This window comes from Schistocerca nitens, chromosome 4 (assembly GCF_023898315.1).
Source record: "Schistocerca nitens isolate TAMUIC-IGC-003100 chromosome 4, iqSchNite1.1, whole genome shotgun sequence".
NCBI classification, from domain to species: Eukaryota; Metazoa; Arthropoda; class Insecta; order Orthoptera; family Acrididae; genus Schistocerca; species Schistocerca nitens.
This window is the reverse complement of record NC_064617.1, coordinates 107,274,286-107,560,851: the sequence shown is the minus strand read 5'-3', so window position 1 is coordinate 107,560,851 and position 286,566 is coordinate 107,274,286. Positions and strand designations below refer to the sequence as shown.

The 286,566-nt window shown below is 40.1% G+C and overlaps 3 protein-coding genes and 2 pseudogenes across 3 annotated transcripts; 3 read left to right on the top strand and 2 right to left on the bottom strand.

Moving 5' to 3' along the window:
* Nucleotides 1–27,154: 27,154 nt before the first annotated feature.
* On the bottom strand, nucleotides 27,155–27,271 carry LOC126254117 (5S ribosomal RNA; annotated as a pseudogene).
* Nucleotides 27,272–64,103: 36,832 nt separating this feature from the next.
* On the top strand, nucleotides 64,104–64,221 carry LOC126254836 (5S ribosomal RNA; annotated as a pseudogene).
* Nucleotides 64,222–88,212: 23,991 nt separating this feature from the next.
* LOC126252144 (uncharacterized) lies at nucleotides 88,213–137,043 on the top strand. The gene is made up of 6 exons (XM_049953011.1): nucleotides 88,213–88,414; nucleotides 88,527–88,723; nucleotides 94,598–94,801; nucleotides 102,693–103,086; nucleotides 133,204–136,412; nucleotides 137,027–137,043. Exons 1-6 carry the CDS (start codon nucleotides 88,395–88,397, stop codon nucleotides 137,041–137,043), a joined length of 4,041 nt encoding a protein of 1,346 aa, XP_049808968.1. The 5' UTR covers nucleotides 88,213–88,394.
* On the top strand, nucleotides 137,012–223,663 carry LOC126251537 (nuclear pore complex protein DDB_G0274915-like). Its single transcript, XM_049952045.1, has 5 exons — nucleotides 137,012–139,541; nucleotides 154,141–154,745; nucleotides 164,280–164,504; nucleotides 193,196–193,271; nucleotides 223,404–223,663. The coding sequence occupies exons 1-3, from the start codon at nucleotides 137,105–137,107 to the stop codon at nucleotides 164,433–164,435; spliced, it is 3,198 nt and encodes a 1,065-aa protein (XP_049808002.1). The 5' UTR covers nucleotides 137,012–137,104; the 3' UTR covers nucleotides 164,436–164,504; nucleotides 193,196–193,271; nucleotides 223,404–223,663.
* Nucleotides 205,714–227,155, bottom strand: LOC126252143 (uncharacterized). The gene is made up of 3 exons (XM_049953010.1): nucleotides 226,565–227,155; nucleotides 224,399–226,160; nucleotides 205,714–205,917 (listed from the first exon to the last, which is right to left on the bottom strand). The coding sequence occupies exons 1-3, from the start codon at nucleotides 226,684–226,686 to the stop codon at nucleotides 205,714–205,716; spliced, it is 2,088 nt and encodes a 695-aa protein (XP_049808967.1). The 5' UTR covers nucleotides 226,687–227,155.
* Nucleotides 227,156–286,566: the final 59,411 nt, after the last annotated feature.

Sequence of the window (286,566 nt, the reverse complement as noted above, 5' to 3'; positions counted from 1 at the left end):
CGATGATGCGTTATTTAAGTGTGATATTATTCTTCACTTAACCTTTGAGATTTTTAAGAACCAGCTACTCTTAATCAGGCCCAAAACTCGACTTGTAACGAGAGCACTTGCGATCAGTCTGTCACAATATTAGTAATACACCGCTACAAGAAAATACCACTGTTCTTGAAATAACAAAATATGCGAATAAACTTCTTTATATTTTACCTTTTTATTTATCAAATGCCTTCAAATGTTTATTTCGCGCCCAAAAATCATCCACACCTCGATGTAGAGTGTAACTGTTTCTGCCAATAGCCACGTATGAGCTTTAGTGTTGCTAGGCTACTTCGATCAACAGGATTTATATTGGATTTTGAAAATGATCTTTCTATCCAAATTTACGTCTTCCACAATGGCTCATCAAATAATCTACCCCTTCGCGATAATTAAGAATTCGCGTAAATTGTATTTTCAAGAGTTTAAAGCAGACCATCGGCGGCGCGAAAGCAGTCTTGATACCGCGACACACTCGCGACGCTTACTAGCCTGTCACGAAATTGACCTGCATACATCTACAAACAATTTCAAGGTCATAATTCGCCCTACACGATTGTGTGCAATTGAACTTTGTCTAATCAATTATTTCTGGAATCGTAATCACTGATCCCGACACTGACCGTCCATAAACGCACAATTAACACACTTCTTATTCCTTAGAGTAAACGAATAACGTCATGTCATCTACATAGTTATTAAAATATTTTTCCAAATGATCTCAAACATTTATCGTCATTATATTTTAATGGTAATCAGAAAAAATATGATTTATTATCAGAAAGTAACACATAACAGATCGCAAATCGCACGTAACTAAATGACAGCTTTCCACAGCATTGGGACTTAATCACGCAAAACTATATAAAGAAATCCCCCAAATCTCAATTTCTCCATGCCAACTGACAGATACAAATAAGTTAGCTGAATCTCTTCCCAACTGACAGCTTTTGAAGCATTATGGGCATGTCCCTCCGACAATTTCGGAATTCTGTCGATCTAACGTGCCAGCTGGACAGAATTTGGCATGGTATATGTCAGCAGAACATTCAACAACTCTGTCAATCAATGCCAAGCCAAATGACCGCGTGTGTCAAGACTAGAAGTGGACTAACATGTTACTTACTTGTTCAACGTGTAAGCCCTTTCTCTTTAATAACTCATCCATTTTTTCTGAAATCATAATAATTTGTTTGTCTGTATATGTACATCACATCTAATGATTTCCATCCTGTTCAGATAATTCTTTCACGGCACATCTTTTCTTTCGTAGAGTGCATTTTTGTCTTGCAAGTGAAGGTTGTAGAAATAATGCATAAGTTTGACCTACGTGCATATCCAAATGAAAGTTATGAAGTCTTTCACTGTATGCCTCTGAACTTCATGCCATTTTTTATGCAACTGAAATGAAGCTGCATCTACATTTTGATTGGCTGGCTCATTTTAATACTCGGCTGTGATATGCTGGGGTGATGAGGAAATAGAAAACACAAGTTAGCTAGTTCAACCACGTTGGATTTTATAAATCTCCTATTAGCACATCTGGGTTAGTTTTGCCAGCTTGGATTTTGATTGATTGGTGAAAGGGGAAGGGGAAAGGGGGCATGGCTTGTCATATGATGACTGCATTGATAAGTACAATGATGTCATTAATAGGCGTTATAATGTCACTGATGTGGAGCAGTGAGGGCTTGTGACATCATAATTCCTTGCATTCCAAAGTGGATCTGAATGCTTATAAATCTAATACCTATAAGGTCCATAATTAGAGGTTACTTTGCCAGCAATACTAAAAGAAATAAACTGCCTATAGTCGAGGCATTTAGCAACCAAGCTTTTGGCAATGTCATCCCTTGAAGATTGGAAGAAAGTGTCTACCACAGTTAGTTACTTAGTTAGTTACATGTTCTATTGATCAGTAGCACAGAAAAACCGTTATGATGTGGAACGTGTTAAATGCACAAGAAATTCGCACAGGAAACAAGTTTTTTTTACATTACAGTGTTATACCTAAATACACTCCTGGAAACTGAAATAAGAACACCGTGAATTCATTGTCCCAGGAAGGGGAAACTTTATTGACACATTCCTGGGGTCAGATACATCACATGATCACACTGACAGAACCACAGGCACATAGACACAGGCAACAGAGCATGCACAATGTCGGCACTAGTACAGTGTATATCCACCTTTCGCAGCAATGCAGGCTGCTATTCTCCCATGGAGACGATCGTAGAGATGCTGGATGTAGTCCTGTGGAACGGCTTGCCATGCCATTTCCACCTGGCGCCTCAGTTGGACCAGCGTTCGTGCTGGACGTGCAGACCGCGTGAGACGACGCTTCATCCAGTCCCAAACATGCTCAATGGGGGACAGATCCGGAGATCTTGCTGGCCAGGGTAGTTGACCTACACCTTCTAGAGCACGTTGGGTGGCACGGGATACATGCGGACGTGCATTGTCCTGTTGGAACAGCAAGTTCCCTTGCCGGTCTAGGAATGGTAGAACGATGGGTTCGGTGACGGTTTGGATGTACCGTGCACTATTCAGTGTCCCCTCGACGATCACCAGTGGTGTACGGCCAGTGTAGGAGATCGCTCCCCACACCATGATGCCGGGTGTTGGCCCTGTGTGCCTCGGTCGTATGCAGTCCAGATTGTGGCGCTCACCTGCACGGCGCCAAACACGCATACGACCATCATTGGCACCAAGGCAGAAGCGACTCTCATCGCTGAAGACGACACGTCTCCATTCGTCCCTCCATTCACGCCTGTCGCGACACCACTGGAGGCGGGCTGCACGATGTTGGGGCGTGAGCGGAAGACGGCCTAACGGTGTGCGGGACCGTAGCCCAGCTTCATGGAGACGGTTGCGAATGGTCCTCGCCAATACCCCAGGAGCAACAGTGTCCCTAATTTGCTGGGAAGTGGCGGTGCGGTCCCCTACGGCACTGCGTAGGATGCTACGGTCTTGGCGTGCATCCGTGCGTCGCTGCGGTCCGGTCCCAGGTCGACGGGCACGTGCACCTTCCGCCGACCACTGGCGACAACATCGATGTACTGTGGAGACCTCACGTCCCACGTGTTGAGCAATTCGGCGGTACGTCCACCCGGCCTCCCGCATGCCCACTATACGCCCTCGCTCAAAGTCCGTCAACTGCACATACGGTTCACGTCCACGCTGTCGCGGCATGCTACCAGTGTTAAAGACTGCGATGGAGCTCCGTATGCCACGGCAAACTGGCTGACACTGACGGCGGCGGTGCACAAATGCTGCGCATCTAGCGCCATTCGACGGCCAACACCGCGGTTCCTGGTGTGTCCGCTGTGCCGTGCGTGTGATCATTGCTTGTACAGCCCTCTCGCAGTGTCCGGAGCAAGTATGGTGGGTCTGAGACACCGGTGTCAATGTGTTCTTTTTTCCATTTCCAGGAGTGTATTTCTATTATCTACCCGATTCCCTTAAATGGCACAAAATGCATATATTATATATCCTGAATTATTTACTTATACTCAAGAATTGATCTATGGAATTGTCAGTGAGGTAGCATGGAAAACGTGTGGTAGAATGAAGCCATTTTTTTAAAATGTTATAGTTTCATAAGCTATGACTATTAATAAGAAGACTGTTATCAGCAACTTAGTCTGAATGAAGTTCATCTGAAGAGCTCAGTCTTAAACCCTCTGATTATTTGCAGTACTAAGGTAGAGCGTATTTTACATTATTTTTGTTATTCTTTATTCCAAACCAATAACTTTCCTCATGTAAAATAAAAAACATATTTTTTTATGTTACAGATAAGAAAAAAATTTGATCAAAAAACCTCGTAACTAATTATGAACCAAATGTGCAATCATTGAAGTTTCCATGGAGAACTACAGAATGGTGCATCACATGTCATTTGCAAGAGATCTCCAACGGGTTCTGATTTGGTGCAAATAAAAATATGATGTATTCTTAAAATTTCGTTTCCATGATGTGTTTGTCTCAGTTCAGTAACAAAAACTATTCGCGCATTTGCTAACGTCGTCAGGAAATGCATTTTCATAACTTCCGTATTCTGTCTTACAAATTTATTTCTATAGATAAATCTGAAATAATAACATAGTGCACTTTTCCCACGACACACTGACAACAGTTCGATCTATCTACATTGAATAACTGACGAGTTTGAGCAAGTTTCATGAAGTGTAAAATTATGTGTGTGTTCTGTGCACCTCATGGAAAAGCTTACCTGCAGAAGTGTCAATCGTAAAGTAAGTTTGAACAAACTATGGGTAATTTATATACACTGCGTAAAGCAATGATTCTATCACACTCCTTTGGGGCATGAGTTAACATCTGATGATTTATCTCCATTAAGTGTGTGCTCTCTTTCATAATAACTCTTCAATCCAGGGGCGCCGACTTATAAAAAATATTGGGGGGGGGGGATACTCGGGGAATTGCCCCAGGTGATTTTCTAAATTTTAGATGGAAAATAGAGAGTTTAAAGTCATTTAAGAGTTTTAGAGTCATATGATCAACATTAGAACTTTTGCTAACTCGACACTCTGGGAAAGTCGACAAGCCTGACACATTGTATTGGCTTTGAAAAAACAAACAAAACAGAAACATCCACGTTATTTTCCTAAAAAGCTAATTTAATTTACAGTAATAATCATACTTATAAAGTATTACAGAACAGTGAATTATATTTCAATAAATCCTAAACTATCATTAAAAGAATAAAACATAAAATATTACTGTTGCACAGTAATTGCACTTCGATTAATAAGTGAATTTGCTAATTTAAGCTTACTTTGAATAAGGCTCAGGGTACATTAAATAAACACAATATCTCAAAGTTAATGCTTTAATACAGTTAACAAAGTTAATACAGTTAACAAAGTTAATACAGTATGCCTAATACTTTTACTCAAAAAGTGTAAATAGAGGGTTTTAATTGGGTCTTAAACCGTAAAAATATTTGGTTATTTGAAAGTAACTAACGCAGTACTATACTAATGCAGTAATACAGTACTAAACTAGTATTAATATATCGAAACTGAAAATTTAACATTTCTCTATTTTATGAAGATATTTAATATTGCTCTAAATGCCATTATTAGGGCTAGAGTGTCTTTAGAACGCTGCAAATGTAGACCATCTGACTGGATTACTGAATATGAAGTCATTGATGACTGGTTGGATCTCCAATTCATCCAAAACATCCCAGTGTGCATGAAGAACAGCCAAGTTGTTACATCACTTCTGTCCATTGTTGATTGGAGATGTGACTTCAGACATCTAAGGGCGCTAAACGACTGTTCTACTGTTGCTGTCATGATTGTAACTACTTGGAGAAGTTTAATGCACTTCACTACTTTTTCATAACATTTCTCCTACTGCACGCTCTTATCTAATGTACTTTCTTACATCACGCATGTTTTTCAAGACCAGTTGTTTTTTATTAGCGATATCGGCTAACATATTCAAGTGTAAGTGCAGTCTCTCAATGTCTAAGTCATTTTTCAGTGACCTGTGTGACTCCAGTTGAAGCAAACCGCTCAGTAATGCAATACTGCACCGTTTCACAAACTTCAATGGAAATAGCTTTGCAGTATTCCTTTGGGGATTTGAAAGTGTGTGGTGGGCTGGCTACATAGTTTTCATACTTCTTTGGTATACTTCGATTCCGAGGAAGCAAAGGATCATCAACTTGTGAAGGTTCTTCGTTTAAACGCAATTCCCAAAAATGTTCAAAACTACCATGCCTTCCATTCAATATACAAATCAAACTCTGATATATTTTTTCCAGATTAGCAACACTTAGATGAGGGCACTGAATTTTTTCTTTGACATCCTCTACTGGGTTCATTGCGTGGAATAAAAAGAAATAAGTCTTGAATTGTAGCGTTGACTCAAGGTAGCCTGCACATTTGCAACCTGCCTCTGTTTTATCCTCTGCAGAAAATGTTCCAAATGACTCTAGAAGTTCTTCAAAGTTTTTCAATATTCTCAAGATACTAGAAGCTCGCATAATCCATTGAGTTGGGCAAAGGGGTCATAGACCAGCTTGGTTGTTGGCACTCTCACGGTGTATGCTTCTGAGAAGTCCCATCCTTTTTTTGGATTCGCTTATAGTGTTTATTAAATCCTTGGCTAAAGTCATAATATCCCTCATAGATGTAAGATGGCGGAGACTGTCTACAACTGCCGAGTCTAAACTGTGAGCAGTGCCATGCACATGATGTGCTTTTGGTTGTACATCCAAAACTAACTTTTTTAGCTCTTTGAACTTACCTCTCATATTTGAGGCACCATCATAGCACTCGCCTCATAAGTTATCCATTGACAAATCGAGACGAGCAAAAACGTCTTTTAAAATACTACACAGAGTTTGTTATTCAGTGTTGGGGGTCTCGTATAAGCCAATAAAGTCTTTGCTGAGATTAAGGAATCATCAACAGTACGACTACACAGTTGTCATGAAATTACATGTACAATATACAGAAGCCATTAAGAGTAAATGAGCTGAATCCCATTGACAAATAAGTGTTCACATCATATCAATGAATTAATACATAGTATTCTGTCACATTCATTCAAATTTAACATTGATGTTCATCTGAACATGGGCTGCCATTACAAAAACTAGTTATCAATACTTGCTAACAAGTGGAAGGGTTGTACTAACATTAGAAATTTGAATTAAACGTAGATGCACAAATTTTTAACAAAAACAGCATGAGAAAAATGGGAGCAAAGCCCATGTAAGTAACATAAAATGTAACAATTAAGTGTATAAACAAAAGTGCATAATTAAATAATGTGATTTAAGCAAGGGTTGGAGGGAATGGGATGGAGGGAGGACAGGGATACCATTGAGATGGGTCCAAACAAAACATACCTAATAGAGTTAAAAGCCATAGATGTACAGTATTGTAAAATCAAAAATCACAGAAGAAAACTCCACTTAAGACTGACTAGGAAATACATATGCACCAGAAATGGTGAAGGAGGGGGGATGGGACAGGTATTGGGAGAAGTATCTCTATTGACTGTTAGTGCTAATGCACAAGCAAAAATATAGTACAATGAATTATCATAAATTCCTTTAGAGAGTACACATATATAGAACTACAATTAAAAGGTTGATAATGCTGTAAAATTATAACTACGGTACAGACTTGAGAGGCACTTTGAATCTGTTAGGAAGTGTACCATACATGTAAAGGATAAATGCACTATTTCTTTAATGTCATAATAGGAAGAGGTGTGGGAGAACATGCACCAGAAATAGGAATGCTGTTTTTGTTAATCAACTGTCGGCCAACTTTAACTCAATTCTGATACAACTATGTCACATAGTGGCAAATATTAATAGCAAGTTTTTATGGTAGTCAATAATCAGCTGAGAGCCTTGTGACATAATAACAGATATAAATTCCTTTAGATGGTATGTAAACTGATTTTTTGTTTACTCTTGCTGTAATCTATTCTATAATGAATTGAATACAGGTGGAACTTGGCCCTATGCTAGAAGCCAAAAAGTAGTAAAATGAATGTGGAAATTGATATACAAATGGCATGCAAATGGAATAAATCGATGATAAAAAAGGAAGGAAAATTTTACATTCATTGCAATTATGCTCAAATCATCAATACAAGAAGTATCATAGGACCGATTTGACTGGGCATAGACATGACTTGAGCCTGTGGTAGTGATTAACCACTTTATCTCACCACACAGTGTAATCAGAGAGACATATGGGAGTCGGCAACTAGCATGAGGCTGGTGCCATGTGTCAATCTCCTGGGAGGTCTGTGATGGTGTCATGTGACCAGTGATTGACAACTGACAGCTTTTATCTTCGAATCTGTAGCTTTGAGAGGAATACTCTGAGCAGTTTCGCCTGTTTCTTGAACCTCACTTTCCAGGTAAAACCACTACTCAGTGCCTAATTGGGCTCTGAATACTGGGGGTGAGCCAGTTCTTGAAAAAGATAAGCATTTTTCTCTTGAGTAAACAAACTGGTCAGTTGACCTAGCTGATGTTTTGTTTATTTGTGATGTAATGAATTGACAATAACTCGTAATAATTCACTTGACCGATAACACCATGAAGTGTCAGATATTATCCACTGCCTACGAGGAGGATAGAAAGAAGAAAATTGTTCCATTTGAATGTAAGTATTTAGTAGTCCATATCTTTCTCATTATCGTTATTATTATTATTATTATTATTATTATTATTATTTGTCATTTAGTAATCTTTTCTTTCTCCTATAGTGCTATAGACAATCAACCAGCCTGATTTATGCAAGCCATTCGATTTTCCACCACATTTATTTGAGTTGATGGACTTCAGGTCCCACCGCATCTTGTCCAACTTTGAGCCTCTAACGCAGCAGCAATAACAGGAGTGGTCCACCGGTGACATATTACCATATTATATAAAAGAACTGACATCTAAAATCGTGAGTTATCACTATCACCTACATCTGCAACACAATCTGTGTGGTTACAGTGGAGTAATGCACACATTAAGGTGTCTCTATTCAGTTATGTACACTCTAAATGTGAGTGGTAGCAAATGTATACTTCTGTGCATGTCCTCCACAAATGAGCTCAATACTCTAACAGTGTTTTAAATGTTACACTTTCATCTTATGAGTGGTAGCCATTCATATGAGTGGCAGAGAATTTTTCAAAAGTACCTTCACTATTCAATGATGAAACTACACCCCCTGTGTTACTGTGTTGCCACTCAGTATGTGTGTCTGTGGTTATCCAAAAACTGTTAAAATTATCAGTGATAAAACTGGGTTAGAGCGCAACCATTTACAAGAATTGACATTCAGAAACTTGATGTGCACCAGTTCAGTAGTTCAGTGGGCAGTGAATGACCATGTTGCCTGGTGTTTTTATGTTTATGGAGTTTTTGGTAATGTTTGATATGTTCTTTCAAAGATGACTAATGAGATCGCTTCTGACGATGTATTCACATAAAAAGGTTTCATATGTGTTGTGAAGCTGTGCAAAACATGTATGGTGCATCACTGGTACCTGATGCAGACAAATAAATGCAGGCATACTTTCATATGTTTATATGCCTCACAATGATATTCAAAATTAAAAGAGAAAATAAATTACCAGTAAAAAATTCTTTGTAGTTTATTTCAAGAAAAGTGCAGTGCTGTTATAACTTCTTCAGAAGTATGTACTTGTACTAAGAGAAAAAAAGTTGTGTGCCTCCGTTACCACCTGACTCTAAGCTATAGAATCGCAATGCATTTTTACATGCATTAATCAGGGTGAATACAAGTACAAGGAAAAAAAATTCCTGGATTTTTTCCGGATTTCCCGGTTGAAAGTACACTTTCTCCCGGGTGGAAATATACTTTTTCCCGGGTGAAAATACACTTTTACAGTGCCGAAGAAAACCATACCGTCACTTCACACGGAAAAACTATCAATTCTTTGAATGTTATTGGTTTTATACACTGACGTAGAATTTCCTGGCTCTTTAGAAAACGAAACTAAGGGGGGAAAACACATTTTGGAAAGATCTTTGATGTGCAGCACATGTACGCTGCATATTTTCGTGTTACGAAGGTATAAATTCGAATTCCACCAAACACCGCATGTTTCTTTCCAAAGCATAGAAATCGAGATTGCAACGCGGTTTTGTAAGCCAGTCATAGCTCATGTCACGTGATCTGGCCAGCTGATGACAGCATAGGACACGTCATGTAGTCAGCCAACAGCAATATCACTCTTAAGTAGAGCAAACACACAAATAAGAAAAGTTAATGTCTTAAATTAATATACATAGTGTTGCTACAATAAAAACAGAGCTTTCACATATGATATTTGTCCTGAAGATTAATAAGTTGCAGAAGAAGCTAAGTTTCCACATATAATGATCTTTTTTGCGCGTTTTACACTTTAAGATACATCACACAAATGTGCCAGTAAAATTTTTAATAACGACGTAAATGTCTGATCCTCTGGGTTCGAAATTCTCCTAGATGGTCGTCCTCAAAGTGTTGATTTTTAAATGAGAGTCTAATGCTCTGTGATTTAAGAAATTCATCGTACATTCTCGCACATAGTTCATCTCGCATAAAAGGAAATTTACTTTGAATGTAACGCTTTTCAAACTATCATTCGCAATATTTTCACATGGCCTGTTAGAAACTGGTTCACTTCAGCAGTTGCCAGAGATCGCCCGATAACAGGCGTCACTGCGCTTGCGCAGCTACAATGATGCAGGAAAAGATCTTGCATTATGTCATAAAAGAAACAGGGCATCAGAGGATACTTCAAGAGCATCGGAATTTCGTGAACCGTACTAAAATGCATAATTCGGCTTAAAGTGCACATTCGTATGTCGATTTGGATGTAATTGTTCTTGGACTACCAGTACTGTATATCTCATGTTTGGTTGTTTATTATGGCATAATGCCATACGAGCTAGAAGATGGAAAACGTGCACTTGAAATACAGCGAACAGTTCAAACTAGCCTACCATGTTAAATTAAACACCTCGTTTCAAATAATTGACTGCCTCAGCGCAAAAGATTAATAAAAGCCAAATCTCCTTAGCAAGCTGACAAAAATAACTTCATTGGGCTGCAAGGCGAATAATGCTTGACTGTCCGAAAGGTGCTAAATAAAACCTGGAACTAATAATTATGCAAACGTATTTTAATTCATTTGATACCTCCCGGCCACAGAAATCCGCCTTTTGCTTTCATTTAATATGAGAGCAATAAATGAAGAGGGAACAGCAAAATCACTAAACGTAAACATGGGTCACTTGGAGAGTCCCCACTACAACTCAGACTGCTCTGTGGATCAGACCCGGATCTCCGGTATTTCCGAACTGGGGCAATATTAGATAGTGGCGGCCAGAAGCGGGAGAAAGTACTACTCTTATGCGACTCAACTGCTCAAACGAATCTAATGTAAACAGCTGTCACGTCACGCTCATCGGAGGCAATTTCTTGTAAGGAAGCATTGCATAGTCTTCCCAAAGCCTTTCACATACTTCGTTGTTGGCAAACGCTTGTATGGGCACTGTGTTTTATTGTTGTATATGGCGTATTTCCTTTGCGACTTAAGTTTTATTTTCTTTTTTTCCCCCTCTTGTTCACGTTTTATTGCTGCGGTATTATTCTGTGGAAGCGGAATACAGTCATACCATTTGTTAGAGTATTGGTTCTTATCAATCAAAATCACAAAAATTTAACTGAAAACTAAAACAATGAAAAATTCCCGAAATTCTAAAAAATTCCCGGGTTTTTCCCGGATGAAAAAATTCCCGGGTTTTTCCCGGATCTCCCGGTTGTCTCGGGTCGTATACACCCTGATTAATACTACCCAGACACGTGTGATAGGTTTTTCGTAGGTGAAAAGATCAAGAAACTGTTATATATTCAGCATTTTTTCTGATTTATTCACTAGGGTGTATAGAATAATTCTGTTGTGCAGGGATATACATAGCACTAACTAGAAATTACAGCGACGAAGTTTTTCTTAATGATTAGAAATTACAGAATACATAGCACTGACTAGATATTACAGAGGTAAATTTCTTTCTGTGGTGGATGCTTAAATGATTAAAAGCGTTTCATATGACTAGAAAGTACTACTAAGTCTCCCATGGCAGTCACTCCTTTAATGCAATATTAGATATTGTTTTTAATAATTCAGGTGTTGTCTTTCATAATATTTGTGAGAGAATCTTTCTTGAAACAATATCAGTGACTCTTTTTAATGCAGTTACTGATTTTGGCGATAGAGATAAAAAATAATGAGAGATGAGTATTTTAAGTTGCGAGATATTTGTAGTATGTACCTCAGGGTTTTGTGATCGAATGCTTACTTGGCGTATCATTTGTGCAGAAAAGACGAATCATCACCATGTAGAGGGTATACAAAGTAATCATGAATCACAAGAGCCATTTGTGTTTGTTGTGTTTCATATGAATCCAATTACCTCTTTATTCTCATGAAGTAATTGAGTGCTATTGACAGGGGATGTCAAACTGATTCCATATTTTTAGATTTACAAAAGACTTTTGCCACCATCCCTCACAAGTGACTTCTAATCATATTGCATCGTCTCAGTTGGGTGACTTGGTTCGTGATTTCATGTCAGAAAAATCATAGTTCGTAGTAACTGATGGAAAGTCTTTGATGAAAACACAATTCACATCTAGCATTCCCCAGGAAGTGTTATAGGCCCTCTGCTATTCTTGATCTACGTAACAGATTTAGGAGAGAGTATGAGCAGCCATCTTAGATTACGTGGAGATGAGCTGCCATTTACTATATTTTAAAAGTCATCAGATGCCCGAAATCAATTGCCAAATGATTTTGGTAAGATATATGTATGGTGCAAAAAGTGGTAATTGACTCTAAATAATGAAAAGTGTGAAGTCATGCACTTGAATTCTAAAAGGAATCCCCTGGATTTCGGTTACTTGATAAATCACAAATTTAATACTGTAAATTCAAGTAAGCATGTACTTAGGGATTACAATTACGAATAACTGAAACAAATGTGATCATCAAGATAATGTTGTAAGGAAAACAAACCACAGACTGCGATTTATTGGCAGGAAACTTAGCAAATGCAACAGGTCTACAAAAAGATATTGTTTACACTATGCATGTTCACCCTCTTCTAAAGTATTGCAGTGTGGCATGGGATCCGCATCAGATGGGATTGATGTAGGACATCAAAAAAGTCCAAGGAATAGGGGGGAGAGTGCCAAACATAACAAAGTCTCCGTGAATCCTGTGTTCGAAAATGAATAGCATGTCGACATTAGTCAGTAATTCAATGTCAACACATGTCCTTTTCAACGCTGCATATCAAGAAAGCTCTGGAACTGTGTAATAGAATGCAGGATCCAGAGTGTGTGTTGTAATGCATACGTTACAGAATTTCTCAAAAACATCTGCCAGTTGTGCATACTCACCTAAGTCAGAGTTGTCGAATACCTGCCTTATACGTATTCAATGTACGCCCACACTCCACATCTGTTATGACATTGCCTCTAAGGTTACTTCTGAATGCAGTTATTGGGAAGGGGGGGGCAATGTGGGTTCATTGTGTCTCTCCATCTAATACAGGCATATGTAAGGAAACACCCCTTTTCTTCGTCATCATGAGCTGAATCTTTGTATAGTTGGGAAATGGAGCTCTAGTGAGGTGCATGTCCTCCTGACAACTCAGCAAGTTTCTGAAGAGGCACTTGCATAAATCAGAGTGAGTCCAGGAACTGTAAGGTAATGTTCAGTGTCATCACTAGCACAATGAAATGTACCTCTCAATGCTCTCAGGCTGGAAACTAACCTGATCGTAAGACAAACAGAAATCACTGAAGGGCTCAATAATGGAATGGGCAGCATACCTGCTCAAATCATGGAGGAAGATGGGAGCGCATTATGGCACTTGGTAGTTTAAGTTGAATGCAGTGTATGCTGCACCTCAAAACTTCCCCGTTAGATGACAGTGGTCTCTGAATGGAGTTGCCACAACCTACAAATTTGACATTTGTCCCCTTTCTTGTAAACATCATCAGTCTGCAATAAGTTGGTCATAGGAATGTTGCCTCTATAAATGCAATCAACACACCACACAAGTTTTTAGAGCTAAGTGAGCAACCATCTCACAAGATAATCACTAATATATGATCTGAAACTATTTTTACTTGAGTCATACGAGCATAAAACTTGTTACACCATAACATGTATAGGCCGCTCTGCGAGGGTTGTATGCAAGGCAGTGGGATCTTCCTCACAGTGTGCTACAGTATCAAGTAGGCATTCAGTATCAGCATATGCTCTGAAGGGTCAACGCTTGTGAATTTTTAAACTTCAGAAATTGACTTCCTGAGTTGGTATTTCCACATGTATCACTTCCTAGGTAGAGCTATCAATCAGATGCTTCTCTACACCTTTACTCATAGTAAAAGAGTTGAGGGATATACTCATACAACAAAAATGGCGTTTATGTTCTTTTTTACTCTTTCGTGTGGGAAATCAGATCTGTGTGAGATATACGCAAGGTGACGTTCTTTTATGGGCAACTGAAGTGGCTGAACGTTGCAGCACTTTATCGAATTTGAACGAGCTTTCCTCAACAAATACTGGTCTGAGGCAGTGCAAAAAATATTCAGACACGAGGTTTTCAATCCGGCACAATTCAATGGCAACTATGGTAGTCTACATGGATACTTTGAAAAATACCTGAACAATACACGCTACTGGACGAACTCAATATCATAGGTAGATGTGTTAAAAATTTTGAAAAGTCGTTTACCATCGGACATTAGAGAAAAATCAGCCACAATGCTAGAGGACGACACTGAATATTTTCTGTCAGTGCTTGATTCTATAGACTTAATCTACGAGGAAAGACCTGTAGCCAATAGAGCAACAGAAAATCAGGCACAACAACAACATAGTTAAGTAAATTAGTCAATAAAACGTGATCCAAACACACAGCAAGGATGGTACACGCAACAACAAAGTATCATACCCAGAGGTAACGATTGCGGTAACGGGAATGGAAAAACAAACGATTTAAAAGAAATTTTCAAAACAACTGGAATAAATTTCATTGCACGAGCGAATCACAATCCACCATTACAGGGCCCTCTGCCGAACATGATCAGAAATAGTCTGCTGCAGCAGTGGCCAACATGTGGCAACAATGCCATGTCTAACGCTGTGCCGCAGCCGACCTTTGGGCAGCAAAATAGCGGCAAAGCAGCTAACAACACAAATTGGCGAAGTACCCATACAGTGCAACTAACTGAAATTACTCCAGGTAATGAATTAAGTCACACTACTCCATCGGAAAACACCAACCGGTTGTAGTTAAGCCCTAGGTTATTGATCTCGCCTCAGGGGCTGGGGCCATGCTTGTTCCAGATGCGAGAAGAAGGAGGTAAAGTAGTACCCAAGGTCATCAGTTTTGCTAGTCGTACATTATCAGAAGCAGAAAGATCTTACTCTGTGTCAGAGCTGGAAAGTTTATCTCCAATATGGGCATTTAAAAAGTTCGAATATTTTTTGTGGGGCAAAATTACAAAGTTTACTGTGACCATCAGCCGCTGTCATTTCTTGTAACATGTAAACTATTGCATCATAGAGTAGCTAGGTGGTGTCTGTATTTACAAGAATTCAGGTTCTTGATCATTTATATTAAAGGAAGTCAGAATGTTACTGCAGATGCCTTGTCTAGGTTAACACAAGGTTTAGAGGAATTTGGTGAATTAACAGAGCAAGATGTAGAACCCAGAACGTTATTAATGCAAGGTACAACACAACCGTCTGATTAACATAAGTTTTGTAAGCAAATGAAAATTATACAACAGCAAGATCGCAGATGGAGTAAAGTCATGCAAAGTCTTAAGCAGGATGAAGGTGGAAAGGTAAGTAAATGGTATCAAGAGTACAAGAGCGTTTTGTTTCATGATCAGTGATGTGTGTGTATTCCTGATGATTATATCGATGAATTTATAAGGCACACACGTGAAGTATTAGGACATTATGGAGTAGGCAAATATTCAGAAAAAATTGCAACACTTTGTTCTTTTCCGAATTTTTAATGGCGAGTCCTACAGATATTAAGAAAATGTGCAACATGTCAAAAATCAAAATAATCCAATGTGTCAAAATATACTGAGCTACACCCAATAGTCACAAAAAACCCTCAAGATATAGTATCCCTGGACATAGCTGGTCCATATCCAAGAAGTGAAAGAGGAGTAAGATATGTAGTAGCACTATATAATATTTTCTCGAAACATACAAAAATGTATGCCATTAAAAATGCAACAGCCACGAATGTCAGAAAAAGAATTGAGGGAGACTCTTTGAGAAGAGTAGGTAAACCAAAGGTGCTACTAACTGATAATGCTTCATATTTCGTTGGGCTAGTTGAAACAATTTATGACCTTGCAGGGCATAAAGCATGTATTAGTAAGCCTTTTTCACCCAGAAGCAAGCACTGTATAAAAAGTCTTTCAAGAATTCAACAGGTTTATTAGGACATACACCCATCACAAACACACCCAATGGGTAGAATACATAACTCCTTTCATGCAAGTTGTCAGTAACCTTCCACATTCTTCAATAGGCTTCACTCCTAACGAATTGATTTTCCGGATAAAACAAACGAATGAATGGGAGTCGCCCATACCAAAGGTACCCTCCACAGAAATGACACAAGTCAAAATCAAACAAGTCATGGTTACACTAGCAAACAGGCCCGAGTACAGAAAGAAGATTTATGAAATGAAACTGAAACGTGTTTCACAATTTTTTGAAGGTCAACAAGTCGTCTTAAGGACGCACCCTAAATCGACTAAATTTGGTAAACTGAATAAGAAGTGTGCGGTGACTCTATTCAGGACCATATATAATTTCCAAAATACCATAAGTTGGGATGTACAGATTAGTCGATGAGAAAATAGGGAGAGACAAGGTCCTCCACCCTCTCAAAGATATAAAAGCTTTTATAGAATGATGAACCTAGGTAGCATTTTTTCTTTCTATCACAAGTTAATTGTACATAGTGTACATAATTCTAAGTGTAATTTTTCTACTGGAGTGTATTTTAAGATCAAGTAATGTGAATAGGCATAAGTATTTCTTTTGATCTGTACACGAAAGCATAAAATTAACAGCAATGAGAACTGATACACCGCTTAATGCGAAGCAAAGGTATAAACAAAATTAGTCTATGGCTCAACTGTCCGCACTCAACAATACACGCGTCGTCAGTAGCAGCAGAGGAAGCATTGACCTATATGCATGTGTGATAGACTGGCAGAAGGCGCAACCAAATAGGAATGCAATATGTACAAGTACCTAACTTAAATACAAAATAAACGGAAAGACTACGCAAATACATCTACTGCCTAAGAACTAAGGAACCTATTCATACATGTACACAGAGATTTAATTAAATACTAAGCTATGTACAACATATTTACAAGCCAAATGAACCATTAAAAAATTATACGAGACGTGTAAGCTAAGGAGAAACGGCGAGATACCGTAAGAAATGTCAAATAATTTTCTTTGCAGAGTAAATGATCATAATGGGTGACAGAATAAACGAATGCCTATGAATTTAAACAAAGTGTGGAAATATCTGCGGATTTATGCAATGACAAAATGTATCAGTGGCCACCAAGCTATGTAATACAATTTTAAGTTTATTTTCTTTCAGCGACCAGTGCATCGTCACAGCACAGAAGAAGAGAATTACGTCGAGAGTAGCAGGTACCAAATGAAGAAACGGGCTGCACCTCGAGTAAACAATTTAGTTATAAGGATGTTCATACAAAGGTCATAAGGCAAATGAAAAATGAAATACGCATCGTCGCAGTGTATCTCCGTTACAATTATCAGTTCCTATTTGCTACGGGGTACACATAAACATTTAGCATAAGATTTTGCAAAAACCAATTGTCAAATCTAGACATGATTGTCTTAATGGGATTTCCGCGATCGTTCTTTAAATAAAAATATGGCATTTCAGTCTTTGATCACTGTTTTTTATTTTCAATGACCGGTTTCAGGCTAGCGGCCCATCTTCAGATCATATATTGCAGTTACAGAGTAACTTGTCAGTACAGAACTATCGGTTCACTGTTATGACAGTTTGTTTTCAATGACCGGTTTCAGGTTAGCTGCCCATCTTCAGATCATATATTGCAGTTACAGAGTAACTTGTCAGTACAGAACCGGTCATTGAAAATAAGAAATAGCGATCAAAGACTGAAACGCCATATTTTTATTTAAAATCAATTAATTTTTATTGTGTCACATGAATGTTCTAGTAACGACATTTCCAGGTATTTGAGAAAGATAAGTCTACAATGGTTAAAAAGTCATATTTCACATGAAGCTACACGTGAATTGAAGTAAATAGCACTAGTACATGAAGAAACAATATGATACTACATGAATGATTAGTCAGTACACATTATTTCCATGAAACAAAAGTTCCTTGGCAACTAGTCCATGACAGTAGAAGTAACATTTCCTCATAAATCCTTCAATCAGTAGATGAGTATTTCCTTTCTTCCCTATCAAACAAAGGAGGTGGCGCCAAGTGTAGTTAGGCCAGCAATGTGTAATGTTTTAGTCCTCTTTTCAATGTTTTTCTCCTTCCTCTAACTAATGAAGAAATGACTAACTATAAAATGAAGTAAAATGTATCATGTGCTTGTATTGTATCATGATAATGTATATGTAATTAATTAGTATACGTGATGTGAACAAAGATAAGTTGAATCTGTAGTGACCTATTTCTGATAATCGATCCCTACAAGTGTACAGTGCTTCATAAACATTCCGTGAAGTGTGATTCTTGAGTTTCTCCCGGCGTATTTGATAATCAAAATATCCAAAATAGGAATTGGAACATCTGAGAACTGTATTTCGAAAAAATGGGTACTCAGAGTGGCAGATTCAACGTGCTCTCCGCCCAACCACTACAGCACAACCTGTGGATATGGATGAAATCACGAGGGAGGAGGTAGGCACTGCGTTTATCCCATATACAGGCGCACTCTCGGGAAAGATCGCCCGCATTTTGAAGAAACACCGGGTCGGAACGGTGTTTTGTCCTCCGAATAAAACTCGTGCACTGGTGGGGAGCGCCAAAGATGACCTCGGTTTGAGGAAGGCCGGCGTGTACCAGATTCCGTGTCAATGTGGCAAGTCGTATATTGGTCAGACGATGCGTACCGTCGAGGATCGATGCCGTGAACACCAGAGGCACACTCGACTGATGTATCCGAGCAAGTCGGCGGTCGCTGAGCATTGTTTGTCGGAAAATCACGCTATGGAGTATGAACGCACGAGGATTCTGGTACAGACGTCGAGATACTGGGACAGCGTTGTTAGAGAGGCCATCGAAATTCGCACCAATGACGACCTCATAAATCGTGACTGTGGCTACAATCTTAGCAAGGCTTGGGAACCAGCGATTGGGTTAATCAAGAGTAAATCAAGCAAATGTATAGTTGTGACGACCACGGCGGACGGAGCCATCACACCGACGTCATCTCAGACGCCGTCGCAATCTGTTCCACCGCGCGACCGTGGCGCGGGGCGCGGACGGCGGAGTGAGCGCGCCGCGGGCGGAGGGTATTTAAATCCGCCGCCGCCGCGACCGAACCCAGAATGGAAGACGTTGTGGACGTGGAGCACGTCCGCCTAGTTCAAACGCAACTGCCCACTTTCCTGGCAGCCAGGGAAGAGGGAGACGAAATCGAACTGATATCGGTGGAAGAAGTGGCCGAGCAGCTGCGGACACTAAGCCCCAAAAAGGCGGGAGGGGATGACGGCATTGTCGGCATCCTCTTGCGCGATCTTCCAGCAGGGGCCCACCAGAGCGTGACCGACATATTCAACATGATCCTGCGTACGGGGATCTACCCTTCCGCGTGGAAGCATGCGGAAGTGGTAGCAATCCCCAAGGCAAACAAGGACCCCAGACAAGCGGCATCCTACCGTCCCGTGAGCCTTCTGCCCACGCTGTCTAAGGTTTTCGAGCGCATATATGCAAAGCGGCTCCTCAGGCACGTGGAAGCCGAACACCTGCTTCCAGATGAGCAATTCGGTTTTCGCAAAGGCCACTCCACCGCACACCAACTCTTGCGACTAGTGGAGGAGGCCATGCGAGCCCTGGAGACCCGGGAATACCTAGGGGCGGTATTCCTGGACGTCTCCAGGGCATTCGACTCGGTGTGGCACGACGGCCTCGTGTACAAACTTCTTGTGCACGGGGTCCCGACGCCACACGCGGTGTTACTCAAATCGTATCTGGAGAACCGCACTTTCCACGTGCGCTTGGAGGAGGGAGCGTCCACCCAACGCCCAATTCGGGCTGGAGTGCCACAGGGGTCCGTACTCGGACCCCTGCTGTACTCCCTCTACACTGCTGACGCTCCACGGGTGGCGCAAGTGTCGCTGGCGCTATATGCCGACGATACGGCGCTACTCGTCCGCAGCATGAACGTTCTTGAAATGAGGCGCCGACTCCAGCTTGGTTGCGAAGAGCTTGGAAGGTGGTCCACAAAATGGAGGCTCAAATTCAATGCCGCAAAAAGCCAAGCAGTCGTGTTCACCAAACGACTGCTTCCACCTGATCTTGAGCCGGTCACGATCGCGGGAGGCCCCGTCCCGTGGTGCAAGACAGCTCGATACCTCGGGGTTACCCTCGATCAGAGGCTAACGTTTCGCCCACACATCCAGGACATAAAGGGTAGGGCTATGGGACGTCTACGGACCCTATACCCTCTACTTAACCCGACCTCGACGCTTCCCCCCCGCCACGGAATCACCCTGTACCTAGTACTGGTCCGTCCAGTACTGGAGTACGCAGCCGTGGTGTGGGGCAATGCAGCCGAGACTCACATTGCCGAGCTCCAGAGGGTTCAGAACCGGGCACTTCGGCTCGCCCTCCGGTTGCCATGGCGCTACCCGACAGCCCAATTACATGAGCAGACCGGGATCCCACTGCTCAAGGACAGATTTCGTCAGACGGCAAGACAGTTTTACCAGGAGACCAATAGGTCACAGAACAGGCTCGTACAGGCACTGGGCCACAACATCCACCGCAGGCCGACGACACGTTGGCCTGACCTGTTGCGAGACTAAAACCTCGAAACAGTCAAAGGATGCCATGCATCCGAAAGGCCGGCTCAAAAGTAAGTCAGTTCTCTAAATCTCAGCAAGACATGTTCTGCAGGAATAGCGATAAACGCTCACCCTGCCAAACCACGAGCATAGGACCGCTCGTTAGGAAAGTGCAGTGTGCAGTGTGACCGAACCCAGTTCCACCTGAGCAGCCATAGTGTACGGATCTCCGTGCCGGCACGTTCACAGGAGCTCAGTCCGTCAGTTCACCTGATGATGGCGACATGTATGATCGCCGAAATATTGTGCCCGTTGGACACTGTAGACCGGCAGTACACCCGTGGATATTTTGATTCCGTGAAGTGTTAATTTACGTGCAGTGATATAGTTATTCTTTGACTTAGCTTTAGTTAGTTATTCAGTGCTGTTCATGTCTACACAATTCATTCATGTGTGTAGTGTTCAGTTATTGCTAAATGTATGTGGGAATAAAGGAATTGTTTTCTCCAACACCCACATTTGGTGACACCCGACGAACTACGTAACATCCGCGTCGGCTTCAGCGTTTAACGAAGTTCTGCAACGTTCACGTTTGTAACTTGCGCGCCAGCCGCGTCGCGCTCGTTTCAGCACGATAATGACCGATTCGCCAGTCTCAATTCAACCTGAAGCCAGCAGTGCAATTAACAGGGTGACGATAAAACATCCACCATTCTGGTTACATAATCCTCTGTTGTGGTTTGCCCAGTTAGAAAGCCAGTTCGTCCTCGCACAAATATCGGCGGACGAAACTAAGTACAGCTATGTGGTTGCAGCACTTACAGAAGATCTAGCAGCAGAAGTACAAGATATCCTAGCCGCACCGCCGGATACCGATCGTTATGCATCCATTAAAAACGCATTAATAAAGCGTTTGCCACAATCAGAGGCAAAACGGCTAGAGAAGCTACTGCGCACTGAAGAACTCGGAGATCGCACACCATCACAACTCTTACGACGTTTGCGCACATTGGGAAGTAACACTGTAACTGATGATGTGCTACGAAGTAATAACTGGTTGTCTCGGTTGCACTCAAAAAATTCTCACGGTATGTGCAGGTGATTTAAACGCACTGGCACAAACGGCCGACAGGTTAATGGAAATGTATCCCACATCAAGTGTCTCAACATTAACGCCACAACAAGAAAATTCGCCCACAGTGACGCTAGTCTCCCTACAATCACAACTGGCACAGTAGACCCCACAGGTAGCTGCATTACAAACAACGCACAACCGCCAACGGCCACGCCGCCGACGGTCACGAAGTCGCAATCGATCACCATCACTACAGAACTTATGCTGGTACCACAAGACATTTGGTAAAGATGCACGAAAGTGTACACCACCTTGCACGTGGAAACATGAAGCAGACACCGTAGCAGCGATAACTTCCAGTGCAAACACTCGCCGACTTTTTGTGACAGACCGCGAAACAAAACTACAGTTTCTCGTCGATACAGGCGCAGAAGTGTCCGTATATCCAGCAAACCGCCTATCACACCGGAGCTGCGACGACTGTTATCTATTCGCCGCCAATGACTCCAAAATTAGAACATACGGTCGAGTAACATTATTTCTTAACTTGGGGCTACGCCGTGTGTTTGAATGGCAATTTACAGTGGCAGATATATCACAGCCTATTATCGGAGCAGATTTTTTGTCCTTCTACGACTTACTGCCAGATCTGCGACGCCAGCGACTGTTAGATTTGACTACTAGTCTGCGTACAACTAGAGGTACGCACAGTCACAGGCGACACACCATATATACGATTACTGAAAGGATACCCCGCGATCACACAGCAATCGCCTACTCTCCCACCAGTCAAGCATACAACCGTCCACCATATTTTGACCACGCGAGGGCCGCCAACTCACGCTCGACCTAGACGTTTAACGGCCGAAAAGATAAAACTGGTAAAGCAGGAATTTCGCAGCATGCTGTCACAAGGTATCTGCAGAGTTTCTAGTAGCAGTTGGGCATCCCCAATTCACATCGTGCCTAAAAAGAAGAATGGATGGCGCCCCTGCGGTGACTATCGCCAACTCAATGGAAGGACCATTCCAGACCTGTATCCAGTTCCACATATAGAAGACTTTTCTGCAAATGTTCACGGTAAGACTATATTTTCTACCATTGATCTAGTTCGAGCTTACTATCAGATCCCTATAGCTGCAGAAGACATTCCTAAAACAGCGGTGACAACAACATTCGGTCTATTTGAATTCACCCGAATGCCATTCGGACTATGTAATGCCGCCCAGACCTTCCAACGTTTTATGGATGAGGTTACAAGAGATTTAGATTTTTTCTATGTGTATATAGATGATTTATTGGTGATGTCTGCATCTGAAGAGGAGCACTTACAGCATTTGGCACAAGTGTTTGAGCGCCTACGCACACATGGACTAGTAATTAATCCTGCCAAGTGTGTTTTTGGTGAAAAAGAGGTCCACTTTCTAGGATATTTGGTGAATGCACAGGGTATTCGACCGCCACACAGTAAAGTAGAGGCCATAAACAAATACCCCTGCCCTGTCACAGTCGGAGAATTACGACGATTCACAGGAGTAGTGAATTTCTACCAACGCTTCATCGCAATCATGCACTGATAACTGCACCATTGTGTGAACTACTTAAAGGCGCACCTAAACCTAACCACAGAGTGCGTTGGACTATCGAGGTGGACACCGCGTTTCACGCTATGAAACAAGCTATAGCAGAGGCCGCACAATTAGCACACCCGGTCGCGCATGCTCCACTCGCTCTCATGGTACAAAACACTCGTTCGACCTATACTTGAGTATTGCTCATCAGTGTGGGATCCGTACCAGATCGGGTTGACGGAGGAGATAGAGAAGATCCAAAGAAGAGCGGCGCGTTTCGTCACAGGGTTATTTGGTAACCGTGATAGCGTTACGGAGATGTTTAATAAACTCAAGTGGCAGACTCTGCAAGAGAGGCGCTCTGCATCGCGGTGTAGCTTGCTCGCCAGGTTTCGAGAGGGTGCGTTTCTGGATGAGGTATCGAGTATATTGCTTCCCCCTACTTATACCTCCCGAGGAGATCACGAATGTAAAATTAGAGAGATTAGAGCGCGCACGGAGGCTTTCAGACAGTCGTTCTTCCCGCGAACCATACGCGACTGGAACAGGAAAGGGAGGTAATGACAGTGGCACGTAAGGTGCCCTCCGCCACGCACCGTTGGGTGGCTTGCGGAGTATGAATGTAGACGTAGATGTAGATGCTTCGTCCACTGCCATTGGTGCCGTACTTCAGCAACAAATTGATCAGTTATGGTAGCCCATTGCATTTTATAGTCATAAGTTGTCACCATCTCAGCAACGTTGGGCAACATATGACCGTGAGCTGTACGCCGCTTATGCGGCAGTAAAAAAATTCAGACACGCATTAGAAGGGCGACAGTTCACGATTTACACAGATCATAAACCGTTTACCTATGCCTTTAAGGTAAAGCCAGATAAACTATCGCCGAGGCAGCTGCGACACTTACATTATATCAGGCAGTTCACGACCAGCATTGTGTATGTGGAAGGGGAGCTAAATGTTCCAGCTGATGCACTTTCTCGCATAGAAGCAGTGTCCACAGTAGCAGATGACATCGCACAGGTGGAAGCAGTGACAAAGGCCATTGATTACGACGCCCTTGCGCATGCGCAACAATGTGATAGTGAGTTGCGTGATCTATTGCAACAAGGGAAAGGATTGAAGCTACAGCTCGTGACATTTCCTGAAGCAAGCATTGAGTTGTACTGTGACGTAGCAAGAGGAAAGATACGCCCATTTGTGCCACAGCAATTCAGAACACAGGCAATTGCATCAATGCACAATCTGTCACACCCAGGAGTAAGAGCCACACTCAGATTGGTCAAACAAAAATTTGTATGGCCATGTATGCACACAGACTGTAAAACATTTGTGAAGCAATGCTTGGCGTGCCAGAGGAATAAAATCACACAGCACGTCAGGGCACCATTAGGCACATTTCTTCCACCAAATCAGCGTTTTGACCATGTGCATGTTGACATCATCGACCCACTCTCGACATCGGAAGGCTACAGTTATTGCCTCACGGTGATTGACAGATTTACTAGGTGGCCTGAGGCATTTCCAATGAAGGACATCACTGCAAAAACTATAGCTCAAACATTTTTTCGTGGTTGGATTGCCCGGTTTGGAGTTCCACTGAGAATTATAACTGATCAAGGACGACAATTTGAAGCCTACGTTTTCAAAGCATTGGCTACGTTATTAGGTACGAAACGCATACGCACCACGGCATACCACCCCGCATCAAATGGCATGGTTGAGCGTCTTCATCGAAAGTTAAAGGCAGCACTGAGATGTCACGCAACACCGAATTCGACAAAGACACTACCTATCGTATTTTTGGGTCTACGAACGTCATTCAAAAGCAACAGTAGCAGAACTGGTGTGTGGACAAACGTTACGCCTACCTGGAGAATTTCTGCACAGCATGGCAGATGATACAATCACAGCCTCAGAATTCGCCACAAGATTAAGAGAGCATATACGCCAATTGAGACCATCAATGCCTAGATTCCAGCTTGGAAGACACTAGTTCGTTTTTGCGGAGCTAGACAAGTGCACGCATGTATTCTTACGCAATGATACTGTGCGTAAACCACTGCAGCCACCATATGACGGACCATATCTGGTAGTCAGTAGGGATACCAATACTTTCCGCATAATGATTAACTGTACACCCACCACAGTTGCAGTGGACCGTATCAAGCCTGCATTTCTGGACGCAACAGACACCACAGCTACCCATGAACACAAACCAGAGAAGACAGGAGAAGCTACAAGATGTGTTCCTATACCCCATGAACACCACAACGCTCAGCGAACACCAGCCATTGCAACACCAAGACCGACGTCGAGGATTACTACACCACTCCCTGACACAACCACTGACACACGTGACGCACCGCCCGGTTTCAAGAAAGAAGTAGTTACAAGAGCTGGACGGCGTGTGAAATTTAATCTGCGGTATCGTTAGCATTAAAGGGGGGAGTCATGTAGTGACCTATTTCTGACAATCGATCCCTACAAGTGTACAGTGCTTCATAAACATTCCGTGAAGTGTTAATTTACGTGCAGTGATATAGTTATTCTTTGACTTAGCTTTAGTTAGTTATTCCGTGCTGTTCATGTCTACACAATTCATTCATGTGTGTAGTGTTCAGTTATTGCTAAATGTATGTGGGGATAAAGGAATTGTTTTCTCCAACACCCACAAACCTAACAAGAAAACCGTAGTAACAGAACCCAGTTAATGAAAACTTTTTGACGTATTAAAACTTAAGAAGTTTATGTTCATACTATAAGCGATGGATGGAATGTCAGCCATAGGTATAAGCTATCATGTTATGTATATTGTTGTAACTCAATACTTGTCTGAATTTCCATTGGAAACAAAACTCCATATGGAGAAATGAACTTTAAAGATAAGCAATTTATACTATGTTTTGGACAGCTATAAGTATCATTCAACAAGTGGATGGTCAAGTGAGGTGACATGAACATGAGTGTGCAACGAAATAATTTCTGAGTATCGTGGCTCACAACGCTTGACACATTAACAAGTGAACTATAGTTGTTCGAGCCGGTACTTACCTCATCAACGGATGCTGTTGGTCGGGGCTCTCTCCGTTGAACATGCGAGTAAGACGGGTGACAATGACTCCTAGGCAGTAAAAATGGAGATCTTCTTCCACAGCGTCGGATTTTGAACAATAAGCATACACCCGTTGCACACAGAATGAAGACAAACGCCACTCAGCCAAACGACACTCAGTGTGAAATCAACACTAAGTAAACGAGTGCACGCACGTGCGACGGTAGCATCTGACATGTTGACCGTTGGCGACTAATTCATTGCCGCCAAATCTGTATGCGCAAGCGCGAAACTCGGCAGCGAGAATGAAGCAGACTGAACATTATTGTTAGCGCGCTAAATTCAAATATGTAATGGACTATCATATTATGTATATACTCTTTTAATTTCTAGTATAACTAACATACATAGGATAAGCTGACATGTCCATTCCATTAAATAAAAGAGAAGCCAACAAATAAAGGGCATCGACCCCTATTGGCAAATATAAACTCGTACAAGCAAAATACACTGTACGTCTTCATACCATGTCAACGTATAGTGTGCACTCCGTCTTCAGGCCACAAGTGGCCCACCGGGACCATCCGACCGCCGTGTCATCCTCGGGCGAAAATGCGGATAGGAGGGGCGTGTGGTCAGCACACCGCTCTCGCGGTCGTTATGATGGTTTTCTTTGACCGGAGTCGCTACTATTCGGTCGAGTAGCTCCTCAATTGGCATCACGAGGCTGAGTGCACCCCGAAAAATGGCAACAGCACATGGCGGCTGGATGGTCACCCATCCAAGTGCCGGCCACGCCCAACAGCGCTTAACTTCGGTGATCTCACGGGAACCGGTGTATCCACTGCGGCAAGGCCGTTGCCTATAACGTATAGTGTGGGGGAAAAAAAAGAAAAAAAAATTGAAATGAGCATATGGCATCGTTGGCCAGGAGGCCCCAATCGGGCAAGTTCGGCCGCTAAGTGCAGGCCTTATTCCATTCGACGCCACACTGGGCGACTTGCGCGCCTGTGATAAGGATGAAATGATGATAAGGACAACACAACACCCAGTCCACGAGCGGATAAATTCTCCAACCCGGCCGGGAATCGAAGCCTGGCCCCCTTGCATGGGAGGCGAGCACGTCACCACCCAGCTAAGCAGGCAGACTAGTGTGGTGGCAATTGTGTAGGCACATGACGGAAGATCCCCACGATATCGTAAAGTTAAAATTTATTAGAAACAAAAAATGAAACACCGATCCAACCTAAGTGTTGGAAAATATGTTAATTAGGAATGAGCGGGAAGGCACAGAAAAATGAAAAAACCATCATTCATTTTTTTGTACATGATTTTGTTATTCACACTCTCTTGTATGTGTAAATTCTGTTACGAAGTGCCGTTCGAAATATGATGGGCTACGAGTGTGTCGTATCATACATGAACCATGGACCTTGCCGTTGGTGTGGAGGCTTGCGTGCCTCAGCGATACAGATGACCGTACCGTAGGTGCAACCACAACGGAGGGGTATCTGTTGAGAGGCCAGACAAACGTGTGGTTCCTGAAGAGGGGCAGCAGCCTTTTCAGTAGTTGTGGGGGCAACAGTCTGGATGCTTGACTGATCTGGCCTTGTAACATTAACCAAAACGGCCTTACTGTGCTGGTACTGTGAACGGCTGAAAGCAGGGGGAAACTACAGCCGTAATTTTTCCCGAGGACATGCAGCTTTACAGTATGATTCAATGATGATGGCGTCCTCTTGGGTAAAATATTCCGGAGGTAAAATAGTCCCCCATTCGGATCTCCGGGCGGGGACTACTCAAGAGGACGTCGTTATCAGGAGAAAAAAAACTGGTGTTCTACGGATCGGAGCGTGGAATGTCAGATCCCTTAATCGGGCAGGTAGGTTAGAAAATTTAAAAAGGGAAATGGATAGGTTAAAGTTAGATATAGTGGGAATTAGTGAAGTTCGGTGGCAGGAGGAGCAAGACTTTTGGTCAGGGGATTACAGGGTTATAAATACAAAATCAAATAGGGGTAATGCAGGAGTAGGTTTAATAATGAATAAAAAAATAGGAGTGCGGGTTATCTACTACAAACAGCATAATGAACGCATTATTGTGGCCAAGATAGACACAAAGCCCATGCCTACTACAGTAGTACAAGTTTATATGCCAACTAGCTCTGCAGATGATGAAGAAATAGATGAAATGTATGACGAGATAAAAGAAATTATTCAGGTAGTGAAGGGAGACGAAAATTTAATAGTCATGGGTGACTGGAATTTAAGCGTAGGAAAAGGGAGAGAAGGAAACATAGTAGGTGAATAAGGATTGGGGGGGGGGGGGGGGGGGGAAGAAATGAAAGAGGAAGCCGCCTTGTAGAATTTTGCACAGAGCATAACTTAATCATAGCTAACACTTGGTTCAATAATCATAAAAGAAGGTTGTATACCTGGAAGAATCCTGGAGATACTAATAGGTATCAGATAGATTATATAATGGTAAGACAGAGATTTAGGAACCAGGTTTTAAATTGTAAGACATTTCCAGGGGCAGATGTGGATTCTGACCACAATCTATTGGTTATGAACTGCAGATTGAAACTGAAGAAACTGCAAAAAGGTGGGAATTTAAGGAGATGGGACCTGGATAAACTGAAAGAACCAGAGGTTGTAGAGAGTTTCAGGAAGAGCATAAGGGAACAATTGACAGGAATGGGGGAAAGAAATACAGTAGAAGAAGAATGGGTAGGTCTGAGGGATGAAATAGTGAAGGCAGCAGACGATCAACTAGGTAAAAAGACGAGGGCTAATAGAAATCCTTGGGTAACAGAAGAAATATTGAATTTAATTGATGAAAGGAGAAAATATAAAAATGCAGTCAATGAAGCAGGCAAAAAGGAATACAAACGTCTCAAAAATGAGATCGACAGGAAGTGCAAAATGGCTAAGCAGGGTTGGCTAGAGGACAAATGTAAGGATGTAGAGGCGTGTCTCACGAGGGGTAAGATAGATACTGCCTACAGGAAAATTAAAGAGACCTTTGGATAGAAGAGAACCACTTGTATGAATATCAAGAACTCAGATGACAACCCAGTTCTAAGCAAAGAAGGGAAGGCAGAAAGGTGGAAGGAGTATATAGAGGGTTTATACAAGGGCGATGTACTTGAGGACAATATTATGGAAATGGAAGAGGATGTAGATGAAGACGAAATGGGAGATAAGATACTGCGTGAAGAGTTTGACAGAGCACTGAAAGACCTGAGTCGAAACAAGGCCCCGGGAGTAGACAACATTCCATTAGAACTACTGATGGCCTTGGGAGAGCCATGACAAAACTCTACCATCTGGTGAGCAAGATGTATGAGACAGTCGAAATACCCTCAGACTTCAAGAAGAATATAATAATTCCAACCCCAAAGAAAGCAGGTGTTGACAAATGTGAAAATTACCGAACAATCAGTTTAATAAGTCACAGCTGCAAAATACTAACGCGAATTCTTTACAGACGAATGGAAAAACTGGTAGAAGCGGACCGCGGGGAAGATCAGTTTGGATTCCGTAGAAATGTTGGAACACGTGAGGCAATACTAACCATACGACTTATCTTAGAAGAAAGATTAAGAAAAGGCAACCTACGTTTCTAGCATTTGTAGACTTAGAGAAAGCTTTTGACAATGTTAACTGGAATACTCTCTTTCAAATTCTGAAGGTGGCAGGGGTAAAATACAGGGAGCGAAAGGCTATTTACAATTTGTACAGAAACCAGATGGCAGTTATAAGAGTCGAGGGGCATGAAAGGGAAGCAGTGGTTGGGAAAGGAGTGAGACAGGGTTGTAGCCTCTCCCCGATGTTATTCAATCTGTATATTGAGCAAGCAGTAAAGGAAACAAAAGAAAAATATGGAGTAGGTACTAAAATTCATGGAGAAGAAGTAAAAACTTTGAGGTTCGCCGATGACATTGTAATTCTGTCAGAGACAGCAAAGAACTTGGAAGAGCAGTTGAACGGAATGGACAGTGTCTTGAAAGGAGGATATAAGATGAACATCAACAAAAGCAAAACGAGGATAATGGAATGTAGTCAAATTGAATCGGGTGATGCTGAGGGAATTAGATTAGGAAATGAGATGCTTAAAGTAGTAAAGGAGTTTTGCTATTTAGGGAGTAAAATAACTTAAGATGGTAGAAGTAGAGAGGATATAAAATGTAGACTGGCAATGGCAAGGAAATCGTTTCTGAAGAAGAGGAATTTGTTAACATCGAGTATAGATTTAAGTGTCAGGAAGTCGTTTCTGAAAGTATTTGTATGGAGTGTAGCCATGTATGGAAGTGAAACATGGACGATAAATAGTTTGGACAAGAAGAGAATAGAAGCTTTCGAAATGTGGTGCTACAGAAGAATGCTGAAGATAAGGTGGGTAGATCATATAACTAATGAGGAGGTATTGAATAGGATTGGGGAGAAGAGAAGTTTGTGGCACAACTTGACTAGAAGAAGGGATCGGTTGGTAGGACATGTTTTGAGGCATCAAGGGATCACAAATTTAGCATTGGAGGGCAGCGTGGAGGGTAAAAATCGTAGAGGGAGACAAAGAGATGAATACACTAAGCAGATTCAGAAGGATGTAGGTTGCAGTAGGTACTGGGAGATGAAGAAGCTTGCACAGGATAGAGTAGCATGGAGAGCTGCATCAAACCAGTCTCAGGACTGAAGACGACAACAACAAACATGTTTCAAAGTAAGAAAAAATTTGATACTAGTATTTCCTATTCAAGTGAAGTGATACTGTTTTCTTTCTTTTTTTTCTTTTTTTTTTTTTTTTTTACAACACACGCCGTATTTTTCCCTAATCAATCAGAACAGACAACGCCCTTGTCACAGTTCTCAACCAACCAGGACAGAGTGAAGCTGAAGGCACTGGCAAGCTCTAACTGGAATAGAGGACATGTAATATGTAAGCCAGAAATACAAACAGCTTGTGTGACTGGACCTGCTAGACCATAGAATTTGGGATGATGCAATATGTAAAGCAGACACTGTAGGCCTACTGCTTCGTACAGCATCCAGAAGATGGTTCTGAATGATGTAATAAATTTCTGTAGCAGACAAATATCGCCTGGAAGAGGTGACCCACCTGGCTCTGCTACCGTGAGTATTGTGTGTATTTCGTAACAGACGCTGCTCCACAATAAAGCCCTGTGCACTACATAATAAACTGTTGTAGCGGCTGGTACAGCAGAGCACTGTACGCTACATGATAGAACATCTCTACTACGCAACGTATGCCGGAGCGGACACTTCCGTACATAATAAATTTTGTAACATGCACTAGAGCACAGATAGAGCCCTCCAGTAAATCAGGGGTCTTCAAACTACGGCCCGTGGGCCGAAACCCGCCCGCGAGGGCCGGCAAACCGGCTCGCTTTAGCTGGCCGGACATCCCCGGCATCCGGCCCGCCACATATTTGAGGTGGTACCTATACTGCCAACAACTGAGTTTCGAGGCCTATCGCGACCAATACACCGCGACATTGTCGGAGCTCTATCTTTACAAAGCGGAAGGTCATGGTTAAACTTGTGGCTATCGACAATAAACAGACAGACCGTTCACCGTGCAATAGTGAAGAAAAAGATCGGTTAACAGACTAGTTTGGCGAAAACATAATGAGTAAAAAAATTCTTTGCATTTTATTCTACTCACGAGTCTGGTGCAAGTCTTTCAAATTGACGCCACTTCGGCGACTAGCCTTAGTAATCAATCATTATGGAAGATGCTTCTTAAGCGAGGTTTCACTTTCTTTTGATTACGTTGTAAAATACACATAGCAAGTAAATCGTATAAAATATTTCTATTTAAAGGCAATTTAAAGAATATACAATACCTGGTGTACATAATGATATTGGATATTGTAGTTGTAACTGATGTATGAAAACAACTGTAATTACTTTATATTTTGAAAATTCACAGTGTTAGAGAATTCACGTAAAGAAATTTAATATCTTCGTGGTAATTAGTGTCTTTTATGTAGCTGACACTTTCCTTTCATAATTACCTCCAGTTATGGACCAAGTTTACTGGTAGACATAATCATCAGCGACTTCAAATGCTCATCACTTAATTTTGATCTGTAAATACGTTTTGCATGTTTCATTTTGGAGAAAGTTTTTTCACACAAATAAGTAACGTAGTGCCAAAAGCGGAAAAAAAAGCCACGGGAAAATTTATGTAAATCTGGAAATCGTGTGGATGGAAGACACGTATAAAATTCCAGTAATGTCGACTTTGCATGTTTTTCTTTAAAAAAGTCGCTACATTGCAAATCAATAGTTTCAAACTGAAGTTCTTCTGGGAAACGCTTCTATATCGACGTCAAAGGGATTTTGAAAGATCTTGATACCGTTTGAATTTGCATCGATATCTGAAAAACGTGATTCAAAATTAATTTTTAAAACGCTCTAAGCTTCAATCGCGAAAGTCACAGGAAACGGAATCTCAGTTTGAAGACTGAATGTTTGGCATGTTTAAAATGCGTGAAGCATACTTTGTTCAACTGAGACTGAAACAAAACAATCTTTTGTCGAAAGGATTTAACATGCGTGAATAAATCAGGCAGAAGCTGGTTTTCACCTTGCAATTTTAAATTAAGGTCATTCATACACTACTGGCCATTAAAATTGCTACACCAAGAAGAAATGCAGATGATAAACGGGTATTCATTGGACAAATATATTATACTAGGACTGACATGTAATTACATTTTCACGCAATTTGGGTGCATAGATCCTGAGAAATCAGTACCCAGAACAACCACCTCTGGCCGTAATAACGGCCTTGATGCAGAGCTTGGATGGCGTGTACAGGTACAGCTGCCCATGCAGCTTCAACACGATACCACAGTTCATCAAGAGTAGTGACTGGAATATTATGACGAGCCAGTTGCTTGGCCACCATTGACCAGACGTTTCAGTTGGTGAGAGATCTGGAGAATGTGCTGCGCAGGAAACCAGTCTTCTGTATCCAGAAAGGCCCGTACAGGACATGCAACATGCGGTCGTGCATTATCCTGCTGAAATGTAGGGTTTCGCAGGGATCGAATGAAGGGTAGAGCCACGGGTCGTAACACATCTGAAATGTAACGTCCACTGTTCGAAGAGCAGTCAATGCGAACAAGAGGTGACCGAGATGTGTAACCAATGGCACTCCATAGCATCATGCCGGGTGATACGCCAGTATGGCGATGACGAATACACGCTTCCAATGTGCATTCACCGTGATGTCACCAAACACGGATGCGACCATCATGACGCTGTAAACATAACCTGGATTCATCCGAAAAAATGACGTTTTGCCATTCGTGCATCCAGGTTGGTCGTTGAGTACACCGTCGCAGGCGCTCCTGTCTGTGATGCAGCGTCAAGAGTAACCGCAGCCACGGTCTTTGAGCTGGTAGTCCATGATGCTGCAAACATCGTCGAACTGTTCGTGCAGATGGTTGTTGTCTTGCAAATGTCCCCATCTGTTGACTCAGGGATCGAGACGTGGCTGCACGATCCGTTACAGCCATGTGGATAAGATGCCAGTCATCTCGACTGCTAGTGATACGAGGCCGATGGGATCCAGCACTGCGTTCGTATTACCCTCCTGAACCCACCGATTCCATATTCTACTAACAGTCATTGGATCTCAACCAAAGCGAGCAGCAATGTCGCGATACGGTAAACCGCAATCGCGATAGGCTACAACCTGACCTTTATCAAAGTCGGAAACGTGATGGTACGCATTTCTCCTCCTTACACGAGGCATCACAACACGTTTCACCAGGCAACGCCGGTCAACTGCTGTTTGTGTATGAGAAATCGGTTGGAAACTGTCCTCATGACAGCACGTTATAGGTGTCACCACCAGCGCCAACCTTGTGTGAATGCTCTGAAAAGCTAATAATTTGCATATCAGGGCATCTTCTTCCTGCTTGTTAAATTTCAGTTACTGTTCGGGGTTCAGAAAACGGGTCAGAACTTTACCACAGCTAAGCCAGCGCACTACAGTACAATATTGCAAGTCGCTTTCCCCAGTATCTTCAAGAAACTCGTGGAACTGGCGATGACTGAGTTCATGGGATCTGATATAATTAACAACTGAAATAACTGGTTTTAAAACTTCTGACATATCTAAATGTTTTCCACACAAAGACTGTTGGTGAATAATACAATGCACTACTAATGGTTCTGAGCCACCGTCATTTTCTACGGCCTTAGGAAGGAGAGCAACAACACCTTTATTTTTCCCACACATGTTTTTGCCACTGTCAGTTGTAATACATTTTAATTTCTGCCACTGAAGATTGTTTTTCTGAACTGCCCTTTCAACTCCTTGAAAAATATCTTCGCCAGTGATCATCCCGTGAATACTGTGAACATCAAGGAGCTCTTCATACACTTCATAATTTTCGTCAGTCCCTCGAATAAAAAGTAGTACCTGAGCAGCATCTGATACATCTGTTGACTCATCCACGGCCAAAGTCTAAGTCTTGATTTTTGTCACGCAGTTGTGCTGATATATTTTATGCAATGTCATCTATTCTTGCGACAAACTTATGTTTTTAAATAAACTTTTTCTGGACACATTTCTTCTGCTGTTGCAATAATGCAGTTCTTAATTAATTCACCGTCAGTAAATGGCTTACACTGTTTCGCTACTAAATGAGCCACACGAAAACTAGCACGAGTTGCTGAATGTTATTCAGCATTTAGTTTCTTAAACAGCGATTGCTGGGTTTTTAGCTGGCGTTTCAGAGACTCATACATTTCTAATCATTCGCATCCTGTAAACTTGGAGTAATTCTGAGAGTTCTTAGTCTCATAATGACGTTTTATATTGTATTCTTTGAAGGCTGATATTGCTTCGCTGCAAATAATAAATAATGCAGTTCTTAATTGTTGCTTGACTCCACCACGAAATATTGACATCCCCACTGCTCTTTAAAAATTCTGCATTCACTGTCAACCGTTCGTTTCTTTTCCATATTTGTAAATAACTTCACAAAAGATTGTAACCTGAAAATAAAATTGTGCTATTTAATACTAATAAAACTAGGGAGTAGACTGCCTAAACAAAATGCAATGAATTTATTTTCAAGGTATTTTAATTACTAAATTAAATACTCATAATTACACTGTAGTTCCACTAAAAATACAGTGAAAAATACGCAAGTTGTGCTACACGTATCTCGATTTTCAGATTTTCCTTGTCTCTTCGAATTCAAACTTTGAATTGTCCCACACTTCGTCGTCTCAGCTACTAGTACAGCGCATAAAACACTAGAAAAACTCGTGAGACACTCGCAACATAGACACAATCATGCAACAGAACTATCAAATATATGCTCTGGCTCTGCTACTCGCTACAGGACTACATAACTAAACTTATTGTTGTGCAGCTTGAAATAACAATGCGTTGACATACTCTACCTCTGTTACGTCTTGCTGTAATAGTGTTGCTAACAATGATTTTGAGATTTCGTTAACTTTGCAGGACGCTTTCGTGAAGAATGTGCAGCGACATACTTTCTTGTCGGTGAAATTCGCCAGAATAAAATACGCCAGAATTTCGGTCAGATACGTCCACCAATCAAAATTATATAATTAAATAAAAATCGTAGTTCGTTTCAGTGCTAGCTATTCCCACAACCTTAGAATTTTGCTATTTCATGTTTCCATTAGCCTTACATTACAGTGATCATGGAGTGCTAGGGTGCTTTAATCCAACTAGGTAGATCTTGGCCCTTATGACTTCGTGGAGGAGCCAGTGTGGCCCTCAGACTAGAGTGGCAACACGACTCTTTTTCCCGATTCGATTCCTACGATTCAATCTCAAATTGCGAATCGATTCCTACGATTCGTTCACGATTCATTCTAGTCTGCGATGGCACGATTCTTACGGAATACTAAAAGTTCTACATCTTACTCACAGATGGCAGGACATGTCTGAAATTGTCAATGGGGTTAGAATCGAACAGTGTCATGATAAGATATGCCAGAAACAGTTTATTTATCAGTAAACATGCATATGACGTGATTCTCGATTTATACGTGAAATGCCTTGATGAAAGGTCACGTTTGATTTGATTGCATCTATTGTTTTATTTCAGTATGCCAGGAAAGATGAGTCGATTTGTGCGAAAGGTGGTGCAAAATTACGTGGTATGCCAGTTTGGTCTGACGTCTGTTTTATAGTAACAAAATCTAGCAGTGAGGCAGACGTGGTTTGGCTCATATCATCCTATGTTTTTCTGTGCTAAGATGTCTTTAAGTCCACATCACCCTTGTAATTCATAACGCAGCTGACAGCGCTCCCACAAGGCAAATTTAACTTAACTTTCATTTCTTCTAAATACAAAGCATAGGTATTTTGCTTTTAATTTGTCTGAGAACTTTCCGCTGTCACTACTACGTGCATTTGCGTGAGAAGACGACACCGGCAAGTGTCAGCTTGGTTTTCATGAGTAATATTACGGCCTAGGGCCTACGAACTTCGTTCGTTCGTTCCGAGCTTCCTTTGTTCACACGCATCCTCCGCTTGACTGACATCTGGCGGTCGTAATCATTCGGCACGACTCGGCATGATTCGGAAGTTGCCTTCGAAGCATAGCGTACTAAGAATCGACGAATCATTGGAATCGTCACGACTCGGAAACACAAAATCGTTCTTACGATTCTTTTGAACAGCGATTCGTCCGTATCACGATTCGATTCTTACGATTCTTTATTTAGAGTCGTTCAAATGAACGACTCATTCACGAATCGCCACAACTCTACCGCAGACTAAAAAGTTTGGAGACCCCTGCAGTAAATGTTTATACCATCTGCTGAAACAGGTGCTAATACAGCGAGGCGAGCAGCAGAGCAGACAATGCTCTGTATTTCTCGTGCTGATAGACACTTCGAGCAGGCAGAGACTGTAAAATGTTAACACAAATGTACATCTTCTATCCTCATTATGTCGCTGTGCATGTGATACTCAGCTCTGCTGTGAGTAAAAAGTCAGTGCTGCTGTTATTCAGAACAGTCTCTTTCAAGATACACAAATACCTTCCACAGTACTGAGAGTAGCAGTGACTGTACCACAATTACTCCTGCAGTCCCAGTTTAAACACTCATCCATCCCAGGCACACAAGATGCACCATAAACAGACAGTGGAGCGCCAGCTTTCCAGCCGACCACACGGTCCTGCTGCAATGGACACGGAGAAGAATAAGTGTGTTCATTTCGATGAATGTCGTAATGCACTTCACCCAATGCTTGTATGACCATATTCATACCGGGAAGCTCATGTTGGGGAGTGGGAGACAATACAGTCGAACGATACCGCTTTCAAGAACGTATTTGGGAATTGTCTGAGATTCTGTCTCCAATTCCGGAACGTAATCATATTTGGCAGAATTTCCATACTCACCACTGAAAAATCTTTTTGTAAGAGAATAAAACAAGTACATAATTTAGCTCAATAATCATTTATTGATCACCCAACTTAACAGTAATTTCATACAATTTGAAGCAGAAATAAAAGCATTATTTCTTCCTTCTCCTCCTCCCCCTCCTCCTTCTTCTGTGTACATCATTTTGAGCTGGTCGATAGCTGGGACACCTGGTGCCTCAAGATATGTTACGGAAGTGCTTTTGAATTTTTCTTCAGCCAACATACTTTGTTAATACTTTGCACACAAGTGACACTATCGATGTGATAAAATTCCGAAATGTTGTCATCACATGTTACAGAGACAAGGCATGCTCGTCCAAGTCCTTTGAATGGTGATTTCGCATCAGCCATAATATTTTCCTCTGAAATTTTGCACACTAAATACTCTTGAATGGTCTCAGAGTCTAAACACTGGCGGAGAGTGTCACTACTACACGAGTTGAATTCGCGAAAGCTAAAAATTACAGTATCTTTCTACACAAGATCACAGCCCATACATCAGTGGTAAAATTTGGTTTAAAAATTGCCAAAAACCTTATGTGCCTATGATAGAAATATCTTTAAAACGAAACTCAAATTATTCCTGGCAAAGAAATGTTTGTACTCTCTGTCTGAATTCTAAGTTGAAAACGCGTGATCTTATAGTTTGTATTAGAAACAAGAAATATTTTAGTTGTATCCCTACTTCTGTGACACTACATTCCCTTTGCGTGCTTGTATTATAGTCTTGCTCATTTATATCAACTATTTGTTTTGTTTGTGTTTTAAGAACTTCTTCATAATCATGTAAACAACACTAGCGTTTGCAATACTCATCATTTTTGTTGACTATTTGCAAAAAATTCAAATAAATAAATAAGAACTGTTCGAAATCACCCAGGAAAACTTGGGTGTCGGCGGTAATGTTCACCCTCCGACGCTCCATCGTGAAATAGTGCAGATGTGATGTAACGCTCGTTAATTTATACCACTTGTTGCACTATAGAGGTGATCAGACAATAATTCACCATCTTATCATATAACAAGAAAGTGAATGAGGCAATTTATTTAAGGGAAGTTGTCTGATGACACAAAGTCTATATGAGTGTGAACAGGTCCGTCCTTAACGAGCTCGTTCTGCTTCAGTGTTTCTGTAACAAACTGTGGACACAAATTCTTTAAACTTCTGAGTGGTCAGTATGCATCTGACTCATAATGGGAAGGACAAAACTTTGTATATGTTGTATAGGAGGCTGTACCCTTTATTACTCCACTTCAGCTGTAAGTTATCGTCTGAGTATATGTTGTATAGGAGGCTGTACATTTTATTACACCCCTTCAGCTTAAGTTATTGTCTGGGTGGAATTCTCCATTTAAAAAACCTTAGCATTTGTACATTTATAATTGTCAAGTACTCTACAGTTTTTCTTCAGGATCCCCTTTCCTCTTGGTATGCAATACCAATACAATGAATCAAGGTGTTTCTACCTGAACAGCTATTTTTAACTGTCCCACATTAACATCCAGTGATTCAAAGAGATGGCTATTCATACAATTCCAATGAATGGAAAGATAATGACAGCACACCAGAGGAATTCACTACGTTCGGGAATCGTAGGCGCTCTTTGTCCCTTCGGAAACATGCTCCATTTTTCAGACGACCTTCTCCAGCGCTGTATTATTCTCTTCAGGATCAGCTTCTCCCTGAACATAACAGATGCATACACTAATGTGGTCGACTTCGCGTATCGATCCGTCTATGAACCATCCCGCATTCTGCAGCCAATTCAGGCCAGATATAGATGCAGAAACATGTGTTTCAAGGACTGATATGATGCCCAAATTGTGAGTGCAGTCGATTTCATTTCCTTCAGTTCATGTCGTATTTCTTGGAACAGAAAGGTAAACCTGATACAAGTGATTTGGAAATTTGATGTAGGCTCTGCATCCCATCTTTAAGAATTATCCTTCTAGATAAGGGAAACTCTTGTTTGGAAGTGTTAACGTATCCTGGTGTTGAATCAAAATTCGTAATTCATCGTTACAATTAAACGTTGTTGAAGCAAAATATATTCTTCACAGGTGGTTTGTTCCTTGTATTGAACTGTATCTGTTATATCGATCGACGTCATTGCGCGCCTTCAAACTACTGCTTTGAGAAACTAAATTTTCTAATGATACTGAACTGTACTTCATTGCAAAGTGATGTACCGACTGTGAAAGTTAGAATTATACTTGACACCCATATTGCTTCAGGTGGAGACATGTAACTATCTCCTCACTACGAAAGTCAACTAAATTTCCGTCCTGATCTAGAATATTTATCTCGAAATTGTCTAATGTCTGGATAGTCACTGGAAGATCTGTAGGGTTATGCGAAACCTGTACAATCTTCAATCCTGGGCCTACTGAAGCGTAGAAGCCGTAGATACTGTGTATTGGTCGGCTGTTCAACTATAAATTTATAGCAACATTACACTCAACATGGATTGTGCTTATTAGTAATGTATATTTTTATTTCTGTTTTAAATCTGCTAAGGTTTGCACAGGACTCTAACCCCTTTACAAATCGTTTTATATATGCATTAAGATCGCAATGTCTTATGAATAGATGGGTATTTCCAGAACTTCTCCATGAAGCTTATTGTTCTCTACGGCGATGTTAGGGATGCTGATGTATATTTCAAGACTGATCAACACAATACTATATTTTCCTTTGATTACATCAATTGGTAGAAAGTAATTCACATTTATTACCAAGGTGTATGACATGACACCTGGATATCGACTAATGCACTCATGCACTGTTGTTTCCTTTTGTGCTATCGTCAGGAGAAACATTAGACAGAAATTTTAACATTTTAAAATGTTCGGATAATACGTTGCCGTCTCTTTAATCTCAGAATAGATTATCAATGCAGCTAGCCGCTATCTCTGTGTAATGTCTTGTCTGTATAGACGTGTATCTGTTGTCTTTAAGATCCCTTCACCTTCACACCTAAGTCTATACAGTAAAGTAAGGCCCTCCCAGTTCTTGGCTGATCCGTGATAAGACAGGCAAAAAATCAGACTAATGGAGGATTATTAGTATTATCTCTATTTTCATTCGCTCTCTCTCTTTCTCTCCTTTATCTATGTACAGTTTTTAATATAATATTTCATTACGTGAAATCACCCAAATAGAATCGTTGGTGGCGTCCTTCGTCTTGGTAATCAGCGGCTGGCTTGCTGTAAGAGATCTTTACATTTATTATTACTGTTAAACACTGCAGTCAGTCGGGAGAATCAATCGTTTGGACAATTTGATCCTTTTACGAAAGATTGTGAATTCCAGATGTGTACGAAGCCTTTTTGGACGATTTAACACAGACTCAGTGATTGCAGGCTCTCTTCGACACAACTGAGACTTCCCCACTAATTACAGGGCCAACGTGATCAACAAATGATTCAGAAAAAACTCATTCGTTCATTCACTCCAGAACAAAAAGTCACAAACCTTATTTATGGAGGAAATCTTGTATTAAATCCATCTCCATTACATGTCCAGATCTCCGGTGATTCCACGCCTTAATTATTTTCCTTTTACAATCTCTTTCTCTTCAAAACACACCGCTAGCGGCACAAATGTTAACTGGCTCGCTTTAGCGAGAAGAAAAGCAGACTATGTATCTCTCAGAAACACGTCAATCGTTCAACAGATACTCCAGAAGCTGTCCTAGTTACCACTCTAACAACCATGGAGAATGCATATATGCATCTCTGTTATTTCAAAGAATAAATGCAGTAGAAAATACTTTGGCGTCGACGAGCTGTCGCCGCATATATTACGAGAAAATCAGATCAGATAACTTTTCCAAAGTGAATGAATGTGGATGGTTTGATTGAAAATGATTAATTGGTGCGTGGCAGAGGGTATTTGCCGTGAGGACATTACAAAATGTCCACACAGATATCAAACGAAGTCTTTGGAGCGCCGAAAATTGTAAAGCACATGGCTGTTGTCGCTAAAGTAACTGCGCAGTTCTTCTAGCGGACATAAATCACCATACGAATTGAAGTAGTACACATTAATTCTTAACGTATGTGACCCAGCGAATCCAAGATCCCCCTGCAACATCTCAGTCCACACAATCCCACATTCCCCACTTTTTCACATCCTTTTAGGGAGTGCATTCCTCATAAACACGCCCATAGAACCGCTGGATGGGAGATTTCTTGATAAATTTAAGCGGGTCTTTATTTGTAAGTGGTCTGTCAGGTAGCAGAGTTACGAGTTTCTTTCTCCCCATAAATAGCCCAAGCCCTTTCCTTTACTGCTTGAAATAGAGTCATTTCCCCATAGCAACAGAGCCCATAAACTTGTTACAGCTTTGCACTTACCGAAGTTCCTGTTGCATGCTCTGTGCTTACTTTACTGTCTGTGCTATGGCTGCAGTACCTCTGGCCAAAGACCCTCTGGATGATAACACGACGATGGCTGCAATTAAAAATGGGGCTATTCCACTCCACACCTTAGGTATTGGTAAAACTCATATTCTTCTTCTTACATTTTTCTACTTCAGAACACTCTTAGTCGTTGACAACAATGACTGGAAGCAAATTTTTAAAGGTCCCATAGATTTCATGCCATTAAGTGGCCAACAAGTGGCGTTCAAAACTTGTTTGAAATTTATGCCAGCATCCAATATAAGTTTTTCATGCACAGCTTTATGAACTGTGGATACCACGGTATGTTCAACAATACCTGTATCCTTTCTTCTACTTATTTGTTTGACTTTATCATCGAAAATTTCATCTGCGATACGACTTTCTGCTAAATATTTATTTACAGATTATGCTAAATCAAGTGTCTTACATTTCTCATGTAGCGTAATGAACCAGATGCTTTTACACTTTTGTTCCAGGTCCACAGTAATTATACCCCAGTATGTGTAATTCGATCAGCAGACTACTGAAACCGCTACCTTTACCATGCAGAATGTGCAGCCTACAACATGAATCATAACAATGTATGCTTGGAGGGTCTGCATGCATTATTATATATCACATCTTGGCATTAGACCATGTATAGTGGCATATGAGTGGGGGGACAAAATAGTAGAAACGGCTTAATAATTGCTACTTGAATAATTAAAAAATGATTGAAAGGAATAATTGAAAGAAATCTGAAAGTCATTTATAATTCTGTACACATATCCTGAGTGAACTTTAACTGGTACTAATGTAAACAGACCTTCAATGTCAATGCATTTAAGATCGATATTCAGATTTTGAGTTATGTACTGCTTCACATTAGTTTCATTGTGCATAGTGCTGAGTAAGACAATGCAGACACGGAATCGTCCATCCACTGCTCGCACATATTCCACTTGTCTGCTTCGAACCTTCTGATGTAGGATTCTCGGAGCGGGCGAAATGATGAACACACAGGTATCATCGATGTAAATATATGAATAAACTTGGCCTTCCTATGACACTTCTTAACATATGGTTGGAGTACACATTTTTAAACAATACTGGTATGACGGAGCTAGTCATACATCCACCCTCTTTCACTTATAGAAAGAATCAGGTGTAGATACTGGAATTAATCAATTGAAGAGCGTATCTCTTCTCTTTTTTTATCAAAACATTATCTTTGCTGCAGAATAACTTGTTACTTCAGCATCGATGTGTGTGTGTGTGTGTGTGTGTGTGTGTATAGGTTACATGTATAAAAAGAAAAGAATGAAGAAGGAAAAAATAATAATATGATTCATCATAATCCCTCCCCCCCCCCCTGTGCATTGATGTCATACAGAGGTGCACAGTGTCTGAGCTTATTTCTCTTTTTAAGGGTTTCTAACCCTGGCCAGTATGGGCTATTGGCGTTATCCTGTATGTTTATCAATTTGTATGGGCATGTCAGCTTCTTTTAACACATACATACATAAGTTTTCTTTCCTAACAAAGTGCTTGCTGTAACCGCATAGTCCCATTGTTGTCATTCAGCGCTTGCACAGCTTGTGCTCACATGTTCAGTACAAAGCCAGTGTCCGTTTCGTGCGTTTATGGTAGCTTTCACTGCACAAATTCGTGAAGCTCGTATTCAGTGGCGTGATCCTTTGTGAAATCTTCGATGCACTGACAACTGATTTCCATATCAGCGGCCCGAAGAATTTGTTTCACCTCGTCGCTCTCACTAATTCAGTGGGGACACCAGCGGTACATCCGACATCTATCGACAAGGTAAGTTTCTTGCCACTTTTACTACGTTCTCCATCACAGAAAATTATGGTTACACAAAGTATTGCCACCTTTAGTTTATCACAGGCATACCCACATATATCACATGCACACTTAACACTTTGCAGCCAGGTTTAGTATGACCTTGCGCTTTGTATTTGAGCGTCTTTCATACAGTTGCATTACATAAAGTTTCTGTAGTGTCCTTTCCACATACTATACACATATAAAAAAAAGAGAAATACAATTACAAAATACATTTACTCTATTCTTTTGCTGACATGTAATTATCGTTGATTATATACATTGTGATCTGCTTGTCGTTTTGTTTTAGAACATTTCGTTAAATTACAATTTCGTTACATTCCAATTATATGAGTACACTTTTTACTCTCGTTGGGTTACACATTCTTCCTATAACATTCATACAATAATAGATTCTGTTTTCCTGTGTGGCAAACATTGACATACATTTCATTTCAATTTACAGTGACCCTTGTCAGAGCATATTTATCAATTCCAAATAATTCAAGAAGTAAACAAGAGTCGCTACAATAGATGCTATGCTCCACTCCAATAACCACGCATGGCCGGCCTCACCTCTCTAGCATTCTCCAGGAAAGATCTACACAGTACATAATTGAGAAAATTCCAGGGAAAGTCATTTATGTGCTCAGTTACGTTTCGTTACTAAAATCAACTATGATCCCAAGAACAAAATAGTTTGTTGTTGATGCCTCAACGATACAGATAGCCGTACCGTAGGTGCAACCACAACGGAGGGGTATCTGTTGAGAGGCCAGACAAACGTGTGGTTCCTGAAGAGGGGCAGCAGCCTTTTCAGTAGTTGCAGGGGCAACAGTCTGAATGATTGACTGATCTGGCCTTGTAACACTAACCAAAACGGCCTTCCTGTGCTGGTACTGCGAACGGCTGAAAGCAAGGGGAAACTACAGTTGCAATTTTTCCCGAGGGCATGCAGTTTTACTGTATGATTCAATGATGATGGCGTCCTCTTGGGTAAAATATTCCGGAGGTAAAATACCCCCCATTTGGATCTCCGGGCGGGGACTACTCAAGAGGACGTCGTTATCAGGAGAAAAAAAACTGGCGTTCTATGAATCGGAGCGTGGAATGTCAGATCCCTTAATCGGGCAGGTAGGTTAGAAAATTTAAAAAGGGAAATGGATAGGTTAAAGTTAGATATAGTGGGAATTAGTGAAGTTCGGTGACAGGAGGAACAAGACTTTTGGTCAGGTGTATACAGGATTATAAATAGAAAATCAAATAGGGGTAATGTAGGAGTAGGTTTAATAATGAATAAAAAAATAGGAATGCGGGTAAGCTACTACAAACAGCATAGTGAACGCATTATTGTGGCCAAGATAAACACGAAGCCCACACCTACTACAGTAGTGCAACTTTATATGACAACTAGCTCCGCAGATGACGAAGAGATTGATGAAATACATGATGAGATAAAAAAATTATTCAGATAGTGAAGGAAGACGAAAATTTAATGGTCATGGGTGACTGGAATTCAATAGTAGGAGCAGGGAGAGAAGGAAACATAGTAGGTGAATATGGATTGGGGGGAAGAAATTAAAGAGCAAGCCGCCTGGTAGAATTTTGCACAGAGCATAACTTAATCATAGCTAAAACTTGGTTCAAGAATCATAAAAGAAGGTTGTATACATGGAAGAAGCCTGGAGATACGGACAGGTTTCAGACAGATTATATAATGATAAGACAGAGATTCAGGAACCAGGTTTTAAATTGTAAGACATTTCCAGGGGCAGATGTGGACTCTGACCACAATCTATTGGTCATGAACTGTAGATTGAAACTGAAGAAACTGCAAAAAGGGGGGAAATTAAGGAGATGGGACCTTGATAAACTGACTAAACCAGAGGTTGTACAGAGTTTCAGGGAGAGCGTAAGGGAACAAATGGCGGGAATGGGGGAAAGAAATACAGTAGAAGAACAATGGGTAGCTTTGAGGGATGACGTAGTGAAGGCAGCAGAGGATCAACTAGGTAAAATGACGAGGGCTAGTAGAAATCCTTGGGTAACACAAGGAATATAGAATTTAATTGATGAAAGGAGAAAATATAAAAATGCAGTAAATGAAGCAGCCAAAATGAATACAAACGTCTCAAAAATGAGATCGACAGGAAGTGCAAAATGGCTACGCAGGGATGGCTAGAAGATAAATGTAAGGATGTAAAGGCTTATCTCACTAGGGGTAAGATAGATACGGCCTACAGGAAAATTAAAGAGACCTTTGGAGAAAAGAGAACCACTTGTATGAATATTAAGAGCTCAGATGGAAACCCAGTTCTAAGCAAAGAAGGGAAAGCAGAAAGGTGGAAGGAGTATATAGAGGGTCTATACAAGGGTGATGTACTTGAGGACAATATTATGGAAATGGAAGAGGATGTTGATGAAGATGAAATGGGAGATATGACACTGCGTGAGGAGTTTGACAGAGCACTGAAAGACCTAATTCGAAACAAGGCCCCGGGAGTAGACAACATTCCATTAGAACTACTTACGGCCTTGGGAGAGCCAGTCCTGACAAAACTCTACCATCTGGTGAGCAATATGTATGAGACAAGCGAAATACACTCATACGTCAAGAAGAATATAATAATTCCAACCCCAAAGAAAGCAGGCGTTGACAGATGTGAAAATTACTGAACTATCAGTTTAATAAGTCACAGCTGCAAAATACTAACGCGAATTCTTTACAGACGAATGGAAAAACTGGTAGAAGCCGACCTCGGGAAAGATCAGTTTGGATCCGTAGAAATGTTGGAACACGTGAGGCAATGCTGACCCTAAGACTTATCCTAGAAGAAAGAATAAGGAAAGGCAAACCTACGTTTCTAGCATTTGTAGACTTAGAGAAAGCGTTTGACAATGTTGACTGGAATACTCTCATTCAAATTCTGAAAGTGGCAGGAGTAAATGCAGGAAGCGAAAGGCTATTTACAATTTTTACAGAAACCAGATGGCAGTTATGAGTCTTGGGACATGACAGGGAAGCAGTGGTTGGGAAGGGAGTGAGACAGAGTTGTAGCCTATCCCCGATGTTATTCAATTTGTATATTTAGCAAGCAGTATAGAAAACAAAAGAAAAGTTCGGAGTAGGTATTAAAATCCATGGAGAAGAAATAAAAACTTTGAGGTTTGCCGATGACATTGTAATTCTGTCAGAGACAGCAAAGGACTTGGAAGAGCAGTTGAACGGAATGGACCGTGTTTTGAAAGGACGGTATAAGATGAACATCAACAAAAGTAAAACGAGGATAATGGAATGTAGTCGAATTGAGTCGGGTGATGCTGAGGCAATTAGATTAGGAAATGAGACACTTAAAGTAGTAAATGAGTTTTGCTATTTAGGGAGCAAAATAACTGATGATGGTCGAAGCAGAGAGGATATAAAATGTAGACTGGCAATGGCAAGGAAAGCGTTTCTGAAGAAGAAAAATTTGGTAACATCGAGTATAGATTTAAATGTCAGGAAGTCGTTTCTGAAAGTATTTGTATGGAGTGTTGCCATGTATGGAAGTGAAACATGGACGAGAAATAGTTTGGACAAGAAGAGAATAGAAGCTTTCGAAATGTGGTGCTACAGAAAAATGCTGAAGATTAGATGGGTAGATCACATAACTAATGAGGAGGTATTGAATAGAATTGGGGAGAAGAGAAGTTTGTGGCACGCTTGACAAGAAGAAGTGACCGGTTGGTAGGATGTGTTATGAGGCATCAAGGGATCACCAATTTAGTATTGGAGTGCAGCGTGGAGGGTAAAAATTGTAGAGGGAGGGAAAGAGATGAATACACTAAGCAGATTCAGAAGGATGTAGGCTGCAGTAGGTACTGGGAGATGAAGAAGCTTGCACAGGATAGAGTAGCATGGAGAACTGCATCAAACCAGTCTCAGGACTGAAGACAACAACAACAACAAACACAACTCAAATCTGACAATATCAACCGTATCAAATACTTCTTCAGTGTTAAAAAGGGCAGCTCAGTATTTGCTTGTTATGTTCATTGTATAAAGAATAACCATTTTATATGCTGAGGGGTACAGAGTTGTATCATCAGTACGACATATTACGTACAATGAGCGTCAAACAGTGTTTATGTAAGTAAGAAAAGTGCATAAAAATTTCAATGTAAATCAGATGTTTGACTCTTTCATGGGTAGTCAACAATCACAGTAATTAGGTTACGCCCCCAGGGTTATTTGGTAATGCTCAACTTAAGTTCAGCATCGTGATATGTGATGTACTGCAACTGTTTTCTTCTACAGATTTTTTCACTCTATCACATGGATATGTATCATAAACTTATAAATACATTACTGGCCATTAAAATTGCTACACCAAGAAGAAATGCAGATGATAAACAGGTATTAATTGGACAAATATATTATACTAAAACTGACATGTGATTACATTTTCACGCAATTTGGGTGCATAGATCCTAAGAAATCAGTACCCAGAACAACCACCTCTGGCCGTAATAACGGCCCTGATACGCCTGGGCATTGAGTCAAACAGAGCTTGGATGGCTTGTACAGGTACAGCTGCCCATGCAGCTTCAACACGTTACCACAGTTCATCAAGAGTAGTGACTGGCGCATTGTGACGAGCCAGTTGCTCGGCCACCATTGATCTGACGTTTTCCATTGGTGAGAGATCTGGAGAAAGTGCTGGTCAGGGCAGCAGTCGAACATTTTCTGTATCCAGAAATGTCCGTATAGGACCTGCAACATGCGGTCATGCATTATCCTGCTGAAATGTAGGGATTCGCAGTGATCGAATGAAGGATAGAGCCACAGAACGTAATACATCTGAAATGTAACGTCCACTGTTCAAAGTGCCGTCAATGAGAACAAGAGGTGACCGAGACGTGTAACCAATGGCACCCCATACCACCACGCCGGGTCATACGCCAATATGGCGATGACGCATACACGCTTCCAATGTGCGTTCACCGCGATGTTGTCAAACACGGATGCGACCATCATGATGCTGTAAACAGAACCTGCATTAATCCGAAAAAAATAACGTTTTGCCATTCGTGCATCCAGGTTCGTCGTTGAGTACACTATCGCAGGCGGTCCTGTCTGTTATGCAGCGTCAAGAGTAACCGCAGCCATGGTCTCCAAACTGGTAGTCCATGCTGCTGCAAACGTCGTCGATCTTTTCGTGCAGATGGTTGTTGTAAACGTCCCCATTTGTTGACTCAGGGATAGAGACGTGGCTGCATGATCCGTTACAGCCATGCAGATAAGATGCCTGTCATCTGGACTGCTAGTGATACGAGGCCGTTGGGATCCAGCACGGCGTTCCTTATTACCCTCATGAACCCACCGATTCCATATTCTGCTAACAGTCATTGGATCTCGACCAACGCGAGGAGCAATATCGCTATACAATAATCCGCAATCACGATAGGCTGCAATCCGACGTTTATCAAAGTCGGAAACGTGATGGTACACATTTCTACTCCTTACACGAGGCATCACAACAACGTTTCACCAGGCAACGTCGGTCTATTGCTGTTTGTGTATGAGAAATCGATTGGAAACTGTCCTCATGTCGGCACGTTGTAGGTGTCGTTACCGGCACCAACCTTGTGTGAATGCTCTGTAAAGCTAATTATTTGCATATCATAGCATCTTCTTCCTGTCGGTTAAATTTCGCGTCTGTAGCACGTTATCTTCGTGATGTAGAAATTTTAGTAGCCAGTAGCGTATATTTATCTTGCAGTGCGGTGCTTTCTTATTTTTATATGGTACCTAACAATCTACAAACAATCATCTTTCTTCACTTTAGGACACATCGATGCATCGTTCCCTGGAAGAAAAACATAATACTAACTTAAAACTAAATCTTCATAGATAAGTGGATAGTGGCTCGATGGCTACTAATACCTTTCTCATATATTAAACTGTCTATTCATTAACTGCGGTGTGTAGTCATGCTATCACAAAACTTATTTAATGTCATATGTGCCTCCCTACTTACCATATAAACCTGAAAGATAAAGTGTGTTATATGTGTGTACCACTTGTACTGTACTCTTGTTTACCTGCAGCAAGACTTTTCTGGCCCATCAAATGTAAATTGGGAGGGTACTTTCGATACTTATATTTGTAGATATTGCACATACAAATATATAATGTATACAGTGGCATAACTGATGTAAGTATCTCGTGGTGTAGGGTCCCTTTTTGTGTACATAATCCCTTAGCTTATCTTTGTATGTGTGTATTGTGTAAATAGTCATAGTTGTAGTATAGACTCTCCCTTAATTTTCTATGTTTATACAATAGGCTTTACAAATGCTATTGCAGGCTGTAGCTCATAGGGTTTGTTCGTTTTGGGTGCTCCAACACTCCCAGCTGTGTCTGATTGGCGCACACGCACTTGTTGTTTGTTGACTAGATTGCTCCCCAATGCACACGCACTGCATCGCTCTGAAACCACTTACGTTGTGGCGAGTTGTGCTTTGCCTTGCGCGCTTCCATGCGGTTCCCAAGTTTGTTTGATTGTTTACAACTGGGCCATTCTGAAGACGAAGCATTGTATTTAGAGTATCGTCGTTTCTAGACACATAAAATTAAAACTCTTCCTTGTTACATCCACTCACCTTATCGTTTACACCATTGTCATATAAGAAAAAACACAAACAAAAATTTTCCTAATCAGCTAACAACATAATTTCTGGAATGTGATTTTGCAGCATCCTAAATCTAATATTATTACATGCATATATAACTTACAGGATATACAGCCCTTCTTCAATATATAAACGTTCTCAAGTCTTTGTGTGGGTAAAGACCCTTGTCACGTTCAAGTGTTCAATTCTGTATGCTCCTTGGTAGAGGATTTTAGTAATTATGTATGGTCCAGTGTGTAGTAGTTGCCACTTATGGTTCAATTTTCCAATTTTTGTGGATTTGGGATGTGTTCTAAGTAACATCTTTTCTCTTATATAAAATTGTGTTGTACATTTCAGCTTTCTGTCATAAATTCCTTTCCTATATTTAGCCCATGTTTCAAGGTTGATTACTGCTTGTTATATTTTATCATCCAGTGACAATTCTCGTATCAGTGTCTTGGGCAGTTTTTTCCCACTCATCTACTTGTTTGCAATTGAACATCAGCTCATTTGGTGTAAATCCAGTTGATGTATAGGGAAGGTTGTTAACAACTTGTAAGAAGGGAGGGACACATTCAATCAACTTGGTATTTTTATGAGGTATATAGGTCCTCACAAACCTGCAGAATTCCTTAAACACCTTTTCTATAGGGGATGCTTTGGGATGAAATTTGGATACTAAAATGTGTTTGATTTTGTTGTGAATCTACAAAATCTTTCCATTTACATCAAACAAAGTATGAGGCATTATCTGTTAACATGACTTCTGGTTTTCCTACAATTGCAAAATAATACTATATGATTCATCTTGAAATTGAAGTGGCTGTTATGTTTTATACAGCATGCAGTTTTACGTACTTGGTGAAAATATCATACAGACCTACTATATATTTTACTACCCCATAATTCTCGGATAGGGCCAGCCACATCAAACGATACCTTTTCTAGAAGTTTTTTTAGCCACAAGTGGTTGTAGTTCCATCTGTTTGGAGATGTTGGAAAGTTTTGCTTTCTGGCAAACAATACACTTTCATACCACCTGTAGTACTCTTCGTCTAAGGTTGGGAAATAACAATATTTACTTATTTTGTCAGTGCATTTTGCAGTTCCATAATGGCCCCAAGTATTGTGTGTGTATAAGATAAAGTCATCCACATATTCCTCTGGCAAACACACATGCCATTGTTCTTGTTTGGGATGTTTCCTATGGAACAGTACATCTTTATGAATAGTGAAAAACTTTTTTAACTTTTCATCACCGTTTGGCCTAAGTTTTGCTCTTACCTTACTCCAGAATTTGTCTTCCTGCAGTAATTGCTCCATGTGGCACAGTATGGTCGGAGTATTTTGTCCTCCATCAACATAGCTCTTATTTCACTTTCCTGCTCTAAAAGATCGTTGAATTCCTCTAAGCCTTGTGGTAATCGAGAAATGTACACATTTTAAAATCGAATCCTTGAAGATACATACACCACCTGGCTATCCATCGGTGTCGTAATTTACAAGTTAACAAAAGCGATAGGGACTAATGGTCACGGTATACTTTTGTGTATTTATCCAAAAGGAAATATTCAAACTTTTTAAAGGACCAAAATACAGCCAAACCCTCCAACTCCGTAACTGAATATGAACGTTCAGCTTCGGATAAACTGTGGCTGGCGAGGCTAATTACTTTAGGCACGAGATACCCCTGTTCTTCTACTATTTGGAAAAAGGCATGCACCCAGAGCTTGAGAATACGCGTCGGTGCATAAACAAAAATCCTTCTTCATGTTTGGTTGACATAAAATATTAGCATTTAATAAAGCTTGCTTGATTATCACGAAATCGGTCTCACATTGCTTGTCCCATAACCAAGGTTTGTTTTTCCAGGGAAGACTGAGTGAAACATCACTATTCATAAGATGGTTAGGGACGGAATTCCTGAAAAATGAGGCGAGGCCTAGAATGCTTTTAATTGTCTCTTTTGAGGAAAAGGGCAGTTCCTAATGGCATCGACTTTTTATGATCTGGCAGTACGCCTTCTGAAGAGATTATGTGTGCTAAACATTTTATCTTTTCTTGTTCGAAATTAGATTTCTTGAGATTTGCTGCTAGTCAATATTTGGAAAAGCGTCTCAACACTTTTTCAATTAATCTTATGTGTTCTACCCAAGTGGGTGTACACTATGTGATCAAAAGCATCTGGACACCCACAAAACATAGGTTTTTCATATTGGATGCATTGTGCTGCCACTTACTGCCAAGTACTCCATATCAGCCATCTCAGTAGTCATTAGACATCGTGAGAGAGCAGAATGGGGCACTCTGTGGGACTCACGGACTTCGAACATGGTCAAGTGATTGGGTGTCACTTGTGTCATGCATCTGTACATGTCATTTCCACATTTTTAAACACCCCTTGGTCTACTATGTCCACGATGTGATAGTGAAGTGGAAACGTGAAGGGACACATACAGCACAAAAGCATACAGGCCAACCTCATCTGCTAACTGACAGACCGCCGACAGTTGAAGAAGGTTGTAATGTGTAATAGGCAAACATCTATCCAGACCATCACACAGGAATTCCAAACTGCATCAGGATCCACTGCAAGTACTATTACAGGTAGGCGGGAAGTGAAAAAGCTTGGATTTCATGGTTGAGCAGCTGCTCATAAGCCACACATCACGCCGGTAAATGCCAAACGAGGCCTTGCTTGGTGTAAGGAGCGTAAAAATGGACGATTGAAAAGTGGACAAACGTTGTGTGGAATGACGAATCACAGTACACAATGTGGCGATCCGATGGCAGGGTGTGGGTATGGTGAATACCTGGTGAACGTCATCTGCCAGTGTATGTAGTGCCAACAGTAAAATTCGGAGGCGGTGGTGTTCTGGTGTGGTCGTGTTCTCTTGGAGGGGGATTGTAACCCTTGTTGTTTTGGGTGGCACCATCAGAGCACAGACCTACATTGATGTTTTAAGCACTGTAACGTCCCCTTAGAACAATTATACACGACTGTCCTTTAACTGACACACAATATTTTGTTAGCGCAACGCAATCTGACTTTCAATAATCCCTACAAAAGAATGGGCCCTGACTAACATTAATCTATACCTTTCACAAATCACTTACCTCACAAAAATCTTCGCTACTCAAGCTACTGCAATACAGCGAGCGCCACTACTGCCAGCTAAATAAAAGATTCAAAGTACTGAAGGCACTAACTACTGATAGGCATAGTTAGCAAATGAAAGATTTTGATAGAGAACAACCAATGTATTTACCTCAATAGTCATAATATATATAGCAGTTCATGACAAATTTCAAAACTCCGCCATCTCTCTCCCCACATCCACCACTGCTGGCGGCTCACCTCCAACATTGCAACGCTACGCGCTGTTCACAGCCAGCTGCCTAACACTACAATGGCGAGTATTACAACAATGCAAAGCAGCCACAGACTGCACACAGCACAGCCAGTGATTTTCATACACAGGTGGCGTTACCAATAAAAAAACCTAAACAGCCTACTTACATAGCCCCCATGCTCCCCACAAAAAATTTTACAAATTGTTTTGGACAGTGGCCAATAATGATTTGATAAAATTTTTTTATAATTACAATAACAAAGATATCAATTGTACACACTTATTGATACAATGTTGGTCAAAAGCTAAACTTTCTCGCAGTCCATAAAGACTGTCCTAATCGTTCATCACAGTAAAATAGCAGTGTTTTTCTCAAAGTCTGAGCAGTAAAAACAAATGCACACGGAAGTAATGGATTTCCATGCAGTCTTGAAGAAGTAGCGTTGTCCTTCCAACGGAAAGATAGTGCTGACTCTCGACATGCAGACAGGTCATGGGCCGCAACAGAGTAAACCCACAGCGGAGTCAGTCGAAGTTTTGAAGAGTATTGGTGGGTAGGTCATCGCAGAGCAGACCCACTGTAGTCCTGGTAGAGATTACGGTATTGGTGGGCCACCAGAGGTGCAGACCCATTGCAGTCCTTGTAGAAATAATGGTATTGATGGATCATCAAAGATGTAGACCCACTGTAGTCCTTGTAGAGATACTGGTACTGGTGGGTCATCAAAGATGCAGACCCCCTGTAGTCCTTGTAGAGATGGCCAGCAGCCATCTGTTGTGACTGTGCAGGTACACAATCACCATTGAAGAGTCTTGCGGATAATATAGCAAGTCCATAACCACCACTTGTGCACTCACAAAGTTTTTGGAATTGTCCTTAGAACCAGCAATGCTGTTATCCAGTCCCTTGCTGAATTATTAACACACGTGCAAACACTAACAGTCCCTATTTCTCACATATTGTCCATATACTATGACCAACAGAAACATGTGCAGTGAAATGTAACTTACAAGTTAATAATATGATTAACTGGTGTCAATCACAATTTTATAACATAAGAATACAATTACAAAGGTACAAAATACATCATTAAAGAACATAACAATACAGATAACATTTGTAGTACAGGCTTTACAACAGAATAGAAATAAACATATACATCAATGTTACAGGAATTATGAGATAAGTAGATACATAAAAGATCAGAATAAATTTTGAAACATCAACTTCACACATTAGCATTAAAACAAAACAGAATAAATAATGTCTAAGCATATTTACAAGGTAAATAACATATTATTAATGCCAATTATATTTGAGGATAACAGTATTCCTCATCATAGTGAATGTAGCTTAGTATTAGAAAAATTCTACAACATAAGTCTTATCAGATAAACATATAAATACAGGAAAAACATAAATACCCAAGGGTACACAAACATATAGCGGAATAATACAAGGAAAGGACAGGGTTTGTTTTACTGCAGTATTTTGCAAACAAAACTTTCTTTACTTCTCGGAGATCTCCCTTCGTTCTTCATTATTTCCAAAAGTCCTATCTATACCTGCTTTCTGTACTTTTCTCGTATAGCCTCTCAGTGCATTTCTTCAAATTCATCGCAAGTCATTTTCTTATAGGCTACCCCCTCTTAAGCTAACTTAAATCTACTGACCTCAGATGCTAAACTAAGGGACGAGGCAATGCATCAGCACAAAACAATTAACACAAATGTCAATGACAAAAAATTGAAATAGGCAAAGCAATTGCAATATTACAACTAATATAAGGCACTGTGCAGCAAACAAGAAAAATAAATCAGTAGTAAAACTAGCTTAACAGAGTAATACAAAGTGAAATTTAGTAGCACTATGCATGGCAAACAGCAGCAGCAAATGCTATAACTAATACCTAAGCATGGCAAAGATCAAGCAGAAAAAATAATACACTAAAGACAACAATGCAGACAAGGGAAATGTCTATTCACATCTTAATGTCTATGTAATTAAAGTGGTGCACCACAACTATTTCTACAAAAGAAATTACCAAGTACTTGAAAAGAAAATTATATATGCCGTTACTGTTATTAGTCCCTTCTTATTGTTCTTTCCATTCCAAGAGCTCCTTTTTCGAAGAATGTGGGTCATAAAATAATTATTTAATAGATCTGTTGACAGAAAGTGTTCACATTAGCAAATGCATTTAATTTTATTTTATGAAACCAATGCTGCAAGACAGCTGGAAACCAGATATCAAATGAAATAAGCAACTATGTACAAAGTAAAGCATAAAATAATCATTCAGTAGTCATGAGGCATTTCATAAGTTAGTAGAAATTCTCTCAATTCTCGTAGATAGACACTTGTCCTAATCAGGTGTGCAGATGTACGAATGTTTCCAAGTTATGAGCGTGTCGTATTTGCGATGCTTTCTACAAAGGAATGTCAATAGCGAGGATAATGGCCTCCCCTTTTTTTTCTACCTGTGCATCTGAAAGGCACACGCTAATGGCTTTTTTTTTTCAGGCGACTGTCGCCCAGCTGGGTGCCCACGACGCATTACATGCAGGTGGTCACTTAACTTTCTTACCGAAATATTTACGACACCAGTTTCCGCTACAGTGCCAGTCTCATATAAAAATATTTCACAGGTCAAGAATTTGCGTTACAAATCTGTAGAAACAAAATCCTATAAATATAACAGAGTCCAAAAAAATTTCAGTGGCATTGTGATACATTCACGCATTTACACACATTTCATAACTCTTAAAGTACGATTCTTGGTTTCCAACATCCTTTTCCACAAATCAAAGTCCCTAACCACTACTCATTATTCATATACGTATTCGTCGACACTTCTTCAATATTTCATCATAATAAATACGTAGCATAATCAAATTCCTCATATACGGTAGCATCATCTTATTGATCATAAACATACCTCAACAGCATAATACACATTGTCGTCATAAAAATAGCATCATAACACCTCAGTCAAATCTCAAAAACGTCGTAGCTTTCTGCAATAATGTCAAAACCTAAAAAAAATTCTCTGCTCATTTCAATAGTGTCATCTACCTCAAACGTACTTTAAAAATCATGATCCCTTACCAAATACATCATTCAAAGCTCTCATAGTATCACAATGATACCGAAAAAAAATATGAACAGTTCACACAGTGCAAACAAAATACAATTTCATAAGTGTGAAATTATCCACCTGTGTAATTGCGTAAACATCTGTCACTGATGTATAAAAAAAAATGTTTGTTTCTCTGTTAAATAATCAGGTAGCTGTGTATTTTGTGTTGGAGAAATATGGTACCGATGTGTAAAGTTGTATAAGCAAATACCATATCAGCTAGGGCTCCTTGTGCTTGCCACACACATGGTACACAAAGTAAGCGTGTACCCCCCTGAGGATTAATGTAATTATACCCTCAGGTGTGACAGATTACAGCAATGGAATGAAATGTATCACGGAAAACCCTTGTATCATTGCACTTCAAATATCTTAGAAAAATAAATGGCTTAAGTACAAAATTAATCTCTCAAATGCGTGTCCTGTAGCGCTAAATGTGCGTCTTGCTGTAAGATAATTCTGTGGAAGTGTCGTAGTTATCGTCCTCTGTAAGCAAAGTTCTGCTGAAGTCAATGTACTTACCCCATCATAAACGAAAGTCAAATGCTTTTCGTATAGATAGCTTAGTTATTACGCTTATTGTTGTGATGAAGAAAGTACTGTACTGTAACGTATTGTTGTGCTACGGAAAAGGCTGTCTCATTGTAGCTATACCACAAAACTTGCTACTAAAACATGTTTTACTTTCCAGAATAATGCAGAAAAACTGTGCAGATATAAAACAGAAACATTGCAAAAGCAACATTGTAAATTGTCACTCATTAGTAGCATCGTGATAAAATCGTGTAGCTGTCACATAAACTAACCACTGTGTCATCTGGTATTTCACAGAAAGTACTTTAAATCCAGAATGTATTTTCAAGTAAACCAAAATGTTGCATTAAAATCTCATTAGCAGTACTGGTAAATGTTCTAGGTATGTGAGCCTTATAGTCGTTACGTAATAGTGCAACTAACAAGCAAGAATGTACACACACAATAACACTGTGTCGTCAGTTCACTATAACAATGCATTCGTAATTTCTGTTTAAAAATGTTCCCTAGGTTCTAGACTGGATAGTTAACTTCAAACATTGTTGCATATTAACAGTTTCTTAAGTCTGACAAAGCATACTAGAAATGCGAAGTGAAAAATTTTATGGCAAAGACTAAGTTAAAAAGCAGATTATCTTTCAATAAACGGTTTTACATGAGAAATGTGGTGGAAACCTTTACTCTTCCTAGTACGCAAAGTTTCAACTTCAACGCAATTATCGTGCGGTATACGTCGGTAAAAAATGCTGGAATTTTTCTCAAGGTTAGCGTCTTATGTTATTTTTCTCGGAGCCAGCGGGCGCACGCGGCTGCCTGCTGTGCGAGTCATTGTCTGTCTCTTTGTTGGCGCGCGCCGTTATTGGGATTAGGAGACCTAACTTCTCCAAATTCACCTTGCCGAGAAGGCCCTGCCCTGTTTAAATCCCGCCAGTTCTGATGCAATTCAGGTCTGTCGTTACGAATATATCGTCTGTCGTCATGTCGGTAGATTCCGTAGTTTCTTCCTTGTCCGTCACGTTGTGGAGAATTTCTCCCTGAATCGTAACTGTGCGCCGAACTGTTGCGTCTGAAGTTATTCTGTCTCCATTGATAATAATTATTTTGGTTCCCATAATGTCTGTTTCTCTGGTAGTCTCTGTGATAGTCATTACTATGGAAATGCGATCTTTCTCTGTAATTATTTTTACTCTGCCAACGGTTGTCATACGGGTGGTGTCTGTTTTGGTCACGATTTACGTTGTAAGAATAGCCTTGTCGTGTCCAGTTATTATTTCTGTCATTGCGAAATTGTGACGGATGTGACCTGTAATTGTTGTGCTCCTGTTTTCGCGTCCCGCGATTGTCAGTGTCGATTTCCAATTCTTGTAACAGTCCCTGAAAAGCTTCAATGTCGTCTTTGCAACGTCCTGCCAAAATAATATTTCTTAAATGTTCAGGCAATTTCATTAAGCAAATGCGGATGAGTTCTGAGGGGCTGTATGGGTTTGACAGGTACTGATTCTTGTGCAACATGTCTTCAAAATATTTCACAAGACTGGATAATTCAGATTGTTCGAAATGTTTCATCATTATGATGCTATATTTTACTCGGTCTTGTGTAGCTTGAGACCAATATGCTGAGAGGAAGGCACTGTGACAATCGTGAATGACCGATCGTGTTCTTACAGCTGGTTCATTCTCCAAGTAGCCACACATAAATTCTAACCTGTGCTCCAATGACCAGTTGGGAGGAAAACAATGAGAGAATTGATGGAGCCATGCTTGTGGATGAATGTCGTTGCCAGAATTCTTAAATGTTTTGAATTTACGTGTAGTAATGAACAGCTTATAGTCAAAATCATCGTGTCGGCGAGTCGCATGTCGGTCATTGTTACGTCGTGTCGGCGGTTCCATCTCAAAATTCGGTGCACATTGCCAATTTCTTTCATAATTTCCGAAATGCGCTGTGTTATTATTTTGTGGCTGTTCCGTATTTTTATGTCCCTCTTCCCGTATTGGGGCGCGAGTGTCCTCTGAAATACGTAATTCTTGTACTACTTGTGCCAACTGATCTTGCACTTCTCGGATTTCTCTTTTGTATTGTGTATTGATTTGATTTTGATTTTGTTTGAATTTTCTAATTTCTTCATACTCTTCGGTGTCAGTGAAGGCTACAGGTGTTGTGTCATTCAGATCATCATCTACCTTTGTAGATAAGTTAGTGAACTGATCTGAAAGTTCAGCTACTTTATCCGATAGTGAAATTATTTCCTCTGTATGTTTTTCTGAACCAAGTTTCAGATTGTCCATTTGTGTTGAAATCGTATCTACTGTGTCCTTTAAGTTTTCCTGAGTTTTTGCAAGTTGCGTAACCGTATTGGTAGATGCAACTGTGTCAATTTTAGCTTGCAAGGTCTCATGATTTTCATGAACAATAATTTGCAGTTCTTTTATGGCTGCTTCGTGATTCTGTAATGCATTATCATGCCGCGAAAAAATAGGTTGAAAATGCTCACAAATTTGTGTTTTTACGTCATTACTGACTTTTTGACATTTCGATTCAATGTTATGTAACTCAGTAGTTAAATCTTGACGTGTTTGTTCAAGCATGGTGTCTAACTTTTGAAGATTTTGTTCCATTGTGTCTAACTGTTGCTGTGTTTGTCTCTGGTGTTGTTCCATTGTGTCTAACTTTTGAAGATTTTGTTCCATTGTGTCTAACTTTTTAAGATTTTGTTCCACTGTGTCTAACTTTTTAAGATTTTGTCCCATTTGTTGCATTAACTGTAATAACAGTGCACTGGTGTCTGAAACATGTTCCTCAGTGCTTTTCGGCAGCGAATTTGCACCGGCAACATTCACATTTTGACAAGCGGAAAATGTGTCTTGACTCATTTGAGAAAACGGTGAGAACCCAAAACCTGAGTCTACAGTATTTGCAATATTGTGTTCTGTCATTCCCGATTCCTGAGGCGAGCTGTTGCCGACCGATCGATCGATAATGCTTCCCTGTTCACTACCTGTTTCACTGTCTACACCATTATTTGACGCCCGCTCCATTTCCCTATGCACAGTTACCAAATTACTACTTTGAATGTCCGTTAATCCATTACACAGTGGTGCTGATAAGCTACGCTCGTCGTCACTATTATTTCTCAGTTTACTTTGTAGCCTAGTGTTACGTTTTTCACACGCCATTATTGTCACAATATTTCACACGATAACACAGAAAAGCACAATTTGAAGAGCAAAAACAAGAGAACACATTAACATAGCACTGAAAATAATATCTAGTTAATTGCAGCTGCGAAATACTTGGTGCAAATCTACATGCATGCCACAACTGTTTTACTGTACAACAATGAAAAACTACAACTACAAAGGAAATTCTCTCTATGATTACGCGCTAGCAATAAACAATAGCTACACTAACTACACAAACTACACAAACTACAAGAAAAAAAATCAGAAGATTCCAGTAAGGTATCCTAGGCTAAGGGTCGACATATGTAACGTCCCCTTAGAACAATTATACACGACTGTCCTTTAACTGACACACAATATTTTGTTAGCGCAACGCAATCTGACTTTCAATAATCCCTACAAAATAATGGGCCCTGACTAACATTAAACTATACCTTTCACAAATCACTTACCTCACAAAAATCTTCGCTACTCAAGCTACTGCAATACAGCGAGCGCCACTACTGCCAGCTAAATAAAAGATTCAAAGTACTGAAGGCACTAACTACTGATAGGCATAGTTAGCAAATGAAAGATTTTGATAGAAAACAACCAATGTATTTACCTCAATAGTCATAATATATATAGCAGTTCATGACAAATTTCAAAACTCCGCCATCTCTCTCCCCACATCCACCACTGCTGGCTGCTCACCTCCAACTGCGCAACGCTACGCGCTGTTCACAGCCAGCTGCCTAACACTACAATGGCGAGTTTTACAACAATGCAAAGCAGCCACAGACTGCACACAGCACAGCCAGTGATTTTCATACACAGGTGGCGTTACCAATAAAAAAACCTAAACAGCTTGCTTCCCACTGTTGAAGAGCAATTCGGGGATGGCTGTTGAGCACCTCTTCATAATGCACGGACTGTGGCGGAGTGCTTACACGACAATAACATCCCTGTAATGGACAGGGCCCCACAGATTCGTGACCTGGATCCTATAGAACACCTTTGGGATGTTTTGGAACGCCTACTTCATGCCAGGCCTCACCGACCGACATCGATACCTCTCCTCAGTGCAGCATTCCGTAACGAATGGACTGCCATTCCACAACAAACTTTCCAGCACCTGATTGAGCGTATGCCTGCGAGAATGGAAGCTGTCATCAAGGCTAAGGGTGGGCCAACACCATATTGAATTCCAGCATTACCGATGTAGGGCGCCACGAACTTACCTTACTCAAAAGGTTCAATCGTAAATGGTAATACTTGAAATTCGAAGCTCCTGTCCCCTCATTCGACGGTGGTATACTTCTGACTTTCCTCATGTAGTTTTATTTGCCAATATGAAGACTGGAGGTCGATTATATTAAGAAATTTATCATCATGGAATTTGATAAGCTGTTCCTCTAAATTGTGTGGACGTGTTCGGAATGGTCAAAGAATCTTATTAATGGTACGTGCTTCGAGGACCAAGAGCACCTTGACATCTGGCTTACTCACAGCCAAAATAGGACTACAATAAGGGGAAAATGGTGCTTATATTATGTCCTATTCAAGCATCCTGTTAATCTCTTTTCTTACACCTGCCCTCTTTGTCCATGGTATAGAATATGAGGTAGAACAAAAAGTTTCGTGAAGATATTCTTTCATTTTGTAGACAAAATCTTTTTTCAAATAAATGTATATAAGCAAGTATCAGATGCCTAAGTTTCGCTTGCTATCCTTGAGACAAGCACTTTGATTCAGTTACCTTTGTGCTTATTTTATTGTCGTTCACTTCTTCTGCTGCCGACTGTTCATTATTGTATATATTGACAAACATAACTATGGGATTTATTAACTGAACTTCGAAGCTTGAGTAACTTCAGTTTTACTTCTATCAGTACTTTCCCTGATTAGATCTATTACAAATAATTGGTTATTTACAGTGAAATGACATTGGCCCTTTCCTATATCAATTTGTACTTGGTATGTCCTAAATGTATCCATACCAATTCAACAATCAACTATTAATTTCTCTACTTTAAAAAAATTCCATCATACAGAAAACTGGCCTAATTGTACAGGAATTAAGGCTTGTATTTTGACTCCTTTCGATTTCTGACCAGTGGCAGTTTGAACCTTGCAATTTTGGACTGGCAGTGTGGGAATACATCCACATTTCTTCAGTTCTTGAAAGAATCCCTGTGACATAAACTTAGTCATAACACCTGTGTCAAGCACCATGTGTACGCCAAGATCAAATATTTTGGCTTTAATAGTAACTTGTTCCTTGCTCTCTGTCAGGTTTTTCTGCGTACCCTCATTATTTTGATGCAAATCAACATTCACATCACTACCATGATCGTATCTGATAAAGCAAGTGTCGATCAAGCTCGTACTCTCACTCTCTCCCAAGATCACAGAACGAGGGCCTTTCGTGACCAGTTCAAGTTTTCTGGTGTCGCGGTGGCATTGGTCTCTGGGTTAGGCGTAACTTTTACTAAAGGTTTTGTATAAAAAGTAAATAGACTGATTTTTTGCTGACGCGATTGTACTTTGCAGTGCGCGCTCGCGTGGGGGATTGGTGGTCGGGAGCGTCTGGCCAAAAACGTGCGGCGTGCCAGTCGCCTGTGGGCTCTTGTCTCGGACACCTCGTGCATTGAGTGGACACGTCGCAAGGACCGCGGACGTGTTGCAACATGCAGCAAATGATAGAGTAACATTACGCCAAGTTTTGTGTAAAACTAGGAAAATCGGGTACGGAAACTTTGAATATATGTTGGCAAGCCTATAGTGATGATTGTCTGTCAAAAACCCAGGTTTTCAGCTGGGTGAAGAGATTTACAGACGGCTGGGACAGCGTTGAGGACGATGACCGCTCCGGACTCCCGTCAACCTGCAACACTAACGAAAACATCGACCGTGTGCGCGTTTTATTGAACACCGACCGCCGAATGAGTGTCAGGATGATAGCAGATGACCTTGGACTTGATAAAATGACAGCGCACAACATAACCACCAAAGAATTGTCGATGAGGAAGATCTGCACCAAGATGGTTTAGAAGATTTTGTCAGACGTTCAAAAGCAAGCACGAGTGGACTCCCGCCAAGACAATCTCCAGAGCCTTGAAGCTGATCCAGAATGTTTCGATAACGTTCACACTGGAGGGGCAACGGCCTTGCCGCAGTGGATACACCGGATCCCGTGAGATCACCGAAGTTAAGCGCTGTGGGGCGTGGTCGGCGCTTGGATGGGTGACCATCTGGGCCGCCATGCGCTGTTGCCATTTTTCGGGGTGCACTCAGCCTCGTGATGCCAATTGAGGAGCTACTCGACCGAATAGTAGCTGCTTCGGTCAAGAATATCATCATAACGACCGGAAGAGCTGTGTGCTGACCCCACGCCCCTCCTATCCGCATCCTCCACTGAGGATGACACGGCGATCGGATGGTCCTCGTAGGCTACTCGTGGCCTGAAGACAGAGTGCTTTTTATCACTGGAGACGAAGTGTGGGTGTTTTCGTATTACCCAGAGACAAAGTGCATGGATGCCTAATGGCACAGCACAGTGTCCCCACATCCAAAAAAGGCTCGCATGAGCAAATCGAAGTTGAAAGCCATGCTGATTGTGTTTTTCGACGTCAGGGGCCTGGTTCATCATGTGTTTGTGCCCCAAGGCCAAACTGTCAATGGTGCTTTTTATTGTAAAGTGCTCGTGTGAGACCAGCCGTCACTGATGATTGGAAGCTGCGTCATGAGAACGCGCCAAGTCACACCTGCTTCGTGCTGCTGCTACCTGGCCACGAAAGGGATTCCAACGATTCCCCAGCCCCCCTACAGTCCCGATGTGACCCCACCAGACTTTTTTTGTTCCCCAAACTAAAAACTACCCTGGGACCCTGGAGGATGTCCAAGCCACCACGACGAGGGCTTTGAAGGCCATCAGGACTCAGCGTACGCGGCAGCGTTTGAATCTCGCAAATCTCGCATGCAGCAGGTTGTTGACTTTCAAGGGTCACACATTGAAGAGTACTAAATGGTTGTAGCGCTATCTACAATAAATTTTGATTCGCAAGTTCAGTCTCATTACTTTTTGCACAAACCCCTGTTGGTGTCTGATTATACCAATGAGTCTCCCATGAGGCTCTCGACTGAAATTCTCTTTGTCTGCGCAATTTTCGGCATATGTTCATTACTTTGCTGGCCGAATTCCGCTGTCTGTGGCTTATTCGGGTGTCTGGTATTGTTTTGTGGTTGCCAAGCCATCGGCTGATTATTGCCAGTAGCCTGTCTGTACATATTTTACAGGATGGCCATACGCTACTTGCCCGTTGTAGTATTTTTTGCTAACTTTTTGCTCATTTCTTTTATATCTGCCCTTGAATTTACGTTTTTGTCCATTGTTGTTGTGATTACCGTTACCGTTACCATAGGTCTGTGTGGGGTAAGGTTGCCATCCGTGTTGTACTACAAATCCATTGCTCACTTGTTGGTCCATAAATCTCTGTGGCACTATCTGCGTATTAAGAGGCTTGGGTTGTACTGGCCTCTCTTTATTAAGTCAAATCTATTGAGTCCAGTACAGACAGAAAGTATTCAGTGTCATGTTCCTGAATGGTAATGAATTTTTCCCTAATACGGGAAGGAATTAGGCTCTTTAAAATTTTCAGTACGTCTAATTGAGATACTGGGTACGTCTAGTATCTGGTTTTATTCAAATATTTTTCAAAATAGTCCCTTAAGCTTCCAGGTTTGCTACTGAATGGGGCTGGGAGAATAGCTCACGTCTGAGCCCTCCTGTACGATCTCAGACAAATATTTATCCAGAAAGGCTCTCTCAAACTGTTCATAGTAGTGGCAACGTTCCGCCATGTCCGTAGCCATAACAGTACGTCACCCTGTGTGTATCCAACAACAAATCTAATTTTGTGGTCTTTGGTCCAGGTATGAGGTAAAACATTTCGAAATGCTCTGATAAAGATCAAGGGGTTTGTTCTTTTCCCTTCAGAGGTAAATATCGGATATTGACGATGCCTAAGTCATCCCCCATCTGCAAGTAATGTTGACAGATATGCCATGCTGTCAGAGACAGGCGTGTTTGTGTTCGCTTGTGGCGTAGTGCATGGCAATTGCTCTTGCTCGACAGGTACAGCTGCTGGCAAGTGTTGTTGCACTCTACAACCTTCGCTATATTCCTTCGACGGGCTAGTCCCGTGTTGTGGGTAACCAGTGATAGTATCTAACTTCTCTAAAAGCATGAGTTTGTTTTCTGTCAAGTGTTATTTTGGAATGTCAGTAGTTTTAGCAATACTGTGCCTCGTAACATTTCCTCTGCTTCCTTTAAACCTGAATGTCTTTTAGCCAGAAGTTGACTTTCTTTCTCCTTTAGAGCTTCTTCTACCGTGTCTATATAAAGTTTGCACTCGGACGCTACCTTCTCAGCAATGGTGCTGCCGGCTTCAGCTTTTTCAGTTCTTTCCTTTACATCTGCACATATCTTATCTCTCTGTTTTTTGGCAAATTTTGACTCTAAAGTTAACTGGTCTACTCTTGTACTTAAATTTTGCACTTCTGTAGGTAAGTTTTTGCATAAGCCTTGCAGCCCGCTGACAGGGTCCGTCACAATTTTTACCAATGCATCCACTTGGGATTGCGTCTGCTGGATTTGAGAATACGCTTCACCAAGGTTTTGTAATGCACCTGCAAGTTCTTCCTGTTTATCGTCTACAGATAATACTTTTTCTGTTAACGTATTTATATTGCGGGACACGTCGGTAATTATTTTTTGTTTTAGTTGTTTACCTAGCTCGGTAAAATTCCCGGGTAGTTTGTCAGATAATTCAGTGTGTATAGTTTTTCTCACCTCACTGAACTGTTGACTAAAAGAGTCCTTGAAATCATTAAATGGCTGATTTTGCTGTGTAAGCTGTTCTCCTATATTTTTCTGATGTTTTGTAAACTGCTGTGTCATACCTTTAAGTTGCTTTGTCAAGTTCCCTGGAAGTCCTGTTGTTTTGTAAACTGTGGTGTTATTATTTGCATGAGTTGTTTCAAATTGTGTGTCTCACTAGTATTTGCATTCCTTTTACGAACTGTTTCCTGTTCTGCGTTCGCGACATCGTAAGCAAATAATCAAACGAAGTTTCGCCGTCGTGCGCTTCCGTCATAAAAGTGACATCATGATTAGTTATATTACCTGTGTCATCATTTTTTGATAGTGGGCCGCCAACCTCGTTGTTTTGGTAGCCATTGGCTGGTTCCCAAGTTGCCGTGTTACCTTAAACTGTTGTCAAGCTCTAATTTCCGACATCATGGCATATTGCATTTTGTAATGAATTTTCAACAACGGCCATTTCCTTTGACTCCATTGTGAATAGTGTCTAACAAAATTTTGTCTGTATTGGTACTTTTCAACTAAAGCAGACTTACCTGCGTATTCACCATCGAACCTGATTACTATTTTACACATTCTTATAGAATTTGATGACTTATCTCGCACTTTAATGATGACTATATACAAATTTTCGTCTTTTCTGTCGAAATGCATTTTCCGTAAAGAACTTTAATTCGAAGGAAAACGATTATCTACTGCCAGAGAGACGGCACCAAGCCCTGCCATGTAGGCATGCAGCGTAGGAGCTTCCTACCTTTGCCGCTGAAATCAGCAAACGTTTCATTAGTTTGTTGTGGCAATAAAACGAATCATTTATCTCAATTTCTTGTCTCAACAATTGAATGATCTGTTCATATTCCGCTTGGCGCTGTCCTTTGAATGGTCGCCATTCTTTAATGGCATATGAGTGTGGGGACAAAATAATAGAAACTGCTTAATAATTGCTGCTTGAATAATTAAAAGAATGATTGAAAGGAATAACTGAAGGAAATTGAAAGGTAATTTATAAATCTGTAACACATCCTGGGTGAACCTTAACTGGTACTAATATCAACAAACCTTCAATCTCAATATATTTAAGATCGATATTCAGATTCTGAGTTACGTACTGCTTCACTTTAGTTTCATTGTGCATAGTGCTGATTATGACAATGCCTGCTTCGAACCTTCTGATGCAAGATCCTTGGTGCAGGCGAAATGATGAACAGACGGGTTTCATCAATGTAAATATATGAATAAACTTGGCGTTCCTAATAACTTTTATAGCACTTTTTAATTACAGTTGGAACACACATTTTAAAACAATGCTCGTATGCCGGTGCTACAGTGCATAGGGCGAGAGAAGAGCTCTGACAGTTGAATCGGCCTTGACGCAAGTGCTTTGCGCATCCACGATGGCCAATCACAATGTGAGCTTTTGTTTACGTTACCGTGGCAATGCCCCAGTGTTGCCGTAGTGCTGGGCCACCGTTGCTGGCTCGCTGCCCGGCCGTGTCGAATACTGGCAACTGCGCTGCCAACTGTCAGAGCTCTTCTCTCGACATATGAAGTATAATCAGAAACAAACAGGTGAAGATATTGGAATTGTATCAAAACGTTATCTTTGCCACAAAATAACTTGTTACTTTACAGTTGACTTTATATATATAGCTTACATGCATAAAAAGAAAAGAAGAAGGAGAAAAGATAATAATAATATGATCATCATAACCAACAGTTGTGCTTTGAAAGGAAGCTGAGTCATTTCACTAAAGCCCTGCCCACTCGACTTCTTATGATGCGCTATATGAGAAACACATCAGTTTTAGAGCTTCTCTGTAATTCCTCTGTGTAGATATTACCTGCAATATCTTCATCTTCACAATCCTTTTAGATGTAAGTTTTTGGATTTGTTCATTATAGTTTGGAAACTGTAAATATCTCTGTGGACCTGTTGTAAAAAAAAGCTCAGTCCTAACAGGCCTCAGAAGGCCCAATGGTACCAACCGAGCGTCATGTCATCCTCAGCCAATATGCATCGCTGGATGCGGATATGGAGGGACATGAGGTCAGAAGACTGCTCTCCCACTAGGTATTAGTTATCATGGCCAGAGCTGCTACTTCTCAATCAAGTAGCACCTCAATTTGTTTCTCATGGGTTGAATGCAACCCACTTGCCAACAACACTTGACAACCCAGACAGTCACCCATCCAAGTGGTAACCAAGCTCGACAGTGCTTAACTTCGTTAATATGATGGGAAGAGGTGTTACCACTGTGACAAGCCTGTTGGATGTGGACCAGTTCGGTAGGTATGATTTTGCAAACACCATCTTGTATTTTGAAATACGCATCAAATCAGCTACATTAAATTTCTGCCTGTGATTGTATACTGTATTTAGAAGCTCGTGGAGATGAGTAGAACAAATGTTTATTTTATTATATTGGGAACAGTTATAATGTCTCATAATTTGTGTGAGAATACTGAGTCGTTGATATGCTCCTTGAAGATTAAACTGTACCCCCATACAGCTTTTGTTGTTCTGTTCAAACATTCCACAACACTCTCTTTCATGTGAGTGAATGTCGAGTAGCGATGTATTCTGTACTGATCCATTACTACCTTGAAATACCGATTGTAGAATTCACCTTCACAATCAGTTTGAAGGTTGTATTGGCAGTGATTTGTCCATATCTGAAGCGGTTGTTCAAAGGTATCGGCTATTTCCTTACCAGTCTTCATCTTCGCAGGTGCCCATGAAAATTTCGAATATTTTTCTATAACCACTAAAAGGTATTTGAAACTTTATTTCCCCTTGAATATTGCCTCATATCGATGAAATCTGCCTGCTATGAACAACCCAAACCATGTCTTATAGAACATGCACATGTTAATGTCTTTTGCGCTAGTTTATGAACTTCTCATGTGATCCCTGCCACAATTATTCAATAATATATCTTTCTCGAAGCTCTAAAATGACTGAAATGATTTCATTCATGTGCACTGTATTCCCCACAGCAGACGATGCTGTGAGCCGTCGTAACTGTTCGATTATTTCACTAGGGTTGTCTTAGACTATCTATTCCACAGATCGACTGTTTATCCTCTTATGCTGGATGTGTTGTACAGCTTCTCGTGCACGTTCAGTAACATTCATGTATTTCTTTCATTTGGGCTTTTTATTCACCTGTCTATGGTGTTTAGCCTTTCTTGCCTTTAAGGACGATTTTTCTGTTTTCAGGGTGACACATCGTTGATGGCAAATGATGAAGTTAGACAGAAGTTGCCAATATTTATTGAGAAGTTGAAAATACAAGATCAACTAATTATTAAAGAATTGTGAACTGATGATGGCAAGGAGTTTCACAAGCATCATGCAAAAAGAAATGAGTCAATTGGGTTGAAACACTCTCTGACTGTGCCATACACACCACAGCAGAATGGAGTTTGTGAATAGGAATATTTGTGAGATGGTAGATTCACAGCTTCACTCAACAAGGCATTTTCCAAAAGGATTGTGGGTTGAAGCTTTACTTTCTGCTACCCATACCCTTACGCATACTGGGCCAAAATGGATTAAAGAAAAAACACCAACTGAATTACTTTTTAGAAAGAAGAATCGGTTTGATCATGTGAAAGTATCTGGGACAGAATTTTTCGTCTTGATTGCAGCACAGAAATAGAAGACGTTTGATCCCAATGTTTGAAACGCTATATTGTTGTTTATGATGACTACGGTTGTCACGTATACCTTCCACACAGGCATTCAGTTATTGTCAGCTGAGATGTAATATTTAAAAATGAAACATTACTACAATCATTGAAAAGTGATGCAACCAAGTTAGTTGACATCTCGACTATGAATGATTTTACACATGTGACACAAGGGTGTGGCTACTATCATATTAGCTATATCCATGATACAGGGGTCCTGAAATGTGTTAGCAAAGATTCGTGAAATGTTTTCAACAATCTCAGAAAAGGTGAACACTTGTCTTAGGCCGTGCCCTAAACGCTTAATTAACCGTTCGTCCAAATGTTGGAAACACTGAACGTCTCATATTTCCCGCAGCGCACACCAGCAGACAACAATTATTATGGTATTTCTCCTTGTCAGTTGAATGAGAACACTCTATATGCACTTATTTCAATCTTTGCACACGGTTGATGACGTTCAAACGTTTAAATCTAGTGATTATTTGTTCGTTAATAAGATTAATCGTGAAAGAAATGTGTGAAAGAAAGAGAGATTACCCCAGTGAAGCTATGAAAAGAAGAAATAAACAGAAGAAGGAGGAAGTTATAAAGAAATTGAACAAAATTTCTTCATTTTTTTCAGCAGTCAGATTCTGCGAGTAATTTACTTTGAAGTGGTAAGTACTAAAAACGTATCTATCTTCACGGAAAAAATTACTTCTTATTTATAATTTAGGTCACATTATGTAGCGTTCTACGCTGTTTAACGAAAGATCATCACACGTCGTCGCGGAAATGTACAACATACATAATTTTATTTGAATTGTGGAAACAAACCATAGGGTTAGATTAATGGTGCACAAGCGATGCATGTCGCTCGAGATTAGCGGCGTGTGAAAAGTTGCATCTAAGTCTATTGTCTAGTCGAACATATTGCACTTAGTAAATACATGAGAACAATGCGTTCACTAGATTTGTACACACGCAGTACGCACCTTTATAAAAAAAATACGTTCCATTATTTTAATACACGTTTTCCTAGAATAGGTGTATGCACATGGATGTTTAATTTTACACGCTTTGAGTGGAGTTATTAATTAAATAAATTTTTTTATCATACACAATTAACAACATAGCGATAAATTAACAATCAGCTCACATCAGGAAGAGATTCCAGCCAACACATGTGGTGTGGAAAGGGCGATGAAAAATATAATCAGTCAATGTACTTTTATTAAGCACACATTTAATAAAATAAATTTTTAATCAATTTAGTAAGGCATTACTGTTTAGCAACGTCAGTGCGAAATCGCTCAAGACGCACTCATGATTAACACGAAAAGAATTAGGTCCAGGCAGGAATACATTAGTTATAATAGTAAATTTTATTGGTTAACACGAATTTCGGTTAAGGCGAATTACGAACTCTTTTTCAGTCCCAATCGTAATTAAATTTCATTTTAAGACAAACTTCCAGTGTTACAGTATTTTTTTCCGAAATGAATGCAAGAAATGCAACTACAGAGCTAACTAATCATTGTTGATCTGGAGCAGCGATTACCGGCGTTTACGTTACATTTAACTAAATATTATGAAAGTATGTTGTTCAGATATGTGCACTTTGTCACGAGTAATGAAAACAAAATATGTGCTGATACTTCCAATAGCAAAAAAATATTTCCTTGGGAGAACGTTCCTGATGGAATCTCTAAATAAGAAAGGACGATAATCGAATTTTTCGGCTAAGATCGATGAATTTATGTATTATAGGTTAGACGAAAACGTCTGAATCCACGATATTTCCACGATGGTATGTTCGATGTATTGACTATGCTGGTTACATATTCCCCAAGACCATTAATTTCGTCTTAGAGCTGCTACAAATATTTGTTTGAAGTCTTGATGCGCCTTCGAAACCATCTTAGGTCAATATGCTCACATAGTTTTTATTATAACATTAATCTGCCATCAAAGAACGGTATGAAAAAATAGCTCACATTTTATACGGAAAAATAACAGGAACAGTACAGTATATGTACATAAGTAACACTTTGCAAAAGTGTAGCATGAATGAATAGACATACCTCTAAATATACACCAAACTCACAGAGTATTACAAATGGAAACAGCACAAATACAAAGAGGTCAGTCAATATACATTGCGGTTTTACAGCTGTTGTAAATTGGTATTCGTGTGGAATGTTTTTACAAACAAATCGCTAACACTCTTTTGTAACACAGAGGCCAAAAACTATTACGTTCACCGGTGTCTGCTCGCGGCGAATTCCATTTTACATTACGTTTTAAAATAAGTGTACTACTTTCAATCTCTGGTGCGGACGTGGTACAATCTGTTCAAAAAAAAAATCTTCCCTCGGAGGTGCAGTAACGCCGTTCTGGCGTGCTCCGGCCCAAATTAAGCCCTGTGCTCCACTATTTTATTCACATTTTGACAGCCCCCTATGTTCTGAAGGAATATCGCCCGTGATGCTTAGAACTTTTCGTGCTGCTTTGAAATATCAGTCTATTTATGATCATTTGTGTTGCACTGCAGTATCAGTTCAGCTGTGTATGTTTTATTGTTGTTATTATCGCTTTATTGAGCGCTAAGTTGAATTTATAATAGTACTAGATGGGTGAGGAAACTTTTTCTGGCACATTATCTACACTCCTGGAAATGGAAAAAAGAACACATTGACACCGGTGTGTCAGACCCACCATATTTGCTCCGGACACTGCGAGAGGGCTGTACAAGCAATGATCACACGCACAGCACAGCGGACACACCAGGAACCGCGGTGTTGGCCGTCGAATGGCGCTAGCTGCGCAGCATTTGTGCACCGCCGCCGTCAGTGTCAGCCAGTTTGCCGTGGCATACGGAGCTCCATCGCAGTCTTTAACACTGGTAGCATGCCGCGACAGCGTGGACGTGAACCGTATGTGCAGTTGACGGACTTTGAGCGAGGGCGTATAGTGGGCATGCGGGAGGCCGGGTGGACGTACCGCCGAATTGCTCAACACGTGGGGCGTGAGGTCTCCACAGTACATCGATGTTGTCGCCAGTGGTCGGCGGAAGGTGCACGTGCCCGTCGACCTGGGACCGGACCGCAGCGACGCACGGATGCACGCCAAGACCGTAGGATCCTACGCAGTGCCGTAGGGGACCGCACCGCCACTTCCCAGCAAATTAGGGACACTGTTGCTCCTGGGGTATCGGTGAGGACCATTCGCAACCGTCTCCATGAAGCTGGGCTACGGTCCCGCACACTGTTAGGCCGTCTTCCGCTCACACCCCAACATCGTGCAGCCCACCTCCAGTGGTGTCGCGACAGGCGTGAATGGAGGGACGAATGGAGACGTGTCGTCTTCAGCGATGAGAGTCGCTTCTGCCTTGGTGCCAATGATGGTCGTATGCGTGTTTGGCGCCGTGCAGGTGAGCGCCACAATCAGTACTGCATACGACCGAGGCACACAGGGCCAACACCCGGCATCATGGTGTGGGGAGCAATCTCCTACACTGGCCGTACACCACTGGTGATCGTCGAGGGGACACTGAATAGTGCACGGTACATCCAAACCGTCATCGAACCCATCGTTCTACCATTCCTAGACCGGCAAGGGAACTTGCTGTTCCAACAGGACAATGCACGTCCGCATGTATCCCGTGCCACCCAACGTGCTCTAGAAGGTGTAAGTCAACTACCCTGGCCAGCAAGATCTCCGGATCTGTCCCCCATTGAGCATGTTTGGCACTGGATGAAGCGTCGTCTCACGCGGTCTGCACGTCCAGCACGAATGCTGGTCCAACTGAGGCGCCAGGTGGAAATGGCATGGCAAGCCGTTCCACAGGACTACATCCAGCATCTCTACGATCGTCTCCATGGGAGAATAGCAGCCCGCATTGCTGCAAAAGGTGGATACACACTGTACTAGTGCTGACATTGTGCATGCTCTGTTGCCTGTGTCTATGTGCCTGTGGTTCTGTCAGTGTGATCATGTGATGTATCTGACCCCAGGAATGTGTCAATAAAGTTTCCCCTTCCTGGGACAATGAATTCACGGTGTTCTTATTTCAATTTCCAGGAGTGTATTATTAAGTATCGTATTTTAAATGTCAATCTTCTCTTACTCATGAAATATTTGTATCTGAACTGGTGTATTTAATGTCATATTTTTTGGTAGTAAATGCACCACATACTAATATCAATGAATCTGCAAAGATCACTAGCATTTGTCAAATCTCCATCATAGCAGTCTTCCAACACAACAGGAAAACGGTGTGTATGTGTGTTGTGTGTGTGTGTGTGTGTGTGTGTGTATGTTGTACTTGCAATGAATATGATGGCCTATTTATTTCACTCTTCCCCCACACCATTATTCATTTGCCTTCTGCACCTCCCCTCCTCACCCCCCACCCACACACACACTGCAGCGATCTTAGGATTGAACAACATATAAAATGTAGCCTGCTTTGATGTCGCACCTTATAAAGGAGGTCCAGAAACAATATCGGTTTCCCAGGCCTGGTTGAAACATTAATTAAAAAATTAAAGATTTGTTTGACTGACATTTGTAACACTTTAGTTTTAAATAATTACCATAAATTCTCAATATTAATTTTATTTTGTTTTATTTTTAGACTCATCTGAAACTCATTTTCTGCCAGAGATTTGGGAAAGAGAAAAAACCCATACCAGAAATCTTAATATGCCTAAGGAATTTCATAATATGTCTCCACAATAGATGAAATTTTGGTGACAGCCTTACTGAATGTGAACGAAAAAAATTTTTTTAATTGTGGCCATTTAAACCACAAGGACTGTTTCAAAAGGATCCAGAAATAAAGCGATGATTTTCAGCCTATCATTATTCATATTTCAATAAGGCTGATATAAAAATTTGAAGGTCATAGCTATATTATTATAATATTTTAAACAAACCATATTGTCACTTCTGTTGGTTTTTTGCAGATGGTCAATGCAAATCATACTGCTCTGCATGGGTTAACGGTGTTTCAGTCAGAAGCAATTTTACACACTGTATATCTAACCATGAAACTCACAGTACATTGTGAATATGGCTCTATCTTTTAATAACTGGATACAAGGTAATACTATCGATGCAATACTGCAAAGTGAAATCAATACTAAAATTACTTTCTGACAAGATGTATTGCACCATGTTATAAATTTCATAATTAATTTAGCTTCATGCAGTTTACCTTTAAAGGGCTATAATACTGAATCTGGAAATTCCATGGCAATTTTAAATTTGCTATAAAATTATGATCCTATTTTAAAACAAGTTTTTTTTTAAGCAAAAAGGCGAATTAAATTGCTTACGCCCCATGATTCAAAATGAGATTGTTAATTTACTTGCTACCACAGTTAGACAAAATTTTGTTTTAGAAATTAAAAAGGCCTCATTTCTGGCGATTATTTTGGATGCAACTCGAGACCTGTCAAAAAATGACCAACTTTCTGTGGTTTTTCGAAATGTCTTGATAGCATAAAATGATGATCATTTGCCAAAGAAATAAAAATCTGTGAGTCCTTTTCAGGATTTATATGAACTGCTGATAGTAATGCAGAAGGGCTTAAAATTGAAATCATTAATACTATAAAAGATAATGGAATTGATTTGTCTAAATGCAGAAGGCTGGGTTACAATGGAGCAAATGTTACATTGGGGGTGTCTGGAGGATTACAACCCTTTATGAAAGAACATGCACCAAATGACGATTATATTCATTGTGTGGTCCTTGTATTAAAATTTAATTTTAAATGATACTGTGAAACAAATTCCTGAACTGTCTACTTTTTACAATAATTTGGAAAAAAAATATATACCTTTTTTGGCATTAGTATAAAAAGCTGGTTAATACTGATAAATATTTAAAATATAAAATTACCTTTAAGAAGGTATGCCCTATTAGAGGGTCTTCAAGATACAACACTTTATTGACTATAAAGAAAAATAATTCATTAATGATGAAAACTTTCTACCAGAGAAATTTAATTTCCACTAAAAAGCACGAGCATGACGAATATAAAGTATAATTAATATTTTAGAGAACTTTGATATTATAGTGTTAGTCACCTTTTTTAATTCAATATTTGAAGTAATTAATCCAGGTTCTACGGCTCGACAGCGTGAAAAAATGACTTACAGAGCCAAGAATGGCTTCCAGACTTGTCATTACTGTCTATTGAGCAGAACATCTGGAAAAACTAAAATCTTCAGCTATGGATGGTTTAATAAGTAAGGTTGCCGAAAAAAAGGCGAGTAAAGTGTATATTTGAATTGTTTAGCTAACTTGGCTCCTAGGAACATTAACTGAAAATAATTACTTATCTATGTACCCTATACTCAATCATTATACACTTAATTTATTCAAAATGAGAGTTTTTGTTTCTTTTGTGAAAAATCTTTACCCTCCAATTGTACTTCATCACAGTTGTGTAAAAGGACCCCGTGAAAAATTTTGATACAGGGCCAACTAGTGCAAGCTACGCTGCTGATGTGACACCATTTAATCTGAATGATAAGGAAACCATACAAGAAAAAGTTACAGGATCAGATGATCATGATCATGTTGAAGTGAATGAAGATGCAAATGACATCTCTCTACTTGGAGCTGGAAGTACAGATCAACATCGAGTTTTGAATAATAGGCAAATGATTAGAATGCGAATATGTTGTCAGGATGAACATGACCAACTAAAGGTGATGATCTTGATGGAACCTGCAAAAGACTGTGATGAAGCAGTGAAGTCTTCAGATGCAGAAAATTGGAAAGCTGCTATGGATGAAGAAATGTAGTCACATCAAGAATGTAGCTGGAAATTAGTTGATTTACTAGTCAGAAGGAAAGCTGGTGGTAATCGATGGGTGTTTGCAACAAAATTGAATAGAAACAATGATATCAACCACTAGAAGACAAGATTAGTTGCAAGAAGGTTTAGTCAGAGGCTAGGAGCGCATTTATCTGAAGCATTTATCCCTGTGGTTAGGTCTGAAACAATTAGAGCTCTTTTTTGTGTTGCTGTTCAACGAAACTGGAACATTAAACATTGTGATGTTAAAATGGCATTCCTGAATGACACGTTAAAGGAAGAACTTAACATGCAACAGCCACAAGATTATGATGATGGTACAGGTCATATGTGCAGATTGCATTGAAGGTAGTATGTACTGAAGAAAACAGCAAAATGTTCATATGAATCTTTGAAATAATAACTTAAGAAACCCAATTCACAGAAGAGCGAAGCTGATCCCTTTACACATTTTAATGAAAATAGTTCATGGATTGATAATGGAACCCGATGAAGTGTTTGGTATCTGCACAAAAAATTACCCAAAGAGACTGACATTGTGATAAGTGAAGTGGATTGCTATCTTGGCCTTTAAATCCACAGATTTGGAAATTGTGCAAAGATTAATAAAACCTAATATGCAAAGAGGGTAGTGGCAAGGTATCGTGTGACTGATGCAAATCCAGTATCATTACTGACTGAACCTGCATGGACACCTGGCGATTGACCACCAGCTACTGACACTGACACATACCAAGACATTATCGGTAGTCTCACATATTCAACAATTGGAATACATCCATATCTAACTTATGCTGTCAGTGTTGCTTAAAGAGCACAAAATTCATTTACTGAAGCCAATCCTAGATTGGTTAAACGAATTATTCGCTATCTGAAAGGTATAGTTCATGATGTAATTCAGTATTAGTTTAGTAAAAAGACGAGTTCTGCTATACAAGCTTATAGCGACGTTGATCATGCAAGTGAAAAATTGCTCAGATGTTCAATAAGTGAAGTTTGAATGTAGTATTGTGGTCAGCCAGGATGTCAGAAATTAAACTTCAAAAATATGTTGCACAGTCATCAATGGAAGCCAAATTTTTTAATGCAATTGAAGCAAATAAATCATAAGTGTGGCTGGGTCATTTACTGAAGAAATTAAAATTATTGAAGAAAGTTCAATTCCAAGATTATGTACCAATAATCAAAGCACTATTAAATGTATGAAAGGTACTGGGTTCTATGAACACTCTAAACATATTGGAACATATTATCAGTATGCATAACAGTTAGTAAGTAAGAAGAAAATCAATGCAGAATATGTTTCAGTACAAGATTAGCCAGCAGACGTTTTTACTAAGGATTTATCAGTGACAATGTTATCAAGAATGGAAACTTTGGTTGGAATAACTTTGCATTAAATCTTTGATGCGATAATAAAATATGAACATTGTGTGAGAATGCTGATGATCATATCAATTTTAATTTTATACATCTAACAGTATTTGTGTTGCTGTGTAATGTCTTCTTCTCTGAATTGCTCAGTTGTGTATGTGTGTGTCACTAAGAGTAATGTGTCATTGATTTTAGAACACTGAATGAATCTTTGTTTAAGAAGCACATTTGTTATGTTTTTTATATTCCTGACAGATACAAATTAACTAATAAGGGATGTGAATGAATAAACAATTGAACGTCCAGGATATATCAGACTACTAATTCAGAGAAGGAGTATTTCCAGAAAAATTTAAAATAAACAAAGTAATAGCAGTATAGAAGAAAAGGTGATGAAGATGATCAAATAATTACAAGTCAGTATCTTTAAACTCTGGTTTCTTAAAATTGCTAGATACGCTCATGTATAGTAGGATGACTAAAGGATCACAGGATTCTGATTCCAGCACAACATGGTTTCCAAGAAGTGAATATACGGAAACCTCTGTCTCAAGCCTAACAGAATTTGTTATAGATGCATTATACCAAAAGAAACTCTGTATCTGCTATTTTTCTGGATTTGTCTAAAGCTTTTGACATAGTCATCCATACAGAGCTAATTGAGAAACTTCAAAGCTATGGTGTATGTGGACATGCCGTGTAATAAATAAAATCATATGTTAGTGACAGATAGCAGTATGTGACAGCAGAATCTGTATGCAGCTGTGAAAACAAGGATATTGAATATGGTGTACGTCAACAATCTGTACTTTATATTCAACCTATTTCTAAGCAGTATAGAAATCAATGAGAAGGACCAACTAGTACTGTATGCTGATGACATGACATTAGTGAATCTAGAAGCAAAACGAAACATTTGGAAGAAGTTCATTTATGGCAACAAATAACACTGTATAGTGCCTTATACACAATAACTTAATTATAAATCTAACAAAGACAATGTTCATGGCGTTCTCAAATAGAGGAAAGAAAGATCACACAGATATATTCATAGATAAAACAAGATGGGGATAAGTTATATTTATAACATTTTTCAGAATTACAGTCGACAATACGCTCCAATGGAAACAACATGTAGACAATGTCTGTTGTAAATTAAGTACCATAATATTTTTTGTGAAACAGCCAAGACATTATGCTAACAAAAAACTTCTATTTATAGTGTACCATGGTGTATGGAATTACTGCTTGGAGAAACCCCAGCAGCACTAACACAAAAAATTTGTGTATTGCAAAAAACGCCGTTAAAAGAATTTTGAATAAAGAACGAAGTCTTACAGAACTGCCTTCTGTAATGTAAGAATATTGACTTTTGCAGATATGTACCAAAGGCAACACATTACTAGAAAAAATGCAAATCTTGGTTCATGACAGAAGTATTCACAAGAAATAAAGGCCAACTGAGAAGTATACTACACAGTCTAAGAGCTGCTGAAAAAGGCTCTTTATATTCAAGTGTATGCTTTGCACAGCAACACAGGAACTTCTTAAGTGTCTACAGGACATTATGACAGAAATGATATTCCAGAAACTTCTAAAGCGTTACTTACTGGAAAAATAATTTTGTAGTATTGAAAGGTATATGTCCAAAGAATGGGGAATGCTGTTATTACTTGTGTGTATGTATTTGAATCAATAAAAAATAATATAACTTGTAGTGGCAGTATAACGTTTATATTTTAAGGTATTGTCTAAAATACAAACCAGTCAGTCAATCGGTCACGCCAATCGCTTGACTGCACTGGCATTGCGAAGTTGCAAAAAAAAAAAAAAAATAAAAAAAAAAAAAAACCTCAGTGTTATGATTCATTGTCTTGGACTCTAAAGGTGAGAAGCTATAGAGATGACCTAAGGCCACAAATGCGAAGCCAATGACTTATGCACTCCACCATATTGTGGAGATCAAATAATTGTGAGTAGCCTGGTCTGTTGCTGTATTATTCGTCAAAATAATAGTGTAAAGTTGTGAAAAATTAGTTACTTGTGCTGACTATGGATGAACAAACAGAAGTTGAAAGTTAGCTGTTATCTTCTGCAGGCAAATATTTTAGCTGTACTTTAATTTAAATCTAACCAATAACAAAAAATGTTAGTAAACACCAGAAGACCTGACCTTTTTCAGAAAGGCGTCATATATCTATCCAACAGGTCATTACAGTTTCAACCAAATCAGAGAATCTGGAATGTAGGAAACCTGCATATTATAAATAAATAATCACAACTGTAGCTGAAGGGAAAACTACACAGACGAGATAATAAATCGTCAGAAGCAATAAAAATGTTTCCCCACACAGAAGAACCAATTGCGCAATTGTTGCTAAATCTGGGCCACAAACGGCAGGAACCTTCAACACATTTGCCCTGGAAGCAAAAGTAATAACTTTTACAAAAATATTCGTATATTAGAAAGTGGAGTCAAGTGCGTGAAAAATGAGTCATTGGATTCCAGAAAAAAAATTTTACATGACATGAAAAGTACCTTCGATAATAACAGCAGACAGCAACAGAATATGTGTTTCTCATGGATGAAATGTTATTATATTTTCTTGCTTTCAACGGAATAAGCTGCGAATATAGATATATTTGAAAGTATTTCTTCATGAATTAGCTGTAACTTATGTCATAGAATCAGTGTGTTTCAACTGTTTTTACATGTTTTTCAAGATAATACATGCCTCTTGGTAATTGCTAACGTATGGAACACAAAAATATCACAACTATTCCGTCAGTTAAGTAGAAAATATTTGAAAACAAACATTATCTTTAATAGTTATATGACTGGCTGCTTTCTCAACGCTTATAGCGTTAGTGTCACTCGAGCAATCGAACATTAACAACTTTCGCACCAAAGAGTACCGAGTCTATTATATTTTTTAGACTGTGAGTAAAGCAGCTGAGTAAATGGGTTTGCAATAGTTAATTGCCCAATTCATTTAGCGAAAAAGGAGGAAAAAATTATTAAGACACATACATGTCGAGTGTGTTAAATAAATACGTTACAACCAAAACAATAAATATGGTCAAGGGCTCATTCGGCGAGGGTGAAGGTCCCCCCCCCCCCCTATTGCCGCCCCCTGACGTGGAGTTCTACGACCGAGAATTACAGGGAGCGGAAACACTCTTGAAAATGAGTATGGACATCGTGCAAAGGACGAATTCTGTAACAAAAGGCTCACTGGAGTGGAAGGAAGAATTAAAAGAGAAGAGATGAGCAGTCAGCATTCAGTAATACCAGCAACAAATAACAACATAGGTACAGAATCCGACAGCACTCAACACAGGTATGTCTGACAATTTAGTTTAAATGAAGGATCAAGTTCCCTTCCCCACAGGGCGATTTTGAGGAAAGCACTGGGTGGTAGGCCATTTAGCACTCAACTTACACAAGAATAGAGTAATGAACCAAGAGAAAATCTATCGCAGTCAAATGTACAGCTAATATATGATCAAAACAAAGGTTACAGGTATTGCAGTGATGCAGTAGTTCCATTTTATGTATTTGTTGCGTGACTTGACGGTAATGTATGTAAGTACCACCCAATGCCCTTGGGGAAGATACTATTTACCTCGGATTCTGAGTACAAGCAGAAAATTACAAATCTGAGGGCTGTGGGAAAAACGGAATTGAAACTTATATATCAAAAAGAGAGGCTGCAAATAAGTTTGTGGAGGACAACCTGATACATCAGAAACAGGTGGTAGTATACATATCAAACCACAGAAAACAAGGAGTTATTAGAACCATAGATCCCGAATTAACAGAGTTAAGAGTTGAAAGATGCTATTCAGTCTACAATTACAGCCTGCCACATGTGCAAAATGGTCAAGAGAATAATTAATTTATAAACAACGAACTAAATGCCCCGGGAAACATTTGCATAGCAGTTCCTACCAGAATATGTGACGATATATGGCGTGAAGTGTAGTGTTACACTGTATATACCCCTACTGAGGCAGTGTTTGAAATGCCTTCAGTACTAACATCTTAGTAATCAATGTCAGTCACAGACTTGACACAGTCAATATGAGGGGAACCATGAAACAGCTCAGTGCAGAAGTGAAGTCATGTGATGTGTCCACTGTAAAGGGAACCACACATCGAGAGTTAAGTCTTGCCCAGTGTGTCTCTGACAACAAGAGATATAGAAACCGTCAGCTGCATGTAGTATATCCTTTAAGGGAGCTGAAGATTATGTAAACCAAAGACCTTATGCTGATGTGGCAGGGAAACTTGGTAGGAGTAAATTGGATTGGGAGAGTTCCGTCCCCCCTCCCCACACAGAACGTAATAGGTATTCAGCACAGATTTATGACAACAGTTCATCACAGTGGGCGAAAACAAATAAAGACTATGCCAGCTACAAGTCCTCTTTTTTCAATACAGTGAATAAGAATACAGTGATAATTGAACAGTTGGTGGCTGGAATAACAAATCTAATAATACAGTTTACCTCATGAAACAAAGATAGTCTGTGTCAGGTTAACATATACAATATGGTTGCTTTTATAGTATAAAAAAATATGGATCAGAACAGAAATAAGTTATACTTACACTCTACTCAGATAAACAGAATAACAGATATTAAAGTTCTCCAGTGGAATACCAGATCATTATATGCTAATAGAGAGTCGTTCATACAATGAACTTTATACTGATGACTACTCTGTTGCTGTTATAAGTGAAACCTGGATTAAACCAAATGTGTCTATTGATGTCGAGGATATCAAGTAACAAGATCGAATCGAGAAGATGGAAAAGGGGGAGTAACGATATTGGTTAGTGCAAAACTCAACTACAAACCAGTTACCATGCCACTACCCAATCTTGACTTTCAAGTAATAGCAGTAGAAGTAAGTACTAACAAATGGCGGTTCTCCATTGCATGCCTGACAATGCTGTAGAATTACATCTTAAAATCTATAATGGAATTTGAATGCATCAAGAATTGGTCCCAGAATGAAAGACACAGATCAGTGTCCCAATATATAAAAAGGGAAGATCCATTATTAGCCACTTCCTACAGACCGACTGCAATGTTGTCATGTATTGCTAAAATATTGGAAAAACTAATAAAAAGGGGATTGGAATGCTGGGTAGAATCTGTCCTAACTAGCTGGATCGCAATTCGTGTTCCATAAAGGTAGAAGCTGCATGGACAACAGTTCAATATTAGTCTTCTGTTAGCTGGCTCTGGTAAGAGCAAATATACAGCAACACTATTTTCGGATATTGAAAAAGTATAGATAATATTCAGACAAGTATACTGTTGGATAAGGTACTACTTTTAGGAGCTCCACCCCACTTTGTATAAAGTATGTTGTCATTAATCAGAGAATGAGCTATATATGTTAGAAAGGATACTAGATTCAATGGCCCACACTTGGTAGACAATGGCATAAGGATCAGTACTCAGCCCACTACTACATGCGATATACACCTGTGATATGGAAGGGGCAATAACTCAGTCTGTTAGAATTGTACAGTTTGCAGATGACATATGTGTATTTACTTCCCATGTCGTATTACTGGAGGTGATGAACAATCTTACAACAAGAGGAAGATGGATACTTCTCAAGATAAATGTTCCGGAGAAATAGCCTCCCATTCAGATCTCCGGGGGAGGCATTTTGCGAAGGATCCAAAGGTGTTCAAGATCAGAGTGGGAACTCTAAACGTGGGAACGATGACGGGAAAGGGAAGAGAGATAGTAGGCATGATGCAGAGGAGGAAGATAAAGTCTTTGTGTGTGCAAGAGACAAGGTGTAAGGGCAATAAGGCAAAGATCTTAGCTGAAGGCTATAAGCTACTTTATAGTAGTGAAAGCCCGGAATCAAGAAATGGAGTTGGAGTGATTTTGCACAGAGAGCTTCAACAAGAGCTATGTGAAGTCAACAGAGTAACTGATACGATCATGTATGTTAAGATGATGTTTGGCAGAGAAATGGTAACAGTGCTGACAGCCTATGCATCCGAAACGGGATGTTCGGAGGACGGGAAGGAAAAATTTTGAAGAGATTTGGATGGAGTAATGGTCGGAATACCAGAGAATGAAAGAGTGATAGTCAGCGTGGATCTAAATGGTCATGTAGGCGGAAGGAATGGTGGGGAAGAGAGGTGGCATGGAGGATGGGGGTATGGCGAGAGAAATGAGGAAGGAAAAAAGATAGTGGAGTTTGCAGTGGCTTTTGATCTAGTGAATACCTACATCCAAAGAAAAAGAGAAAAACTAATAACATACAGGAGTGGCGAAAATATAAGCCAAATTGATTACGTATCATGTAGAAGGAAAAATAGTGGGGAGGTGCGAAATACTAACGTCATATACGGTGAAGGAATAGCAACACAACATAAGTTGATTGTAGCGGATTGTGAGATGAAAGTATGTAAAAGACAGAGGCACATGAATCAATTTGAAAGGAAAATTAAGTGGTGGAGATTAAAGGATAAAAATTTGAGAGAGGAGTTTAGTGAAAATGTACAGAGAAAGGTAAAATTGGCAGAGAGTGTGTAGGAGTGGTGGAAAATTAATAGTGCTGTTATAAGGAAGACTGGGGAGGAAGTGTTTGGGTTAACATCTGGGAGAGGGGTGCCAAAAGATAAGGAAGCATGGTGGTGGAATGAAGAGGTGCAGAAGGTTGTGAAGGAAAAGAAAGACGCTAAGAGGAAGTGGGATATGTCCAGAAGTGCTGAGGATGGGCAAGCATACAAAAGAGCAAAGAAGGAGGCAAAATGAGCCGTGGCTAAAGCTAAAGCTGAATCAGTAAGGGGGCATACGAACAACTACAAAAAAATCAGGATATGAGACAACTGATATGGATAGGCAAATCAAGAGATAAAGCTTGTAAGGATCTAACAGCAATAAAAAAATGAAAGATGAAATAGGAATAATTCTGCAAGGTCATGAAAAAATAATCCAAAGGTGGTTAAATTATTTTGAGAAATTGCTGAATGAAGAAAATGTAAGAGTGAAAACTGAGGAAGGAGGGGCAAACAAAGGATTAACGATAGATATCAGTAGAGATGAAGTCGAAGGGGCAGTTGAAAAGATGAAAAATGGGAAGGCAGTTGGCCCAGACCAGATCTGCGTTGAGGTATGGAAGTGTTTTGGTAAAAAAGGAATTGAGCTCCTTTGGGATTTAATGAAGAAGATTTGGCGACAGGAGGAGATGCCAGGCGAGTGGAGAACTAGTGTACTGATCCCAATATTTAAAGGGAAAGGTGATGTGCAGTAGCTATAGAGGTATTAAACTAATGGCACACACAATGAAAATTTGGGAAAGAGTTATGAAGCAAGATTACGCAAGGAGACTGTGGTGTGTGAAGAACAGTTTGGGTTCATGCCTGTAAGAGGAACGACTGATGCAATACATGCTTTAAGGCGGATAGTGGAGAGACATATGGCTTTCATTGATTTGGAGAAAGCATATGACAGAGTACCAAGCGACGAAATATGGAGCAGCATGAGAGAGCAGTGCGTGCCAGAGAAGTATGTGAGGTTTGAGAAGGAAATGTACAGAGGAGCAATGACACAGGTGAGAAGTAGTGTGGGCATGACAAACGAGTTTCCAGTAAAAGTAGGGTTACATCAAGGGTCTGCGCTTAGTCCCTACCTCTTTGATCTGATTATGGATGTGCTGGTGAAAGATGTGAAGAAGGAAGCGCCGTGGAATATGATGTTAGCGGATGATGTGGTTCTTTGTGAGCAGAGCATTGACAGACTTGAGGAAAAGCTGGAGGACTGGAGGAAGGCACTAGAAGAAAGAGGGATGAAAATTAGCAGGACAAAGTCAGAATATTTAGCACTGAAGGCTGTGCATATGAGGTTTGCAACATCCAGGATGATGAGCTGAAATCAGTCTGCAAATTTAAATACATGGGGTCGTACATACAGAGGGACGGAGGACTGGAAAGCGAGATACAACACCGAATAAATTGCGGTTGGAACAACTAGAGGAAAATGAGTGAAGTGTTGTGTGACAAGAAGGTGAGCATTGGTTTGAAAGGGGAAGTGTACAAGTTGGTGGTAAGGCCTGCTATGATATACGGGGCAGAGACATGGCCAATCACAGTAGCCCAGGAAAGGAAGATGGAACTGGCGGAAATGAGGATGCTGAGGTGGATGTGTGGGGTAAAAAGGAAAGACAGGATTAGAAATGAATTAGATGGAGGAGCTGTGAAAGTGGGGCCCATGGGGAAAAAGAAACAAGAGAGCAAACTAAGGTGGTACGGACACTTACAGAGAAACGGGAAAGAGTATATCGGAAACAGAGTTGAAGATATAAAGATTGAAGGAGCGAGAAGGAGAGGAAGACTGAAGATGAGGTGGAAGGATAAGTTATCTGGGGAGCTAAGGGAGAAAGGATAGAAGAAGGAAGAGGCAAGGGATGGAGTACTATGGAGGAGAAGGATCCAGAAGAGCAACGCCGACCCTACGTGACATGGGACAAGGCGACGATAAAGAAGAAAGGAAGAATGACTGAATGGTGTGTAATCGAAGTCAAACAACCAGACAAGAAACTAACATAGACTGTGAGTATTGAGCTCACTGGATATAACCTGCCGCGTTGTGTATGCAACTTCGCGCGTAAAGACAACTGAATTCCCGTGGGACAAAAAAAAAAAAAAAAAAAAAAAAAGAGTTGAGCAGTGCAATAGGTGTTTAGTTGACGTGAGTGAACAGGCTTGACGTGAAGTACACCGTGAATACACTTTGACGTGACGGTGTGTATTGACCTTTCAATCAAGGCAGTGATTTTCTGTGTTGAGACCTGTTTTAACTTCGAATTTTTATAGTTCGAATTTCACTCATTCCAGGGGTACTCCTTTACCTCCTCGAGGATGATAACATTAGATGTCTATTTTTTGGGAAGACAACAAATATTTTAACTTATCACAACGTGTGAATCAACACAAATTTTTGCTCCTCTGTCCGAAGTGCATCGAAACGGAAACGGACAAGACCGCCGTAGACCATACATTTATTGGCATTTGGCAATAGTGGGCCGGATCGACACAGCCACGGATAGATTTTTTCTTTTTCTCTTCTGTTTTTTCAGCATGTAACAAACATGGACCACCAAGCAGTGTACGTAAACTGTTGCGAACATTGTTGCAAAACATTTTTCAAACTTAATATAAACGAGGCGTCATTGGCTTTAGAGAAATGCTGACTATTAGCAACTAATTGAGATTGTAGCCGTTTGACCGTTTCAGAGCACTACAATGTCACAGTGGGCACATTAATGCTTATAATACGTCTGCATGGAACAATACACAGCGCCAGACGTATCTATCTTACGCGCCAGATAGAATGTTGGTAGTAATGCTTTGAGATGATTGGTGGGTTATAACAAAACAGTGAGTAACCATGTTGAATTGCGGCGAGAGGCCGCAAGTTATTTAGTGTTTACGTTTTCCCGTAAATGACAAGCAAAATGTAAACAGTCATTTTGATGACATCACTGTTTTTTTACTTTTTGATAGCAAACAACAAATATTTTCGCGGTGTCAGGCATCAGTGTCGTAAACACCGTCGTAGTAAACCGATTACTGTAACAGTTATCATGTTCGTAACTACGAGACCAGGACATCGAGGAAAAAACCTTTTGGATCCATGAAATTATGCCAAAAAAGGCATCAAGGTAGAACGTCGAATCTACTATTCTCAGTTTTTTACCTGCAGGAGCTTTGTTTCTTACCTTCTTGAAACTGCATTTTTTACATGTTATTAATTAACCCTTGTGTACATTGCAGCAGAAACAGGGAATGGGAACGTGAACGTCGCGAGAGACTAAATAATTGCTTTAAGTCGCTCGAAAGTCTTTTACCCAGTCATAACCCAACAGCATCACTCAGTAAGGTAGACATCGTTAAGAAAGCAGCCGAATACATACGTGAGCTCGAGAAAAAGAATGCAAACCTGCTAGAGGGAAACACAGATAAAGAATGCTGTAAGTTTTCAGAGATTCATATTGTCATGTTATTAACTTCATGCAAAAACTTTTACTTTGTTGGTAGATGATGTAATAGCTTTTCATCACAGTGTATCTGTTTTTATTTACTCTATGTAGGGTACAGTGCCAGAAGAGCTCATATAGTGTTCCATTGAAGAAAAGTCTAACCAACATCATTTGTACAGAAAAAATCGATAGTTTGATGATATACTCTACATAGTCAAGTGATAGTTGTTGACATGTAAGAGTTGTGTAGTATGTATTCATGTGACACCTTTCATTAGATTATTTTGGAATGTTGCATTGCATTGTTTCACCTGTACTGGTGTCTATAAACCATGTTTGATTCTCAGTGTCCACCCTTGTGACATGAAAGTAGTCGACATCACAACCACGAGCAGAAAATCTATATAACCACGCCATTTGTTCCTCCCCAGCTTTCTCAAGCTGCTTCTTGACTCTGCCTTAGTCTGCTTCTAAGCTGTTCTGTTTAGTTGGTTTTGTAAGTCTTCAGACTCTTGGAAACACTACTTTCACAGTCTCCCTCTTGCTTGTTGTTCTGTTTTGAACTGCCCTCCCCTCATCTCACCACCATGTAGGCTTACACTGCTACTCTACATGCCTGTGAACACTAGTTTACTTTCCTTATCTTCTTCCTGTCAGTTGCTCCTCTCTCTCTATCTACCCCTCCCTCCCTCCCCCCATCTCTCCCTCCATCTCCCTCCCCCCTCCTCACCTTTCCTACCCTTCACCTCTTCCCATCCCGTTCAGGCTACAGTCCTGGGACATTGTAGTTATTTGTATTTGTGTCTGGTTGTGCACTTTGTAGGGAAACACAAGTTCATGTAGAGAGAAACAAGTCTTTGTAGAGAAACACAAGGTCATAAGTTGAGATCCTGTGTTTAAGTTCTTGTTTATAAGCATATTCTCTTCACAGTTTTTTTATATTAATATAACTGTTTGTATTCTACCTGATATTTTAATCATTGGGCAAGTCTATCATATGTCATATGAACAGAAACAACATTGCCAAACTCATTGGAATCTCATTAAGTGTTAGATTGGTTATTGGTGAAATCTCTGTCCAAAACTAGCCTACATTATCAGTTCCTCCTACAATCTGCCCAAAAGTAAGGAAATATTGTACTTCCTTTGTCATCATTATCTATAGCCCTCCACATATACAGCCATGGCTTCAGAAATTCATGTGGATTCAACAGAAGGGAAATGTGGAGGAATATGAGTTATTTCATCAATATATTTGAAATAGGTGGTGCCCACAGCTCACAAATTGGTCATTTGAAGAATGACATGATTTACTCCCAAGAGCTGCTGATAAAATTTCTGTATTTAATGACCAATTGCAGTCCACAGACTATCATCAGGTTCATAAAATACTTTCATCGTAATGTGATATAGAATCATAGGCATCAAATAATAAAATCCGTGAATTCATCAATTTAGTCAAATAGTAATATAAATTACACTGTCAGCCGTGAAAGTGTGTCAAGCAGTGCATTATTTGATGTCAGTGATTTTATATTGCCTAATATGGTGAAGTAAATATTTTATGAACATGATAACGGTCTGTGGATCAAAACTGACTGTTCAGTAAAGAAATTTTATCAGCAGTGCTTGGTAGTAAATCATGACTTTCTTCAGGCAGTTCATCATATTTGACTGGTGATGTTATCAATCAGTATGTTGACTTGGTGGCATACAATCGTGTATTTTAAGTGTCATGCAACCAATATAAAGAACATTGTCAGGGTTGACAGAAGCGTCCGATCCCACGCGTCGGCTTTGACCCGTGACGTAAGGGTGTTGTGTGTGACGTCATGACGGCGTGGAGTTTGGTTTGAGTGTGGCAGTCTCCAGTTCTGTTTTATCTTATTTTATTTACTTTTCTGATCTGTTCATTCTATCTCGTGAGATTTTTTTTTTTTTAATTTAAAAACACTTATTACTTATTTTTATTATCTGTTTCCTCCAATTTCTGTTTTAGTTTATTATATTTATCTTTCTGATCTGTTCGTTCTATCCCGTGAGATTTTTTTTTTTTAAAGACAAAAAACACTAATCAGCTACTGAAGCATCTTTATCTTCTATGGGTTGCAGGGGTTACGACACCTGGGGAGGTGGGTGGGTATTCATGCATGGCTGTCTTCACTTACACGTTGTAGCTACGTAAGGCGTCTAAACTTGTTTATATTTAGTTTTCCCCCCACCCAAAACACCCCATTTCCTGTGCTTGTCCCGTTAGTGTCATTAGGCTTCTTGTGGAAAGTGTGTGTGTTTGTTTTTGTTTCCGCCATATTTGTGACGTCATGGGTCAAAGCAGACGGGCGGGATCGGACGCTTCCGTATTTCCCATTGTCATAGTATGTTCATTGGTTTTGTAATATTGAAGCATTTGATACTGACCATTGGCTTTGACTGATTACATTATCAAAATGGCTGACATAAGCAATTAATCTAAATCCAATATGCTAACCATCACTTCACTCATACAGTCATGGTAAGTACACAGCAGCAAGAGTTTCATCGTAAATAACCTATTTAAGTAATCTAAAAACCAGTATGTAAATAACAAGACACCTGTGGGAATTTGGCAGTATTGGGAGCAGACAAAAGCACCTCCCCGTTTTCCTCAAATACCAAACAAATCAGAAATAAAACAAAAATTCTATTAACCTTACATTCTGACATTACTTAAATTCTCGAAAACAACTCAAATAAATGTTACCTGTAAGGATGATTAGGACAAAAATTGATAAATTCACATTACTTATTCTGCAGTAATAAATTCTTTGATGCCGAATTAATGATGAAAAATGATTTCTATAGGGGAGAAACAAATGTTGGTATCAGTGATATCCTTTAGTCTGTTGTACTGAAATGAACTCCACAATACCGACCATCCGCAAAAGAATGATATCCAAAACATAATAAGTCAGTTATGACCTAACCAGGACAACGGGCACTGATTGACAAGAAATACTGATGATACCTGTAGATGATTTTTTACATGTTACTCATGATTGCTGATTGTGGTTATTTGCAAATATACTGGTTGTTTTATTTTTCAGTACTTACAGTGGAGGTGATAGTTTGATAATGGATGCCATGTCCAAAACTAATCACGACAAATAAAGGGTACTTCTCATTGCAACTGTGACAGAATTACAAATAACAGTTTTAAGAAAACAGTAATTAGTTGAAAACTGATATCACAAATAAATTCCTTAGATTTCTCGAAGCCGGTTCCATGCTGAATCAGTTGTCACAAATTGTCCTCGCAATGGCAGCTCCACATAAAATTGCTATTGCTATGGGAAGGACCCACTACCCTTTTTCATAGCATTTCGATATTTTTTTACATTTAACATATTCCACTAGTGCACAATCTTCAGAAGGGAATTTATGGTGCTTTGCATATTATATTTTTTCTCTGACAGCATACAGTTTTTTTAACTTCATTGTCACATCAGCCATGCAAGCAACACATGCAGTGACCTTTTACAAGTAATAATAAACCCAACAACATTCCTATCATTGAAATTTACCACAAGAGAGCACCACCTCAAACGAAACATCTACTCTTCTCCGACACCAACTTTCAAACATGTTGCTCATATATGATGCAACACGTGGTGACTTTACATCATGGGTTAAAAAAAAAAATTAAAAAGAACCTGGTGTTCATTATCAAACACTGTTGTTGACGCATTGGTTTCACTAATTCATAACCAAACTGTTAAACTGCCACCTTCGTACATAATCTGTTTTTAGGTCTACATAACAGATCAGTCTGTATTTGTTGTCACTCGTCACTCACTAAAAGAAAAGGTGTTATGTCACTAGTCACAGCAGAATGATAGTGTTATGTCTTCAGTATTCCACAATGGAAGAGCTATTTACAGTTATGGAAAGTAGTTGTGCTGAACCCACAATGTTCCAAAAATCTACTGCAATGTTATATTGATAGTTTGTTGGAAGTTTGCTATAGGCACCCATAAATTTCGTTTTGATCACATCATTTACTTCACAACTCATACAGCAATGGGAATTACACTGTTCTGACACATTAATGTGACCAACTGTCAAAGGCCTGAACAACTACCTTTTGCAGCATGAGACTTGCAGGAAGAGGGTCAATGAGGTTCTGGAAAGTATTGTACCGACGGGGATGTGGAGCCATGACGCCTCCAGTGCCATGGCCAGCTACATTAGGTTTCTTGGTTGAGGGTCCATGGCACGAACAGCCCGATACAGTGAGTTTGGTGGCAAAAGGCATATGGTAAACTCATCCTGATGCTCTTTGAACTACATGTGTAAACTGTGAGCTTTGTAACACGTCACATTGTCTTGCTGGTAGGAGCCATCGTGTGAAGGAAAAATAAACTTCATGTAGGGATTCTTATGGTCCGTAAGGATAAAGGCACACTTGTGTTGATCCATTGTGCCTTGCTGTTCCAGAATTGATGAGATCACCCAGGGGTTGTCAGTTGCTCGGCAATAGCATTTCTGTTCATCCGTACACATCTCCCCAGCCATCGTTCACTTGTGTCTTCTATGGCCTTTGGTGCGCCACAGTTGCCTTGGCATTGGTTTTGGGTAGCATCATTTTTCCATGCATGGTAAATTTTAACTGCAGTGGCTCGTGAACAGTTTGCAGACTTAACTGTTTCGGAAATGCTTCAACTGTTGGCCTGAAAGCCAATGATCATTCCCTTTTGGATGTAAGATAAATTGCTCTGTTTCTGTATTATGACAATAGAATACTGTTTACCACGTCCACCTGACATGCTGCATACACCCTCCACTTCCACCTGCTTTCTGTGAGTGGCTATTGCACATTAGTGTGGACATATGCAGTGACACATTAATGTGATTGGACCGTGTATGTTTATTTGCTCCAAAGCATGTTCCTCAATCAAACTATTTGAATGTTATTTGCCTATTTTGTAATTGCTGTCACTGAAATGATACTCTCACATTACTACAAGGGGCGTTCAGTAAGGGGTAATGTAACACATTTATTTATCGGCCAATTTCGATTGAGAGTGATGTTTTGATTGGAAGGGTGCTGTGTGTAGCCTTCAGAATGGCATCTTTAACAGAGGGCATTCCAAGCAGAAAGCTGTCACTGAGATTGTTTTGGTGAAAAACCAGAACCCAGCAGACATTCATAGATTCTTGCAGAATGTCTTCAGAAACCTGACAGTAAACAAAAGCCTAGTGAATCATTGGGCAAAGTGTTTGTCTCGCAAAGTCATGCAAACCTGTCTGATCTCCTGCATGACAGCTGGTTGCATGCGGCATTGACTTGCATTGTTGGAACACGCAGAGACACTCATTCGAGGTGATCGACGGATCACAGAAAAACGTATCACTGCACAACTGTATGTCTTTGTTGGTAGTGTTGACACGCTCATCCACCAGTTGGGCTACTCAGTGATGTGTGCCCGCTGGGTTCTGTACCGCCTGACAGAAGACCGTGCAGAATTGCTTGTGCGTTATGAGTCAGATCATGACTGTTTTTTGTTGAACACCTTCACAGGTGATGAAACACGGGCTCATCACTTTGAACGGCTCTGACAATGACCAGTACAGTGGTACCTTGCCGGCATACAGACCTTTTCAGTCCCTTTCAGTAAAGTGGCATAAGGCCGTCGCATTGAAAGGAGATTATGTTGAAAAATAGGGCTTTGCAGCCAAAAGAGTGGTGAATAATATGGTGTATTGGAATCCTGGGTAAAACCAACCTGCTTTCAGAAAAAAAGTGTTGCATTACTTATTGGACACGCCTTATATTATAATCAACTTGTGGATGTTGCAGTTCTATTATTATTATATTTTGTTTTACAGTGGAGCAAGTGAAATTGTTGGAACGTCGTGTAAAAGAGCTAGTGGATTACTCACAGCTTCTGGCAAGCTTGTTGAAAGCTGCTGGCATATCTGTGCCACCAGGACCTGGGCCGGATTTGGAAGTGCTATTAAAGAGACCATTAAAATGGTCTGGCAAGCTGTCTCTTGACCAGACCTTGCAGCAGCTTGCTGAGGCACGCCAGAGTGAGTAGCAAAATTTTAGTGTAAAATCTGCAATTCAAGTGACTGACAAAAATGATTTCCTGCTCATGATGTTGTTGTCTTTAGTCCAAAAACTGTTTAACGCAGCTCTCCACGCTAATCCATCCTGTGCAAGCTTCTTCATCATGGCATAACTGTTGCGAGCTACAGCCATTTCAATCTGTTTACCGTATTCACACCTCGGTCTTCCTCTACAATTTTTACCTGCCATGCTTCCATTCTTTACCAAATCGTCAATTCCATGATGTCTCAGGATATGTTAATCTTCAGTGTTCTTATATAGTGTTACATTTCAAAAGCTTCTACTGTCTCCTTGTCTGAATTGTTTATTGTCCACATTTCACTTTTATACAAGGCTACATTCCAAACAAATGCTTCCAGAAAAGACTTTGAAATGTTTAAATTTATATTAGATGTTAACAAATTTCTCTGTTTCAAAAGTGTTTCTCTTGCTGTTGCCTTTCTGCCTTTGCTATTTTCTTTACTCCTGGCGACATCAGTTATTTTGCTGCTCAAATAGTTACAGTATTCATCAACTACTTTTAGTGTCCCATTTCCTGGTGTAATTCCCTTTGCGTTGTGATTTAATTCATTCTGTTTAGCTGCTCTTCAAAGCCCCTTGAGTCTCTGGCAGAATTACCATGTAATTGGTGAATTTTAATGTTTGTGTTTCTTCTTCCTGAACTTGTAACTTTATTCCCAAATTTCTTCTTTACTGCATGCTCATTGTACTCATGTTGTTTACTGGGGGAGATAGCCACAACTCTGACTCCTTTCTTAACTACTGCTTCCCTTATGTATCCTTCGAGTCTTATAACTGCTGTCTGGTTTCAGTTCATGTGTAAGATAACCCTTTGCTCTCTTTATTCTGTCCCTGTTACTTTCAGTATTTCGAGGAATGTATTCCAGTTATTGTCTAATTCTTTCTCTAGATCTGCAATTCTATAAACGTAGGTTTGCCTTTCTTTAATATATCTTCAAAGACAAGTTGAGACTAGTTACTCATACAGTTATCCAGAAACTAATGATACAAGCGAGAAAGTTGGTGCAATGGTCAAGGTACTGGATTTGTATATACAAGGAGTGTAGTTCAAGACCTCTCCACTTGGGCTACCCTTTTTTTTATTTTCCATGTTTTCTCAGATCATTTGAGGCAAACTTTAATGTTTGATGATTTTAGTTATATGAGCATTAGGCCATGGTCGAAGGTATATTTCAATACCTGCCACTTTGTCTCCTAATGCTGGAGACATCCTCAGATTTTATCAAGACTACATTTGTTGGTTTTTGAATTCAAACAGTTACACTTGCTGAGTTTGTTTGACTTCAAAAAAATCACCTAATGAAGTTTTTATAGCCTCTGATAATGTCTCTAGCATTAGGTGGCAAAACACTAGGCACAGAAATATGCCTTAGACTAAGGCTAGAGATCTCTCAGGAGTGTACAGTGTCTCTGTAATGGATCCTACTGATTGAGCTGGCTTCATCTGGAGAAACTGACAATGACATGTACAATTTGGGAAGAATATTTGATAAAAATAAATGCACAGTACCCTTAACTATAGTGTGGGTTTTTATTTGTGCAAAGAACTAAAATAGAATAACAATTGTGAGTTTACATGAAAGAGGAAGGGGGAGAGTATAACAAAAAATTAGAGAGGAAACTCTTTTTGTATTGACTTTCACCTCTCTAGTATTTCCTTAGTATGATGAAGCTGAGGTCATCTAGCTTAAGATGAGACCTTTTGTTGGCAGAAAAATAACCATATCTTGCTGGGCTGTTTACATTATACTTATTTCCTCAAGCCTTAATGAACTATTTAGAAAAGCACTCTGTACAAAACAGAGCTTCATTGTGTAATTTTTTTGTTTTTGAGGAAGTAGAACAGAATGCTGCAGATAGTTAGTTGATTTTGAAGTTAAGAAACTGTATATATCACTGCACTTTTAACATCTGAAGATCTTTCAGCCTTAGACACAAAACAAGAAAAAAAGAAAAAAAAACTTCTAAATGGTCAACAAATGTGAAAAATAGTCTGCAGATTCTTGCACCCACATGTACACGCCACAGATGGAGGAAGATGCAGACCTACAACACAGACCCTAAACATTCAGAAAAAATTACTAGAATGATGATCCCAACACAGATGATATAGATATTCAAATCTAACAACAATATGACAAGGATAGATTGCTACTCACGATGTAGAGGAGGTGTTGACTTGCAGCCAGACACAATGAAAAGGCTGCTAAACTTGTAGCTTCTGGCCAAAAAAAATCCATCTTCAGAAGCAGAAGAAAACACACACATGCATTGCTACCATCTACAACAGCTCACGCTGGACTACAGGCTGTCTCTGCGCTTCATATGATGAGAGCAGCCATTGAAAGCTCAAGATTTTCTATTTAAAGTAACATGGCTTGCAAACCGAGAAGATTTTATTCAGGCATACCACCACAAAATAACTAATAGGACACAAGTGTTTTTTCTTTTTGTCTGTGAAGTTTGTATTGCATAAAGGGCATCTCTTTGAGTTTGCATGTTTCCTAAGTCATTCGGCCTCATTGTACCAATAACAAGAAAGTTGAGCTCAGTCATAGAACACAACAGAGGCAAAGAACTGAAGTAATTGTCAAGAAAATGTAGCTTCTTGGTGGAACAAAATTTATGCAAAGCTTTTCGGTGACTCAAGTCATATGTATCACCTTTTCTGTATAGGGTGAGTACTTGTCTAGGTACCTATTGGACTTTACAAGCTACCAAACTTTAAAAGTAAATCTGATTGGTTTCCATAAATTTTAACTGCTTCATCAAATTCTGCCCATAGTATGGTTCCCTGGCCTCGTCCAAGGAGAAAGTGGAACCCATATGCTCAGAAAATTGTTTGAACATCATATTTTAACTGTCAGTCTTTATGCACTTCAGCAGATAAGTCAATTTCTGAGTTATCATTGAGATGTAGAAATCCATATATAGCATTAAATTTATTTCTTGTTACAACAGTAGTGACAACACAGTTATAAGTATCCTCTTTAGTTTCCCAATAAAGTTTTTGAAATTGTGATCTTAACATACCCAGACAATAGGAGGATGCCAAAGTAAGTACATAATTTGACTGATGACAATACAAAATTTGTATAGCCATTCATCGCAGGATACTTGTCACTTTCCTTGCAAATGTGAGTCTTTCCATCATTGTCAAAAACTATCTTGAATAAATCAGTATGTGTGATACTGTTTTCCTGTAATTTTTGCACAACTTTGGATGGTGGTCCTATATAATTCAAAGATTATCACTGAATTAGCTTTCTGCACATGCTTCTCCTATCAAGTGATTTCATCCACAAATGTTTTACTTTTAACTCTCAAATTTCCATCAATAAATAATGTCTGCTTTGAAGGACTTGGTATTGGACCATGAATAGTATTTGTTTTTCGTTCACGTGATCTACACTGCCATCTCAAATGTTCAGGATTTTTGTTAGTCATTATGTCGAGCAGCAGAATGTTTAATTGCCCAGACTGTGGCTTTCTAAGATAGCATTTGCTTACTTAGCTTTATGAAATCTATTGCTTTGTTTTCGTCACTGTTAGCTCATCCCTGTCACTACCTTGCCTGTCCACTGGAGGTAACACAAACAAAGTAATCCATCATATCACCCCAGCCTACAAAGGCTGGGGATGGAGGTGTCATTCTGCTGGTGCTAGGGCATGTGACTATTAAGGGAAATGAAATGGCGGGTGTAGCAGCCAAGGATGTGTGTTAAAGTCCTCAGATAGTTCAGTGTCCCATCACTCTACATGTTGTTACTTCACTGTCAATGTACGGAGTAATGTGTCTATAGAAGAAGATTGACTGGAAGTGAAAGACAGTAAGTTGTGTCCGGAGAAGTCAACAACGCAACCATGTTGTACCCCTTCCAACCGCACCTACATTGTGAGGTCCTTCTCATTCTATTTCGCATAGGACACAGCCCTATAACACATGGGTTCTTCCTCAGAGGAGAGGACCCTCCAGTGAGTGGCATTTGTGGCGAACAGATCACAGTGTACCATGTTTTAGTAGACTGTGTTTTATATTCAGACAAGAGGGCAGCAGCTCATTTCCAGACAGATTTGCCCTTTATCTTAACTGACAATCGAACAAATGTGGTACTACTTTACAGTTTTTTGGACTGTCTGATTTGTTCCCTGAAATTTTAGGGAGAAATTTGTAATGTGTTATAAGGGTGGCTGGCTCATCCACAGTTTTTGTCAGTGATCAGCCAGTCACATATTCCCTCCACAACACGCTGTCAGGTGGCTTGTGGAGTATGGCTGTAGATGTAGATATTAGTTTTTATCCATTTTAGTTTCTCTCTTGTCATACATGTGTTTTAATTGGCTGTTTTAGAACACCTAACAATTTTTAATAGGTTGTGAGCTAGACTGATAACGTGGTTGGCCATGGGAGAGAGTGAGTGCTGTTTTATATCAGATTGTTTTGTGCTTCCTTTATCACATTTTCAACATTTTAACCACATTTGTTTCTGCTAGTTTTTGTAAGGATGCTGATAACCTCATCATTAAGTCCCTCTGAAGTCCTTCCGCCCACCCCACCCCCCCCCACCCCCTCCCACACACGAGTCCCTCTGATGTCTTCCTCCCCCCCTCCCCACACCCCAACTGCCACCCTCCCACACACACATACACATACACATGCTGGAGGGACCAGAACCTTTCAACTTCATCACTGGCATCAATTTCTTAACATATATCAGCAGTTACTTCCTCCTTCATTTCTGCTAGCCACTTCCAAGATTTTTTCCCACCGTATGGTATATCATACATTAATATTTTACTCAGTTTTAAAACAAATTAAATGGAATCTGAATGTAAATTCTTAAAGGAACATATTTGTTAGTCAGTTGACTTTAAATCTACGTAAATGAAAATTTAAAGGTTCGTTTGCTCATAATCATTTATCTCCAATGTTTGTGACACATTGCTTTGAAATTTTGACAGAACATTGAATTGTAATATGGACATGATTTTAGTTATGTAATTCTTTAATATATGATTTATAACTTATGTGTATGTAACTGTTTGAGATCTTTTTGTAAGTGTTCCCCTCTTATTAAATTTATATACATTTATGTGTTACATGATTTAAAAAATAGGTAAATAAAAGCACATGTGTATACCAGTGGAATGTTGCGTCAAAATTTCGATGCAGTCGGTCAAAAACATTCAGAGATTTGGGAGTAGGAACATTTACATTTCCCATGTAAGTACAAATGTAGATGTTCCTTTCTCCTAAATCTCCAATCTCTGAAAGTTCTTCGTGGATTGCTTAGAAATTTTACCACAACGTAGCATTCGAACACTTGTGTTTAAATACTTTCTGGAACGCCATCTGGTGTATATGTAATAAAAGGGGAAATGATATTAAAATGTAAATGCTGCTTTGTTCAAAATTATTAATCACCAAAAGATCTTGACCGATTACTTTGAAATTTTGACACAACGTTGCATCTAATATGGGCATGATTTTAGATACCTAATTCTTTATATATATTACTGTAACAAATATTTAGACATATATAGACCATATATTTTTTAATATGTAAAATATACAATTGTGAAACATTGTTAACAAACAGGAAAGTTGCATTTATGGCTTATTTGTTTAAGATTAGAATGCTACTACAGAATATGAATTTGCAGTAACAGTAAACAAGGGTCAATGTCAGAGGGGGAGGGGGCAGAGAGGAGTTGGACAGATGGGTAGGAAGAAATGGAAATTGAAATCGGGAAGTAGGGGCTGGACAGAGAGATGGGGCAGGAGTAGATAGAGGAGGGGGGGGGGGGGGGAGAAGATGGACAGAGAAAGAGGCCTGGAGGTGGTGGACTCAAAGGGGGGAGAGGATTAGGAGGAGATGGAAAGGGGGTGAGAGAAGGTGGACAAAGAGAGGGGGAAGGAGGTGATGGACAGAGAGAGTGGGCAGGAGGAGCAGGTGGATGAAGAAAGGGTAGAGAAGGAGATTGGGACATATATTCAATTCACGTACATATTATAAATGTGTGCCTTCTCTTTTGTTTCTTTTCCATTTAAGCATAATGGACCACAGCAAAGCTAATTACAAATAAACCTGCAACTTAATTGTCTAAAACTTAAGAGTAATTAATTATTTTCATTACTTACAACCATTCCATGACAGCAATATGCAAGTCTCATTACAGTTATCTGTTTCTCACTTAGAAAAGTAACACCATACAAACTTCTGTTGCCAACTCATAATAGGTTCAAGAACACTCAGAATCAATTTTCATGATACACAGTTTTAAACTTAGATTTATTCACTTTATTATAAGTCATACATAATGAAGTAGATTATTTTAAAAGTGAACATTCAAGGGTTGTGGCTGTATGCTGTGTCAGATTTACTTCATTTTCTTGTGAATTAAAAGATGTATAAATTAGAAGACATGAAGTCCTGACCACCTTTTGTATGTTTTTTTTGCTATCCAATTTGTCAATTTCTGCTCTTTGTCTAGCTTTCTTACCAGAGATCTCAGAAAAGAAAAATGCACACACATTCAACAGACACACCTCCCCTTGCATCCCACACACACTTATACCAGAGTGGCCGGTGATAGCTGTCACAGCATGATCGAAGATGCAACTTGGTATTTTTCACATACACATAATTTCGACAGAGATAAAAAGTTATACTGAGTGCTGTAAAATACCAAGGCACATCTGGCTCTGCGGAGCAGGGAACACTCCATTGGCTTGCTCTTGCATTTAAAAAAGGAGTATATGAGCCAGCCATGATTAGATTTCAAACAATTGGCTTGTTGGTCTCACGCTTAATGACACGAGACAACGAGCCGTAGTCGGCATAGACAACAATATGTCGCCAAGAATACATGGATAAAATTGTAAAATATTTAACAGTGCTTAGCAAAACAATGTTCAAGTGTAGCCAGCTAGGGACATTGAAATAGTGGGATTTCAAAGTTGGTCAACTAATTCTCCTTCAGAAGATAAGTAAATGGCACTGTGGTTAGGAGTCTGTGCCGTTATTTAGAGTATGTAGTATTATTACTCCACCTTTAATGCTTTCAGTGTTGATGTAATGTTAAACTCTAACTTTACTATTTTTAATTGTGGGGGGGGGGGGGGGGGGATTGGAAGTGGAAGAGGAGAGAGTGAGTAATGGGGAGGGAAAAATTGCCTGTGGTATGGGTGTAAGACAGATTTTTTTTAAAAATTCAAAGGAATCCAAGATATGCATAGCACACATAAAAAACAAGACTTGCTTTTCTGAGTCACATTTATTAAGAGCAGACAAAAATACTCATATATGCTCTAAAGTCAAAGAAACTATAAACAATAAAAGTCACTGTGTTACTGATGTCATACATAACGCTCTTACAGTTTTGAAGTTGCAGTACAAATAATGGAGTGATTTTATAGTTAATCATGTGGCACATGAAGTTGATTAGGAAAATGCCATCCTATTGTCAAAAGACCTCGGGTAAGTAAATTTATTGCTCAAGAGGCAGTGTAGGGGTTGTTGTTGGAGTTGGAAATGTGTGCCTGTTTTCTGGGCATGGCATAGGTCAATCATATGGCTCATTTTGCAGTCAGTATGAGGTTATTGCCACATAAATGAACTATGTATGATTTGTTCTTGTGTGGACATGTGTCATAGACTGCTGGTGCCCATTCCCTTTAGTCACACACACACACACACACACACACACACACACACATAAATAGAGAGAGAGAGAGAGAGAGAGAGAGAGAGAGAGCAGTTGAGGTCATATTTCTTCATGTTTTGGATTAAACTTGTTTCAGGTTTCTTAACTAATGATCTTTTCCAGAAAAATTTGGTAACAATGTGAAGAAGAAGAAGAACAACAGTAGGACGAGTGCACAGAAGACCAAGGAAAATGTAATAAATGTAGAGCCCATTCCACAGCCATCAACTAATACTGAAGGAAATGTAAGGAGTGACATTGTACAGGCCTCTACAAAGAGCAGAATTAAATCCAGTGTCAAGATCAAGAAAAAATTAAAGAAAGTACCAAATACTGTGGTAACAGTGAGTGCACCTGTAGCACATTCAGTTATTGCCCCTGCTAACAGTTCTACTGTGGGACCTGGCACACTTATTTTTACCAATGGCACAGTCATGCCAGTGTTGTCAACTAGGGTTGTGCCTCTTCCATTACTGGTCTCCCGTGCTGCAAAGTTGCCAATAGCAGCTCTTACAAGGTGAGCATAAGGAATATATGGTATATTCTGTGCATGTAATTAGCTGTAGATTATACAAATGTCTGTGTTGTTAGGTGTAACTGCCTGCACCATGATTAGTAGAATGTATGAGGGGATGTTCTGATTTTTCTGAGTTCGTTCTCTTTTTGGTGGTAGTTGATTGGATTATTGTCTAGTTTGATTATAAATAACTTGTGTATTTAAGAAATTATAAATAACTTGTGGTAATAGCGGAACTCTTTCTCCTCACTTATCTGTCACTTTTATTGTTATCTGTTCTAGTTGCATGGAGCCTTTGAGCTCCTGTTAAATTATTTTTATCTTTTTGTCTTTACTATCAACAAAATGACATTTTTAATACATTAGAGTGATTAGTTCCCAGTTTCATTGTGTGTCCTTTACTTTTGTGACCTGTTGCTCATATCCTTGAAGTTATATATCAGGAGAATGTGAAACAATTTGTGATAGATATATGAGCGGTAAAGTAAAGTTGTATCAGGTAGTGAATACTGTTTTCAAGATGCTGCTGTCGCTTGTGTGGCAGCATTCTTCACTGCGTCACATATCAACAATGTAATAAGTGCATCGACTCAGATGTACATATATTTTTATTCCCCAAATCTCTTGGTGGTTTTGACATCCTTCAGGTTCCTAATTCGTAATTCTTCTGTCTGTGCTTAAGTATATCTTTGTGTGTATGTAGATGTGTGCTTGTGTATCCTTATTCTTCGGCTTACTTGTATGAAATAAGTTAAAGGTTATTGGAAACCATGGAAAATAAGGAGGACTTCAGCAGTAGAAGTATATGCATATGGAAAGAGGGAAAGATAGACCAGTACTCAAATGAGAATTAAGAAAGAAAAAAGTAGAACTGGTTGCTAAGATTGAAGAAGAGAAAGAAAATAGCCCCAAAGACAGGAAAACCCTTCCCACCGCCTTTCCCCAGGATCCCTACCTTGCCGGTACTTGAGTGAGAAGCCGGAGGAGGTATGATGTTAAATGTCTCCTTCAGAACGGACATTCTCACGTTCACCTTTGAAGCCCCGGAAGAAAAATCTTAGCGACACCTATGGAACTGCAAATGGTGAAGAATCAGTTACACTTGTGTGTGAGGGTTGTCTGATAGGTGAGGTGTGTGATTAGTGTTAGTCATGCTTGTACTTGCACTACCCATCCCTTCCAAAAGTGTTACAAACCGTCACATTTACATTGTATCTCACAAAGTGTAAAAACTATGTATCATGTTATCAAAATTATGTAATGATTCATATAAAATTCCATTTTCTATTAATCTAATATTCCTTGATTCCTCTCCAAGAAGAGCTCAGGCCAAATTAAGACCTAACTATACGCTCATGCTTGGATTCGAGACCACCGCTGACTGGAGCGGAGAGCGCAGGTGACTTACATACTTATTTGGTACTAACAACCAAGTACTGAGAACACAGACTGTTCTGGATGTAATCTGACTGCTTCTAAGTAGCATATTATGGAAACATTAATAGATGCTTCTGTCCTGACTTGATATAACAACAAAATTTATCACATTGATTACATAGCCTGGACCAGCTCATGTAACTCATTTGAGACCACGAATAGTGATACAATCACTTATTGCTATTACTACAAGAAGCAGTGTGGCCTTGGTATCAATGACTTTCAGCAGCTATTACTTGTCAGCCAAGTAAAGACAAGGATGCAGAAGCAATAGGATAACAGGATAGTATAAGAATTGAAGAATAGATTACAGAATAGTTTAAGATTTGAAGGGAATTCGGCGCAGGAAAAAATAGTACAGAAGAAACACTGAAAGCAACTAGGGATCCGACAGTCGTCACTCCGTCCGTTAACACAGAATGTTAACATCCCTGGGAGACAGATGTGACTCCGCCCGGATCCCATGGATCTGATATTAACCTCACTTGATTACTCATGGACCAATACTTCTTGTTAAATTTTGTGTGAAAGTCTCCCCACAACAAAACAATCACCACTTTACTAGGTAAAACAACATTAGGTAAAATTCTTTTATGTTCTAATCTGTCCTGGACAAGTTTGTATTCTTTCCACGAGTCGTCTATAAGCTTGTTAGCATCATTAGGTTTGGAAAAAGCAACAGTCGTAAAGTTTCTGGAGATTATACTCTCGGCCATTTCTCGATCTATAATCAGCGCAAATGGTTTTGCCAGACTACTACATTTATAATGTCAAAGTTGACTATTTTTTCTCTGAAATTTTGTTCTACATTATTTACTCGCGAACTGACAGCTCATGTAGTAACAGCTCGTATACTAATACCTGGAATTTTCGACTGAATAATCGATATTAATTTCTTAGGCTGGTCTGTGTTCTCTTCCAAAGTATTCATTTCCTGTCTTACAGAATTAAATTTAATGTTGCATACATTTTTACAAAATTTCAATTTTTTACGAAATTCAGATCCTACATTATTATTATTATTATTATATTTGATGTCGCATTCAGTCTCCAAAGTAACTATGCCTTCACGTCGATTACTACATTCTTTGCTTTGAGCATCTATTTTGATGGGCAACAAACCTATATTTGTTGTTTGAATATTTAAAGTTTCATTCTGTCTCTGATTAAAGTCAGTGAACAGTTGATTTACAACAGTATTCAAAGAACTAGTGAGTTACTCTTTATATCTAACTTCAGATTTTCTATCTTATCATTTAAAGAGTCAAATTCAGTCTTTAATTGAACTATAATTGCTGCTTGACTGTTCAAGGTTTCACTCCGAGCATTTAAACTAGAATGTACTAAACCTATTTCTCTCCTTAGAGCTTTGTTCTGAGCATTCAATTTTTCACTTAAAGTTACACTTTGTGCTTCTAGTTTTTCACTTAGAGTGGCTGAATCAGCCTTCTGGTCATCCGATCTAGCATTTAGTTCTTGTCTTAAAGTGTTGGAATTTGCACTCTGTGCATTTAATTTTTCATTTAAAGTTGCAATTTGACTCTGTTCTTTGGTTATCTAATTTAAGACTTAGTGCTTTAATGAAATTTCCTACCTCAGTCCAGTCTGGCATTTCCTTTGTTACAGCCATTGCCATGGCTGGCTTTGAAGTTTGTTGCTGTTCTTGATCCATAATTTTATTGATCTTAGACCTAGCAATCATCTAAAGAAAATTCACCACTGAGTACGTAACTATAATACCAGTTTATCATTCATGTGTCCCCTCAACTTTTATCAAATAATTAGTGGTTTATGCTCACCTGGTTTAGAGTTCTAGCTGCATTGGTGAGCAGATGTGTAATCAGTGCTGGTGGACAGCAATGGTGTCGGCAGTGTCGGACGTTGGTTTCAGCGTTGTCGTCTGCGAGTGGCTGCGGATTCAGCACCGGTGAGCATCAGCTGGTGCAGTCTGTGTCGGTGGCTGGTTACTGCATCGGCATGATGTACGTGTGTGAAGCCTGCTTACTCTTGACACCCGATCTTCTTAGTCGAAAAGTTGAGGTCTTCTCTCCAGTTTTCTCTGCTATTACTTTCTCACGTCTTTTACAGCATTGCACTCGCAACTTTCTTCCATTTGTTTATTGGACTCAGTACGATTACTGGAAACAGTTATCATATGTTGTTATGCTTCATTGCTATGGCTACGCCTAATATCTTCTTTCCGTTTCTGTCTTTCAGTTCCCGTTTTCTTCGGGTCCTGTCACTTAGGTCGCCACATTCTAACATTTTTTTGGATGATAAGAGACAGTGTGGTATTGGGTTGCAAGGCACACACATCTCTCAATTCAGTTAACTTGCACGTTGTGTGTAACCAATCCTCTTGTCTGGGTAATCAGCTACGTCGATCTCCCACAAGCTTCTTCTCCGAAATCTATAGCTGGTTAAGGGAATTTATTAAAATACTTCTCTACCTTTGAAATAATTGTGGTACTCGTATAATAGTTTTAAGTTCAATAACTTTATATTTTCAACTTTCACAGATAATAACTTCTGCAAGCTAACTTATTCCTTACACATTAGACTCATTTACACATATTTAAGTAGCATACATGTGTCTTGCTTCGTTCAGAGCCAAGACATGAAGTAATTCAAAAGCCTCTAGTCTCAAGCGAGTCCAATACCTGAATGTGCATAGCAATCTATATTCAACTGTTCAATGGTCTTTTTTACAATTACCACAGACACTAACACATCAAAGAATACGACATAATTATTTGTTGAGTTCTCCTCATGTCTTCTGTGGCGCTGGTGGCAACGCTTGTCTTTGTCAGTGACTTGCCCCTCTTACAGTTAATAAATAACAAACTTCTGACCTGCACGTAGAAATAGGTGGATCGGTAGAAACGTTCTCACTCTCTCGCACTCGTACCTAAAATAGTGGGTGTCTGAGACGGTGGAAGGCCGAGTGTTTCTAGAATTTACCCAGAAATTCTTGAGGCACTACAATACAGTGAAGGTGAATAAATAGACAGTCTTTGTGAACCCTAGTAAATAGATGCGGCCCTGATTTTTTACATGCAGCTCATGTTCAAGTTCATCTCAGGGATGTTCAGTGCAGTAAGTATTGGTGCTTTTGAGGAAACCAGTTCATCTAATCCAATGAACTACGATATAATGGGTCTTGCTTTGTTTAGAACATCATAATCATGTTGATGCAAAAGTGGTCCAGTACCAAATTGATGTTACAGTGTGGAAAGCACGATATTATCTAAACTGTTTTCATTTATGTTTGCCTTCCTTTTACTATCAAACAATACTAATGGTCAGGACCATAACTATGAGGAACAGGAAGGATAACACTTGCAGCATCCATGACATTTGATAAGCTGTACAAGCATGCCGAGTTGTGCTATTTAACCGGCACCTTGGGGACCTGAGTCAGTTTTGGCTATATGTAGTTTTGGCAGAACAGGTTTCATGAAGTGGCAGCATTTGTAATTTGTAACTGTAAATTATATGTACACTGATTAAAATTACTTTTTGACTGTCAGATGACAGCGGTGGGATGTGGAGTTGCCCACCTTGTATGCAACTTCCCAAAGTGATCGTTCAATCGATGCGCCAAAAACAAAAAACAAGTCGTGTAGTCACCTACTGTTGCCAGCGTCTTTGTATGTAGAGGGAATGACAGTGGTGGAGGCTGCTGATGCTGTAGATAAGGCAATGCATAGTTACATTCACGGACAAATAATGCCAACAAGATGAGTGTTCACTTACACATGTTGCAAACTAACCAATGATCTAAATAAGCACTGAAAATTGTAAGGAGAGAACACAACTGAATCGTTGGTAACACACTATACCACTAATGGATGCATGCCAGTAATATCTGAATCACATTAACTGTTGTTTGTATGGTCGCTAGAACTGCTTTCAGAATTTAGAGGAATAGTAAATTGTTCAATATTATTTTCCACTACACATTAATTCTCCCTTTCTTTCATTATTACTTCCTTTGTGTGTCATACAACATTATACCAATATGATGACAAAGTTTCTATTTATAGCATCCTTTGTCAGTCGTTTCATTTCTCCCAGGACACATTTTTTGTTGTTCCTTGCCCCATAACCCTTAAATTGATCATATATGAATTTAATGGAATTGAAATGGCAGTGATTTGATCGCAGTCTGAGAACCTTGATGCAATACGTTTTTGCTTGTTTGTCTACAACAGGGCTTCCCAAACTTTCCCTCAGACGGAATACTTTGAGAATCCTGGTACTTTGATAGACCACTTTGTATAGTATGAAGATTAATAAAATTTTAGAAAATGAAGAAAAATACTTTTACTCAGCGAGTACTTCAATTTAAAATCATATCTAGTAACACAGATATCATAATAAAGTTTTAAAAAATAATAATATCATCAGAATGATGAAAAAGAAAAAAAAAGTTATATTTTTAATAGTTTTTCATGGAGCACATACTCACTTCCTGCGGTATACCTTGTTCCTCCAAACACAGTTTGGGAAACCCTGATCTATGATATATAGATGTAAAAGTGATTTGTTCTGATCCATGAGATCCAGTACACATTCACCCTTTCTACAGTTTTCTGGCATGGGAGTGTTTTTTTTTTTTGTACAAGTCTATAATGTCTGTAGGCACCTTGTCGAGTATATTCGAAAGATACAACGAATTGTTCTTGACTACTACTGAAGATTTGTTCAAGTTTGAGACGGCTCTTTGATGTCAACAAGAGCTAGAGAATGATTCATACATTCCAATTCTTTATGCATTTAGCTAAAACAGATCTCCATAACATTTTAGTACTTTGTTCAACAACGTGGACCAAGGTATAATGATTTATATAAATTCTCAGAATTTTGTGTTCATGCAATTAGTTTATTCCACAGATGCAATGATTACAGTAACTAAAATGAGAGCTGTTAATTTTATGACTACATTACTGCCAGAATGTAATTTTCTTAGAGAAAAATAAAAATAGTCAAAAAAGTTTGATTATTGTTTTAACTCGAAACCTATCCACTACGAGTCCAGTGCTTTACTTTTGCACTACTGTGTCACACAGCAGACACTTTCATTTAATCTTGTTACAGTACACTGCAAGTGTAATGCCTGCATAGATTGTGGTTGTGATTAACCTGATAAATTGGATATGAAACAGAAACAGAAACACGGAACACACAAATGAATTAGGCTGAGCCTATGGAGACAACTTAGACTGTGGTGTACTGCTGTGTGCCACGACTAAAAAATTGTATTTACTCCACATTGTAATGAGACAGGGCTCTCCTTCCACCCTTAAAAATAATTTCAGTATGATGGGTGCATTTTGCGTACAGTAACATATGACTGAAAGTCCACTGAAGGCAAAGTATCAAGCGATCACATTTTTCACTGCAAGCTTTCTGAATTAACTGCTGCATGTTTCTTGAGTTCAAAACATCATAACAACTGTGACCACTAAGGGGAAGTTATGATTTGAGATTATAAGAGTGACAAGGCCTGCTTCACAATCGAGCTTACGGATGACTCCACCTAGCATCAAGAGCTGACCATTTGTGCAAAACCTTGCAGTCTTTTAAAAAGTAAGGATGAAATATCGTCATATTATTAAGGAGAGCAGAAAGAGATCATGTGAACAGTTTCCAAACACCATAAACATTCCATCAAGTTGGGTGGAAAATCCACAGGAGTTTTTCTGGGAGAGAAGGATGGTGCCTAATTTCTGCTGTTGTAATGTGAAATGGGTATCTCCAGACCAACTAGCTCAAACAGTACAGAACATTTTGTCAGAGTTATCACTGCCACACAGCAGCCATCTTCTTAGTGCCACATAAAGGGACAGTTGGGAATTTAACTGTACTGTTGATGGAGCATACAGTGACCCCACTCTTTGTTGGAGCTGATGTCTTTAGCATGTGAAACCTCACCAGGTCATGATAGGATCCATTATAGTATAGTGCAGCATCTTGACAGAAGAAGTAAAGAAATTCTCCGTGCACTTTTTTCAAAGTCTATCTCTGTGCCAGGACAATTTCCTGACTAATGAAAGGAAGCTAGTTCAGTTCCTGTCATTAACCTTGGGGACAACATGATAAGCATTAGTAGCTATCATAGTGTTGCCCTCATCGGTTGCGTGGGTATGACACTGGAACAGATGATCAACTGCTACCCTGTCTGGATCTCAGAATTCAGACAGCATCTCAGTCGCTTTCATTTTGGGTTTGGGAGATATCAATCCACCATAATGATCTGACTGCTCAAATTGCCTATACCAAAAGCTTTCTTGCACATGCAGTGTTACCTGATATGTTGTTTTGTGACTGAAGAGGCTTACAGTGGTATATGGAGGAATAATAGCTGTGGACCACTCTATGAACAGGCCTTTCCTTTTGCCATTTTATTTTTAATATCAAGTTGGCAATGGCAGTGTGACAACTCAACTTTAGAGGAGAGACTTGTAGTGTTTTAACTGTGACTGTGTGCAAAAGGCGAAAAACTTCATATCAGTATTCAAAGTTGTCTTGTAATGTATCTTCTTAGGTTCGTATCTTCTGTACTCCAACCACTGAATTTGTAGCTAAGTTACTGGACACTTTAATTCATTAGTTTTGCAAGTAACTACTGCCTTCTCCAAAGCTACCTATGATACAAATTCTTGCTTCATCTGCACTACTGTAAATGGAGTTTTTCTTTGTGAGTGAGCAATGATTTTATACCAGTCTGATGGTGTGTAGATAGTTTTCCCATTGTCTGGGCTCCCACAGAGTCTAAATCAGCATTGTTTGGCAGTTAAGAGTGTCCACTTGTCATCAAAATATGGTCAAGAACAACCATTTGAAGTAGTGTATCTGTCACAGGTTTCAATCAGGAACGTGCCATAGTAAAATTTCTAGTTTGTCCTGTGCTAGCATGACTGTACATTTATTATGTGTTTTCTTGTACTAGCCACTTCTTTTAAGTGTTTCATTAAGCAAGATGATATTTCCTGTGATCCTCGCAAAGCTATAATTTTGCTCCATCCAAGTGTGAAAGCAGAGTTAATTCTGAGGTTGTGGCAGCCTAGATGGTAACAACATAAATCGTGTTTGTAATATGCTACTGAACATGTTACTTTGAAATTGCCAAGGCTTTTTCCAGATCACATGTAAAAGCATAAACATTTTCGGAGTTAGGTTTTGATAATTCCTTATGCATTTTCATTGAATGTTGTGCAGATTTGGCGCTCTGTAAATGTAGTTTGTGTTGCATTTCTAACTGCGTTTTTTTTTTGTTTCCTCCTACAGCAACTGATATCTACACCTGAAAAATAAGCACATTTATTTCTTTTTAATGGATGAAAACTTAGACTGAAATTGTGATTAAAAATCTTTCCATAAAAAGCCTCTGACAAAGGTTTAATGTTGTCTTCAACACATTTTTCTTTGTATGAATTTTACATAACTCTGATGCTCAATTTATGACTCAAATGAACTGAGAATAATGTGACTGATGACATGGGAAACTGTTATGTGGGAATAAATAAGACTAAACTGTACTATATCGAGTGATGTGTCGCAGTGGTTAGCACACTGGACTCACATTCAGGAGGACGACGGTTCAATCCTGCGTCCTCCCATCCCGATTAAGATTTTCCGTGATTTCCCTAAATCGCTTCAGGCAAGTGTCAGGATGGTGCCTTTGAAAGGGCACAGCCGACTTCGTTCCCCATCCTTCCCTAATCTGATGGGACCAATGACCTTGCTGTTTGGTCCCCTTCCCCAAACAAGTGAACTAACCAACCAACTGTACTTTTTGGAGCTTTATTGGGAAGTTTATAATGACCTCTTAAAACACTATCAGAGCCCTCTCCTTTCTTTACTTTTTGTGTACATCAATCATCCAGCCGTCAAAAATTTGAAAAGTTGTCAAAAAATACTTTTTACAGACTTCTAACTGAATAATTCCGTACATATAAATAGTACAGGATGTCTCACGAAAGATGCCTGGAAGGGCTGTGTATGTCATGCAGCGTGTTTGCTTGCTATGTCGGGCGGTTGTCACTGTGTGTAGTTATCAGACACCAATACTTGGCGCTTTTCCCCTACACTGTGTGACTGAGTGAACTGGTGTTTTCTTGTGAGTTTCATGTCAAATTTAATCACTTCTGATATTGTTGTTAGACGTCATTATTGCAACTGTGCCAAGTCTGGGGCTTTCCCTGCCCTTATGTCGCTGGGCCTGGTCCTCAGACTGAAACACCGTGCACTTGTCTTCTATGCTGTGCGACTGAGTGTTTGGGTGTTTTGTTTTGAGTTTCCTGTCGAGTTTCCATTTGGTATGGTATACACAAAGATTCAATGAGTGTTTCTGGTGTTGAAATATGCAAAAACAGAATTGTGTATGGAGTGTCAGCATGAATTCATATGAAAACTTCTCCGTGTGCACATTCCCAGTGATTCAACGATATGCAGATTAGTGAAGAAATTTCAAGAGACTGGATCTGTGTTACACAAACAAAGGCCTAGAGAACATAGTGTTTTAACCGAAAATAAATTAGACAAGATAGGGGAGGACCTGGAAAGAAATCCAAGAAAATCTCTGTGCCCTTTGCCTATTCAGACTTGTGTGTCAAGAGCATCCACTCACAAAGCTGTGCACAAACTCAAATTGAAACCGAACAAAATACGAGGCTTGTCCGGAAAATACGTATAAAAGTTCAATAATGCCTTTATGTTACAAGTTGTAGTCACCGCCAGGTGGGACTACTGCTGTAATCAATCCCATCAATGCTCAGTTCGAGTCAGAGCACTCTGCATGAAGGTGGGAGTGTGCGGCAGCTTGTTGACAGTTACCCTTTTTCACCTGCCGTCGGCATGGAGCTCTCTCTGATTGAGGAACAGCGTGTCAACATCAAGTTTCTTGCAAAGCTAGGCAAGAATGGTCGTGAGATTTTTGAGTGTTTGAAACAGGTTTACGGGGACAATTCTCTGAAGGAACCAACCGTGAACAAGTGGTTAAAAAGGTTCCGGGATGGGCGAGAAGAAGTGAACGATGACCCTCGCCCAGGATGCCCATCGACATAGAGTTCCGATGCAAATGTTGAACGAATTTGGGCTTGTGTTCTTAAAGACCGTAGATTGACAGTCAGAATGATTGCTGACGAGCTGTCAATCCCCAAAACAATCGTTCACGAAATCCTGACACAAAAACCTGAAATGAAGAAATTGTGTGCGAAAATCGTACCGAAGCTCTTGATGCCAGAACAGAAAGCAAAGAGGGTTGAGTGCTGTAAGGATTGGTTGGAAGCAGAGGAACGAGGGGACTTTCTCAACCGAGTCATCACTGGAGACGATTCCTGGTTTTACGAATTCGATGTGGAGCTCAAATCTCAAAGCAAGGAATGGAAACTAGCAGGAGGACCGAGAACAAAAAAGTCGCGGAAATCAAGGTCCAATGAGAAAAACAATGTTCATTGTTTTCTTTTATTCAAGGGGCATGTTGACAAGGAATTCGTCCCTCCTGGCCATGGAGTGAACGGAAATTTTTACGTTGAAGTTCTGACACGTCTCAGAGCTCATGTGGCCCGAGTTTGACCGGAGTTGGCAAAAGGGGGTAGGTGGATCGTTCATCACGACAATGCGTGCGCTCACACGTCGCTCATTGTGTGTGAGTTTTTGGCCCGAAGCTCAATCACCGTGACAGACCACCTGCCGTATTCACCCGATTTAGCCCCGTGTGACTTCTTCATGTTCTCGAAATGCAAAATGGTGCTTTGGGGGCGGCACTTGAGAGATGTGGAAGCCATCAAGGCGGAAACGACACGGCAACTGAACAACATCACAACTGAAGACTTTCAGCAATGTTATCAACAGTGGAAACGGTGTTGGCAGAAGTGTATCGCGTCTCAGGGCGAGTACTTTGAAGGAGACCGTATTGTAATACCTGAATAATTGTAAAATAAAGTTAATATTCAACTTTTATACATATTTTCTGGACAAACCTCGTAACAGTAGTGCGCCAACTGAAGGACTGAGATACCGTTGCTCGATGTCATTATTGCAACTGGCTGTTACAGTCTGTGCATGATGGGGAAGTTTATGCTGAGATGCTTTTCTTTCTGATGAAGCATGGCTGTATTTGTCAGGGTATGTAAATTCTCAGAACAACTGACGTCAAAGCCCCGAAAATCCTCATGAATTACATCAACAACCTCTGCATGATGTAAAACAGGAGAGCGGTGTGTGATTAGTGCATGAAAAATTATTGGATCAAACTTTTTCCACAAAACAATATGATCTGACAGCTATGTGAACAATATACTGCACTTTTTTTAGAGCTAAGACCTAACATAAAGATGTATGGTTATTTCATACGGGACAATGCAAGACCACAAGACCACACATCACCAGTGCTTCTATGACAGCAATACGAAGTGTTTTTGATGATTGGGTAGTTGACTGGTATTCTTGTTCTCCAGATCTAAATCCATGTGACTTTTATTTTTTGTAAATGGTAAAGGACAAGGTCTGCACAACAAATCCCCGTATGTTCAGTGAGTTGGAAGGCAGAGTTTGGCTAGTCATTTCCCAGATTTCGACTACCGAAATTCATCACGTGTTTGCTAACATGTACAGATGTCGTACTGCTCATACCACAGAGGGACATCATTTTTGGCACCTGCTGTAAATAAATGTAAACTTAAATTAATCAGTTGGCAGTGTTGTTTATGCTTTAACTCTGGGGAAGCACATGCACAACTGACTACCAGCAGATTAGTGTCCAAGAGTCAGGCATGGTGGTGAGTGGTGCACGCCATGGTGGCGGCGGCGGCCTATGGCTATGCTGCGCAACCCGTGGACACCTTCTGGGCGTCTTTTGTGAGACACCGTGTATTTATTAATATAGCCTTTTGACGTCAAGTTACTATTTGTGGTCTTCTTGCTGCAGGAGATTCTGATTTGATCAGTGCCTATCTAGACATGTTGAGAGATAAAAGATACATTTTCCTCCAACAATCAAAAATTAATTTAATTTCTTCTTCAATTATTTTTGAAGCACATTGTAGTCTACAGTGGCAATCATCATTACAAAAGACCTTAGCAGAAAGTGATTTACGTTTTCTATGTATAGTATGCTTCACCTCAATTCCTTTTCACTTTCATCTACATCTACCTCTACATCCATACTCCGCAAGCCACCTGCTGGTGTGTAGCGGAGGGTACTTGGAGTACCTCTGTCGGTTCTCCCTTCTATTTCAGTCTCGTATTGTTCGTGGAAAGAAAGATTGTCGGTATGCTTCTGTGTGGGCTCTAATCTCTCAGATTTTATCCTCATGGTCTCTTCGCGAGATATACGTAGGAGGGAGCAATATACTGCTTGACTCCTCGGTGAAGGTATGTTCTCGAAACTTCAACAAAAGCCAGTACTGAGCTACTGAGCGTCTCTTGTGCAGAGTCTTCCACTGGAGTTTAACTATCATCTCCGTAACACTTTTGCGATTACTAAATGATCCTGTAACAAAGTGTCCTGCTCTCCGTTGGATCTTCTCTATCTCTTCTATCAACCGTATCTGGTACGGATCCCACACTGGTGAGTAATATTCAAGCAGTGGGCGAACAAGTGTGCTGTAACCTACTTCCTTTGTTTTCGGATTGCATTTCCTTAGGATTCTCCCAATGAATCTCAGTCTGGCATCTGCTTTACTGACGATCAACTTTATATGATCATTCCATTTTAAATCACTCCTAATGCCTACTCCCAGATAATTTATGGAATTAACTGTTTCTAGTTGCTGACCTGCTATATTGTAGTTGAATGATAAAGGATCCTTATTTCTATGTATTCACAGCACATTACACTTGTCTACATTGAGACTCAATTGCCATTCCCTACTGTCTTCTATCTTCTCTCTGTGATTTTCTTCCATGTGATTGCTGTTGCTCATATTCTTCATTAGACTCACTTTTGGATGGATGATATTCTGAACCAGAATCTGAAATTTCTCGCTCTTCATTCTTGGTTTCTCTAAGCTTTTCTGAATTACTCATTTGACCAAAAACATAAGCTCATGCAACACCAGTAACAATCTAATGGTTTAGACAACAGTGTAGCAATATAGAACTTAAAAATTAAAAGGAGGGTCAGCGTTGGCCGTAATATTGATGTTTTATTGATGGCAGAATCTATTTTCGAACACATAGTTATCATCTTCAGTGCTGATATGTACAAATTAAACTCAGACACTGGTATCAAGTTATCAATAACCAAAACTGAGAAGTGATCACAATGTTGTGATCGCTTCTTGTACATATCAGCACTGAAGATGATAACTATGTGATCGAAAATCGATTCTGCCATCAATAAAACATCAATATTACGGCCAACGCTGACCTTCCTTTTAATTTAACATATATGGTCGTTGTGCTCACAGAACTCCATGGAGCTGCCAATCGATATAAAACTTGGCTGAAAACAGTCTAGACCAGTGGTTCTCAAACTTTCTGATAACACAGACCCCCTTTTTATGTGGAAAGTGATCTGTGGACAAGCTAGCTAAAATTTCACATGGTATTTAAAAAAATGTACCAATTAGAGTTACCAATGACAAGAAAAAGATCGAGAAAAATGATTCAATAAGTAATTTATCCTTAAGATACTCTATCGTTGCCTGGTGAACAAAATTTCAATTCAAAATATTATTAATTACAGTACGATAACAGTACAGTAATATAGTAATACAGTACAGCAGAGTACAATAAGTATGGTAATCAAAAATTTGTGCATGTGTGTTTTTTCCATAATTCCAGTGAAATCTGGAATAGGTTTTGTCACCATCAGTTCTAGGTCTGATTCCACATTAAGAAAATTCACTTTAAGGTATTAATACTGCAGAGAACAGAAAAGGTCTGGTCACATAAATAACTGATAGGGAAAGGCATCAAGTGTTGCAAAGCTTTTTAGACAATTTTTCACACTCACAGTGCACACACAGCCAAAAACTACTAAGTTCATTTTCTTTGAAAATGCGCTTCCATGAAGTATCGCATGGTAGTTCTAATGGCTGTTCTTGTTCTGTGTCAGAGAGATTCATTCCTTGTATGTCATGGACTTCTACATTAGAAGAAGGATTTTCAATCCAACAATTACCAGGTTGTGGAACAGGGAAATATTCCTGAAACCTACAGGTGTTTTGTACACTTCAGCAGAAAGTTGTTCACCTGAAGAATCAGTGAAATCCTTGAGTACTGCAAATAGTGTATAATTATTGTTTTGTACTTGTACTGCTCACAGCTACAGTTTCTTAATTGTAGCTTCAACTTTACTCTTGAACCTGGCAGTTATTAATATTTCTTCCTTGTAGGTCTATATGAAGTTCGTTGAGAAAGGAGAAAATATCCATTAAATAGGCCACTTTACACAACCAATCAAAATCCCACAATTTGTTGCTTGAAAAAGAATGTTGTTTGTCTAAGAGAAACAAGCACACTTCATCACGCAGCTGAAAAGAATGACATGAAGCTTTCCCTCTTGACAACCAGTGGATTGCAGTATGTTCATTGCCAAATTCTTCACATAAAATTGTGATTTAATGAAATTAAAAAGTTTTGTAACTTCATCCAAAACACATTTCAAATCCTCAGGCATTTTTCTTGCTACTAAAGCTTCTCTGTGTATGAAACAGTGAGTACATTTTACTTCTGGTGCTAAAGGTTTCACCCAAGCCATTAGGCATGTCTTCAAACCAGTAAAAGTATGTGGGCCATCCAGAGTGGTAGCTACACATTTATTCCATGTAATATCGTGAACTCATTAAGTGCACAAAACATATCTCCTATCGTTGTTCGAAGAATCTCCGTACAGAGCAAAAGTGCCTCACAGACTGTCTCATTACACTCAAAGTGGGTGAAACCAACAGATTTGCTTCTCTATCTATGTCTGTACATTCACCAAGTTGTAAGGAATAAAATAAAATTCATTAGACTCACTTTTGAATGAATGGTATTCTGAACCAGAATCTGAAATTTCTCACTCTTCATTCTTGGTTTCTCTAAGCTTTTCTGCCTGGGGATTTGAAATTAATTGTTCTTTTAAATTGAAAGACATATTGTCAGTTCTTCTTTTAACTGTATTGTTGGAATGGGAAATTTAGTTTTATTTCCTTAGCAGCTGCATCACTTGCCTAATTTTTACACATAACTTTCGCAGCTGTTGGCTGTCATCACTGCGTATGTATGTAAATCCGTAACAAAGATAGTCATCACATTACCTGCATAGTTTTCTCTTCTTTTCTTCACATTCACTTGTAGTAGCTAGCAAACATGGAAGACTGCTTGCAGAAGCATTGTCTGACTTAAACATCACCAATAGTCTTTCATGTCACTGCAGATTATTCCAACCATCAATCCATTACAAACCTAACAATTAATGCCACACTAGAAAATGTTGGCCACTTCAGGAAATGAGTGGCTGATGACTGATCAGTGTGTATACATCTACTGTTTATCCCTCTCCACTCATGTGGGATGTGTTATACCATGAACACGAGACGTTTATGACTGTCTCTAATACTGTTTTTTTCCAGTAAAACTTTTTTCCTTGTCTGTTGTTCAATGGGATGTTGAAGGGGAAAAACATGATGTATGCCATTTGTTGAGGTCAGAGGTGTGTGCAGTGACATCATACTTAAAGTCCACTCGAGTTAAGTTGACAAAGAAAATGTGGGCGATCAAGCGTATTATTTTATCTAGCTTCGAAAACATCAGGGGTTTGTAAAGTGGCAATACAAACTTGAAAAAGTGAGGGGCAGTTAAAACATGTTTTTCCTGTCTTATCACATGATCTTGCTACTGAAGAAAAAAGAACACTGTTGAATGTATTTTCTCTTTGCTGCTTAGCAATACAGGAAGTCCTAAGTTTTATTTTTTAATTGATCACTCATGGAAAATAAAGAAGCCTAAAATTTTTGCTCCAACAATAATAAGACCACAGTGCAGTATTATAGTTTCAGAGTTGTTCTTATCCTTGCTGGAACAGAAGCGGTGAAAAAGCAATGTCGTTTATGTATGTTGTTTTGATATTTGTAATCTTTACACAAATTGATTGAATCAAAGCAATTTTCATATTTCTATGTTGGGATCTATCTTTGAAGACAATTTTACATTAACCACATGGAATTTAAGTCAAGAGTTACTCGTAACGTCAGATCTATGAAATAATTTAGGAGGTGGTAGTGGGAGCATCCTGCCACTTGAAATCTGAGGCATTTTGCAGTTAAATGTACAACTGCTTTTGAAAAAGTGCTCTAATAAAGAAAGAATTTCTCTCAGTTGAAATAGTTCTATGCAGTGGTCAACTGGCTTCAGGGCAGAAAGTAGGAAAACATTTAAATTTACAAATGTTGGTATAATTTCTAATTTCTTTCTTTTTAGTAACTGAAAAAATACTTCTTGCATAACAGCTGTGAGTATTATGTTATTACAATGCATTTCAATTTTTAGATGTCATGTACGCCCTGGCTAGGTCCCACAGACCCCCAGAGGTCCGTGGGCCCTGCTTTGAGAGACACTGGTCTAGACAATATTATCGTACAAAATTTATATGAAAACAATTTAGACGATATTATGAGACAAAATTTCTCTGAAAACAAGTTAGACATTGTTATAATACAAAAATTACCCGAAACCAGTTTTGTCAATGTTAAAATAAAACAAACTTCTCTACAAAATAATAATAATAATAAAACAAGGAAATCTTCTCAATGGTGGAACAGAAAATCTGATTTTGTTTAATGGCACTGGGGTGCAAATTAGACTTACTTCACTTCTTTACTTTGCCATAACATGTATCACTCAAAACATTTCACAGTAGAACTTGTGGTGCCATCTGTGATGCTGTTGTGCATACAAGCACATAAATCACTATGCCAGCTAAAAGAGAGCAGTTTCTATACATAACATAGTACTAATCAAACAATGGAAACACCAGATAAGAATATCAACAACATAGGAAAAGATAGACTGCTACCTACCGTAGACAAGACACATCAAGCTGCAGGCAGGCATGATAAAAAGGTTTTTGGCCACAACCATTGTCAGTAAACACACACACACACACACACACACACACACAAAAGCAAACAGACCTCATGCACACTTGACTACCAACTCCCAACATCTCGAGCTGGAATGTAACATAACGTGGGGATGAAAGCAGCAATCTGGAGGGGGTGGGGAAGGTAAAGGGGAAGGGTTAAGAATAGGGATAGCAGTGTACGGGTGGTGAGAGAGATGAATGCTGTCTGGTGGAGTGTGCAGGGACTAGACTCCAACAGGTGCAGTCAGGAGATTGTGGGGCATGGAGGTGAGGTGGGGAAAGAAGGAACAAAGAATGAGAGGAGCAGGGAAAGATGGGTGGATGCATTGGAAGAGGGCTGCAAATAAACGGGGTGGGAGAAGAAAATGGGGAGGAGATGATAGGACATAAGGGGTGGAAACTGTTGGGCGGAGGGTGTGGGGACAGTATGTTACCATGGTTTGAGGCTGGGATAATTACGAGAGTGGAGATTATGCTGTAAGAGAAACTCCCATCTGCACGGTTCAGAAAGCTGGTGATGGAGGGAAGGATCCAGATGGCTTGGGTAGTGAAGCAGCTACTGAAATCAAGTGTGTTATGTTCAGCTGCATATTGTGTTACAGGGTGGTCTACTTTGCTCTTGGCCACAGTTTGGCAGTGGCCAGTCATCCTGGTGAACAGCTGGTCGATAGTCATACCAATATAAAAAGCTGTGCAATGGTTACAGCAGAGCTGGTAAATGACATGGCTGCTTCTACAGGTGGCTTGGCCCTTGATGGGGTAGGATAAACCTGTGACTGGACTGGAATACGAGGGCTTGGTGGGTGGATTGGGCAGGTTTTGCACCTGGGCCTTCCACAAGGATATGATCCTTGTGGGAAGGGGTTGGGATTGGGAGCGGCGTAGTGATAGACTAGGCTGTTGTGGAGGTTGGGTGGGCAACAGAATACCACATTAGGAGGGGTGGGAAGTGTCTCGGATAGGATGTACCTTATTTCGGGGCACGATGGTAGGGAATCAAAGCCCTGACGAACGATGTGGTTCAGTTGTTCCAGTCAAGGGTGGTATCGGGTGATGAAGGGGACACTCCTTTGTTGCTGGTTTTTAAGGGTGGTGGAAGATTGTGGTTGTGAGGGGAAATTGCACTGGAGATCTGTTTGCTGACTGTGTCTGGGAGATAATGCCTGTATCTGGAGGTCTTGCTGAGGAACTCAGAATACTGAGTAAGGAAGTTTTTGTCACTGCAGATACGCCATCCCCTCGTAGCCAGGCTACATGGGAGGGATTTTTTGGTGTGAAAGGGACGGCAGCTGTCAAAATGCAGGTACTGTTGGTGGTTGGTGGGTTTAATGTGGACAGAGGTGCAGATGGAGCCATCAGAGAGGAGGACATTAATATCTATGAAGGTGCCATGCTGGTTTGAGGAGGACCACTTGAAGCAGATGGGAGAGAACATGTTGATGTTGTGAAGGAACGAAGATAGGTCGTCTTGGCTGTGGGTCCAGATCAAGAAGATATCATCAATTAACCTGAGACAGACTAGGAGTTTGGTGTTTTGGGAGGCTAGGAAGGTCGGCTCTAGATGGCCTGTAAAAAGGTTGGCATAGTAGGGTGCCAAGTGGGTACCCAAGGCTGTGCCGTGGATTTGTTTACATACTTTCCCTTCAAACGAGAAGTAGTTGTGGGTTAGGATAGAGCTAGTAAGGTGTATGAGGAATGAGGTAGTGGGTTTGGAATCTGAAGGATGTTGGAAAAGGTAGTGTTCAATAGCGGTAAGACCATGGGCATGAGGGATGTTGGTGTGTAGGGAGGTGGTGTCAACAGTGATGAGCAGGGATCCAGGAAGTAATGGGGTGGGGATGATGGAGAGTCGGTGAAAGAAGTGGTTGGTGTCTTCGATGTGGGAGGCTAGATTACGGGCAATTGCTTGGAGATGTTGGCCAATGAGTGCTGAAATTCTTTCAGGGGGCACACAATAATCAGCCACAATGGGATGCCCAGGATTGTTGGGTTTGTGGATTTTTGGGAGCATGTAGAAGGTAGATGTGCCTGGTGTCATAGGGGTGAGGAGGGAAATGAATTCAGGGGAGATGTTCTAGGAAGAGCTTAAGGCCTTAAGCAGGGATTGAATATTTTTTTTTTTTTAATGGTTAGGCCAGGATTTGTTTTGAGGTTGTGTGTGGCTGTTCTTTCTTCTACTGAAAGGTTGGTGTTCTGAGTAAGGGATCTGGGGAAGGATGGTGAGGCTAAGTTGGAGGTAAGGAATTCCTGGAAGGTGACCATCAGTTAGTTAGGTGGGAGGGGAGAGAGGATCGCGGTTGGATTGTGGTACAAAGTGGAGGAGCCAGGGCTCAATGTTGGGATTAGGGTGGTTTTGGTTGGAGGGATTGGTGGCAAAAAAGTGCTGCCATTGCAGATGTCTGGAGGAGGAGAGTAGGGCTTTGACAAGTCCAGAAAGGTTAAATTTGGGTGTAGGGCTAAAAGTGAGGCCTTTGGATAGGACTGAAACTTCTGTGGAGCTCAGGGTTCTGGTAGAAAGATTAACAACTGTGTTATGGGAATGTTTAGGCTCTGGATTTGGTGGAGGGTTGGTAGGGAGTTTTGGGGAATGTGGCAAAGGTAAGCTAGGCAGGGTTTAGCTGCTATGAGGGGTGGACGAGGAGGAACACTGTGGGTATGATAGGGGTTGGTTAGTAGTGCCCCAAGGTGGCAGTAGGATGTCAGCAGGTATGATAATTTAAGGAAGTGCTGTGTGGAATGCTTCTCCAGGTGCTGGAGAGCAAGGAATTCAATTTTGGAGATGTGATGTATGGAGTAGGGATTACGGAATAGTAGTGTCTTGTAGAGGGAGAAGAGATGGTTCTGGGATGCTTGTGCCGTGGAGATGAGTTTTTGCAGTACCAGGTTTGTGAGGACCAAGGATTGGCAGAATCTGAAAAGGTGTAGGGCATTGTGAAAGGAGGGGTTAGATACAGAGAAAGGAATCTTTACAGTTAGGCCGTTTGGAGGGATTACATGGTTTAGGCAGAATTTGCGAAACAGGATGTGGGACTAGGCTGGAGGAGCATTCCAGACACCATCCCCATAAATTGTCCAACCTGCTTAAGGCTTTAGGCCCAATCTCAAAGTAAATAAAGGCATCTAGACTAATCTGAAATAAGTTGTAACGTACTTACAATAATGAAATAAATTATGCACAACTAGCTATATGCTTTCTGTCCAACATCTCACAAAGTACTGACTCCATTTTCCAACGTGGCTGTAACTATTTATACTTTCTTAACAATCCCGAACAATCCTCGGCATTGTTTAGAATCATTTTTTGATTAATTAACAATTAAAATTGACGTAGAAAAATTGAAAATACATATATAAATGTGTGTTTATTTTAGAACACCTAGTACACTACGATATTAGTACGTCTGTTGTTTTATTCGAGAATAACTTCTCGAATAAGAAATTACAATAATTCATTTACAGTTTTTTATTAATTACTAGAGATTCCCTTCATGGGAATTGTTCCCTTCATTTACAGAGCTTCTACACTTTGAAGTGAATGAGATTAAACAGTTATTTTTTCAGTTATAATTTTTTCTAGCCGAGTTACATATTTTGTTTACATGTGTGATCCTGAATTAGACTGGAAAATGTTTGTTTTAAGTGGGTCTTAATAGGTTGTTACGTTTCACACCCTGCACATCCACCTTCTACATGCTCCCCAAAGTCCACAAACCCAACAATTCCGTGCATCCCATTGTGGCTGGTTATTGTGTGCCCACTGAAAGAATTTCGGCACTCATTGGCCAACATCTCCAAGCAATTGTCCGTAATCTAGTCTCTCACATCAAAGACACCAACCACTTCTTTCACTGACTCTCCATCATCCCCACCCCTTTACTCGTCACTGTTGATGCCATCTCCCTACGCATCAACATCCCTCATGCCCATGGTCTTACCACTATTGATCACTACCTTTTCTGCTCTTACCACTATTGAACACTACATTTTCCAACGTCCTTCAGACTCCAAACCCACTACCTCATTCCTCATATACCTTACTAGCGATATCCTAACCCACAACTACCTCTCATTTGAAGGGAAGGTATGTAAATCAATCTGCGGCACAGTCTTAGGCACCCACATGACACCCTTCTATGACAACCTTTTTACGGGTCATCTAGAGGCGACCTTCCTAACCTCCCAAAACACCGAACTCCTAGTGAGGTTCAGGTTAATTGATTGTATCTTCTTGATCTGGGCCCACAGCCAAGACAACCTAGCTTTGTTTCTTCACAACATTATCACATTCTCTCCCGTCTGCTTCACGTGGTCCTCCTCAGACTGGCTTGGCATCTTCCTAGATGTTAACCCCCTACTCTATGATGGCTCCATCCTCACTGCTGTCCACATTAAACCCACCAACAGTACCTGTATTTTGACAGCTGTCATCCCTTTCACACCAAAAAATCCCTCCCATGTAGCCTGCCTACGAGGGGACGGTGTATCTGCAGTGACAAAAACTCCCTTGCGCAATATGCTGAGGCTCTGAGCAAGACCTCCAGAGACAGATACTGTCTCCTAGTCCTAGTCGGCAAACAGATCTCCAGTGCAATTTCCCCTCACAACCCGAATCCTCCACCACACTTGAAAGGAGTGTCTTCATAACTCATTACTACCCCCGATTGGAACAACTGAACCACATCATTCGCCAGGGCTTTGATTACCTGAGGCACATCCTATCTGAGGTACTTCCCACCCCTCCTAAAGTGGTCTTCCATTGCCCACCCAACTTCCACAACAGCCTAGTCCATCACTATGCCACTCCCAATCCCAACTCCAGCCCACAAGGATTGTATCCCTGTGGAAGACCCGGGTGTAAAATGTGGCCAATTCTTCAACCAAGCACTCCCTATTTTTAGGGATTTAAAATGACAACTGACCAGTTGTCCACCACGATGAATGGCCACCGCCAAACTGTGGCCAAGAGCAAAGTAGACCACCCTTGGGAACAACATGCAGCTGAACATAACACACTTGACTTCAGTAGCTGCTTCACTATCCGAGCCATCTGAATACTTCCCTCCACCACCAGCTTTTCTGAACTACATAGATGGGAATTATCCTTACATCAATCCTTACGTCACATTCTCCATTCTCGTAATTATTCTGGCCTCAGCCTATGGTAACATACTGTCTCCACACCCTCCACCCAACAGTTTTCACCCCTAAGTCCTATCATCTCCTCCCCATTCTCGTCTCCCACCTTATTTATTTGCAGCCCTCTGCCAATGAATCCACCTATCTTTCCCCACTCCTCTCATTTTTGTTCCTTTTTTTCCCCACCTCGCTGCCCACATTCCCCTGAGACTTCATCTGTTGGAGTCTTAGTCCCTGCACACTCCACCAGACAGCATTCGTCTCTCTACCCACCCGTACACTACTATCCCTCTCCATTTCCCCACCCCCTCCAGATTGTTGCTTGCATCCCACATGATGTTGCATTCCAGCACGAGATGGTGGAGATAGCAGTCGTATGTGCGTGAGGTGTTCCTGCTTTGTGTGTGTGTGTGTGTGTGTGTGTGTGTGTGTCTACTGATGAACGCTGTGGCTGAAGGTGTCTTTTAATCGTGCCTGTCTACAGGTTGAAGTGTCTTCTTTGCAGTAGTATCATTCCCTCTCTTCCTATATTGTTAACATAGTACTAAACTCGTTTTTGTCAAAATCTGATGTACAGCGTTATACCGTGAACCCTTCCGTGTACTGTACAGTTCTTGAACAGAAAGCCTTGCTCAGTATTTGGTAAAGCATGGGTCATACTTGTCTTCTGAAAGGGTAGCACATGTGGCCCATAAAACTACTGTCCAATATCCTTGAAATCTGTTTGTTGTAGAATCCTTAAACTTGTTAATTCAAATGTAGTGAGGTACCTCCAACGGAATGACAGCCTCGATGCCAACCAGCATCAATTCTGAGAACATTGATCACAGACAGCCCAACTTGCACGTTTCTCGCAAGACATTCTGAAAGCCATGAATGTAAGCAGGGAAGTGGATGCAGTATTTATTGACGTCGGTGCCACTTCTATACTTACTACTGAAAGTGCAGTTGTGTGGGACATTGAGTGAAGTTTGCAACTGGATTGAAGATTTCTTGATAGGGAGGACACGACAAGTTATTTTGGATAGAAAGTCCTGAGCAGACATGGAATTAATTTCAGTGTGATGAGTTCCTTGTTGTGTATGTTGTAGATTAATGACTTTGCAGACAATATTTATTGTAATCTTAGACTTTTTACAATTGGGACTGTTATCTATAATGAATTATTGTCGGGAAAAAGTTGCCCAAATTTTTAGTCATTTCTTGATAAGATTTCAAAGTTGTAGAAATTTAGCAAATTTTTGTAAATGCTCAGAAAAGTAAAACTATGTGCATCACTAAATGAAAATAAATGATTAATTAGACATTTCTTACAAATTCCTAGGTGTAACAATTTTCAGGGATTTAAAATGGAATGATTACGTAGATTCCATCGTAGGAAAAGCAGATGGCACACTTCAGTCCATTGATAGGTTGCTAGGAAAATGCAATCAGTCTACAGAACAAATTGCTTAAAAAACCCTTGTGCAACCCATCGTAGAATATTTCTGAAGTGTGTGGGACCCGCATGAAATAGGGCTAACAGTGGGATACTGTATGAAAATAGGACAGCACATATAGTCACAGGTTTCTTTGATCGGAGCAAGAGCCTTACAGAAACGCTGGAGAAACTGGACTGACAGATGCTTGAAGATAGACGCAAGCTCTTCCATCAATGTTTACTTCCAAAATTTCAAGATCCACCTTTAAGTGAGTGTCAAGGGATCGTGAGGACAAGACTGACTAATTACAGCATGTACAGAGTTGTTTTAGGCAATCGTTCTTCCCACACTCCATACTTGTATGGAACAAGAAGCAGCCCTAATAACTGGTACAATGAGAGGTACCATCTTCCGTGCACTTCACAGTGGCTTGCTGAGTAAGAACGTGGCAAGAGGAAAGGTTCTACAGTTTTCGTCTTGTAACGAGTTCAATAGATGGTGTCATTAGTGACCAAATCCCAAATGATCTGTGGGTCTATTTGATCCGGTCGGTATCACATTGGACAGACACTAAGCAACTAGGTAAAGCAAAAACAGGACATCAGTGAGAATGACTTAAGTGAATGCAGCACTTTGCAGAAAGCCTAGTTAACTAATTAGTTTCATGTTCATTTTGCATAATAAATTGTAATGATGTGGAACAAGTCATTTTACATTATCTTTCAAATTAATTTGTAAATATGACTACATGATGAACATATATAAGTTTTTTTTAATTTTATTTATTTATTAATAAACAGATGTGAGTGAGTAATTCCTTCCCACAACCTTTTACACATTACAGTAATAGAAATTCTTCTACAGAACAGAACGAATTTTCAAGGATAAACATTTTCAGTTTGCTTTCAAATTTTCCTTTGCTCTCTATTCAATATTTTATATCAATAGGTAAGTGATCAAAAATTTTTGTTGCAGCATTGTTCAGCCCTTTTTGCACTAAAAGCCACTTAAATGTGGATAATGAATGGCATTTTTCCTCCTTGTATTGTGACTATTTGCACTGTTGTTCCTTTTGAACTGTAGTGGATTATTTGCAACAAAGTTCACGAGGGAATAAATATACTCTGAAGCAGTAGTCATAATGCCCTACTCATTTAACTCTACAAAATGATTGTGGGTGAGCACTACTTATTATTCTTACAGCATGTTTTTTAGGAATGAAGACTTTCTTTCTTAACCCATTAGCGCCGGAATTAATTTTTTCGTGATTTTTTGAAAAAAATTGCGTTATTAATTCTGTAAAAGGCATAAATTGCACAACAGAGTTGTTTTGATGTAAGTCGTTACCACCATTAGTGAGATGTTTGATGTTGCCATATGGCAACGCTAGGGGCTTTCACTACTTAAATTTATATGGATTACAACTTCAACTAAAATAAGTAGGTTATCGAAATTTCTTATTACATATATAAGTTTTGTTCAAATTTATTATTCAGTCTTCATCATACTATTGATACTTTATAACACAGTACAATTAATAATCAAAAATCAAACCTTGAACTCAGCATTATTTTACATGAAATGTAATAAAACAGTCAATACACAATCCCACATTACACTTTGAACACATTGTTCTCACAATAGATTTACAGTCCTTGTGTGCACACCTTTTCTTCTTCTTTCCTTCTTTGTGCTGGACGAGGTGGTCAGTCTTATCAAACCTAATTGAATCTTTGAATCTGATATATGGCTGTCGGAACTTGTCCTTGATGCAGATGGTCTTCCGGCTCCTTTTGGTAAAGCTTGGTGTCTTTGCAAGTACACTGTTGCTACTTCTATCATGAAATCAAGCCGAGAAATAGTTTAGTTTCTTGCTTTATTATACAAAATCCAACTGTTTTGTATGGCAACATCTAACAACCATGTAAAGAGACACCAGTACCATTTCTTGCTTCTTATTGCAATGCGATAGCATGCTAGATTCTGATCCATCTGATCAGTACCTCCCATATATTTATTATATTTGGCTACAAGTTTTGGTCTGGGAATCATTATATTTCGCTTTCTTAGTTGCGAGAATCTCTTGACTTGGCCAACTTCTTGTGTACCACATGAAGAAGAGATCATTGTGACAACTGAGTTGTCCAGCGACCGCACAAACAGTAATCCATCATTCTTCTCTATTGCTGTCTCAAAATATTCCTGATCTTTCTTGGCATTATAAAGAATCTCCAGCGCCTCAGCAAGCGATATACCTCTTCTAAAACAAAAAAGAGTAAATTCGTCCTTTTACTGAGTACAAGCACCTATCGTTGCCATATGGCATCACCAACTTTCAAATGGCCTAAATGAACGTAATTTATTTCACAGCAAGCAGTAACCTCCAAAGAATATATATGTGAGTATTTAAAGCACAACCATACTAAAAAACCAAATTATATAGTGTAAGTTACTGTGTAAAACATACTTACTCAAACTTATACTCCATTTTTCTTTGTCATTCAGCAAACGACGACTTCCAACACTGCTTACGCTGCAGAATTTAAATGTATTGTTAAAACTGTTACATTGTAGTGATCTTTACAGTCTTGCGGAACGAAATCCAGTGCTGTCAACACTCTCGCTTCGTTGATGTTTTGGAATCAACGATTTTAAAAAAGTGTTACAAACATTGCCATATGGCAACGCATGGCGCTAGTGGGTTAAAGATGAGTTACCCTAGAACATTATTCCATATGACGTTATTGAATGGAAAGGTGCAAAATATGTCAACTTATTGATTTGCTTCTTCCCAAAATCTGCAATGATGCGAAGTGCAAAAGTGCTTGAGCTAAGTTTTTAGGAGTCCCAAAATGTGTTTTTCCAGTTTAAATTCTGATCAATATGGACACACAAGAATTTTGAAGTTTCCACCCTATTTAATTTTTTCCTCCATCTGTTACAGTTATCATTGGTGTAGTACACCTAGATGTGCAGAACTGAATGTGTTGTGTCTTTTTAAAACTGAGGTTGAGACCATTCGCAGAAAAGCAGTGAGTGGTACTTCTAAGAACATTGTTCAGCATTTCTTCTGTTTCTGTATGTATGCTTGGATTGGTCGGATTGAACCTTGGGGAATTCCATATGTGATTTCTCCCCAGTCAGAATTATGTCCCTGGACAATATTTGTTGAATTACTAAGTAAAACTTTCTGCATTCTTTTGGTTAGATATGAGATTATCCACTGGTTGGCTGTACCACCAATCCAATAAAACTTCAATTTATCTAGGAGAATACTATGATTCACACAGTCAAATGCCACAGATGGTCACAGGAAATACCAACCAGCTGTATTTTATTATTTAATGCCTGTGATATTAGGTGAGTGTGAATGTAAATGGCATTCTCAATAGAGCAACTCTTCTGAAACACAAACTGTGACTAGTGAGGATATGTTGTTACTAAGGTGAGATACTATTCGAGAATACATCACCTGCTCATAGATTTTGGAATATGATGTCAGTAGTAAAACAGGTCGGTAGTTATTGACATCTCTCTTATTACCTTTCTTAAAGAGGGGCTTAACAATGGCGTAGTTCAGTCCCTCTGGAAAAATGCCCCGAGCTAGTGATGCATTTCATATTCCAAACAATGGAAAATTCAGGTTGGAATGTAAAAATATTACAAAAAGGGTAGTTGCTACCCACCATATAGCGGAGATGCTGAGTTGCACAACAAAAAGACTGTCGGAAAGTGAGCTTTCAGCCAACAAGGCCTTTGTCTGAAATAAACAACATACACACACACTCTCACAAATGCAGCTCACATACACATGACTACAGTCTTTGGCAGCTGAAGCCAGACTGCGAGCAGCAGCGCATAATGGGAGAAGCAACTGGGTGGTGGGAGTAAGGAGGCTGGAGCAGGGAGGGAGAGGGATGGTGGGGGTGGGGGATGGGGGATGGTAGAGTGCAGCTTGTCGGAGCAAGCTGGGGTAGGGCAGCCAGATGCTGTTGGGAGGTTAGTTGGAGGGTGCGGGAGAGAAGGGAGGTAGTGGAAAAGGAGAGAAGTAAAAAGCCTGGGTGTGTTGGTGGAATAGAGGGCTGTGTAGTGATGGAATGGAAACAGGGAAGAGGCTATGTGGTTAAGGACAATGACTAACAAAGGTTGAGGCCAGCAGGGTTATGGGAAAGTCTGATATATTGCAGGGAGGGTTCCCACCTGCGCAATTCAGAACAGCTGGTGTTGGTGGGAAGGATCCAGATGGCACAGGCTGTGAAGCAGTCATTGAAATGAAGAACATCATGTTGTTAAGTGTGCTCAGCCACAGGGTGGTCCAGCTGTTTCTTGACCACAGTTCGTTGGTGGCCATTCGTGCATACAGACACCTTGTTGGTTGTTATGCCCCAATAGAATGCACCACAGTGGTTGCTGCTTAACTAGTAGATCCCATGACTGGTCTCACAGGTAGCCCTGTCTTTGGTTGTATAGGTGATGTTTGTGACCAGGCTGGAGCAGGTGTTAGTGGGAGGTTGTATGGGTCAGGTCTTGCATCTAGCTCTATTACAGGGATATGAGCCTTAGTAGACCTAGATGCGAGACTTGTTGAGCTTTGATTGAGCACATCAAAAATTTTTTGGGTGTTGAGAATCTGATGCTCTCCATTCTTTGGACTGCGGTTTCAGCTCTGGTTCAAAGTCTCTAATCCATACTTCATCAGTAGCAACAATTTGACACAAGACTCCTTGACCTCCATGGTTGAATCATTATTTGAGCAAGATAGAAATGCCCAGGCATTTCTGCATCTCTTCAGCAGTCAAGAATGTGAGAACCATCTGGCAGAAATTTTTCTCTTCTTCAAATCGTTTGTGGTGGTGGTGGTGGTGGTGGTTAGTGTTTAACGTCCCATCGACAACGAGGTCATTAGAGACGGAGCGCAAGCTCGGTTTAGGGAAGGATTGGGAAGGAAATCGGCCGTGCCCTTTCAAAGGAACCATCCCGGCATTTGCCTGAAACGATTTAGGGAAATCACGGAAAACCTAAATCAGGATGGCTGGAGACGGGATTGAACCGTCGTCCTCCCGAATGCGAGTCCAGTGTGCTAACCACTGCGCCACCTCGCTCGGTCAAATCGTTTGTCAGAATACAGAATGCTGATGTTGGGGGAATTCCTGTAGCTTCAGAGAGTTCCTCACTAGTAGTGCTGCAGTATTCTTCAAGAGCACCTGCCACAACTTTCACACTTAGTTCATCTGTTGACGTTTTTGGTCTTCTGGGTCTTGGATTATCATCTATGCTCATACAACCACCGAGAAAATGATTAAACCAATCTGAAACTGTATTAAGGTCTACCGCAAACTCACCACAAACTTCACTTAATGCACTGTGGATTTCTGTCAGGTTATTGCTGCGTAAAATTCGATCTTAATGTACAACTTATGGTATTCAACAGACACAGTATCCGAGGCCCCTAAAGGATCCATTTTACCTCTCACCAATTTTATTTTAGAGTACACTGCAAAAAAACGAAAATGTGCTTCTTCCTTAAGCTCCTAACTACATCTGATGTAATTTTCATTGTTGTTGCTTCAAACAATCCACAGTAATACCAATCTGTGCATTATTTATGAAAAGTCCCTCACAATATGTGATTGCTTTATGATCCATTAAACTTTAAGTATCACATAATTAAATCAGTTATGCAGAAAGGTGTATATTCCTGTTGTCTTTTTTCTCTTTGTTTATAATATGTAATAATTTACAATTACTTAAGACGTCTTATTATATTAAGATTGTAGTTTGCTTTGTAATATTTTAACTAAAGAACTTAAGAATGTGACTGGGTTTCAGTACTGTATTATGTACTTGAATATTGTTTATTTTAACCTTTGTTATTTTGCGTAATCATGTTTGTGGCTTGTAACAAATTGCTAAATCATAGCAACCTTGAAATTGGTCTTTCCATCCAGTCAAGAAGATTTTGTACTGTTTCACACACTCATAGTGTTTATGTGTGTTGAAGTTATGTAGGAGCAGTTTTCATTCATTTTTGTTTTCTTGCAGGCCAGTGACAGCGCATAAAACACGTGTTAATCATCCTGTTGTGCCTCGGTCTGCATGTCCAAGCAAAGATGTCCCAGGTACGAAGAGCAAAAGTAGTTCTACCAACAGACTGGGAACAGTTAAAGCTACTCGTGACACAAGCAAAAATCACAAAATCAAGAAAAATGTGCATCTTGTGCAAAAGCCAATCAGTGCAAGAAAAGTCAATGTAGGAGGAAATGCTAGACCAACTGAGTCACTTTCTACGGAAAAAAACAGGTTGGACATTATTGTGCATGATGATAAATTTACATTATCAGATGCACGTGAGCAAGCAACTGCACACGAAAATGTTGGAGTAGCACCTGCTGTTGAAACAGAAGCAAATACAACCATGCTGGGACAGGAAAAGAACAAAAGTGAAGCTCATGATGATATTTTTGACAAAGTATGTACTAGCCACATTATAACAACAAAGTTTGATCAATCTGTTAACAGCATCAGTTGTGATAAAAGCCAGCAAGCCTGTCAGAAGATGACAGAAGATCATCCTAAAAGTAAAGCCACTAGTGATAATGTGGATATGGCGGAAGCAGCAGATGTTTTTGCAAAAATGCAGCAGGAGAAATGTCCAAGATCTTCCAACATAAAAAAATTAAATGAAGATTGTGGAGGCATAAATGTTAATGACAGTCATCATAAATCTTCAGAAAATATAATTCCAACATTTGAAATTAATGCTACAAGTGGACCTCCATTTGAAATGCAAATTGGCAATGGGCAATATGATAGAGAAATGAGTGTGTCTTCTCATAGCAATGTTGACATTTGCTCAGGTACCTCATGTGAACTTAGTACTACAACCAGTGGGGATATGGGAAATGTTGTTGACTGTGAAAAGGTTGATAATGTTAATAAACCAATCCCATTAGATGAAAACAAAATCACAGTGGAAACATCAGAAATAACATCCAATAACACAGGTGGTGGAAACAAAAGAAAAAGGGGCGATGATATACCAGAATCTTACCAGCTAACTAGGAAGAAAGGCAAAGAAGTTAATGGAAAGACTGAAGTGAATTTGTTTACAAATTTGTCTGATCAAGAATCTACCTCAAAACAGTCATGCTCTACCTCAGATTCAGTGATAAAATCTAATACTAAAAGTACTGTTGTATCTACATTGCCTAGTCATGTGAGCTATAGTGTAGATTCATTGTGTAAAACAAAACCTTTATTAAAGACCTCAGTGACAAATGCAACATCAGAAAGCACTCAAAATGCTGGATCCTGTTCATCAGCTACCTCAGAACACAGTGTGGAAGATCAGAATGCATCTGTCCCTGAAGAACTTCTTGATGTTATGAACCATATTACCTCAGCTGCTAAAAGTAGTGTAGATAATGACAATTTTAATAATGTTTTGTGTAGCTCCTTATTGCAAGAGAAATATTCCGAGAAGTGTAACTTGGTTCAGAATACTTGGTTAGACCAGAGTGTTCGGCAGATTTTTAATGAACCAGATGGGAGTAGAGAATTACGAAGCACTCTGGAAAATACAAATTCTCAGGGAACAAGAACAGTAAAGGAACCAACAATAAATGAGAAGTCTGATTTTACACTGTTAAATAATATGTGTCCCACATCACAGGATGAACAGAAAGCCGATAAAACTGCAAAAGAAATAAATGATGGTTCACAATTAACAGTTTATGAATCAAAGGCACAAGGAACTCCACAGGAAGGAGGATTGTGTTTGAACACTGAGGCTACACCAGAAAATGAAAAAAATGCAACTGATCAGAATAGTTGTGAGTCAGAAATGAAAACAAGAAGTGACTATCAGAAGGTGTCACAAGAAAAGGGGTTTCCAGCACCAATTTCAGATACAGATCTCAACTGCTTTAGTGGTATCACTTCCAAAACAGTATTAAATGAAGGTGTTGCTGAAAATTTAACAAAACTTACAGATAATGTCAGAAGCCCCACTGAGTCACTAGCAAAAAGTACTAATGGCCAGGACAATACACTTTTAACTGAGAATTGTCAGAGTAAGACACCACCTCCAGCAGAAAAAGTTACATTGATATCGGAAGAGTTACCGAAGGTGTCATCGGATGGTGCTACTAGTTCAACTAGTGGTAATTCCTTCTCTGATGCAACCATCCTGTTTGCGTCTCAACTTAATTCTGAGGAAACATTAAGTAAGGAACAACCTTCAGCTAGCAGTAAACAGGCTATTAGTTACAGCAGTAGTGCTGAAATCCCCCCTGTATCTCCACATGGTATTACCTCAAAAAGAACTTCACCATCAGCCATAGAAAATATAAACAGCTCCAAAAGTAGTGGTGCACCCTTACTTGCAGGAACAGCACTCTACAAGCAGCTTAAGGACATTTGTACTGTTGTATCATCAGTTACAGACTGTGTGTCAGCATCATCTGAAAGTGTTTCAGTTACAGGTCGTAAAAGCACAAAGCCAGTGGAAGAATCAGTGTCTTATAATATTCAGCAAGTTTCTGAGACTAATTCCAGTGTTTGTACAATCCAATCTGAAAATTCCATGGGTGATAATAATTATAACTCACCCTGTGACTTCAAGACTGTTATAGGGGTATCCAAGTGCCTGAATGTAGAACAAAAGTTAACAAAGTCTACTCATTTAACCCAGGAAGTGAATAATACTAGCCATTCTCTACAATACACTGTCACTGGTAAAATGATGCCTGATTTGTCCCATGATGTGGAACAAAAACTGGAAAAGACTATTGATATGTGTGCAAGTAAAAGAAGTGAAGAATTAGTTTCTGAGCAACAGGCGAAGTCAAACCAGGCACAAAAGCAGGCTGAAAAAAATGAAGGCACTGATGATGTAAAGATCACAAGTTCACAAGTAAATGAAAAGGAAAATGATGGAGTTTTAGAAACTGCTAAGGGAGACTGTCATAATCTCTTTGGAAGCTGTCACTGTAGTGGCTCTGAATTTGCAGGTGATCTGTTTGCATCTTTGAATGTTCCTGCTGGTCATTGCTCTGAATCAATTTCACCAACAGCTCAGTTTTTATTGTCATTTCCTCTTGTGTCAGGGGGATCAAGAGCAGTCGATAATGTCCCAGATGACAGTGGTGTTGGACAGGGTGCACCATCATTACTGCAGATTGGGGTGTCTGAGCAAAGCAGGAGTGTTGGAACTCAAGTTTGTTCATCTGATACAAATTCCGGTCCAAACAGTAAAATACTTGTTAATTCTGAGCAAAGCATGTCTGGCAATAATAATAATAATAACAATAATAATGATAATAATAACAACAACAATAACAACAACAATATCTTTATGACATCAAATAGCAGCAGTTATTCAAAAATAACAAGTGGTTCTCTTCCAACTATTGGAAATGATCAGCACCATTTGCCTTTGTTTAAGACACCCACTAATAACCGTTTCTCTTTTACATATGAATCGTGTGGACCTGTAAATAAGAGAGCTGTTGAAACGAGTCCCATCAAAATGCCATATGGTACATCTGACAGTTTTCATACAAATTTCACCCTTCCTGAGCCTTGTTTAGCATCTTTGCCATTTGATAAAACGTTTGATCACAACAAAAGTTTCCAGTACACAAATCTCTCAAAAAATCCCATTACAAGCAGAGAGACGTGCCATTTGCCTGTCAGTATTCCATCAGGTATTTGTTCATCACAGCAGTCAAATAATATGACTGTAAATTTGATGCAGTCAGATACTCTGGGCTCAGGAATTCATAAGGTGAACAATTGTGGCAGTGACTTATTCAAAACACCGCTGCCTGCACTTTGTGTTCAAAGCATTTCTCAAAATTTGCAGAGTACCAGCAGTGTTAGTCATGTTTCTGTGACCACCAGTGCAGGAAGATTCAGTGGCAATAATCAGTCAGCAACAAGTATGCAGAATTTACCAGTGAACAGCTTCAGTTGTACAGATTTCACTGCATTGCCAGTTCCTCAGATATCTTCATTTGCAGAAGACGTAAAATCTACAACCATGTCATCCTTCTCGATGGCCAACAGCTCCTCAAACTTTGGAATTCTGTCATGGAGTACAATCCCACCAGTGGCTGCTGTATCAAATATTTCCCACAATGAGAATTTTACAAGTTTGCGAAACTCCTCAGATGTATTTTTGCCAAATATCTCTCCTCCTACAACAAAGATTGGCATTGACATCAACAGTGCCAAGAATTGTGGACGAAGTTCATCTGTATGCAAAACAGGACAGCAACAACTAAAGGACTGTGCATCTGAAGTATTGAGACATTCTCAAGGGATTGGTCCAGGTTATTCATTTCCTATTACAAATGAAACAGGCCAAGAAACAGTGTCATCTCGAGGTGTAATTAATTCTTTAATGCCTTCATCTGTTCAGAACAACACTTTGCAACAGAGCTCATACAAGATGTCGTTGCCAAACAATCAGAGAGAGTTGGGCAGTGATACATCGAAAGGTGATTATGGTAATTACAGAGCAGCAGTGTCAGTTGCCTCTGAATCGTATAAAAAATTTCCTCTACCTCAAAGTAATACTTACAAGTTAATGACGTCACATGCACAGGTAGTATCACGCACCAGTGAAAGTCAAAATTACAAACAAACATCAAGCCCTGTGCCTCAGAACAGTTACAGTGTAGCATCATCATCTGTGTGTGGTGAAGCATTTAGTCGAACACCATTATTGCATGATAAATTCAAGCCTCAGTCGTCATCGCAGTTTGATTTGTATCACTCGGCACCAGGAATTGTACGAAGTGATGTCTACAGGACGAGCCAGGAGAGTCATGCGGCTGATATTCCACCTTTGGGTCAGTGTGGCCATTTTAAGCCAGACTTTCATGCAAATCAAAAGGAACAATTCAAACAAAATATAGTCACAGAAAAACCTAGCAATGGCAAACATTTAATTACATCAGATGGAATCAATAGCTATAATGCAAATGTGGCTTCGTCATTCAAGCAAGATAGTTACAGATTCTTAGCTGTTTCCTCTCATTGTGAGCAGGCTTCTAAGCCTGGACCAGCTTGTCTCAGTCTTGACAATTACAAGTCAGCTCTGAGATCAAACAAGGTTGAGAATTACAGAAAAGTTCAACATTCTTATCAGCCAGAAATCTACAAGAGAGGACCGACATCAGTGGCCTGTGAAACCCACAAGTCTACTCCAAGTTCTGTTCAGTACAACAGCTGCAAACCAGCATCAAGTATGCCTGGAGAAGGCACCCTCTCAACAAACACTCACTCGAGGGCTCCTGTAAATTGGATGACTACACCTGATACACGTTGCAGTACGCAGCAAATATCTTCATTATTCTTCCCACCTGCTACATCCAGTCAAATGCAAACACAGAATAATACGCCTCTTCCATCATCAGCACTTTTCCCATCACAGTGTGGCCATGTGAATGGCCAAACAGCGACAGCAACAACATTATTTACATCAGTTACTAGTCAGACGAGTCAGCCTGTTATATTACCACCCGTAACCTCATCCCTATTCCCTCCAGTAACTTGTAATCACAGAGAAACTGCTAGTAGCACACACAGTTTATTCCCTCCTCCTGTGTCCAGTGGCACTTACAATACCAATGGAAATTCTATGGCGTCAAACATTTTCACTCCAGCTTCGAGTCGTGCTAGCAGTTTCCCTCAGGTGCAATCTTCTCTTTTTCCTGCCACCACTATTACTACAGGCAACCAATCATCTTTGTTGTTTCAATCCACCACAAGCAATCTGTTGGGACAGGATAATGTCAGTATACCACCAATGCTCTTGACAACTTCTGCCAGTCATGTAGGCCAGAGTGGAAGTAGCTTGGCACCTCTTCTTACGTCCGTCGCTGCCCGTGGTTCAAACCAGTCTTCTGTTGGCGTACCATCCATTAATACAATGTCTGTAACTCACCAGAATTCCACTGATCGGCCACTTGCCGGCATTCCACCAGCACTTCTCCCGACACCTTCTGATACCTGTGGTAAATCTCTTAGCTTGCAGCCACCATTACCGTCGACAGTAAAACCGGTCTCAGGAGGCACGCATTTAGGTACCTTGCCTCCGAACACTGCTTCACATTTATTTTCACGTGATGCTGGGAACAGCTTTTGCTCTGGAACAATATTTCAATCATTTCCATCATCAGGACCTACTGTCCATGACAGTTCACCATCAGTTTTATTGATGTCTGGTTCCAACGTCATGGGAGATGCAGCTTCATCATCACTCTTCTGTCCACCCCATGTGACGACAACCAACAGTGATTTCTCATCAGGCTCAGCACCATTCTTCTCGTCATCACTAATTCCTACTGCATCATCAGTGGCCAACATACCAGGTTTGTGGATCAATTTACTTATTTAATGATAATGACGATGATGATGATATAATAATAATAATAATAATAATAATAATAATAATAATAATAATAATAATAATAGTCTATCCACCTAACTAGTTTCATTCAGCCTTTGCTTTGTGCTGCTTTTTACTGTGTTTATAGTAAAATGCTTAGAAAGTTCTGTCTGTAATTGCAAATGACATTTTTTATATATGTACAATGAGGCGACAGAAATATGTAATGCCTCCTAATATCATGTTGGACCTCCTTTTGCCTGGCATAATGCAGAAGCCTGAGGAGGCATGGACTCAACAAGCCATTGGAAGTACCTATCAGAAATGTTGAGCCATGCTGCCTCTATAGCCATCCATAATTGCAAAAGTATTGCCCGTGGAGGATTTTGTGCACGAACTGACCTCTTGTGATATGTCCCATAAATGTTAGATGGAATTCGCGTTGAGCAGTCTGGGTGGCCAAATCATTCACTCAAATTGTGCAGAATGTTCTCCAAATCAATCGTGAACAATTTGTTCCGCTGACATGGCATGTTGTCATCCATAAAAATTCCATCGTTATTTGGGAATGTGAAGCCCACAAATGACTGCAAATGGTCTCCCAAATTGCCAGACACAATCATTTCCAGTCAGTGATCAGTTCAGTTGGACCAGAGGACCGAGTCCATACCATGTAAACAGAGTCCACACCATTACAGAGCCACCACCAGCTTGCACAGTGCAATGTTGACAACTTGGGGCCATGACTTCATGGGGTCTGCGTCACCCTCGAACCCTACCATCAGCTGTTACCAATTGAAATCAGGATTCATCTGACCAAGCCACCATTTTCCAGTCATCTAGAATCTAATTGATATGGTCACAAGCCCAGGAGCGGCACTGCAGATAATGTCATGCTGTTAGCAAAGTCATTTGCGTCAGCTGTCTGCTGCCATAGATCATTAATGCCAGATTTTGCTCCATTGACCCAACAGATATGTTTGTCGCCTGTCCATAATTGGGTTCTGCATTGATTTCACACATTGTCGTTTGTCTCTTAGCACTGACAACTGTGCAAACACTGCCACTCTTGGTCATTAAGTGAAGGCTGTTGGCCACTACATTGTCTGTGCTGAGAGGTAATGCCTGAAATTTCTCGACATACTGTCGATCTTAGAATACTGAATTCTCTAATAATTTCTGAAATGGAATGTCCCATGTGCCTAGTTCCAGCTACCATTCCATGTTCAAAGTCTGTTAGTTCCTGTTGTGCAGCTGTAATCGTGTCGGAAACCTTTTAACATGAATGACCTGAGTATTAATGACAGCTCTCCCAATGCACTGCCCTTTTATACCTTCTGTACCCAATACTACCACTGTGTGTATATGTACGTATCACTATCCCATGACTTTTGTCACAGTGTATATACATTTTAAAAAATTTATAACTTACTTTAAGTGGTTACTAACTAAAGCTACCTTCAATCTGGAGACTGGATTCAACATGACTGGGCTTCATCACACAGGGTCCTGTTTAAGTTGGGCCCTTGCCTTCCTCGTGAATAAACTTAAACAGCCAGTTATATGAGGAGCTACAGACAGTTTAATGTTGGCTCAGCCATGGACAACTTTATTGTATCTTGTTGTGGTATGTTGTAAGAATTTTTCCTGTTTCATAGTTAGTTACTCCCCAATACGCAGTATCAGGGATCTGACAGTTTGTTGGTAGGTTTGTGGAGGTATGTGGCATTAGATGTCTACACAAAGGTTATGTAATTTGCACAAATAATGAACTGCTGATTTGTGTATGAGGCGATAGTGCCCAATAGCGACACAGATGGGTTCCATAGGATTTGCATCAGGTGAATTTGGTCATGAACTTGGTCACCAATACATTAACATGGGTTCACTGTAATGCTCCTCAAACCACTGGAACACAGTTCTGTCTCTGAGACATGGACGATTGTACTGCTAAAAGATAACATCACCATCGGGGAAGACATCATGTGTGAAGGGATGCAGGTGATTTGCAGCTGTCAGCTTGTCTTCAATTGCTACCACAGGTTCCTGGCGTGCTGCACATTTGAAGCCGCTGTTCTCCTCAGTGACAGCATTTGTGTCGATGACCATTGAGCCAATGCTGTAAAAGTGTGATTCACCCAAAGAACTGACATGTTTCCATTGATCAACAGCTGAATCCCAATGGTCCTGTGCCCACTGCAATCGTAAATGACAGTGTCATTGAGTCAGCATGTGAACACATTGGGGTAGTCTGCTGCAGAGCTCCATATTCGACAATGTACGATGAATAGTGTGCTCTGAAAACTTGACATGTGCACCTGCATTTTACGCTTTCATCAAATTCTCTTATCTGAATGGAGTTCCTCATTCGCAGCCTGTATCTTTGCTAGGGTGATTCACAGTCCATGTCTGCTCTACTTACATACTTTTGTTACTGTGTCATGGTGCCCACACCACCACCAGGTGACATCGAATGTCACAGTGGGCAGCGGTCTTAATGTTTTGGCTGATCAGTGTATAAGCTGGGACTCCATCAACTACTCAAAGATATCTTCTGAATATGTAACAATTAGGTGATGGAGCAGTAAGACATTGGACTCACATTTAGGGCAGTGGGGGTTCAAATCCCTATCTGGCCATACATATTTAGGTTTTCTGAAGTTTTCCTTATTTTCTCCAAATCGCCCAAGGCAAAAGCCATGTTACTTCCCATAAAAAGGCTTCATTCCCAATTCAAGTTAGTTCTCAATCTCTAATGACCTCGTCATTAGCAGAATGTTAAATTAAAATCTTCCTTCCTGCTTATGCTATTGGGATTCATGTACCTAATGAATTTGATGTGTTCAATACAGAATTATATATAATCAAGGGCACTGAAGTAGGCGAAACGTAATAAGCCATGAAATTAAATTTCCCTTCAAGGTCTTGAGTGTATTTATGTTGCAGAGAAAGAAATCTAGATCACACAGCATGCCATTTTCCACTTACAAACACAAGGCATGGAATTATTCTGCTGGGTACCAGGCCACATACGAATTTACAGAAATGAGACTACTGATGAAACTGCTGAGAATGCGTGCATGGGTTATATTGTGGCACAGTAACATACTACCCTCACACCCCCCACCCAACAGTTTCCATTCCCTCTTTCCTAATGCCTCCTCCCTAGTCTTGTCTCCCCCCCTCCCCCCCCCCCCCCCCCCCCCACACTCACATATATATGCTGTCACCTTTCTCTGAGGTAAAGGATCGTGTATCAGTGGGAGCAAGAGCCGCTAGTGTTGAAGAGCAACAAGCAAGAGATCTGGCTGTGGCATAGCTACTGATCCAGAATAACTAATTTTAATATAGCTTTGACAAGGTACTGTACTAAGGTGCTCTTTGTTTGTCCTTTGGCAGTTGGCTCACCTATGTATGCTACATTTTTAACGTATACCCTCTGTTTCAGTAAATAACAAGAAGAACAAAGTACAAGTTTAAAGATTTGAATTTGTTTTCAGGCTGGTTGGCCTATGCATTTCTATCATGGTGACCTGCAGCTTACAGCCATTGTTTGATTATTTGTCCTAGTCTGTCTGTATTTTAAACAATGGAAACTTCGGGTTTGAATATCAACAATATAAGAAAAAGATAGATTGCTACATACTTTAAAGATGACATGTTCAGTTGTAGACTGGTACAATGAAAAGACAACTACACATTAGTTTTCAGCTAAAGCCTTTGTCAGGACACACATTCATTCACACAAGCAAGCACACCTCACACGCATGAGACTGCGATCTTCAACAACTCTTGTTCATGTAGAACAGAAGCATCAGTCTGGAGGGGGAGGGGCAGGGGAAGGGATAGCAGGATGCAGGTGGGGGGGATAGAAAAGTGCTACCTGGCGGAGCATGCAGGGACTAGATTGCCAACAGGCACAATGTCAAGCGGAAGTGGGGAGAGGACGGGGGAGAGGTGGGGTGGGGGAATGGCGAATGGAAAAGGTTGGGAGTGGGGAGGGAGAAAGATTGGCGGGTCATTGACAGAGGGTGGCACACGAAGAGGGTGGGAGACAAGACTAGGGAGGAGGCGTTGGGACAGAGGGAATGGAAACTGTTGGGTGGGGAGTGTGAGGGAAGTATGTTACCAGAGGTTGAGGCTGGGATAATTTTGGGAACGGAGAATGTGTTGTAATATACCTGCAATCTGTGCAGTTCAGAGAAGCGAGTGGTGGAGGGAAGGATTCAGATGGCTCAGGTAGTGAAGCAGCCATTAAAATGAAGTACATTATGTTCAGCTGCATGTTGTGCCACAGGGTGGTCAACTTTACCCCTGGCCACAATTTGGTGATGGCCGTTCATCCTGGTGGACAGCAAGTTGGTAGTCATACCAATATTAAAAGCTCTGCAGTGATTATAGCAGAGCTGGTATGTGACATGGATGCTTTCATTGGTGGCCCGGCATCTGATGAGGTGGGATAATCCTGTGACAGTTCTGTAATAGGAAGTTATGGGTGGGTGAATTGGGCAGGTCTTGCACCTGGCTCTTCCACAGAGATATGATCTCTGCATAGGGATGAACTAGGATGCTGTGGGGGTTGGGTGGGTGACAGAACGTTACTTTAGGAGGGGTGGGAAGGATCTTGGGTAGGCTGCCCCTCATTTGAGAGTATGATGATAGGTAATTAAAGCTCTGGTGGAGGATGTGATCCAGTTATTCCAGTCCAGGGTGGTACAGGGTGATGAAAGGGGTACTTCTTTGTAGCTGGTTCTTAGGGGTCTCAGAAGATTGGGGATGCGAGAGGAAATAACATGGGATATTGTATGCGGACTAGGTCTCGGGATAGTGTTTGTCTGTGAAGGTCTTGATGAGACCCTCAGGATACTGGGCAAGGGAGTTCTTGTCACTGCAGATATGCTGTCCCCAGGTGGCCAGGTTGTGTGGGAGGGATTTTTTTGGTGTGGAAGAGATGACAGCTGTTGAAATGCAGGTACTATTGGTGGTTGGTAGGTTTAATGTGGATAGAGGTGTGGATGGAGTCATCAGAGAGGCAGGGGTCAACATGCAGAATGATAGCACACTTGGTTGAGGAAGACCAGGTGAAGCGGATGGCTGAGAAGACACTGAAGTTGTGACTGAATGAAAGTGGTGTGCCTTGTCCCTGTGTCCAGATCATGAAGACATCATTAATGAACCTGAATCACACCATGATTGGCATTTTGGGAGGCTAGGAAGGTCTCCTCCAGATTCCCACAAACAGTTTGGCATAGGAGGGTGCAATGCCGGTGCCCATGGTTGGGTCGCAGGTTTGTTTGTTTACCTTCCCTTCAAAGGAGGAAAAAGTTAATAAGGTGTGTGGGAATTAGATAATGGGATTGGAGTCTGAAGGACATTGGGAAGCTAGTGTTCAGTAGCAGGAAGACCATGGACATGAGGGATGGTGATATCTAGGGAGGTGGCATCAACAGTGATGAGTAGGAACCCAGGAGGTAACGTGGTGGGGATAGTGGAGAACTGATGAAGGAAGTTCTTGATATCTTTGACATAGGAGGCTAGATTACTGGCATTTGGTTGGAGGTGTTGGTCAGTGAGGGCCAAAGTTCAGGGTGTCCACTAATCCTTGAAATCTTGAAACCCCTTGGAAAAAGCCGGGAATTTTCAAAATTGTGAAAAAACCAGGAAAAAACTTTAAAGTTTATTTAAAAACCTTGATTTTTTAAAGTTTTTCCGCTACTGTACCCATACAGATATATTATCATTTTAAACTGTCTGTGATATTTCAAATAGCATTTGAGTTTTCAAAGGGGACTCTACGTGTTACACACATAATACACCTTGGTGATCCAATGTTTACACAATGACTCGTAACTTTTTATATTCATCGAGCTATCCCATGAGGCAGGGATCTGAGGAAGCTGATTGATGCTACTGTGCGAAAGGTGTGGTGATAGAGGAGAATTCGTTGCTTCAGAGTCTGGGCATAAAGTACAGATCAGCTACTATCTTAGAAATACACGAGAGTAATAAGTTTTGTAAAAATGTTTTATAGAGACGTTCATATACATATATAATTTCCAAAATTACATTAAGCCTGTTGTAACACTTAATGTAGCAGCTGTTAGAGTGTTGTAGTTTGCAGTGATTGAAAACAAGATGTCATAGTCACGTAAAATAATGACTTGTACTGATATGAATCGAACAGATCTTTGGGGCTGAATGACTGCTTGATGGCAGCAGACTGACATAATATTATGAGTGTAGAAGTTACAGTTACCCTTTGGTTTTACCATGGGGTAATCTGCAATCTTATGTCAATAAATCTGTAGCTTGTGAATGCTTGCTTGGCCATTTCATTGAGCAGACTGGCAATAACTTCGAGTAGTAATGACATTAAATAAGGGTTGTTGTAACACTAAGTATACGAACAGGAGGAGGCAAAGGATGTGTTAGACATTTGTGATTGCGTCTCATTTTATGGTGTTTATACAGTTGTTGGTATTAAGTAATTATTCACCCTTTTTTTCATGTAATCTCCTGTTTGTGTTATCTTCTGTTCGCAACACTGCGAGATGTTATAATAATTTTCTTTGCTTCACCCTGTGTTGACAGTGTCGGAGATATGGATAGGCCAGAAGTAGATTCTTCTTTCCTCATTTTTCCACTCATGCACCCACACAGATCAAGTTAAAAAACTTTCCTTCAAATGCATTCATGTATTTGGTAGTACTTTCATTTTTAAGTAATTGAATAAAGGTAGAAAGAAAACCCATTAACGACATAAATAAAGAAAATCTGTGTAGACCGTCAAATAAAAGGACGCATGTCTGGTAACCACAGTTCTAACATTGTATAACCAAAAATAATTGGAAAGAGAACTATCAGGACAATATTGTAGTATGATTTTTAACAAGTCTGCACCAGCAGTTTATTTAAAATAGTGTTTTCGTCTTGGGGATGTTGAGATCTGAAAAATGTGAACTCACTCACAAGTGCACTGCAGTATCGTAAGTCTTTTGAACTTCTTTTTCCGTGGGTTGTTCCTGATTCCAAAAACAGCACAAATGCTATTTGTACTTGGTGCAAGAAAGTGATCAACATTTCCAGCACGGTTGTGCTTCGGTAAGTCATTCCAAGAGCTTAAAGCACCAGAGTTTCAAGGCAGATTTACAGAAGTCGCTGCCACTAGATGCATTCATGCAATGTTCTAACCCTTCAAAAACAAACTTCGACACAGTCAATTGTACATCACTGTAAGGTATTTTTACAAATAACTTTTACACAACTCACAATTTTTTAAATCATCTACTTTTAGTACCGGTATGTGTAAGATTGTATGAAATATCACAAATTAATTTATTATCAGATATAAAATCTGTAAAAATAGAATGTTTAAGAGCAATACCATTTTATAAAACAGATGAGAATTTATCTTTGTTCTTTACTCATTCTTCTGGAGAGGGACAATAGTCTTCAATGGTTTAGTTTAGGGACGAACCAGTAACACCCCCCACCCCCCATTCCTTAAATAATTGAAATCCCATGTGTAAAATGGCTTCAAACGTCTGAAAGAAATATACTGGTAGTAAAGAGGTAACAAATTAAAACTTCATGCTTGAAGCTAAAACGGCAAACTTTTACTAAGCCATGAACTGTTTCTCTCGTTATTGTATGGATCTATAAGCGAGCAAAAGTTTAGAAACGGTATTAAATAAGGTATAAAGTTCATTGTAAGTTGCTAAGCGCTCTCATTCTCAAATACTGGATGAATATACTCTGGGTAATTTGCACGCTGTGAGCTGCCCTGTCAACATTTGTGCATAATTTCTCACTGTAATACTTGATTTATTTTGTTAAACATTTAACATAAGATTATATCTCTTAACCAGTAGATTATAACAGCATTTTAAATTTCTAAATTTGGTCATTAATTATGTGAAATACAGAAAATAAAATTTTTGTTGCCCGTGGAAGCTGTTAGGCAACTTGCAACTGGAACCTGTTTTGACTGTTGGCTGTTTAGTAAGTGTGATGTTATCTGTACAACCCAAAAGCAAGTTTGATTATCATACGGGTTCAGACTGTAGAATCACATTTGCCCTTTTACATACGCAAGATTCTTCTCAATAGTAGATACAAAAAAACCTCAGTTGCTTTCTTAATATATGCAGTGAAAAAAGTTAGAGCTAGACTACAGAAGAAAATGGGGACGGAGAGACACTAACTGCTTGCACAGCGTTTTGTGTGTGTATGAGCATGTTATTTTTATTTTTTAAACAAAGGAGGGAGGTGGAAATTTCAACCCAATTTCAAGAAATATGAACAATTCATAGTATGAAGTACATTTATTAATTTGCAAATGTGTATTATTCACTAGCTAAAATAGATTGTGTTGTTTTTAATAGGAGGCCCCGTATAAAATAAAAAGCAGTATATTCAAAGGCACAGAACGATCCAGGGAAACAGTCTACAGTGCGGTCATATTTACCATCATATGACGTTACCGACCTGAAATTTTGTGGCGTTTGCGAACCATCAGGAGTCCTTTGTCTGTTCGTGGCTCAATGGACTGTGTAACAATATTTCCTTTATTATTTATGGACAGTCAAATTGCAAAGAAAATGAAATTACAAAAATCAAAACTTTGTTACAGCATTGTATATGGACTGACATCATACGTGAGACATAAACTTGCTGACCTCATTGACAAACGTCAAATTATTGTACTTGTATTTGATGAAAGTATGAATACTGTTTCTCGAAATACCTAGATGGATTTATATGTATGATTTTGGGACCGTGTTAAATCATCAATAACAATACATTACCTTGAATTTTTTTTTCTGAAACGTACAGGGGCAAATAATTAGCTTGAAGACGTAAGAAGATCGTTGGGTTTGGGAAACCTAAAAACAAAATTGCAGCTATCAGTGAATGGACCAAACATGGATTTGAATGACTTTAACAAGTAACTAAAAGAATCCTTCGATTGTCTACAACTGAGACAAACAAACAATTTACGTGTATTACATCGTGCTTTAAAAACAGGCGTGTCCAAAATTAATTGGGAAATTGTGTCATTTTTGAGAGTACTTTACTATTTATTTCATGATTTACCTGCACGGAGGTCATAATACACTGAGATATCAGATCTTCATCTTTTCCTTTGTCATTTTGTGTAATAAGATAGCTCGAAAACACCAGTGCAGCTGAAAAAGCTGTGGAAATTCTTGAACATATTCAAATTTATGTTACTGAGATAAAGAGATCAAAAACTATTCCTCAGTCATCAAGTTTCAGAGTTGCTTCTGAAGCTGTCAATGACAAATTGCTAATTTCAAAACTGACGTTTATCAGTTCAACAGCACACTTGTTGGAACTATTTGTACTCCACTTTCAGAGTGATGTCCCAATGGCTCCATTTCTGTAGTATGTAACACATGATCTTATGAACATATGCAGCGAGTTGTGAAAATAGATGTCAAAAAGCAAAGACTCATCTTTAACGATTAAACCAGGAAGTAGTTCATAGAAGATTGACAGTATGTCTTGAAATTTTTACATCAAACGGAAGAATGTCTGATTCAAAGGCAGACTGTGTCAAACTTGAATTTGTGAAGATCTACAGAGAAAAAAGAATTGAAGAAGAAGTGAAATGTTGCAAGAGAAGTGAAGATTATCTTGATAAATTCTGGATTAATGTAATCAAATTATATTCAAAGCATTGTCCAAATTTCCGAGAATTTGTGCAAATTATTTTAATAATCTCACATGGAAATGCTTCTGTTGAGTGAGGTTTTTCTGTAAACTCTGAAATTATAGTTGAAAATCAAACAGAAAAAAAGCCTTATTGGTCAAAGTTACGCATGTGATGCAGTTTAGGACAAAAATGGAGTTGACAATTTCAACTTCAACGAAAGTCTTATACTCTGTTTCTGCAATGCACATTCTTTGTGCAAAGACAATATGAAATGTTAGGTGAAGGAAGGAAAAAGAAAAGGAGGGAAGATTATTGAACAAATGAAATTGAACTGAAATCAAAGAATTAGAAACATAAAGAGCTCATATGTTGCATGACACCTCAAAGATTTTGTTAGAGATAGAAAATTTAGAGAAATGATTTATTCATTTTTATCACAACAAATTTCTGTTGTTTCTTCCCTTTAAACGGCAAGTTACAATGAATATATATATTTGTAAAAAAAGAATTTGTAATTTTTTGTTTTGTTTTTATCATTTCCTGTAAATCAAAATAAAGCTTCTAAATATTTTAAAAATATTTTAATTTGAATCTTTGATTTATACTACTTAAGAAATAACTGATAATTAATTATGCATATTCTAATAATTATGAATGTAAAGTTTTGAAGACAAGGATGTTTTAGGCTTTTACATGGAAAAAATTTGTTTTGAAAAACCTGGAAAAAACCTTGAATTTGAAAATGATCCATTACTGGACACCCTGATTTTCTCTCAGGGGCACAATAACCAGCTACTATGGGGTGTTCAGGATTGTTGGATTTTGTGGAGCATGTAGAAAGTGGGAGTGCATGGTGTCATAGGGGTGAGGAGGGAAATTGATTCAGGAGAGAGGTTCTTGGAAGACCCTAAGGCTTTAAGCATGGATTGGAGGTTATGTTGGACTTCTGGGATGGGATGACTCCTCAGGGTTTGTAAGTGGAGGAGTCAGAATATTGGCAGAGACCTTCTGCCAGGTAGTCACTGCAATTCATAACAACAATGGTGGAGCCTTTGCATTCAGGTAGGATGATTAGGTCAGGATTTGTTTTGATTGTGTGCATGGCTGTCCTTTCTTCTACTGAAAGGTTAGTGTTCAAGGGGGAAGGATGGTGAGGCCAAGTTGGGTGTTAGGAATTCCTGGAAGGTGAACAGTGGATGATTAGGTGGGAGGGGTGAAGGATCGTGGTTGGATGGTGGTATGAACTTATAGAAGCAGGGGTCAATGTTGGGATTAGGTTGGATTTAGTTGGACGGATTTGGGACAAAGAAGTGTTTCCATTGCAGGGATCAGGAGAAGGAGAGTAGGTCATCATAAGTCCAACCTGATTAAATTTGGGTGTAGGGCTAAAGGTGAGGCCTTTGGATAGGACTGAAACTTCTGTGGGGCTGAGGGTTTTGGCAGAAAGGTTAACAACAGTGTTACAGGAATGTTTTGGCTCTGGATTTGGTGGGTGTTGGTAGTGGGTTTTGGGGACGTGGCAAGTTCAGAAGGTCAGTGTGCCAGTTTCTAGGTGCTTTGAGGGGTTGCCAAGGAGGAGAACTGTGTGTTAGATAGGGGTTGTATTGTGGTGCCCTGGCGGTAAAGGATGTCAGCAAATTGGATAACTTATGGAGGTGGTGTTTGGAATGCTCCTCCAGGTGCCCCCCTAAAGTGTTCCATTGCCCATGAAACTTTCACACATCCTAATCCATTCCTATGCCACTCCCAATCCCAACCTCTTACCACAGGGATCATATCCCTGGGGAAGACCTAGGTGGAAGACTTGCCCAATCAACCCACCCAGGACTTCAAATTCCAGTCCTGTTGCAGGCTTACCCTACCCCATCAGAGGCCAGGCCACATATGAAAGCATACATGTCATATACTGGCTCTGCTGTAGTTATTGCACAGCTTCTTATATTGGTGTGACTACCAGCCATCTGTCCACGAGTATGACTGTCCACCGCCAAATTGTGGCCAAGAACACTCCGTGGCACAACATGCAGCTAAACGTAACATGCTTGTTTTCAATGACAGTTTCACTGCCTGAGCCATGTGGATCCTCCCCTCGACCACCACCTTTCCTGAACTATGCAAATCAGATTTATCTTTACAACATATTCTCCACTCCTCAAATTAGCCCGGCTTCAACCTTCAGTAATCTACTGTCCCCATATCCTCCACCCAACAGTTTCCACCCCTTCAGTCCTATCACCTTCTCTTCATGTGCCCACCAGACACTACTTTTCTCTTCCCCAGCTATACCCTGTTATCCTTTCCCCTTACCCACCCCTTGCAGACTGCTGCTTCTATTCTACATGACATTTGCATTCTGGTCCGAGCTGCCGGAGATGGTGGTCATCTGTATGTGAGATGTGCTTGCTTATGTGAATGAATGTGTTATGTTTTTTTTTTTTTTCATTTCTGACAAAGGTTTTGGCCGAAAGTTAATGTGTAACTGTCTTTTCATTGTGCCTGTCTCCAACCTATCTGTATTTCAGGTTGATTTAATAACACAGCTGTAGCAGGAATATGGTAATTTAAAGTCCAGGTTGAATGTAAATAATTTTAGGATCAAAGGTGAAAACTCCCTGAATAGTAGAGGCACTGAGTTGTTGAAGTCATGTAACAGTACTGAGAACTTTGCTAGCTTTCATATGAAAATGACTTCCCTGAAAGAAAATTTTATAGACTCCCCCCCCCTCTCCTCCAAAGGGATGACGCGCGCACACACACACACACACACACACACACACACACAGTGATATCAGTGAAACTACTTAGTAATACTAATGCTGAAATGCAATCAGTAGGTCGTGACTAATGAAAAATTTTTTTAGGCTGGGTCTCAAATCTGTAATTCTTGTTTTTCACTATCAATCATCTTAATCAATAGGCTGTTTGAGCATGCCTCCAGGCCTGGCTCAGACCGTCGTTGTCTCTGATATTTCTGAATTCACAACTTGTTTATTGTATTACAGGTTCAGCGTTTGTTGTTTGTGTTCACTGATATCATTTCATGTCATTGCATCTTCCAATTTCATTCAGTTATCTAATTGAGTCAATATATATTCCTTGTGGCCGAGTACGTCACAGTCATCGAACAAATCCATTCCTTCAGTGGTGCTGTTCACATGTAGACCATGGGAGAACCACTGGTTGTAGGGGTTGACAATCGTAGATGGAAGCATCAATGACAGTAAGGTCTGAGTAGTCATGCCTAGAGATATGCTGATATAGCCTAACGGTTAATGCACCTGCTCACAAATAGCAGGAAATTGGGCTTCAAGTTTCTGTCTGGTATAAATGGCCATTAGTCACAGTATATTCATTTGTTACATTGGTCATGTGTATAGCTCACCACACAACATGATTCCTGCTAAAGTTGTGTTGGGACCTGAGACTATCCAACTCATAACCCTGATCTTACTCCCATAAATTTCCATTTTTTCCAAGCCTGAGGAAGTTCTTTGCTGAAAAACATTTTTGTAATTATGAAAAGATACAAAATGCTGCCACATACTGGTTCAAACTTGAGGTTGTGCTTCTGTGACACAGTGTGAAGATCCTGCCAAACAGATCCACTACTGTGTTTAATTGTATCTGTTACTGTGTATTTGTGAAGTGGATAGTGAGGTTTTGTGAGATTGAAATAGAATATCTCTTTAATTGAAGCCTTTCTTGCTCAAAGTAAAGACTGTCTTCATACCATGGCCTAATCCAATGTATCTGAGCATTAAAAATGCATGAAAATGAATACTACCCAACATAGTTGACCTAATCTAATCTAATCTAATCTATCTGAGCATTAAAAACACATGAAAATGAATACTATCCAACGTACCTGGTGTATTTAAAAGTTCACGAATCATTTTGATCATTAACACACAATTATTTTCTATTAACTAAATGATATAGTGATAATTGCTTAGATGTTGTTAGAAGTCTGAAGCGCACATATGCAGTGCAACAGTTGCTTGGATGATTTGAGGGAGGGTATCAAACAGTGAGGTCATTGGTTCCAGGGCTGTAGTGATATTGTGTCACCATTACATATGTGCCTGCACACCTTAGATGGAGCAATATTCGACAGAGGGCATTAACCTTGACAGAAGGCGGTCATGCAGCGGAAACCTATGCATGTGCACCACGTGATGTGCTCTGGCAATCTAAAGTGTAGGACTCACCTTAAAGTGGCCGAGCAGATGTCAGACAAAATATTGTAACAAGATGTTGATGTCATCAGATTGTGAGTGCAAAACCTCATGAAATACTTATTTCTCCAGGGGAACATCAAGAATCACCTTTGTACCAGTTGTTTCCGAACAGAAAATACTATCAAAGTATTATTACGGTAACAGTGAGGTGTTGTTTTTCCAAGAAGTACACGATTTCTGTGGTTTCAACCGTGGTTTGGTGCTTGTGACTGTGCAACAAATTTCAAGTCGATAAAAATATAAGATATTTCATTAGGCTCACATGCTCACATACTCTTTTATCGTGTTTACTGTTTAATTGTGTTTTTTCTTCTAGGATTTGTAATTTGGAGAAGTGTATCATTGTAAACTACGAAGGAGTCCTCTTCTAGTTTTCTTGTTTTAAGTTTTTTTATGCATTTTTTGAGAAGAGAGACTACAAATAAAAAAAAGAAACCTTAACACCCCAAGACATAAAAAAATAAGAATATTGACTCAATAAAAATGAAATTGTGTGTTGGATCAGGCAGCAACACCGGGACAGTATAGGTGTGTGTGTTTGTGTGTGTGTGTGTGTGTGTGTGTGTGTGTGTGTTGTGTGTGTTGTGTGTGTGTGTTTACCATTACGCCTTCCGTTATCTGTGTATTTACTGAGAGAACATGAAACTTCTTTTCCACTGTTGCAGGTCAGAATAACAGTTGTCTGCCCTCTTCTGTACCCTCAACATTGCTGTCAACTCACACTTCATCAGGCAATAGGCAACGAGACTTAAACCTATTCCCTGGGCCACCACTGCCACCAACTCAGCACAGCTACTGCCGTCCATCCGGTCCGACTTTTCCCGGTCTACAAGAATCTGGTGGTGCCAGCTCATCTGCTGCCACACCTCCAAGACCTTGCTTTCTGTCTGTCAGCCAGTTGGTGGAAGGAAGTGGTAGTGGAAAAATTGGGGCGACTCGGAACTCAAGGCGCCGCTCTCGTCGACCTCCACCACCCTGGGTGTCTGGCTCGTCTGCCCCGGGGAACTTGTATCAGAATGTTTCACACTCCCAGCAGTCACTGGCTCAGCCATCAAGTAACAAAACAGTACAGCAATTATGTGGGCGCCAGCCCAGGCCACGAGTCATTCCGTCTACATCATCAGAGCTTGTGGACCTGGGCGGCCTCTTGGGTTCGCCGTTGCTCGCTGAAGATCAGCCGCTGACCAGTCAGCGCCCTTCCTCACCACCGACATCTGTCAACTCTCTGACAAATTTTAACCTCAGCACAATATTTCCTGAGATAGACAAGGTAAGTTGTTTCTTCTTCTTCTTCTTTTTTTTAAAACCACTGACTTAATCCGTGGTATGTGTGTCTCACTTTCTCTTGTTTCATTTCCTGTTAGTTATATTACTTTTTAGTTACATCTCTTTTTTCACTGGTGGAGTGGTGAATTTGTTGATGGGAAGATTTGAGCAAGATTTCAAGTTTTTCCTGCTTGAAATTTTTTTTATATGCAAGAGGTTTTGCTTTGCTAGTGCTTATACCAGGAAGTTTCACATCATTTATTGGTGATTGAAGGTGACTAAGGTTAAAAGGAAGATATAAACAATTCTGTATACTTTTAATTTGATTGAGAAATAAGATTCATTTAAACAACTTTGCACCACATTTATGTAGAAAATTTTAAATGCAGGATGTTTTAAAAAGAATATACGTATTACAAAGTATTACATTGTCAGAACTATCGATTGGTGCACCACGGCTCATTTATTGAAGGATTGAATACATTGTCTAGTTTATATTCATTGCCACCAAATTTTCGGTTGTCTTCTGTTTGCTTGGTTACTATCACATATTGCAAAAATGGCTACTGTGCAGCAGAAATAATTGTTTGTTCTCAAGTTTGCAATATGTAATTCTGTGAATACAGTGCAAAGATTTTTCACTTGAGATACCAAACTGATCCTCTGATTGGATGGAACATTCTCAGATGGTATCAACAGTTTGTGGACACAGGACGTGTGCATAAAGGAAGGAAGGAGTCCTGACGACCCTCGTGTTTCCAGTGGAAATGTTGCATGAGTTTATACCGCTTTCCAATGTGGTCCTGCAAAATCAACTATCCAACTACCACTCTGAAGACAATGTGATCAAGAAATTGAAATAATAAAACAAACAGCTATTGCAAATGGTTATAAAGCTCCATAGTGGACACCCTAAAACACTCAGTAATGGCAAAGCAATCACAACACAAAAAACAAAAATAAAATAACATCTTCCATACAATACCCTTTCTAGGTAACATTTCGTATCAGATTGCCAATGTCTTCAAACAAAAAGGCATAAGCATATCCTTTACCACAGACAACAAGATTGGACGGAAGTAACCCCACAACATCAGCACATGAAACCCACTTCATCACACAGGTGTCTACTAAATTGAATGTTTGGACTGTGACTGCTTCTACATAGGCCAGACAGGCAGATCATTTGAGACTAGATTCAAAGGACACATGGCAGCACTAAAAAAGAAAAAATACCACACATCAGCAATAGCTACCCACCTGCATGAAACAAAACACCATGTTAACAACACAGGTATCAGCACCCTACACATCCAACTACAAGACAGAAAACTAGACATCCATGAAACACTCCAAATATACAAACACCAAACAAAACAACCTGAATCCATCTTAGAAGACAAAAATGACATTATTTATAATAGTATCATCACTGTTTTCAGCAACTGCATACGTCATTAAAATTGCAAGGCACACACACACACACACACACACACACACACACACACACACACACACCTTAATATTTACCATAAATATTTAGTTATATTACCATGAAAACTGCCTAGTGTACAAGAGATTGGCCTCATTTACAGATATATCATCACACCAACAGCTTGTACCCCTTGTCAGCTTGAAACTATGTACATCAACTACTGGCACAAATTGTACATCCATCTACATATTTTAAAGCTTTAACCAATGTATTACCCCAACCTTTGGGCAGTTATTACGTGTAACAGATTTAATCTTCAGACCCCTTGCTTTGTAAAGTTTGCTCTCATACAATCACTCTTTCCACTCTCCCTCTCACTTTCTCTCCCTCTCCCTCTCCCTCTGCCTCCAGTCTTTCATATGTATCATGAATCCCAACCAAAAATTGTTATTTGTGTATAATTTTACCACTGTAGCCAATATTATTATTGTACTCAAAGTTTGTAACATTTCACCTGGTTGAAGTTTAAGCTATTTTATTTTGTCAAAATCAGACTTTTATACCACCTGAAGTATTTATTCCGACACATGTATTACACCTCTAACTCCTTTAAAATTTATTCTGTAATAATGTTGTTACGATGTATATTCTTTGTACTATTTGATAATGTTTTCTCTTCTGCTATAAGATCCTTGCACCCAATAGTTTCCAGACGCCATATTTGTTTACAGAATATGACAATGTACACGTGATGTGTTACGACAGTGAAAGGAACCTGTGACCACTGGAGACAGTGCCACAAGTTCCTCCAAAAAATTGTAACACAACACACACAAATTTTGTACTAACAAATGTAAATCCATCTGATGATGGACATTTAAACCTTTGATACGCACCGTGGAGATAAATAAACAGTCACTGGTTACAGCAAACTTGTTGTTTCCGTTAACAGTTTCAGTTAAAATCAACGTGATTGGGAGTTACAACAGCCTACCACATCAAGTTGGGTGTTTTGAGATGTCAGGTGGTTATGAAGCTGTAGAAGTTACAGCTGTTACAGGCACTAAATCATGATGGCAGTGCAAACATGAGGCACTTTCTGATGAGCTTCAGAGTGCTATTGACAATAACAACAGTTTTGCTTTGTGCATTGTGTTCAGTGATTGAAGCTACTTTTCACCTTAGTGGGAAAGTAAACAAATACAATGTTCAAATTTGGGGCCCACAAAATCCACATGTACGAAATTCACCAAAAGTCATAATGTTTTGTATGAAATCCCAATCTCTTGTTTATGGCCTTCTTTCTTTGATGGAAACGTGGTTAAAGTCCAGCAGTCTACTATGTTACAAAATTGGTTCTTTCTGAGGATAAATGAGGACAATTCATTTTTCAACAAGGCAAGGCATCCCATCACTGGGGTCGCCAAGTGCATGAATATCTTAATGAAACCCTGCTGAGCCTCGGATTAGTCATCAAACAGCCAGTGACTTAGTAGCATGTATCAGCTGGCCTCTGCAGGCACCAGATTGGACGCTCTGTGACATCTAGCTGTGGGGTTTCATTAAGGACGATTGTTATGCACCAACAATACAACAGAATCTAAAAGAGTTGAAGAACAAGATTTGTACTGCCATAACATCAGTGATGACGGACTTGCTTACACAAGTACGGGCGGAGTTCGAGTATTGATGTGATATTATGTGTGTCACTGGTGGAGTATATTGAACATCTGTAATCTAAATTTGACAGATTCAGAAATGTGTGCCACAAATTGCTTAGTTGTATGTCTTACAGTTTAATAAATGTATGTGCTTGAAACACATATATTCTCTGTGAAACATCCTCTATATACTTTGAAATAATATTTGCATTAAGAAAACTCAAACTAGATCTAATGGTATTGTAGCTCGGATACATGTGGTGACTGATTCTAGTTTTGTAATCTAAGACAGTCGATGTTCAGAAAGAAGCACTGTGCCACATTTGCTTTACCGTGGTAGAGACATGATGTCATTTTTAACTATAAAGATGAAGTTTACGATGTCTTTCTAGAAATAATTGGATCAATTTTCTGCGCAACTGTATGGTGTCAATTCACAATTTATTTGTGAGTATGTTAGAAATCCACAGAACTTATGTATTGTAGAATAAGCTACATAAGCAAAAATTAAATAATATGCAAAATTTAGACCCAGAGGGCTGAACTGGCATGACACGAAAGGCTCGAACTGTGCTGGAAAGTACATGACATACATTGTTATAATTTTAAATTTGTCTTTCTTTTTTGTTATCCATGCAGAACACTCATTTTTACTGTACCTGAGATAGCTTCATGATTGGTCCTTTTCTCACTTGGTATTTGTTTTGAGCTTCCAGGTCCGCTGTAGGTGTTGAGGTGGTTTCCCAGTAGTACCAAATGCGATGTTTGCTCCCATTCATAGTCACGACTGTACACTTTACTGTAAGAGTTGAATCTTGCCCCTTGACAGTATTTTACTAACTGCGAACACATACACTATTGAATGTAGGAAAAATTACAAAGTTGTCTATTTTTCATCAGTTGCAAAGATATCATCAACTAAAAAAAGGTACAAGATGGACCATCTAAAATGAAAATAGACAGATAAATAGTCAAGTAGTATGAGCTGGGAAAAGGGATATCCTGTAAGTCTGTGGTACCAACATGATAGCCATTCTGTAAGCCACCATCTTGGATACAACTCGTAATTTTCAAATGGAATGGGTCATGTGACAGATCATATAGAGAATTACAAGAGAGAAACACTGGTACCTTTCTTTTGACTACAGCTTCATTGTCAAGTTATGTCACATTTTGCACAGAATAGGGCTGTCTCTCTTCCTTATTCCATAGCATTTACATTCCAATGCATTCTTCACAATAGCTCTAGCTGGCTTTTTGAATGTGTGCCACATCCATCTCCATTTTCTCTCATGTATATGATCTTCTGTGTGTGCCTGTTGTTTTTTTAAGTATCTCCACCAGTAAACATCACGATGAAGGCAGAGGAGCTGATGTGAGTAGCGCAGCGAAATAGTGCAGAAACCAGTCATTTTTAAAAAGATCTTTTTTTTTTTTTCTTTCAAGGGTAATGTATGTCTTCACTGAAGTTATTTCTTACTAAATCCTTCGTTACAATGTTTATTTCTATTGTCTTTGTTGCAGTTATTAATTATCACTTTCTTTATTGCAATTATTTCTTTTCCCTTTCATTGTTGCAGATATTTCTTACACTTTGTTGTGGTTTCTTCTCAGTTTCTTTGTCGTGGTTGTTCATTGCAGGTTTCTGTATTGTAGTTTTTCAGTGCTAATTTGTTTACTGAAGAGGATTCTAAGAAATCTGAGACATCCATTGAGTTCTGTGTTTTCGTGAGGAGTTTGCCAGTTGACACAGTTGCAGTGTGTTTTGTGGAAAGGACTGTTTGAAATGTTTGTGACTGGGGCCACAGGAGAGTGAAGTGTGCTGACTATTTGCGTGTCCCTAAAAGAGTGATATATAAGACAACAAAAAAACAGACTTTGTTCAGGCTGGGAATAAGTGTTATCATTTGAAGTCTGTTTCAAAGTGAAGCTGTTCCCAGTGACGACTTTTTGTGTTCTAAATGTTTTGACAGAATAACAACAATGATAGTATCTGAACTAGGTGAAGCCTCCCCTGGTACAGATGATGCAGATTTTGCATCAATAGAGGAAGAATTAAATACCCTGAATCAGTCAAATACAGAGGTAAGAGTTAGTCGTGTTAAGAAGCGGTGGTCAGTGAAGTCGAGTCATAAGCTTTATGCATCAAGAAAGCGCAAAGAAATTACTAAAGCTAGGGATGAATACACTACAGCAAAACTGACCATACTCTTCAAAGTAGAAATTCCATCTTCAGAACAATACGAACCAAGGCACTGTTGCACCTCTTGGCAGGAATTTTTCACAAATATCAATTCAGCTGTTAAATATTGTGCATCCTACAGTGTAAAAGTGCAAGTTTTAACTATTATTCCAGAGAAATTTTCAAAGAAAACAATTTTGTACCATGTTCCATCAATATCAAAGTACATGGTAGACAAATCAAGAAATGTGAGGTCTGTAAAACGAGTCTTTGTAAGACCAGATCCCTATTACGGTCATCCTGTAGAAGCAGCTCAAGTTCAAATAGTGCCTTCATTTTATCTGGAAGAAAAATGGGACGGTCCTTGCCAGAGTGACAACAAAAAAGACACTCTAACTGTAGCAGTTGAAGGTCAAAAAGCTGTGAAAGTGAAGAGTTACATGACCATGCACTATTAAAGAAACTTTGAAATTTATAAGAGCAACTACACAACTTCACATGTTGGAAGATCAAAATTTTATGCACTACGACCTAAGTGGGTAGTTCCACACACCACCTAGAGATGACTGTATATGTGTGTACTGTGTGAATTTTGAACTTTTTGTGGTAACTTCGAAGAACTTACTAGAGCACATGACATTTGACACTTTGGTTGTGCATATGAAGTCATTAGTAGTCTGTGACATAAAACGAGAGACTTGTTTGTTTTGAGAATGTGGGGACTGCCCTGGAAAAGGAGGACTGTCTTTACAGACACCTGGCCTTGAAGACGTAGCAGATAACTCTGCAGAAATTGTGTGTATGACATGGGAGGAAAATAAACTAATTAAGAAAACTGTTGCCTTTACAGTTTCATTGATGAACTTGGTAAATGCTCAGTGAAAGCAGCAATACACCAGCATCTGAAGAAATTGCAGCAACAACATTTTGGAGAAGTGAAAGTGTGTGTACAGACTGAATAACTATGTTTAGTGCTGCAATGTGATTTTGCAGAGAACTGGTCTGTAATTCTCCCACAAGAAGTACAAGGGTATCAATGGGGTAATGACCAGGTTTCAATTTTTACAGGAGCGACATATTTTCAAAACAAGACCACAAGTGTTGCAGTTATAAGTGATGACACAGGATATGGCTCAGCACATGCTTTGCTAGCAATGCACAAAATTCTTCAACTGCAAACAGTGGCAAAGATGATCATCATTATTTCTGATGATGCACCTAGTCATTTTAAAAAACATTACCAGCTGTTTGAATTGAGTAAGTCGCTTGTGCCAACTGACTGGGTATACAGTGCTACTGGTCACAGGAAGGGGCCTTGTGATGATGTAGGAGGCTTGCTGAAGCACCATGCTACAAAACAATCCATCCAGACCAAATACAGCTGCGATTCAGAATGCTGAGGATTCTACGAGAGTCGTGAAATCTTACACATCCACAGCCCTCATTCTTTTGTCCACAGAGTTAATCGAAGAATTCCGTGAGCAGAAAAAAGAAGAATGGTCTAAATAAACTACTCCTGTGAAAGGAATTCAGAAGACACATTTTTGGACTCAAAGTGATGTGTGAACTTATATTGCACATACTTTAAAGAGCAAGAAAGAAGACATTCTGTTCGTTCGACCAACACCTCAGAAACAGCAGGATAATATTCAGATTCAGACCCTGAGAAGCGGGATGTTTGTGGCATGTGTGTATGACTGTGAGTGGTGGATTGCAGAGATTATAGTCACCAGTTATGAGTTAAATGAAATTGTAATGAACTTTATGCTACCACATGGACCAGCTGCTGGATATAGATTTCCAGCTGAAGGTCAGCAACAACGCCGTCAGTGCTTACTTCCTGTTCACAATGTTTTGAAAATTGTAAGTGCTCCATTGTCTATTGGTTCAACAAGAAGGCATGACTCTGTATCAAAGGAAGATACTGAAGCAGTGGGACACATTTTTAGTTCATTGACTGACTAATTTCAGTACAAAACCGAGTGCACAGAAGTTATTTAAATTGGAACCATTTAAAACTAAAATTATGTTAAATAAGGCTAAGTTTTGATTTTTATGATTTTTTAAATTTTATTTTTAATTTTTAATCGCCTGTTATGTGATAATGTAATAAAACAGGTTTTATGTATGGCAAAAATTTCAATTGTTTATAAAACCTGTTGAGCCTAAAAGTGGAAGCTGTCCTTTTCAGGGAATGTAGAGCTATGTGGTACTAATCAACAGAAAAAAATCAAAATTTTGTGGACTGGCATTTTTGAAAAAAAAAAAAAAAAAAAAAAAAGAAAAAGAAAAATTTCCATTAAGTATAAAAAAAGTTCAGAACATTAAACTCAAAGAACTTTGACAGATTAGTCCAAATCGAGGATTTCTTTGTAATCCTAAAGCAATTGTCTTTCAATTAAAAAAAGCCAACAAAATAATTAAAACTGTTCCAGAGATATAGCATTTTAAAATTTTTTCTCAAAGTCGCATCTTTAAAATGATATGTGCAGTGTCATCTTTGGAGGGCTGTATCTTGGAGCAGAAATTTTTTTGGAGAAAACAAAAAAATATGTTTTCCGTACTAAGTCCTTCATTTTAACATATGCTAAATTCAATAACATCCAAGACTATGAAGATAAGATTTTTTCCTAGCCTGCCTGGATTGATATGGACTATGCCGAGGGAGAAGATATGGAGCGGGAGGGGGGGGGCTGGGGGGGGGCTGGGGGGGGGGGGAGTGTCTAGCAGCTATGGGAAAGTGGGGAGCCATCTGTGAGCTAGCTAGGGATGCAGGTAGAGGAGGCAGGTGGCACACGACGGCTTGCGATTTCACAGACTAGAGCATGAGACAACAGCACTCAACTAGCTGATAGAAATTGGGCAGGGGTACTGGGGCAGGGAATGGTACACACACACACACACACACACACACACACACACACAGAGGGGTGGAGGGGACAGCGAGTTACCTTAGGTTTAGGCCAGGGAGGTTACAGGAGTGAAGGATGTGCTCTAAGGATAACTCCCAGTAGCGCAGCTCCGAAAAGCTAATGGTGGTTGGGAGGATCCAGATGGCATGGGTTGTGAAGCAGCCATTGAAATCTCGGATGTTGTGCTCTGCTGCATGTTGTGCCACTGCCTGGGCCATCTTGTTTTTGGCAACCATTCTGGTTGACAGCTGGTTGGTTGTCGTACCAATGTAAAATGCTGTGCAATGGTTGCAGCAGAACTGGTATGTAACATAGTTGATTTCACAGGTGGCCTGGCCTCTGATGGGGTGGGATGAGCCTGAGACAGTACTGAAGTAGGAGGTGCTGGGTGGATGGATAGGGCAGGTCTTACATCTGGTTCTTCCGCAAGGTTATGATCCCTGTGGTAGGGGATTGGAGGTGGGAGTGGCATAGGGATGGACTAGAATGTTGTGGAGTTTGTCTGGGTGACGGAACACACTTTGGGAGGGGATGGAAGTATCTGGATAGGATGTCCCTCATCTCAGGGCATGATGATAGATAATCAAAACCCTGATGAAGGACGTGGTTCAGTCGTCCCAGTCCTGTGTGTATTGTGTGATTAGGGGGCGCTTCTTGGGATGAATGTGAGGATCAGGTGTTTGTGTGAGGATATTTCATGGGAGATCTGTTTGTGTATTAGGTTGGGGGGGGGGGGGGCGGTGTTGACTGTCTGCGAATTCCTTTGTGAGGCCTTTAACAAACTGGGCGAGGGACTTCTCATCGCTGCAAGTGCATCTGCATATTTTGTTGTGAGTGCTAGTGATATTTGTGGCTACCACATTGTGATTAAGCAAGAAATGAAGTACAAGGATTTTTGGCAAACACACTCGAGCATCTGCAGTTTGGCATACAGTTTGCATAGAGATTACTGCTGTGTTGCCGAAGAGAAGTTTTAATTTGCACATTTCTCCACTAGCTTTTGAGCGTAATATCTTTATTTTCTACTTTATATGCTTCATACTGCCATCTTGGACAACAGCAGTCAGTTGTTGTTGCATGATGGCCTCATCAACTGAAAACAAATTAACAATGTGAATGGACATTCATAATTTGGATTTGCAGTCTTAATATACAATTTTTAATTTTTGACGCTATAAACAATTACAAATATAATTTTTGATTAAAAGGACTGATTTACTTTGCTTGCAGTTATTTTACATTCTGTCCAGTACTATTTTATTTTGTTTCCACTAAGTAAATGGCCATACCATCTTTGCAGATTTCATTGAGATTCATGCTGTTGCTTCATGAATTTTATGGATTACAGCAGCAGCAACAGCAGCAGCAGCAGTCAGCAGCAGGATACCCAAAGTCTACGACTATGGTGCCTGACACTCAACAACGAGAATTTCCACATCCGCCATCAACATTTGGCAATGTTTTGATGTCACCTGCTCAAATATGTCGAATGCAATGGCCTTAATCTCATGTTCCCTAAAGACTGTGGGTCTGAGGAATAAGCTGTGTGATCTGAATTGCTGCTTGTGAGCAGGTAAGTGGCTTACAGGAATTTTTTGCAAGGACCAAAGACTTTTAATTGTAAGTGTTTTGACTTTATTCAAATTTGTTTCTTTGAATATACAACAGAACATAATTTTTTTGTTTGCATTCTGTAAATGGAATTATCATGTGGAGGAATTAGGAAGTAAAACACATATAGCTTCTGCTCATTTACACACACACACACACACGCACACACGCACACACAGTGTCCCGAGTGCGGCCAGTTCCCGAATTGTCGCACTTTAGCCGGGAGATGTGGCCAAGATCAGATTACTCGTAACGTAACAGCGTATATGCTACTTTGGCTGGCCATTTCGCACAATGGCAGGAAATCTCTAGCCAAAGTTCAATGTGATGGTGCAACAATGTGCGCTAGGCAGACCGTCTTTGGCTTTCAGTATTAAGTGTGTGGCTTTCAGTATTAAGTATGCTGTGCACATGGTAGCTGCTGCTTCTCGGAGAACACCCTGCCTTTGAGATTGCGACAAATAAGCTTCATTGTGAATACTGTGGTGACTCCTGGTATTTATATTCTATTATACTAAACTACACTACACAGTAGAACCCTGTTTATCCAACCTGAACTGGCCATTGCCTGGTCAGATGGGCAGGGAAGACAAATGACATGGAAAGTGATAAAATAAATTAATTTAACGATTTTTTACTGCTTCCTTTTTCTCTGCTGACCATTTCTTGTTAAATGGAAGGTCGGGTGACCGGGATCCATCTGTGTTTGTATTTGTGACATTTACATGCTTACTGATATTTTCCTCTAAATGTGGTAAATTAGCAACTGATCATAATTATTTAGCCTGTAGGCGTATCCCATGAAACAGTACATCGATTGCAGTTATTTGTATTATTTTTCCGTTGGCTGTCCTATGGCTACTTCAAATGGAAGTAATCAGCAGGGTGAATTTGCTATACATGTAAATGCAAAACCAACATTTGATGTGAAAAGCAAGGTCTGTCACTTTTGAATACTCTGCTTCAATAAAAAGCAAAAATGTCACCAAAGAAGTCTTTACACTGTGTCTCTGCTTATGCAAGGCTTGTCAGACCAAGTTGTCTAATCTCCAGAAAAGCTTAGTTTCCAAAACTCTGATATTTAAACAATCAAGATCAAGGCAGGCAGATGTGACAGACCTGCAAAGTAACCCTGACAATGAGTACAAATTTATATTCAGTTACCAGTATCATTAAACCATGTTTATATTATTGCAGTCCCTGAAAGGAAAATAACAGAAGAAGCTGTGTACCAGCTACTTGAGATCTTCACCGCTGTAGGTTCTCCAAGTGTGCATCAGTCAGATAACAAGAGAGAATTTTCGAACTAAGTTATAAATGGACTAAAGAACATGTAACCTGAACTGAGACTATTACACTGAAAATCAAACAATGGAAAATCCAGGACGGAATGTAACAATATTAGAGAAGGAAAGTTGCTACTCACCATATAGCGGAGATGTTGAGTTGCAGATAGGCACAATAAAAAGATTCTCACAATTATAGCTTTCGACCATTAAGGCCTTTGTCAACAAGACACACACACACACACACACACACACACACACACACACACACAACTGCAGTCTCAGAAAACTGAAACCACACTGGGTTGGGTTGTTTGGGGGAAGAGACCAAACAGCGAGGTCATCGGTCTCATCGGATTAGGGAAGGACATGGAAGGAAGTAGGCTATGCCCTTTCAGAGGAACCGTGCCGGCATTTACCTGGAGCGATTTAGGGAAATCACGGAAAACATAAATCAGGATGGCCGGACGCAGGACTGAACCGTTGTCCTCCCAAATGCAAGTCCAGTGTGATAACCACTGCGCCATAACCACTGCGCCACCTCGCTCGCTCAGTAAACCACACTGGTTTCAGCTGCCTGAGACTGCAGTCGTGTGTGCGAGTTGTGGGTTGCGTGCGTGTGTGTGTGTGTGTGTGTGTGTGTGTGTGTGTGTGTGTGTGTCTATTGTTGACTAAGACCTTAATGGCCAAAAGCTATAATTGTGAGAATCTTTTTGTTGAGCCTATCTGAGACTCAGCATGTGACTCAGCATCTCCACTACAAGGTGAGTAGCAACTTTCGTTCTCTAATATTAGTTCACAGAAAATCTAGATGTAGCCAAAGCCATGGTTCCAAGGAAATCAGCAACCAGAATGTTCAGAATATGATGATGACATGGATGCAGACAAAGGAATCAACACATTTCACTGAGTGTCTCCGATTTATTCAGTTGGTGAAAAACTGTTCTTTTCATCAAGGCATTCCACAGTTGCCATATGAGGGCATGTTTGGCTGCAAAGCAAAAGTGAGTCAGTACGACAAATGTACCCAGGGAAGTTGTGGATAACATAATGACACAAAGACCTTGAGAATGTTGAACAAGAATTGGAGGTTGCTATAAATGCAGGACTGCCCCCATAATTGAAGCTGCTGCCATGGCGATGGAACCATCAAAATCGGCAGACCAATTGTCTGACAATAATAGTGGAGAAGTATTGTGTGTGGTTTGTCGAAACTGGGTGTAGCGCAGTCCATTGTTGTGTATCCTGCAGCAACAGTGTCCGTGCAATTTGTGGATAAGTAACAAAGCAGGTGAAGAGTATGGAGAGAAAAGTACTTGCTGACTATTTCAAAACAAACAAGATATCAGGAAAAAGAAGTCAGGAGCTCATGCCAGTTTGCAAACACAAGGTGCAAAAATGATTAAAAATTAAGATGCAAAATTCCCACCATCCTGGAGACATTGTTCACACCCATACAGCAGATGTTGATAGAGGTCATGGTGATCCCAGAAGTGTACTTGCTGTTGTCATGAATGTTGGGGTTGCTTTCAACAAGCTAGGAACAAAGAATGGTGTTCTAAAGCGACTGTATTGCGGAAGTGAGTTTTCCAACCTGCATGAGAAACTGTCCATGCTGGAATCCACAGTTACAGAAGGAAAATCATACAAACCATCTCTTCTTCACAATCACTAACTGGTACTCTAAACAATTGTGCTAGTAAGTGTGTAACAAATTGTTGCAAATGTAGAAATCAGAAACTGTTGAACAATTCCAGTGTCATAAAAGTTTATCTTCTGCTAATAAATGATGACAAATTATAGTAAATAAGATTGATAAAATTAATGGATAGTATAAAGTTTTAACAGTGTGCAATTGCAGATGTCATGTAAGTTCATATTGTTGTGTAAGTAATGACACATTGTAATAAGTGAGACTGATAAAATGAATAGCTTGGTAAAAGGTTTGAAATTATGCAGCCTTACAGTCTCCTCAGATAGGCTCAGTTCTTTTCTTTCAACTTTGGCTGATTGGTCTATGCCATTTCGTGAATTGACTGACCCAATCCCGAAATCGAGAAAAGATTGGACATTGGCCAGTCAATTTACAGTGACACTGGCCACTTCCTGACTTTGCTGGGCACTTCCAATTTGACTGATTTCAATCTCTCTCTCTCTCTCTCTCTCTCTCTCTCTCTCTCCCTCCCTCACACACACACACACACACACACACACACACACACACACGTTATACTGAATTGTTCTGTAGAGGTCATTTAAAAAACGTACCGTATTCTGATAGAAAATAGTGCTGGTTGAAACTAGGAAAAACCCTATAAACATATTTCCCGAAAGAAATAGTTGTAGAGATGTGGGCTATTTTACTTGTTATTGAACATATTCGAATAAGGGCAGCGTGAATAGTCTCAGGTTTGTTTGACTCTTGGGAGAACATGCTGAAAAACTGACTTGGTAGACAGTCGAAGATAGGTGCCAACTGTACTGTGAAAGCCTATTTACGAAGTTTTGAGAACTGGAACTGAGTGAAGAATTTAGAAATATACTTCATCGGCTCCATATTGCTCCCATAGGGACTGCGAAAAGAAGATTTAGACTAATAGACTAATTATGGTATGCACAGAGGCAGCTAAGCAGTCACCCTTCTGTGATTGGCATGGGAAGCAGATGTTGTGAATGGTTGTTAATCACTAGTGCGTGCTGTCTTCCTGTTGATATTTATTGCTCATTTATTGTTGGTGGGTTGTCTTTTGAACTTAGTCCTCTGACTTAATGCAGTTGTCAGACACAGCTCTTAACTATCTCCTGCATGAGCCACTCTGTAATATCACTCTGATGTTGTGATTCTGCAGAGTGTGAACAATGTAAACATTGAAGTTGAGTCGAATTATTCTGTGCGAGAAATGACAGATGTGGTACTTTGCTGCTTAGTCAGTGGCCTTAATTGGGAGGTATGTATTGTGTACTTCCAGTGACATCCTTGACACATGTAGCGTAGGTTGTTGCAGGGTCTTGCAGACACAGGGTAAATCACAGCAAGGTCGAGAGACTGTGGTAGACTTTACAGAGTTCGCATGCCAGATATCAGGGTATGCGGTGTGAAGGGTGTAATAAGTGATGGTCGTTGAAAAAAAAAAGTGCAAAGAATTGAAGCTGATGAAGGCATAAACCATACTCTTGAATGTTCAGTTCTGCCTGAGCATTAAGTTTATTCACATTACTTACCTGTGTGCGAGCTCTCGGACCACAAGACCATCTTGCTAGATTATAGTCCTTCCAGTTGTTTCTAAAACAGTTCATAACTTGGATTTTATGTGCCATTTGTGGTGGGATTCACACAGAGTGGGGTAATAAATTACCACAGTAACTGTGAGTGAGCAGATGCAAATCCTCAAATGGTTGTGGAAGTAAGGGTGAGAGACACATAGGGCTATATGTTTTTTCAGACAAATGAACAGGGGCTGTTTATCACAGATTTCTAAGTGAGACATTACTCACACTAAGTAGAAGGTTACCCTTGCAGACAGACAGTGAACATGATTTATGTATGGTAGGGCTCCACCTCATTTTATATGTCTCAAATGACAGTACCTAACACAGATGTTTCATGAACAATGGATTGGTGAAGGAGATCCAGTAACGTTACCTACCTTTTCATTTGAGCTTGATCTCTTAGGACTTCTTGCTGTGGCCCTCAGGGGCTCAGCATTTGTTTGCTGAATACGGGCTTGGCGACCCCAGGGTTCCTGACCTGGGGACTGGTAAGCACTGCCAATCTCCTGTCACTGTAAGCTCTGGGCACACTTTAGCAACCACTGTGGCACGATGCTAGAATGTTGTGTGTCTCAGAGAATGGGGATCTTGGCATGACCACCCGGACCATGAGGACACGATAAACCTATATATATAAAAAAAAAACCTGTCTCAAGGTATGCTGCACGCTGAGGAGATGCGTTGCCGTTGAGATGGAACAGTTATTAACAGGTGACATCTGGGGAGCCTGCCGCACCTCAGTTGTACACGGCTCACTCAGGCACATGGGGCTCTGTCTGAGTAGACCCTTACTTCCTTAGCTGCTCATGGGATCGAAATGCATCCTCCGAAATCTTCCTTTCCTTCTCCCAGCGGAAAGGTTGGGCCGCTGGAAGGTTCTAACGCCAAGTCTATCAAGAGGGCTAGTGTAGTCAGTCCCCCTGATTCTGGAGCTTCTCTGACAAGTCCGGTCTCTAGTAACAGAATACATGTTGGTCCTCAGAATGTGTTTGTCATAGTGAAACAGAAACAGAAGGGGAGTAATTTTGAGAAGGTTTCGCTCTTTTATGTACAAAAGGGTTTGGATGGGATCTGTGGCTCCTTAAAACTGGTGAAGTGCTTGTGCAGTGGGACCATGCTAGTGGAAACTTCCAATTCCCAGCAAGCAGCTAACCTCCAAACTGCTAAATACCTTGGGGAATATGCCATAAGACACTGAACTGCACAGCACCTTGAATTATAGCGAAGGTGTTGTGACATGCCGGGATCAAGTTGATGTTTCCAAGGAGGAACTGCAACGTGAGTGGGCTCCAGAATGTGTGGTTGTCGTGCAACATATCATGAAGAGGGTCCATGGCAATCTTATCAAATTTGACTCCTTTATCCTGACCTTCAGTAGCATGAAACTTCCTGAGCATGTTAAGGCTGGCTTCCTTCGCTGTATTGTGAGGCCTTATTTCCCAACCCCAATGTGTTGTTTTAAATGCCAGCGTTTTGGGCATACAACCACCTTAGGGTGTAAAGGCAAAGCAACTTGTAGCAACTGCAGTAAGGCTGCTCATGAAGGAGTTGGTTGCTCGTCTCCAGTCAAATGTAGCAATTTCTCTGGAAACAACAGTGTTTGGAGGAGGGGCCGCCGTATCTTTTTAGAGGAATGCAAAGTCCAGGAAATAAAAACAACCAAGCATATCCCTTATGGTGAGACCAAAAATATCTACAAGTCCATGCAGCCTACCACATTTGCTACATCTTTTGCGTCAGTGGTTCAGAAGCCTACTCCAAAAGCAGATGCCTCTTCAAGACGGAGGTGGCGAGTTTTGGCACTGTCACCTGCAGATCTCAGTGCACTTGCAAGGCAGCAAGCATTTAAGAGCCTGTAGCCTCTACTCGAACGGCAGACAAAGGTACAGTGGCCAACTTGAGCCAGCCCCTGGCGCCTCCAACAGCTGAGGCTGTTCAGAAACCCAGCATGGCCATTACCACTCCCACATTGGCTCCACCAAAGCCCACCAAACCACAAAAAGCTCCTATAAAGCAGCAACAGCATGTAAAATCACATGGTAAACAGTCTGACCGTGTTTAAGTCATTTTATCTGATGCTTTGTCTGACTCTTCCCCAGAGTTGATGGAGTGTGAGGTATGTGTGGGGCAATCATCTCACCCCACGACTACCCCTCCACGTGCCGCAGTCTCCCCACTCTGTCGGAAAGACAGGATGAAGGTGCTACCCCCGTCATAGATGACTCCAATACTTCAGTGGATCTTGCTGGGATTCGGGACACATCTGGAGGAACTTCGTCTACTTTCTCAGGGTAGACCACTGAGCCTGGTCTCCAGGAGACTTATTTGCATTCATCATATGCCCCTGAGCTACAAGGCTGTGCACTCCGCAAAAAGGACAACCTGTGTGGAGAGAGAGCTAGAGGGGGCATGGATATTTTCGTCAGGACGGACTACCACTCCTCGCCACTCTCACTTACGGCTTCACAAGCTGTTGCTTTATCCATGCATGTGTGTCATCCATTGACAATATGTTCCCTTTACTTGCCCCCACATGATGCACTTGATGAAGAGGCCCTCACCGACCATATTACACAGCTCCCCCACCTGTTCATCATATGTGGTGATTTTAATGCACACATTGTGCTTTGGGGCTCTGCAATTACCCATCCCAGGGGTAGAGCAATTAAGAGGCTTCTCCTGTCATCCCGTGCATACTTGTTAAATGCGGGACAGAGCACTCACTCCTGCACAGCAACTGGGTCGTTCTCTGCCATTGGTCTCTCACTTTGCTCTCCAGCTCTTCCCCACAGTGCTCAATGAGAAATGACTTGCACGGAAGTGATCACTTCCCGATGGACACTTTATAGCCAGTTGGCCCAGTTCGAACACTGTGATTGTCGAGGTGTGGGTGGATCATATTACCAAACTGGTCCGCCACACCGCTGCAGCATCCATTCCACAGTTCATGGGCCAATAGAAGAGACAACCAGTCCCTTGGTGGAGTGCCGAATGCTGCTTTGCAGTCAGGACCAGGCGTGTGGCTCTGCGTAGGTTCCAGTGTCAGCCAGCTGCCAAAAATCTTGCAGCCTTTCAGGTGGCGAGGGCAAAGTGTTGCTGAATTATTCAAGAGAGCAAGAAGAGGTCGTGGCAACAGTTCCTGGACACCATTCACCATTAATTGGTCCACCAAAAGTTCCATTGTGTGGGAGACCATCGGGCGAATTTGTGGGAGAGGAGGGAGGTGCCCCATGGCTGCTGTAATGAATAACGGCATTCTCCACATGGATCTATAAGACATTTCCCAGACTATGGCAGTGTATTTTGCCCCAGTTACTGCAACAGCCAGTCAGAAACCCGGTTTCCAGTGCCATGGAGCAGTTGGTGAGAGGTGTAGTTTGGACTTCCAGTCCACCTCTAATGAAGTTAACAACTCCCCATTCTCCATGTGAGAGCTGGATTCTGCATTGTCTGCAGCTCGTGACACATTCCATAGCCACGACAGGATCCATTACAGTATGCTACGGCACCTCACAACGCGCAACAAAGGTATCCTCCTTGCACTTTTTAATGCCATTTGGGTGTCAGGTCGCTTTCCTGGCTTGTGGGGTGAGGCTGTTTTAATTCCTTTTTTAAAACCTGGGAAGGACCTCACATGCCCAAGTAGTTACCGTAGTGTTGCCCTCACTAGTTGCATGGGAAAGACCTTGGAGTGGATGGTTAACCACCGCCTTGTCTGGGTCTTAGAATCCTGACAACTCATTAGTCGCTTTCAGTGGGAGTTCAGGAGGTTTTGTTCCACCTTTGATAATCTTGCTCTCCTGGAGGCAGCTATATAACAAGCTTTCCTATGCAGGCATCGCCTTCTAGGTGTATTTTTTGCCATCAAGAAGGCCTACACTATGGGGCGTCTCATCCTGGAGCAGCTTCACAACTGGGGTTTTCGTGGTTATCTTCCCATTTTTATGAAGTTCTTCCTCTCGCCACGATATTTTAGGTACCGAGTCGGTGATGTCCTGTCTGATCACTTTGAGCAGGAGAACGGTGTCCCTCAAGGTAACGTCTTAAGTGTGGCTGTCTTTGCCATAGCTATTAATAGCATTACGTCCATAGTGAAAAGTCCTGTCCTTCGTCTTTTATTTATGGATGATTTCTCTGTGTTTTGCTCTTCTTCAAGCATCACACGTCAGTTGCAACTCACTCTTAGGCGTTTGAATTAATGGGCACAGAAGAGTGGTTTTAAGTTTTCCACTGAGATGTCCGTGTGTGTTCTTTTTCACCAATCTTGTTCGATTTTAATCTTGCCTGAGTTGAGGATGAGGGACACTGTCCTTAATTTTAAAGACACAGTGAGATTTCTGGGGCTCATTTTTGACTCTTAAGCTTACGTAGTTACCATGTCTTTGAGACCTGAAACAACTGTCAATTAAGGCTTTAAGTATTTTAAAATGTCTTACCCACAGTACAAGGGGAGCAGACAGGACTTGTCTGCTCCAGTTTTACAGGGTATTTGTGCAATCTTGGCTCATTTATGGGTGCATGGTGTATGGGTCTCTAAAGATGTTGGACGTGATGCACCATGAAGGTATTCGGTTGGCCACTAGGGCATTCAGAACAAGCCCCATACCAAGCCTGTGTGCAGAGGCTGGTGAACTGCCACAGCATATGAGGCGACAGCTACTTACGGTGTGCCAGGCGTATAAAACTATGTCCACACCATACACACCTGCATACCATACAGCTTCCACTGGCACAGCTTTTTCATAACCAGCAAGGAGACTTTATGGGATTCATGCACTGGATTGCCTTTTCGAGATGGATATGGCTGGTCTTAGATTTTACATTCCACTCTCTGTCTTTAACATTTTAGATATGCCTCACAGTTTCACAGTAATTTATGCTGATAGCTTCAAACAAGGGAATTCCCATGGCTGTTCTGCAGTGTTTCCTAATCATGTCACCAGGATTCGCCTGCCTGATGAATATGCCATTTTTGCAGTGGAGCTCCACGAGATCTTGAAGGCACTAGAGCAGGCATATCATATTCAGGGTAATCAGTTTCTCATCTGCTCTGATTCCCTTAGTGCCTTACAACCATTGCAGAATCTGTACCCAACTGAGGAGTTGGTCCAGCTGATATATGACCAAATGTACTTGGTTCAACAGGGGAGGGGGGATGGGAATGAGCAGGTGTCATTCTGTTGGCTGCCAGGTCATGTTGGAATATGGGGCAATGAACAGGCCGATCGGGCTGCCAAGGAGGCCTGCAGAGAGGAGGATGTGACACAGAGTCATATTCCCTTGCAGGCTGTCGTTTCTGCACTCCACAGGAAGTGCAAGCAGTTGTGGGGGGAAGAATGACTGGTGGTGGCCAATTAGCTGCGGTTGGTGAAGTCAACAACTCAGCCGTGGCGTTCCTCCTGCTGGTTGCTCAGGCGGGATGAGGTGACCCTCGCGCGTCTTCGGATGGGGCACTGTCGTTTCACACATAGCTCTCTATTATGGCGGGAGAATCCCCTGTTGTTTGATGCTTGTGGTGTGCACATCTCTATCCCCCACATTTTAACGGAGTTCATTTTATACTGTGATGCAAGGGCAGAAGCAAAAATTGGTGGATATCTGTACCCTCTATTTTACCTGTTGATGAGACGAGTGTAACTAGGGTTTTAAAGTTTTGCAATGTGTCTGGACTCCGGCGTAAACTTTTAGGCAGAGTGGCTGGCTCCTCCCTTTTTTCCTTGCAGTCATCCAGCCACGTCCATATTGTTTTAGCTCCTTCTACCACTTTCTTCCTGTGCCATTCATGTTTTACCACTGACGCAATGCTTCATCCCATGCTTCGATGTGGGTATTTACATAGTTTTCCGACCTTTGCTACCTGTGTTTTATGTTCTGTTTTATCTGTATAAGAGTGAGTAACAAGTACATTGAACACCTCCTGTAGTCTCAGCGGACAGAGGTCTTTCATAGGAAAGAGTGGCCCATATCTCAAGAAGTATTTGTTTCTGGACATAGTATTTAGTAATGAAAATTGACCTTATATAGAGGAAAATTACAGCTTAACATAGCACATAAAAACTAACATCAGAAATACAGAGTGTTGCTATCTAAAAAGCAGGACTTGATATTTGATAGTACTAAGAGTGGACAGAAGCTGGAGGAGAAGTGCCACAAAGGAAGTAAAGAACTCTCTTAGGCAGTATCAGAAATTTGAACTATATCATTCGTATTGTAATATTTTAGACTGCGTACATAAAACGGAACAGGGTAGAGAAATTAAATGCAGCTTTAAGATTCATTCACTGTGATGAACATTATTTATTTGTCTGTCGGTCCACAAGTGGGTGTCATATTTTAATAAAAGATAGATGCTAATTAAAGATAGGGGTGCACTTTCCATTTCTGTAATAATGTACAGAAACTTTAAAACCACACATTTATTTACTTATATTTTCTTTACATGGAACCACCAAACAGATGGCTTTTGGAAACCACAGAAATACTAATTTTGCAATAATTATACATACAAAATATGTTGTATACAACAAATGTCACACAATAATATCTATTTTACAATTTATGGACATTCCTGGATGGAGCAATACGTAAAATAAGGTAAAGGCAACAACTCACCTGTAGCGAGTCAATGCATGGAATGCAGTAACACATAACATGAATGCAGCATTCACACTAGCTTTCAAGCACTGCTTTTTTTTTCAGCAATAATACACACATTCACGCACACAGGCACCCAAACACACTCTCCCATGGCCACGGCAAGACTAATTAATTGATACTCGAGTTCTGAAAGCGTTCACCTGAGCAAATGAGGTGGGAAAGTTGCAGGGAAGGATGCAAGGAGGTGTACTGGGAAAGAGACAGATCTTTGCACTGATGAGTTCATGGCTGCACAACAAGATGAAAAAAGTACAGATGGTGCGACGTAAAAAGATGTAGGAAGAGGGAGGGGGGGAACTGATAGGGGAGAGAGAAAGGAGAGAGGTTGAAAGGGGGAGGGGGAGAGAGGGGGGATGGGGGTGGGGGGAGAATGCCTGCATTCAGGGCTTGAGGGGGTGGGAAGTAGTGGGAGTAGGCAGTGCATGAACTGGGCAGAGTAGCTGTGGATTGGACAGAAGAGAGAAGGGGAAAAGGCAAGGTGAGGAGGCATTGGGAACAGATTAGAAGTGGTTTAGCCCCGGGGGATTGCGAGAGTGCAGGATGAGTTGGAGAGACAATTCCCATCTGCATGGTTCTGAGAAACTTGTGGTGGAAGGGAGTATCCAAATGGCCCATGTAGTGAATGAGCTGTGGGAACATTTGTATTGTGGTCTGCAGCATGTTTGGCAACTGGATGGTCAAGTTTACGGTTTTCCACAGTTTTGCAGTGGCCATTTGTTCAAGTAAACAGTTTGTTACTTGTTGTGCCCACATAGAATACTGTAAAATGATAGCAGCATAGCTGATATATAATATGACTGCTTTCACATGTGGTCCTTCCTTTTATTGGGTAGGAAACTCCTGTGCACCTGGCCTGACCACAAGGGAATGACCCATGGGCTGCAAGATTGGGAGTAGGATTGGAATATGAATGGTCAAGGATATTTTGTATTTTGGATGAACACTATTTTGGGGGATGTGGGTAGGATTTTGAATAGGATATACCTCATCTCAGGGCACAACGTGAGATAGTCGAACTCCTGGTGAGGGTTGAGCTTTTCACCGTGACCTTGAAAAGCTCAACCACATACTCCACTAGGTTTTTGACGACCTCATGTTGTGCCCTGAGATAAGGGATATCCTACCCAAAATCCTACCCACATCCCCCATAGTAGTGTTCAGCCACTCATGCAACTTACAGGTCCTACCACAGTCTAGTAATAGGCATTTTGTTCCCAATAAAAGGCAGCCCCCCCCCCCATGAACCACGGACCTTGGCGTTGGTGGGGAGGCTTGCGTGCCTCAACGATACAGATAGCCGTACCGTAGGTGCAACCACAATGGAGGGGTATCTGTTGAGAGGCCAGACAAACGTGTGGTTCCTGAAGAGGGGCAGCAGCCTTTTCAGTAGTTGCAGGGGCAACAGTCTGGATGATTGACTGATCTGGCCTTGTAACACTAACCAAAATAGCCTTGCTGTTCTGGTACTGCGAACAGCTGAAAGTAAGGGGAAACTACAGCCGTAATTTTTCCCAAGGGCATGCAGCTTTACTGTATGATTAAATGATGATGGCGTCCTCTTGGGTAAAATATTCTGGAGGTAAAATAGTCCCCCATTCGGATCTCCGGGCGGGGACTACTCAGGAGGACGTTGTTATCAGGAGAAAGAAAACTGGCGTTCTACGGATCGGAGTGTGGAATGTCAGATCCCTTAATCAGGCAGGTGATTAGAAAATTTAAAAAGGGAATGGATAGGTTAAAGTTAGATATAGTGGGAATTAGTGAAGTTCGGTGGCAGGAGGAAGAAGACTTTTGGTCAGGTGAATACAGGGTTATAAATACAAAATCAAATAGGGGTAATGGCAGGAGTAGGTTTAATAATGAATAAACAAATAGGAGTACGGGTAAGCTACTACAAACAGCATAGTGAACACATTATTGTGGCCAAGATAGACACGAAGCCCACGCCTACTACTGTAGTACAAGTTTATATGCCAACTAGCTCTGCAGATGACGAAGAAATTGATGAAATGTATGACGAGATAAAAGAAATTATTCAAATAGTGAAGGGAGACGGAAATTTAATAGTCATGTGTGACTGGAATTCGTCAGTAGGAAAAGGGAGAGAAGGAAACATAGTAGGTGAATATGGATTGGGGCTAAGAAATGAAAGAGGAAGCCGTCTGGTAGAATTTTGCGCAGAGCATAACTTAATCATAGCTAAAACTTGGTTTAAGAATCATGAAAGAAGGTTGTATACATGGAAGAACCCTGGAGATACTAAAAGGTATCAGATAGATTATATAATGGTAAGACAGAGATTTAGGAACCAGGTTTTAAATTGTAAGACATTTCCAGGGGCAGATGTGGACTCTGACCACAATCTATTGGTTATGAACTGTAGATTAAAACTGAAGAAACTGCAAAAAGGTGGGAATTTAAGGAGATGGGACCTGGATAAACTGAAAGAACCAGGGGTTGTACTGAGTTTCAGGGAGAGCATAGGGGAACAACTGACACGAATGGGGGAAAGAAATACAGTAGAAGAAGAATGGGTAACTTTGAGGGATGAAATAGTGAAGGCAGCAGAGGATCAAATAGGTAAAAAGACGAGGGCTAGTAGAAACCCTTGGGTAACAGAAGAAACATTGAATTTAATTGATGAAAGGAGAAAATATAAAAATGCAGTAAATGAAGCAGGCAAAAAGGAATACAAACGTCTCAAAAATGAGATCAACAGGAAGTGCAAAATGGCTAAGCAGGGATGGCTAGAGGACAAATGTAAGGATGTAGAGGCTTACCTCACTAGGGGTAAGATAGATACTGTGTATGGGAAAATTAAAGAGACCTTTGGAGAAAGGAGAACCACTTGCACGAATATCAAGAGCTTTGATGGAAACCCAGTTCTAAGCAAAGAAGGGAAAGCAGAAAGGTAGAAGGAGTATACAGAGGGACTATACAAGGGCGATGTACTTGAGGACAATATTATGGAAATGGAAGAGGATTTAGATGAAGATGAAATGGGAGATATGATACTGCGTGAAGAGTTTGACAGAGCACTGAAAGACATGAGTCGAAACAAGGCCCCCGGAGTAGACAACATTCCGTTAGAACTACTGACAGCCTTGGGAGAGCCAGTCCGGACAAAATTCTACCATCTGGTGAGCAAGATGTATGAGACAGGAGAAATACCGTCAGACTTCAAGAAGAATATAATAATTCCAATCCCAAAGAAAGCAGGTGTTGACAGATGTGAAAATTACTGAACTATCAGTTTAATAAGTCAAAGCTGCAAAATACTAACGCGAATTCTTTACAGACGAATGGAAAAACTGATAGAAGCCGACCTCGGGGAAGATCAGTTTGGATTCCGTAGAAATATTGGAACACGTGAGGCATCACTGACCCTACGACTTATCTTAGAAGAAAGATTAAGGAAAGGCAAACCTACGTTTCTAGCATTTGTAGACTTAGAGAAAGCTTTTGACAATGTTGATTGGAATACTCTCTTTAAAATTCTGAAGGTGGCAGGGGTAAAATACAGGGAGCGAAAGGCTATTTACAATTTGTACAGAAACCAGGTGGCAGTTATAAGAGTCGAGGGGTATGAAAGGGAAGCAGTGGTTAGGAAGGGAGTGAGACAGGGTTGTAGCCTGTCCCAGATGTTATTCAATCTGTATATTGAGCAAGCAATAAAGGAAACAAAAGAAAAGTTCGGAGTAGGAATTAAAATCCATGGAGAAGAAATAAAAACTTTGAGGTTCGCCGATGACATTGTAATTCTGTCAGAGACAGCAAAGGACTTGGAAGAGCAGTTGAACGGAATGGGCAGTGTCTTGAAATGAGGATATAAGATGAAGATCAACAAAAGCAAAACTAGGATAATGGAATGTAGTCGAATTAAGTCAGGTGATGCTGAGGGAATTAGATTAGGAAATGAGACACTTAAAGTAGTAAAGGAGTTTTGCTATTTGGGGAGCAAAATAACTGATGATGGTCGAAGTAGAGAGGATATAAAAAGTAGACTGGCAATGGCAAGGAAAGCGTTTCTGAAGAAGAGAAATTTGTTAACATCGAGTGTAGATTTAAGTGTCAGGAAGTCGTTTCTGAAAGTATTTGTATGGAGTGTAGCCATGTAAGGAAGTGAACGTGGATGATAAATAGTTTAGACAAGAAGAGAATAGAAGCTTTCGAAATGTGGTGCTACAGAAGAATGCTGAAGATTAGATGGGTAGACCACATAACTAATCAGGGGGTATTGAATAGAATTGGGGAGAAGAGGAGCTTGTGGCACAACTTGACTAGAAGAAGGGATCGGTTGGTAGGGCATGTTCTGAGACATCGAGGGATCACCTACTTAGTATTGGAGGACAACGTGGAGGGTAAAAATCGTAGAGGGAGATCAAGAGAGGAATACAGTAAGCAGATTCAGAAGGATGTAGGCTGCAGTAGGTACTGGGAGATGAAGAAGCTTGCACAGGGTAGAGTAGCATTGAGAGTTGCATTAAACCAGTCTCATGACTGAAGATCACAACAACAACAAAAGGCAGGGCCACATGCGAAAGCAGCCATGTTATATATATCAATAGTATAAGGAAAGAGATAGATCACTACTCACCTTAAAGATGACACACTGAGTTGCAGACAGGCACAACAAAAAGACTGGACCACATTTAGCTTTCAGCCAAAGCCTTCTCCAGAAAAGGAAATGCATACATTTATTCATACAAGCAAGCATATCTCGCACTCAAGTGACCAGCCACCTCCAGCAGCTCGGACTGGAATGCAGTTGTCATTTGAATGGAGGCAGCAGAGTAGAGGGGCCGGGGAAGGTCAAGGAATAGCAGGGAATGGGTAAGGGGAGAGAAGAACTCTGTCTTTCAGAGCATGTAGGGACTAGAAAAAGGCATGGCTAGACTGCCAACATATGCAGCTTCTGGAGGCTGTGGATTAGGGAGGGAGGCGGGGGGAGAAGGGGGAGCGAGGGATGTGTAAAAGGAGATGAGCAGGGAAGGAGAAAGAGTGGTGGGTGCATTGACAGAGGGGATGTGAAGAGGGAGGAGATGATAGGACAGAGGGTGCATAAACTGGTGGGTGGAGCATGCGGGGACATTAGATTACCATAGGTTGAGGCCAGGATAATTTCAGGAGGGGAGAATATCTTGTAAGGATAAGTCCCCATCTGCACAGTACAGAAAAGCTGTTGTCTGGTGGTGGAGGGGAGGATCCAGATGGGCCGGGTTGTGAAGCAGCCATTGCAATCAAGCATGTTATGTTCAGCTGCATTTTGTGCCACAGTATGGTCTCTTTTGCTCCTAACCACAGTTTGGTAGTGGCCATTCATACTGTTGGGCAGCTGATTGGTAGTCATACTCATATTGGTACGACTACCAACCAGCCAAATACCAGGATGAATGGCCACTGCTAAGCTGTGGCAAACCCCAAATTTGACCATCCAGTTGCCAAACAAGCTGCACACCACAACGTAAACGTCTTCAACGGCTGCTTCACTACAGGGGCCGTTTAGATACTCCATTCTATCATAAGTTTCTCAGAACTAGGCAGATGGGAATTTTGTCTCTAACTCATCCAGCACTCATGCAGTACCACTCGCCTGAACCTCCTCTAACCTGTTCCCACTGTCTCACCTTGCCTTTTCACTTTTGTCTTCTGTCCATACCACTCCTTCATCATTCAGATCATACACTGCCTTCTCCCACTACTCTTCTCCCCCACTGCCCACCTTCCCATGTGGGTATTCTCCCTCTCTCTCCCTCTCCACCCCCCCCCCCCCCCCATTTCAACCCCTCTCCCTTTCTCTTGCCTCTCTTTCTGTTTCATTGTCATCTTTCTCTCCTTAACCCTTTCTCTTTTTCTTCCAACTGTTCCCCTCTCTCCCTCTTCCTACATCTCTTTTTCTTGTACCCTCCATACATTTTTAATCTTCAGAATGAAATTTTCACTCTGCAGCGGAGTGTGTGCTGATTTGAAACTTCCTGGCAGATTAAAACTGTGTGCCAGACCGAGACTCGAAATCGGGACCTTTGCCTTTCGCAGGCAAGTTTTGCAGGAGAACTTCTGTGAATCAAAATATCCACGGGTGTACTGCCGGTCTACAGTGTCCAACGGGCACAATATTTCGGCGATCATACATGTCGCCATCATCAGGTGAACTGACGGACTGAGCTCCACTGAGCTCCTGTGAATGTGCCGGCACGGAGATCCGTACACTATGGCTGCTCAGGGGGAACTGGGTTCGGTCGCGGCGGCGGCCGATTTAAATACCCTCTGCCCGCGGCGCGCTCACTCCGCCGTCCGCACCCCGCGCCACGGTCGCGCGGTGGAACAGATTGCGACGGCGTCTGAGATGACGTCGGTGTGATGGCTCTGTCCGCCGTGGTCGTCACAACTATACATTTGCTCGATTTACTCTTGATTAACCCAATCGCTGGTTCCGTAATTCCATGGATTTTGTTAAACGCCTTGATAGCTTCACGTTGGGCGAGTCAGATATCATGGTGAGTTTTGACGTCGTTTCCTTGTTCACGAGGGTACCCCTGCGAGAGTCACTAGAATTGATTAGTCAGAAGTTTGACGAGAAGACCACTGAACTTTTTAGGCATGTCTTGACTTCCACGTATTTCCTTTTTAATGGAGAATACTACGAACAGACAGAGGGAGTCGCCATGGGTAGCCCACTCTCACTGGTGGTAGCGAATTTGTACATGGAGAACTTCGAGGAGGAAGCCCTGTCGTCATCCGAATGGAAACGTACTTGCTTTTTCCGTTACGTGGACGACACTTTCGTCATCTGGCCACATGGTATGGATAAACTCCTTGACTTCCTTACACATCTAAACTCCATACACCCCAACATCAAATTCACTATGGAGACTGAAACGGAGGGTAAACTACCTTTCCTTGACGTCTTGGTCAAGAGAAGGCCTGACGGCACCCTAGGTCATGGGGTGTATCGGAAGACAACGCACACTGATCTGTATTTGCACGCAGACAGCTGCCACCACCCTTCGCAGAGGAATGGGGTACTTAAAACTCTAGTACATAGGGCGCGCACTATCTCTGACGCAGAGAGTCTACCCCAGGAATTGGAACATCTGAGAACTGTATTTCGAAAAAATGGGTACTCAGAGTGGCAGATTCAACGTGCTCTCCGCCCAACCACTACAGCACAACCTGTGGATATGGATGAAATCACGATGGAGGAGGTAGGCACTGCGTTTATCCCATATACAGGCGCACTCTCGGGGAAGATCGCCCGCATTTTGAAGAAACACCGGGTCGGAATGGTGTTTTGTCCTCCGAATAAAACTCGTGCAGTGGTGGGGAGCGCCAAAGATGACCTCGGTTGAGGAAGGCCAGCGTGTACCAGATTCCGTGTCAATGTGGCAAGTCGTATATTGGTCAGACGATGCGTACCGTCGAGGATCGATGCCGTTAACACCAGAGGCACACTCGACTTATGTATCCGAGCAAGTCGGCGGTCGCTGAACATTGTTTGTCAGAAAATCACGCTATGGAGTATGAACGCACGAGGATTCTGGTACAGACGTCGAGATACTGGGACAGTGTTGTTAGAGAGGCCATCGAAATTCGCACCAATGATGACCTCATAAATCGTGACTGTGGCTATAATCTTAGCAAGGCTTGGGAACCAGCGATTGAGTTAATCAAGAGTAAATCGAGCAAATGTATAGTTGTGACGACCACGGCGGACAGAGCCATCACACCGACGTCATCTCAGACGCCGTCGCAATCTGTTCCACTGCGCAACCGTGGCGCGGGGCGCGGACGGCGGAGTGAGCGCGCCGCGGGCGGAGGGTATTTAAATCGGCCGCCGCCGCGACCGAACCCAGTTCCCCTTGAGCAGCCATAGTGTACGGATCTCCGTGCCGGCACGTTCACAGGAGCTCAGTCCGTCAGTTCACCTGATGATGGCGACATGTATGATCGCCGAAATATTGTGCCCGTTGGACACTGTAGACCGGCAGTACACCCGTGGATATTTTGATTATCAAATACGCCGGGAGAAACTCAAGAATCACAACTTCTGTGAAGTTTGGAAGGTAGGAGACAAGGTACTGGCAGGAGTAAAATTGTGAGGACAAGTCGTGAGTCGTACTTGGGTAGCTCAGTTGGTAGACCACTTGCCTGTGAAAGGCAAAGGTTCCAAGTTCGAGTCTCAGTCTGGCACACAGTTTTAATCTGCCAGGAAGTTTTTTTTTGTCTTGTTGTGTGGCCATGAAGTCATCTGTCCAAAGATCTGCCTTTTTGTTGTGTTGTGTGGCCATGAAGTCATCTGTCCGAAGATCTGCCTCATACTTCTACCCTTGTCCATGCATCCTTCCCTCACCCCTCCCCACCTCCATCAGATCAGGTGCCTGGTTTCAATAATTAGTCTTGCTATGGCCGAGGAAGGTGTGTTTGGGTGTTTGTATGGTTGTGTGTGTGAATTGAATATGTGTACTATTGCTGGGAAAAGCTAGTGTGAATGCTGTTTTCTGTTACATGTTATTGTGCACAATGTATTGACCTGCTATAGGTGAGCAGTTGCCTTCTTCATGTCTTACGTATTTTATACAGTTATTGTTTTACAACTGTATGCTGCAGGTTTATATTACAAAAGGTATCTTAAAAGTCATTGAAGGAATACAAACATTTTTCTATCATAAAAGATTTTAATTTTGTGTTAAAAAGATTCCCTTTGTTTGTTCTTAGAGATTTGGGTAGTTTGTTAAGCCAAATCAAACCTTTGATATTTAGGCTTTAATCTTCCATTTTTAATTTTGTTTTCTTTGTGGAAAGTAGTTATATCGTGTCCTGGTGTTATGGTCGTGTCCATCACTGCACTTAATAACTTCAGTTTGTTGATCCATAAAAAGTGTAATTACTGTGGGGCTGAGATTCCCTTTTAAGGTAAAAAAGAGATCAATGTCCCACCCTATATTTTCTAATGAAGCCAGTATTATAAATTATGAACTCAGTATAATCAAAACTACCTTCTCACTACAGCTTGTTTTTGTAATGGAAGAATGAGGCAAATTTTACGATTTTTAATACTAAATCAAAAGGATAAATGCCTTAGTGACAGGTAAGAGGAATCACTATTAGAGTATCTCATAGAAGTTCCAAATAAACATGTAAGTTAATGTAGATGAGTAGGGAGGTCAAACCTGTAATATTTAGATACAGTATTGCTAGTGTCCTGCTTGACACAATCGAGTTGTTTAAAATATGTGGGTGTGACATTGCAAGGCGATATGAGGAACGAGCATGTGAGAACTGTGGTAGGGAAGGCAAATGACCGACTTATGTTTATTGGGAGAATTTTAGGAAAGAATGGTTCACTGTAAAGGAGACCACACATAGGACGTTGTTGCGACCTATTCTTGAGTACTGCTTGAATGTTTTGGGATCCATACCAGATCAGATTAAAGGAAGACACCAAAGTAATTCAGAGGCTGGTTACAAGATGTATTACCAGTAGGTTCGAACAACACATAAGCATTATGGAGATGCTTCGAGAACTCAAATGGGAATCGCTTGAAGGAAGGCAATGTTCTTTTCTTTTGAAACACTACTGAGAAAATTTAGAGAACCGGCATTTGAAGCTGATTGCCGAACAATTCTACTGCTGAGGGATATAGAAAGTCGTTTTTCCCCTTCTCTATTTGCAAGCAGAACAGGAAAGGAAGTACCGAGTAGTGGTACAGGATACCCTTCACTATGCACCATATGGTGGCTTGCAGTATATCTATGTACACTATGTGATCAAAAGTATCTGGACACTTGGTTGAAAATGACATACAAGTTCGTGGCGACCTCCATCGGTAATGCTGGAATTCAGTATGGTGTTGGCCCACCCTTAGACTTGATGACAACTTCCACTCTCGCAGGCATACGTTCAGTCAGGTGCTGGAAGGATTCTTGGGGAATGGCAGCCCATTCTTCACAGAGTGCTGCACTGAGGAGAGGTATCGATGTCGGTCGGTGAGGCCTGGCATGAGGTCAGCATTCCAAAACGTCCCAAAAGTGTTCTATAGGATTCGTGTCAGGACTGTGTGCAGGCCAGTCTATTACAGGGATGTTATTGTCATGTAACCACTCCGCCACAGGCCGGGTGCTTGATCATGTTGAAAGATGCAATCACCATCCCCAAATTGCTCTTCAACAGTGGGAAGCAAGAAGGTGCTTAAAACATTAATGTAGGCCTGTGCTGTGATAGTGCCACGTGAACAACAAGGGGTGCAAGCCACCTCCATGAAAAACATGACCACACCATAACACCACCACGTACAAATTTTACTGATGGCACTACAAACACTGGCAGATGAGGTTCACCGTGCATTCGCCATACCCGCAACCTGCCACTAGATTGCCACATTGTGTACCATGATTTGGCACTCCACACAACATTTTTCCACTGTTCAGTGGTCCAATGTTTATGCTCCTTACACCAAGTGAGGCATTGTTTGGCCTTTACCGGCATGATGTATGGTTTGAGCAGCCACTCGACCATGAAATCCAAGTTTTCTCAGCCCCCAAACTGTCATAGTACTTGCAGTGGATCCTGATGCAGTTTGGGATTCCTGTGTGATGGTCTGGATAGATGTCTGCCTATTACACATTACGACTCTCTTCAACTGTTGGCGGTCTCTGTCAGTTAACAAAAGAGGTTAGCCTATAGGCTTTTGTGCTGTACGTGTCCCTTCCACTTCACTATCACGTCTGAAACAGTGGACCTAGGGATGTTTAGGAGTGTAGAAATCTTGCGTACAGATGTATGACACAAGTGACTCCCAATCACTTGTGTTCAAAGTCCGTGAGCTCCGTGGAGCACCATATTCTGCTCTCTCATGATGTCTAATGACTACTGAGACCGCTGATATGGAATACTTCACTATCACGTCTGAAACAGTGGACCTAGGGATGTTTAGGAGTGTAGAAATCTTGCGTACAGATGTCAGATGTATGACATACATGACTCCCAATCACCTGTGTTTAAATTCCGTGAGTTCCGTGGAGCGCCACATTCTGCTCTCTCACGATGTCTAATGACTACTGAGGTCGCTGATATGGAATACCTGGCAGTAGGTGGCAGCACAATGCACCTAGTATGTAAAACATATGTTTTTGGGGGTGTCTGGATACTTTTGATCACATAGTGTAGATGTAGTCAGGTAATGAAATAAATTTATTTTTTCCCCAATTGGTTTTATGACTTTCCCATCAGTTTTTTTATATCCAGCAGTCTCCTTAGCACCATGTTTCAAAGGCTTCTACTCTGTTATTGTTTCAACTGTTTATTGTCCATGTTTCACTTATTTAGAAAGCTTTACTCCAGAAACATTTTCCTAACATTTAAACTCATATTCGATGTTTACTAATTTCTCTGTTTTCAGTAATGCTTTCCTTGCTATTGCCAACCTGTGTTTATTTCCTCTATGTTTCAGCCATCATTGGTTACTTTACTGCCTAAATAACAAGACTCAACTACCACTTTTAGTGTCTCATTTCCTAATATAATTTCTCCAGCACCTCCTGATTTAATTCAACCTTTTTATAAACTGTTTTCAAGACACTACCCATCCCATTCAATGATTCTTCCATGAGCTTTGCCTTTTCTCTGAGAGTGATCAGAAAACCTGCTTTTGTTGCATGCCCTTTGAAATTTCATACCTACTGTCTGGTTTCAGTGTAAGTTGTGAATAATTTTTCACTACCTGTATTATATCTCTGCTACCTTCAGAATTTGAAAGCATGTAATCCAGTCAGTGTTGTCAAAAACTTTCTGTAAATCACTGATGCTGTAAACATAATTTTGCCTTTCTTTAACCTGTCTTCTAAGAGTCATGGGATTAGTATTGCCTTGAGCGTTTCTATATTTCTTAGGAGCCCAAACTGATCTCCCACAAGGTTGACAGTTTTTCCACTCTACTTAACCCTTCTAATACCGAGTATTTATTGTTACACTGAGTACCATTGGGGTCTTTAGTGACCCCAATGGAATTTATTTTTTATTAAGGATAATTTTATTAATGGTAGAATAAAATTACATTCCTTATTTTTTCCACAATGTAAAACATGATATCAGTGACATTACATTAAATTAAAATGCATTTTTTTAAATTATTTATTTCCGTAAAATTTACAAATGATTCTCATGAAACTACAAACATTTTTGTATAAATTCCGAATTGACATTTATGGCGCATTACACTCACGGCAATAAATTGCAGAGTGGTTTTTACACACTGAACACTCACATTTTGACACAATTATCGGTGAATTTTCTATCCTCAGACCTTTCACAAAACGGACACCTTCCTCTCTCTCTCTGTTTCCCCCCCCCCCCCCCCCCCAGTACTGTTGATGGAAGTACTGGGGAAATAATTTTGTCTGGCTTTCTTCCGGCGAGCTGCCATCCTAATTCTATGAGAAATGCCCGTCTCTTGTAGTTGGTCCTTTCTGCCCAGTCTGGTGTAAGATGTAGCCATATGATAAATGCATTCAGTGCACTGATATCAATCATGTTGTAAAATAATACCATTGGCCACCTTCTGCTCATCCTCTTTGTCGTGTACGTTCTAACCAGCTTGTCCATGGTATCTACTCCTGATTTTGCTTTATTATAATCAAGAATCATTACTGGCTTGCATTCTTCACGATCTTCCACTTCCTTCCTTGAATGAATTGTACTAAGCAAAGTTACAACTTTTCCCTTTTTCGGACAATATGAAACAATTGAAGCATGCTCTTGGAATCCAAAAAGAGATGAATATTTGACTCGACCTTTGTTCTGAGTGAAAGCTTGTGGTAGTTCTCCTTTATTTTTTCTAATTGTTCCTAAGAGCAGGAGATTGATTTTGAGACGTTCTCTTGCCAAACTAAGGCTAGTGAAAAAATAGTCAATTGTTACATTTCTGGCACTGTTTTCTAAGCCTTTCACCATATCTAAAGCAACTCTCTTGCGTTGGCCAACTTCACGAGATTCATTTTCTTGTCGACCAGTGTAAACTTGGAGGTTGAGAACGTAAGATGTTGCACTATCACATGCAGCCCATAATTTCAACCCATATTTTCCTGGTTTTGAAGGAGTATATTGGCGAAAAGGACATCTACCATGAAATGCCACAAGTTGTTCATCAGTTGTTACGTTGCTTTGAGGAACATATGCTTCTTGAAATGTGTGTACTCACATTTCAAATATTTCTCTAATGGGAGCCAGCTTGTCAGGAACACGGTTGTGATGTCTCACATCTGTGTCATCAAATCAGATGCACCTTGAAATTTGCGTAAGACGATTTCTAGCCATTGCTTCACTAAAAATGGGTCTACCATCCTCTTTGTTCCACAGATGTGTAACTGCTTCATTATGGGCCTTGTAAGCACCTGCTAGGATCAAGACACCGATAAAACACTTCAGTTCAATGGCATCTACTGGTTTCCATTTACTACCGTAAACAAGAATACCCTCTTTGTTAGTCCAGTTTAGAATTACATCAACAATGTTTCTTCTAAGAAACAACTGAAAAGCTAATTCTATGGAGTCTACATTTTTCACTGCGAATTTTGTTGGACCTGGCTTTACTCGTATTATGTTCCATCTCCCTTCTCTTCCACAAGCTCTTCTCAACTCGTGTTTGTGCCACAGTTCTTCTTTGTTTTCAGACCTACACAAAATAAAAAAAAATAAAAAATACAAAGGGTATATCTTGGCGCTAGACCGTAACGCACATTTACAAAAATACAATGTGCATTTACATATAACAGTCAGAAATATGTCTTACTTCCTGTTCAGGTTGGACATCTGCACTGTCCAAATCTTCTTCTGAACTTCTGTCTGATTGAGGAATATTTTCTTCTAAGACGTCAATTTCTCCATCGCTGCACGAGACATCAGAAACTATATCGCTGATATCACTATTTGATTCTCCAGACAGAGGATTATCCTGCAGTAATATTTCAAGCACTTCGTCTTCGGAAAGGTGACGAGACATTTTCCACTAAATGCAACACACACAATAGTAGTCTCCACTTGTATGGAACAAATAACTGTCGGCTTATAAAGTATTGGCAACAATCACACGTTACAACAATATTTACAAGAATAAAACAAAGGAAATGAAGCAACAGTTACGGATTCAATGCAGCATTATTCGGTAATAATACCGCAAGAGAGAAAAGGGGTCACATTTAACCCCAATGGTATTCAGTGGTCCTCTCTTGATTTTCTTCTAAACTAAATATTTTCAAAAAGTTATATTAATATATTATGAACCCATTACTTAATTCAGGAAAAGTCCGAATTTTTCATAATTTTTAGGAATAGGAAATAACGTATATTTTACAGAAAATTACGGCATGGGGTCATTATAGACCCCACGGTATTAGGAGGGTTAAATAATCCTTGTCAGTATTTTATACACATTAAATTCAATAACATGTGTACCTTATGTGAAAGAAAGTAATGAATACAAAAAACATTGGAGGGCACAACTGTGTGTTGAGGAGTTTCCTTCAGTGATTGAAATAATTTTTAAATGAATCATTCTTCAACCAGCTTTTGGCATGTGTGCCAGTCTAAGACCAGTGGACTTATTAGTGGATGTCAGATGTAGCTCTTCTAGCAACTTTGCCTTACAGCAACCAAAATCAATGAGAGCCCCTAGGCTTACAGTTTGCTAAACCTTAATATAACTTAAGTTTTTCAATCAAAACCCAGTGCCAGCCAATGTTTCTTCATCATAATAATGGATATAACTAAAGTATTGTCAATTATCTTTCAATGCAGACTTTTTACATGGTACGTATGTTATTCTTTTTCATGTGCGCTTGTCTTGCATCGGCGGAGGCTCAGCATGGTTATTGACATATTTTCCAAGGTTAATTTAATGCTTGGCTGGGAGCTCTTCCTGTCACCACCCCATTACCACCCCCCACCCCTCTCCTCCGCTCTCCCCTCAGGACAGAATATGTACACTCCAACTGTCTGCGTGTTGTGTAATTCATGAGAAAGTGAGTGAATGTTTGCAAAGAATGTAACTGAGGTGGGACTTGGGTATCAACACGGTATTCATTTAGTGGAACAAAAAACACGTCTGGCCGGCACACTGATCATCATCATTAATCTGTTGGGTAGATTCAATCTGGAAATGGCATATCTCGCCATCCTGGAAGTGGTGCTTTACCAGATGTGTCAATTCATGGAATAATATACCCTGACTTATCTTCTATCTTGGCTGTCTGCTATTGCTTTGCCAATGCTCAGGGGACCTCTGAAGCATCATCCAAACTAGAGGCTTTATGTTCTGACATAAAATCAACCTACATTAATTACTCACAGAAATTCTGAAAATAATTGTTTCAAGCCACACTTGATAATGCATTACACTTTTGTCATACGAAGTGGCATTTGCAATATAATTTATATGCACAAATTTGTACCCCTACAATTCGTAATATGTACCAGTGTCAATTTCCCTGTTTCATTGGTTCTATATTTCTATCCCATTACCTTGCGAAAGAAAGGGAATACCAGAATTGATATCGTTAGGAAACTACCTGTTTTAGGATGGGGTACAAATGCAGACACTCTTCGTACTGCAACATTGGCATTGGTTTACTCTATAGTTGTGTACTGTGCTCCAGTACAGAAAAGCAGTGCACACGCATGCAAAGTTGATGTTAAGCTAATCCATTTGGCGAGAATAATTAGTGACACTACTAAACCAACACCACTTCTATGGCTGCCTGTATTATGTAATATTGCACCACCATCAACTAGACAGGAAGCAGCAGCTGTAAGAGAGCTCCAAAAGGATGCTACTCATCAGAACTCACTTTTGTATAAACGGCTACAGAATATTCCTGCCAGCAGACTTAAATCCAGGGAACCACCCTGGACATTGCAAAATGCGCCTCATATATATGATGTGTGTCAAGAATGAGGAAAGATTTGGTAGAAAAGGAAATGAGATTGTAAGAAGAACTGTAGTAAGAAATGTGAATGATTGACTTCAGTTTATTGGGAGATTCTAGGAAAGTGTGGTTCACCTATAATGGAGACCACATATAGGACACTAGTGCGACCCATTGTTGAGTACTGTCCAAGTGTTTGGGATCTGCAACAGATTGGATTAATGGAAGACACAGAAGCAATTCAGGGTGGCCTGCTAGATTTGTTACCAGCAGGTTCGAAATACGCGCAAATATTATGGAGATGCTTCGGGGACTCAAGTGAGAATCGCAGGAGGGAAGGCCACATTTTAGTCAAGGAGCACTACTGAGAAAATTTAGAGAACCAATATTTGAAGCTGACTACAGAACTATTCTATTACCACCAATATACATTTCATGTAAGGACCATGAAGAAAAGATTATAGAGATTTGGTTTCATATGGAAGCATACAGACAGTCATTTTTCTCTTGCTCTGTTTGTGAGTGGAACGGAAATGCAAATAACTAGTAGTAGTACAGATTATGTGTTGGTTTGTGGAATATGTTTGTAGATGTAGATGCAGAAGTTCCCTCCAGAAAATTCTCACCTCATTGTTGATCCTACAGAACATGTAAATTGATTTAATCTTCCTAGGAAACTGTGGCCTGCTCTGAGTTGATTCTGTACAGGGCATGGATGGTGTGCTGCTTGTTTGTCTGACTAGAGATTCAAGGATGCCCTGACATGCAACTGTAGGGTTGCTGTTCAAACTATGCAGCATGTGACTGAACAGTGTTTATTATGAAAATTTTCTGGTGTACTCAGTGAACTGCATTTGGTGATGTCTAGATCTGTGCAATTCTTAAGAGGCCTAGATATTCAGTATATTTTTGAATCAAACTGTGGAAAATCCAGCATTGAATGTAACAGAATGTGAAAAGGAAAGTTGCTACTCACCATATAGAGGAGATGCTGAGTCACAGATAGGCGCAACAAGAAGACTGTCACGGATATAGCTTTCGGCCAGTAAGGCTTTTGTCAGAATTAGATCACACACACACACACACACACACACACACCACACACGACTGCAGGCATCTGAGACCACACTGTCATCTAGTTTTAATGAAGACCTTGCTGGCTGAAAGCTGTATTTGTGACAGTCTCTTAGTTGTGCCTATCTGTGACTCAGCATCTCCTCTATATGGTGAGTAGCAACTTTCCTTTTCACAGTACTGGTATATTTTTGAATGTTTGTTTTTCATATTGTTTTTGGTTTTATACTAAGTATGCTTTATTTATATTTATTTGTTTATACACGTGTGTTAAATGATCATCTAAATCACACAAATAATAATAATAATAATAATAATAATAAAGTGCTCTCTCTTCTATTAACCCCTCCCTTGCCATCCTTTTCTTCCTGTTCTTCTCACCAAATTCTTGTTGATTTTGATGATTCTTGCAAGCACCTTCAACTTATGTCTTCTATTTCCTTTTCAGTGTGATGCATTTGTGGATTTGGTAAGAGGACTGAGTGGGGCAGTCATGGAATATCTGTTATACTGTGCCATTGAAGGTAAGAGTGCACTTTATATAAAGTTTCTTTCTCATTTGGTATTTCAAGTAAGCATTACGATTGTAAGAAGACTTTAATTACTTTTCAGTAAGCAGTACAATGGCAAGTTCTTGATTTGATAGAGAGATTTCCATGAATTTTTGTTTTCTTTTGTTACCTCATGTTGCACAATATAAATACCGAGTGTCAATATGGTTTGCAGAATAATTTTGTTTATGTGGGTTTTACCCATCATAAAATATTTTGTTTTAGATTATTTTTACCAACAGAGATTTACGCGAACTCGTAATTGTTTATTCGTTATCTGTTACCAAGGAGTGTGAAAATTATTAAAATATGTCCATACTTATCTTGAAGATGATCCACGTGAAGTTCTCAAAATTGTAGGGGTTCCTCACCATTTAAAAGTCTTCAAACTGCTGTTGTGTCAGAAGTTAAAGTGTTAGTTTAATGCTATGTACAACCTCATTTCTTCTCTCATGATTTTGTAAAAGTCCCAAAGATTTTTGAATGTTGTGTTTATTTTCTCTAGTTTATAATTTTTAATTGACTTAAATATGCTTTTTCTGTGCTAAACATTTTTGGCATCTATTCCCTATTCCAAATTGAATTTAGTGAATGTTCTCTCGAAAATTATTTTATGGACATGTTTTAGCAAATTTTCTTTTGTTTTACTGTGTGTAACTGAGACATTTTAATTTGAGAGTGAAATATGCTCACTATTTTTATATACTGTATTTAGCATATTTCGTGACAGTACCTTTTCCATGAAATGTTAACAAGACGATATATGTCTTGGCTTCAGTCGTCTAGTGGAAGTATGATTCCACAATGCAGTTTTGTCAGCTGCAGAAATGACCTGGTTTAATGAGTTTGCCTCATTTTTGGTGCTTCAAATACCATTTCTTCGAATGTGGTTTCTTCTTAAAGTTTATATAAAAAAAGTAGTAACATAATTAATTTTTCCTGTTCACTAGCAAATTATTATGACGGCGACCTGCACATTGTTCCACAGTCAACACACACTAAGAGTTCACTGCCGACTGACTACGGTCAAAGACGACTCCAGCGTCAAAGACATTTCACACAACACATAAGCTTCCACTTGTAACTAGTTTCTTTGATATTCTTCGTCACATCTACTAATATTAATCAATATGCTGTCACTCTCAAAAATATAAGTAAATTAGCATAAAATAAGGCAAATTACAATTCACAAACAAATATTCTGACAAAAATATAAGAAAACATTTACAATTTGGTATTGACAAATCCGGTAGAAAATAACACATCTCCCAGATCCATTACAACTGCTCCCCAGGGCTTTTGTTATTATGAACATATACAACAAAATCCCGACCACAATCAGTAATGGATCTGTATTACACAATTAGTACGTAAATGATGCAGTCTGATAACCTCTTCCGAATTTGAACTCTTTGAATCTGTGGACTTGTTACTAGCTGTTGTTGCAATGATCCTTCCCCATCAATCTCATACACAAAAAAATCAAGTACAGAAAATAATTAAAAAGGCAAATATACATGGCATAAAACATATATGAGAAATATTCTAAAATACAGCCTAAAGATTGAAAATAACAGTAAGGTAAAACTCATTTGCTAGAATAACATATCTACAACCACTCCTTTAGTCACACTTTGTGCCAACTGGTTCTCATAATTAAATTTTTTTTGTTCCCCATATTAATGTTAATTTAATTTTGCTTACATATTGTAAAATAAAAAATGATACTGGAACTATATAGTGTAGTGTTTTTTTTCTATATTTTTGCTTTTTTATATATCTTTTTACTTCTGATTTTCTTTTTGAATTTTATATTTTTTTCTCATGTTTTTTTTGTATTTTTTTTACTTATGATTTTCTTTTTGAATTATTTTTTTTTCTTATGATTTTCTGTCTTTTTTTTTAGCACAACTAAAGATACATCAATATTATCTAAATTTTTTTACAATTATTTATGTACACTTGCCCCTCTACTACAATATTACCACAAGTCACATTCTTGTGAAGAGTAGTTTCGCTCCCCACAACATCAGTATAAATAATAATAAATTGCTCATATATAATGAGGCTTTATCTAAAATTGGTTTTGGAACTTACACCTTTGCATGCATGTCCTCACATGCATGCCTTCACCCACAGGGAAGACTTAGCTTCCAAAAATTAGAAAAAATTCATAAATGCTCACTATGGAGACTTTTTTTTGTAAAAAAAGTAGTAATAAATCTTTCTCTCATTCTTTGTTACAACAGTGTTTTTTCATCAGTTTCAATTAACATGTGACTTCAAATTATTAATTTATACATGCAAATATACATACTTGGTTGTACAGGTAGTTTTATTCTAACAAGCATATTCCAGTGGAGGACTTTTGTTTTAGATGAAAAATAGGTTATTTAAATTTTGAAATTATGATTTCTGTTTATAGAGTTTCAAAGAGACAACATTCCTGAGACCAAATAATTTCTTTGACTTAGGGTATACCAAAGGATAAGCATTAGGGTGTGGATTTTCTATGACTTCAAAGGGCCCAATATAGATATCAAAGAATTTTTTAATTTCTGAAGTTAACATTTTTGATTTTTCATGAGATTTGACCAGAACAAGATCCCCAATTTTGAAAGTGGTTAATTTTACCCTATTGTTATGTCTTTTATTCCTCTTTTCGCCTTGTTTCCTCATAGTTTCCCTGACAGTATCTTCTCTCTCTTGCATGGTTAAAGGTGTACATTTAGGAAATTCAATAAGTTCTGATATAAGATTTAGAGGTCTGATATTAAACATAATCTCATACGGTGAAAATCCTGTGGAACTATGTTGTAGGCTATTCATAATATCTTCAAAATTTTGAATGTGCTCAAACCAGGTTGGATGTTTATGGCTACAATAGGTTCTGCAAAGTCTCCCAATTTCCCTCATATATCTTTCTGCAGGATTGGTGGATGGACAATAAACAGATATAAGTATATGCTTCCATTTTGATCTTTCAATAAACATTTCCAAATTTTAGAGGTGAACTGTGAACCATTATCTGATAATATAACTTTTGGTTTACCCACCTGTGCGAAATAATCTCTTTCAATTTTTATTTTTATTTCATGGCTAGTAGCTTTTTTCACTGGATATAGTTTAATTAATTTTGAAAATACATCTACCATAACAAATACTCTTTACTCTTTACTCTTTGGTAACATTCCATATAAGTCCACAGCGATAAGATCTAAAGGTTTTTCCGGAATAATGTTTTGCATCTCTCCACCACGTCTTTGATTGCTCACTTTATAACTCTCTGACATTTGTCACAGATTGCCAATTCTTTTCTTACCTTCTTTCCAATATTATAAAAATAAACGTTTTCTTGTATCTTTTGAATGCACTTCTGTACTCCACAATGACCAAAACTTTCATGTATGTAAGTGATCAACTTTTCAGCATCTGCCTCTGGCCAACACAGTTTCCAATTATCAGAATCTACATCTGTTCTCCGAAATAAAATCCCCTTATGTAATTTGTAAAATTTATGAAGTTTCTCATACCCCTTCTTGCCTAAACATTCTTTGATTAATTTCCAACTTTGATCTAAATTTTGATTTTTACTAATTTACATAGCTCTAATTGTTTTCTCATTTTCCACCCCTTTCAGGTATCTAATTATAAATTGCTTTTCCTCCTTTTTTTCAAAAATATCCTTTTCTCCCCCAATTGGTAACCTTGAAAGTGAATCAGCTACTACATTCTCGGAACCTTTTATGTGCTTGATTTCAAAGTCAAACTGTTCCAGAAATATTGCCCATCTGGTCCATCTACTGTGGTATAATTTGCACTCTTGTAAGTAACTCAAAGCTTTGTGATCCGAAAATACTATGGTTTTATGTCCAATAAGGTAAATTCTAAATTTTGTAAAATCCCAATGAATTGCCAAAAGCTCCTTCTCTGTGACTGTATAATTTTTCTCATGCTTGACCAACATTCTGCTTGCAAATGCGATGGTACAATGTATCTTAACTCCATTCTCTACTCTTTCTTGAAATAACTCGGCTCCAAGCCCATAATTACTGCTATCAGTGTTCAAACAAAATGGTAAATTAAAATCAGGTCTGTGTAATAAGTTTGCTTCCTCAACTCTTGCTTAATTTAATCAAACTCTTCCTGACAACTTTTATCCCAAACCCAAACAGTGTTTTTCTTAAGTAACTGACTTAAACATGGTGCATTCAGACTCTGATCACTTATGTTTTCGGTAATAACAGCATAACCCCAAAGAACGACTTTAATTGTTTTTTAGTCTTAGGAATAGGAATTTCTGAAATTGCTTTAATTTTTTCTGGATCTGCCAAAATTCCCTTGTCTGTGCAACATGACCCAAAAATTTTAATTCAGAAACTGCAAACTTACATTTCTCTAATTTCAATGACATCCCCCCTTTTCTAAGTTTTTCACAAACTGACTTCAAAATCGAAAAATGTTCCTCCCAATTTTGCCCTGTAACCAAAATGTCATCTACATAAATTATCAGTTTAGATGCAAGTTCTTGCCCCAGCACATGATCCAAAGCTCTTATAAATTCGGAAACAGAAGAATTTAACCCAAATGGCACAATACAATATTGGTAACTCTTACCATTGTACAAGAAAGCAGTATATTTTCTAGAATTAACCGAAAGTGGTACCTGATGAAAACCCGAAGTTAGATCCAAACTTGACATATATTTTATATCTGTAAATTTATAGAGTAACTCATCAATATTTTCGGGATGGTCTGTCTGTCTGAACAAAATTTTGTTTAAGTGTCTAGAGTCCAAAACCAATTTTACTCCACCATCTTTTTTCGAAACAACTACTAGAGGATTATTATATGCACTGATACTCCTTTCTATTATATTACATCCTTCCATCTTTTTCAGCTCTTTCTCAACAGCAGGTCTTCTTGATATTGCAATACTGTATGGTTTTATGAAAAATGGTTCATGAGGTTTTACCTGAAGCTCACACTGATAACCCTTTACCCTACCAGGTATGTCACTGAAAACATTACTGTATTCCCACATCAGATTTTCTAACTGTTGTTTTTGCTCCCCAGATAAATTTTATGTTTCTGAAATTTTCAAATTTACTAAATTCCCAAATTCAACTTCATCAGTATCAAATCTATGAATTTCAATGTTCTCCAATCTATTTTCTTTTAGTAAATTGATACTGTCAAAATTTCCATTACTCTGATCCCCAAGTGTCTTCACAAATTTTGTCTGAATGTAATCCCTTTCATCAGTTTCTATCAAAAGTTTTCTTCCACCCCAATCAAATGCTGTATTTACTTTTACTATCCAATTCATACCCAAAAGAAAATCCTCATTAAATTCCTGAATTACAAAACATCCATGTGTGAAAAACTTGCCTTCAATTAAAAATTTACCAATTTTACCAATTTACCAATTTACTGCTCTTCCCAGTAGCACCTTTTATCTTTACCCCAACAACTGGCACCGAGCGAGGTGGTGCAGTGGTTAGACACTGGACTCGCATTCGGGAGGACGACGGTTCAATCCCACGTCCGGCCATCCTGATTTAGGTTTTCCGTGATTTCCCTAAATCACTCCAGGCAAATGCCGGGATGGTTCCTCTGAAAGGGCACGGCCGACTTCCTTCCCCGTCCTTCCCTAATCCGATGAGACCGATGACCACGCTGTCTGGTCTCCTTCCCCGAACCAACCAACCAACCAACCAACCAACCAACCAACCAACCCAACAACTGGCATTTCAACATAATCTTTCCTCACTTTTAATTTCTTGCTCAACCTCTCAGATATTCCCGAGATCTCACTTCCTGTATCAATTAAACATTTACCAATCCATGACCCAATTTGAACTTTTATATAAGCACTGCAAAATTGATCGGTTTTCTCAGATCCTGTATCCTCCTGTAATAAATCACTTTCAATTTCCCCAAACCTATACTTATCAGAATCATATGGTATACCATTATATGTATTATTTGTCACAGTTACAAAATTTGCACAAGATACAAAATTGTCATTAGTACTCTCTGCTATCTCAAATAGCCAAGAATTTTCATCCAAATCACATTGTATACTATTGAAGTACTTATCCTTCAGCTTTTCAAAAATAAAATATCTCATCTTTTTCCACCACTCAGGACATATAGTTTCACATACATTAATAAGCATCTTCCTAAAGTTCTTGTCAAAAGAAATAGTTTCACTGTTCAGCCATAGATTCATAAGAAATGTGTGTGTGTGTCATTAGTATCTGTAAATGTTTCACTTAGGCTAGACGTTATACATGTGTCATCATTATTTGTGTAGTCAGATTCTTTACCAACAACATCAAAATTCACACTTTCACATACACCCTGCTTGCGAGCCTTATTCATCCTGGTAACATCCCTGGGAATTTCTATAATATTCTCACTATTTAATCCATTTTCAACCATGTGTATACCCAACTCCCTATTTAAACTAATGAAACACCTTTCCTAAACATCATCATCAATTTCATTACCATCATTATCAACTTTATCATCAACATCATTATCATTATACATATTCAGGTCATACACATTCAAATTATCCCCCAAAATATTATTTCCCCTTTCTAAAGTTACCAGATCCCTTTCACCAATATTTTCATTCTCACAGTATACATTCTCTCTTTCATTCACACACGTCTCTGAACTACTACAAATTACATCATCTGACAAAGTGTTGTTCTTTTCTGCCCAAGTGTAAAACTCTGTTAAATTAAATGAATCACAATTACTTTTATCTACTGTATGTTCTTGTGTACTAAAAATTTTATCTTTATCAATATCATCATTATTTTCCTCCTGAAATTTCTTCTATAAGTAACAACTAATAACCTCATGTGATAGCTTAGGTTTGGAACTGTCATGTTTGGGTTTATGATAATCACATCCATTGGTCCTTTCATCATGCTCACCTTCTGCTTCAACCTTGCGGACCTTCGAGGGGGCGTCTACTCGTTTTTTATTTCCTGAATTACAACTGGTGCCTGTTTAAACTGCTGATTGTGGTTCTGTGAATGTCTCTGATCAACATTTCTGTTCCCATTCGTATGCCAAACATTACCTGGTTGTTGGTAGTTTCTATTGTACTGATCTCTAGCAAAATTTCTGTGATTTTGATCCCTAAAGTGTTCTCTATTTTGTTGATTATTTCTGCGAAAATGTTGTTCTTGTTTTGGATGAAAATTATGGTCCTTCTATTGAAAATTATTGTTATATCCCCCTGAATATTGATTGACACCATGATAATTGTTTTGTTCCCTTTTTTGAAAGTTATCATTTCCCCAATTTTGACCACTACCTTTCTGAGTAATCCCACTGTGTGTTCTTGTTGTTACCCTATCAAACTTTTCAATATAATTGAGAAACTTCTCAACATTACTATCAGGACAATGAACTAAACTCAACTGCATTGCTGATGGCTATCTTCTCTTTAAGGTATCAATTTTGATCAAGTCATTCAAAGGTTTTGTTAAATGAATAAGTTTTTGAAGTTCACTTTTGCAAAATTGTTTCATGCTCCCATCGGATTCTCTATAGTTTCTCCCATTCAAAAATTCACTTTTGATTCTAGTTTGTTTAAGATCATCCCAAAAATTTTCCAGAAATTTTGATTCAGATTCTGAAAAGGTCATACCCACAGTTACAATCTGGTTTGCCCAAGTCAAAGCTTCCCCTTCGAAGAATTTTTTCACAAATTTAATTTTCATATCATCTGGTGAGTGAGGTAAAAAACAATCCTTACAATACTGTATAAAATCAACAGGGTGTAAGGGTCCATCTACTGAAAAGTGCTTCACTGGAATATTAGATATAAGATTGCATGTGTTGACATTGTGATTTTTGCTTTGAAATTCAATGTCAAAACTTTCAATTTTTTCGCTAAGTTCTTTGACAGATTTTTTGTTTTCTAAATCATTGCATTCTACTTTTTTTCTAGAGTAATCAAACGATTGTCAGTTTTTTGTTCTACATTTTTTTCTAAAACTTTTGTGTTCTCATCCAAATTTTTAATTTCCCCTTTTATCTCATTAAAATCAATTAAATTTCTTTCCCTACCTGCCAGTAACTCATTTTTTACAGTATTAATTTCATCGCTCAATTTAGCATCAATTTCATTTACTTTTGCTTCCACAGATTCAATTTTTTCCTCAACACTGCCAACTCTGTTCGAAAGATCACCCACTTGGGTATTTACTGCTTGGACTTGCAACAAAATGTTATCAATTTTTTCATCCCAGTAAGTCTTATTGTCGTCAACTGATTGTTTAATTTCTTTCGTGAAATTTACAAGAAAACTTTTTAAATCAAATTGATCAGTTCTTTCTGTTTCATTTGACCTGTCCTGATTTTTGAAGTCTATTAAATAACTATTTTCTACTTTAGGCATCATACTCTCGAAAATCTTGTAAGTCATTGTGGGGGGTGGGAGGGGGGGTGAAGAAAAAGAAATTATACACAACAATAGAAAACAAGATAAAAATATTGTTTTAACAAAATATGAGGGCTTCGTGACTTGTCTGGAACTCTCTTCTACTGTTGCAAATCCACGTTTTCCATCCATGTGATTGTTGACCAAAATTGTTGAAATTCTTTCTTCTGTCGAAAATTATATTTTTTGCCGAAACATTTCTTCTCCAAAACTTTTACTTCGCGATGAACACAAATACTGTAACACACATTCTGAAAAACTGGTATTAACGCACAAAAATTTTCTTCGTAGCACTGTTGAAGATCACGTGAACACAATATCCCGGCTACAGTCCCCAGTTGAAATATGCTCACTATTTTTATATACTGTATTTAGCATATTTCGTGACAGTACCTTTTCCGTGAAATGTTAACAAGACGATATATGTCTTGGCTTCAGTCGTCTAGTGGAAGTATGATTCCACAATGCAGTTTTGTCAGCTGCAGAAATGACCTGGTTTAATGAGTTTGCCTCATTTTTGGTGCTTCAAATACCATTTCTTCGAATGTGGTTTCTTCTTAAAGTTTATATAAAAAAAGTAGTAACATAATTAATTTTTCCTGTTCACTAGCAAATTATTATGACGGCGACCTGCACATTGTTCCACAGTCAACACACACTAAGAGTTCACTGCCGACTGACTACGGTCAAAGACGACTCCAGCGTCAAAGACATTTCACACAACACATAAGCTTCCACTTGTAACTAGTTTCTTTGATATTCTTCGTCACATCTACTAATATTAATCAATATGCTGTCACTCTCAAAAATATAAGTAAATTAGCATAAAATAAGGCAAATTACAATTCACAAACAAATATTCTGACAAAAATATAAGAAAACATATACAATTTGGTATCGACAAATCCGGTAGAAAATAACACATCTCCCAGATCCATTACAAGAGCCAGACTTTTTTATTTTAAAACCTATTTGCAGTGGTGTGACTCAAAAGATGGACAATGTAGAATTTGCTCACTTATGTATTCCACGTTATTTCCTTAGACGTTATTGTGAAGCATGGTTATCTAATTTAGTAATGCCTCTATGCATTTTTCAAAACACGTTCCATATATAACTAATGGAACATACATTTATAATAGAGGGAAACATTCCACGTAGGAAAAATATATCCAAAAACAAAGATGATGTGACTTACCAAATGAAAGTGCTGGCAGGTCGACAGACACACAAACAAACACAAACATACACACAAAATTCAAGCTTTCGCAACAAACTGTTGCCTCATCAGGAAAGAGGGAAGGAGAGGGAAAGACGAAAGGATGTGGGTTTTAAGGGAGAGGGTAAGGAGTCATTCCAATCCCGGGAGCGGAAAGACTTACCTTAGGGGGAAAAAAGGACGGGTATACACTCGCGCACACACACACATATCCATCCACTCATATACAGACACAAGCATGTTGAATTGCAGTTCTTTTTAGTTTCACCAGTGTCACTATATAATACATTCATTCTGTTGAGAATAATTATACCCAAGTGCTTTAATATTCTATAATGCGTGGTTTGTGTACATACTTTGTGGATTGGTGGTATTTACTCAATCTGTACACTGCAAGTTCCTGTGTGTCAGTATCCATGCCCTATAGTTCAGTGCTTTATTATTCTAAAATTATGCTGTCCGTAAGTTTTCTATAGATACTGTAATTTGAACCTTACCCTGCACACTTGCTCCAACTCCTCTCCCCTGCTTGGCCTGTATACTGCATTATCCAGCTGCCTGTACTCCTCTCACGTTTTTGCCACACCCAACATAAACTCTCCAGGAATCATACATGTTTAAAGCAAATTGTAAATTGTTAGGTGTAAGTGGGATTCAGTGTTTAAAAACTTGCTCACCTGCACCACTTCCCATCAAAATTTCCACTTCTGTGATATTACAGAGGAGAGAAGAAACTTTAAGCCTTTGTAAGTGAAAGGTTCTTAGAACCAAAGTAATGCATAATGCTCTCAATTGGAGTTGTGTTGCACCTTGCACTTGGAAGGAATTTCCAAGGACCGAGTTAAAACCTGACGTTCTCAATCCACATTAAGTCTCACCTCATGATCTTCATTAGTTTCTTGAGACTGCACAGTCCTCAGTCTTTTAGCCATTCTTATTGTTGTTTTCTAGGCATTTTTATTCATAAACAAAATAAAATTAAAATGAAATGATTAGGCACCCACATCACAAAGCAAGCTTACTAAATTCATTTTTCCTAGCAAGGATTGCAAATAAAACATACTGTTCAAAGCAGTGTCTTTAAGCTTTTAATACGCAAAGCAAAATCAGTAAATCTGTATATCCTAGCCAAGTAAATTAAACATTGGATTGTATCTGTAAAGATAAGATAGCAGCACTTAATTCTGTCACTGATGTGAATGTCTGAAATGTCAGAACTACTTAACTGAGCAGACGATTTTAGATAAAACTTTAATCTCGGTATCTTGTTTTGGTTGGATGTATGGAACAGGTCTTTCCTATATGTCTATTGTAGGGGTATGAGCTATGAGGCAGGATTTGGGAGTAGGGGTGAAGTAAAGGTGGACAAGGATAGTGCATAGGTTGGGTAGGTGGCTGAATACCACTGTGGGAGGAGGAGGGAGGAGGATATTTCTTATTTTAGGACATGATGAGATGTTGTTGAAACCCTGGTGGAGAAAGTGATTCAGTTGCTCCACTCCTGGGTTTTACTGAATCACAAGAGGAGTGCACTTTTGTGGCTGGGCAATGAGAATGTGGGGGAGAGTAAGTGACTGATGTGACAAGACACTGGAGATCTATTTCTGGGCTAGGATGGCAGGGTGATTCTGATCTTTGAAGGCCTTGCCGAGATATTTGGCATATTTGGAGAGAGGCAGCTCACCACTAAAGATGTGATGATGAGGAGTGGCCAGGCTATATAGAAAGGACTTGTGCTGGGCATTCCACAAGAAGAAGAAAGGACTTGGTGTGGAACGGGTGGCAGCTGTTGAAGTGGAGGTATTGTTGGTCGTCGGTAAGTTTGATGTAGACGGAGGTACTGATGAAGCCATCGTTGAAGTGAATGTCGACATTGGGAAGGATGGCTTGTTGGTCTGAGGAGGAATAGATGAAGCAAATGGAGCAGGTGTTGATGTTCTGCATGTTGGAAATCCAGGAGGACAGCATACGTTATTTTCAGTGAGAGAGAATCCCAACAATTAGTAATAAAATGATATTTATTAAATATGAAGAAGTACTCAACTTAAGTAGTTCTTCTTCTTGTGAAATGCCCAGCACAATTATTACGAGTCCTCTGAAATATTAAAGTCCTGTCACTGTGCCGTGAGTGATGCCTACATAGTGTCGAGGGCTGGCCTATGATGCGTAGAGAACCTAAGTCTCAGATGTGATGGACAAACACTGCATCTTGTAGACTTGACGGTAACTGGAGGCTGTACATGACTCAGCCCATTGAAGAGAACTCTACCGTAGATCAGTGTTCCGGTATTTAACAAGGCATCAATCTATCACTATAGACACATGTGATGTCCATGGTTTGGCAGCTGTGTGCGGCCCCTGGCAGACCTAGGTGTAGTTTGTTTTGCCAACCTATACAGCTGCTGCGTTCTGAGTGTTTCCAAACTATACAGCTGCTGCGTTATGAGTGCTTTCAGTGTGACTTATCAATTGTGGTGCGCTACTCTCTGGTGTCCTGAGTACCATCACCACATTCCACACTCCCCAAATCAACGCACCGTTGTTGGAGAACTGCACGGAGAACGGTGGAAGGGAGGTTTGGGGGAGGGGAGGCACTGCCACTGGGCAGCAGAACTATGGTGGATGGTGCCCACCAGCCTGCACCCTGGCATTTACCTTGTGAGCTTGAGGAAACATCTGCTGGGAAACTGTTGGCAGGGCACATGCCCAGGGCAAGTCTTCAGGCGTCAGTGGTGGTTCTTGCAGGTAGTCGACGATGGAGATGACATCAGCGCATCCGCGCATCCAGGTCCTTGGGGGTCGGGTCGTCCAGTGACAGCTGGTCCACGTCCATGAGAGCTGGCATTGGGGAATATTGTGCTGCTGACAAAGGCTGCTCGAGGAGATGCCATGAAGTCAGAGGGCAGCCCGAAGGCCGACTGAGTAGTGTGCTGTAGCCCGAAAACAGTGAAAGGAAATCTCCCGGCAGAATCACCATAATCATCATAAGAGCGGGACCTCAATTGGTTCTGTTGCTGATGACAGATGCGACCAGAATCCGACGTGACGTTGTAATGTGCTCGACAATGAATGGTGACCACAGTCCCCAGTTTCCAGGCATGTTGCTATGTGTATTTCTGGAAGTATACTTTGTGAGACACTGTGATTTTTGTCTGAAATAGTTGAGGAGATGGCACTGTTTGAGGATGCCATAAGCTCAAAATAGTAGCATGAGGACGTCCATGTAGAAGTTCTGTTGGAGGTTTACCACTAGAAGGCAGAAAGTGATAAATACTGAGAACAATGTTCCTGGCAGAGCTTTGTCATCTGCATCTGAAACGTTCATACGAAGGGTTCGGCTTCCCTATTGTTTTATGGTGAAAAAGGCACCATTGTGTAATACTTGATTCCATTGAGGGAACAGAATGGCAAAATTCTGCAGAAACAAATTGAGTCCATCGTTGGGAACAATCACTTTTGTTAATCCCTCTAAACAGAAAGTGGTCCACAACGCCCGAATGGTGCTTGTTGATGTTATTGGGGGCTTAAGGACACAGAATTGAAATCTACTGTATGCATCCACTACAATCAGACACTTGTATTTCAGAATGGTCACAAAAGTCAATATGAATATGTTCTCATGGACAGTAGGATGAGGCCAACTGAAATACTGTTGCCGAGGCACTGCATGATTCTCAGAATACGCACAACAGTGTGGAGTGATGCATTCAATCTCCTTATCATGTCCACACCAAGTACAATGTTGATGAGCAAACTGTTTGGTCTTGACCAAACACCGAAGTCCCATATAGAGTTGACATAAAACAGAAGCTTGACACTCACAAGGAACTAGGACTTGGGTATGCGTGTTCGGTGAGTGAACCAGAATAACATCCTGCTGTATTGAAAAAACTAAAACAGTAAAAACATTTCTGAAGCTGTTCAAGTAAGCCTCAGGTGATGTTCCTGTAATTAAAATTGCATCCAGATATGTGGCACAACATGGAACGTAACACAATAGTTGTTATAAGTAGTTTTGAAATAACGCAGGAGCAGAAAAGCTGCTGAACGGTAAACGTTTATAATGAAAGAGGCTGTGCTATCTGGAGGCAAGCATCTTTAAGATCAGTATTGGAGAAAGATGTGCTAGATTGAGTTTTATCAATGAGGTCTTCAGGTAAAGGCAAAGGAAAAGTGTCAGGTGTGGTCTGGGCCTTTCCAGTGGATTTGAAATCCACTAAAATTCTAATGTCTCCATTAGGTTTGGTTATTACAATGAAAGATGACGCCCACTGACTTCACGTAATAGGCTTCAAAACAGCAGTGCTTTACGAGCAACGTAGCTCTGTTGCAACTTTGTTACGAAGTGCATGAGGCACAGGGCGTGCCCTACAAAACTTTGGATGTGCGTCTGGGTAAAGAGTAATATGTACAGCATAATCTTTTGCGCACCCCAATAAACAAATTTGAAATTCATCACAGAAGGCGTTAACACCAGTAAAAGATGCATGAGAAGCCAGGTGTGGCACATTTTACTGTGTATTTTCAGTCCAAAGAGTTCAAAAGGATCCAAACCAAAAATGTTCTGGCTCAAAGCTGAACGAAGGACAGTAAATGGCACAGATTTTGTGATGGTGTTATAAGTAGCATTTAAGACATACATTCCTAAAATGTCAAGTTTAGCACCATCATAAGTCATCGCACAGGTATTTGAAGGAAGCAATGCGGACTGCCAAGCAATTAGTAAATATTTTGATTCAGTAATGTAACAGATTCACCTGTGTTCAGTTGAAATTGCACATTGTGCTGACCAATCTTCAGAGAAGTGAACAATTTATTTGAACTTCTAGCAACTTTTGATCAGGTCTGAGCAGGTTTTGCTTTATTAGCAGTAGCAGATACAGGTGCAGATTTATGATGTCTGCATTGACTTTACATTTTGGTGGCACAAATAACATTATATATATACGCACATTCAGCTTGCTGTCTTCATGCTGAAGCCCTTTGTAAACTTAGCTTTTGAGAACAAACTTGCTGTACATGACCAGGTTTGTTACAGAAAAAACTTAACAGTGACTGTATGAGGACAAAGTTTACATTCATGGCAGATAAAGCATTATGGGCCTGATTTTAGTTTATTTCCTGCAGATGCATGTAATGACTGTTCGTGCTTGAGTAAGCGCATCTCTTGTTTACGAAAACACTATTACTATGCCAACCCCCAGGAGCATGGCTAACCACACTTGCTGGCACCTTGTTTGTTTGCCATGGCATTTTGTCGACAGCAGCAATTAAAGGAAATGGGATGTCAGTATTTGCTGAATCACAAGTCACCCATGATTCAAGAATTTGCACAACATCTGACAGGATTATATTCCGCTGCTGCAATATTTTAGAATGGATTCTTTCATCAGGAATGTTCTGAGTTATTACGTCACAGAGCATTTCATCAGCAAATGATTTTCCACATGAACAGTCAATATTGAAATTTCTAGTAAGACCTCATAGCTCAGTAAGCCAATTCTTGTATATTTGGTGTGGTTGTTTGATACATCAAAAGAATTGGAATTGAGTAACAGCAACATGAATTTTGCTGTCATAGTAATCCGTCAGAGATATAATAATCTGCTCTTATGTGCACTTCTCCAGGTCAGACTCAGGAAAAAGTTTGACAAGGAGACTGAAGGTCTTCTTGCAACCCAGCTTAGATAAAGCTATTGACAATCCTCATGTTTGATACTGTAGGCCGCAAAGTGCTGCTGTAGTTGCTGCTGGTAAATTTTCCAGTCTTCTACCTTCTAGTCATAACTATGAAGGGTGGCACGGTGATTTTATTGCCTTGTCCCTCTTGTCTAAGCAGCAGTGTTTGATGAGCAGCCATGAGCTGCGTCATCTGTTGTGACTGAGCCAGAATAATTCATGTAAGTTCATGTTTTTGTTAGGCATCGAGGTAAATAACGAATTACACAAATATATATATATGATAAATAAGAAATACTGTTAAATTAAGTTTTGTGTTTGCCTTTCCGAAGCAGAAAATTGCCCTCATGCACAGTAAATTATTATACACAAGCATTACATTCTGCCCCCCTACCGCAGTCAGCTGGCCAGTGTAGAGAAATTGGGGTCTCAAACAAAAATTACCGTCTGCACCACTTTGTTGGGGTGGTGTAGGTTATCTTCAGTCAGAAAAATTCCCAACAATCTTTAATAAAATGATATTTATTAAAATGAAGAAATACTTAAGTATTGCTTCTTCTTATGAAATATAAAATATTAAAGTCCTCTCACAGTGCCTCTGAGTGATGCCTACGTAGCGTCTAAAGCTTGTCTTACAATGCCTATAGAGCCAGAGTTTCGGAGACGATGGACAGACTCTGCATCTTGTAGACTCGATGGTAACTGGAGACTGTACACGACTAGGTGCACTGAAGAGAACTCCTCCATACTTCATTGTTCTGTTATTTAACGAGGCATTGACCAATCACTGTCCACACACATGACGCCCATGGGTTGGTAGTTGTGGCTCCTGGCAGACCTCAGTGTAGCTAGTACTACCAATCTATGAAGCTGCTGTGCTTCTTGTGTTTTGAGCATGGCTTATCAATGGTGGTGCGGTACTTTCTGGAGTAATGAGTATCGTCACCACAATAGAGGGATGTGGATAGGATGCCCTCACCCTCAGTCCAGATTATAATGTCATCAGTGTACCAGAACCAGGTTACGGGTTTGGGATTTTTGATGGTTATGAAGGATTTCTCTAGATCAGGGTTAGCAACAGCATGCAAAACTTCATGCATTCATGTCGCACGTGTGCGGTCCAGAATGCAACACATGTTGATAGAATTCAGTACATATCGGCTTCATTATGTTTTTGTCTCTTCTCGGAACTACCAGGTACGGCGTAACAGTTGATTTAGCTGTGTGATATGACACTTTGTTCCAGCATTTGGTGTCGCATTTTTCGCATGGCATGGCTTTCTTCAGTTTTGCTGAACCTTAGCATTAGTGTTGCTTATCCCTAGCTGTTCACTAATGCTATAAAAGAAGTTCAAAGGTTCAGTGGTTGCTGGTCAAAAGAGGCAGTCTAGTGATCTATCATCACTAGCCTTTAAAAGTGAATAGAAGTCACAGAATTTTTTTTGAACAGAAGATTCAGAATTCTCAATATCTATCACCAAATTGCACATTTAATGGGCCCACAAGTTTACTATGGGATGCCATTACAACATCACCCAAAAAGAATTTAAATATTTAGTTGACAATGAGAAGGCAAAAATATTATAATGATCAACAGACAATTTGTATGAGATAAATTGTTTTGTGAACTTCATGCTAAATTTGCACACATGGGGCATGTGTTGAAATTGGTACTAGAAATAGCAAATTTTCTGAAGTCATTTGCACTATTACACCATAAGTTTCAAAAGTTTCTGATAGAGACCGAACGAGGTGGCACAGTAGTTAGCATACTGGACTTGCATTCAAAAGGACGGTGGTTCAAATCCGTGTCCGATCATCCAGATTTAGGTTTTCCATGATTTCACTAAATTGCTCGAGGGAAATCCCGGGATGGTTTCTTTCAAAGGGCACAGCTGATTTCCTTCCCAACACATGAAACTATCTGAGGTTTTGCTCCACCTCAAATGAATTGGATGTCAACAGGATGTTAAACCAAAATCTTCCCATTTTATACCCTCCTGGAAATGGAAAAAAGAACACATTGACACCGGTGTGTCAGACCCACCATACTTGCTCCGGACACTGCGAGAGGGCTGTACAAGCAATGATCACACGCACGGCACAGCGGACACACCAGGAACCGCGGTGTTGGCCGTCGAATGGCGCTAGCTGCGCAGCATTTGTGCACCGCCGCCGTCAGTGTCAGCCAGTTTGCCGTGGCATACGGAGCTCCATCGCAGTCTTTAACACTGGTAGCATGCCGCGACAGCGTGGACATGAACCGTATGTGCAGTTGACGGACTTTGAGTGAGGGCGTATAGTGGGCATGCGGGAGGCCGGGTGGACGTACCGCCGAATTGCTCAACACGTGGGGCGTGAGGTCTCCACAGTACATCGATGTTGTCGCCAGTGGTCGGCGGAAGGTGCACGTGCCCGTCGACCTGGGACCGGACCGCAGCGACGCACGGATGCACGCCAAGACCGTAGGATCCTACGCAGTGCCGTAGGGGACCGCACCGCCACTTCCCAGCAAATTAGGGACACTGTTGCTGCTGGGGTATCGGCGAGGACCATTCGCAACCGTCTCCATGAAGCTGGGCTACGGTCCCGCACACCGTTAGGCCGTCTTCCGCTCACGCCCCAACATCGTGCAGCCCGCCTCCAGTGGTGTCGCGACAGGCGTGAATGGAGGGACGAATGGAGACGTGTCGTCTTCAGCGATGAGAGTCGCTTCTGCCTTGGTGCCAATGATGGTCGTATGCGTGTTTGGCACCGTGCAGGTGAGCGCCACAATCAGGACTGCATACGACTGATGCACACAGGGCCAACACCCGGCATCATGGTGTGGGGAGCGATCTCCTACACTGGCCGGACACCACTGGTGATCGTCGAGGGGACACTGAATAGTGCACGGTACATCCAAACAGTCATCGAACCCATCGTTCTACCATTCCTAGACCGGCAAGGGAACTTGCTGTTCCAACAGGACAATGCACGTCCGCATGTATCCCGTGCCACCCAACGTGCTCTAGAAGGTGTAAGTCAACTACCCCGGCCAGCAAGATCTCCGGATCTGTCCCCCATTGAGCATGTTTGGGACTGGATGAAGCTTCGTCTCACGCAGTCTGCACGTCCAGCACGAACGCTGGTCCAACTGAGGCGCCAGGTGGAAATGGCATGGCAAGCCGTTCCACAGGACTACATCCAGCATCTCTACGATCGTCTCCATGGGAGAATAGCAGCCTGCATTGCTGTGAAAGGTGGATATACACTGTACTAGTGCCGACATTGTGCATGCTCTGTTGCCTGTGTCTATGTGCCTGTGGTTCTGATGTGACTTACCAAATGAAAGTGCTGGCAGGTTGACAGACACACAAACGAACACAAACATACACACAAAATTCAAGCTTTCGCAACAAACTGTTGTCTCATCAGGAAAGAGGGAAGGAGAGGGAAAGACGAAAGGATGTGGGTTTTAAGGGAGAAGGCAAGGAGTCATTCCAATCCCGGGAGCGGAAAGACTTACCTTAGGGGGAAAAAAGGATGGGTATACACTCGCACACACACACATATCCATCCACACATATACAGACACAAGCGGACATCTCACAAGCAGACATATTTAAAGACCTGGCCCAAATGAGCTCACTCTCTCTTGTTGCTGGCTCCCAGCCTGACAACATGTCTTTTCCCTACTCTCTTACATTCCACTTGACACTTTAGCTGAACAGCCTCCTTCAGACGTTTGCTGCCTTCTCTCGCGGGGGGGGGGCACCTTATTTATTCCTGAACCAGCAATAAACCTTACACTGTATCTAACAGATTTCTGTGTTCTTTAAAACTTATCCCTCCTGGATGCTGCCCACTCATCATCCTGATACCTCCCATCCTGTACAAAGGGAAACATCATTGGGTTGTGAGATGGTAGGGAAGCAGAAGCTGACAATTATATGTGACGTTGAACAAACATAACGTTAACCTCTGTGTTTACAATTTTATGCAGTCTTCTTTGTATGGTATGTACTGATACTGAAAAGTAAGGACACCCTCCTGATGACGAAACTCTCAGTCCTTCTGCATTAAAAAGGGAGAACATTTGTGCTTCACTGATTAAAGAGGCTTAACGTAAATTTGGATTCACCATGCAGTTATCTGTTCAAATTTAGATCTGTACAGTTATTTGAACTGAAGGTTGGCAAGCTGCATTTAATTTTCCCTTCTCAATTTTTGTAATTCTGGTGTTCCATGCAGTGGTTGTGATGATAAAGTGGCATAGTGAACATTGGAAGAAGACCTTTTTGTCACAGCTTATAAGAGATGTGCAGCTAGAAACATTTTCATTTATGATGATACTGATATCTTTTATAATTTACTTCACTAAGAAGCATATTCTGTTCAGAAAGGAAAAAAGTCGAGAAAGTAAAAAAAGCAAAGAAAGAGTGATAGCCTTGTTGTATGTTAATAGTTGCAGTAATGAAAAATTACTACCTTTAAATACGTGAAAATTTGAAACTCCCAGATGTTTTAAAATCACTGCAGTGCACTTTTAATTTTAATAATAATACCTGGATGACTGATTAAATATGTATGAAGTTTTCTATACCCAGATCGGAATAACAAAGTGATTGATGTCCAGCTGTTAACAGGGCTGCTTCCACAGCAGCAGCCAATCACAGGACACAGTTGGTCACACCTCCTGTTCTGTTCACCATTGTCAAATCTCTCTGCTACTACACATAGCGACTACTGTAGCCAGTTGTACACAAAGCTTGTGGCTGATAATGTAAACAATTGTGGTTCATTTTGGTGCATGCTTTGTTCCTCTGTCCGGCGAGTTAATTTTTGCACTCCAGAATGTCTGAAGCTTGTAGTGGAAGTGTGCTAGAAAGTGTGGCTGCGATCTACTTATGTTTCCCATGGTCAGGCAGGTGAGTTTGTGTGTTTGGTGCGAGAATATTTTGAGTAAGAGAGAGACAATGGTGCAACTCTATTGCCTCTGAGGAAGGTAGTCAAAAGAAATGCAGACACCTTGAAGATACATGAAAATACTGTCGTCAAAATTTGTAAGGTGAAATACTGTGCAGACAGGGAAGAGTCTGGTTCATCCTAATTGCAGACACCTGGAAAGACGAAGACAGAATCACGTGTAACAAACTTGGACTCTTTTCAATGAGATGCTTTTCATCACCATGTATATGGGTATTACAAGAGAAAAGAACATCCAACTATTAAAAAATTGTGTTACTCATTGCGAGGCGAAGTTATTCAGTGGCAGCAAAATCTCTTTTTTTAATTGTCAGAGTCCTTAGCTTTTGCTATAAAAAAATTAATGAATGGAAAATTATAATGGAGAGAGTCGACATCATATCGTCGTGTTGTTGGTTTTTAAGAACTACAGTTAAAGTGCCATTTGAAGGCATTGTGTGGCTCGATGAAATGTGGATCAATGCTGGTCATTCTATTAGAGAAGACTGGACAGATGGACAGATGATAGCATACATGGAAGTTCTGCTGTTCCGGTTGGAAAGGGCACAATAATTATTGTCTTGGCTGCTGGAACTGCATCTGGTTTCATACCTAACTGTCTCCTCATTTACAAATCAAGGAAAACAAATGACTGCCACGAGAAGATGAAACATGATAGTTTTCTGGATTAGTACAAGGGGCAGCTACTGGAAAACTTAAATTGGCTACCTGTCATTGTAATGGATAATGCCTCATACCACTCAGTTATTAAAGATAAAGCTCCAGTGATGGCAACAAAAAAATACGACACTGTTGAGTGGTCAAAATTCAGCAACATGAAAATTCAGGATGATTTATGTAAGCGAGGCTCATGGAAATAGTAAAGAAAAATAAGTCATAGTTTCAACAATATGTTGTGGACAAGGTAGGTAAAGAATGCGGCTACAGGGGACCACTGCCGCTTTAATGCCATCAAAATGATTTGATCACAAATTAAAAATTACGTGGCAGCAAGTAACTGTGGCAGAAATTCAAAGACTTAGACGGGGAGTAGTGGCACAAATAATGCCAGAGAAGTGAAGAAATATTGAATGCCACACAGAAATGGTTGTTAAAGAAGCTAGTAAAAGCGAAGCGACTGCCGAGAATAACATAGAAAATATAATTATGTCCTTGGGCAATTTCAGTGGCTCGACTATGGACCAGAGCTCAGATAACGACAGTGCCAAGGAAGAAAGTGATTTTGAACTAAGTGGCATTTACCCTTTGGCTTAATTTGTTTTTATTTTTGTGTTTGTATTTCATATTTTTGACTGAATGGTGTGTACTGCTGTTGCACAACAAATCTCCTCTCATCACTAAGGAATACTCCTCTGCACAAGTATGACACTCTGCATGCTCGCTACAGTGTTTGGTAAGTACTCAGGCAGTTTATTTTATTTTAATGTTGTTAGTTATTGTTTGTATCCATTTTAACACCCCTTATGTACTGAATATGAAAACTGAACATGATTCGTTCTGATTATAGTGAAAACAGTGCTCTTCCTGTTGCTTTTGTTGAGATATGCCAATAATAGCAACATGATATCATTTTATACAAAGGAGCACATATGTTAAGCCACAAGGATAGGAAGTCAATACCGCTCATTAAAAGGCGCCGTGAGAAGGTAATCCAGAAAGAAACCACACAGCTGTTGCTGCTACAGCCATAATGCATCCGCATGCACTGGCAAACCGGCAACGTCGCCTCTTCCATGCTCAATTGTGCTTTGCTGTCAATGACTTTGTCATTCTAATCCTTGTGTAGGAGCTTTGATGCCAAGATGGGTGTTGCAGAAAGAAAGACCATTCTTATTATTGATAGGAGCTCCCTACACCCAAATTTAATGGTGTTACTGAGGAATACTGATGTTCGGTTTGTTTCTGATGAATGCACGTCATCTAAAACCTCTAGATCTGGGCATACTTCATCCTGTGAAACCTCAATACAGTGTAGAAGCTGTAGAAAGAACAATTTCATTACTTGAAAGAAAGGATGTAATGAGAATGAACATTTTACAAACTATAAATGTGTGTGTTCCTACCTGAAATGCTGGAACCCAATGGACTGTGTTGAACTGTTCATCAGGTGCTGGCTTTTGGTTAGCATCACTTACTGGAAAAGGAGATAGTAATTTCCATCAAGAAGAATGGAATGTTGTCACTGATATTCCAGCAAGTCTGAATTTCAGGGCTTTGTTTGATTATGGCATCCTGACTTTTGCGCATCAGGTAGATGTACGTGATTGTGTGACAAGAACCGAGCAGGACTGGATAAAGGTTGAGGGGATGAGGAGGACGAGAATTGTGAAGAAGAAAAAGAAGAAGAAGAAGATTATTATTATTATTATTATTATTATTATTATTCACATACACGAAGTTTTGTTGCAGTTGTTAGAAACTAGTTTTCCTCCTCCATTGCAGATGAGTAGGTGCTGGCCAGCTAGAGCAATATCTCTTGCCAGTACATTATGTTGTGGAACCAAACTATTTCCCCCCCCCCCCCCCCCCACTCTCTATAAAAAATAAAGAACAATAATTAAGGATTTTTCCATCCCATGTAATCATATTATTTATTCCATTAGTTGAATAAACAATTTCTTCTTCTTCCTGAATGCTGCCTTTAAACTGAGACACCAACTGACTTTAAAATAATGCCTATTGAGTTAGTGAAAAGTATGTGGTAATAATACATTCAGATGACAAAAGTCATGGGGTAACGATACGCACATATGCAGATGGTGTTAGTATAGCGAACACAAGGTATAAAAGAGCAGTGCATTGGCAGAACTGTTATAGTATTCAAGTCATTCATGTCAAAGGATTTCCACTATGATTATGGCTGCACGACAGCTATTAACAGACTTTGAACGCATAATGATAGTTGGAACTAGATGCTTGGGACATTCCATTACAGAAATTGTTGGGGAATTAAGTATTCCGAGATCCACAGTGTCAAGAGTGTGCCGAGAATACCAGCTTTCAGGCATTACCTCTCACCGTGGACAATGCAGAGGCCAACAGCCTTCACTTAATGACCAAGAGCAATGGTGTTTGTGTAGAGTTGTCAGCACTAATAGACAAGCAGCATTGCATGAAATAACTGCAGAATTCATTGTGGAACATATGATGAATTTCCATTAGGACAGTGCAGCAAAATTCAGAATTAATGAGTTATGGCAGAACACAACTGATGCAAATGCCTTTGCCAACAGCAGGACATCACCTGCAGTGCCTCTTCTGGTTGGACCCTAGACAAATGGAAAACCATGGCCTTGTCAGATGGGTCCCAATTTCAGCTGGTAAGAGCTGACGGTAGCAGCATTAGTGGCAGAACAACAGAGAAAATCTGGAATACATTTCACATAAATTTTCTCAGATGTTTAGGACAGGTGGTAGGTACAGAGCATCGAGTGACATTATACTAAGTGCACTATCCAAAAATTACCTCGAGCAATTAAACAGAGAACCGACTCGTGGAGATAACATCTTGGACCTACTGATAACAAACAGACCCGAACTTTTCGACTCTGTAAGCGCAGAACAGGGAATCAGTGATCATAAGGCCGTTGCAGCATCCCTGAATATGGAAATGAATAGGAATATAAAAAAGGGAGGAAGGTTTATCTGTTTAGCGAGAGTAATAGAAGGCAGATTTCAGACTACCTAACAGATCAAAACGAAAATTTCTGTTCCGACACTGACAATGTTGAGTGTTTATGGAAAAAGTTCAAGGCAATCGTAAAATGCGTTTTAGACAGGTACGTGCCGAGTAAAACTGTGAGGGACAGGAAAAACCCACCGTGGTTCAACAACAAAGTTAGGAAACTACTGCGAAAGCAAAGAGAGCTTCACTGCAAGTTTAAACACAGCCAAAACCTCTCAGACAAACAGAAGCTAAATGATGTCAAAGTTAGCATAAGGAGGGCTATGCGTGAAGCGTTCAGTGAATTCGAAAGTAAAATTCTATGTACCGACTTGACAGAAAATGCTAGGAAGTTCTGGTCTTACATCCTAGGAAGTTCTGGTCTTACGTTAAATCAGTAAGTGGCTCGAAACAGCATATCCAGACACTCCGGGATGATGATGGCATTGAAACAGAGGATGACACGCGTAAAGCTGAAATACTAAACACCTTTTTCCAAAGCTGTTTCACAGAGGAAGACCGCACTGCAGTTCCTTCTCTAAATCTTCGCACAAACGAAAAAATAGCTGATATCGAAATAAGTGTCCAAGGAATAGAAAAGCAACTGGAATCACTCAGCAGAGGAAAGTCCACTGGACCTGATGGGATACCAGTTCGATTCTACACGGAGTACGCGAAAGAACTTGCCCCCTTCTAACAGCCATGTACCGCAAGTCTCTAGAGGACCGCAAGTCTCTAGAGGAACGGAATGTTCCAAATGATTGGAAAAGAGCACAGGTAGTCCCAGTCTTCAAGAAGGGTCGTCGAGCAGATGCGCAAAACTATAGACCTATATCTGTGACGTTGATCTGTTGTAGAATTTTAGAACATGTTTTTTGCTCGCGTATCATGTCGTTTCTGGAAACCCAGAATCTACTCTGTAGGAATCAACATGGATTCCAGAAACAGCGATCGTGTGAGACCCAACTCACTTTATTTGTTCATGAGACCCAGAAAATATTAGATACAGACTCCCAGGTAGATGCTATTTTCCTTGACTTCCAGAAGGCGTTCGATACAGTTCCGCACTGTCGCCTGATAAACAAAGTAAGACCCTACGGAATATCAGACCAGCTGTGTGGCTGGATTGAAGAGTTTTCAGCAAACAGAACACAGCATGTTGTTCTCAATGGAGAGACGTCTACAGACGTTAAAGTAACCTCTGGCGTGCCACAGGGGAGTGTTATGGGGCCATTGCTTTTCACAATATATGTAAATGACCTAGTAGATAGTGTCGGAAGTTCCATGCGGCTTTTCGCAGATGATGCTGTAGTATACAGAGAAGTTGCAGCATTAAAAAATTGTAGCGAAATGCAGGAAGATCTGCAGCAGATAGGCATTTGGTGCAGGGAGTGGCAACTGACCCTTAACATAGACAAATATAATGTATTGCGAATACATAGAAAGAAGGATCCTTTATTGTATGATTATATGATAGCGGAACAAACACTGGTAGCAGTTACTTCTGTAAAATATCTGGGAGTATGCATGCGGAATGATTTGAAGTGGAATGATCATATAAAATTAATTGTTGGTAACGCAGGTACCAGGTTGAGATTCATTGGGAGAGTCCTTGGAAAATGTAGTCCATCAACAAAGGAGGTGGCTTACAATACACTCGTTCGACCTATACTTGAGTATTGCTCATCAGTGTGGGATCCGTACCAGATCGGGTTGATGGAGGAAATAGAGAAGATCCAAAGAAGAGCGGCACGTTTCATCACAGGGTTATTTCGTAAGCATGATAGCGTTACGGAGATGTTTAGCAAACTCAAGTGGCAGACTCTGCAAGAGAGGTGCTCTACATCGCGGTGTAGCTTGCTGTCCAGGTTTTGAGAGGGTGCGTTTCTGGATGAGGTATCTAATATATTGCTTCCCCCTACTTATACCTCCCGAGGAGATCACGAAAGTAAAATTAGAGAGATTTGAGTGCGCACGGAGGCTTTCCGGCAGTTGTTCTTCCCGCGAACCATACGCGACTGGAACAGGAAACGGAGGTAATGACAGTGGCATGTAAAGTGCCCTCCGCCACACACCGTTGGGTGGCTTGCGGAGTATAAATGTAGATGTAGATGTAGATCAAGTGCAGTGCGGACCCCATGAAGTCATGGACTTAAGTTGTCAACAAGGCCCTGAGCAAGCTGGTGGTGGCTCCAAATCGATGGGGGCTGTGTTTACATGGAATTGACTGGGTCCTCTGGTATAATTGAATCAATCAATGACTGCACATGATTACGCTCACATTTGTAGCCATTCTTGACTTAGAATTCCCAAACAACAGTGGCATTTTTATGGATGACAATACACCATATCACCAGGCCACAGTTGTTCACATTCGGTTTCAAGAATGTTGTGGACAGTTCAAGCAAATGGTTTGCGTATCCAGATCACCTGACGTGAGTCCCATCGAACATTTATGGGACATAACTGAGAGGTCAGTTTGTGCACAAAATCCTGCACTGGGAACACTTTCACAATTATGGATGGCTATAGAGGCAGCATGGCTCAATGTTTCTGCAGGGGACTTCCAACAATTTGTCGAGTCCATGCCACATTGAGTTGTTGCACTATGCTGGGCAGACGAATGTCCGACACAATGTTAAGAGGTATCCCATGACTTTTTTCACCTCACTGCATACACTAGCATGCAAAACTTTAGGACAATTGTGTGATGTGTCACAGCCCAGTAATATAGCGTGCTGAAACTTGGACTTATATAGAAACAACTGCTACAGTATAGTACAGAAGGTAAGTGATAGAAATACACAATGAGATCAACTGAGGTAACACTTTTATTCAAACGCAGTAATTACACTGTGATTTATGATGGTCCACTGGACATTACAAAAGGTGAGACATTGTTCTTAATAGGGTGTGTGATAACCGGTGACAGCAATGCGTGCTCTGCAACATGCTAGCATGTTGGATTCAAGGTTGGTATGGAGTTACTGTGGTAGGGAGTTTCATTCCTCCACCAGCAATGTTACTGGATGGTCATTGGTGCATGTGGGTGTGCTGAAATATGTCTCCCCAATACATGCTATACGTGCTCATTGGATTTAAGTTGGTGGAATGGGCAGGCCAGTCCATTTGCCAAATATTTTAATGTTCCAAGAGCTGCTGCTCCTGCGCCGTTCAATGCAGTCTCACATTGTCGACAATAAAAATGGAGTCGCAAATGCACTCCTGAAAGGATGCAGATGGGGAAGGAATACAGTGTCACAAGAATATTGACTGGCAAGTGTTCCATGTTCAAAGATTTGGAGGTCAGTAAGCCCATGCAGCATTGTGTCTTTCTGCACCATAACACCTGGGCTGCCAGAATGATCGTGTTCAATCACATCCCTGGATGCATTACATATTCCCACCTTTCCTCACATGAGAGTACATGATTCGGTGAATGGACTGGCCTGTTTGTTCTCCCTTTGAGATCATGTGGAATGTGTTGAGGAGACGTACTAGAACATGTTCACATGTATCAACAACCAACCAGCAGTTGTCAGTTGAGCTAGTAGAGGAATGGAACGCCCTACCACAAGAGCTCCTTACCAACCTTGCACCCACCATGGGAACATGCTGCAGAGCATGTTGCCCACACTGATTACATGACCTATTAAAAACTGTGACCGACCTTTTGTAATGTCCAGGAAACCATGAAAAATTCAGTGTCTTCAGTGTTACTACTGTCTTCAAACAGAACTGTCATTTATGTTTGCTACATTACATATGTCATTCATTTACCTTTTATACTTTACTGTAGCAGTTCTTTTTGTGTGTGGTCCAAGTTTCACTGAGCTGTATTACTTGCAGTGACTCGTCATGCAAAATTTACATTTGTCCATAAGTTTTGCACACCAGTATGTATTTTAGGATTTCTGAGAGCGAAGTTTAAGATAGTGTTTAAAGAGAGCCAAGAAACCTCAAATTCTGATTATGGTTCACTTTATCAGTATACTGGAACTAAATCCCCATATAAAGAAATTTTACAGTTAAGGAAAAGGTATTTGGGTCTCCAGAAACTTGTAAAAAAGTGGCTGTACCTTGTACTGCGACTTCCACTGCTGACATCTGTAATTGCACTGTTTAAGACATGGTTTATCCTCATAGCACTGTTTACTAATTTTGCCATGCCAAAAATACTCAAAACATTTAACAACGTTGTGAGTAATTTCATCCTTAACATTTGTGTTCATACTCATGTTCCCACTCCAGTAAAGATTATGTTAATTTTGGGAGCTGAGGATGCATCCAAGACTTCAGTTACCAAATGGTGAGTGGCTTGCACATAAAATTATTAATATTTGATCGATGTCGAACTTTGTCAGTTCAGTGGCTGACATTTCAAAATCTTTATGACATATCTAAAAAACTTGACAGTGTCCCATTCCTGATATAAATGCATGACCCCCCACCCATTATGGCAGTTCTGCAATAACACCTTACCCTTTCATATAATGAGACCAGTAGATTCTGCATTTCTGTGTGTCTACACCAGTGCTCTGCAATGCCTATCATGACACTACTCAAAGACTGTATGTAATTCCATGGGTTTCTGTCTTGGGATCCTCAGCCAGTATTTGTTTAACGATTTACTTGATGTTTTACCAGCACAAGTGGCTGGCATCATCAAAAGTTCACCCTCCATTGCTGGTAGCGGACAAGAGTCGAGCCCACAGCCAGAGATTATATGTATCTGTTGCACTAACATCTGGTGGTTTGTCGGTGGTCATTATTGCTGTGGTTCTCCCATTGCTACCTTTAATGGGGATCTGCTGCAGTATGGGAATCTTTTATCTGTTTACCTTGAGGCTTTCTTCTTTCTTGTAGAAGATACTGTCACGTTTGATGAAATTGACCACATAATAAAATACACTGACATGGAGGTTCTCACTGTGGAGAAGAGCTACTGTGGCCGTTTGCTCAGGAAGCTGTGGTAATGTACAAATATAACAATGGATTCAGGAAGAAAGAAGAAAGCCTCAAGGTAAATGGATGATGAATTTTCATGCTTCAGCAAACTATTGTTGCAGATAGCAAGGGGAGAACTACAGCAGCAATGACAAGGGACAAGACACCAATGTTGGTGCAACAGATACACAAAATCTCCGGCCGTGGGCTAGACTTAAGTCTGTCACAACAACAGACAGTGAACCTTCAACAATACCAGCCTCTTGTGGTGTCAAAATGTTGGGAAAATTGCTAAAAAACATCAGCCAAAGATTCTGAGACATAAGCCTGCAGACAGTACTTTGACAAGTGACGACGAAAGCTTAAGACACTTTTTAGGCAGGGGAACCAATTGTCATGATCTGTCGTCTAAAAACAAAACAAAAAAGGCTTAATTCTCGTATCATTCTCCTTCATATAACACAGCTATTGGAACGTGTGTCCCCATCCACATCTCTGTACTCTTATTAATTAGCATCACCAACCTTACCATGCAGCTCTATTGAGTGCAGGCAATCTGTACTGAAACCCCGATATTCCCAACCTGCACTGTGCACCCAGTTGGCGGTCATCGGCACTACATCCAGTGCCGCATTAAAGTGCAGTACAGCAACGTTTGTTAAGGCAGATTGTGGTGCTAGAACACTCTATCATGTGCATGTATGTGCTTCCATTTATATTGTATACCAGGTGCACATGCAAGCTCCAGCAGCCTGTCTCTTGAATGGCTTACCCTTGTAATGTGAATAATTTCTAAGTCATTCTGTACAAGCTCTTCATATTTCAGCATTCAGACTGAAAACTGTTCTGTCATGAACACCAGAATGCATTTCCCACTTTTTCTGTTCTCTTTATAAATAAAAAAAAATTAGTTTTATTGATATTCAGATTTTTATTTGTTCACAAGGTTCTCCAGTATCCATCACACGATATATTAAAAATATAATTGTATCCCATGGGAAGTTTTACGAGCTTTTTAATTGATGCACGCAGTCATTAGCATTAAGCTGTCTCAGAAATGTAAAAGCAACCAAAAATAAAGTTAAGCAACCAAAAATAAAGTTTGAGGTTGAGATGTGTGACCCAAGTGATTTTCTTTCCTCTTTCTCATTTTTTCAGGTGATGCAAAAGGCTGTTTATGTACAATCATCATTGTACGTTACATCAGCATGAAACTATTTTCTCGACAGAAGATTAACCATGGAAAGGTCAGCCACAGTGGTTGAAGTAAAGTGATGATGTGAAGATTTTCGAGTCTGGATAAGGCACTCCGCATTGAGGACTGGATTTGTGCTACAATATCATTTTCTGTTGTTATGTACTGTTTGCACTACAGAACACTGTGAGCTTTTGATATTCCTCCCCCCCTCCCCCCCCCCCTCCCCAAAAAGAAAAAAAAGGCAAACTGCTTGAGAAATGTGACACATATGAATAATGGATAACAGGTGTAAAACAAGCAGAAGAGGAGCAAAATAGATGGTTAATTGCACATGAAGGAAAATCTGGTTTAGGAATTTGATTAACAAGAACTAAGCTATTTTGCACCATTAAAACACTCGCACTACTGTCCTGTTATCTTACAATTATTATTTCTTGACCTTTTAGAACTTCCTTCATCTAGCATTGTCTGTATTTTTGTCCTCTCGACCTTTTTTAGAAAAAAAAATATTTAATAGATAGGATTTTTAAGAAAAAGACTAAAGAGTCTTTACTACCGTAAAATGGGGTGACTTTGTGACAAGTTTTGCATGTTTTCACTCGTACACTGATCAATTTTTAACATAAACTGAAACGGATGGCATCATAAGATAGCTACAACCTTCCTTTACAAGATTATGTCTTCAAAAAATTTGTATCTTTTTTATGAACGACTATATAAAGGGAAAACTCTGTCACAAAGTCACCCCACCCTGTGGGGTGACTTTGTGACAACATTGTTTTTGGGTTACAAAGTATGGGAAAAAAATAATGTCACAATTTTGACCAATCAAAAAGTATATTTAATCAATGTACATGTGTTTGATGCTTTGGTAGAGCTACATCATTTTTACAAGTGATGAAAAAGGAGCTCCCTAATCTAGATTTTTCACCTCAAAGAACCCTCGCTTTCCTACCGGTCTTGGGGGGTCGATAGTGTACAAAACTTCTTCTTTGGAGTACAGAATAGCATCTTCTTTAGTAGGCCACTTCCAGAACATCTTGGTCCTCTCCATAACGCTGACAATGTAGCCCTCTTGTTTTTCTTCAGTCACCCTTCCTGGAAAAAGTTTCCCTTCAAAGTTCACCACTACAAAATCATCCACTTTGAAAACGTTTTTTTCAGGAGCCATGCTGTCGATTCCCAAAACGTCTTTATCATTTGGAATCACTTTTGTGGGAGACATTTCAGGTTCTGAATCCTCCAAACAGCTGAAAGATTCATCCAGCACGTCGGGGTCACTGGGATCTTCATCCGTCCAGTTCCTCTCTCTGCTGTTGTCTTCATCTGAAGAGCTTTCTTCAGACATCTCACCTGCCAGTACAGCCTTTTCCTTGGATCCGCTGGGTCTGGAGGAAGTGCTGGCTTTTGTGTTCTTCCCTTTCGGCTGTTCCGCCCTACTGGCTTCGATTTCGGCACTGGAGATACTTCTGCCTGCTGGAACAATGAGCCTTCTCCTTTTCTTGGGGGCCCGGCATCCTGTAACCTCTTCTCTCTTCTTCTGCAGTTCTTCTATGAAGATCTCACCAACCACTCCTGATAAGGACTGTAGGCTCTCTTCCAAGACGGCCTTCGGGAGTCTTTGGAGGACTTCCATTTTGTTAAGCGGAAAAATCCCAGTCTTCCTAAATCCTGACTGGAGATTTTTTATGATGTTCTCCTGCAGCTTGTCCATCATTTTCTTTAACAGACCAGGCAGTTCATCTTTTGGAACTGATGTGCACCGGCTACCAGATGTCGATTGCTTCCAATCTGACAAAATTTCACGCCAAATCAGTTTTAGAACTCTGAATATGGCAACATCTAGCGGTTGCAGTAGATGTGTCGCATTTGGTGGGAGTGCGATAAATTTTATCCCATACTTTTCGCAGAGTCGAATAACCTCTAGGTTAATATGCGAACTCAAATTATCGCCAATAAGAACTTTTTGGCCATCTTGTTGTTTCAGTATGGGGAGCATAAGATTGATGAACCAGTCCTCAAACACTTGGTGATCAAACCATCCAGATTTAGTATGATTGTAGCGGGCTCCTTCAGGTCCATTTTCGGTCCAGGTCGACCACATGTTCTCGGCCTTGTAATTTACGTATAGTGGAGCCAACTGTCCTGCGGCGTTCCCACAGACCATAATCGAAGTACACGCTTTGGAACAATTTTGTATCCGCTCTGGATATTTTGCTCCTCTTCTGACCAACACTTTTTTGCTTCCCGGATCGTCCTGGACGTTCGTTTTGTCGTAATTCCAAATTTTTTCTGGCGGAATACCCTCTAACTCCTTCTCTAAATGCTCAAAATATGAGTCAATCACTTCAGTATCAGTCGCAGCTCTTGCATATGTGATATTTTTGGCGACACGTTCGGAGAGAACATACTTATGCCGCTTCATAAATGACATGGCCCACTCTCTCCCAGGAAAGTTTCCATTTCCAAACACGGGAACTTTTCTTCCGGTTCGATCTAGATATGATTTGACGACACAGCGCAAATCAAGTAATGTCATTGGGAAACCATAAGATGCCATTGCAATGGAATGAGCAACGAATGTATCCTCTTCTTCTTTTGTAAAAATAGGTTGACCCCCATGCTGTCTTTTAGGTTTGACTGTCTCTGAGTTTGAGGTGGTCGAACGTTTTATCTCTTTGGTTTTGTTCCACAATGTGTTTCGATGAATATTGAACCTAAAAGCAGAGAAAAAGAACGTATAAAACATATATACCAGTATGGTATAATTCAGAAAAAAATACCATACCTTTTAAAAGATGTTTAATAGAAAAAATGCCAAAAATATCAGAATTTTACGAAGGTAGGTTTAAAATTTGCATAAATGCTTCCTTTACAAATGCCAGAAGTTGCAAATTGGTGTAAAAACCCGTTTTATGACAGTAAAGTTTGTAACAAAATAAAGGAATGTAGGTAACTTCCTGGTGTAGATAGCTGTATTTTGCTCCCTATTCAAGCAGAAGGATTTGCTTAAAAACGCCAAACAGATGGTCATCAAACGTCTATTTTAGCCTTACAGTATCCAATAAAACGTTTACTTCCTGTGTGACAGTGTATGAAAAATTAAAGAACTGCCACTAACCTTTCAGATGCTGCTCGCAGGGTCATTTTCTTTGTTAAAACCAATTTAACGGCTTTATCTAACGTCTCTGGAGAGTAATTTCTATAGGCTCTTGCACCCAACTTCCTTTTATAAGACCTCATCTTCTTTTCAGTGCTTGAAAGACAAAAAAACGTGATAAAATATAACCTAAAACCATGGTGGGGTGACTTTGTGACAAGTTGGGGTGTCACAAAGTTTTTGTCTCATATGTTCAACAAACATGGCTTGATTTAATCGATATTCTACAATAATTTGCCCAACATATTAACAAACAAATGTACATACCTGTTTTAGTTGCGTCCTTAACATAAACGTTTTCACAATATAAAGTTTCCCTCGTTTTACGAAAACGTAAATAACAGCGTTTCTAAGCAACGGCGTCGGAAGGAACTATGCGTGTGCAGAAGCTTCACCCTGCTGCCGCTACGTGGCGTGGCATGTCTGACAAACGAAATGCGTGGTTCAGCTCTTTCCTGAGACGAGCGGTCGCGGCGCGAGATTTAAAATACGAAAACTCGATCCCTTGTCACAAAGTCACCCCACCAGTCACAAAGTCGCCCCATTTTACGGTACTTATTGTTTTTGTTCTTTCTTCCTCTGTTGTGTATCTCTTTCAGTTTTTAACTGTATCTCACAAATATATTAAGGAAGCATCTTTCTCCTTATGCTGTGTAGCCTAAGTTCTAAACTTTTAACATTTACATGTGGAGTTGTTATAAGAAGTAAGAACCGTTAAATGGAAGTCCATTTTCCCACATAGTATTTGTGTCCTAATTCAGAATAGGCATAAACGGTTTTAAGAGATCAGTTATCACACAACAGTACATGGGATGTTGAGCTTTTGTGACATTCACGAGAAGTGCTTATTCAAAAGAATGCTGTCAGTAGTGCATTCAGCCATAATGTTCTTTGTTGAAATTGTAATAGATATGCGCATTGACTCAAAAATTGAAAAACTATAAATATTGGAAGCACTTCAGCACATTTCCAAAATGATGTAAAACTCCATACGTATAACTTGCTTCAGCGACACTGAGTGGTGTTCAGTGATGGATAGAGTTTACCCTGAAACAGAAAAACAAAACATGTTTCTGTGTGCAACATCGTTTCACCAAGGTCTGCAACATTGTTTCACCAAAGTCTGCAACATGTTGGCAACAATGTTTGCTGTTTGTATCCCCATCTACACTAGCGACAAACATTTTTACATATGTGTTCATGTCATCTCCTATGCTGAACTGGCAGCAACATTCCACATCGTGTATTCACACCAAGAGCTATGCTGTGGCAAAGTGAAGAGGATGAATAAATGATACAAGGGTTGGAACTTTAATAGTGGTAACTATTTATTTACAGCTCGTACAAAATAGATATGTGTTTCAAAGTTTTACTGACCTTCAAAGTAGTTCCCAGCATTGTGTATAACCCATTGCCAGTGATGTGGAAGTCGTAGGATACTCTTAGCGGTGCCCTGCAAAATGATGGTGAGGTCCTGCAGATAGTGTCATCACTTCTGTCTCTAAGCTGGTCGTAGGTTGCGTTCCAAAAATGAACAGCATAGAGAAGTGATGACACTTTCTGCAAGACCTGACCATCATTTTGCAGGACAGTGCTCAAGCACATACAGTGCAAACTGTTACTGATTTGTTTGACTGATGAGGCTGCTAATTGCTATACTACCTACTGCACTCCCCTGACTTAAGCCCTTGTAAGTTGAACTCGATTTCTAAACTGAAGGAAGCACTTCACGGCATTTGCTTCAGAACTACTACAAATTCGTCGGGCAATAGACCGTGCCACTCGAACTGTCAACACAACTGGCACTGCTAAGAGTTTCCTACAACTTCCACATTGCTGGCAACGGGTTATACACAATGCTGGTGACTACTTTGAATGTCAGTAAAACTTTGAAACACATATCGATTTTGTATGAGCTATAAATAAATAGTTTCCACTATTAATGTTCCAACCCTCGTATGTGGTGTTGTGTAGCTAACACTCAGCAAAATAAGCGAATGACGGAAAAACACATGATTGGTGGACAGAAGCATTGTAGAAGGCAGGACGCAGGGATGACATGCACAAGCTGAATTTGGAGAACAGATCTGCTTTTCATAACTTCACTAGGAGGTTGACATCTGATTTTGGAATTCTAATGAATATTATAGGGCCACTTCTTTCAAAGGAAGACACAATGTCTGAAAAGCAACTCCTGTGAAACAAAGATTTGCTGCTACTCTTCCTTTTTGGCAGCAATAAAGTCCTATCAAAACCTTGCATATTTATTCCCATTTAAAACCCTGCCATACCTCAAACAATGGGTTCTCAAGGCTGGAATATCACAATATTAAGAAAAGATAAATTGCTACTCACTGTAAAGATGACTCGTTGAGTTGCAGACAAGCACAATGAGAAGTCTCTTACAGATTTAGCTTTTGGCCAAAACAGTCTTCACAAAAGAAGACACACATTCACACAAACAGGCACACTTCACACACACTTGATGGTCAGCTCCAGTAGTTCAGACCAAAATGTCATATCTTAAATAGTTCCTGGAATTTGTCAAGCTGTGGTTGAAGGATTATGTAAACGTAATTCAGTTATGTAATAGCACTGAAACATGTGTTTCATTGATAATAGATTTATTTTTAAACATTTAGATTAAAATTATTCCAAATCATTATCATTTTCAACAAACAATTTCTTCCATCCCATTGTCACTGGCTGTCCCAACAAATATGACAGGAGTCTGTAGTTGATGATTCCCTTAACTTATCCATGTTCTCTACTGACTCCTCCCTTCTACACAAATTCACTTGTGCCTTGGTGACTATGTCATATATTTTTTAAATTATTATTTTTGTGTGTGTGTGGGGGGGGGGGGGTAGCTCATGTAAATTCCTGGCAACAGACTTCCCAGAGTGACTGATTGCATCGCGCTCCCACTGTTGTGTGGCTGCAGAACACCCTGCAATATTCCTGTTACCACACCTCTACCCTCTCACCCATTTTTGTGGAGGGTCTTACATGCCAGTTCGTCCGGACTCTTTTTTCAGTTGTGTCTCTTGTTTCATTTGGTTCCTGAATACAATCCAGGGACCATAAATAATTGGAAACAAACCACTTTAGTTTATACCAAGATTCTGTACCACTGTCAGATTTCTTGGTCTCTTCAATTTTTCTTTCCTTGTATCTGTACTGAGCTACAAGAGACTTCAGATTTTTTCCACATCACTGCTGCTGTTGCTAAGTGAAACTGTGATTTTCTGTAGTGTGTCCTGTTTCATTTTAGTATTTTTATAACGGGCACTATATGCATTCCAGTGGCTGCCTCATCATGTGTGACATGTTTGTGTATCTTGTTTATTGTCTTCTCCATTTTCAAAATGTGACATGACATGCAACGCAGTGCAAGGAAACGTGCAACACTACACAAAATAGTACAGAACATAAACAAAGACTAGCACTGTATAGTGACATTTAGTGGTAGCAAACCAGAAATAGTGTTTCCTTTGATCTGTACTGACATGGCCAGTGGAACACACTTTTTGCATTTGCAACATGTTGCAAACATTGTTGCAGAACATGTTACAAACTCATTGTAAATGCGACTCGATATAAAAGTTCCATTGAAGTGATGATTTATTGTTCTTTGCCCTAATTGATATCACCAGGGTGTACTTGTTTATTAGGTATTCCAGAATATGAAACCTATACAGATTCAGTTTATTTGGTATTAACAGACAAATAAATTACAGGCTCTTCTCAGAGTTTCATTTTTCATATAACCTGTAGCTCATTCATGTCATGAATATTTTTACAAATAATATATTGCTGCACTTAAAACTGTGTATGCAAGTCATCTGTAATGAAAGTGGATTCTGTGAAAAATACTATGTGTTCGTGTGTAATATTATTTCCTATTTTTCAGTCAATCACAATAGCATGAACTTGATTTTGAATTACTGGTCTGTGCAGCTGTAAAAAAGAAAAGAAAAAAGAAAACCCCTGATGAATCAGAATTATTTTCCATACAGATCTGATACAAGATGTGTTATCTTTTTTTCCCATCTTTCTTATTAGTAAAGATGTAAATTATCAATGCTATGCATTGTCTGTCTGTGTATTTTACAAATACAGCGTATGTATGTGTGTGTAAATAATTTCTTAACTGCAGTTTACTATGTAAAGAACATATGAAATGAAAACTTAATTATAATATTTTCTGATCTTTTATATTTAAATTCCAGAGTGTTGCAAAAATATGTTAACAAATCTAATAAAAGAGTCATTCTTCATTTGTTTTCTTGTATGTCCTCATGAAGTGAAATGATTGGAATGTTATGCTTTCATCTACCAATTTCAGAGTAAAACTGGGAAAATATTAGCCCCTTGCATTTGAAATTTACATCAAAGCTACTTTGCTATCCAAGTGATTAACTGTGTTTCAGATGCAGATCATTGGACTTCATCATTATTGATCAAGAACTGTATAGATTTGTCATGGTCCCTTGCACTGCCTGTAGCACGTTCTTTGAATGTTGGCTGAGCAAATACTTTTAGGAAACTTAAGATGACTGTAGTTTACGTCGAGAAAATATATCCAGTAGGCTTGTGCTACTGATAGTGTAGTTGTAAAATATTTATCATAAAGTCACAAAAAAGAAAAAAAAGCCATAAATATTGGAGAAGAATGAATGACAGGGCAGAGAGTGTGAAATCTCAAGAGAACTAACGGTCAATTAATAACATTAATAGAACTTTAAAGACTGAATGTAGAAAAACTCAGCATTATAGCAATCTGGTATTCTCAGAATTAAAAAGGGATTTCTTAACTTTGTCAATGAAATAGTGAAAATGATATTAAGCCTAAAAAATTAAATTTAAGAAAATTCAGTACTGAAAATAACTTTGCACATGAAATTAGAGTAATAAACACCAAATAAAACAGGTGATGAACAACAGACAGGAACCCAGCAAGAAAGATATACTGGTAAGATTTCAGACTAATTTTTTTTTCCCAAAGCTAAGTTGTGAAGAAGTACATTAGGTCTAAAAACTTTGTCCTAAATCTTAACATGATATTTCTTTTTATATGTGTCTATCTGCTGCTGAGTATCTCTTCTACTTTGTTAGTAATGATCTGTCCTCATACAAATACAGAACATGTATACAAAGAAACAAAGTGCAGTAAGGTGGTGGTTCATTTATTTCTCTATTTGTTGTCTATCATGCAATAGGAAAGAAATTCAGACTGAGACAGATAGCTCATAAGAGAACATATCACTCATGTGACATTAGGTTTAAACTAATGAGACACAAATGCACTGGAGTGTTGGAGATGGAGAAGTAACTAGATAAAAAAATTGAATGAAAACATGAAAAGCAGGGAAGAAGTTCCAATTAATTTTGATGGCTAATCGACTAAATATTTGCAAAAAGGCTGTAACCACGGAAATAAATGCATGACAGATACTTTGTACTGTGTGCTAGTAGCTCAAAAGGGAGAAGAGAGTTTGGAGCACACCATGTGTTGAAGTGGTGTAAGCATAATGCAATTTATTAAACACAGCAAAAAGCACTTGAATCATTGATGAAAAGTACATATACACTGCTAACTGTAGAATTGCAAAAGTGTCAACATAATACTGAAGATGGCTGGTCCCGGCAAAGGTTCGAGTCCTCCCTCAGGCATGGGTGTGTGTGTGTTTGTCCTTAGGATAATTTAGGTTAAATAGTGTGTAAGCTTAGGGACTGATGACTTTAGCAGTTTAAGTCCCATAAGATTTCACACACATTTGAACAATACTGAAGAAGTATAGTTAGAATCAATGTCTAGTTCCATAGTACATGTCACCGTAAGGATGTTTATGTGGTGGCATCCCAGTACCATTTGGCTGGAGTAGACAGACTGACTCTATGGTTTGGTGCTGTTGTCTTTATGGGGCACTGTAGTTTGGGTGGTGCCTCAGCTTCATCACAAAGTTTCTAGCTACAGAAAGAACACACATGGCAGTGGCAGTTTAACATCAGTGGCAGTGGTTACAGCTCTACAACTGGTGCAGCTCAGTGACAACAAGGACTTCAGTGCTTTCTGTATTGGAGACAGTCACAATGTTCCTCCTCCCTGGAATCTACATCTATACACTGCAAACCACAGCAAGGTGCATGGCAGAGGGTACGTCCCATTGTACCAGTTATGAGGGTTTCTTCCTGTTCCTTTCACGTATGGAGCGCGGGAAAAATGATTGAGTGCCTTTGTGTGAACGGTAAGTTATAACAAGATCCCATCTCAAAAACGAGTTTCCTCCAAGCCTGCAAAATAGTTGTCAATATCAATTCTTCCTTTGAAGTGAATCTTCGTCCACCAAGAAAAATTTTCAGTTTTGGGAAGAGATGGAAGTCTGACAGAGCCATATCAGGTGAATAAGGCGGGTGTGGCAACAATTCATACCTTAGTTCGTGTAATTTTGCCATGGTGACAGCACGTTTTTGATCCAGCGTCAAGAGTCGTGGCACCCATCTTGCAGATAATTTTTTCATTTCTAATTTTTCAGTTAAAATGTGATATGCACTTTAAATCGGTGTTCCTCCATGACCATTTTGTGAACTTGTGCAATGATTTCTGGAATAGTGACACATCTTGGCCAACCACTGTGTGGATCATCATCTAAGCTCGAGTCCCCCTATGTATTCTGGAAATCGCCACGACTATCCTTTGCTTTCATACCCTTCTTTACGAAGCACTTAATCAGTGCTCGAATCTCGATTTTTCTCATCTTCGCAAATCACTACGCGGGAGAAACAACAGAGCCATGTCACCACCACAGCTGTCTACCAAGAGCACTGATGTGGCACGTGTTCACAGGCAACAGTCCAATGAATATCACATGAACAACTCTCATAATATATTCCTAGAGTAATCATTTACAGCCAGTTATTGACACTTTGTTAACAGACTTTCTCAGCATAGTTTACATCTATTCTCAAGAGTCTTCCAGTTCAGTTCCTTCAGTACCTCTGTGACACTCTGCCACAAATTAAACAATGAACATTTGTGCTGTCCTCTGTTTACATTCAATATCCCCTTTTAGTCTTATCTAGCGTGGGTCCAACACACTTGAGCAATATCCTAGAACTGGTATCATAAGTGATTTGTAAGCAATCTCCTTTATAGATTGATTGCCTTCCCCAGTATTCTACCAATAAACCAAAGTCTACCATCTGCTTTACTCACGGCTGAACCTAGCTATCATTCCATTTCATATTCCTACAAAGTGTTATACCCAGAAGTGTGTATGAGTTATTGGATTCCAACACTGACTCATCAATATTATAATACATGATACTATGTTTTTTCGTTATGTGAAGTACAATATTTTCCATTTCTCAACATTTAAAGCAAGATGCCCATCTCTGCACAATTTTGAAATCTTATCGAGATCTGACTGAAAATTTATGCAGCTTCTTTCAGATAGTGCTTCATTAAAGATAACTGCATCATCAGCAAAAAAGCCTGATTTATTATTAATATTGTCTGCAAGGTCATTAATATACAACATGAACACCAAGGGTCCCAACACACTTCCCTGGGGCACACCCGAAGTTGTTTCTACGTTTAACAATGACTCCACCCAAGATAACATGTTGCGTCCTCACTACAAAAAAGTGCTCAGTCCAGTCACAAATTTCAGTTGATACCCCATGTGATCATATGTTTGACAATAAGCATAGGTGTCATACTGAGTCAAATGCTTTATGGAACTAAAGAAATACTGCATCTAACTTATTGTATTGATCCAAAGCTTTCAGTATGTGACAAAAGAAAAAGTGTGAGTTGGGTTTCACGGTATTAATGTTTTCCACATCAATGCTTACGGGGAGAGTGACCATGTGTATGGCGAGGGAAGCAAAATTGCTGTATTGTTCCTAGTGGGAGAGGGTAAGGATGACCTCATCCAGAGTGCTGAGAGCTCCAAAAAATCTACATCACTGGTTGAAATATTCTAACTGACGGGAAGGAGAAAAAGGTTGGAGTGCCCACTCTATGAGCAACCTGACTGATAACAGTGGCAAGGCTCAGGAACCATCAAAACCTCTAGCCTGGGGCATAAGTTTTACTGCATTATTGGCACGAAGCATTGCTGAGCTAGAACTGTGTCTCGAGATGGTTTTGGTACAACCTCTAGGTTCGCTTTGCATCAGAAAGGAAGTATAGGTGGCATCTGTGGGCTGTCTGGACATTCACTGACTGTTGTCGCAAAGCTAGACCAGGGTGCCCAGTTTGTAAAGCCAGTGGTGCTGATGAGGTAGACACTAGAAGGTGCAGCAGGGTGTGCAGTTGAGATCCATCTAATAGTTCTGCCATATTTGCCCCACAACCACAAGACTGAGAAATGTGATGAACACTTCATTGGGAGAGGTGATACAAGAGCTCAAAAACTTCTTACCCTGTTTGATTGGTTCTCGGGCAAAGCATCATACTGTATTGCCTAAACTGCACAATATTTCCATGAGGCAGGTGCCAGTCATCCCTTCAAAGTGCAACTGCCTCTTAGCAGCTGTGGCTCATACATGTATGCACTGGTGCACCAATTTATTTACCGGCCGTCTAGTAAAATACAGTTGCCAAGAAGTGGGACTGTAAGCCATCACAGGTTTGCTGACATCCACAGTCACCAGTTGCAGAAGTGAGCTACCTATCACAGCGAATGTACATGTACAAGGTGTCATTGTCCGGTTTAGCTGTGCTGGCTTTGATTTCCATTGCTGATATCTCGCTGAATTCGTTTGCCTGAGGCCACCAGTGTTGGTTCCTATGCCGTGCTAAGCTGAAAAGCTGTTTCTCTGCTAATTTAGTTGCTAGCTACACATATTTTGGCCAGCACACATTAGATGTAGAGGGCAACTTGAAGAAAAGGAGGACTCCACTAGGGTGGTTTTCCTGCCCTACGCTGGTGAGGTGTCCATCAAGACTTTCAGGCTTTACAAGAAACACCGAATAAAATGTCCCCCATCCTCTAGAGGAGTGCAAAGGATGCTGAGTTCCGTAAAAGACAACATAGTTCTAAGGTGATCAGGAGTCTGTCTGTGTGTGAAACCGTATGGTAGCCAGGCATGTCACTGTTAAAGACAGATGTGATGAACACATTTGTCACTCAACACTAGGTCAGCAAGAAAAATCTGCTGTTGCTAAACACTATCTTGATATGGAACACGGCATGAATTGAAAAAAAAAAAAAAAAAATAAAATAAAATAAAATCCTCTTGTCTACCTCTATGTATTGGATCTCCATCATTAAAAAAGCAATTGTAATTCATATAGCAAACTTAATTAACTGGGTCACCAGTTTTCAACTTGGCAAAACATAGGGACCAGGACTGGCAGCACTAAGGAATTGATGGCCTCGGACAGATGCATTCAGTAAGATAAAACCTGTGGGTAGTCAAAATCAGGACAGTAAAGCCGAGCACCAACACCTTGCCCATGCACATTTGCTGGGATCCCCAGCTTGTAGCCAAATGTCTCCACACCACAAATGCGTGTTCCACACCTTACTTCTCCAATAGGGGGCTTTGGATATTATTGTCCCTTGGAATAACAGTATAGCCTCACCTTTTGGCACTTGCACTGTTCTAACAAACCAGAGTATAAATTAGTGAACCACAACAGGTAGCCACAGCTGCACTTTAAGATGATATGCCTCGTCTAAATCCTGTGCAGTTCGATGCTATGCCTGAGAACCTTTCAAGAAGTTATTACATTAGGAAAGCCTCAAACAGTACTTCTGCATACTAGTTTTAAACGTACATCATGTGCTCAGTTTCACAGTTGAACTCTGAGGTTAAAAAATTTTGTGATCCCTTGCTGCTTGCAAAATGTGTGAAAAGTCTCTGAGATGGCTACAAAGTTTTTCGTGACAGAGACCTCACATAAAAAGATCCCAGTTTACTTGCCAATTCAAATTCATATAAAATTCCAAGCTTTTGATGGTTGCCTCCATCATCATCTTCATCAGGGGCTAAAACTGACTGTCGTGAACTGGCGAGGCTCCTACTTTTATACCCACAGGGATATCCCATGGGTATATAAGTGGGAGCCTCACCAATTTGCGACAGTCAGTTGTAGCCCGTGACAATGATTATGGAGGCAGTCATCAAAAGCTTGGAATTTTATCCGCATTTGATGTGTCAAGTAAACGGAAAACTTTTTATGCAAGTCTCTGAGGTGAATTGTGGATCATTATTCATCACCCCAAGTTTGGGAAGGCTTTCAGTGGCAAAAACTTCGGGAGGGAGCAGCTGGGTGTGAGGCTGTAGTGACTGTCCTGAATATGTGTAGAAAACAAGACTTAAAGCATGAATAATAATGAGCCACATGTGATTCGTGTGGGGTATACAGAGTCTAAATGAATGCATTCCCACAGTGCAGTAGGCAGTGGCGAAGAGGGGAAAAAACTTGTAGAGATGCCTTCTAATTGGAGGTCAACGACCAAAATAGTTGCTAGAGATCTCATTAAATGGCTGATCAGTAGACAAGATAGTGTGTTAACATTTTCTCCAATGCCCATTGTGTAAGAGGAATAAGATTTGGTGCAGTAGCATAGGAGGGATTATTACTTGATGAGAGGTGGAGTCAAAGAGGAAGAAATTCTTGATTGAGACAGTGACATACGGAAAATCATTATCCAAGCAGCATGTTTGCACAATGCAACATTTGTTCAGACCAGTATTTCCTCTTTCAGTGAGCCATTTTGCACAATATCAGATCTTTGACAATCTCAGAGGGTACAACAGATGGAATTACTGGGGAAGTGTAGATAGCAGAACAAATGTTATGTGTAAACAGACTGCTAATTTCTGATCAAAGGCAGGTTTAAATTCTCCACAGGAAATCAAGAGAGAAAGAGAGAGAGAGAGCTTTGACTTTAATTTGTAATATGCAGTAACACCACAGATTTACACGATAGGTGGGAATTCACATACGTGTGTGTCCAATTTTGCGTATAAATACATGTAAATTATGTTCAGTTGGGACCAGAGACTAAAGCAAACAGTGTAATTTAGAAAAAAATGTTCAACAATACAACAAATATTACAGTACAGTATTATGCATTGTAACAGTGTAAACTGACGTTAGTGTGGCGTAGAGGGCTTCATAAAATCTAGCAATGTTATCTGACATTCAGTAGAGATTACGTCACATTTACTTACATCACCGGGCGCGTTCAGTACGCAGTGTCATCTCGGTGTAGTTGTACAATTCGCTGTTCAGTCCCGGCTATTATGAAGGGTCTTATAATGCGACAATAGCGAAACTTGTCGCATATGTAGTACCATTGTTGTGTGCTTGGCGCGCTAACTTGTCGCATATGTAGTACCATTGTTGTGTGCTTGGCGCGCTAACTTAATTAGGAAAAGAAACCTGAATTGGCGACACTGTACACCGCGACGCACCCGCCACAGGGTTAAGTGTTTCTGTGACTTTCTGGTCCATCGGTTGAGGCAGGCTGATTCAGTGGCAAAAATACAACTTTCACAAGCAGGTCAAAATTAATTAGATTCACGGGAGGAAGACCTTTTGCATTGACGAATAAATAGCATCACTTTATATGGGATGTGCTTTAATTGGCAACAACGTCCGACTTCAACTATCAAGTGATGACCAAACCAGTCCTCAAAAAGGGAAGCTATCACCCGAGCTTTAGTATTTGGCTTCCAGATCACAGGCAACTCAGCTTTGGATGTATTTTTTATAGCCCTTAAATTTTCCAATAGGTTTTAATTTACAATAACCAGCTGCCATCACACCAACCGTCACTGTCAATCGATCTTTAGTGGCTTTTCCACTTGGAAAGGTTTCCTCATCACGCGTTGTGAAAGGTTTTTGAGGCACCTTCTTCCAGCACAGACCTTTTCATCTGCACTGAATACGTTTTGGCTGTTATAACCACCTTCTTCTATCATTACCTTGAGCTTTTTCTGAATAGAGTGCCGCCGTCTCTTTATCGGCATTTGCCTCCTCTCCGTTTTCTGCAAACATATGTTAATTTCAACATGTTTTGAATTTGTTAAACGAACTGTTACGAGCTTTAAACATTTTATATTATGTCACCTCCCCAGCTTCTTCTTTCAGGCTCTGAAAAATCAGCCGAGCGTCATCAGAACACACACTGGACAATTTTTCACTTTTACGTGAATATCACACCATAATTTTACCGTTGTTTTCATCTGAGCAATAATATCATGATGTTTATGGATGATATTTGACTCCAAAGGCTGAGTGTTTTTCACAGCTGCAGGAATTTTTTCTTGAGCTGTTATAACTATTCTGACTGTTGATTCTAGTAAATCAAACTTCATTGTAAATTCACAAATTTTAATTTTTGCATTGAAGTCTTTGATAACATAAAGTTTAAATTACAAACATAATGATTTTCTTTTCTTGTTTGATGCAAATGTATCAGTTGTATTTCATTTGGATGACATAGTTAGAATCTATCAGTCAAGCTAGCTCCATTCTGCATAAAACACATCCAAACCTGTTTTAAGCCAAACATTGTGTTGGTGGAGTGGGAGAATAGAGACATGTGGTGCTCGGACAGGTGAATCCCATAATTCTGGATTTCTATAAAGCAGGCCAGCATATAAGTGAGGCTATTTGATGTTGGTCTTTGTAAGGAAAGAGTGTGTAACAATGTGGGTGTTTGCCTTTTTGTATGGAAGAGTATTATGTCGACCGAAGAATGAAGAAAGACTTATGGTCACTTACCAGGTGGAAATGCTTTCCATAGATGTATAACTGGTTAAATCACGTAAATATTTGCTGATCCCTTTTACTGAATCTGTGAGTAATTGTGCGGAGCCACGTTTAATGTTTTAGGCATCTCAATGATACAGTGTGCTTCGTTCTATCTGGTTCCCCAAGAGCAAGAAGTGCCTTGATGCTTTATTTTGAAGTGTGAGTTGCTAATACAAGGATTTGGCAGGACTGTATTGAACAAAACAGCGCAATTTTTTATTTAAAAACTATTCACAAGCTGCAGGCCACTCATACATGGACAAATTCCCATTGAAGCATGTTTAATGAACCTGAAAAGAGTAGAACATTTGGTATGAAATGAGAATGTCAGGAATTATTTGAAAGTAGTTCGAATGGACATTTTTTCTATGACTTGGGGCTGAAATTTAAAGGGTACTAGCAACCTGCTTGGGCTTTGCATAAATAGCCTTCTGACTTTTCTGGCATACTGATAATCCATCCATTTCATACATACATATCCTCTCAAACCACTGGATCGATATCAACCAAATTTGGCATACAAACAGCAAACTTGACGAATACAGTATTGTGTGAATTTATAACCTCCTAGCTCCAATAGGTATGGAGATATGGGCAAATACGTGTTTTTGCAGCCCCTGCATGATATGCATGTTGCCTTGTAGTAGTATTGGCGACGATTATTGACCAGCTTTGCAGGTCCTACACATGTGGATGGGCAAAACTGGGGGAAGGCTGAGAGGGATAAAAGAGGGGATGGACAGAGAGAGGCGGGGGGGGGGGGGGGGTAGAAGGGGTTGGATATGGAGAGAGAGGGACATTAAAGCTGGGGGAAGGCTGAGATGGATAAAAGAAGAGGGGATGGACAGAGAGAGGGTAGAATGGGATGGATAGGGAGAGAGAGGGGCATTAGGGAATGGATGGAGGGACTATGGAAGAAAGGGGTGGAAAGAGAGAAGGGAGAAGGAAATGTGTAAGGTGAAGGAGTGGCTAGAGGAGGTGTGAGGTGATGAACAGAGAAAGGATGTTGCTGCTCGCCATATAATGGAGATGCTGAGTCACAGATAGGCACAACGAAAAGACTGTCACAAAACAGGCTTTTGGCCAATGAAGCCTTTGTGAAAAATAGACAAGACACACACACACTCACTCACTCACGCACACATGACCACAGTCTCTGGCAGCTGAAGCCAGTCTGGCTTCAGGTGCCAAAGACTGTGGTCATGTGTGTGTGAGTTACATTTGTTTGTGCCTGTTGCCTATTTTTGTCAAAGGCCTTGTTGGCTGAAAGCTTATTTTGTTGTGCCTATTAGCCAGTCAGCATCTCCACTATATGGTGAGTAGCAACCCTGTATGGTGAGTAGCAACCATCCTTTTCCAATATTGTTACATTCCATCCTGGATTTTCCAATATATATAATTATCAGTCAGTACTGTGGGGTTTGGATATACAGGAAACGTGTTTATGCAGCCCCTGCTGTAAAGGCTGCCCCATACAACAGGCATGTTGTGTGGGAATAGAACTGACCAACCTTATCAACCTGCTTTGCAGGCAGCCTATGTGTTGGGAGCAAAAATGCTTTTCCAGCCCCAGTGTATATGCTGTGCTTCATAAGAGGTGCATTGTGGGAGTACCGCCAGGTTGCTTTCTCGACTTGCTTTGCAGGGCAGCCTACAGACCAGAAGCGAAAACAATTTTCAAGTGCCTGAAGTGTATTCTTTCCAACATAGCAGACATCTTGTGGGATTAGTATCAGTTGGTTTCAGCAGCCTGTTGTGCATGGGCTACACGTGCAGATGATCATGACTGGGGGAAGATTGAAATGAATAGAGGAGAGGATGAACAGACAGAAGTGGGCACGGAAGGATGGATAGAGAGAGGGGAACAGCAGGGATGGACAAAGAGAGGGAGCAGCAGGGTATAGACAGAGAGAGAGGGTAGGAGTGGGTGGACGGGGGGGGGGGGGGGGGGGAGAAGGGGACAGAGAGAGGAGTCAGAAGGAGATAGATAGGGTGAGGGGTAGAAGGAGATGAATAGGGTGAAGTGGGAAAGGAGGATGTGTAGAGATATAGAGGCAGGAAGAGATGGTCTGAGCTAAATGAGAGGAGGAGGTGGACAAAGAGAGAGAGAGATGGGAAGAGGAGATGGACAGAGAGAGGGGGAGAACAAGATGGACTGGGAAGGGGCAAGAGAGGATAATAGATAGACTGAGAGGAGGGGAGGTCAAGTGCAGAGAGTGGGATGATGAGGATATTGGCAGAGATGTGAGCAAGGAGATGGACAGTAAGTACAAGGGTTGGACATACATATCGGTGGGGGAAGGAGGAGATATTCAGGAAGAAGGCAAAGAGGAAATGGGCAGAGGTGGGGAGGAGATAGACTAAGAGAGGGGGAGGATGTGATATATACAATATATGTATCAAACTTGCACACATGCAAAGCCATGGGGAAAATGTTAGTCCTAATACATATAAAGCTGAGAATATATATGTATGTCTGAGAACTCCTTGCAGGAAGGACCCTGGACCTAAGTGGACCAAATTAGGCACACAAACACTTTTCCCTGAGAGAACCAATGTAAGAGGACTTATAATACTCTAGCTCTAATATTTACAGAGAAACAAACATGCAGCATACTTTAAGCCCCTAGTGTATAGGCTGTCCTGTTTTAACAGGTGTGTTGTAGGAATGTTATCAACATGCTCTGCAGGACAGCATACACATCAGGGCCCTTATGGGCAATCAGGTAGGCATCCTGCCATATGCAGAGGTATTGCCTCCCTCCCTAGCATATGCCCATCATTCCTGTCCTTCACAGGCTATAATGTGTTGATTCTGAAGTGATGACCATCAGTACATCACTACAAGTGCATTACATCCATTGCCGTTACACAGCCAGAGTGTACTCCATGACATGTGCAGGAGTGACCTGAGGACATGGAACAAAGTCATCCACAGAAGTGAACATCTGCAGAAACATGCAGAATGTTCTAGTCTGTTGATGATTGTGCTCTGAGGCTTCAGCGGTTAAGGCAGTACACTCCCCACAAACAAGCTAATGGGACTCCACATAGCATATAAGACATACCTCATAAACACAAGACACCGTCACATACATACCTCTCCACTCTATGCCAGCCTATCATTATGTACCTTGTGAGACATATGCAGAGATACCAGCTATTTGTATGGGTAATAGGTCAGCATTATATGCACATTGCATCTCAAAATGGTTTTCTGCCCAAACATCTCTCAGTTGTTGTAGGAATGGCAAAGTTAAAATGGTCAAATCTCATTCCACCACCAGCTGAATTACATGTATTGACATGAAGGAACATGCTGCAGTTGAGACATTTCTTATCGCAGATGCTAAAATGTAATGCAGTGTTCCAGATGATGTCATTCAGTACAGCAGCACCATGTATGCACACTACAATGAGCACCACTTTCAAAATTCAGAGGCAGATATATCACCAGACAGGGCAGATGTTGCTGCTTGTAGGCAATGCACCCAAACACCTACAACTGTATTTGTTAGGTAATGAGATCCTCGAGGCGGACGGGCGGTGCAGATGGAACCCTTGTATACATCATGAGATTTTCATTACATTACAAAAAATGCTGTACATACATAACAGAATAATTTCACAATTTAAAACTGCCTTAGAACATATGTTGAGTGTTGAGTACAGATTAGTTACATGATCCAAAAATTGACCACAAGGGGAGCACAAACGCCATTTCAATCCACCCCAGTTGCCCAATATTGCAGTCATCATATTCGCACATGACACTAACAGTTGGGACATCGTTCTGCACCAACACAGTGCAGGGGTTACACACACATCCGAATTGCACCGATTCTATGACAGTCTGCATAACCCCCTCATTTTACGCTGATGAGTTGATCGATACCATTCTGGCCCCTTGCCCGTTGACTTATTGTCCAGTGAGACCAGGCCAAAGAAGATGACTGCAGTGGAATTCTATTCATACCATGTTATGTTTCGCTCTGATGTCTGCAACTAATTATTAAACTGCCGCCAATTATTGGAACAATTTCTGGTGGACGTGTATGCCAGCATCAGTGACATTTGCATGTTGAACACTATGTATACCTTAAGGATACACTGTAAAAGATGGAAATACTGACAATGTTGGTGCAACAGTAATTCTACCAGCTATGTTCACTGGTAGCCCTGCCAGATGTATGAACATACACAGGATGCCTTGATGAATGTTAAGAAATGTGGCCACCAAGAGCTGTTTATCACATTTACTTGCAACTGCCAGTGGCCCAGGATCATGCTGTTGCTTACACACAGCCAAGCTTCCAGTGATCGCCATGATGTTGTGGCGTAGGTATTCTATCAAAAGCAGTTGAACCTGAATTAAATTATAATAAGGGACAACATATTTGGCCCAGTGCACTGTTGGGTAACACCATTGAGTGGCAAAAACATGGACTAATGGACTACCACACTCCCATAACCTACAATGGTTAGTAAACAGAATCTACCCATCCAGTATTGGTGACGTCATTTCCTCCGAAGTACCGGACCATACATACAATTCACCACTATACAAACTGGTCACACAACATATGATTCAAGGACTGTGTGGGTACATAAATTCACCCTGCACGCGAGACAATGTGCTAAGAAATATCCAAGACCACTACTCGCAGATATTACTACCGGACATGATGGTTATCCTCTTTACATCTGTTGTAGGCCTGAAGACGATGGTTTCACTACTGTAAGCTGTACATGCATGTCTGGCACCATCAAAACAGACCATCAATGGATTGTTTCACACTCACCTTTACTGTTATCAATGTTCCACAACCACACCACAATATGAAATTGTGCAGTAGCATCAAAGCTGTATAGTTTTTGTGTAAGTGCATCAATAGGGTAGAGACATGGCAATCTTCAGTATGGGAATGTGCGGCAGTAAGATGAGACCATGCAGTACAAGATCGGCATATAAGGAAACAGTAATGAAGCTGTAGGGCAAATACTGGGATTTGCCATTCATGAGCATTACGCCTCTTGACACATCTAAGAGTCCACTTAGAGTATGGTCAACATGTCTGTTTCTCCAGAGGTACAGCCCAGGCTGTGGCTGCCAGTCCACCACACACAACTTTAATGGCGTTCTCCATCTTATGCCGTACAGACCCATTTGCGTGCATTACATCTGGGATGCTCAGAGGAAAATATTTTGTCCATAGGTGGTTGGCCAGCATGTTCTGAGTACTAATGTAGTGAGAAGTGATGTGTTAGGGAAAGTATACCCAGAACACCTTAACCAACTGGAATGTTACTCCTACACATTATTGCATTTGGCTCACAGTATGCTTAACTACAGAGACATCTGCACCATCAATAGAGTGGAATGTGCCATGTTCAGGGCTGTGTGTTATACTTGGGGATTACTGGAGGGTAACCAGCACTGGGAGTATTATTTGTGTGATGCCAAAGATGTTGCCATGCCCCAGCAAATGATACCCTTATTCGCTATACTTATTACAATGTGCAACTTGGCAAATCTGGTGTCCCTATGGGGAAACTATAAGGAAGCAATGTCTGTGGATATAAATGCCTCCATACAAAATGAGTCTCCAAGCATGGTCATACAATTGAGTGACTGTGTGCTCAACTGTGTGTTAATCCATAGACTGCTATGCACAATACTGGCAGTCGCGCCTTGTGTGCTGCATTGTTGCACTGCTCGCCGGGCGCTGGGTGCTGAATGCTTCTGATGTGCTCACCACGCACAATGCTTCCAACACGTTCGCTGTTTTTTGACTTAATATTTTGTTCGGGTCTTTGGACTGGCTTTGGAAGAATTGGGGGTATTTATTTACAATATTTACACTTCATTTTCGAATGAGGTGCATTTTTATTATAATGTATACACAAATAAAGACATTTACAATAGTGATATACTTCTACATCCTCTCAAAACAAGGTTTAACAGTTTTTTATTGCTGAAATTGTGTGTGATGAGTTTTGAAGCATGGATAAGCACAACGAGTTACATTGCATTCCTTACAGCACAGCTTAGTTTGTTTCCTAACACCATTTTGAGCACAGACTATGCATGTCTTGTACTTTTCCCTCTGATCTGGTAAATGTGTCGACACATTTAGTCTTGTAGGGTACTCTTGACATTTAGCACCACCTGCTCTCTTGCAATTGATGTAAAAAGTTGCAAAACTTTCTCTAATTACATTGAAATGAAACTTTTTGTACTTCATTTTCGTCCCATATTTCTGGTATAAGCAAAAGACATTGAATATTGCCGTGTCCAAAATGTGCAAAAACAATTTCCTGTGCCACTTAGACGACTTCCATGTATTTACCACTGTTTTTACTAGCATGTCACTTTGGTCGACTAGTCCCGCTGATTTATTGTAATCTATTATCACACTTGGTCTCATTTTCTGATCACCACTCTTCCGATCTCTTTCTGAAGTCAGACGCATTTCAGCTTTGTGGTACGTTGATAACGTCCAGACTTCCTTCTTGTCATGCCACTTCAGAACCTTACCTGATTCTGAAGATCGGGAAGTTATTTCTCCTTTCTTCAATTTCTCCTCCATTGCTGGTATTTCCTTCCTTGTTCGACTAACTGCACCACATGTGTTTGTCGCTCTGTCATACAACCGACAAAATAGATCTGGGCTGGTATACCAGTTGTTGACAAACAGCTTGTGTCCTTTCTCCAAGTAAGTTTGGAGTAATGTGGCTACTGTATTTCCAGACACTTCCATACCATGATTATCAATGCCTCTCTGTGCACCAACATAAATGATAAAATCCAATAAATCATTTGTCTTGCAATCGCAAATTAAAAAAATTTAAATTCCAAACATACTTCCCTTTGCTGGAATATATTGCTTTACTTTCAGATGACCCTTGGACAGCATCAGAGATTCATCTAAACAGAGTTTCTCATAAGGATAGAAAGTTTCCTTGAACATTTTCTGAAAATGTTCTGCAATAGGCCGAATTTTTGACAAGTAATCCCCATTTAGGGGAAAAGTGTCATCGTGAAAATGCAGTAAATTCAACAGCAAAAAATATTGGTCTCTGAAGATTACTTTGGAAAAAATTTTTTTTTCCAGCAAAGGATCTGTCAACCAATATTAACTCCGTTTTAACTTTTTCATATTAGTCATCAGAAAGGAAGATGCTATAAAAACATACATTTCTGTCACATTTGTATCACTCCACTTGTTTATTCTAGAATTTGTCTTTGGTTTGCAATTGGCTGATCTATACATATAATACTTATTTGTTTCCTGTTAAATCATTTCAACAATGTCTGTGTTTACAAAAAGTCTAAAAAAAAAACAGAGGCAGCTCTCATTTTCACTTATGTGAGCTTTCATTCCTGATGAGGATTCCTCGAACTGATGCTTCCTTGGATTTATATTTTCATATCTCCATTTGTTTTCTGTCATCCTTGTGGGTCGTTGTGCATCTTCATTTGAAGATGATGAGCGTTGAATAAAAGTACCCAGCTGTGGACTTACTCTCGATGTAATTACAGATGGGGATGAATAGAATCAACAACATCTGTAGATTGTAAACTATTTGTAAGAAAATCTTCTTCATCTTAATTGCTGTCTATTGATGAACACAGCGATTCTTCAGAGTCACTCTCCATTAACATCAGTATTATCTCTTCAGAGGTGAGGAGCTTTTTACATGCCATCACAATATGTAAATTCACTATGCAGTCACAAACAAACCAAGAATAGAGTCTCAGAGAAAGGTGCGAAACTACAGTTTGACAGAAATCACGTAACATCATCTGTTGTGTCTAAAGCAAATTACTTATACAAGCGCTGTGAAAGTCTGCCAAAAGCGCTGACATAGACTTCAAATGTAGTCGTGTTGCACATATTGAAACGCCATCTGTTGCAGTTAGAGCAAATGATAAAGTGTGGCAAGAGTCCGCCAGTAGCACTGCAAACAAACAGATGTCTTATTCAAGTGCAGCTAAACAATAGGTGAGTGAACGTCTCAGAACTTCTACAGCAGTCGGCAGCACCTGGAGCACGGCAGCACTGAACTACTGTAGCAGTCAGCCACACCCAGAGCATGGCACGCTCAGACTGCTGTAGCAGTCAGCCACAGTAAAAGCGTTAATTGCTGTAGAGGATCTATATACTGACATGTGCAATACACGATTAGTAGGTCTTGGTTTGCGGAGCCTCAATGCCAGCTGGCCCACTGCATGTGGTTTGAGATATAAGTTACCATGTTGACGATCTCCAATCCTATGTAGATTCAAATAAACCTCTTCTGATTGATGACCAACAACTGGCATACAATGAGCGAATGGTGTGCATATGGACTAAACATGGTGGCATTTTCTTCCTAGATGTACCCGGTTGTACAGAAAAACCTCTTAAGTAAATCTACCACTGGTGGCAGTATGATCACAAAGATATACTGCACTCGCTATTGCCAGCTCTGGTATTGCTGCATGGAGGAATGACAGTACATTCCACACTATGTATACGATTAGATATATCATCCCTTAATGCAACCTAAGCAAGGCCAGTGTGTAGGCTCATGTGCTACGTTCATGTTTGTCAATAGTCTTGGATGAGTGCACCATGGCATATAAATGCAGTCAAGGCACTCAATGTAACACTGCAAGACATCCATTGTAACAATATGATCATGAGTAGTGCAGTGATACTATTGTGTGGGGACTTCTGCCAGATGTCACCAGTGATCACTAGGAAGACACCTGCACATTCGATCCCCACTTGCTTAAAATATTCACCATTGTGGACACGTGCACATTCTGTCATTACAAACAAGCATGAGAGTGGACAATCAAGACAACTCTGCACATGCCTTCAGACAACATTTGTTAGCATTTGGGGGAAAGGATGTCTATCCTTCGAGTTTGAGGAAAGGGTGACACTATCATCTGAGCTATGTAATGTTGTACAAACGCCTATTTAGCCCATATCCTGACAAATTTTCCAAGTAATACAATGTCGATTGGTTGTGTGCAAGGGCCGTCCTCGCTCCCCAAAATGACACACAATATCCATGATAAAAAATAGTGAAATTCTAGACATGCTGCATGGTGATGTAATCTATTACACACCTATTGACATTGTGGTCAGTGATGACAGTATGGTACAATTCCTGATGGAATTCCTGCGATCGCTGACACCACCTGGCATGCCATCATCCTGTTTCATGATGAAGACTGATACATGCATTATTGTACTGCAAAATCTGAATGCACTAAACCTGTGCAGTGGAATATGACTGTGTGTTTTGAAGACATTACCCAACGTGATAGAAGCAGCTGTCATAATGGATAGGGGTACCAGTGAATCAGTATACATACCTAATTCCATCGGATGTCCGGGTAACAGTTTGTATAGTCCAGATCCCCATATAATTGGCCAGCTGTGCATGGCATGTAGCAGAGACAGTTCATCCAGCAGTTTATAGCTGATGGCACCTGGGAACAGAGCACTTAATATTGTATAAAGGAGTGTATTATCATGAATAAATGCATCCTTACATACCATATGTTGAGTCTGCATTACACACCTATATTGATTTCTGACAATCACTGGTGGTTGGTGGAGTCTGGGACACAAGGAGAGCTGGGGTGGAGTACAATCATACAAGCGCACCTGAGGTACTCGTGGGAGGAGGAGATTGACAGATTGAGACATGAGAAGGTGATGGGCAGAGAGGGAGGAAGAAATGGACAAAGAGGGGTGTACATTATATATGACGTACAGCAACACAGGGATATCCTCCCAAACCCCTGTATCAGATTTTAAAAAATTGGCACAGAAACAGCAGGCCTAGCAGTTATCAGCACTGTGGGATTTGTAACCTCCTAGCTCACACAGGAGTGGAGATGCAGACAAACATGTTTTATCCAGTGCTTGGCATATAGGTTGCCCTGCATTGTAGGCATATTGTTTGGGAAGAGTACTGGCTGCATGATCGACCTGCTTTGCGGGGCTACCTACTTATCAGGGGCAAATAATCGGTTTTCCAGCCCCAACATGTAGACTGCCCTGTATGACGGACATGTTGTGTTGTTTATCAGCCTCGATGGAGGGATAGGTAGGGAATGACGGGCGCAGGAGGGGATGGATAGACAGAAGCAGAAAGGAGGGTAGGGACAGAGATGGGTAGGAGGAGAATGACAGAGAGTGGGGGAGGTGGAGACATGCAGAGAGTGTGGAGGAGGAGCAGGTGGACACCACAGAGAGGGGGAAGAAGAGATGGACAGAGAAATGAGCAGTTGGACAGAGAAAGTGGGGAGCAGGAGAAAGAGGTGGGAGGATGAAGTGGACAGAGTGACAGAAGAAGAGCTGGAAATAGACACAGAGAATGATGTGTAGGTAATGTTGCACCCAACGTGTATGTGGACAAAGCCATGACAAAAAGGCTAGTGTACATATAAAACTGAGTATACGTATGGATGTGTAACAACACTTCACAAGACTCTCGACCACAGTGGTCCAAATTTAACACACAAACTCCATGACCCAGGAAGACCAACATAGGGGATTTATAACACTGTAGCCCTAATGTTTATGGAGTTACAGACATGCAGTTTGGTTGTTTTTTTTTTACAAGAAAGCTGCTGCTGTATAGGCTGCATGACAGGTGCATTGTGTATGAACAGTATCGACTTGCTTTATAGATCTGCTTTGCAGGGTAGTCTACATGTCAGAAGCAAGGAATGGGTTCCCAGATCCCACCATGTAGGCTGCAGAGTGCAACAAGCATATTGTGTGGGAGCAGTATCAGCCTGCTTCATCGGCCTGCATTGCATGGCAGCCTACAAGTCATGCACACGAAAGGATTCCAAGCCTTTGACATATAGGCTGCACTGCATGATAGGCATGTAGTGGAAGTAGCACAGGCCTCCTCTATTAACCTCTCTTTCAGGGGCTACATGTGAAAGGTGGATATGGCTGGGGGTAGGTTGAGAGGGATAAAAGAGGAGATGGAGAGAAGGGGCAGGAGGTGATGGATAGGGATGCAGGGCACCAGGAGGGGATGGGTTGGGAGAGAGAGACAGGAGGAGGTTTAAAGGCATAGATGCAGCAGGAGGAGGAGATGGACAGATAGATAGGGTGGAGGACAAGATGGATGGAATGAGGGAAGGGGATGGACAAAGAGATGTAAGAGGATGAGATGGACATATAGGGAGATGAGGAAGTGATGGGCAGAAAGAGAGGAGAGGAAGAGATTGACTAAGAGAAATGTGCATTATATGTGACACATGTGCACAGTTGGAGCCGTGGGGAAAAGGCTAGTGTGTATAAAAAGTAGCATGTATGTGTGTAAGTGGATCTGGGATCTCCTCCCAAACCTCTGGATTAATTTCAATGAAATTTTGCACACAAACAGGCAAAGTTCATGAGTATCACCACTGTGGGGTTTATAACCTCCACCTCTCTTTCTCTTCATTTCCTGTTTGTCGCTTTCCTTATCCATGACAGGTATGTTCTGTGGAGCAATAGTATCAGCCAGCCTTATTGCTCTGCTGTCCAGGGCAGCCTACACGTCAGTGGCCAGAAATGGTTTCCCAGCTCCGAACATGTAGGCTACCTTGCATGACAGATGTGTTGGCCTTCTTTATTGAGCTACTGCTTTCCAGAGTAAACTTATACATCATGGGCAAAAAATAATGTTTACGCCCCTCCCCATTCCCCCACATAGGCTGCTCTTCATGAGAGGTGTATTGTGGGAATAATATTGGTCTGCTTTATCAGCCTCTTTTTCAGGGGCTAGCGTGTGGATGGGTTGGCTGTGAGAAGATTGAAATGGATAGAGGAGAAGGTGGACAGAGAGAGAGAGAGGTGATGGGAGGGGATAGTCAGAGAGGAGAGGAGATATAGAGAGAGGAGGATGGGAAGATAGATAAGTAGAGGGGGACGAGGTGATGGACAGAGAGAACGTGGAGAAACAGAAGGTGGACATAAAGAGGGGAGAGGAGAGTATGGACAGGGAGAGGGAGGAAGAAGTGTACAGAGAGGCAGGAGGAGTAGAGGGGTAGAGAAAGAGAGGAGGAGGGGGAAATGCTGGAGACAGATGGAAAGTATCGGATGGAAAAGGCAAAGAGGGAGGAGACAAGCAGAGAGGGGAGAAGGGTATGGACAGAGAGAGGGTGGAGGGGATGTACAGTGAGGGGGAAGAGGTGGAAAGTGACAGAGTAGGAATTGGAATAGATGGGCAGAGAAGGGGGAAGGAGTAGATAGACAGGAAGAGGGGGCAGGAGTAGTAGATGAACAGAGAGGGAAGGGAACACACTATGGGCAGAGGGAGGGTGGAGGGAGATATTGTTGAAGAGGAGGGAAGGAAGGGATGGACAGAGAGAGGGGTGAGAAGGAGATGGGCAGAGAGATGGGGAGAGGGAAATATGGGCACAGAGAGGGTGGGGAAGAAGAGACGTGTGCATTTATGTACCACACATACCTGCAAGAGAAGCTGCAGGGGAAAGGCTAGTGGATTATATATGGAATCCTTCAAAACCATGTCAAGTCCTTCCAGTAGTGCCTGAAATTCGCATACTGTCAGGAAAACAAACAGGGGCTTTAATTTAGTAATATATAAAGAAGATACCTTGTTTATCTATGACAAACCCTGCATATGCCACTTATTGACTGAAAAAATTGGTTCTTTTGTAAGTTGCATTTTAATCCTGCTTGACATAGTGTAGCAAACAGTAGATTTAGGTTTGTCAAGTGTTCTCAGGTGTTACAAGCCATCACTGACACACACATAGGAGTAGGTTGAATAAGTTGCTCTAAATAGTATTGAAAGATGGTGGGATTGCTAGTTCAGCCCTGACACCTTTGTGTAAGTTGTAAGAGATAGGACAAGTCTAAGCTAACTGTGGATGAACTCATTGTAATTTGTGCTGTGAAATGCTTGGCACATCCTGAATTGGAGGCAAATAAGTCAGAATATTCTGCAGACAAATTCTCAATACAAAACTCAGTAAGTAATTTTTGAGGACTGTCAATGGCCAGATGCTACTGCATGTGTGTATGACACACAACATTCTGCTCAGAATAAGATATGCTGTGGACAGTGCAAGACTGACAAATATTATTAATGAGCTTCTGGCAGAGTAAACACTGAGGTACTTCTGTCTACAGTCTGGGTAGGAATGCATGAAAAGCACTTGACAGGGTACAGAAGACGGTTACAGTGTTGGCGGGTGCAAACATTTATTTAGGAAACATTTATATATTTGTTTATTCATCTAAGGATCAACACAAAATACATAGGATTTGTCACCATAATAGAATGAAAATAAATAGCCCAAGTATCCACACACACACAGAATATACAGGTATGTTTTCACAACAACAGGACAGGTGATTGACCTTGGCCTCGCTGAAGGTATTATGATTTAAGAAAAGCGAAATCAGGATGGCCATTGCCTTATTTGGTTGGGCCATATTGTAAAATACTCCTTAGATTACACACAATTTGCATAAAGTAACTAATAACATTAAACATCACTGCACAGACTCTATATCCCAATGGTGTTCCAGGGCCACGAACATGATGCTGTGCTCTAAGCACTCTCTTCAGTCTCTTTTGAAAACAGACCCACAAACATGCTACTATGCTCCATGCATATCTCCATTGAGTCTGTCTGGAAAACTGAGTCAGCATCTTCTGTGATGAGCTTGGGAGAATAACAAGACGTTAGTACTGTGCCCTATAGATCTCGGTATGTGATTTTCTTGTGACCATGCATTGTAATGTGGCAGGATGCTGCAGCTGTCTTCTATTGTTCTTGACCCCTACTCTGTGTCCTCTAAGTAGGCTATAATTGTGAAGCATGTATTAATTATGAGGTGGACTTTAGCTTCCTTTTTAAATAGATGAATTTTAGTAATCTTTTTCATTTCCTTGGTGTAATTTATTGTACAATTTTATCCCTTGATAGTAAATGCTGTTATGAGGTTTTTCTTTTTCATTGGTAAATGTTAAGTTTGAACTGTATCTTGTTCCATGATTATATATAGAACTTGTTGTAAAATGCTTACTAATGTTTTCCCTGATGGCAGAATAGATTTGTAGATGTACTCACATTGTACAATAAAGATACACAGGTTTTTTTAAATAGATCTTTAAAGTGAGCCAGTCTATTACTTTTGGTTATTATTCTTGCAGCCATAAGTGTGCCTGTAGCCCACAGAAAAGAAACCCATAGCTAATAATTAAGTGTATGTAGGAATAGTATGTCACTAAAAGACACTGGCTGTTACAAACTGATGTTAGAACCCACATTCTGATGATGCTGTTTGTTTTCTATATGTCCAATGTTAATTCATTACATACCGGTACTGCACAAATGTAAACATGCTTGAGAGTTTCAGTTGCCTTCTCTATTAGGAGTTCTGTTGTTTTACCAATGACAATGATGTTGCTATCGTCAGCAAATACAGTTTTTTCTCCATGTCTTACACTTTCTGGAAAGTCATTGATATACAGGGTGATTCAGGAGGAATATCACATAATTTATGAGATGAGTCTACATGTGAAAATAAACCAAAAAATCCTGTGAACATGGTCCGATATACAATCATTAGAGAACTGGATCAGATTGAAGACTACACACATCCAGAATGAATATGAAGACCAGTGTGAATACTATTTACCAAAATACTGTGTAGGAATTGTGGGGGACTGAATAGTGGTGGGACAGATAACTGATCCACCCTATAAGAGGTGTGGGGGTTCTGCAGTAGGTGGCAGAAGCACTGTGACATTGCACCGAGGCAACAGCTGCAAGTGTATCCAGTGGGTTGAATCAGTGAGCAGTTGTGAGGTCATGTGCAAATAATTCTTGAGTGTTGTTTAATTGACCAAGTCCATTGTGTCCATGAATACCAACGTGCCACATACATTCACCCATACAGAGTATGGAGACATTTTGTTTGTGTACAGGTACTGTAATGGCAGTGCCCATGTAGCTGTGACATACTAGAGACGTTTCCCTGACAAGCGAACCACCTGAGCCAGGGTATTTCCCAGGGCTTTTCAAACATTACATGCATCTGGAACACTACCCAGTGTACATGTAATAACAGAACATGAGGCCATCCAGTCCATTGAGGAAAGGGAAGACATTATTGCAATGGTACAACAGAGTCCCAGAGTGGCGCATTAGCCATCAGCTCAATATTCCACAAATGCAAGTGTGGCATATGTTACATTCTGGGGTGACTAAGTAAGCAGACAACAATTTTGTGAATGGTTGGTTGTACACAGAGACATCGTGCAATACACTTTACTTACAGGTGAGGTTACATTTACATGCAACAGTATCATGAACACCCAAAATTCTCATACATGGGCAATCGAGAACCCACATGACAGTAGGGAAAAAAATTCCAAGTTGCTTCTCAGAGAATGTCTAGTGTGGTATGATTGATGACCTGATGATAGACCCTGTACGTTCCTGCCAAATTGCATGACAGCCATAGCATATGCACATTTCCTGATAGAAGACCTACCTGCACCTTTGGAAGACATGATGTGGCAGTCCCACCTGCTTTTAATTATTCGTTTGTTGTCCTCGGTGTTTACGTACTGTGTTTGTGGATTCCGACACTGACTACTTTAAATGATGTAGCCAACAGATGCACAGTTACGTTTTTCAGTACTTTAATTTCACCGTTCACAACCCCCCAATAATACACAGCTATATGGCCAGTGCACTATTGTTTAACTTTGGATAAGCCTTATTAATAGTTAGTGGGCAAATCATCCACATACTGCTACAACAGTTTCCTGTTGAGCATCTACGAGCAGTAAAACCTATCCACAAAGTTCACAGTTCTTGAAGAATAATCAGGTGCATATGGAGCAGACACTGTCACTGTTTTTACACGCGACCTAATTGTTTAACACTTATTCCACAGTATATTTGAAGCATTGTTGTTGTAATAACCAGCACAGGTTTCTCGTCTGAAACTCGGCCATGGACTGACTGTCTTGTGACCAAAAATTGGGCCCTTATATATCATCACAATAATCGGTACTGAAACTACACATTCTTTGAAGTTAAATTTACAGAAATTACAATTAAAACTTAATTCATTAAATTAACTGAATACATTGAAAAATTGGTTCTTTTTAGCAGTTTCTTCTACTACAAGGGTTATGCCAAATTATTTGTTTAAATCATGAAATTAACAAATATAGTTATGCAAACAATACTTTTGACAAAACTGTTAATTACTTTGGGACTAATTAAGGCTGGCTTTGCTAACATGTTTTTGAATAGAGCCAAATAGATACTTTAAGATTACTAGCATTTCATCTTCCAAATGTTTACAATTATTACAGAACTTATATATGTTTGTATGTCAACAATAGAATTTAAGTTATCAAACAATCACTGATTTCACTCTATAACAAATGCTACTAACTAGGAATAGTCAAGATAAATTAGAAAATGAATTACATCCATAAAACTAAGCACAAAATTAGATCTGGTGTTATTTATTTTAAAACTGAGAGCCAGTCTTTCTCTCTTATGGAAATGCAGATTATATTCATGTATGTTAATGATAATTAGTTAAAAGCAACAAAACAAATTTAAGGATGCAGATGGCAAAACAAGAGTGGAATTAAGATTATCCCAGCTTACTTCATCACAATGACCTTAGAGCAGTGGCAAATGTACCTGCTACATGATGGAACACTGATTCACTGTACTGGAGGAGTAGCGCAGTATCTGAATAACAAATTTCCTCAGTGGTGGGTTGGCTGTGGCCAGGGGTGCTAGCTTATAAAAAATACTGGGGGGGCCATACTGGGGGTCTTGCCCTGGGAAATTTTGTAAATTTTAGATGAAAGATAGTGAGTTTTAAATATTTTTTAAGCATTTTAGAGTCATATGACCAACATTGGAACCCCCAAAAACTGAACTCTTGATAACTCGACAAGCCTGACACATTTTTTGGCTTTGAAAAAAGAAACAAAACATAAACACACAGTATTTTCATAAAAAGCTAATTTAATTTACAGTAATAATCATGCTTATAGACTATTACAGAGCAGCGAATACATAGCTCTGAAAAGACTAAAATTATATTTAAATAAATCCTAAACGACTGTTAAAAGAAGAAAACATAAAATATTGCTGTCACACAGTAATGGCACTCTGATTAATAAGTGAAATAGCTAATTTAAGCTTACTTTGAATAAGGCTCAGGGTTCATCAAATAAAATCAGCATCTCAAAGTTAATGCTTTAATACAGTTAACAAAGTTAATACAGTATGCCTAATACTTCCAGCCAAAAATTATGTAAATACTGGGTTTTAATTGGGTCTTATACCCTAAAAATATTTTAAGTATTTGAAAATAACTAATACAGTACTATAGTAATGTAGTAATACAGTACTAAACTAGTACTAATATTTCGAAACAAAAATTTAACATTATGTATGTATTTAATTCCCTATTTTATAAAGATTTTTAATATTGCTCTAAATGCCATTATTAGGGCTAGAGTGTCTTTAGAAAGGTGCAAATGTCAACACACTGACTGGATTACTGAATATGAAGTCGTTGATGACTGGTCGGATATGCAATTCACCCAAAATGTATCAGTGGGCATGAAGAACGGCCAAGTTGTTCAATCGCTTCTGTCCCATTGTTGATTGTAAATATGGCTTCAGATGTCTAAGGGCGCTAAATGACCATTCTGCTGTTGCTGTCATGATTGGAACTACTTGGAGAAGCTTAATGCACTTCACTACTTTACATAACATTTATCTAACTGCAGGCTCTTGTGTAATGTACTTTGTTACATCATGCATGCTTTTTAAGACCAGTTCTTTTTTATTAGCAATATCAGATAACATATTCAAGTGAAAGCACAGTCTCTCAATGTCTAGATAATTTTTGAAAAACTGAGTTGATTTTTCTAAATTAGTTTCACCTCTGTTTTCTCAAAGCAAACACTCTTGTTCAACTGCAATGACCTGTGTGAGTCCAGTTGAAGCAAACTGCTCAGTAATGCAAGAGTGCACCATTTGACAAACTTCAATGTAAATAGCTTTGTACTATTCCTTTGGGGTTTTGAAAGTGTGCAGTGAGCTAGCTTCATTGTTTTCATACTTCTTTAGTATACTTAGATTCCAAGGAAGCGAAGGATCATCAACTTGTGGAGGCTTTTCTTTTAAACACAATTCCCAAAAGGGTTCAAAACTATCACACCTTCCATTCAATATACAAATCAAACCCTCATATATTTTTTTCCAGATGAGTGACAGTTAGATGAGGGCATTGAATTTTTTCATTGACATCCTCTACTGGGTTCGTTGCAAGGCAATAAAGACATAAAAAGAAATAAGTCTTGAATTGTAACATTGACTCAAAGTAGCCTGCACATTTGTAACCTGCTTCTGTTTTGTCCTCTGCAGAAAATGTTTCAAAAAACTATAGAAGTTCTTCAAGGTTTTTCAGTATTCTCAAGATACTAGAAGCTCCGATAATCCATTGAGTTGGGCAAAGGGGTTGTAGACCAGCTTGGTCGTTGGCACTCTCACAGCCTATGCTTCTGAAAAGTTCCATCCTTTTGTTGGATTCCCTTACGGTGTTTATTAAGTCCTTGGCTAAAGCCATAACAGCCCTCATAGACGTGAGATGGCAGAGACTGTCTACAACTGCCAAGTCTAAACTGTGATCAGTGTAGTGCATATAATGTGCTTTTGGTTGTATATCCAAAACTAACTTTTTTAGTCCTTTGAACTTACCTCTCATATTTGAGGCACTATCATAGCACTGTCCTCTTAAGTTATCCATTGACAAATCAAGACAAGCAAAAACATCTTTTAAAGTACTAATCAGAGCTTGTGATTCAGTGTTGGGGGGGCTCGTATAAGCCAATAAAGTCTTCGTTGATGATTAAGGAATCATCGACAGTACGAATACAAAATGACACTTGTTTGTGAATCGAAGAATCACTTAAAACAAGTGAACCATAGTAGAAAAATGTTCAGTCTTCGTGGCTGAAGCCAATACCTTTCTCAACACAGACTTTTCTAGTAGATTAATGATCTCATTTTGAATATTGTGGGACATCCATTTACACCCCAAACACCCTAACCAATCTTTAAACTTAGGTATGTCATTTCTTTGGAGTACCAACAACTGAAAGAAAAAATTGAGTTTGCATCTTTGCGCTCTGTAATTGCTAGTCCTTGTCGGCATAGAAAACACAAAATTTAGTTTCATAACACTTTCTTTATGCGTAAATATATTTTCATGAAGACAGAATTTTTCCAAAGCCTTTTTCCAATTAGAAAACTCTACAGAAGTATATGCATCTTCTTTTTTGAAGATAATTGTAATAGATTTTTAGCATTTGCCTCTTTGCAGGTTTTTCAAAAATCATTTTCAGTAGATGCTTCATATTCTACCTATGTATATTTGATCAACCAAGATTTGTGAAATGATCTTCCCTTACCGGATTGTCCAGGTTTCAGCTGTGAACGGTTCTCACCTGAAGACAACGAAGCAATTGACGACACAATAATTGTTGGAGGTTGAGTTGCAGTATCATCAACTTCCAAGCGTGCCTTTTTGCTAACAAATTTATCCATTGCAAACTTAATTCACAATACACTAAGAGACTAAAGTAAACGAATAAAATATAGTCATATAAAATAGTCCACTAGACACTAAGGTTGTAACACTAAACACGTTTGCAGCATGCACTGAATGAAACTATTCTCACTGAATGACTGCAACTGTAGGGTGAGCTTTATATAGCTGCTGCATCGTAATGTCTTGAAGCATCAAGGCGACGCGAGGTGGAGGGTTCCAGATGCATCTGCTCCAGTCCTTTTGATGTCACCACAGCCACAACACTGGCCTGCTGGCGCCAGACTTTACCCAAAGGTTCACACACCAGGACAAATTCTAAGTGTGCCCGCAGCACTGTAACACTATCATGATTCACACCACTTGTTTTCAGTTAACCTGCTTACTACCATAATAATTATTTGTTTTAACTCATTACTGAATGTATATCAAAAGTAACTATTGTCAAACAAGGAAAATAAGAAATTCCAACAAAATTTTGTGATTTTACGAAGTATAATATAACTAATAATTTTCTTAAATTATTGGGGGAGGGGGGTGACAGCGGAGCCCCTCCAAACGAATTTTTGAGGGGGCCCGGGCCCCCTCAGGCCCCATGGAGTTAGCGCCTGTGGCTGTGGCAGACCCATTAACTGGTCTGCCAGGTTATCCAGCCTAACCCCATTAGACTTCTGTTTATGGGGCTGGTTAAAGGAGGATGTGTATGCTACAAAGGTGGATACACATGAAGAACTGGTCACTCACATCACTGATGATGTTGCAAGCATTAAAACCCGTTGAGATGATGGAAACGGAAATGCCATGAGGCTAGGACCTCCCATCGGGTAGACCGTATGCCTAGTGCAAGTCTTTTGTGTTGATGCCACTTCGGTAACTCGCGTGTCGATGGGGATGAAATGACGATGATAAGAATAACACAATATCCAGTCCCTGAGCAGAGAAAAACTCTGACCCAGCCGAACCCGGGCCATTAGGTATGACATTCCATCGAGCTAACCACTGACTACTAGGGGTGGACATTGAGATGATGTCTGATGTGCAACACAGGACACACTCCAATGCACCGACAAATGCACTGAGATGGATGGGGGACTTTTTGGACACCTCTTGTAGGATGGATCAACAATCTGTCCCCCCATTATTCTGTCCACCACAGTGCCTATGCAGCATTTTGGTAAGTAGTATTCACCCTTGTCTTTGTAATTATTCATGGATGTGTGTAATCTTCAACTCGCTCCAGTTAAGTAATGATTGAAAATCAGACACCTGTCCATACCACTTTTTATGAACTTCCTCTTATCTTTTGCATCCTGTTTTCCAGATAAGACCAGAATTATTTGTTTGCTGTTGCTAATACACATAGTACTTTAACTTGTTGTGTAATACTTTTGATCATCAACAGTGTCAAGGACAAGTCTTAAGAAAATACCTGTAACACAGTCATTCTTGTCAAGAGCTCCAAGTACCGCTTTTGTGAACTCGGTAATAGCTTCAGAAACCAAAATGTGCTTCATGAAAAAGGTTATAGTTATTCATGTATCTCATTAGTGAAGCTTTCATGAATTACTGAATTATTTTTGAGAATGCTTATAGTACTGAATCAGGCCTTCAGTTTTCTGTATTCTCCACATTAGCTTTCTTTAGAAGGGCACAACTTGTACATACCTTAGGTACTCTGGAAAAATACCTGAACTAAAGGACTCATTTATTATGTGTGTTAACACTGCTGTGTAGGCAATGCCAGCCACAACAAAACCGCTCACCTGACACCATGTGGCTGGTGACCACGACAGAGCCTTACGCCTAATGCCTCATATCTGGCCTAGCCTAATGATGAAACATCCATCACTAAGTGTGCAACAGTCACTGTGTTAATGAGATTTGCAAGCTGTCTGTGCATGTCTTCGGAACAGACTGGTATCTAATATGCCTGCTGACTTCTTTTTAAGTTTTTGTTTCTCTATTGCCTTCCTGACTTCAAACTGTTGTAAGAAACATCATTGTGCTTGCTGTGTAATTCATTGTGGGTGCTACATATGTTTTGAAAAGATTTAGTTGAAACTTCTCCACAAATAGCCATTTATAAAATTTGCCAATTCCTGAGGATTTTCTATTTATATGCATTGATATTTGATTGATATGTTGTTACACTTGTCTACCTCTTTAAGTTTCTTGACATCCCTTACTACTTTTTATGTTTTTTCTGTTACATATGTTTTTTCATTATTTTTTTTTCAGCAGATAGTACCTGTGATATACATAACTAAGAAATTTAAGTGACTGGGAAGACTTTCTGATATCCTCAGTTATCAATTTATTTTTCTTACCTATTGCTGTTGAAGTGTCTACTTTTGGAAACGTCTCCTTAAAAATTAATTTAACATGTTGAAAGCCATGAGATCATCATTGGACACAGAAGAAGTTTGTATCTGACACCCTGTTCTTGCTGGCAGCCACATGCTCCACTATTTTTATTGCCATATATATTTGTATTTGACAAATGAGTTGATAGCGGTGCATAGAAAACCAGGTACAATATCTTGTTCAGCTCTTTCTTTTCTCTCTCTTTTTTACATACTATCCAAATATATACTGTACTAAACAGAATGACTTGTGTCTACAATTAACGCTTTCAAAGACCTGTAGGTGCAGAAGTATTTATTAATGGATTGCCCTGGAGTGGAGAATCAGAAACGGCTGAATGAGGCTCTTATTAGAGCAAGATCTATGCAGTACCAGTGTTTATGTAGTTTATGAAATATTTTGAAAACTGAGCGAACTGTTTTATAGTGCTTAGCCTCAGTGGTAGTGACCTAGGAAATTTGGTTGATGGGGATGTTTCAGACAAAGCAGGAATTCATGAAACTATGAAAACTGATTTAGTACCTACTATACAACAGTGTGAGTTTAGAATAAACTGTGCTGTCTGCCTGTGCTGTGCTGCCTGTGCTGCCTGAGCTGTCTGAGTGCCATTAATGTTTTTGCTGATAAATAAAAAGCAAAGAAAAGTGTCATTGTTAATGGCAATGAGTTAAAAAAATAAAGAAAACCGTCAAAGCACATTTTTTAAGGTGGTAACCATGACAAAGCAGGTGACAGCATGATTTTTTGATACAATTTGTAAACTCATAAATGAGATTTTAAATTGCACATACAGGAAATGAGACATTTTATATCATACTGTTCAAATAAATATTTATTTTATTTCTACTTGTAATATAGGCCTATCCCTCTTAAGTCTTAGTTATTGTTCTGGTAGTTAAGGCAGATGGTTAATTGTTTGGAATTAAGATATATTACAAGAGCTACAGCAGGAATGGAAATGAGTAATTAACTATGAATTAAGGTATGATTTGAATGCAGCTGACTCTGTATATATTGCCATTATTTTTCCACCTGTGATTGAGTCAGATGCAGAAATTGCTGTAGAAGAGTGATAAGATGGGAAATGGTTGACTGCGTTAAAAATGTATTACCATGTGATAAAATAAGCCATGTTATACAACAAGAATAATCAGACTTTGAAAAAACAATCAATTTAGACTGCAGATATGCATATGGTACTGTTGCATGCGGATGGCACATAATTGTCACATCACTGAAGTTATGTTTCCAAGTGGGAATCAGTTTCTGAAATATACATAAAAATGAAGAATGAAATTAATTAAGACCAAAATCAATATTTTACATCGCCCCCTTGAATTGCTGTTACTAGGGTTCCAACAACTTGGAGTAGCCAATCAAATGTACCATTATGGGGGTTGTTTCATGAGATATGGATAGAATACATAACAGGAGCAATAACACCATTGTCTTGCCATTCTTTAAGTTCACATGCAACTTTGTCTCTAAGTGCATAGGAGACAGGACACACCTGAAAAAATTTAGTTGTGCATTATCCTTCATCGTAATGTGTGACACAAAATTATTTGCTCTGCCAGAGCCTTCAGTAAATAAATCAGGGCACTCTGCAATCAATTGAGTAGCAGTGGCTTTTGAGTTGAAAGCAGAAACAGAAAGTACATTGTCCTGAATATGAAGACCAAACAAATCAAAAGAATCTAACTCAGAAATATTTTCAGTCTCATGAATTCAAAATTGTAAATGTCACTGTTCTGGTGTGAAACTGGAATGTGGCAGGAAAACTACATGTACCAAGCACTGGAATGTCCTGACCATTATATGCAGTAAGTTGCATGCAAGGTTTTGTCAACTGTGGGGAGACCAACTGTTCGTAAGTGTCGGAGACCAACTGTTCATAAGTGGCATGATTAGACAATGTTATGGAAGCACCAGAGTCTAACTGAAGACACTCACAGCACCTGGCAATGACGAAGTTCACAAACAGTTTGTTTGACTGTCGTTGCACAGCACTTGGTTGGGGTGAAGGCACATCCTGAATTTGGTCATTACCAGTACTGGTAGCTGGTTTAGAAAAAACTACATTCACTGAGTGAAAAGGTGCTCCATACTTAAGAGAGCCATTGACAAAAATAAGAAAGTTTCACAGTACCTTGCACTTGATATGTAACACAGTGAGTATTTGAACTGAGCACAGTACTCGTTCCATGCCTCTTGGTGTTTATAGAAAGCACAGAATAGTGGAATGCACAGAGGTGGTGCCATGGATGTGTCTGGATGTTGTGGTGGAGTTGATGCACCAGCAGTTTGTGCATTACTCAGTTTCAAAACCACAAAACAGCAGTTTTGTGGTTCTGAAACTGAATAAAATGCATTAGATCAAAGCCAACAGCAGCCAGAGGCATAGGTGCAGGTGAGTTAGAGGCCCTTTTAATGAGAGAAGCTCCACAACAAATTATAGGTAGAAGCAAGGCAAAAGATTGTACAATTAGTAGAAATCTAGAGAGAAATATTAGTGATACAGATGTTGTGTCTGCTACTATGGGATTCAGCACCAACACAAACAAGGAAGGAGAGAAGTTACGATGGCTGGCAGCGGGAATCCAAAATCATCCATACAAAATACTTTCTAATTAGAGGGACACTTTATTTCTACAAATAAGGGAACCACTGTTTAACTTCTTGTGCCCCATTCATGCAAGCACTTTGATAATTTATTACTACTCGCAGAATGCAGGCTTGTCTTTCTATTACTTAGTACTGATGCTCTTGAAGACTGCAACCGAACTGGGCTGATCAGCGATGAGTGGCTGGTTAAACCAGCGTTGATGGGGGCGTTGAACTCTGTCTTCCTGGAGGTGTGGTGCTGCCCGCTCTTTCCACTGGTGCATGGGTCAGCACCTTCTAGATACCATTTCACCATACTGCTCTGGTCAGTGTGCAGTCATTGCTTTAGGACTGCATACATGTTATTATTAAGAGTGGTATTTCATTTTTCATTTCCACTGAGAATTCATTTTTCATTAGCTGTAATATGTCAACTAAGTTTGAACTGTTACATTATTTTCGCTTTGTATGTTGCTGGTGGCTGCATTGGCCATAGTATTAACTCTTTGGAGAGCAACCTCTTACAAGGACAGGCCTAGGAGACCGAACATACATGCCATTATTTAAAGTGTTATTGGCACTTATGTAATTGATGTATATTCAAAAGTAATATATACTAAAAAAATACCAAGCTTCAAGATTTAGTTTTCATATTTACTTTAGTTCTTTGATTGATTACAAATTTGAAAATAATAGCAACAGAAAGTACAATTATCCTTCCAAAAAATAGTATGAGGTGAGTTATTGAGCAATTTCTTCCTACTGAGCTTCCAAAATATCTTGTTCACTCCCAAACATGGTTAATTTGTACCAGAATTATGACAACCTGTGAAACCTAATGAGTACACACATGAAATAGAATAGAATAGAATCTTTATTTGCCTTTCAGTATGTTTTCCATACAATTGGCATCGGCAGTGTGTTCAATACATTTTTTTTTTAAAATTACAATAATTAATATTGTACATAACTGTTCCTGTGCAGGGCAAGCAGATATGCATGCTAAAGTAATATTTATAATACAACAATTATTCATTCACAATAGTAATAATAATAATAATAATAAATCATAACAGTTAATTATACAATAGTAGCCGGCCGGAGTGGCCGTGCAGTTCTAGGCACTACAGTCTGGAGCCGCAAGACCGCTACGGTCGCAGGTTCGAATCCTGCCTCGGGTTTGGATGTGTGTGATGTCCCTAGGTTAGTTAGGTTTAAGTAGTTCTAAGTTCTAGGGGACTGATGACCTCAGAAGTTGAGTCCCATAGTGCTCAGAGCCATTTTTGAACCATATACAATAGTATCAAGATATATTTATGGTAAATCTTATGTATCTATGTAAAAAGTCTTTGTTGGTACATTACTGTCACAAACACATAGGTATAATTCATATGGCAGTTTTTTGTTTCATGTAGCATATCTCTTTTGTGTCACTGTTTTGAAACTCATCAAGTGAGTAATATGGCGTACATTTGAGCCACAATTCTATTGTTTGCTTAAACTTATTCATTGGTAGTTCGCTTACAGCCTTTGGGAGTTTGTTATAAAATTTCAAGCTAAGGTGTTTATGGCTCTTTTGTGTAAATGTCAGCCTTGTGTATGGTGGGTCTATGTTACTATTATTTCGAGTATTATGAACATGCATTTCAGATCTTAAATTAAAGTTCTTTATGTTCTCTTTAGCATATATTAAACAATTATAAATGTATATACTAGGTAGTGTCATTATCTTTAGTTCTTTAAAATTATTTTTGCAACTTTGTCTTGGTGCTAGTCCTAAAATGCACCTGACTGGTTTCTTCTGCCACTTGAAGATGGTACTTGAACCCACTGAGTTGCCCCAAAGAAGTACCCCGTATTGCAGTTGTGAATAGAAAAAAGCAAAGTACGTGGAGATTAGTAGATTTTTATTGATAACGTGTCTCAGCTTGTGTAATAGAAAGAGAGTTCGAGCAAGTTTGCCACATAGATAATTTGTGTCTGTCCCATGTAATTTTTTGATCTATATGTAAACCTAGTAACTTGACATTTTTTGTATTCTGTTCAATTGGTTTCAGGGTGAAGTAAATTTCTTCAGTTTTCAATTTGTTTATTGATAAAAGGTTGGCTCTGCACCATTCACTGCTCATTTCAGTTACTACTTTGTTGTATTCTATGACATCTTGCATATATTCTCCATCTGTTATTAGTGTCATATCATCAGCATACAGTACATTGTTGCATGGCATATAATTTGAGAAGTCATTGATGTAAACAATGAACAGGAAAGGGCCAAGCACTGAGCCTTGTGGAATTCCTCTCTTTACTTTCATGGGTGTTGACTTTTGATAGTTTGTTTTTACTAATTGTACCCTATTGCTTAAGTATGATTGAAAAAATTGTAATGGTTTATCTACAGTACCATAATGCTCTAGTTTTTTTACCATTATTTCATGTGTGACTGAGTCGAAGGCCTTTGTTAAATCTAAAAGTGTAGCACAAGTGAGTTTCTTGTTTTCATATCCTTCATATATATTACTAAGGAGGCATTCAACTGCTTTGGTTGTCGATAGTTCAGATCAAAAGCCAAACTGGTTTATACTCAATAATTTTATCACTTTCAAAATAATTGTAAATTTGGATATATATGCAGTTTTCTATTACTTTTGATATAATGGGAACTATTGATATAGGTCTATAATTGTTTGGCATTTTTCTATCACCTTTCTTATAGATTGGAAGTGTAACTGTCATTTTCAGACATTCAGGGAATATTCCTTCTTCAAGAATGCGATTCGTCAGATATGTTAGTGGTATCATATTTGTTCAGTCATTTGTGACAGCAGCTGTTACATTCATTAATGTTTCTTTAGAAATAATGCTAGAAATTGACATGAGATGGAAACACCAGTCAAGGCACAGGTAGTGAGATACCCAGATATTGTTCCCATATGCAATGAGTCTTGTTTATGAGTGATAGATAGCTCACACATCAAGAAAATTGTTGGCAGATATATACTTGGGACAGTCTTTCTAACATAAAGTTGTGGCCCGAGATATGCTTGGGCTTGGTCTACAAATTGTTAATCAAAAAATTAACTGTAAAATTAACTGCTTCGCTTTCAGCTCATAATTCATCTTCATATGCTGAATCATTCGTATTGTCTACAATTACGTCATCACACTCAGTCTTATCAGAAAGAAATTCAGTATCTTGTTGTTTTGCCGGTTCCACTGTGTTCAGTTTTCCTATCTTTACCATAGCAATACAACATGACTAAATTTGCTCACATTACATAAAACATAAGTCAGATAAATTTAGAACCGAAATAATTAACTTTACTAAGCAAGAATGTTCTTGCAGTGGAACATGGCTAAGCTACAATACTGAAACAGTGCTGTTCTATTAAGCACTCCAGTGACATGAATTCTATTGGATCTTGCCCACTTGTCACTAATAGGCTGCCTAAGGGATGCAGCGTTTTTGGAATACGATACAACAATTCAAACAAATAACATTAGTAGTTTTATTTCTATAAAGCAATAGACAGTACTTAACTTTGGAGAAACATCCGTATCACAAGTAACATGCAAACAGTAATAGTCACTGCAATAGACAAAATCCAGACAAGTAACTGATAAGGATCCCAACTGGTTGTTCTTGTAGCATGCTCCACAATTACATTCCACTAATGTCAGTACACTGAGGTGATCTGAGTGGCCAAGGCTGGCAGGAAAGGCGCTTTTATTCACTTCTTGCAGGGGGAGCTCCTGGCATGGCGTGGTCAAATTCTGCGCACCATTGGCCGATGCTTTCTCACTACCTTCTCTGGTCTTGCATTTGTCATCTCCATTCCAGCGCTTGTGGTTATACCAGAACGAATTCAACCATATTGTATGTGACATCATTTGTTATTGTTGAACCATATAATAATGAAATTATCTATTCTACTGTGATAAGCAAAACTGTTGAATGTGTACTGACAATAACTGACACCTCTCTACACATAAGCTATTATAATAGACAATATTGTCATTACCTTATTTGGTACACTGAACACAATCAGTAATTCCTTTTCTTTCAATATTATGGTTTTTCTTGTGGCTCCAATATAATTTATGGTTGGGGTAAAAATAATTGTAACTGTATTAAATTTTTGACATGTCTCCTGTATGCAAACCAAATGGATTCCAAATGTATGTCATGATATGAATAAACCACAATTCCACAATTCCTTCTTTATATTTTTCCCTTTCTATGCTCGCTTGCCCTTTCTATGATTGTTTTCCTCCAACATTATGCATTAATCATTTGCAAATGAAACAAGACAGACAGATTACAAAAATTCTTGGCACAAAGTGTACATCAAATATTTACAATAATCTTGCCATCACCCATTATAATATATCCCTCGTAAGTCTTATTAATCATTCTGGTAGTTAAGGTAGATGGTTAATTGTTTGGAATCAGGATATATTACAAGAGGTGCAACGGGAGTTGAAATGACTGTAATTAATTTTGAATTAAGATATGATTTGAATAAATTCCCACTCTGTGTGTATTACTATTATTTTTCCTGTTGTGATGAAGTCAGTTACAGATATTGCTGTAGGAAAGCAATAAGTTGGGCAATGGTTAACCATGTTAAAAGGTGGTGCCACATGAAAAAATAAGTCACATTGCACAACAAGAATGATCAGACTTCAACTAACAAACAATTTATACTGCAGGTTCTGTGAGAACGGTTGCAGCTACATGTATGGTAGTACACAGATGACATGTATTTCATCACATCTCCAAACTCATGTTCCTCAGTGGAACTAAGTTTCTGAAATGTAAAATACCTTTAAACAAGATGTCAGTGATCCTTGATGGACACATTCAAGTAATAATAAGTCACTGCATTGCAAAATAAGATTATAATAAACAATTAGCTTACAAACACAGGTATGGAGATCCTTCATGTACAAAGACAGATGACTCAATGCTAAGTCTAAACAACACCACTTGTTTCATATAAAAGAAAATTAAAGTAATTCATTGATATTATTACTCTGGGATCAAAGATATTTCCACACAGTACTTAACTAAACAATCAAAATTAATATTTTACAATCAGTTTCAATTTTGATGAAATTTAGTATAAATTACATGTATGAGAAGACTAATATTTAGTACGAGAGTAGAAGAATATTGTGGCAACACAGCTCTTTCCATAATTTTCTGGGTTAGCAAGGTTGGAGACGTACAAGGTTAGGGAGAATGATTTTGAAACATAATCTGTAGTAAGGATTTGCAAGTCAAATTGAAATCTGTATTCCTTAGCTTCTCAACTGATTTTGACTCTCCTAAAGTAATAGAAAAAGTTATTGTCATTTGTAAGTATTGTTAATTTTTACAAAAATTTTGATTATCATCCATGTGTCTTGGGCAATTTAGTGATATAAGCGTTTATTGCTGCCATATATTGCATCACACAAATTGAAACTATATTTTTCCATTTTTCAAATGAGATCTGAGTGGTGCATGTGGTTGTCAGTGGACACATGGCATCAGGTGTTGCTGTGTCTGCCAGCAGATGTGTGGCAGTTGACATACTAAACAGTGTGTAGAATTTAGAGAACTTAGCAATCACATTGTTTCCCATACATACTTCATTCCAGGTTTGATTTGAGAATGCCCTAGAAAAAATACATATTTAACATCCTGAGAAGACCCGTTTGTAGACCTGCAGTTTTGTGGTTTTATCAACCCTGTCTTTGGCTGTATTACCTCACAGTAATTGTCACAGAGGCCAAGATCTTTTATAAATATTTTACAATTTTTCCTGCTGATATCTGTATGTAGATGATACTGAATTGTTTTGACGTGTAAAGTAATCTTTGCTGGCAATTATTGAGTCCACTGGATGCAGCATGCTCCAAATCATGGCTCATGTTAGCACAAATTATGCCTGCTTCCTGGTTTCAGAGTGTATCCTCAGTTCTTGCAGGTGGCTGGAAGAAATGGTGAAGACAGCTAGTGTTGCACCTAGTGTGGCAACTAGCATTATGGAACATCATTTCCAGAACTGATTGTAGTCCTCTGTTTCGGAGACACTTGGAGAGCTTAAACTATAGGCTCAGATGATTCTGCAATGATCTGGATGTAGAACTTTTGACTTCCACCATTGGGCAGAAAATTGCAAGACTTCCCGTAATAATTCAGATGCCGACTACACACAGGGAGGAGCTATTAGGTTATCAGAGTGTACATTTGTGTCTTGTAGAAGTAATTGTGATATAAGTCCATTAAAAAGTTGTGTAGTGATTTACAAGGGGGAGAATGTCAGCCCAATTAATTGCATTTGTGATTTCAGATCAGAATAAGAAAATGTTGAGATACTGTCAGTGTGGCCTGAACATCTTAGTTATAAACAGTTAACACTGATTCATGAACTTTCACTTTTTATCTTTTACAGAAACATAAGTAGCCATGCTTTATAGATTTAGATGTGCTGAACATGAATATCAAGACTAAAACTGCCTCCTAGGTCAGGGTTACAAGTAAATAAGGTGTTTACATTTCACAGTCACACTTATGAGACATTATAAGAGCTATTTGCAAAGGCATATTGACAAGGTTTCTTCTATCATAAGTGAGTGAGGTGGATGCTTCCAGTACAGTTTGGCAGCTCTGCTTAATACAATGACTCATGAGCAATCACCCGCCAGTGACAGACCCTACATTTACACCAACATCATTATCTGGAGAACCACACAAAACTACACAATGTGAACTCAGTGATCCAATTAGGGATTTAGATCTTCAAAAGTGGAAAGCCAAACTCTTGGCCACAAAACTGCAGCAGTGGAATCTCCTTGCTGAAACAGAACATGTGCTTGTATTCCAGGAGCTTCAGGAATAACTTGAGTTTCATTTCAATATTGAAGGCGACATTACACTGATGGTTTGTTGGAAGACCTGAACATTACATACAAACCAGATGAGTGGAGATTCTTTATAAATGGCTCAAAAATAAGACTGAAGGCAGTACTGTTACATAATAGTAATTACAAGTCATCCATTCCTGTCACGTATGTTGCCTAAGCCAAAGAAATTTGTACCATGTTGAAATCCATTGTAAATTGCATTAATTACAATAAGCATGAATGGTTGGTATGTGGAGATTTCAGAGTCATTGCAATGCTATTGGGTTTGCAAGAGGGTGACATTAAGTATTGCTGCTACCTGTGTGAATGGGACGGTCACATAAAAGAAAAACACTACACACAGACAGAATGGTCTCCACGAACAGCTCTGGTGCCTGGACCAAAAAAATATTGCTGAAGAACCTCTATGGAATCTGAACAAAATTGTTCTCCCATCACTGCATATTAAGTTGGGACTTAAGACTGTACTTGTTAAGGCTATATACAGGAATGAAGCAGCATTTCAGTATTTGTGGAAAGAGTTCCCTCGACTCAGCACACAGATCATCACAAAGGAGATATTCATTGGTCCATAGATACACCAGCTGTTGAAGGATACATACTCTGAGTCCCTTCTAACCCCTGATCAGCTGCACGCATGACATTGTTTTCATAATGTGACAACATTGTTCTTAGGAAACAGGTGAGCCAAAAATTACAGGAACCTTGTGGAAGCTCGTTCATACCCATTAAGGTCATATGCTGCAATATGACTCTGAAGATGCACTTTCTTTAGTCCCACCTCAGTGTGTTCCGAGCAAACTATAGTGCATCCAGGGATGAGCACAGCAAGCAGTTCCACCAGGATATTTCTCTCAAGGAACTGTGGTATAGAGAACGGTGGACTACTGCTATGTTGGCTGATTTCTGGTGGATGCTACAGAGAGATGCTTCATGCCCAAGAGGAAGGCAAAGAAATGGTGTGAATAAACTAGATAAGTTCAATTAATGGATATATCCTATTGATTGTGGTAGCAATATATGTGAAATGTAAAGTCCCAACTTAGTTGTACCTTTGATCTAGGAAACAATTTTAATTTTGATAATCTATAAAAACCATCTACTTAAGTTTCTGCAAAAAATCCGCTATGGACCAGTATAATGCACACATAGTACTTGGAATAGAAGTCTGGCTGAAAAAAGAAAGGAATTAAATTTTTAATTACAACTGGAGTACACATGGAAAAAATGGGTTGGATGGCAGTGGTGGAAGTGTGTTTATAACTGTAAATATGTACTGAGGGCAGTACAGATTCCAAATGCAAAATAACTTGGATGAAGTTAAGTGTTAAAGTTGGATTAAATTGCACATTCCCTGCTTAGGTAATGTGGCAGGTCATTTCAAGGAAAACTTGGAGAAGGTCACCTTTAAATTTTCTGATGATGCTATAATATTAAAGGGCGATTTCAAGTTACCACTTAATGGAATGGGTCATGCAAGTGGGGAGTGTGGTAGGGAGAGGGATTCAAGTGACGTTGTTCCAAATGTTTTATCTGAAAATTAGCTTGAGCTGTTACTGACAGAACGACTTGTAAGAATAATATTTTAGATGTCATGGTTACAAACAGGCTCAAAATTTTAAAATACACTGAGTGAAGAACAAGGAATCATGTTGCTACTTAATAAGTGTGACTAAAAAGATTTCAGTTCACCTGAGCAATCAGCAGCAAATACTTTTCTTTGAGACTTGGAACATTCAATACAAATGGACAAAATTCAAGAGTACTGCATAATGTGCATTAGACAAGTATGTGACAAGCAAATGTGTGGGGGTTGAGAAAGAACTGTCATAGTTCCTAGATGTGCTAGATAGTTACTTCAGAAGTAAATACTACTTCACCACAGATTTAAGCATGCCCAAAGCATTGTAGAAAAAACCAAAATGAGTGCAGTGAGAGCCATGTCTGAAGCTTTAATGGATCAAAGTGATAGTAACTCGGTGACCGTACTGGCAGTGGTACTTAGCTTGGTACCACACATTAGGTTTTCTTCCCATTCCGGTTATGTATGGAGAACAGCAAAAAAGACTGCTTAAATGCCTTTCTGCATGCTCTAATTTGTCTTACCTTGTTTTCACAGCCCTTTGAGACTAGTACTTAAGGGAATGAAGAACATGTCTAGATTCTTCACTTACTATCAGCTCTCACAGCTTTTAAGTAAACTTTTGTGGGATAAAGTTTTCAAGAATCTGCAAATTAAGATTTTAAATAGTCAAACATGCCTGCCTTCTTCATATACATCCAGTGACCCCTTTAAGTCTTATTTGGTATGGGTCCCTCACACTTGCACAATTTTCTGAGACTAGCTGTTGCCTGTGGCTGCACTCACATATCAACACTTTTGTTATGATGAATGATGGTGAGTAAGTAAGCTGCTGTATTTGCAATGACACCAACTGCCCTCAAGTGTCTGCCTGTTTGGGTAAGCATAGCTCATGATGTGCACCCCACTCTACCCCTTCCCAAGTGGTCCTTATGCATGTGCAATACAGCTGCCAAGCAGTGCGTACAGAGGACCATGGCCCAGATTGTGCATGTGTGCATGTATGCGTGAAGCTATGGAAGTAGCTACACATTAAACAAGATGTAAATTACCAGTATGCAGCAAATAGAGTGCAAGTATGGAGTAAACACAATGAAGATTTCATAAGCATTGTATTCATAACTCTGAATCGTATCATGTAACACACATCAACCAATAAAAGCATTTTCACAAATCTGATGAAGTTCAAAAGTCAAAGAGTAAATAACTTTTTCAGAGAGTAAATATGTTTCTCTGATTTGCGTAATATAGTTCAAGTTAATAAGTATGTTGTACTACACACTTTCCAAAGTTGGCTACGTTCTTCCTCAGGCTCCCAGGTATCTCTTTACCAAATTTCATCTAAATCGGTTCAGTCGATTTGTCATAAAAACATAACAGACTGAGTTACTCATGCATTTATAATGTTAGTAGGGATAAAAATTATAATTATAATATCTTTCTTCCTGTGATCCAATTCTGATGAAATAAAGTCTATACAGTGTCCCAGGCTATGCTCAAGTTACGTGTGCAAGCCCCATGAAAATTCGTCTAGTAGTTATGGAAATTCCCAAGTGCATACAGACAGACAGACAGATACAACGGTTTTAGATAAAATATTAAACCATGATTATTTTGTGATCTGATTTTAATGAAATATAGCCTGTATGGTGTCCCAGGCCATGCTGAAGTTACCTGTGAAAACCCCATGAAAATTCCGCCAGTAATTTTGGAGATTAGTGTGAGCACACAGACAAACTGTCAGATATGATGGTTTTAGAAGAGATTTTAAATCACTATATGTTTTCGAATGAAATAAAGCCCATATTGTCTTCAAACTCAAGTTATCTGTGAAAATCCTAAGAAAATTCATCCAGTAGTTTTGAAAATTATCATGTTCACACAAGCCGATAGGACACCATTAGATAAAAAGTGAAGTCATGTTCTTCTTCTTTTTTTTCCAATTTTGTTGAAATAAGGCCTTTACAATGCATCACTTTGTACTCAAGTTATCTGTGAAAACCCCACAAAAATTCATCTAGTAGTTTTGGAGAAGTATATTCAAACAGACAGCCATGACAGTTTTACAGTTGTATTATTAGCACAGATGGGAACACAAGCGATTTTTAATTCAGCAGACTGTGAATAAATCAAAGTCTACAACCTGCCTGACCTATGATTCAGCCTATGTCACCATTCCATTTTGTATCCTTAAAAATTATTACACTGCAGCATTTGTACATGTCATCTGATTCCATATGTGACTCAGTGATGTTGTCACAGGATACTACTACTCTGTGTTTTGTGAAGTGCACAATTTTATATTTTTTGTCATTTAAAGCGAGTTACCAATCTTAGCATTACTTTGAGATCTTATCAAGTTCTGACAGGATATCTCTGCATCCAGACAATAGTTCATTGTAGGTAAATGCATCACCTGCAAAAAGTCTGAGATTACTAATAAGGTAGATCTAACAGACAATGCTCTTGTGAAACCCTAATCATTCCGTTTACCCACAAGACCCAGAAGGCATCCAGACATGACAATGGTTGCCTTGATCTGTGGAAGATTTTCAATTCAGTTCTATACTGTAGCCTAATGAACGAAGTAGTAACATATGAAATATCAGGTCAGCTTTGTGACTGGACTGAAAAGTTTATCAGGGTCTAGCAGTGGCAAAGAATCTGGCACATCACATGGCACACCTTAGGTGTCTCTTGTTTCGACTATGAGGTTTGCTGGTGAGACATCTTGCAGCGTATGTGATGCGGTGAATCCACCCTCACTGCAGGGCGAATGGCAGGTCTTAATAGATTTACATCACGGCAGATAGGCAATGTGGAGGCTGGCTGTCTGGCCTCGTCCATTTACCCTGTGAGTGGATAGGTGGCTGTTCCTTCAGCAGGGTTTGAGCAGGCGCACTGGGGAGGAGTTTGGTAGTTATTGGGAGCTCCAATGTTAGGTGTGTTATGCAGCCACTTAATGGAAATAGGGTCCAGGGCCTGAAAGAATTCCGACGTGCACTCAGTCTGTCTGCCAGGAGGCCTTATCTGAGGAGACCAATCCTGTGGCTATCGTGCGTGCGAGGTGCAGGCCTCTGGAAGTTGTGGCTCATGTCAGCAATGACGATGACTATCACTTGGTTTCTGAGGCCATCCTTAGTTCATATGGGTGATTAGTGAAGTGGTGAAGACTGCTGGTCTTGAGTGCAGGGTGCAAGCACGGCTCTCAATTTACAGCACCATCCCCAGAATTGATTGGGACCCTTTATGTCATCGACATATCTTTTATAACATACTACTCTTTGAAGGTGTTGTGGGTGGGTTGAAAAAAAATTTATGTTCAATGTGATTGATGTAAATATTAGATATTGTACTGGTAGTGGGGGATCCCATTGCTAACCCATCAGTTTGTCCATATATAGTGTCTTTGAAGGCAAAGTAATTATGGTCCAGAGCAATTCTGACCAAATGAAGGAATTCATTAATTTTTTGTGAATCTAGACAAGAGAACAGCTGTAAGTTGGATTCAATAAGAGGCATCTGCAAGGTCCACCCAGTTCATTTTACATAGCTGTAAAATTGTCATCTTTTAATAGAAGTTTGCATGTTTTTCATTTTATCCTCTGACTATGGTGCGTTATTGTGCTGCGTCATTATCTCTGTCCTCACTAATTTAAAATCTACCTAACTTTCATGATTTAAAATGCCTCAATTAGTTGTTGACTTTTAGTCGAAGTTTTTAATTGATCGCACTTTTAATGTGTCTTTTTAGTGCTATTTCTGATAGCTATTAATTGGCATAATAGTTTGACAGTGTGGACTGTAAGGCTCCCTACTTTCCCTTTTTGTCAGTAGCGTGATGCTTGTAAGTAGGAGTGGCACTTGTGTATGTTCTTTTAACTGATGACTGTGGCATGTTGTTCAATGTTGCCACATATACACACATAAAAAAAAGTTTTGCATCACGTCAGTTCCGAGAGTTCTGGACCTGTACAGAAAATTGGAATAGAGATCAACATAAACACCATTTCCGCCCTTTTTATTGCTCATGAAAACCACACATTGCATGTTGGACCACTATACAAAAAGACCTTCAGAGATGGTGGTCCAGATTGCTGTTTAGCTTGCATCTTTGTGAATCTTTTCCCTTGTGCAAAGTCCCAAGTGACTAGAAAAAAGTGCAGGTGACTCGTGTATATAAGAAGGGTAAAGGAATGGTCCCACAAAATAACACACCAACATCGTTAAAACAGTTTGCTGCAGAACTCTTGAACATATTATCAGATCAAATATAATAAATTTCCTAGAGATGGAAGAGCTTCTCTCCACAAACCAACATAGATTTGGAAAGCATCACTCATGTAAAAATCAGCTTGCCCTTTTCTAACATGATATCCCTTGAGCCATGGATGAAGGACAACAGGCAGATTCCACATTCCTAGATTTCTTGAAAGCATTCCACGCGGTGCCTCTTGCAGACTGTTAATGAAGGTTCAAGCATATGGAATAGTCTTCCAGACATGTGAGTGATCTGAAAACTTCTTAAGTAATGGAGCTCAGTCTGTTGCCCTCGATATCGAGTGTTCATCAGAGACAAGAACATCATCAGGAGTGCCCCAGTGAAACGTCATAGGCCCACTCTTATTCTCTCTAGACATATATGATCTGATAGACAGAGCAAACAGCAGTCTGCGGTTGTTCGCTGATGACACTGTGGTGCAGGGGTAGAAGGAGGTGACTATAGATGGATACAAGATAACTTAGACAAAATTTCTAGTTAGTGTGATGAAAGGCAGCTAGCTCCAAATGTAGAAAAATGTAAGTTAATGCAGATGAGTATGAAAAGCAATCCCATAACATTACAATGCAGCATTGGTAGTGTACTGCTTGACACAGTCACATCAATTAAATATCTAGGTATAACTTTGCAAAGTGATATGAAATGTAATGATGATAGTAGGAAAAGGGAATGGTTGATTTCACTTTATTAGGAGAATTTTAGGAAAATGTTGTTCATCTGCAAAGGAGACCACTTATGGAACACTAGTGTGACTGATTTGTGAGTGTTGGCTCAAGTTTTTGGGACACCACCAAATTGGATTAAAGGAAAAAAATTAAAGCAGTTCAGAGGTGGACTGCCAGAGTTGTTACTGGTAGGCTGGAACAACATGCAGGTATTATGGAGATGCTTTGAGAACTCAGATGGCAGTCCCTGGTGATAAGGTGATGTTTTTTCCACAAAACACTATTAGGAAAATTTAGAGAGCCAGTATTTGAAACTGACTGCAGATAATCCTACTGCCGCCAACATGCATTTTGTCTTAGGAGCATGAAGATAAGAGAAATTATGATTTTTATGGAGGCATATAGATAGTCATTTTTCCTTTGCTCTATTTGTGAATGGAACAGGAAAGGAACTCACTAGTAGTGTTACGATGTACACTCTTGCCACGCAGTTCATGGTGGCTTGTGGAATATGTACTACTCATGAACTATAGCTTGGCATCTCAGTAGCTGAGGATGCGGAGAGAGAGAATAGGATCGGCTGCTGTGGGAGGTGGGCTGTTGGGGATAACACCCTCTGTCTCCATGTACTGCAGGTATGCAGTGCAGGTAACACAAACCTGTATTTTGAGCTTCTATGAACTTCTGATAAATGATTCCTTTTCCAAAATGGAGAAGAATGTAGCCCCATGAGTGGCCAGCAATCGCATCATCGCTCATTTTTGAAAACATTACAATGAAAACAGTACAACAAAACACAGACAATGACACCATACCTCTGCAAGAAAGCAGATGACAATGCTGTCAACAATTGCTAATAGTACATTGCATTGTTGGCAACAAACATCTGAAAATTACCAAAGCACAAAGTCTCCCATCTGCTGCTGATCAGATCAGTCCATGTGCCACATTATTGTTCCCACATAGTATGTAGACGTAGAAATAGAATGCAGCATTCCACCCTTAGTGAAGAGAAGTCTTCAAATGTAAAACTAGCTTCTGCCATATCCCAAGTAGAGTTATAGGACCATTACTCTTCACTATATGTATATTTGATCTAGTGAATATCATCAAAAGTGTCATAAGACTGTTTGTGGATGATAGTGCAGTATATTGTATCAATATGCTGGAAGATGCAAAGAGAATTGACACTCAAAATATCCACGGGTGTACTGCCGGTCTACAGTGTCCAATGGGCACAATATTTCGGCGATAATACATGTCGCCATCATCAGGTGAACTGACGGACTGAGCTCCTGTGAACGTGCCGGCACGGAGATCCGTACACTATGGCTGCTCAGGTGTTCCACCTGAGCAGCCATAGTGTACGGATCTCCGTGCCGGCACGTTCACAGGAGCTCAGTCCGTCAGTTCACCTGATGATGGCGACATGTATGATCGCCGAAATATTGTGCCCGTTGGACACTGTAGACCGGCAGTACACCCGTGGATATTTTGATTATCAAATACGCCGGGAGAAACTCAAGAATCACAGAATTGACACTACTTGCAAGGATTGGCAGTTGATTTTCAGCATAAACAAATATTGCACTAAAATAGGTGGTAAGGTCCTTTATTGTTAGATTACTCAGTTGCCATACAATTATAGTAAAAAAATCACATCCATTAAAAATCAGAAAATATGCATACAAAGTGATTTAAAGCGGAACAACCACATGAAACTAGTATAGGAAAATTGTGAGGCACTGGAAAATTCCTCATCAAGTATTGCTCATTCATGATATACTGGTCTGGGGTCTTTATCACTTAGTATTGGTTGGTTGATTTGGGGGAAGGGACCAAACAGTGAGATCATCAGTCCCACCGGATTAGGCAAGGATGGGGAAGGAAGTCGGCCGTGCCCTTTTAAAGGAACCATCCTGGCATTTGCCTGAAGTGATGTAAGGAAATCATGGAAAACCTAAATCAGTATGGCCGGATGTGGGATTGAACCGTCATCCTCCCGAATGTGAGACAGTGTGCTAACCACTGCACCACCTCACTTGGTCCACTTAGTATTGTTAGAGGAAACAGAGAAGATCTAAAGAACAGCACATTTCATCATACATGGTTTAGTGAGTACAAAAGCATCAAGAAGGTGCTCTTCCAACACAAGTAGCAAACTGGGCAAGAGAAACACTGTGCATGATGAAGTGGTTCATTCTTAAAATTTCAAGAGAGAATGTTCCTAGAAGACAACCAACAAGTTGCTTCCTGCTAAATATATGTCACAAAAAGATCATCAAGATAGAATCAGGCAGATTCAACCTCATTGGAGATCCTCAAAAGTATTCTTCCTGCAAACCATTAGCGACTGGAACAGGAAATGAGCAAAATGATAGTGGTACACAAAGTAACCTCCACCAGACACAATAAGATGGTTGCAGATAAAATCTGTAGATTTTTCTGTATTATTTTGCAACAGTTTTTTATGTGCATGTTTCAGTGGGGTGTGCCAACAGGGTTTGAGATACAGCAAAACAGTGCACATAGTTCTAGTATGGAAAAACAAATCAGACTGCAGAGCAGTCACAAGGGGCAGGAAAATAGACAAAAGAGCTTTTAAGGTGCAGAAAAAATATTCATGAGAGAAGCAGGAAAATATGCTTAACTACTTTAGTCTTTTATGTAATCTTTCAACAGTCTCATTGCTTCTTTATGAAAACTACAGTAATTGTTAGTGTAAGAAAAGTTTGATTAGAAACTTGAAAAAGTGATAAAATTTTATTGAAATAACAAATGCAATTATATGGGCCTATACACAAGTTTCTGCCTTTTTTCTGTTTTGTTAATTTATTAATTACCTCATTACAGTCAATAATTTGACATAAACTTGAAATATAAATAAAAGTGTAGTATTGGGGTTTATAAGGGTCCTGGATGCACACCCGCAAATATCTATTGATAAATTACTCATGTAAGTGCATAAATGGAATTGAAAGAATAAAACATGGAGCAAATACAGCTTAGAAATTACTTTGTTAAAGTTTAAGCTAATATACAAGAAGTAAATTAGAGTGTGACAGTACCTCCTGTATAAGGATTCTGGAAGTCAGTGAAAGTTGTGTGATAATCAGGTAGAGGCAACTAAAACAGTTACATACTGCATGCATACGTTATCTTGGTCCCTCCGTTATTGGTGCAAGTCAGTTAGCAACTTTCCTTCTCATAATATTGTTATATTCCATCCTGGATTTTCCATTGTTTGACACAAAAGAATTAAATGTTTACAAGTTTTTAGAGCCAGTGGCTTCTTCTTCAGGTAGAAGAGTTTTAGGGGAAGGAAGATTGGTGAAGGAAAATGGCTGGAGAAGTTTAGGGAAAGGGGTATAATTCAGAAAAGTCACTCAGAACTCCTGGTCAGGGGAGACTCAATGGACGGGATGAGAAGGAAAGACTGATTGTTGGAGACTGCACCGGAAGGGTTCTGGGTGACTTTTCTGAACTGTATCCATTTCCATGAACCTCTCCAGTCCTTTTACTTCATCCCTCTTCCTTCCCCTTCAACTCTTCCACGTGAAGAAGGAGCCACTGGCTCCAAAAGCTTATAAACGTCAAATGCTTTGGTGTGTGTGATCCTCTGCCACCACTTAGTGAGTAAATTTTTTATGTGTCCATTTATATTGCAAAATAATCTGCTCCACCAATGTGTTGAAAGACATGAGAAGAAATTTACAGTTCCAAAATGGCAGGAAAAACTAAGAAGCATAAGAACATAACAACTTACCACTTCATTGCATGCTTGGCAGAATATAATTTTTCCATCTACTGTATTGTGCAGAAATTCTGGCAGCCACAGTCTTATACAACTAGACTTTGAACTAATACATCAAAAAATAATCAATTTTGGAAAATGTAATAGAACTGGATAGATAAAACAATCTTCTCACCAAGTGGTGAAAACACATGTAGTGGTTAAAGAAACGTGCAAGATTTTGGAGCTAGTAGCTTCTTATTCTGGCAGAAGGGTTGAAGGGGAAGGAAGAGGGATGTAGGAAAAGGACTGTCAAAGTTTAGGAAATGGGAAGAATTTGGAAAAGTTGCCCAGGGCCCTGGGTCAGGGGAGACTTACTGGACACACTCCATTTCCTAAACTTCAGGAGTCCTTTCCCTTCATCCCTCTTCCCCTCCCTTCAACTCTTTTGCCAGAAGAAGAAGAAGAAGAAGAAGAAGCCACTGAATCTGAAAGCTTGCACATATCTTTAAACTTTATGTGTATTTCCTCCTGCCACTGGTAGGTAAGTTTTTTTTATCTATTTAATTGTATTACTCTCTGAAATAGCTGTTTTTGGCATTGTCTTCCACTGAACTATTCATGGACTGAAAGAAGGACAGATCTTGAACAATGAACATGTTACATTTTATACACCTATTGGCACACTACATACTAGTTTAATTTAATGGGTGGATAGCAAAAAACCAACAATGGCCTCACTTTCTTACAATGAGTGTCCATGTACAAGAGGAGATGTGAGTTTTTTTTACTACAATGGCTTTCAGCTTTAACCTTTTTGCAGTTGCTAGGGCCAAGTGTCTTGTCTACATGACTTGCTAAAAGGGATGAACGTGTTGTGTGCTTCAACAGTGGGCAGCTGATTCAGCCATATGACAGCTGAAGGCTGTGTCCACTGCCAGCTAATCGCATAGAACTGCTCTACAATAATACTCTTCATAATATCACAGTCACACTGTACGGTCACAGTGGTTGCAGGTTTTGACAACCATTAAAGAGACCTTCAATCTAATCCCTGATTTCTGATATAAGTTTATCCTGGGCTGAGTTATGTGCTGCAGGGCAGCAAGTATTCCTGAGAAATTGCTCATTTTGCTGCACTGTTTGTCATTTGCAGCATTTGACATGTCAGTTCTGTAGGATAATTTATGCCATTCCACATTATAAATGGTTGTATCATGTGTATTTTATAGATTATAAAATCAAATTACTGTTAATTGGCCACACATGCTGTTTTCTGATCTGTGTGGCCGGGAGTGTTACTGAGAAACCACAAGTATATGTTGCACTGTTCTCCTTTTGTAACATCTGATACCTCAGTTCATTAGGATAATTCTTACACTACATGTTATATATATGTGTTTGTGTACAATAGGAAACCAAACTGTATCTCTTCAATCAACTTATAAGCAGAACGGAACCAGGAGCAGGTGAAAGTTGTAGCACTTCCTGACATTAAAAAGAAGAAAAGATAATGACAGCATTGGCAGCATTGATGAAACGTGGACAACAATGTGCGCCATTTTATTGTGGACATTTACCTGCTCGCGCTCCCAGGTATGCATAAATGCCCTTAGCTGACAGGCCTTCCAGCCTGCCAGGCGTATACAAATCCCTACAGCTGTCTGGCCATTCCATGTACTAGATACACATGTACATCCGCAGCTGTCTGGGCACTCTACATGCTGGGCATACATGTATGACTGTGTGAAAGGATTATCTCTCCCTTTGTGTATGTGTTGTTATGCCTTGAGAGTTCCCAGAAGCCAAACTGCCTTTGTCGATGACCAGCACACTGGCAGCTACAGAGAAATGCTCAGCGAATTGCAGCAGCATGGAAGCTATTGCAACACGGGAGAATGACCAAGTACCCAAGTCTGCAAGTAAAGCATAATGAAATCATGGAAGCTGAGAGATACCATCATACTGGTGACAAAGCGGAGTTTCATAAGAATGGCTGGGAACAATGCGACAATAAGTGTTGAGGTGTCAAGCCAGTAAAAAGAGCCTCTGAAAGGTGAAGGTGTGAAAGTTTGAAATCACTAGGTGAGCTGGCAGTGAGAAAAAACCAGAACACATGACATCATTGCCATTTCCACAGCTGCAGAGTGCACAGGAAGCGCCATCATAAATACACCATCCTTCTTAACAAATGTCTCGTTGCTGATTGCTGATTAATGGCTGCCCGGTGTGTAGACTCAGCCCTTGTGTCAGTTGCAACTATCAAGTGTGAGGAAAGGCTATGGAGATCGACCCTCAGCACACCTAGCGGTATTCGATTGTGTATGGAACCTCAAGTACGGGTGGAAGGATTCTGCTACTGCTGCTGGCAGTCGATGCTAGAAGTTGTGAAAGTTTGAAGTCACTAGCAGAGCTGGCAGTGAGTAAAAACCAGAACACATGACATCATAGCCATCTCCACAGCTGCAGAGTGCACAGGAAGCGCCATCATAAATACAGCATCCCTCTTAAAAAATGTCTCTCGCTGATTGCTGATTAATGGCTGCCTGGTGTGTAGCCTCAGCCCTTGTGTCAGTTGCAACTATCAAGTGTGAGGAGAGGCTATGGAGATCGACCCCCAGCACACCTTGCTGTCTGCGATTGTGTCGGAACCTCAAGTACGGCTGGAAGGATTCTGCTACTGCTGCTAGCAGTGCATGCTAGAAGTTGTGAGAGTTTGAAGTCGCTAGGAGAGCTGGCAGTGGGAAAAAACCAGAACACATGACATCATAGCCATCTCCACAGCTGCAGAGTGCACAGGAAGCGCCATCATAAATACACCATACTTCTTAGCAAATGTCTCGTTGCTGATTGCTGATTAATGGCTGCCCGGTGTGTAGCCTCAGCCCTTGTGTCAGTTGCAACTATCAAGTGTGAGGAAAGGCTATGGAGATCGACCCTCAACACACCTAGCTGTCTTCGATTGTGTCGGAATCTCAAGTATGGCTGGAATGATTCTGCTACTGCTGCTGGCAGTGCATGCTAGAAGTTGTGAAAGTTTGAAGTCATTAGGAGAGCTGGCAGTGGGAAAAAACCAGAACACATGACATCATAGCCATCCCCACAGCTGCAGAGTGCACAGGAAGCGCCATCATAAATACACCATCCTTCTTAACAAATGTCTCGTTGCTGATTGCTGATTAATGGCTGCCCGGTGTGTAGACTCAGCCCTTGTGTCAGTTGCAACTATCAAGTGTGAGGAAAGGCTATGGAGATCGACCCTCAACACACCTAGCTGTCTTCGATTGTGTCGGAATCTCAAGTATGGCTGGAATGATTCTGCTACTGCTGCTGGCAGTGCATGCTAGAAGTTGTGAAAGTTTGAAGTCACTAGGAGAGCTGGCAGTGAGAAAAAAAAGAACACATGGCATCATAGCCATCTCCACAGCTGCAGAGTGCACAGGAAGCGCCATCATAAATACACCATCCTTCTTAACAAATGTCTCTTGCTGATTGCTGATTAATGGCTGACCGGTGTGTAGACTCAGCCCTTGTGTCAGTTGCAACAATCAAGTGTGAGGAAAGGCTATGGAGATCGACCCTCAGCACACCTAGCTGTCTTTGATTGTGTCGGAACCTCAAGTACGGCTGGAAGGATTCTGCTACTGCTGCTAGCAGTGCATGCTAGATGTTGTGAGAGTTTGAAGTAGCTAGGAGAGCTGGCAGTGGGAAAAAACCAGAACACATGACATCATAGCCATCTCCACAGCTGCAGAGTGCACAGGAAGCGCCATCATAAATACAGCATCCTTCTTAACAAATGTCTCGTTGCTGATTGCTGATTAATGGCTGCCCGGTGTGTGGACTCAGCCCTTGTGTCAGTTGCAACTATCAAGTGTGAGGAAAGGCTATGCAGATCGACCCTCAGCACGCCTTGCTGTCTTCGATTGTGTCGGAACCTCAAGTACGGCTGGAAGGATTCTGCTACTGCTGCTAGCAGTGCATGCTAGATGTTGTGAGAGTTTGAAGTAGCTAGGAGAGCTGGCAGTGGGAAAAAACCAGAACACATGACATCATAGCCATCTCCACAGCTGCAGAGCGCACAGGAAGCGCCATCGTAAATACACCATCCTTCTTAACAAATGTCTCGTTGCTGATTGCTGATTAATGGCTGCCCGGTGTGTAGACTCAGCCCTTGTGTCAGTTGCAACAATCAAGTGTGAGGAAAGGCTATGGAGATCGACCCTCAGCACACCTAGCTGTCTTCGATTGTGTCGGAACCTCAAGTACGGCTGGAAGGATTCTGCTACTGCTGCGTGCAGTGCATGCTAGAAGTTGTGAAAGTTTGAAGTCATTAGGAGAGCTGGCAGTGGGAAAAAACCAGAACACATGACATCATAGGCATCTCCACAGCTGCAGAGTGCACAGGAAGCGCCATCATAAATACACCATCCTTCTTAACAAATGTCTCGTTGCTGATTGCTGATTAATGGCTGCCCGGTGTGTAGACTCAGCCCTTGTGTCAGTTGCAACTATCAAGTGTGAGGAAAGGCTATGGAGATCGACCCTCAACACACCTAGCTGTCTTCGATTGTGTCGGAATCTCAAGTATGGCTGGAATGATTCTGCTACTGCTGCTGGCAGTGCATGCTAGAAGTTGTGAAAGTTTGAAGTCATTAGGAGAGCTGGCAGTGGGAAAAAACCAGAACACATGACATCATAGCCATCTCCACAGCTGCAGAGTGCACAGGAAGCGCCATCATAAATACACCATCCTTCTTAACAAATGTCTCGTTGCTGATTGCTGATTAATGGCTGCCCGGTGTGTAGACTCAGCCCTTGTGTCAGTTGCAACTATCAAGTGTGAGGAAAGGCTATGGAGATCGACCCTCAACACACCTAGCTGTCTTCGATTGTGTCGGAATCTCAAGTATGGCTGGAATGATTCTGCTACTGCTGCTGGCAGTGCATGCTAGAAGTTGTGAAAGTTTGAAGTCACTAGGAGAGCTGGCAGTGAGAAAAAAAAGAACACATGGCATCATAGCCATCTCCACAGCTGCAGAGTGCACAGGAAGCGCCATCATAAATACACCATCCTTCTTAAAAAATGTCTCTTGCTGATTGCTGATTAATGGCTGCCCGGTGTGTAGACTCAGCCCTTGTGTCAGTTGCAACAATCAAGTGTGAGGAAAGGCTATGGAGATCGACCTTCAGCACTCCTAGCTGTCTTCGATTGTGTCGGAACCTCAAGTAGGGCTGGAAGGATTCTGCTACTGCTGCTGGTAGTGCATGCTAGAAGTTGTGAGAGTTTGAAGTCGCTAGGAGAGGTGGCAGTGGGAAAAACCAGAACACATGACATCATAGCCATCTCCACAGCTGCAGAGTGCACAGGAAGCGCCATCATAAATACAG

Excerpts from the sequence above, each read along its gene's own strand:
- LOC126252144 (XM_049953011.1), top strand. The coding sequence starts at position 88,395 with ATGCCAAAAAAGGCATCAAG. Across the intron at positions 94,802-102,692 it reads GCTTGCTGAGGCACGCCAGA|AAAAATTTGGTAACAATGTG; the intron begins GTGAGTAGCAAA and ends GATCTTTTCCAG. Across the intron at positions 103,087-133,203 it reads CCAATAGCAGCTCTTACAAG|GCCAGTGACAGCGCATAAAA; the intron begins GTGAGCATAAGG and ends GTTTTCTTGCAG.
- LOC126251537 (XM_049952045.1), top strand. The coding sequence starts at position 137,105 with ATGCAGAATTTACCAGTGAACAGCTTCAGTTGTACAGATTTCACTGCA. Across the intron at positions 139,542-154,140 it reads ATCAGTGGCCAACATACCAG|GTCAGAATAACAGTTGTCTG; the intron begins GTTTGTGGATCA and ends CCACTGTTGCAG. Across the intron at positions 154,746-164,279 it reads TATTTCCTGAGATAGACAAG|CAGCAGCAACAGCAGCAGCA; the intron begins GTAAGTTGTTTC and ends TATGGATTACAG.
- LOC126252143 (XM_049953010.1), bottom strand. The coding sequence starts at position 226,686 with ATGAGGTCTTATAAAAGGAAGTTGGGTGCAAGAGCCTATAGAAATTAC. Across the intron at positions 226,161-226,564 it reads CTGCGAGCAGCATCTGAAAG|GTTCAATATTCATCGAAACA; the intron begins GTTAGTGGCAGT and ends CTCTGCTTTTAG. Across the intron at positions 205,918-224,398 it reads CTATCGACCCCCCAAGACCG|CACACTACTCAGTCGGCCTT; the intron begins GTAGGAAAGCGA and ends TTCGGGCTACAG.